This window comes from Podarcis cretensis, assembly GCF_951804945.1.
Source record: "Podarcis cretensis genome assembly, chromosome: 1".
Taxonomy (NCBI): domain Eukaryota; kingdom Metazoa; phylum Chordata; class Lepidosauria; order Squamata; family Lacertidae; genus Podarcis; species Podarcis cretensis.
In genome coordinates this window covers 73710924-73968900 of record NC_137170.1, presented here as the reverse complement: position 1 = coordinate 73968900, position 257977 = coordinate 73710924, and the positions used below count along the sequence as shown (strand labels likewise).

General features: G+C 41.0%; 3 protein-coding genes and 2 long non-coding RNA genes across 18 annotated transcripts in view; 2 read left to right on the top strand and 3 right to left on the bottom strand.

Annotated features, from left to right (window-relative positions):
- Positions 1 to 29641: 29641 nt before the first annotated feature.
- LOC307210982 lies at positions 29642 to 32670 on the bottom strand. Its single transcript, XR_013836238.1, has 2 exons — positions 32533 to 32670; positions 29642 to 30308 (listed from the first exon to the last, which is right to left on the bottom strand). It is a non-coding gene; the product is annotated as an uncharacterized lncRNA (long non-coding RNA).
- Positions 32444 to 205529, top strand: PLEKHA7 (pleckstrin homology domain containing A7). 13 transcript variants are annotated; one of them, XM_079965748.1, is made up of 31 exons: positions 32444 to 32584; positions 32749 to 32825; positions 33173 to 33230; positions 127987 to 128070; positions 136976 to 137087; positions 140393 to 140497; positions 142590 to 142662; positions 143574 to 143674; positions 154426 to 154604; positions 154906 to 155382; positions 159937 to 160459; positions 161344 to 161430; positions 161816 to 161935; positions 163100 to 163153; positions 171445 to 171513; positions 171614 to 171694; positions 172316 to 172465; positions 174240 to 174341; positions 176880 to 176988; positions 177479 to 177717; positions 178289 to 178477; positions 180926 to 181043; positions 181886 to 181965; positions 182554 to 182754; positions 189817 to 189969; positions 192130 to 192263; positions 195386 to 195525; positions 198333 to 198435; positions 200268 to 200896; positions 201008 to 202270; positions 203914 to 205529. In XM_079965748.1, the coding sequence occupies exons 1-28, from the start codon at positions 32496 to 32498 to the stop codon at positions 198422 to 198424; spliced, it is 3996 nt and encodes a 1331-aa protein (XP_079821874.1). In that variant the 5' UTR covers positions 32444 to 32495; the 3' UTR covers positions 198425 to 198435; positions 200268 to 200896; positions 201008 to 202270; positions 203914 to 205529. The 13 variants fall into 13 exon arrangements, with proteins under 13 accessions (XP_079821874.1, XP_079821877.1, XP_079821876.1 ...); XM_079965751.1 differs by having other exon boundaries at positions 154486 to 154604; positions 200268 to 202270; XM_079965750.1 differs by having other exon boundaries at positions 182554 to 182745; positions 200268 to 202270.
- Positions 205530 to 214873: 9344 nt separating this feature from the next.
- LOC307210837 (small acidic protein) lies at positions 214874 to 222400 on the bottom strand. Of its 2 annotated transcripts, none has more exons than XM_079966995.1 (5): positions 222199 to 222400; positions 219797 to 219899; positions 217763 to 217823; positions 216993 to 217102; positions 214874 to 215410 (listed from the first exon to the last, which is right to left on the bottom strand). In XM_079966995.1, coding segments are annotated over exons 1-5 (480 nt in total). In that variant the 5' UTR covers positions 222201 to 222400; the 3' UTR covers positions 214874 to 215206. The 2 variants fall into 2 exon arrangements, with proteins under 2 accessions (XP_079823121.1, XP_079823122.1); XM_079966996.1 differs by having other exon boundaries at positions 219797 to 219880; positions 222199 to 222376.
- Positions 222401 to 232543: 10143 nt separating this feature from the next.
- Positions 232544 to 249839, bottom strand: LOC307211049. The gene is made up of 3 exons (XR_013836266.1): positions 249578 to 249839; positions 233296 to 234261; positions 232544 to 233229 (listed from the first exon to the last, which is right to left on the bottom strand). It is a non-coding gene; the product is annotated as an uncharacterized lncRNA (long non-coding RNA).
- A 7777-nt stretch (positions 249840 to 257616) lies between these two features.
- SOX6 (SRY-box transcription factor 6) overlaps positions 257617 to 257977 on the top strand; it is a 435786-nt gene continuing 435425 nt past the window's right edge. Inside the window, exon 1 of the mRNA XM_079966105.1 lies at positions 257617 to 257713. The gene's annotated coding sequence lies outside the window, so the exon portion shown is untranslated. The remainder of the gene's footprint in view (positions 257714 to 257977) is intronic.

The window sequence follows — 257977 nt, the reverse complement described above, 5'->3', positions numbered from 1 at the left end:
TGTGCAGGAATCCACATATTTCTCATAATCTCTTCTTAGCATCTGTTCCGCTCCCCCTGCAAAAAAAAAAGCTCCCCATTTCAACAAATGCCTGAATTTAAAGAACACACAGGGACGTCAGCAGAAAAGCTCTTTAAATTATGCAGGGAAATACAGTGTGCACATGCACTGATGGTGCTTTCACTTTAAAATATTATCATGCCAAATCCCCAAACTGCTTTTTAAACTTAAGATGCATGCACAAGTGTACATCAAACAATTCCTATGGCTGGACTGTTGCAAAAACCACTCCCTATTTGGCTCTTTGTGTGAATGCTCGGTGAAATATAAAGGTAGTGGATGGGAAGAATGGAAAATGCATCTATGCATGAACAAAATAGGCACTCAACATCCACTTTTGTAGATAGGACAACGTGGATGTTAAAACTTAGCATTCAAAAAAGTGTGGACAATGCTGTGCTATCCCATATTCTGATAAAAAAAAGTCAGAAGTCCTCCATGCAGAAGTGCCCAAAAGCTCCAGTTTGTATATTGCAGAACTGGAGATTCTGGACATGGAGTAAATTAGTTTTGCACTGGCAAGAAAAATGTTATTATAATTCCAAGACAACATGCATACCACATACTGCATGATATTTAATCTAGAATAACCTCAATTGAGTGACTCCATATATACTCACCATGACTGCCATGGCTTAGAATCTTACTTTCATCCTTGTGCATACACTAAAACAGTAGGGAGGAAAATCCATCAATCTGTCATTGTTTAATAAACCTAATAAAGCACGATGAGATAGTGCTTAAAGGGTACAGAAAGGCAGCTCTCCACATTAATAATAATTTAGAATAATAATAATAATTTATTATTTATACCCCACCCATCTGGCTGGGTTTTAGCAGCCACTCTGGGTGGCTCCCAACCGAATATTAAAAACACAATACAGCATTAAACATTAAAAACTTCCCTAAACAGGGCTGCCTTTAGGTGTCTTTTAAAAGTAAGATAGTTGCTTATTTCCTTGACATCTGCTGGGAGGGCGTTCCACAGGGTGGGCGTCACTATCAAGAAGGCTCTCTGCCTGGTTCCCTGTAACTTCACTTCTCGCAGGGAGGGAACCGCCAGAAGGCCCTTGGCATTGGACCTCAGTGTCTGGGCTGAATGAGGGGGTTGGAGACGCTCCTTCATGTATACTGGACTGAGGCTGTTTAGGGCTTTAAAGGTCAGCACCAACACTTTGAATTGTGCTTGGAAACGTACTGGAAGCCAATGCAGGTCTTTCAGGACCGGTGTTATATGGTCTCAGCGGCCACTCCCAGTCACCAGTCTAGCTGCCGCATTAACATTGCAATCCTAAGTATGTTTATTTAGAGGTAACTACAGCTGCTGTGCCTTCTCTGAGTTTCACTCATTGTAAGTTCCTCACTTAATATGAATGTATGTCGAGCCAACAAGAAGGTTGCATAGCAGTGGAAGGCTCCAGTTTTTCTATCTCCTTTCCAGATTTCTAACTGAAATCTTTTCCAAGGTTTCTCATTGATTTCTGGGTACTTGGCAAGAAGTTTACACATTTTCAAACCATTTGGGTCACAGCAATGAGCTCACAGCAGTCTTTGTTTTAAATCAAAGCTAAAATTCTCAATAATTAACAGCTTTTTTTACTGTTTCAGTTTCCACAGAATGCTTCTGTCCAAAATGTTAGTTTGATCTCAATCAGTATTTTTTTTAATTACCAGAATATTTTCCTGAATAGATTAAGATATTCACAGAAACTTCCAATGTTCCCTATCTCATCAGATTTAATATTCTAGTAGCTTGCAAGGTTCATTTTTTGTATGAGGCAATTAAGGCTGGTGACACAAACTGCAAAGAGTGATTACAATTAGATTATTTGTTTGGCTGCCTATTCACAAATAATTCAAGTGCTTCATTTCTTCTAAGGTGCTGTCAGAGAAGAAATGAACATTATGGCAATATCATTTGCCAGCCTATGAACAAAGCTAGGTTTAATTTAACATTCTACTGGTGCTTCTTCTAGTTGGGTCTTTGCCTGATAATGTCTGAGCAATGCACAGGACTGCAGGGAACGGTCCCTGTTTTGCACACGAACTTGGAGCCAAATACATTCACAGAGTGCTCTGATTTTTGACAGAATTCCCAAACAGAACACAGTTGTAAGAGGAGATATAGGCACATTGCTATTATATTTTATTATATTTATTTATTAAAAAACTTTATATCCTGCCTTTCCACACTGTGTATCCAAGGCTGGTCAGCTGCTGTCTCAGCAACTAGAACAACTTGCTATGTCAGTTTCCTGACAGATGGGGCATTTATCCATGTATGTATGTGAATGCAACAGTCCCACCCCTCCACCTTAAAGCAGAAGCGTTTCGGAAGAGAGATGCGGAAGCAGAGAGGGACTTGGCTGAAGACATGCTGAGGGAACAGGGAATTTCCCTCTGGGGACCTGATGACATGGGAAGTCCAAGGTTTCCTCAGTCCCCACCCTCTTGGCCATCACTTGGCTGTGCTACTTACACTGCCACTATTCCCCTCAATTCCATTTCCCAGTTATGTGTGTCCCAACACAAGTTAGGGCACTTCCAGACAGGCTGTTTATTCACACAAAAACTGGTTGTTGTCCCACATTTTCCAGTGCAATTATCCTGTCGCTTTGCCCACCACAAAAAAAAAAAGTCTGATAAGAAAAGTGATGGAAAATTGCTAACTATGCTTTTCAGGGTCAAGATAAGAGAAAAGTGGTTCTGCTGGTCTGTAGCAGCAACTTGCTGTGCCCAGCATTGATTGGTTGGTAGCTGTGTATAACAATCCCTCCCCTATTCCCTGAGCAGTTTTGCAACTTGTTTAACACTGATTTGCTTTTCAAAAAATTAAGGGATAAAGTAAAGTTTGTCTGATTAAAAACAACAGGCTAAAGCAATATAATTTGCAAGGTAACATTTTTCTGCCCTGTCATCACAATTGTAGTCTGTCTAAGGAGACTTTCATTTCACCCCCCAAAAAACCCAAGAGGGGCTACTTATTTAGCATACAACACACCATGAAAGCCAGGTTCATATGCCACTGCCTTACAGATTAATGGCACAGGTTCAGGAGAATTTCCCAGCGGATTGTGTCACGCCAAGCCAGTCAGTCATGGCATATACTTGGCATTCTATAAAAACCTCCACACTTCTTTGGCACTACATGACCCCACTATCAACTCTTTAATCAGACTGCTAGTGTTTCTGTATCAGACATCTTAAGATTATGAATTAGGCCATGAGGGGATGAGAAAAAGAATTGGGATCAAAGATTAATTGCTTCTCCTGTTATTTTATCCCTTTTAGAGAGGAAATCTATGAGACAGAGGGAAGGGGCTATTTTTGGAAGCCACTCATGTTCAGATTAGTGGGGAAACTGCATTTATTCCAAAAAAAGTATATATTTCTGAGGTATTACATTCTATGCATGTATGTGTAGCAAGTTTCAGATCTGTATACTTTCTTTGTCCTACATGCAGTATGTTCTGTGCAACCTGGCACATTTATTGATTACTGTTTCATTCTTCCATGTCTCTTTTCCATTGGATAGATCAGATGTACAGAGCACACTCATCTACTCGTGTAGGCACAGCCTCTCCAAGCAAAGAGGGCACACGAGGCTGTGCCCCAGCCTACAGACTACTTGGCCAGGTTGCTTGCCCATGTGCAGTGAAATCTTATGCATGTCTCCAGAAATAAGTCCAACTGAGTTCATTGAGAGACACTTATTAGCAAGGTTATATAGCCTTAGGTTACAATCTCAAACATACTTTTTAGGGAATGAATCACCTTGAATTTAGTAGAAGTTACTTCTGACTTCTTTTAGCACAATCGACTCTGCATGCATAATAGACTCTGCATACATGTTTTATAATTGGGAGCAGAAATTAAACTGACTAATAAATAGCATAATTTTACTAGGAGATCATAATTTATTGCTACCGTTGGGCTGTGTCTGAGGCTCAGAATATGCAGTCTATGGCATGTAGGGATGTATCTCCCGGTGCTCTCATGTATCTGGAACCAAGAGGGAAGGTTTACAAGGTTCATTCAATCCATTAAATAATAACTGAGATGGTATATGAAAGTAGTACTATGCAGGAAATGCTAGCTCCGTTTGATAAATGACCCAGCTCAGTTATTTATGTGTGATGCCAGAGCACAGCCAGCCTTAGATTACGTAAGAATATAAACGTTGCAGTTGATTGAGTTAGTTAAGGAATAGCAAATGTTCAAAAGACCTACTCATCTAAGTGGATGTAGTGTTACAGTCATCATCCGTAAATCAGGCTAACCTGTCAAAATCAACTATTTAGGAGTCTTGCTTCCAGGCTTAAAACCAGAGGCAATATGTATGGGACTGCTTAGAGTTCTCTGACTACTGTAATCCAGTGATATCTGATGAGCTTCTGCTAATGCTGCGGGTGGGTGAGTTTCCACTATTTTTGGCTACTCTGTGTTCCATCTGATCACAAACATCCTGGGGGAAGACACTGGGGGCTGCAATTGAAATAAGAGCATAAGAAGAGCCCTACTGACCAGGCTTAAGACCAGTGAATCTAGTCCAGAATTCTGTTCTCACAGTGACCAACTAGATGCTTATGGAAGTTCTGCAGGCAGGACCTGAGTGCAACAGCTTGTGATTTCCAGCAGTTGGTATACAGAGAAATACTGCCTCCAATAGAGGCATCAACATGCTCGCAAATCCAAAGTACAGTTTGTAGAAATACAACTTTATTTTTCCCACTGAGAACAAAAAATCCCCAGCGAGGATTAAGTATGCTCTTAGTAGTCAAGTAATGTTTGAGCTCTTGATTGCTCATAGAACTCTTCAGCAGGGCATGGCTGCCAGGCTGAAACCCTGAAGACAAGCACTTCTGCTAGGAGGTGAGGGTGTACTGCGGTGCTTTGTTGCAATAAATTCCACTTCTAAGTCATACAAAAAATTCTGTGAGCCAAGCCTTGACATTAAATACTATATGATATACTGGCCTGGCAAAATACATGAAGGTTATTATGGACACTGCCCTGATAAAAAGAGAGGTCATTTAGTGTCTCAGTCTGTGTCATAGTCCTGGTTCTACCCATTCCACCCAGGGGATAAGATTTATCTGCAGAAACATGCTTGGTCTGCATTCACAACACTGCAGTTGCAAAACGACATGCCACTAGCATCTGATTCTTCTTTTGCATGGACTCACTTTTGTTTCTTCCGATGTAGATTTTTTTTGGGTGGGGGGGGGGGTACCTGCTTCTTGGGAGAAAAGCAATGGCAAACCTAGACAGCATCTTAAAAAGCAGAGACATCACCTTGCCAACAAAGCTCCGTATAGTTTTCCCAGTTGTAATGTATGGAAGTGAGAGCTGGACCATAAAGAAGGCTGATAGCTGAAGAATTGATGCTTTTGAATTAAGGTACTGGAGGAGACTCTTCAGAGTCCCATGGACTGCAAGAAGATCAAACCTATCCATTCTGAAGGAAATCAGCCCTGAGTGCTCACTGGAAGGACAGATCCTGAAGCTGAGACTCCAATACTTTGGCCACCTCATGAGAAGACTCCCTGGAAAAGACCCTGATGTTGGGAAAGATGGAGGGCACAAGGAGAAGGGGACGACAGAGGACGAGATGGTTGGACGGTGTTCTTGAAGCTGCCAACATGAATTTGACCAAACTGCAGGAGGCGGTGGAAGACAGGAGTGCCTGGAGTGCTCTGGTCCATGGGATCACGAAGAGTCGGACATGACTAAATGACTAAACAACAACAACAACAACAAAAAAACCCTAAACTGGGCTACACTTACAGAATCTAACCTCAAATATGTACTATCCTATTATCAAGGTATTCAATAGAAAGTCTGTAATGTATATGGACACTGTCAAAAGCAGCACTAAATGTACATAGAAGAGAACTGTAAAGAGGCACGTTATTTTTTCATGCAGCTACAGGTGAAAGTGTTCCCAGAGGCTATTAGCATAGATTTTAGCAAATCACCATGAATTCATGTTGTGTATTCTTGCAGGTAAACTGACTTTAATTTCAATAAATTGGCTTGACTAAGTAAAAATAGCAGGTGGTATCCTTTGCTAACCTTGAGGCTGATTAGCATGGAAACTGTGTAGCTATCTCCAAAGTAGGCTGATACCCAAAATCAATTTGCATAAATACAGTTTCAACAAGAATCTCAAGACTACCTTGCTGAAATGTTCAGTTCCAACATTATACTAACTTACAGTATGTTGTACATTAAATTCTTTATCATATTTACAGCTAGAATTGGTGTTATGTTGCTCCTCCAATTCAGATTCACACTGTAAAAGTGACACAAATGCATCGATTTTTATCGTATTTGTGTGCCATCTTTTCTTAGGCAGTGTTTCACACCCACCCACGCCAAGTAATCATCATACCCACATGGTGCGGTAGATTAGGGTGACAGCCCTCTTCAGACATTCTGATGCTCTGATGTTCAGTAAACATGTGCGTGAAGCGGTGACCGACTGCACACACTAGCTTTGTCCACATCATTGTTCCTATTGCCCTATACAAGTTGGAGGGCAAACTTGTATGTTGAGGGCCTGCTGTGCTTGTGGACACCCTCTGTACATTTTACAACCCTGATTTTCAAGCATTCTAAAACACAACCCTTTCCTCATATGCCTATTGAATATGATGTCAGAATTCCTGAAGAGGGCTAAAGTGAGTAGCCCAAGGTTACCCATTCTGCTTCATAGCCAAATGGAGACATGAACCCAGGACTCTCTGGTCTAAAAACAACACTCTGCCCACTATCCTTTACTGCATACTGTAGCATAGCAGCAGCAGCAGCAACAACAACAACAACAACAATGGTATGTTTCTCAGGCAGTTCCTTAAATTGCTCCCTGGGGGCATGTCCACACACATCAGCATTCTGTGACACTGATTTAAGGTATTTCTAGATGGCTGCTTGTAAATTACACTGTGTACACAGTTACTCAGATATCCAGGCATTGGATCTTCTACCAGCAAGTTGCATTAATGGCCTGCTATGCCGTAAAACTTAAATGTGTATTTATATTGTACATATGTGTATAATCTGGAACATCTGCAGGAATTGTAATATTGTAAGCTTTGTATTATGGACAGAAGGTTAATGGGACTGCTTAAAGTTCCTTAGCTCAAGCATGCCAGCTATATATTGTGTTAGGGAAATTCCAGGTAAATGTTCCACAGTGGCAAGGAAATGCAAGGACCTGCCAGAGATGAGAACCCTTTTAGCAAATAAACACTCCAGATCCCCACACCCTGCTGTCATCCAGCTAAAGATGATGCAGTCTATGTCTGTGCCTGTAAAAAAACAACAACCAAGAAACTGTGGTTTTGAGATGCTGTGGGCCAAATCAAACCTTTGCTTAAATTACTGATGCACAGACAGGTGATCCTTACAGGCAACACTGTCATTGGGGACTTTTTCACTGGCTCCTGTTAGCACTTATATCTTCCATTTATGGCATTAATAGATACGCGCTGTTATGCTAATTCTAGTACAGTATAAGAGATTATACACATTATTGGAATAAAAATTATACTAGAATAGATTAAATTATGATTTCTGATACTTTAAAAAGGAATCTAACAAAAGCTGATATTGGACTTCTAACAGTATCAGATCATTAGTACACATGGGCAACACCACAACTAAACTGTAATAATCTCAAAATACCAATCTGCACTTAAACTCAGAACTTCTCTAGAACTCAATAACAACAGAAAGATAGAAAAAGATATAAAATAACTCTTTGAAAGTCATAACCAATAACAGTACACTCCTGCCTTATTATGGGATACGTCAAAAGCAGTTTTTGGAAGTACTTTCATATCAGAACAAAGCAGGAAAAATAAAAATAAAATACACGTACAACCACAACTTTTAAAAGAAATTGCAGAACTTGAAGCAAGGCATAAAAGAACTAATAGCAACAGAGTAAAAACTATTCTAACAAGGAAAAGAGTTGAATTAGACTACTGTATTTTTAAACCTATAGAATTGCAGGATCTTTGCAGTTCTTAAACCAAAAATACTATGAATATAGCAGTAAAAATTCCAAAATGTTGGCACATCACCTTAAAAAAATTACATTGAAGTAGTTACATTGTATCCTTAAAATTATCAAATAAAACTAAAACTTATTTCACAATTCTTTGTGTGCCCAGGGCAAATGTAAAATTCCCAGCATGCTACGACACTCTCTCTCTCTCTCTCTCTCTCTCTCTCTCTCTCACACACACACACACACACACGAGCACATAGACATGTTGTGCCCCTTGCAGTGACCCACAAGTGTCCTAGTTTTTCCAAGCATTAGCCACTTATATCTGAAGACAGTGATCTGTCCTAGTTTCAATAACACATTGCATTTTTATACAGTGGTGTTTTTTTATCTGTGACTTTTAATGCATGATATGAGCAGCCAAAGTAAACAAGATAAGTAAGCGAGGGAGGTAGCATTCATTTCAACAGCCATGGGGTGAGGAGCAACAGGACCTAAACTGCACAGACCAAAGGTGAAAATGGTATTGGGCAGATGAAGCTGAGTGGAATGAAATTATCTGTCATCTGGCTCTGCACCACTGAAGCTGTAATCAGAAGTCACAACTAGGATTTCTTTTGAGATATGTGGAGACTTCAGTAAAGCAAAACACAAGCAAGACAACTAGCGGAAGCTGGTTCCTAGGGTGTTGCACTCCTTGCAACATGAACAATGCAGCTTCCAGAATTGACATAAATATTTTTACCTATTTCCATGTACACATAAATTCACATGAGATGGCATGCTTGTCAGATGAGGGTAAAGGTGATTCCAAAACTGCTGGGCCACAGAAAGAGATGAAATACGGCTTGAAGAATGAAGACACTATATTGGGTACATGCACCGCTCTACAGTAAGCATAATGGGGAGGACTCATGTAACAGTGATACACTTCTTTGTGTCTGTATATGGGTAGTGACATCAACATAAGAGAAGAATTAAGGAGACAATAGGACTTATTGATTCAAACTATGCTACAGCTGACAAGCAGGCAGTGGGCAGTGGCCTCTCAGAAGTATCAGCATTACTCAGGAAACCTCCCAACTCTAAACCCTTATGGTCTCAACAAAAGGAAAGGCAGGATGTCAGGAGACATACGGTAATGAGCTGAGCTATCCTGCAAATACAAGGAGACTAACTCACGGTCTGGGAGCTAGCTGAGAAAGTGTGTGTGTGTGTGTGCGTGCGTGCGTGTGCATGCATGTGTGTGTGCGTGTGCGTGTGTATACACTGTGTGTATGTGTGTGTATCGGGAAACTCTGAGCTAAAAGTACACATGTGACACAAGAGGAGGGTTGGTGGAGGCTTCTCATAGCATGCCAACAGTTTGGCAACACTTCAAACAATTCAATTTCTTGCAACATCAAAAGCAAATTTCCAAATGCAGGCATAGGAAAATGTTTGTTAGCCAACAATTTAAAAGACTTAAGCTTTTTGCCATTACATTATTTTGCATGGAGGCCTCTTGTCCCATGTAGCGTCAAACTGAACAGTGCTGACAGCCCAAGCTGGGGCATACCAGGAGATCAGCTAATTACTGGAATAATGGAACTCTGCCTGATCCCCTGACTGCACCTCCTTTATATTGATGCAAATGCCTCATATGTTTCAGAAAGCGCCTGGTACACACAGTGAGAAAACTAGTACTGTAGCTATGCAGTGGGCACCAGGTAAAGTTAATGGGATGTATACAATAGTGCCCTCCTATAAAAGGAAGGTGTTCTTCCATTCACAGGAGATTCTTTGATTTTACTGAGATTTCTTCTAACCCAAGGAGCTAATTTCTCCTCTTCTGCATTCTGCACCAACTTCCACACTGTTCTAGAGGGTCCTCAACCCTCCTGAGCAGAATTCAGGGAGTGGAGAAGGCTGAAAATGGCTTTGTTGCTTCTGCTATTAAATAAAGAGACTCCCATTTGCAGAAGGAACTATTAGTGCCAGATTCAATGACGTTGCTGTGCTAGCAGAAGCCAGTGCCATGAGTCCCACTAGCTAACCCAAGGGAATTTCCTCTCCCCTTGTGTCCCAGTGCCCTGCCCAAATCTGCTCAGGATTGTCAGGAGAACCCCCTGGAATAGCACATGCAGGGAGGAGAGGGGAGAGTTTTCCATCTGGCAAGCAGAAATGCTTGTGCTGATGGAATGATCACATTAGCAACTGGCCAGTAGTTATGTATGCTGTATGCTTGAGCCCTCTTCTAATTCCTGGCTCCAGCATGGATTCAATTTCTGGAATAGCTTCCTGGTGAGGTAATGGCCCTCTAAGTGTGGGCCATTAAGGTAGCAAAGAAAGTGATTCTGTGCCAGACAGCAGTTGGGTGGGCCCCACTTCTTCAACTTGCTGGTAGTGAGAAAGACAAGAGTTGAGTTATTTGAGCTAGAAGCTGGCTAGGCTGCAGGCACTCACTCATTTTATTCTCACAACAGCTCTGTGAGATGGTGACTGGCCCAAAGTTGCCCAGTGAGCATCATAACTTAGTGGGTAAACATAAGGCATTACTATGGTACCTCAGGTTAAGACCTTAATCCCTTCCGGAGGTCCATTCTTAACGTGAAACTGTTCTTAACCTGAGGTACCACTTTAGCTAATGGGGCCTCCCGCTGCTGCTGCGCTGCCGCCGCACGATTTCTGCTCTCATCCTGAAGCAAAGTTCTTAACCCGAGGTAATATTTCTGGGTTAGCAGAGTCTGTAACCTGAAGCGTCTGTAACCTGAAGCATCTGTAACCCGAGGTACCACTGTATTTGTGGGGGTCCACAGCAAGAAGAATATCTGACAACTAATCCTATGGCACAGGACCCATTCTGCCAAACAGTTTTGGTTATCAAGCGTAAATACATAAACTAGAAGCCTACAGCCAAATAATTGACTTGTTATGTCCATTAAATACATGAAATCAGCCCCACCTACATTGCTTTTAGCCCTAAGGGTTGGCAAGTCACAATGACATAGCAGTGGTAAAAGTCATAATGGTCAGAATTCAACAGTTTGTATCTAGGCTCTAGACCAGGCTTCCTCAACCTCAGCCCTCCAGATGTTTTGAGACTACAATTACCATCATCCCTGACCACTGGTCCTGCTAGCTAGGGATCATGGGAGTTGTAGGCCAAAAACATCTGGAGGGCCGAGGTTGAAGAAGCCTGCTCTAGACCTAGCAGTTACTTCCATTAACCACCCTGGTTTTTTGACCTGGATATCAAAAGGGAGGTTTCTGTCTCTCTCCCTGGCCTCACTCCCATGGCTTTTGCTTTCATTTGCTTTTTTGGGGATTCACATTTTTGTTGGACTTTTCCTCAATCTCTCAGCAATCACTTATCCTTCAGGTAAGGTAAAGGTAAAGGGACCCCTGACCATTAGGTCCAGTCATGACCGACTCTGGGGTTGCGGCGCTCATCTTGCTTTATTGACCGAGGGAGCCAGCATACAGCTTCCGGGTCATGTGGCCAGCATTACAAACCTGCTTCTGGCGAACCAGAGCAGTGCACGGAAATGCTGTTTACCTTCCCACTGGAGCAGTACCTATTTATCTACTTGCACTTCGACGTGCTTTCGAACTGCTAGATTGGCAGAAGCAGGGACTGAGCAACGGGAGCTCACCCTGTCGCGGGGATTCGAACTGCCAACCTTCTGATCAACAAGTCCTAGGCTCTGTGGTTTAACCCACAGCGCCACCTGCGTCCCTATCCTTCAGGTATCCTATTCTTTATATTCCTGCAGCCTCCTTATCTCTGGATTTCCTTACATTCCCAACATTCCAGGTTCTCTTCTAATTCTCAGTCTGCCCCTGTGGGAGGTGTTAATTCCAGACACAGTGACATTTGCCATTTCCTCACAGATGCTGGACTGCAAACACCAGCCACCATGCCATTCCGTTCTACCATATCAGTTTAGTAAATCAGTGTCACAGGCTTCACCACCACAAACATAAGCTTATTTATGCCACCTTACTACAGTACTCTCTTGGCAAAGTCATTCTTAGCTGATGTCTGACAAGAGTGCAATGAAGAGAAAGTCTCTGCCAAAAGAATGCAATGATTTAATCCATGGGATGTTTCTATGTTTCTATCTCGCTCCATCTCTGATCAAGCATGTTGGTTTGGGACCTGAATTCAACTAGTTATAGGGCTCTCAATGCAAATGCACTACAATATATTAATGGTTTTTGCTATTTAAAGTAAATTTTGAATCGTACCTGAGTAAACCTCACCTGCACATCTGCTTCATTGTAATGAAAATACTGGTAAATAGTAAATACTGTTGCCGTTTTTATTTGGTAAAGTATCTGAGATAAATCCAAACTCTTTGTATATTAATTGACAATTATATTGTTTTGCTTGGTCCATCATCATTTCTAACACTACCAGTTTAATTATAATCTGTGCCTTCTGTTTCCCTTACAACTGTAGTCAACATGCCAAAAGGATTGTTGTGAATATGGCATTCCATTCCATTAGAGTTCTGTTTCTTATATGCTTTTCAGTCACAAAATAGGATTATGTATAATCTTCTCAACAGCTTTATATTTTCATGATGTGCTTGTATCTTTTCTTTGTCCTGTGTTTTGTGTGTAATTATGCAGAGATCTGTCTAAGGCATTTCAAATTGTCAAGCTGGCAAATGTTTGCTCTAAGTGGCTTTGGATTCCAACTGGAATTCCAAAGAGATTTATTTGAATTGGTCCTTTGCAGTATGCCTTGCATGTTAATTCCATGCAGCAATCATTTAGCAGCAGTGCACTAGATATTTATGTCAATTAGACGGTTTTTATTAAATTAAAAATGTCACCAGATGCAAGTCAAAATGTTTTGCAAAGCTATTTTAATAATGCACTAGCTAACTTGGTAAATATCCCACAGATTGTCTATTCTTTTATTACTGAATTTCCCATGCTCCCAACACAAGAATGCCATTATCCTGCTCAGATTTGCCAGCTAGCCTTAGGTGGTCTGCCTACAGCTACTGAAAGTTGCATTTGAGGTTTTGTAAAAAATTATCCTGTATTCATGGAGTATTATTTGTTATGTTTCCTATTTTCAATTTTATTTTCATAAACCAAAATGAGAACAGGGTGATAACAACTGAGATACTACAGGCCTGCTACTTCATGGGTACTCTGTGCCTCCTGAAAACTCTTATGTGAACCCCCACCCCCACCCCAGCTACTCATCCTAGAAGCGCCCCAGAAGGGACTATATAAATTTTGGCAAAATATTCTTTATATATGAAGCACCTAATGTTGTCTAGGGGCTGTATAAAACCAGATCACAAAAGCAGGTGCCACGTATAGGCATATAACAGAAAATAGTGTGCTACTTGGACAGAGCCCCTAAGTGTCCCTATTTTCCACCGACGTTCCTGATTTGATCCCAGAATGTTCTGCTTTTCCTTAAAAGGTAAAGGTAAAGGATGCCTGACAGTTAAGTCCAGTCTGGGGTTGCGGCACTCATCTCGCTTTACTGGCCAAGGGAGCCAACATTTGTCCACAGACAGTTTTTCGGGTCATGCATGACTAAGCAGCTTCTGGCAAAACCAGAGCAGCGAACGGAAACACCATTTACCTTCCCGAAGGAGCGGTACCTATTTATCTACTTGCACTTTGACATGATTTGAATTGCTACGTTGACAGGAGCTGGGACCAAGCAATGGGAGCTCACTCCGTCACGGGGATTCGAACCGCCAACCTTCTGATCGGCAAGCCCCCTAGGCCCTTAGGACGTCCCTATTTTCATGGTAGAAAATTTGAAGGGTATGCTTGGAAGGAAAGTGTAAAGAAAGCTCTAAGGGGATGGTGGGGAGGATCAGGCAGGATAAGAGAGGAAAAAGAGATAAGTGTAGCAGACTAATATAGGCTGTAGTAGACTGATTAGTTATAGAGGGCCTAATTAATGCAAGTAGTCACAGGGGCATAGTAAGGGGGGTGCAGTAGGTGCGGGCCGCCCCGGGTGTCCCCACTGAGGGGGGTGACAAAATGGCAGGCGGCACTCACCGCAGGGCCTGCAGCATGCCAGAGCCACGCGTCTCGGGCGCCTGCAGGCTCTACGCTGCCTGCCCACTGCCTCCCCCCCCCAGCTGTAGGGCGTGTGAGGCCCCCCCATGGGCACTGTGCACCCCGTCCCATCCCTTCCTAAGGCTGCCCCGCCCCTATGGCGGTTTGCCCCACTCCTGGGCACTCCACCCCAGGTGCCCGAAAGGCTTCCTCCACCGCTGGTCACACACACTCTCACACACTAGATCAGGGGTCAGCAAACTCTTTCAGCAGGGGGGCCAGTCCACTGTCCCTCAGACCTTGTGGGGGGCCGGACTATATTTTTTTGGGGGGAATGAACGAATTCCTATGCCCCACAAATAACCCAGAGATGCATTTTAAATAAAAGGACACATTCTACTCATGTAAAAACATGCTGATTCCCAGACTGTCCGCGGGCTGGATTTAGAAGGCGATTTGGCCGGATTTGGCCCCCGGGCATTAGTTTGCGTACCCATAGACTAGATACAAGGATTTTGTAATCACTTCTCACTTGGGATGATATTGCACACCATGCCCCCACTAAATACACCATGAGCACTTCCCAGGACTAAATGGGATAGCAACTGTTTTATGGCAGCCAGAATGTCTCCCCTCCCTCCTTCCATAAGCAGCTTTCTTTGGAAGGCTCCTGGAACTGAGAGGGAGGGCAAGGCAGATGCAAGTAGCATATTTTCTCATGAAATTCCTTCTGGATCACACTCTTTCTGCATTGCTGAGATCCCTTGGCTACTGCCTGAGAGGCAGTCCCATATGGCAAATGGTCCCAACCAGACTGATGGTTCATGAGTGTTAGCAAGAGTGGTATGCCCTTGAGCTGTCCTTTGCCTTTCTCCCTGCTGCCTGCATCTGTGCCAAGCATATTTATGTGTTGCTTCTGCAAATGTGTGCATCTGCAACATGGCTTTGGAAAAAGTGATAGAAAAATTAGCCACCCTGAAATACATCAAACAGCACTGCTGAAATGGAAAAAGCCTGACTACCCTTTTTCATTGATTAGTATATGGAATAGAAAGAAGTGAAGCAGAACATTACTGCTTGTGTTACTTGTCAATCATACCAGAGTCCTTATACATTGACCATAACACTGGCAGAGGTTTACTTCCTACTGAGCAATTGGGCAGAATATTTCAGGCAGGCCCTGCTCACAGCTACAGACCTAATTAATGTTCTCCTAGCAAAAACAGCAGCTTGAAAGAACATTGTAAAAAACAGACTTTGTGCATGCCTGTAGTATAAAACCACACATGATTTTATTTGAGTAATAGAATACTATTAATAAATCTATAGGTCTAATTTTTGAACTAATTCAGTGAACATCATTAAATAAAATTAGTCCATTCTAAGCACTGGATCCAACTCATAGTCATTGGTTTTAATGACATTTGAGTTCCCACTATCCACTATCTTTCACAGCTCACTCCTTTCAATCTGTTTCTGCTTTGCATACAATATCACAAGCTTTCTGTATATCAAGGCTTCCTAATAAGGAAAAATAAATTTATTGTCAACAGTAAATAAAATTGTGATGTAAACAAATTCCTCCCTCTTCATCTATAATAGTTACCAATCCTTCTTCGCACCCAAATGTATCATTCAATCAACATATAAATATATGTAAATCACATTCACAGTGGAGTATTTCAACACTTTTAAAAGAGTACTGTTACATTTATATGTGTATAATAACAGTCACGTCTTTCATCAAAATCCCTTTGCCCCATTTATCATTTGTTATGCTCTGAAAATACATATATGCAGTACAAAAGTACTATGGCACAATTAGTTAATATGATTGAATTCAGCAACTGCTCATTACTGTATATAATACATTCATATTAAAATGTATCTGTAAAGCCGTAATAGCTCTTTGATGGAAGTACATCATCTACTGCATAAGCCTAATGTTCAGTGGTGTCTCTAAGCAGATAAAACTATAAATGCTGAAATGGAGATAATCCTGAGAAGAGCTGGGAATTTCAGGGTAAACAAAATAAAGTATTACGATGCTCATTTTTAGAAATGATTAAAATTCCAAAGAATATTTCAGCTAACACGCTCTCATGTAATGTAATAGTCACAAAGGGATGTGCCACACCATACGCTTTCAAGTCGTCCACTGCCCTGCTGCAATGTCTAGGATCAGATAATCACAACGTGTATTTTCCTGCTCTTGTTTCACATCATTCACTGTGTCTAGTGGAGTGGGGGAAATATATTTGTGTAAAACTCCATGGCTCCATTCCTGGGCCTAGCCATGAGGATTGGTTTCACCCCCAGGCCCACCAATAGTTGTCCTGCACCCCTGGATTCACTTGGGGCCCCATCCCTGAGCCCCATGCAGGTACCATAATTTTGCAGTGATGTGTAATCCATTGTTCTTCCCTTGTGTGGCTTACATTTACTTCTGTGCCACACATGACTCTCATAACATGCCTAAGGTGGTATATCCTGCCCTGCCACAGGTTTGGATTGCCCTTCCTCTGGAATCAGAAAAATAGGGGGAAGTTTTTAATAGGCCAGCCCACATAACTTGGAATCTAATCCTCATTTTTTAACTTATTTGTTTTGTGCATTTGTATCCTGCCTATTATAAAATCAAATTCACAATTACAAGTAAAAATATATGTGTCAACAAGCAATCAAGAAAAAAACAAACACATAGCAGTAAAAAACATGTCATAAACTTAATAAACTTCTTTGCCAACTCTTAAAGCCCAACCTACGTGCTTTAATGTGATATTCCCACTCTTCGCCCTATAAAAAGTAAATGAAACTTGACATAAGGGAAGATAGGGGGATGTACCTGGTGAGATGTGGACATTTATGGAGCTTCTAGTGGGGCAGTGCTAAAAACCCTCAGTCTGGAAATAATTTTAGAAACAAATGAAAGGGCATATCTGATACACAGCAAATTACACCTATTTCCTTTCCCAGGTTGCTTAGTGACAAATAGACCCACTATAGCCAGAGTGGGTATTAATATAATGCATTTCCTGCCCACCTTTACTATGCACCTATCCACAATACATTTGATATGTAGCTGTAATGGCTTCTTCTAACTCATAGCATCAGAGGATGTATTTGGATGGTAGCTTCCTATCACTTTCCCTCTCTCTCTCCCTCTGTGTGTGTGTGTGTTTTGGGGATGAGCTTTAGTCTCTGCATTTACTGCAGCCTAAAGTGTAAATGTGCAGATAAAGTAAGGAGACCAGCATGGGATGGACTGTGAGTGTGGGGACTGCCTGAAAAAGATGTAAGCTAGGTAATATACCTTTGTCCCAAACAGGATATTCTCAGACTGTGACATGACCTTCCCTACAGACTGTGATCAAGACAGGTGTGGATGCCTCTCAGTCACTACCTTCTGATCATCTTCAGAATGTGTTTAGATTGGTATAAAAGGTAAAGGTAAAGGGACCCCTGACCATTAGGTCCAGTCGCGGACAACTCTGGGGTTGCAGCGCTCATCTCGCTTTACTGGCCGAGGGAGCCGACATTTATCTGCAGTTTTTCCGGGTCATGTGGCCAGCATACTGAGCCACTTCTGGTGAACCAGAGCAGTGCATGGAAACGCCATTTACCTTCCTGCTGGAGCGGTACCTATTTATCTACTTGCACTTCATGCTTTCGAACTGCTAGGTTGGCAGGGGCAGCGACCGAGCAACGGGAGCTCACTCCGCTGCGGGGATTTGAACCACCGACCTTCTGATCGGCAATCCCTAGGCTCTGTGGTTTAACCCACAGCGCCACCTGCATCCCTTATTAGATTGGTATAGTGCACCTTTATACTTTTAGCAGAGCAATGCAGGCAGATGCGACTATGTTTGTTATATCTGCAGTAGGCCTGCATATGAACATCATTCAACTATACCTACATAGCTATTTCACTAGTTATAGTATGAATTCAAGCCTTACTTATATTATCTAGGAGAAGTCTACTTTGCTACTTTGCTATTCTTTATTAAGCTGTTATTTCTTCAATAGTTAGTCTGAACAGAATAATGTATAGTGTTATTTGATTGCCTGGATGTTTTCCTAATGACCTGGAATCTCACCAGCCTTTCAAAAGTGACACTGCCCAGTTAGAAGGATGGGGCAGAGCACATTTTAGAGCTATTTTTAGCAGTTTGAATTTGGTCAGAATCTGGTAGTTTTTGAGTTAGGAATTTTGTTCTACAAGAATAGCTGTAAGTGTGTGAGTCAGAAGATTAGCTATAGGATCAGGGAGAAACACTTTGTAGGCTATTTTACACTACGTGCACCTGCATAATAGAAAGGTAAAGAGGAAATCTTATCCTGTTACTACCTTGGCAAGAGGGATCAATGTCATGAGTCCTGCAGTGTTGTCAGGATTGGGCTTCGGTTGGAAGCTCGGATGGGGGAAGAAGAACAAGGAGAGGAATGAATTGTGGGCACTGAGGGGGTGCCCTCCCATTTCCACTTTGACTTTGGCCATCTTGGAATGGGGAACAAGGATGCCAGCTCTCTCTCCTGACCTTCCTGCAGAGTGGACAGCTGAGGGGAAAGGCTGAACGGAAGATGGCAATGACTGAACAGGAAGCTGAACAGGAGGGTGCAGTCATGTCGCATGGAAGTTGCCACCTTTGCAGATGGGAACAGACTCATCCGCCCTGACAGAGCATGCACTTCCATTTGAATATTCCCAAGTGGTGGAAGAGTTTCATGAGCGAGCATGCCTTGCCTCATCTTTAAAAGCTTGGTGGTAGGGGAAGGGAAACTTGTAGAAACATATTTGTTACTTCCATCTGGTCCTTAACTTCTTGCCCTGCTCCTCAACTGTGACTCCTGAGCACTGTGTCTGCTGCCGAGACTGTACTGTTACTTGCCAAAATAAATATCTCTTTCTTATAACTGGCATCCCAGTCGCCAAGCTGTACTAGTGACTTGTGCCACTATAGCTGAAGCATGATTTTAAGCCTTGCCAGTCAGGAAATCCTGACCCTCTTTCTTTTGAAAACTAGATGTAGCCAATTGTTGAGCTGCAACTGAGCCTCGGCTTTCTTTTGTTAGGCAGGAGCCTGAACAATCAGGTCCCTTGGTGTTGTATTCCAGAGACAGGCCCCCGAAAAGTGGGAGTAATTCAGAAGTTCCAGTGTGGTGTTTCAGTTAGCATAATCATAAAATGCCCTTGAGCCTACAAAAGTGTATGTTTATTTGGACATTGGACCATACTTCCAAATAAATGGTTTTGCATTGCTGGTTCTATCTGTTTTTGCACTTTGGCTGTGTCTCATACACTACATGTTCATTGTAAACCTGATAGAGCTGACTTATTTTTCAAAGATGTATGTGTTTCAGCTTCCTAAAATGCTTGCCAAGCACATAAAGAATATTGGAAAAACAGGATTAGAAAGGGAAAACAAATATCATGTAATTATTGTTGAGTAAGCACAACACTCATTTTGTGAAGCATAAGCCCATAAGTGATACATTGTAAGTTGGGCAATACCCCCACATAATAATGATTTGATAGTATTTAGTGGCTAAACTAAATGTGCAGCCATTTTATTTGAGAAACAAATAATGTAAAAGACATCTGTTCAGTTGATAGTACAAGGGAAGAGTAATTATTGCTAAGCCTTCTAAAGCAGAAATGGAATTAGCTTTATTAAATTTCCACTTGATTATTATCATTGTAACTGAATGAATCAATATGCAAAACCAAATTAAAATAAACCCAAGGAGACACAGAAGAAATATAATATTTGATAGTGATTCTGAAGAAGTCACACAAAGCAGCAAATATAGGCAATTTGTGAGATCGTCTCTGTTTTGAATGTTCCGTTTAGCAATTTCAATAAGCTGTTAAAGAATTGTGAATATGTTGTCAGGGTAGATTAAGGCTTTTTAAATATAAATCAATGACCAAAATAATTTCCAATAAGTTGTTTTGAAAAAATACAAAAAAATGTAGGAGTTTAGAAGGTTATTGCTTCATTCTAGTAATTTGTTATGGAAGTGAGGCAACATACTGAGCTCCTATGAGTCTCCATTAATTTCTATGGTGGAAGAAGATGGGCATGTACTGTACCTCATTGACTGCTGGATACACTATTGGCCTTGTCTGCTCAATCTTCCAGAGCCTGTCTTCTCATGCAAGGGGAAGTCCCTAACTCACTAAGGGTTTGAGATAAATTGGCTACCCTCACTTGGCTTAGCTGGCCAGTCAAAGCCATTTCCTGGGGTGTGCCTGCTGTCACATGCTGACAGCTTCTCAGATCCACAGGTGAGAGTTGAGTGCATGGTGGAGACCCTAGGCAGACAAACTAACCCAGAAGGAGCGCAACGTGTCCCCCACCAGAGGCCCTCCCCTAATGCCTCATACACCCCATTTGTCAAAATACTTCAAGATACATCAGCAAGGAAACAATGTAGTCAATAATAGATGTTCATTTGGAAGTTGTGTATGTGTGCATGCATCTGTGTATTGGTAACTACTATATTGGTAAGTACAATATGCTTTTTAATTATATATGTGAGATTCAGGTCTTCCAGAAGCTATTAGTATGCATATATTTTAAAAGATTAACCTGCACTATTTAAGTAGGGTAAAATATCATTTTAATTCAAATAAAACAATACAAAATTTCTCTAGGACCCAGTGTTCGTATTAATAGCCCTATTTATTATGTTGCCTGCATTGTCAATCAGCTTGACAAACCTCTGTTTTTTTAAAGTAGGAATGAAAGGTGAAATATATGTATAAGTGCTTTAAATTACAGAATAGAGTTCTGCACCCCACTGACTTATTCTATTGTACAAAATGCTCACACATAGAATCTATTTTAAACCTGTTTTATGGAAAAATAAGCTGCAGTTTGAAGAAGAAAGTTTAATACGATGTTTTGGAAGTTTCTTTTTAACTCCACTTTAACTATAGTCTCATCAATTGATTCACCAACTACTGTACCCATTCACACACATACCAGACTGGTCATTTACACACTGTTCCACACAATTGTCTGAAGACCACCCAGATGCCCCATTCCTACACCCAGCTTAAGAGGTGACCTTCCTTGCAGTATTTCTGCATCCTAACTTCTCTGCATCCTTTACCAAGAACAGGTGAAAGTTCTAACTACCTCTTTGACTTTGCTTTGTGTATCTATTATATTATTATTATTGAGCATTCCATACCACTACAAAAACTCATGTTATCAATAGTGTGGAGACTTACTGTATTTCTCTGACCTCAGTGGTATCACAGTCACTTCAGTGGTATTGAAATATCTTAAGAAGTGGTTGACCAGGAAAATGTCAAAGACTTCAGACTGCATTTACCTCAGGTTTTATAATTCTTTTTGTGGTGTCTATGACCTTTTTGAACAACAAAAAATACTAGTGTGCATTCAAAGCAGGGCTTGCCAACCTTTTGGGATCACTGGACACATTTCAAATTTTTAGAAAATTCTGAGAACTCTAGTTACAAAATAGCTTTCATGTAGGGTGGGGTGAGGGGAGCCAGTATGACATAACACAGCATGGCTGCTATAGGAGTCCTGCTAGTTCTGGTTGTGAAGCTCACAAAATATCACCTCCATCCACTGTCTAATAACAAAAGGGAACATTTCCCAATACTCAGAAAATAACAGAAGGCTGAAAATAACATACTCACCCTCTTTCTCCTTCTCTCACACACAGGCACACACTCACCACACACGTACAGAAGGCAGATACAGTTTGCATCTTTTGTATACACACACTTCACATATACACAGCTGCACATACATCTCTCCCTCTTTCCCTGTCCAATTTGTCACAGACCACACACATAGCTGCCCTTCTCTCTCTCTCTCCCCCCACCTCACATATATCTCTTCCGCTCTCTCACATGAAAACCACACATTCATTCATATATGCCTCTCCCCCTCCCTTCTGCTCTCTCTCTCTCTCTCTCTCTCTCTCTCACACACACACACACACACACACTCTACACATCACTACACATGACACTATATGATATGACACACAAAGAGCGTCTCCCCTGTTCTTTGCCAAGTGCATCTTTCCCCATCAAACACACACACACAGCCACCTCATCAGGTGAACAAGTGCTTGTTGCCAGGTTCACATGGCTGACGGGCAACAAATAAGCCAGTGTGGGGGACCAATAGGTGAGTGGGGAAGCCACCCCTGTCACTTCTTCCATCCTCTCCCCAAATGCTTCAAAACCAAACACAGTGCGAGGAGGCAGGCTCTTCTAAGCTCCAGCAATTGCTCTGCACTGTTCTGCATTTAAAGAAAAGTTGTTGTTTTCATAATATTTGGCATCCCACCTTTTCCAAGTTAAGGGAGCCTACTGAGGGTGCAGTGCCAAAAGAGACCCACAGGCTTTAGTTCCAGGAAACTTATTTATATAAAAAAAGAATAGTTTGTTGTGGTACAGTAGACTGGGCTATGCCACAGTGGTGCTTGTTCACCAGCAGTGCCTTATGACAGCAGACCATTTCTGCCCAGGAAACCCCACGTCTTGTAAACAGCACAGGAATGTGGCTGACTGTGATGGTCAGAGTGATAGAAAGATATAGAGCCGGCAACAGGAAGGGGAGGGGGTTGGCTGCATATATACCAACTTTGTCATTCTCTCAAGACGGATCCCAAAAGGGAACTGCTCTAGGCACCCTGTGAACACAAGCCAGGAGAAGAGAAACCCCAGCCAGCCCTGGAGGGGCAAGAAGGCAGCTTCTCCTTGCTGTCTGGTGTAATCAGTCACTTATAGTTGCTTTGAACTGTTTGCCCTTGTTTCTATCTTTTTAAGTTATGTATGATATAATCACCTTTTAATTACTAGTTTTTAAATCCCTTACCTGTTTGAAGTCTTATGTGTTCAGTTTATACTGGTCTGTGACTGAAATAAAGTTTGATACTGATACTGGTGTAAACAGCAATGCAAGGAGACAGGCTGCAACCTTGCATCTTCCAGGCAAAAAGTAAGCTAAAAAGTGAGGCAGACATAGAATTGAACTTTTTTTTCCTTTTGGGTTTTCTCTCTTCCTGTTGTGTTGCCTCCCAACTTACTTATTAAAGAGCAAAGGTTGTGCTCTTGCTGGGGACTTGGCAAAAGTTTCTTTTACTATCCACACACTGCGGGACCTCAAAGGTTTGGTTGCCAAAGTAACTTCAGGAATTCCCCTTGGAGTGGACTCCTCCTCTGTACTCTGAGGCTGCTGGCACACCTGCACTTTTACAAATCGATTGTGTCTGAAAGTAAATTATTTTTGAAATAGTTATTTTTTTTAAACCAAGAGTTCTGAATTCCTAAGCATTTGCATGTATGTTTCATGGAGCTTCATATACATTCAAGGTTGAGGGATCTAATTTTGCTTACATTATAAACACTGTTTTTGTGGCATTTCCACATACAGTATTTTCACTTGAATACACTGCAACCCCTCTAGGCTGACCAATGTGTCAGTCAGATTGCATAGCATGTTGGTGCTGTATTTATGATGAATATCCCTGATAATATTGTTATGACTTTGGAGGGGGGAAGGCTGTATTCCTGGATACAGCACAGATTCATTTCATGGAAAAGTAGTGGCTCTTTAAGTATGGGTCATTAAGGTAACAAAGGAAGTGGCACTGTGCCAGATAGTGTATGGGTGCCCCCCCCAACTTGCTGGTAGTTAGAAAGTCAAAGGCCAGAGTTGATAGCTGAGTGTGTGTAAGGCAGCAGGCTGGGAAGGTAGAGGCAGTGTTATGCCTGATTTGTGTTGGAATCCAAGGCTGTGGCTATGGAAAAAGCAATACCCTATTGTGGTGCTGATGCTGTGAGGCCCTCCATCGTAGCTCAGTTTGTGTGTGTGTGTGTGTGTGTGTGTGTGTTTGTGTGTGTGTGTGTGTGTGTGTATATCTGTAAATCAACAATATATCCTAAAGACATCACAGTCTCCACTGTCCCTCATTCCAAATAAAACAAAGCCCTGGGTAAGTGCCTGGAACCCCTGGAATTTTTCACTGCTCAGATGGGGGGGGGGCTGCTGCAATAATATCTTAAGGTTCTTATGTCTCCTTCAGATAAACTACAAAAACATCTTATGTATGTGTATTTTTTCCAAATATTTGAGGGGGGAAATAATTTTTAAAACCTTAGAACCCCTCTTCCTGCAGTAACCTACTTCCATCTACTGTACAATCCTATGCATGTTCATGTTTTCAATGAGGTGTCCGCCCTAGTAAGTGTGCTTAAGATTGTAGCCTAATCCTAGACATGTCTGTTCTGATTTAAGTCCCGTGGAGTTCAATGGGACTTACACCCAAGTAAATGGGTGTAGGATTGAAATTTAAGGTGATAATCCTACACATACTTAACTGGGAGTAAATCCTGTTGAACTCAGTTGGACTTCTGAACAGACGTGCATCAGATTGTGTTAATCTTAGTTTATTAGCTGAAGATATGCATCTTTAGATAATTGTGTAACCATAGCATATTTCTCAGAGTGTTTATTTCTGCCCAGTATTTCAAAGGTTCCAATATATACACAAATAAATGGCAAAATTTTGTTATTGGGGTAGCCTCTTTATGTTCTTAAATTAGCCTTTGCTTTGTATAAATTTGATAAAAGATTTTGACTCTTTCTTCTTTTGTATATGTAGGCACAAAGGCAGTTCTTATAGTGTCTCTCTTGAAGGTGATTGTTTAGTTTATTAACCTCCATTCCCTTTTTCAAAGTTATTACAGATATATGAATAGAAGCTGTGACCAAACTATACGCCCCACGTTTATTAATATTTCCATTCAATGCACTGAATGGAAGTCGAAGGAAGCAGTCTACAATGGAGAAAAAGGAGAAATTTCTGTAATGAACATGAAAGGCATTATTTACCAGTTAATTTACATGCAATTATTTGTTGTCTGATACTACACAAAGACTAGATGCAGGAATGGCACCCTGCTACCAGGCTTCTTCATGTTAATCTTTGAACCTCATGGGAAGAAGTACTAACTTTCCCGTATGTCTCACAATGTCCTTCCTCTATTCATTCATCTGCTCTTCCTACTCCATTATCATTCTCCTTTTAGACTAATTCTGTGCATCTCTGTTAACTATGGTCACCAACAAGGGAGAGGGGAAATGGAATTTTGTAGCTGGCCCCCTGAACAGAAACCAACACATACACTGCAAGTACAAACGTCTCATATATCTCTGTAACATCCAATGTGGAACTATTTCATATTCCCCATCATGTGCAGTTATGAGTGGCTTGTGCTTCCTGTTCTACCTGTATTGCTTATGATCAAAGTGGCTCCAGGCATACTGTTCACATCATGTCCCTCATAGTACTCTGAAAATTTTTTATTTGCCTTTGTAACTCAGTGCCAGAACTCACCATGAACTCACTTTTGTTCTCTTATAATGGCAATGGCACCCACCTGAGAGGTGCCAGAACTGAGTTCTGCTGAGTTCCAGCTGAAAGAAAGCCCTGTTGCAGCTCATTTGGAGATCTCTGGATGCTGATATGTAGTAATGACAAGTGGGGTCCTATCAGGGCCAGATTTTGGTTTGATGAGGCCCTACACTACTGGAGGTAATGGGGCCCTTTATATTTCCAGCTGTCCTTTGTCAACAACAAATTACGGTAATTTATGGACCTAATAGGTATCTAAAGCCAGTTGCACATATCAAAATATGTATTTTATCAAAGTAATTGTTGAACTGAAATACAATTAAGAAGTATACCGTATTTTTCGCCCCATAGGACGCACCGGCCCATAGGACGCACCTAGTTTTTTGGGGGGGAAATAAAGGGGAAAAAAATTATTTCCCCCCCAGGTGCGCTGCGCTAAGCCCAAAGCTTAGGGCGTGCTGAGCTCAGTGCGCCCCAAGCTTCTGGGTGCCGGCAAGGTCTCCGCTAGCCGTGGGAGAGCTGCGCGGCTCTCCCAGGGCTAGGGGAGCGCTGCGCTAATCCCAAAGCTTGGGGCGCACGGAGCTCAGCGCGCCCCAAGCTTCTGGGTGCCGGCAAGGTCTCCGCTAGCCGTGGGAGAGCTGCGCGGCTCTCCCAGGGCTAGCGGAGCGCTGCGCTAATCCCAAAGCTTGGGGTGAGAGGAGCTCAGCGCGCCCCAAGCTTCTGGGTGCCGGCAAGGTCTCCGCTAGCCTTGGGAGAGCTGGGTCTCCCACAGCTAGTGGATAGCTTCCTGAAGCCTGGAGAGCGAGAGGGGTCGGTGCGCACCGACCCCCCTCACTCTCCAGGCTTCAGGGAAAACCTGCATTCGCCCCATAGGACGCACACACATTTCCCCTTCATTTTTGGAGGGGAAAAAGTGCTTCTTATAGGGCGAAAAATACGGTATTAATAGTGAAATACAATTAAGAAAAAGTATATTTTGGGGGGGCCCCCAAGAGAGTGGGGCCCTAAGCTATAGCTTGTTTAGCTTATACATAAATCCGGCACTGGGTCCTATAGCAAAATGTTTCAGTGTTGAGTGCTTCTTTTCAGGTACTAGCTAGCCACACAATTCCATTCCCTCCCTAGGGTTTCCTTCACCACAGTAGTAAGTCAGCATTCAGGACCTATAAGCAGGCTCAGTTCTCATTAGCCTGTTTGAGTGTTTGCCATTGCCTCTTCCCACATTTTGGTTTTTCTCCCAACCACATTGATGTCTATGGGCTGCTCTCTTTTCTAACCTTGAGGACATTTTAAAACAGTGTGGAGTACAAAATGATCTATCCAGATGATGAGATGTTTCTTTCTATCCCTTTTTATGTCTCTGTGTTGTTTCCTCCCTTTCCAGCCACTCCACTCCATCTCCCCCTCCTGCCGACTTTTTTGTTTTTCACTCAGTTTCTCAAAATTCTTGGTTTTCATTGGGCTCTTTTCCGCTTATGTCTATTTAAAGTTTTTTTTTTTTTAAAAAAAATAACTTCTGCAGTCCTTGGGTTACTCTGAGTCTGCTGACTGTTCTCTCTTGTGTGCGGTGTTGGCTATACAAGCACTAGCAAGGAAATTTTTGAATTGGTATTAAAAAGAATATTTATTTTTATATATTAAGGATATTTCCAACCCACCCTTTAACACAATGGATCCCAGGATGGAGCACATTACATGATTATAAAACACAATCCAAAATGTGATGAAAATACATTACTGCTGAAAAGCCATCCTTATGGTTGCCTATAATTAAAAATATATAACAGAATGAGCTCTGCAAGAGAGGATAAAATTAATTTTAAAATGGTTTCTTCAGCTATGTTCGAAGCAAGAGGAAGAACAAGCAAGTGATAGGTCCTCTGGGTGGAGAAGACGGAGAAATGTTATTAGGCGACAGAGAGAAGGGGAACTGCTCAACATATACCGTATTTTTCGCTCTATAAGACGCACCAGACCACAAGACACACCTAGTTTTTGGAGGAGGAAAACAAGAAAAAAAATATTCTGAATCTCAGAAGCCAGAACAGCAAGAGGGATCGCTGCGCAGTGAAAGCAGCAATCCCTCTTGCTGTTCTGGCTTCTGGGATAGCTGCAGAGTCTGCATTTGCTCCATAAGACGCACACACATTTCCCCTTAATTTTTAGGAGGGAAAAGTGAGTCTTATAGTGCAAAAAATACGGTACTTTGGAAGACATTCTACATTTGTAGGGCAGCCACTGAGAATACTTCATTCGGCATTTTTCTGTTCATGTTTGGTGCTGTTAATATTTATAACTAGGAAGTGTTCTATAGGACAAAAATATTGTCTTGTATTATCCCTGTGGAACAATAGGGAGACACTACAGAGGCCACTAAAGATAGCTTATACGGTACAGCACTACATTCTACAATTTCACTACTTGTTGTTGTTGTTGTTTAGTCGTTTAGTCGTGTCCGACTCTTCGTGACCCCATGGACCAGGGCACGCCAGGCACTTCTGTGTTCCACTGCCTCCTGCAGTTTGGTCAGACTCATGTTTGTAGCTTCGAGAACACTGTCCAACCATCTCGTCCTCTGTCGTCCCCTTCTCCTTGTGCCCTCTATCTTTCCCAACATCAGGGTCTTTTCCAGGGAGTCTTCTCTTCTCATGAGGTGGCCAAAGTATTGGAGCCTCAGCTTCAGCATCTGTCCTTCCACTGAGCACTCAGGACTGATTTCCTTCAGAATGGATAGGTTTGATCTTCTTGCAGTCCATGGGACTCTCAAGAGTCTCCTCCAGCACCATAATTCAAAAGCATCAATTCTTTGGTGATCAGCCTTCTTTATGGTCCCGCTCTCACTTCCATACTACTCATTTCACTACTACCACCTCGTAATTCCTCATTCTTGTACTACATTGAACAGTTTCATTACTGCTAGTTTTCACAATGATTCCATATGATCAGTGGACTACAATTTCATTTTCTGTTCTCTAGACAAATATTCTAAATATGCTGTTTACAGAGAGAAAACTGTAAATAAATTAATAGGAAAGGACTAGAGATTAAACCTTGAAGGTTATGTAACTGAATAATATATCATTACAGTCTTCTCTTTCTTAAAGTTACCACCTGAGGTTAAAAAACACTACTGATTCAAAATGTCAATACCAATATAAGAAGCTATTACCTCTGTGCGGGTGCAAACAGCATTTTAATGGACATGTTAAGAATCAATATTGGCAAGTAATTATCTGTGGCAGGATGAGTAGCATTCAGTGTGTTGTTTTTTGTTTTTGAAAGTTCGGAATTGCTTACACACCAGATCCTGAACTGTATTATAACTTTAAAAATCCATTTCTTTTGCACTTCTGAAGATATATTCCAACAACAATGACAAAAACCCTTAAGGGAGATCCACAAGAAGGCCCAATGTTTGTATCCGCATGCATAAGTAAATCCAGAGGACATACAAGCCCCTAGAACTAGGAGAACTACAGGAGTGAAAAGGGCCTCAACATGTGAGTCAGTGATAAGTAGTGGGGGAAAGTAGGGAGGGGAGCATGGGCATGGCTAGGATTTTTGTTATGGGGGCAGGCCTTTTGTTTTTGGGGGAGCAGAACCTCAGTTAGCTATGCATTTTTTTATTGATGGGGGGGCAGCTGCCCTTCCATGTCCCTCCTTGGCTATGCCCATGGAGGGAAGAGCAATTGAAGCAGAAAGTGAATGGGTCAATTTTAGGGAAGGTGAAGAATATACTACAGGGTGTCATTGTTTTAATTAGGAGATTTAAAGGCTAAGGCCTGAGCCAGTTGCGACATTATGAATTCAGGGTATGCTCATGAAACAATATAAGGTCAAGGTTTTAGACTTGAAGTTACTCCAAAGACAACAATATAATTACTGCATATTTTAAATTTATAGTAAGGAGAAGAACAGCCATCATCTGAACTTGGTTGTATACTGCTGGTACTCTAAACTAAGAATTAATTGTAGAAGCTGAAATAATTGGAACGGTTCATTTTTGAGCACCAACACATACTGTATAGGCAATATTGAAGTAAATGAGAACCGGTACAGACTGAAGCAATAAAAGCTTTGCACAGGTTGGACAAGTGACTTAGGATATGTCTACAGAGAGCTTCCATATTTAAAGGAATTTTCTTAATCTTTGAAGTATTGAAATGACAGTCATGATTTTATACACACAGATGGAGGGCCTGTATTTTGCAAAAAATACACTTGGGGGTTGTGTACAGTGTTTATCTGTTTCTACGCAGGCTGTACAGATTAACCTTCAGGAACAGCTTTGTATTTCTTTTCATTTTGTTAAAAAGGAAGAAATATTGAGGAATTTTCTTTTGACAATAACAAACAGGAACACAATTGCTGGAAAAAGTAGAGATTTGCCCTGCTACTTTCTACAATATCACTGTTCTATTGACATAAAATAGAATTTCAGTAACTAGAAATATGCTGGGGATTGAGATGCACTATTTATTTTAGGTAGGTACACACTGCATTGTTACATGTCTACCAAAATAGTATTAGCTAAAAATGCAACAAGTCTTATATTTAGAATTTCCCTACAGTAATTGCCAATCTCAAAACATCAAACGATTATGATCACATCTCTGATTGGTTCTTTAATGTAGTTCAGGGCTGCAGAAAATATTACAATCCCCACAGTTGACAATCTCTACTGACGTATGATTTAGCCTGTGCAGCAATGAAAGGAACAAAGTTATCTTCACTTTGCTTGCTGATCCACTCCAACAACTCTGATTTTGTCTTCTTCCATGCCCTGCTGGTTTCTCTGTAGATTGCATTTTTCAGCAGGAATAGAAGAGAAACAATTTTACAGAAAGGAAGGAGTAAGACACTGTATCCTGGGTAGACCATGTGCAGAGCTGGGTCAAATTACATAGAGCGAAGAGACATGTATCCTCTTGTATGTTTGTTAGGAGTTTATGTCTGACAGCATTCAAAGGAAAACAGAACAAGCGAAACAAAGTTTGCTACCAGACTGCCAGTATTCTGCAAGCAGGATTCAGCTGCACACCAGAAATTTAGTTTGCACAATAAAAGTGAATTGAATGCTTTACTGCAACAAATCAAGGTTTTAAACACTGACATTTTATTTTTTTTTGGAAAGTGATGGGGAAATGCACCAAAAAGTGTGTGATAAATGATTGATTAATGGGAATACATAAAACTTCTGCACAAGATATCAGAATGAATGCTCATTGTTGTATAACCTCTCTGCAATAAATCAGAATAAATGCTCAATATATACCACACATTGCATAACATCCAAGTATGCTTTGTGCAAGCAAATTAGGATAAATGCTTGATGAAATGGGTTGTCTGGAGGAGCCCAAATTCTGTTTCAATTAATGAACTGTCCTTTTATTTCCACTGATGATACAAAAGAGTACAAATTGTATTAAAATGAGGATCCATTGTTTCCATACAAATCAATTTGTAGGGTAACATGAGTTGCATATTCATATTTTTGGAAGGAAATTCAACTTGAAATTTGGCCTATGGGTGATATCCAACTAAGTCATACCCACTGAAATTAATGGAGTTCAGTACTGAAGTTCATTGATTTTAATGGGTCTGCTCTCAATATAACTACCACTGAATATCACCACAGAAATTCTATTCATGTATAGGCAGCATTCTCACATGTCAAACTTTATTTATCATTGATTGGTTAAAAACATGGAATGTAGAAAAAGCAAGTGTCTTTGAAACTTCTTCACGTGTTAAATTGCTGTTACAACAGCCTGTTGTATTAATTACTAGATAAACTGGGCCCCAAATTTATCCTCATGATAGTTGCATATGGTGGTAGTTCTGGTGTGGTGGACAAAGAGCTGTGAGAAGAAGCTAGTTTTGGTGGCAGCACCATTAACAAAGTACAGTTCCCAGGATTCTTTGGGGGAAAGTGATGTAAGATTGCTTTTAATGTATGGTGTGGATGATCTATTGAGGGCAGCTTAATTTCTGCCATGTGTCAAGGGTGGCAAAGTATCCCACAAAGCCTAACAGTGCAGACACTGAAAAGTATCCTATGTGTTCTTGCCTATGCAGTTAAAACACTTAGCTGAGCCTCCACAGTTAGATACAGTAGGAGGGTTGCATTTAGAGACGCGTGTGTGACTTTTATTATATTTACACTTTAATTAAAAAATAATTCAGGAAAAGTTTGTGTTTGGGAAGGGGAAAAGATCCAGATCTTGAGTCTGGAAAAAAGTTCACAAATTGGCGGGAAAAGAAGTAGCCTTGCTCATGTGTTGTGAAAAATGCGACGTTATTTCAACAGTTGGAGCATTCAGACGCCTTCACAACAAGGAGTTAATATCTGTATCTCTGGTGCTCTGATTGTCTGAAATTGGAAGTGCGACTGGGAAGTTCAGGTAGCATATTCTTCATTTCTATTTATTCACCTACAGTCCTAAGCGTTGCTGTTTAAGGGTGGCACCTATTAAGTCCTAAACAAGGAACAGCGGACTTTGGCTGGGCTCACACAACCTGTTGCCCGGACTGCTATTATGGGATACAAAACCACAGGCTTGTTCGAAATAAAGATATACTCTGGTTTCACCTCAGATCGTATAGATCTTTCGCCTTTTATGAAATAAAGAGTTCCCTCTCTTCCTCTCCTCCTGTTTCCAAACACGGGGCAACGAGCCTCCTGCCCAGTCTGCCTGCTGGGCTTAACTGAAAGGGTGGGGGACACACACATACACACAGAGCGCTCTTCCCCACCCAGACGGGGGAGGCGAGCCACCTTGTGTTGCGTTGCGCCGCGTTGTGCGTTGCGCGCCTGCCCGCGCGCCTCCCGCTCTCCGCTGCCGGCCGGTGGCGCTGCTGAGCAGAGCCGGGCACTTGCGGCAGGCGCCTGCCTGCCTGCCTCGCCTCGCCTTGCCCTCCCGCTCCCTTGCACCCCCTCCGCCCCCCTCCGGCAGGCGGGCGGGCTGTGCGCGCGGCGAACATGGCGGCGGCCGAGGCGGTAGGGCGGGACACTCTACCTGAGCACTGGTCCTATGGCGTCTGTGGAGACGGCCGCGTCTTCTTCATCGAGTAAGGCGCCGGGCGGCGGGAAAAGGAGGTGGCGGTGCGTGGGTGGGGGCGGGGGCCGGTGGCGTTGCCGCTTATTCCGCTCCTTTCTTTCCTCTCTCCCCCCCCCCCCTTCACGACGGGCTCTAGTACTAACAGGTGCATGTTTGCCGCTTCTCCCTCCTTAGCGACCTGACCCGCTCAACTACTTGGCTGCATCCTCGCACCGGGGAGCCCGTCAACTCAGGCCACATGATCCGCTCAGGTGGGTGCCCTAAACTCCCCCTCGCCCTCCCCAACTACACTTTCCCGCTAGGGCACTTGTGGTGTGGTGGGGGCGGGAAAGAAGCGGGGCGGGAAAGGGAGGCTGAATGGGACTTTTCTGCTCCCCCCCCTTCGCCCCGCGCTCTTGTTTGCCTCTCTCTCTCTCTTTCTCTCTCACGGGGGGTGGCGGAGGGGGGGGGGAAAGGATAACGACCTTTGTGTGACTGGGATTTACGCTCGCCTATCTCCAGGGCACTGAGATCTCGCTTCCCTCGTCTTTCTCTCACTGCCACTTTCTCTCTCTCTCTCTCTCTTTCTCCCCCCTCCTGCTTTTGTTCTTTTTTTTAGATCTTCCCCGTGGATGGGAGGAGGGATTCTCGGAAGAAGGAGCCAGTTACTTCATTGAGTGAGTATTTCCCACTCTCGAGATGAGTGTGTGTGTGTGAGAGAGAAAAAGAATTAATCTTCCGTATCAGAAAATGGGATATATTCTTGCCCTCCCCCACTTTGCTTTCCCCCTCCCCCTGGAATTAACATCACCTTATTTTGGGTCCCGTATAAATGAAGTAAAGGAGACGTTTGTATCGTGTGTGTGTGAGAGAGAGCATGAATTCTGATACTCCCTGCTGTGTTTTGTTTTTTTTTAATCACTGGTTATAATAGTGCTTTATATTGCCGTACTTTGGTGTTCTCTTGACACTTCCGTTGTCTGGCAAGAGCAACAGGCTTTTACCTTTGTAGCTTGTTTATATTGCTTCTGGATTTCGTGCCGTAGTGAACGGTTGACTGAATGTCAGCCAAAGTTGGCTGAATGTGTTACTAACACACTGGCTGGAACCTGTTGCCTGCTGCTGAATTGAAGTGTAGCAATGAGGTTGTTTATGAGTCGGACACGACTAAACGACTAAACAACAACAACAAAGCAGTGTTCAGTATGTGAAAGATTGTCACGTTTTTCTGCAAAAAAGAAGTTTGGATCAAATTAATGGTCACAGATCTGTTGAAGCATGGAATGGGTCATCTTATATATCACATGTTACATATTGAAAATACAAACAGCACTGCAAAAAACAGAGAGAACATCATTTATAAAACACTGGTGGTGAATTAAAAATGATTTAATTTGAACAGTAGTCTCTTTTGGATTATAGTCTTCTTTAATGTTCTTAATTTTTCTGTTGCAAAAGGGGAGGCTGTTGTCTTAACATGGGGCAACATTTTGCAAGATAGATTTTTCTTATTTGTGCCTTTTGATTATTCCATTGCTACTGCTGTATTTGAATAAAAGAGGTATGTTGCTATAGATCAGTAATAAGTAATGCCTAATCTGATACTATACAGGATTGGATCTGTGGAATTCTCTTGGTTCATAACCTTTGATGAACACTGACATCTGATATTTTAGGATCCACCCTGTTCTTGTGATTGTAATGTGTTTTAAACAGGTTTTACTGTTGTATCTTAAATTATTGCGAGCCATTTTGGAATGGATGAGTAATAAATAAAAGTAATAAATTTATATATATTGCAAGAGAGTAGAAAGATAGATTTTTGCATGACTAAAATACTAGAAAAGTTGTCTTACAATATTACTTGTAGGAAATAATTCTTGCCTGAGCACTTAGTTTATTGTGGTTGGAATGTCACCACAAGAAAACTGCATTCACTTTGAACAGTATAGGTAGTGCAGAATTACAATGGCTTTGTGCACCTGTTCAGTATGTACTACTTAAAAGACGTGATCATATTCCCAGGAGCTGTAAAAGAAGATAGTCTGGGGACATTTTAAGAATACATTGATGCCCAAAACAATGGAAGCTGTTTTAGAATGCAGTGCAAGTGGAATTTTGGGGGTGTTGAAGGAATCTGGGGTGTTGAAGGAATACCAAGAATATGGACAATTTTTAAAAACTGGCTGCCATTTCCCCACCTCCTTAGCATATTCCATTCAGATATTACATACATATGGTCTGTTGTTGTGCAGGAAGGAACATGGTAAATTGAAGAGTTTGATCTGGATGGACTAAAGGGAGGATGGGTGGTATTGGTAAATAATACGAGATACCACCAAATGTAAAGGCTTTACATGATATATACTTCTATTTTTTTCAGATTGCACTTAGATTGAACAATTTCTAGGGTTTTTTTTATAAAAAAAACCTGCCAGACAAAGTAAACATGGCAGAACATTTTTAATGGACTATGTGTCACATGCAGAACCAATTACAGAAATAACGAAAATACATCAAATAATTTTAAATCTAGCTTTATTTCTGGAAGGCCAGCTGTGGTAAAGAGTTACTTTTACAAACTTCAGCTGGTTTGCTAGTTATACCCTTTCCAGGGGAATAAAGAGTTTGAAAGAATACATACTAATTTCTTGTTTAGACTACTGCAGTGTGATCTATATGGGGCAGTCTTTGAAATGTGACTGCCCAACTGAGTAATCGGGAAAGCAGTTGCCCAGTTATGAATCAATAATACAAAATTTAGATAACACGTTGCATCTGAAGTAAGCGTCAGTGACTATCAGTTTCCCAATGAAAATCCTTGTCATTACATATTTTACATGGCTGTTTATTTGTATATATGTCACAATTTTATATATGGATGTTTTATGATTGCCTATACTTGTAATGCCTAATATGCCTAATAAAGGTTTGGCGAAGTAGACTGTCATTTTCAAGATGCAATTCAAAGACCTGGTTTGCATGTCACATTAAGCCACAGGGATGATGGGAGTTGTAGTTCAGCAAGAATCGGCATGGTTTGTACAAAGGTATATCCTGTCTTACCAACTTTTTAGAACAGGGGTGGGGAAGCTTCTTCAGCTCAATGACTGCATTTCCTTCTGGGCAAAATACCAAAGTCTACATACTGGTGGTGGGCAGAGCCAGAGGCAGAAGTGTGCAGAGCAGCAAATGTAAATGTAACCTTTGTACAGTAGTTTAGTTTCTACACACACTTGCACACCACCCCTCTGTATCCAGAGAAGCAAGAGGCATTATCATAGTTCAGAAACACGTTCCAAAAGGCAAAGCATCCAGAGTGTGAAACAGGGATAGTGAGGCGTTTGGCCTAGGGAGAGAGGGTATGTTTCTGTGGGAGAGTTCTGAGGGTCAGGTGGTATCCTGGAGGGCTGTATTCATCTCCTGGGTCTGAGGTTCCTCACCTATGTTTTAGAGTTTGCTGAGAAACGTCAAGAAATATGTGGATAGGGATGATATGGTAGACACTGTATACTTAGAATCATAGCACTGTAGAGTTGGAAGGGACCCTGAGGATCATCTAGTCCTGCAATGCAGGAATCCCAACTAAAGCATCCATAACTGAAGGCCATCCAGCCTCTGCTTCAAAACCTTCAGTGAAGTAGAGAGTCTGTTCCACTGTTGAATAGCTCTTACCATCAGAAAGTTCTTTCTGAAGTTTAGTCAGAATAATAAAAAATACTGGCATGCCACTGCTATCCTTTTTCAGCTGGCTCCCAAATTGTGGGACCAGAATCCTAACAGAGGAGTGAATAGCTGGTAGGAAACAAATGATCTTCCTGAACTTTGTACAATTTTCTCTGTATTTTTTTAACTGGACTTTAAGGCACTCCTTTCCCCCCTTTATAGTTTGCCCACCTATATCACATGAGACTCACGGTCACCTTTTTGTATGAAAGTCAATGAAGAAGTTTTAGGTTTTAAAGGTTTCCCCCCTCACTATATCCCTTACCATGAACTCAGGCTCTCTCTGTTCTCCCATTCCACCTTCCTGGTTGCAGCTATTTATTGGTAGAGAGAATGAGCAGTTTGCTTCTTGACATTGAGAGGTTTGCTGTGATAAAATAGTTGGGAATAATGACACACTTGGTTGACCTTTTGAAAAGTCCCTCACCAAAGGCTCCTTAGCAAACTTGATAGTCATGGGGTAGTAGGATGTGTCCTCTTATGGGCCAGTAAGTTGTTAAAGAACAAGAAGCAGAATAGGAATAGGAATAAATGGGCAGTTCAAATAATGGAGGAAAAAGCAAGGTCCTTAAGGATGTGATTGGGCCGACTTCTTAACTTGTGCATAAATGATCAGGAGAAGGATGAACGGAGAGGTTTGTTCACAAAAAAGAAAAAGGGGTCACATTCCTGAGCAGTCATCACCATTTCAGACACCATTAGTATATACAGTACAGTGGTACCTCGGGTTAAGAACTTAATTCTTTCCAGAGGTCCGTTCTTAACCTGAAACTGTTCTTAACCTGAAGTACCACTTTAGCTAATGGGGCCTCCTGCTGCCGCCATGCGATTTCTGTTCTCATCCTGAAACAAAGTTCTTAACCTGAGGTACTATTTCTGGGTAAGCAGAGTCTGTAACCTGAAGCGTCTGTAACCCAAGGTACCACTGTATATGAAATCAGGAATTTTGTTTGCCCCAATGTACATCACTTTACACTTGCTTGCATTTAATTGCATTTGCCATTTCACTACCCATTCTCTCAGTTTGAGATATCCTTTTAGAGTCCCTTTTTGTTCTAACCACTTTGCCCAATTTGTTACTGGCAAACTTGGCTATCTTATTGCTCAGCCCTAACTATAGATCATTTATGAACAAGTTAAAAAGCACAGGTGCCAATACTGATCCTTTGGGGACTCTACTTCGTTCATCCCTTCAGAGAACTATCTAGTTATTCCTATTATCTGCTTCCCCTTCCTTAACCAGTTACCACTCCATAAACGGACATCTCCTCTGATGACATGAATGCTAAGTTTACTCAAGAGTCCTTTGTGACAGACTTAATCAAAAGGTTTTTGAAAATTATAGATTCAGTATTTAAATATATGTAATAAATTCAGCATTCCAGTGTTCACTGATTTTCATTTTTTTTTTTTTGTCCTGGCAAAGATCAGTACAGTGACAAGGTGGGGATTATTGGAAAGTGATGAATAATGACTGGAGGCCATGAGCCTGAAACACGTAGTCATGCAAGACATTGAAGCACTGCTCTCTGAATACTGGAACTTGTATAGATGCTCTCGCAACATTTTCAAACATCTTTCAACAACTGTAACAGTTAGAGCTCTATTTTTAATAACTGTGCTTTCTAGGATTCTGTGTAATTTATTAAATTTGCAAAATTCCCTGCAAAATTCCCTGTGTATTGAAAACTTTCAGCTGAAAAAAACACACAAAAAACCCTCAAGGAGAAAGCATTGTTTGAGTTCTCTGTGATGGCACACCTCTCTTTTATTACACACTGCAGCAGGGGTGGGTAACCTGTGGACCTCCAGATGCTGCTGAATCCCAACTTGCATTTCCTCTGACAATTGGCCATGCTGCCTACAGAGCTGATGAGAGTTGGAGCCCAACTACACCTGGAGGGCTGCAGGTTTCCCATCTCTGCTCTGTTGAATAGCTGAATGCAAGCTATTTCTGAATGGCTCCTCTTTTTAAATCTTTCTTACCTTATAATCTATTCAGTTTTCTAATCTTATTGCTATATTCCAGATTTTACATTTGAAGTCTAAAAAGCTTGTCATTTAAAAATTAAGATTTATTTCTTATTATTACTCAACCATGATTTAAAGTGTTGAACAGGCTCCCACAAGAGGTGGTGGACTTGGTGGTGGAACCTTGGAGGTTTTAACAGATTGGATGGCCACCTGCCATATAAGATCTAGTTGAGATTCCTGCATTGCAGGGGGTTGGACTAGATGACCCTCAAGGGTCCCTCCCTTCCAACGATTCTGTGATGTTATGAATTAATAAAGCAACTTGTTAAAACTTCCTTCCAACATATCTTGCTCTTTCATAGAATCATAGAATCATAGAATCATAGAGTTGGAAGAGACCACAAGGGCCATCGAGTCCAACCCCCTGCCAAGCAGGAAACACCATCAGAGCACTCCTGACATATGGTTGTCAAGCCTCTGCTTAAAGACCTCCAAAGAAGGAGACTCCACCACACTCCTTGGCAGCAAATTCCACTGTCAAACAGCTCTTACTGTCAGGAAGTTCTTCCTAATGTTTAGGTGGAATCTTTTTTCTTGTAGTTTGGAACCATTGCTCCGTGTCCGCTTCTCTGGAGCAGCAGAAAACAACCTTTCTCCCTCCTCTATGTGACATCCTTTTATATATTTGAACATGGCTATCATATCACCCCTTAACCTCCTCTTCTCCAGGCTAAACATGCCCAGCTCCCTTAGCCGTTCCTCATAAGGCATCGTTTCCAGGCCTTTGACCATTTTGGTTGCCCTCCTCTGGACACGTTCCAGTTTGTCAGTGTCCTTCTTGAACTGTGGTGCCCAGAACTGGACACAGTACTCCAGGTGAGGTCTGACCAGAGCAGAATACAGTGGCACTATTACTTTATCTCTGTTCAGATGTGAAAATGTGTGATTTGTTCTGATGCCTTCTTACTTTTTGAATCTAGTTTAGGAACTCTCTAAGCACTGCTAAGAAACTGTGGTGTTAAGTGGTAACTTAATTGTAGAAATAAAGAGGGGCAGATTCAATTAACAACAACAACAACAACAACAACAACATTTATACCTCGCCCATGTAGCAGAAGCTCATACAAGGACTTCCGTCAGCACAGTGGGACGTAGCCTTCTCTCCTTTCCCCATTGGCTCATGGTGGGGGGAGTTGGGAGAACCCCCAGGGCAGGGGATTTCATTCTATCTGTGAAGCTGAAATGCTTGCACAGACAGATCAATTGCCATAGCATTACACTCAGTGTAAAAAAGAGATGCCAGAGCTCACCAGGAACTTCTCCTTTGTTCTCTTAGAATGGCAATGACACCCACTTGAGAGGTGCCAGATTACACTGGATTCCTCCCACAATTTGGGGAAAATATTTTTTTTGTTTTTATTGTATATATTTGCCACATATCAAACTGGGTTTTATATTTATTTTAGAGTAGATTGGTTATTGGTGGCATGCAGATAATATCTCTAAAAATTCAGATACAACACAAGTTTCAAAGTAAACATCAAACAATTTATTACTAACACTCTTGTACAAGATGAAGAAAATGTTGTTTTTATATCAGGGAAGGGGTGTAGCTTAGTTGTAGAGCATCTCCTTTGTATGGCAAAGGTCTCTGGTTCAATCTGCAGCATCTCCATGTAGGTCTGGGAGATAACCCTGTCTGAAGTCCTGGAAATGGAGATTTGTGGTAGAATTCCAAACATGTGATACATAAGTTTAGGCTTAATAAAAAATTTGTAAACTGATTTAACAACATAAAATGTCTATCAGCAGGGTCTATGACCAAGCCCTGGGAGATGTTACTCTGACACAGGTTTGCCCACCTGGGTACTCAGTCCAGCACCAATGCAGTTAGGAGGTGTTTTTCCCATAGCATATAGGGATTCTGTTGCCCTCAACAGAAGGTCCTCAAACTCCAGGACAGGATTCAAGGGCTTGTATCTGTTGTTGGGTCACAGAGACAGTAACCAGCTATAGATCTGCTTTGACTATTTAGTCTTTTTCAAATGTCTCAATCAGTTCCAAGGAATTGCCAGTATTTGCAGAGTACTTTGTTCTGTCTGTGGCAGTAAGTAGGCTACAGGTGTGATGTCAGCACACGTAGCACCTTTTCAAGAAGCTCCCACTAGTCTGACAGTGGTGTGAACAGGCTGTGTCGAGTTCTATGCCTGGATGCACATGTTCCCATGAACTGATACAAACAGGTGTTTGTTGGAGTCCTTCCTCATCAGAATCTCATCTTTTCAGCATAGCGCACTGTAGTAAGTTGAAAGAGTGAAATTCTGTGAGGGAAAAGTTGGTGCCTTTGCTATCAAGTTTCCTTTAATTTTTACAAGCAATTCATCTTTAATAAAGCAAAAGTACAGACTCATAATCTTAGTATTTAAAGAGAGATTTAAAATGTTTGCAACTAGACTGATGATCAAGTGAAGGTTAATAAATATTGAACTGTAGGAAACAGCTTCCAGTTTGTGGAATCTAAAATGCTAATTAGCCTTGAGATTCAAGCCAATGTTTCACTATGTTCAGAAGATCTAACTATGTTGGGTTGTAAGTTTTCATTGCTCAGACATAATTACTGGCTGAAATACTAATATTCATAAGAAATACACTACTAAGCGTTGATGTCCCAGACCATTTCTAGTTGGGTGTGACTAGTGATGCCAGAATGTGAATAAAAAGGTAACGGTAAAGGACCCCTGACAGTTTGGTCCAGTCCCGAATAACTCTGGGGTTGCGGCTCTCATCTCGCTTTACTGGCCAAGGGAGCCAACGTTTGTCCGCAGACAGTTTTCCCCGGTCATGTGGCCAGCATGACTAAGCCACTTCTGACGAAACCAGAGCAGTGCATGGAAACGCCGTTTACCTTCCCTCCGGAGCGGTACCTATTTATCTACTTGCACTTCATGCTTTTGAACTGCTAGGTTGGCAGGACCTGAGACCAAACAACAGGGGTTCACCCCATCGTGGGGATTTGAATCACCGACCTTCCAATCAGCAAGCCCAAGGTTCAGTGGTTTACACCACAGCGCCACCCATGTCCCAAGAATGTGAATAGGGGTGCACATTTTCTTTGAAAGCAATGTAGTGCAGATTAAGAATACTGGCATTTGTATGTGCCCCTGTCTGCTCATGTGCCTAAAATCTACAGTTCTTTAGAGGAGGTAAGTGCATGGAAGGATGCCTTCTCTGATAAGGCTGTGAATGCACATTAGAAGCGTGAACCAATATTAAAGTAACTACAGATAATCTGTTGGATTCATATTTGTGATTTAATACAAATAAGCACTTTTGGTATCCAAGCAGCATGAATTAGAAAATTTTGTACTATCATTTCTGACTAAAATAAAATGTGTTGGAAAGAGCTAGTGGCTAAAAGGGTTGAGCTTTCAATGCTTATCTATCTCAATCACTAGCCATTTGTGAAACAGCTTTGTAGTTTCTGGATAAATGCTTTCCATTTTGCATACGAAGGTATTATTATGTTAGTGAATGATTGTAATTGTATTACCAGATAAATACAGTTGATATTGCAGATTTTCACATATACAGTGGTATCTCAGGTTACAGATGCTTCAGGTTACAGACTCTGCTAACCCAGAAATAGTACCTCAGGTTAAGAACTTTGCTTCAGGATGAGAACAGAAATCGGGTGGCGGCAGCAGGAGGCCCCATTAGCTAAAGTGGTACCTCAGGTTAAGTACAGACCTCCAGAACGAATTAAGTTCTTAACCCAAGGTACCACTGTACTTGGAAATAGAGCTGATTTCATGAGGAGATGGTATGGGTTGATAGCTGGAATGAGAGAGTTGAAAAACAGTGCTGGTAAAACCAGAAGCATAGTATCTTTTATAATATACCTACTTCCTACCTTTGTGAATGTCAACCTTTGTGAAAAATTTATACAATTTCTCAAAATAAGAACTTTTGATGCTTTGTGTGTGCAGCGTTTGCAAGAACTAAGATTTTATATATTTCACACTTCAAATGAAACATTTATCAATTATTATTGTGTTAGAGCCTCAACCTGCTGATCTAAGGCAAATACTGATTCTTTCAGAATATAACATAAGACGTAATGTGTTATAACAATGAATAATGTTTAAACCATGTGCACATTTTAGTAAAAAAATGAAATATTATGTGACAAGAAAGCCACAGATATAGAATGCTTTTCAAGTAGCTACCTTATTGTATCTTCATATTTAAAATGTGTGTGTTAAAAGTTTTCTGCTGATGTTTATCATTGTTAACTGTTCTGTAGCTTTTAAACTTTATTGTTTTAATGTTTATGGAAACTTCTGCCTTAAAGTAATAGTGGTAAGTTCTTCTTGATAACAGACAGTGCATGTCATCTTTAGGCCATTTTGAGCACTTATTTTGCTGCCTCTTCTCCCACGCAGTGGATGTAGCCTACCTTGATTTCAGCAAGGCATTTGACAAGGTGCCCCATGATATTCTTGTAAAGAAGCTGGTAAAATGTGGACTTGACTATGCTACCACTCAGTGGATTTGTAACTGGCTGACTGACCGAACCCAACGGGTGCTCATCAATGGTTCCTCTTCATCCTGGAGAAGAGTGACTAGTGGGGTGCCACAGGGTTCTGTCTTCGGCCCGGTCTTATTCAACATCTTTATCAACGACTTGGATGATGGACTCAAGGGCATCCTGATCAAATTTGCAGATGACACCAAACTGGGAGGGGTGGCTAACACCCCAGAGGACAGGATCACACTTCAAAATGACCTTGACAGATTAGAGAACTGGGCCAAAACAAACAAGATGAATTTTAACAGGGAGAAATGTAAAGTATTGCACTTGGGCAAAAAAAAATGAGAGGCACAAATACAAGATGGGTGACACCTGGCTTGAGAGCAGTACATGTGAAAAGGATCTAGGAGTCTTGGTTGACCGCAAACTTGACACGAGCCAACAGTGTGACGCGGCAGCTAAAAAAGCCAATGCAATTCTGGGCTGCACCAATAGGAGTATAGCATCTAGATCAAGGGAAGTAATAGTGCCACTGTATTCTGCTCTGGTCAGACCTCACCTGGAGTACTGTGTCCAGTTCTGGGCACCACAGTTCAAGAAGGACACTGACAAACTGGAACGTGTCCAGAGGAGGGCAACCAAAATGGTCAAAGGCCTGGAAACGATGCCTTATGAGGAACGGCTAAGGGAGCTGGGCATGTTTAGCCTGGAGAAGAGGAGGTTAAGGGGTGATATGATAGCCATGTTCAAATATATAAAAGGATGTCACATAGAGGAGGGAGAAAGGTTGTTTTCTGCTGCTCCAGAGAAGCGGACACGGAGCAATGGTTCCAAACTACAAGAAAAAAGATTCCACCTAAACATTAGGAAGAACTTCCTGACAGTAAGAGCTGTTTGACAGTGGAATTTGCTGCCAAGGAGTGTGGTGGAGTCTCCTTCTTTGGAGGTCTTTAAGCAGAGGCTTGACAACCATATGTCAGGAGTGCTCTGATGGTGTTTCCTGCTTGGCAGGGGGTTGGACTCGATGGCCATTGTGGTCTCTTCCAACTCTATGATTCTATGATTCCTATTTTCTTGTATGAACACTACTTATTGAACAAATTTTAGTGGGGAAGAAATTGTCACTTGCAGCTTCTCTTTGAGTCTATTTCAGGTGCAAGCTTGCTTAAGTTTGTGGAGAAGACTGATCTGAATAGTAAATCTACTTCTCTACTTCCATTTCTCATCCTCTCATTTTCCTAGGTTTCCTTCTGTCTCCATAGCACAGCAGCTTCATGGTACATCAAAGGCACTGGTGCTGACTATATTTGCCAGTTAAGGCATCATAGTTAGGACAAACTCACTTCAAACCATGGTTTCTGGATTGCCAATTGATTGAAAACCAAAATCTGTTAATTCAGGCATCATGTCAATTCATAGTTAGGCAATGGTTTGAGATAAATTTGTAACTACTGTAAGTCTATAAAGTGCAGTGTATATATTTTTTAAAAAATCTGCCCAATCTTTTCTCTCTTTTCCAAAACCAGGAAACAATTGCCAGTGCTATGGATGACTTCATAAATGCTTCTTGTTTAAGAGCTGCTAGATATGAACTACAGATACATTCCAGTTTTTCTGTAGCTGCAAATTAGTAATTGGAAGCAATATATTTGTAGTGGTCAGAGAATCCAGACATATACCAGTATATATTGACCTCTGCTTAAGAAGCCTGTTGCGTATACTTCTATGGGTTTGATTCAGAGCTTTCCTCCAATGCCAGTAGCTTCCCCTTAGGGGAGTTTTGCTCAGGATGCTCCTAGCAGCAGAAAGCAGCTTATACCATTTTCCCCACTATCCTCCACTGCAAACTGGAGGATCAATTTTTGGGAGGGCATAGAGGGCTGTAAGAGAGGGGAAATCACTAAAAATCTGATCCTCTCCCATTCCACCAGCATGATTTCTTCATTGAATCAAAATTATTCCATGGACCGAAGAGGCCTTCCATTTGTCTTGACTGGGTCTGACCCAATATGTGTATGCACATAATATTTTCTTTTCTAGATTTGAAATCCACGTGGTGTCTTTCTTTCTTTCTTTCTTTCTTTCTTTCTTTCTTGATATCTGAATATATGACATTATCAGGAGTTCATTTGTGAAAATAATAACAAGGAAGAAAGAATGTTTTGGCTTATTGGGATAAAATATTGTGTTGATAAAATTATTGAACCTGGAAAGGTACTAGTCCACACCAACACTAGATGTTATGATTCCTGCAGTCAGTTCTACCTGTGGTACTAGCACCCCCCAATTTATTACAGCAGTATTGCTTGCACTGAAAGTATGTCTTTCTAATGCCCATGTAAACACATTATTGCACTATCTTCACATAATGCTCTCATTGGAAAAGTAACTATAGATTTTCCACAAATGGTCTCCCTCCCCAGCATTCTTGCTGAAGATTAAATGGACAGTTAACTGGCTCAACAAGATGTAAATAAATGCTAATGGTTTTAAAACAGCTAGTTTTATTCATTAGGAAAATGTCTACTATGTGCTTTCATGCAATTCTCTTTATTTAGGTAAAGCCCCCCTCCCCTTGCTTCAGTTGGATTTGTGCAAATCATTTCTGATATATGGATTTGATGCTTATTCAGCTGTGGGCAGGATTCTTGCATGCCCAGGGGTTGGACTAGATGGTCCTCGGGGTCCCAGCTCTACAATTCCATGATTCTGTGATTCGGAACCAAGACAATCTCATTAAATAGGGCAATAAATTTTATTATTAGTTTTTCTTCTCACAAAGAAAAATTTCATTTTATGCAGAGAACCCTTATAGTGTGTTCATATCTGATATGCAGTTAGAACATGAAGCACAGAAAATATTTCTGCTTCATGTTATCTCTTACTTTGCTTTTGCACATATTTGCTCATTTATGTAATTTTTATGATAACTGCAAATGTGTATTCTGTTCATGCTTTTGTGTCTGTTATCTACATATTGCGGAGATTAAATACACAATTTTTTGCGTTCTAATGAGTTTGACTTTGAATATGCTGATTTTGAATATGCCTATATATTGCATAATTGGTTGATACTCCATACAAATAAATACTGAGCTACTTATTTCAGGAAAAAAATGAGTAGTCTATCAAATTTTTTGCCCTTCTGCATATATTGGTATGTCTGGGTATGACATGAAAAGTATTTTTGACAAGGTATTTTCTCATAAACAATTTTTGATAAATAAGGAAAGGGCACAAATGGTTTTTATTCATTTATAAAAATATTTATATATCATCTAATAAAATATCAGGATGGTGTGCTGCAATTAAAAACCAATAAAAACCAATATGATTAGTTGCATACCTATTCATGAACAAGATTTATAACTTGTAACCCCATTCATAAGAAGAGCTTTATGAATCAGACCAATAGCCTCTTTAGTCCAGAAATCTGTTCTGACAGTGGCCAGCCTGTGGGAATCATGCAGGCATCTCCTGTAGTTTGCAGCAACTGGTGTTTAGAAGCACAGTGCCTCCAACAATGGAGTTGGAACATAGCCATCATGGTACCATTCCAAAGGTCTAGGATATGTAACAATAGACTTCATAACAAATATCAAATATCAAATTAGAATCGGATTGAAATAGCTAAGATATGTTGTTGTTGTTTAGTCGTTTAGTCGTGTCCGACTCTTCGTGACCCCATGGACCAGAGAACGCCAGGCACTCCTGTCCTCCACTGCCCCCCGCAGCTTGGTCAGACTCATGCTGGTAACCTCGAAAACACTATCCAACCATCAGCTAAGATATAGATGATACTAAGACCCCTAACTTGTTATTGACTTAACCCAGGCTTCAGGGCAAGTGCCAAATTGGATGCCAAAAAGGTCTGGCTACAATGCTTCACTGGATCTCCATGGGTTGGAAATTTCAGAGCCATAGAGAATAATTATTTACATCCTAACTGTCTTGAATAAGCCATGTTAGTGAGGGCCTTATCTTGGCCGTGCCATGATTCACATGTACTTTGCCAATGCAATATTCATAAATAATGCTAAATTTATTTTGAAATTTTGTTCTGATGCGTAGGAAATAATGCAAAAATTAGCCCCAAATGTGCTGCTGGTTTTGCCCAATGCTGCTCTCATTGTTATCCTTGTACAGGAGAAGAGACACAATTCAGTCTTTTGGTATTAAGATTGTGACATGTTGATGAGCCATTTCTGTAATCTGTTAGCTTTCTTGTAAACAGCAGCAAAAGCACTCAAGAGTGTCTGACAGGTCTCAGTCATATCACCAGCATCTCATGGTCAATGCTAACAAAGGTCATGGAAAGATCTAACAGGATCAATGGAGTATAATTGGTTTTATTGATCTTTTGTAGTAGACTTTTTAGCCAAGGTCATAAGTATACTCCCAGTGCCATATCTATATACAACCTAGACTGGCAGAACTTTGAAAAAGATAACAAACAGGTATGTTTGAAATAGTTCAATGGCCAATTTCTCAATAACCTCTCTGTCGGTACCTGTTTCATCCTTTGTAGAGTTACCTATCCACTGAGAGCAGTAGAAGAAGCCCTGCTTTGTGTCCCACCACTATCTGAGGTTTTTGTAGATAGATAGATAGATTCTTTATTGTCATTACACAAGTGCAACATTGCACAGTGCAACGAAATTGGATGTCATCCCTTAAAAAAACAACAAAAGCAAAACAGCAACAACAACCAAACAAACCACATTCCAGCCACACCCACACCCACACCCATCAAACTCCCAGGTCACACTATCGAGTTACAGCATTCAAAAAGGCCACAGCTCTTGGATAGAAACTATTTTTCAGTCTATTTGTCCTTGACTTGATGTTTCTATATCTCCTGCCAGAAGGCAGTAGTGCAAACAGACTGTATCCCGGGTGAGATGCATCCTGCAGGATGTTGTTTGCTTTCCTAAGACAACGGGAACCGTACAGTTCTTCCAAAGATGGGAGAGGATGACCAATAATCCTTTGGGCTGTGGTTATGACCTTCTGGAGCACCTTCTTCTCCCTAGCTGTACAACTGGAGAACCAAGCACAAATACAGTATGTGAGAATGCTCTCTATGGAGCCTCGGTAGAAGGACACCAGCAGTTTCTCACTCAGATTGTTCTTCTTTAAAAGTCTGAGGAAATAAATTCTCTGCTGAGCCTTCTTCACCAGAGCAGTGGTATTTGCGCTCCAAGTCATGCCCTGATCGATAGTCACTCCCAAAAACCTGAATTCCGCCACCCTCTCCACCCGTTCCCCGTTGATATACAAGGGCTGAATGACCGCCTTTTTTGTCCTGTAATCCATCACCAATTCCTTGGTCTTAGCTGTATTAAGAGCCAGATTGTTCTCTCCACACCAAACACAGAGCCGCTCCACCTCGTCCCGATAGGCGGACTCATCCCCTCCTGAAATGAGCCCCACCACCGTAGTGTCATCAGCAAACTTGATGATTTTGTTGCTGGAATAGATGGCTGTACAGTCATACGTATAGAGAGTAAAGAGCAGGGGACTCAACACACAACCCTGTGGTGAGCCGGTGTTAAGGCTAAGGGCTTTGGACATATGTGACCCTACTCTAACCCTCTGAGAACGTTCTGACAAAAAATCCAAAACCCAGAGACAGGTGGAGTTGGAGAGTCCAATCGCCTCTAGCTTGGACACCAGTCTATGGGGGAGGATAGTGTTAAAAGCAGAGCTAAAATCCACAAACAGCAGCCTCACATAACTCCCCGGCTGCTCCAGATGGGACAGAGCAGCATGGAGAGTGGTGGTGATAGCGTCTTCTGTGGATCTATTTGCCCTGTATGCAAACTGGTAGTTGTCAAAAATTGGTGGAAGACAGGAAATAATGTGACGGCGCACCAGTTTCTCAAAGCACTTCATGATGATTGGAGTCAGTGCAACTGGTCTGTAGTCATTCAAACTACTGATTGTGGGTTTTTTAGGCAGAGGAACAATAGTTGACGACTTCAGGCAGGGTGGGACAATAGACTGGTGTAAGGACTTGTTGAAGATCTTAGTAAAGACCCTCGCCAGCTGATCCGCACAGCCCTTCAACACCTTTCCAGTGATGCCATCAGGTCCAGCAGCCTTCCTCGGATTCACCATCCTCAATACCTGTCTCACCTCGTGCTCCTCTACAGTGAATGAGGGGCCCCTATGGGCTGGTGGCTGTAATACCGACGTCTCAGGTGGCTCCCTCTCGAAGCGAGCAAAGAAGAGGTTAAGCTCCTCCGCCAGCAAAGGGTCACCGTCGACAGCACCAAGGTTAGGTTTATAGTTGGTAATAGTTGTATAATATAGTTGTATAATAAGACATAAATAATTTTTTGACATCTAAAACCCCAGGTCTCCTTTGACCACTTTCATCAGCCAATATGAACAAGGTTCTTGTCAATGTGTAGTGTGCCTTGCCACTATAAGGATCTTATCCATGTCCTCAGGTTCGCCTAAACATGAGAAATGGTTCTAACCAGAACCAACCTGCATTTAAAATGTGGAGTCAAGGTTTAAATGGATGATATTTTATTATTATTTACTAAAATGTTTATAAATTGCTTTTTGGGACCAATGTGCTCAGAGAGTGGCTTCCAGAAGAATAAAATGCATTTACAAAAATTTTAATATACAACCCTATCAATATCAATTGGCATAACATCATTTAAAACCAGAAAGTGAGGAGGAATTAAAGAACCTTTTATTGAGGGTGAAAGAGGAGAGCGCAAAATGTGGTCTGAAGCTCAACATCAAAAAAACGAAGATCATGGCCACTGGTCCCAACACCTCCTGGCAAATAGAAGGGGAAGAAATGGAGGCAGTGAGAGTTTACTTTTTTGGGCTCCATGATCACTGCAGATGGAGACAGCAGCCACGAAATTAAAAGACGCCTGCTTCTTGGGAGAAAAGCAATGACAAACCTAGACAGCATCTTAAAAAGTAGAGACATCACCTTGCCAACAAAGGTCCGTATAGTAAAAGCTATGGTTTTCCCTGTAGTGATGTATGGAAGTGAGAGCTGGACCATAAAGAAGGCTGACCGCCGAAGAATTGATGCTTTTGAATTATGGTGCTGGAGGAGACTCTTGAGAGTCCCATGGACTGCAAGAAGATCAAACCTATGCATTCTTAAGGAAATCAGCCCTGAGTGCTCACTGGAAGGACAGATTGTGAAGCTGAGGCTCCAATATTTTGGCCACCTCATGAGAAGAGAAGACTCCCTGGAAAAGACCCTGATGTTGGGAAAGATGGGGGGCACAAGGAGAAGGGGATGACAGAGGACGAGATGGTTGGATAGTGTTCTCGAAGCTACCAGCATGAGTTTGACCAAACTGTGTGAGGCAGTGGAGGACAGGAGTGCCTGGCGTGCTCTGGTCCATGGGGTCACAAAGAGTCGGACACGACTAAACGACTAAACAACAACAAACAAAGCCTCAATATAAGTTGCTGGGAATCATATGTGGACAGTGTGCTGCTGAGCTTAAGTCCTGCTTGTAGGCTTCCCAGTGGCATGTAGTTGGCCACTGTGAAAATAGGATGCTGGCCTCATTGGGCCTTCAGTCTGATCCAACAAGTTTCTTCTCATGTTCATTTTGCTGATAGGTAAAGGTAAAGGTACCCCTGCCCGTATGGGCCAGTCTTGACAGACTCTGGGGTTGTGCGCCCATCTCACTCAAGAGGCCGGGGGCCAGCGCTGTCCGGAGACACTTCCGGGTCACGTGGCCAGCGTGACATCGCTGCTCTGGCGAGCCAGAGCCGCACACGGAAACGCCGTTTACCTTCCCGCTGGTAAGCGGTCCCTATTTATCTACTTGCACCCGGAGGTGCTTTCGAACTGCTAGGTTGGCAGGCGCTGGGACCGAGCAGCGGGAGCGCACCCCGCCGCAGGGATTCGAACCGCCGACCTTTCGATCGGCAAGCCCTAGGCGCTGAGGCTTTAACCCACAGCGCCACCTGCGCCACCTGATAGACATGCATGAAAATAATGCATCTGTCCCAAATGCTGCACTGAAGTGGGAGAACTGCAGTGCTCTAAAAGGATATTCTTCTATTGTGTTCTGAATGCTATGGAAAATGACCTGTGCTTTTCAGCGATTCTGAATTCAGGGTTGGAAAAATATTTCAGATTCCTAGTTTCCAGCAAAAATCTTTAGTAGCTGTCTGGGGATAATATTCATAACTAACTGCAATAATTATGTGTAGGATCTGGTAGAAACAAAAAAAGTAGTCTACTTTATGAGACTGGAGTCCACTGTGTAATTAGTTATATTTACCATGCAGTCACTAAGAAAAAAACAAGAGGCTGCCCAGAATAGTTGTGCTTCCTAAGAACAATGGCTGAGCTGGGAGAGCTGCTGGACTCTCCCCCCCCCCCCCTTTTCATATCAGTTTCCACATTTGGTCTTCTGTGGTATTTGATTGTCACGGTGCTGAAGGTTTTAACTCTAGGTTTTAACTCTTGATCTTGTTTGTGTATTCATCTGTTGCTAATTCTTAAAGCATAAATTGAGTATTGCAGATCAAATGCTATCTGATCAAATGCTTTCATACCCTTAACAACCTTTATGAATAGTACTACTGCTACAAAAAACTAACCCTTTGCTTTATTGCAGCCCCTTCACAGTTGTCAGCTCCTTGGGAGCTGCCACCTTTCCACCAGTTATCTTGCCTTTATGGGGTTTCCTCCTTCACGTTTACTAGAGTGCTTATATTACCATTTAAAATGATTGTATTTCAAGCTAGTTGAAGTACAATATGTCTGTGCCTAATGAAAATACCTATTGCTGGGATAGAACCTATTTTTTAAAGGCGGTTAATTCCTCGTCCACATATTTTCTAATGTTTTTGGACAAAAGTAAAGATAGGCTGATGCGACATTCCATATAATCAAAGAATTGCAGTTTTGGGTTATCTGAAAGATCTGACTTTGGAGGATAATTTGACTTAACCATATGCCTGCTGATTTCAGAGGATGGCTGTGTTTACAAGTAACCATATGTGTTTCATGCATGAGAAGGAAGCAGTTTGTGCAAGACTTGTGCCCTCCTGTCCCCTTCTCCCACATGGCCAGGAGAAGGACTTTGCTAACATTTACTTTTAGTTTTAATGAACGTTGGTTTATTGTGTTTTCTGGCTCAAAAAGCAAACTTGAAATTGTGGTTTCTGAACCTGGCTTATGCACAGAAGTCACTGTTTAGTGTTGTATCCCATGGGTGGGATTTTAAAAATCTCTTTCATCTTGGTTTCAACTCTGTGGGGTTTTATTGTTTGTTTGGTTGTAAGTCATTTTGGGTTGCTCTGGGCAAGATAAAGCAACTGACAGATTTACTTAATAAAAATGAATAAATTTGAGAGTGTGGCCTGTATATAATGCCTTATATTGAAGATTTCTAAGGCCATCTCCTTTGATAGACTGCTACAAACAGATTTGTTCAATAGCTTTAGACAAGTAACTAATCTTATAAATAAGTAACTTATAAGTAACCTATAAGTGAGTCAAAGAATGAATATTAGTTATTTAGAATTTCTTGGAGATGAATATTATTGTAAATTACTATAACAGAAGGCAGTGGAAAGAGAGGATTGGGAAAAGTTGTCACCTCCCTCTACTTGCTAGGGAGAGCATTTTAGCCGTTGGGAGTGAAATATGGACCTAATCCAGGCATAGGCAAACTCGACCCTCCAGATGTTTTGGGACTACAACTCCCATCATCCCTTACCACTGGTCCTGTTAGCTAGGGATGATGGGGGTTATGGTCCCAAAACATCTGGAGGGCCGAGTTTGCCTATGCCTGACCCAATCCAAAGTGTTTTAAAGTGTTCTGTTGAAAATTTAGTGGCTGAACTGTTTTCTGGACCCCAAACCAATATACATTTTTTTGCTGGGGGTGGGGGGCTATATTTTGGCAGTGCATGTGGTACTAACAGGTTGTTATAGGAGCCTGACTAATCTGGATGCTTGCTTTTAACCGTGTTTCTGTTGAATTTAACATGGTTCAGTGTCAAAATAAGCTTTCTGTTACTACTTCCCTGTCCACTTGTGCTGTCTTACTGTCTGACAATAATACCTTTTCGTACCACAATCAACCAGTTTTCATGGTTTGCTGTCTACTGTTGAGGCAGCTCTGTTGCTTAGACACTTCCTTAAAAAAATCTATTTTATTGATTTTTGAAAAACAAGCAGTGATGACTTGACATATGACAGGGATAACATTAAAATGAAGTTTAACTCTCAGCAAATGTATATTTGGTATATTTTCTATAACAAAAGGAAATGTTTCTTATTAAATATTTTGAAACAATTATTTAAAAAATCAACATTGCTTATTGCTGGATGTGTTGGACTTATAGTTCAGTAGTACTAAAAATATCATTCAGAACAAATTAGAGGCCCTTATCTGGAATTTGCATGTTATCAGTGTGCATTCCTCCAGCACATTATTTTAGGAAATTGGTAGCAATGGTTTACTCTGAAAAGATAGCTAGAGCTGCAACCCTACATCTAATTACCAAGGAGGAAACTCACTTTAACTTACTTCTGAACAGGTATGCGTAAGGTTGTATTAACACAGTTTACAAACAGATCTTTTTCTCACTTTAAGCTGTGTTTTTAATTTGCAGATAAACCTTTTAGTTAAACAGTAAAGGGACATGGTTTATAATAATCACCCATTCAAGATCAAGATTGATTGGTCTCATTATATGCAAGTAGCACTGAAGAGTGTAGTTTGAAGTACACAGCTGATATTTCAATGAAACTGCTTATAATAAAAAACCCCAAGACAATACTGGTATGTTTATGGAACTCCCACTCAGGAGACATTCAGCTGACCTCCACAGTAGAGGCCTTCTGGCATAAGCGGAATACATTCTTATTTGTTCAGGCCTTTGAACTGTAGAAGGAGTGGTGCTGAGAGAATTGTGATGCTATAAATGTTCATCACTGCTCAGTTATGTTAACAGACTGTGGTTGTGTTTTTAAGTCCTGTTTTTATTGTACTGGTGGTTTTATGTATTTATATTGTAAGCTGCCCCAGACTCCAGTTTATAAGAAGTGTGGGGCATAAAAACTGTGCATGTATAAAATATTATAATGTGATGGGCACAAGAACTTCAAGGCTTAATAAATAATGAATATAATGGAGCCATTATTTTTTTAAATGTACATTATTCGGTCTTAAACGTTTGCCTTTAAGAAATCACTTTATTTTTGTATTCAAATTTTGCAAAAGTGGAAACTGATGTAGCTTCTGCAGTTAAGGGGTAAAATAAAATAATCACCATAAAATTATGATATCAAATCAACCAGAATGCCTTAAACATTGCTCCTACTTGTAGAAGCCTGCTGGTATAAGAGAGCTTTTACTCATTTTCCAAAGAAGGCAAATGGTTACTTATCATTTATGTCAAGTTAGGGCTATAGGCTTGAAATTTTGTTTGTGTTTTTTGGTTTCTATGCTAGATAAAACAAGAGTTTTCTATGCATTGGGGCACACATTGATCCGACAGTGTTGATGGGGGGCATTAGCTTTGTTGTTGTTGTTGTTTAGTCATGTCTGACTCTTCGTGATCCCATGGACCAGAGCATACCAGGCATTCCTGTCTTCCACTGCCTCCCGCAGTTTGGTCAAACTCATGCTGCTAGCTTCAAGAACACTATCCAACCATCTCATCCTCTGTCGTCCCCTCCTCCTTGTGCCCTCCATCTTTCCCAACATGAGGGTCTTTCCCAGGGAGTCTTCTCTTCTCATGAGGTGGCCAAAGTATTGGAGCCTCAGCTTCACGATCTGTCCTTCCAGTGAGCACTCAGGGCTGATTTCCTTAAGAATGCATAGGTTTGATCTTCTTGCAGTCCATGGTTCCAGTTACAGATAGGTAGCCGTGTTGGTCTGCCAAAATAAAAAAAATAAAAAAACAAAAAAAAAACAAAAAAAACTGGAAGGAATTTTTTTATTTTGTTTTGCAGTCCATGGGACTCTCAAGAGTCTCCTCCAGCACCATAATTCAAAAGCATCAATTCTTCGGCGATCAGTCTTCTTTATGGTCCAGCTCTCACTTCCATAGGGTCAAACCCTAATTTGACATGTCAGTTACATGTGTGGATGATGGCAAAAAATGGGGTTGTGTGGCACAAAACATTGGCATAGTGGGTTTTTTTTTTTATAAAGTAGATATTGGGGTTCATAGTAAGTGGTGCTCTCATCAAATATCCAAATACCTGTCATATAGAAGAGAACAAAGACTTGTTCTCTGCTGTACAGTACTAGGTTTATTGTACTTAAATTGCAGAACAGTATGTATTTAGTTGAACATTATGAGAAACTTGATAGTAAATGCAGTTTGACAATGGAACCAATAGCCTAGGGAGGTGGAGGACTTCACGTAGGAACTGATCTTGGTAGTAAGGCTCCCAGCTGGATAGGATGAAGGGCACTGTAGTATGCCTTCTTGGAACAGTTTTCACCCTTCACATACATAATAGAAAGCAGGGTTGAAAACAAAAAGAGAAATTGGAAGCCCCGGTTGGACAACAGAATGCTCCTTGCAGTAGACAATAACTTTGCCAACCCACAAAATATAAACCCTCTGGACAACCAAGACTATGTAAGAAGTTGCTAGGTGTCCCAGTTTATTTTTTAATCCATATATGTTCCGTTCCATCTGTTTATTATGCCCAAAGTCCCCCCCTCCCCAGTTTAATCATACATTCTTTAACTTGTTCTTATTGCATTTCAAATTTCAACAGTAATTTGTACATTTTTGCAATGATATGATCATCATTCATGCACAGCTGTATTTCAAAGTCTGTCTATTGTTCTATACCTCTCTGTAAACTGTAAGTAGGAGAACTGTTGGAGAGGTTGCACGCTAATAATTCTTGGTACTTTAATCATTTCTCTTTGCCTATCACCTCTTTTCCATGAAACACTTCTAGTGTTGAGATCCATAAAGGTATCTTCACATACAAGCTAGTTTTATATCTATTCCAGATTATCAATATAGTACGTCTGATAAAATGGTTTTTAAAGTCCACGTTGAGTTTCACCTTATTTTACCACAAATATTCATGCCATCCAAACCTTAAGGCATAAGCTTCTAATTTCAAAAGTCTCTTGTTTCACAGACACCCACTCCTTCATCCACACTAAATAACAGGCTGCAAAATACAGTTTCAAAATAGGCAAACATTTACAAATGTTTATGAAATGTTGATGGAAAATTGCATTTCTTTTGACAGAAGAAAATGTTTACATTTCTCATTTGGAGCATGGAATAATTGCTTCCCAGGACCTAACAATGTTGTCTTTATGGAGAATGATGTGGGTTGGAACAGATGACTGTTATAGGAGCTAAGCACTAAAAATCTTGAATGCAAGCCACTTTTTTGGTCTTGCTTCTGTGTTTGCCTTCCTGTTTTACCTCCTATGACCTCACTGTGATGCATTCCTACTTTACACCTCGCAGATGCCCTAACTTTCTGTAATTTATTGTAATTGACTCAGTTTATACATAAATTGGAGTAGAGATCTTGTCAGAGACCAATTAAGATTAATTATGTGTGCCTCATGAATTCCATTCATGCAACTGGGTTATAATCAATGGGAGAAAACATAGGAAAGACACTCTGGGTTGGAACTGTCCACAAGAGATGTTTGAGCCAGATAAAAAGCATTTTGCATTCATGGCCTGTGAGACACTATACAAAAAAGATCCACTTGATGAAAATAAATAGTTATTTGCAAGGCATTTCTATAACTAGAAAAAGTACATTCAGAAGTCCATGAGTAGTTGTGCCACGATTGAAGTAGGGGACTGAAATTTTTTGCTCCAAGAGTCTGAAGAGATTGAAGCACTTTTATGAAGAAACATTCATTTTTCAAACGATAGTATGACTGCTAATTGGAAATGCCAAACCTCTGGCATACGGGCACAAGGTACAGTATAATCTACTTTTGTGAGTTTTTTAAAAAAGAATTAGACTACTATGCATTTTTGCTTACCTGAGATTTATTAAATATACAAGCTTGCATCAGTATTGCTATTCTGCTCCTACATAAATTCTGCAGCCACTCCCTATGGTAAGTTCCCTCCATGAGAGCGGAGGGATTGTAGGAGAGAAAACATTATTGATAGAGGCATTTATTTTGGCACTCAGAGAGGAAAGCTTATGCAAATTAGTTTACTGGTCATTGTGAGGCATTTCTGATAAAACATTAAAGGTGTTGTTAACCTTTAGCTAGTCCTTTGAGCCACTTCTGTCTGACTCAGTCACGATGCCTGTTTCTGTCCTTGGGTATCCTTTGAGACTGCTGTTTCAGTAGCCCTGTATGCTTTTGTGTAAGAAGCCATATTTGAAAGAACAATGTTGACCTTTAACTTTTCTTTTTAAACTGAAAACAAGTTGGGGGAAATATGGAATGCCAAGTAATGACTTTACAGTAACTATTCAAGAGTTCAATGACAAATACAAAAGTCTAACCCTTTAGCTGTAATTTTTAATGAAACTCACATGCAGTATCATAGAGTATGGTTAACTTTTAACTTCTTTGTGCAGCATTCTTAATCCTTGTAAGTCATTTGTTCATTTGCTGATGTTAGTGTTGTTGACAGTAGTTTTATTTCCGTGTTTAACAGCAAGCATGTCTTCTTTCCTTTGTATTGCAGCAATGGTATGCTTTATGAGCTATGATGACAGCGTATTTTTTTTAAACAAAAAATATAAAACAGTTGCCTAGAAATAGTAAAGTAACTTATTTGTATTTCTGTTCTGAACTTTGGGCTTAATGGGCAACGAGTCTGTAAGTGAAAGTGCCCTGTTTCATAAAGCACTTAATTTTTTATATTCTCTGTATATTGAACTTCTTTTGGAAATTATGAGCTGCCTTTCTTCATAATTTTGAGATTATATAAGTCAAACTTTTAAGGGTAAATTTGTTTTCAAATATAATCTAAATATTTGCATCACCAAAATGCTGCAAAAGGAGTGTGATCAAAGTAAATCATAGGAATTAGAAAAAGAGAAATGTATCCCTTTCTGCAGTGCTTTAGACATCTTGCAAAAATGTTCTCTTACATATAGAGAAGCCTGGAATCGATTCTGTTAGCATGTTTAAAAATGTAAAAATGTAGTAGTAAATATAACTCTAAAAGAAACTTCCATCTGTCTAGATTAGAGGGCTGGGTAGTGATGATAAAGAAAGACATTTAGTAAGACATTAAAAAATAATGGTGTTCCCCCAAATACCAGTTTTGCTATCATTGGGACAACATAGTTCATTCTAGGCATGACTGATGGATAGATGGCCAGTTAGCAGCAGGCACATGTATAAAAGTTCAAACTAAACATGGATGTACCCTCTGACCAGTCTATGTATAGAACCTGAGTCTTGTTGGATGGGGTGAACAGCCAGTCACAAGAGTGATCAAATAATATTAGCTCCAACCCCTTCCACGCAGTGATAAGTTCTAGTTTTGAGGTGCCTCCTAGAAGTGTGTCCTGTAGTTGCCCCTTTTCTGCAACTGTACCCACCATGGACTTCCATGCTTGTGGTGATGGGTAGCAGGAAAAGTTTTGTATTTTTTTATTATAATATCCTCAGCATAACGGTTTAGCTTATTGCAGTGTGTTATATGTACAGTTGCCTCCGAAGACGGTTCAGAAACTTCAGCTGGTGCAATATTTGACAATGAGGTTGCTGACAGGGGCAAGACAAGTTCAGCTTCCTATCCTGGCCCGACGGGGCTGCCAGTTACTGTAGTTTCCAGGTCCCATTCAAAGTGCTGGTGCTATTAAGACCTATAAAACCTCACATGGCTCAGAACCTCAGTACTTTAAGGACTGCCTCTCCCCATACAAACCAACTTGTACCCTGCATTTGTCATCCAAGGCCCTTCTCTGTATCCCTCCTTCACGAGAGATTTGGAGTGTGACAACACAAGAGCAGGCCTTTTCTGTGATGGCTCCCTGTTTGTGGAATGCTCTCCAGAGAGGCTTGCCTGGCACCATCATTGCATGTCTTTAGGCACCAGGCAAAAACATTCCTCTTTACCCAGACCTTTGGCCACTAAACAATCTATGGCCTTTTAAAGTGGGGGACTGTTATGATTTTTTTCTGTGATTGTTTTATTGTTTTTAATTATTATGCTATGTAAATTATGTTTTTAATGTTGTACACCACCCTGGGATCTTCAGATAAAGGGCAGTATATAAATTGAATTATCATTATTATTATTAGCTTCAATTCTGTGTAACAATTGTTAATCAGTAAGTTTTATTTTGGTTCCCGAGCACTAAAAGTTAAAGGTAAAGGACCCCTGGATGGTTAAGTCCAGTCAAAGGTGATAATGGGGTGCGGCGCTCATCTCACTTCAGACTGAGGGAGCTGGCATTTGTACGCAGACAGCTTTCTGGGTTATGTGGCCAGCATGACTAAGCCACTTCTGGTGCGATGGGACACTGTGATGAGTGCCAGAGTGCATGAAAATGCCATTAACCTTCCCGCTGCAGCAGTGCCTATTTATCTATTTGCACTGGTATGTGTTTGAACTGCTAGGTTGGCAGGAACTAGGACTAAGTAATGGGAGCTCACCCTGTTATGCGGATTAGAACTGCCAACCTTGCGAGCACCGTGGATAGCTGTTGAACCCAGTGGCGTAGCGTGGGGGGTGCAGGGGGGGCCGGCCGCACCGGGCGCAACATGGGCGGGGGCGCGCTCGCACTAGCAGCTCTCTGCCCCTACTAAAATCCACGAGTTAGGGAGCCCGCGCTCGCTCGGCTTGGCGAGGAGGTCACGGAAGGGGGAGAGCGAAGCCTTCTGCCACGGGCCAAAAAAGGAGAGGAAGCCGGGCGGGCGGGCTGGCTGGCTGGCGGGGGTCTGGCTGCGTCTGCTGCTGCCGTTGCCACTGCTGCCGGGCTTTGACAGCTTGGCGAAGCGGAGGGAGAGGAGCTTTATGGTAATTGCGGCTCTCTCTCCACTGGCATTCTGGGTAGTGAGCCGAGCCGAGCAGGGAGTCTGGCAAGGGGGCGGGAAGAGACTTTCCCCCCTTTTTTCCACCTCGCCTGGTCAAAAAGGAGAGCGGAGTCTCCTCAGGGCGCCCTCAGGCAGGGCAGGGCAAGGCAAGCAGAGCGAGGAGGAGAGAGAGGGGAAGAGGGGGGAAGCAGCCAGGAAACGCCGCGGTGTGGAGGGGGAATCAATTAAGGAGAGAAAGCGAAAAGCCTTGGAGAAAGGGAAAAAAGGAAAGAAAAGAGGCAGCTCCGGGAGAGCGCGGGGGAAAGAGAAGCCTCGCTGCTGCTGCTTGGGAGAGTAAATTACTGTACTTGCCTTGCCCCGGGTTAGGGGGCGCAAATTACTTGCCTTGCCCCAGGTTAGGGGGCGCAAATTACTGGCCTTGCCCCGGGTTAGGGGGCGCAAATTACTTGCCTTGCCCCGGGTGCTGACAACGCACGCTACGCCGCTGGTTGAACCTTTTAACACTGTTTGGATGATTTGGAAAAAAGTTGTCATTGAAAGAATTCTCCTGCACTTGCAACAACAGCAGTGTATGTTGCAATATGACGTAGTTGCTACTGTGCCATTCTGTGAATTATGTAGCTTACAGGCACAGATGTCCAATGTGTGTGTGGGGGGGGGGGCAAGACATTGCTGCAGGATTTGGCCCTTATACATTGCTGCTCAAGGATTCTAGGTATAGGCAAAGACTCTTGACTAAAAATAATTATTGGCATACTAGGTCCATGATTTGTTGTATTAATTTTATTTATTGATTGTCATATCCTGATGATTATGTTTGGCATTGGGTAATGTGTTCAAGTCATGGTTGTAATAGCGTTTTTTAAAAATTGATCTCTTTTTAGGTTCCCCCTGCACATTATAACTGCTATCTTTTTGCAGTTAATAGCATTCAGCGCTAAGTTTCAGCCTGGGAATTTCCTGTTATAAATGTACTCTATTTTCTCCACTAATGTGATGGGCAGTGTTGCTTTAACCTCTAAATTTGCACCTTGTTCTTTCCAGCAATGCAGGGTGTACATACATTAAGAAACATTGCACTGCAGTGTTGCCTTGGGTCAGGTTGTGACCCATAGAAACGGCACAAAAGCAGCTGACTGGTGCTTGTATATTAATATAAGCAGTTGTGGGCACACATATGCTTTTAGCTGTAACTGAATTTACATATGACCTGAATACAGAGTATAGGTGTGTGGATCTTCTAAACCAGGGATGGGGAACAAGTGGCCCTCTAGATTTTACTGAACTAGAACTCAATTTATTCCTGACCACTTGTCATCTGGCTGAGGTTGATAGGGATTGGCATTCAATAACATCTGGAGGGCTACACGTTTCCAATTCCTGTTCTTAAGCAATTTTGTATGAACTTCAACTCCTCATTCTTCAAAACAATGGTATGGAGTAAAAGGCAATTATTACTGGATGCATAATGTGTACAGTCCTACCATAAAAGAAGCAATAAGAAGAGCATGAGAAGAGGGTCCATATTCTTGCAGTGGCCTATGGGAAATTTAAAAGCATTCACCATGACAGTATATTCCACACTGTCACATATATTTTTAAATAACTGAAATGCTAGAAGTGTGGCACTGAAACAAAATGATTGCTGAGCGAGTGTTTCTGTTCAGGGTTTCAGCCACTATGTTTCCCCTTCCCCTGATTTTTCTGCCTCTACCAACAGTCAGTTGCTTTTTATGTTCACCTATTTTGCGCCCCCCATTTTGTTTCCCCAACTCCATCATGTTGTTGTTGTTGTTGTTGTTGTTGTTGTTGTTGTTGTTGTTGTTGTTGTTGTTGTTGTTACAGCTGGTGGTCCACTAATAATAGACATACTAGTGTGCAGTCCCAGATATATTAAAATCTTGGATTTCTCCATTGATTTCAGTAGGCAGCTCTCATTATAACTCCTGGATACATTTTAAAACAGCTTCTCAGTGTGAACTAGAAAGCGATCAGTTTATACATCTGTGTCTAGCCACTCTATTATATTTCCTATCCCATCTGGTTGTCTGTTTTCCCCTCAGTCTCACAACATTCTGTGCCATTGAGTTTTTATGGGGATGTTTTAGGGGGCCCTTTTTTGGATTTTTTTCTTTAAAGATGTTTTGAGCAACTGCAAACCTCAGAGTAACTTCAAGTCTAGTAATAGCTCTCTTGTGCATAGATGGTACAGGCTTGCATTTACACTTTCAATAAACATGAATAGCATAGTAATGCTTTTGTTGTATAATATTTTAAATTGATATCTCTCTAGAAAAGTCGGTATTACTTTCTCTCTCCTTTTAACTGAAAGATGCACTAAAAACAATGCTTATAAAGTGAGCAGGGGACATATCAGGGGAAATGTGGGTTTTCTAAACCTATCCATTCCCCTCAAATCTTCCTGAAGGATTTATTGAACACACTCAATTTTAACTTATGTTTATTATTTATTACATTTATATACCACTTTTTCTTCCAAGGAGCTCAAGGTGGTTCACATGGTTTTCTTCCCCATTTCATCCTCACAACAACCCTGTGAGTGGGTTAAGCTAAGAGATGGTAACTGGCTCAAGGTCACCCATTAAGCTTCATGGCTGAGTGGGGATTTGAACCCCGGTCTCAGGTCATAGGTCAATGCAGTCTTTTAGTATTGTTAAAAACAATATTATTAGACAGAATAACACACAGTGCAGTGCTTTCTGTTCACTAAAGATGTGGAATGTTTTTGGAATTCTACAGTTAAAGGAATAGTGTATTTCTGATGTGTCATTCTTATGCCTCTCTAAATCTGAAAGATTTCACTGGGGAAACTGATGTTTGGAATACTGTGTTTTCTAACATTGTGGATGTATTCAGAATGTTAAAATAGCTGCTAGGAAGAGTCATCCAGCTACCTCTTTGTTTTCAAACAATGCTTGGTAAAATTGCCACTTTTGTGCAGACTGATCTCTTCTGAAATTATAAGCTTCTCTTGCTGTCCTCCCCCTTTCATTCTAGGATGGAACTTCTTATACAAATGATACAGCAATTCAGAATTTGTCATAGTGAGAAAGTAGGCTAGTTTGCATATCACTGTAAAATTTGGTCAAGGGTTTATTGTGAATAAGCAGCATGCTGGTGGATGTTGCTCAATGGTTCCCATTTAACTCCTCCTTTGGTTTGAGCAAAAACAACGTCATGAAACTTAGCTACATTTTACATATGAATTTGAGATAATGAAGCCAAGGTTTCTTAATTCACAGCAAGCAATTAATCATGGCTTACCATGACATGTGAACTGGGCCATAGGCTGTTGTTGCTAAGCATCAGTTGCACTGGTAGAAATTCATGTACCTTGATGTACCCTCCTCCGATAAGGGTGTTCTGATTATTGCATTTGAATTTATGCTATTTTGGTTATTTCACCATACATTTTACAGTGGCTTCCATTTCATCTTTTGTGCATTTTAGATTGTTTGCTTAGCATGGTAACTTGCTATACAGTGTGTTGTGTAGACTTCCTTTAATGCTCCATGCATACACATATACCAACACATCTGAAGCTCGCTACCAAATTTTTCATTTGTATTTGCACTCTTGATTTCTGTCCTAATATTTTAATTTGATTTGAAATAAAAGTTTTGTAGAAGGAAAAAATATTCCCAACTTTTTGGTACTGTACTGTGTCCTTTTTTAGGATAGTAACAAGATACTAAGAGAATAATAAACTTCAATTGTAGAAGGGAGCCTACTAATTTGTTCTGTTGAACAAATTATGTTGGTTGGTAATAAACTTCTTCCTTGAAGGCCACAAAACTATATTAAAGTAGAACAATGTAAAAGGACAGTGTTACTGTAAGATTTTAAAGTTCCTGTACTAAGATGAAGAGTCTATTCATATCCCTTGCATTTATTTCGTTGTTTGTCTTATTGATCCTTGGTTGGGTCGAGATGTGGAACACATATTCCAAAGAGGTTCATTTGTTTGTGTAAGCGGGTGTATGAGGACTTCAATAGAACTTCTGTTATAGCACTTTGTGAGCTCTCACAGTGGCTCGTATGTAAGTAGACCATGGCTTTTCACCAATGAAAAATGTATCCATGTACATTGTTCATTGACACCTGCCCTTTCCTCCCTGTGCTGTACAGGAGGGGAAATGAGTCAGGGTGCTGGCTTGGTATTTCATGCAATCCAGCACTTGTGGTTTGTTTCCCTTAAATGAATCTTGTGTGGTAAGTGAAGAACAAACCTTGGCTTCCACTTGTGGTTTGTTTAGAGAGAAACAGGGACTGGGTTTGCATGTGACAGTAACCCAACACTCTGGTTTGTTTCCTCCTGGCTGGAGACAGGAATGAGCACTGGAGGAGCAAAGCAGGCATGATTGAGCAGCATAAAGCACGCTGTTCATTTAACCATAGTTTATATTTAAATGTGGCTTACGATGATATGTGAACCATGCCACAGTCTTATACAAGCATTTGTGAATGAGTACAATAATTTATTTTCCTTTGTTTCACAGTTCTTTACATCCAATTCTAAATTTGTTACCTCTCCTAAAAATAGTTGATTTTGTTTAGTGGCTCTAAACCACATAAAAAAGATGAAGGCCATTAAGACCACCTGTTTTTCATGTAATTCTCCAGCTAAATAACTGGTGCAAGCCTGTGCATTGTGCAGTTGCCTTGTTTATCATATGCCTAATTATGTTAAACACATCCAATTCGTGACCAGAAAATATTTCTTTGGAGATTCTCTACAAAACTTAGGCAGCAGTTTTATACCCACTAGGAGGAAATGCTATTGAACACAGTGGAACTTACTTTTGAGTGGGCATATAAAGGTGTGCACTGTTAAACCTATTGTTTTCAACACAGACCCACAGCAGTGGGTTGGTATAATTAATTGAAGACAAAGCTTTACATACCAGCCTTATGATGACTTGTTTCTCATTTACAAGTTGGTATGCAATGTATTTAGATTAATACAATGGAAGCTCTATTGAAGCTTTAGTGCTCTAGAATGCTTTAATGAGGAATGGTGTGCCCTCAATGAATTCAGAATGGTGTAACATATTCCCTACTCTCCTCCTTATAGCAAACCTTTTATACGTGGTGGAGAGATACACTTTGCCGGAAGCCGAAAATGTAATTTTCTTTTTGATAAATCAGTTAGGGTCTATCTAATCTCCATATTTGGAGTGATGAATTTCTCCTCAAACCATTTGAAGAGCCCTGCTGGATCAGGCCAAAGTTTCATCTAATCTTTATTACCATGCTTTATTGGCATGTATTTGTTTTGGCAGAGTTTATTGTTGTGTTTTATTCTGATTTTATTATTCTGACTTATGCTTTTAAAGGAAGTAAATGCAAATGTAGTCTCTGCATAAGTGATATGTACTCTACAGCATAATCAGTGGAGGCATGGAGGGGAGGGGGGGGGAGTCCTGTTGCATGAGTGGAAGCCACTTGTGTAATGCTGGATTTTGCACTTTGCAAAATCATAATGTATCACAATAGTTTATGCCATTCTATCTTCAGTCTGTGAATTAAAATATATCCCTATTGATTAACATCTGTCCTAGTGATTAGTCTACTGATTAAATTGATTTAATCTACCAGCTTTAATCTTCTTGTCTTTTTCTAAGTTTAAACATAGACTTAATTATCACAGCAGAGTTGATAATGTATTTGCTAATGTATGTAGAGAGTAGAGTTCTAAAAAGTGTGAGCTTCCTTTTTATTGTGTATTAGACCGCTAATGTATATTGTAAATAGAGACACATCTAGGATCCCTTGCACCCTTGGCAAGGAGCTGTATTGGCAACCCCCATCCTCTGAATAAAATTACTTTACCACACACCTTTGTGCTGTTGTGCAAGAAGGATTGAAAGGTTCTCTCACATTTGATCTCACCATGTTACTGGCATCACGTTGCCACACGTATATATCATACAATCCCTGATAGGTGTTTTTTGTGTCCCACTCCCTCGGGCCTGTGCCCCTAGTGCAGTCCGGTTTCATCAATCCCTAGGTACACCTCTGATTGTAAACTTTATTAAATACTACTGCTACTACTACTACTACTAATTATTATTATTATTATTATTTTATTATTTATACTCCACCCATCTGGCTGGGTTTCCCCAGTCACTCTCGGTGGCTTACAGCACATATAAAAAATTGTAAAACATCAGACATTAAAAATTTCCCAATATAGAGCTGCCTTCCGATTTCTTCTAAAAGTTAGAGAATTGTTTATTTCCTTGACATCTGATGGGGGAGCATTCCACAGGGCAGGTGCCACTACCGAGGAAGCCCTTTTCCAATAACCTTGGAAAAAATATTTGAAAGGTAATAGTAGTCTCCTGGTGTCCCACAAGTGGAAGTCTGTGCAAGGACTTTGGATGGGGCTTTTCCCTTCTCTTTCACCCTCCCCTCCAAATCATCTCAGGGGGTTTGGGAGAACTCCCAGAGCGGTGCAGAGGGCTTGTGCTGAGAGGGCAATATTCTTAGTGCTATATTGAATTGCTCCCATAATATTTTGCAGATATACTACTACTAAATATATCTGAAATAATGCCAGTCCACATAGCATACACAACCATTGTGCTAGATAGCACAGGAGCCCTTAGTCCCTTAGCTGATGGAGGGGTCCAGAGTATACAGCACTACAGCTCTCTAGTCCCAGAATTGAGAGTACTTTTTGGAACTCTTCTGTCAGGGAATTTTTAGAAAAACAATCTTTAATTTGAAAATAGATTGATGCAGTATGTGTGGGATTGCTTTTCTCATGAGCCTTTTCTTGGCAGATTACTTTTCTTTTTGTAAATAAGAAATAGAGCAAGTATTCAAACTTACTGTTAGTGGGAAGATGTGAATTCAACATGGAACGTCACATTCTGTTTCATGTGATTATCACTGGTGACATTTAAATCAAAGTTTTGAATGCTTTGAGTCTTCCCATCATATTTCAGTATAACATTGAGATGAATATTTTGAAAGTTTTTCTTGTGAGTGGGCAAACAGTATATTGTTGTAAAGTTTGGAAGCAACACAAGTTACATAACAACATTCCATTCTAAATGTTCTTTAGAAAGATATGACATAAAGCTCATTAGAAGAACACACACACAAACACAGAAGGATATTATTTTTTAAATTAAATTTCTATGTTGTTGTTGTTTAGTCGTTTAGTCGTGTCCGACCCCATGGACCAGAGCACGCCAGGCACTCCTGTCTTCCACTGCCTCCCGCAGTTTGGTCAGACTCATGTTTGTAGCTTCGAGAACACTGTCCAACCATCTCGTCCTCTGTCCCCTTCTCCTTGTGCCCTCTATCTTTCCCAACACCAGGGTCTTTTCCCAACACCAGGGAGTCTTCTCTTCTCATGAGGTGGCCAAAGTATTGGAGCCTCAGCTTCACGATCTGTCCTTCCAGTGAACACTCAGGGCTGATTTCCTTAAGAATGCATAGGTTTGATCTTCTTGCAGTCCATGGGACTCTCAAGAGTCTCCTCCAGCACCATAATTCAAAAGCATCTCTTCTTCGGCGATCAGCCTTCTTTATGGTCCAGCTCTCACTTCCATACATCACTACTGGGAAAACCATGGCTTTAACTATACGGACCTTTGTTGGCAAGGTGATGTCTCTGCTTTTTAAGACGCTGTCTAGGTTTGCCATCGCCTTTCTCCCAAGGAGCAGGCGTCTTTTAATTTCGTGACTGCTGTCACCATCTGCAGTGATCATGGAGCCCAAGAAAGTAAAATCTCTCACTGCCTCCATTTCTTCCCCTTCTATTTGCCAGGAGGTGATGGGACCAGTGGCCATGATCTTCGTTTTTTTGATGTTGAGCTTCAGACCATATTTTGCGCTCTCCTCTTTCACCCTCATTAAAAGGTTCTTTAATTCCTCCTCACTTTCTGCCATCAAGGTTGTGTCATCTGCATATCTGAGGTTGTTGATATTTCTTCCGGCGATCTTAATTCCGGCTTGGGATTCATCCAGCCCAGCCTTTCGCATGATGAATTCTGCATATAATTAAATAAGCAGGGAGACAAAATGCAGCCTTGCCGTACTCCTTTCCCAATTTTGAACCAATCAACTGTTTCATATCCAGTTCTAACTGTAGCTTCTTGTCCCACATAGAGATTTCTCAGCAGACAGATGAGGTGATCAGGCACTCCCATTTCTTTTAAGAACTTGCCATAGTTTGCTGTGGTCGACACAGTCAAAGGCTTTTGCATAGTCAATGAAGCAGAAGTAGATGTCTTTCTGGAACTCTCTAGCTTTCTCCATAATCCATCGCATGTTTGCAATTTGGTCTCTGGTTCCTCTGCCCCTTCAAAATCCAGCTTGCACTTCTGGGAGTTCTCGGTCCACATACTGCCTTGTAGCCTGCCTTGTAGAATTTTAAGCATATAAATTTCTATACCACTCTGTATATTATAGGGCATATATATATAGACTTAATAAGGAGATGAAGAGATGATGAGTGGCCCAAGGTCATTCAATGAACTGTACAGCTGAGTGGGGATTTGAACTCTGCTCTCCCAGGTCCTAGTCCATCTTTCTAATCATACCCAGTGACGTGTCCTTTGCTGGCACCCAGGGCATACATGCATACATGCTGGTCGGGACTGGGGGTTGGGACATGGTGGGTGAACAAAACCCACCCTGCACTTGCCAGTGATACTGCTGGGTGGGCACAAGGCATGGATAATTCATGGGGCCACACTACGCTGCTTGCCCACACAGGGGGAAGCCCAACTGGCCAATTCTACCCTTGGTAGGTGCATCCCTGGGTGGCCATTAAGTGAGGGGCCAGGGACATGGCAGCAAGGCCAGGCTGGGCTCCGGGGCCCAGAGACCCCTGGCAGCAGGCAGAGTGGGACGGGGATCCCCGGGTGGGGGGTGCATGGTTGGCACTCCCTCAAAATCATGCTCCCAGGGCTATATCCCTCCTGGCACCTCCGTCCGGCAATCCCCCCCATGCTACACTCCTAATTATGCCACACTGGCTCTTTTTCTGTTGATTATTTAAGTATACTGTTACCTACTAAGGTTCCTGTGATGAAAAGTTCTGTCAATTTAGCACTGGTTCATGGTACTTGTTAATAGTGGTGTGCTTCACATTAGACTGCTCCTGTCCTATCCTGTCACATATATGTAGAAGCGTAGAAAAAACTTAAGCAAGCTAAGGGCTGCTTCACACAACCTGTTTTCTCTATGTGAAGAGAATATCCATGTAGTCAAATGACTTGTGGGAAGTGTCTTTGAGAGTGCAGAATCAGGCAAAGGAGCAGTTTACTGACAGTGAAATTGTGCTTTCAGTTCTGAAACCACAGATTAGATTAGATTTCAGCCAAGTGTGGACTTTCACTGCCTAATCACCCTTCTAATCAAGACAATGGAATGTAAACAATGTTCTCACTGAGCTAATTCAGTTCCATTAAATTGATTTGTTACTGGTTTTGAAGTATAATGTGTTTGTAATTTTTTTAAACAAATCTGCCTAGTGCTTAGAATGCAATTCACAATTCCTATGCAGTTTTTCATAAATGGTAATAAAGTGAGAGTCGAAAATCATGTTTACAGGCACACTGTTCCGTCCTCGTGGATGTTATTTGGATTTTTAAATTATTATTGACTGAAAACTACATATATGCTTGAGTTTGAGTTCTTTGGTGGATTGGTCTGAGGTCTACAAAAGCTTATGCCAAATAAAATGGGTGAAGTTTGTGTACTTGTTTCTGTTCCTTTATATGTCATAATAATTGCTATAATTTGAGAGCAATCACTACAGTCTTCAGGTGTTTTCATTAAACATAGATTCTGACCTTACTATTCAACATATAGATTTAGTTTTCTTTCTACTACGGCTGCATGTTTGGTGATAGTGTACTTTTGGAAATCTTAGGCTGAGCTACCCCGTCAAGGTATGGTTTAACAACATTTGGGATGTGACTATCTCAGAGCAACTAACTGGGTTTGGAAGGGTAGCAAAAGGTGTTGTAAGGAAAGACGATAACAATTCTCTCCCACCAACATTTCAGTTTGTCTGTGGATAGGCTGTATTACCATTAATGTCTTAAGAATGTGCTTGAAATGACATTACAAACTCAATGTAATTTGTGTGTGTAGATTGTATTGTATAACTAGACTCTTACCCAGTTGCTATTGTTAAAAGTTTTATTATTTTGGAAAATATTTTTTTATTGCAAAAAACGGGGAAAAATAAACCAGAGAGGAGGGGAGATAAATACCATAAGAGACAGCTGACCACACAGTTTTTGAGGAGTAGATGGAATATGAACTGGCTCAGGTTTGCAAAAAAATATTTTACAAATATTTCAACCAGCTTCTGTGGCCACAGCAGTTCCATTAGCAGTGCTTTTTTCTAAAAAAATGTTTAGGAGTACTTTCATTTTCCTACCCTATTGAAATACAGTGGTACCTCGCAAGACGAATGCCTCGCAAGACGAAAAATGCGCAAGATGAAAGAGTTTTCCGTTTTTTGAGTCATTCCGCAAGACGAATTTCCCTATGGGCTTGCTTCGCAAGACTAAACGTCTTGCGAGTTCTTGCGAGTTTGTTTCCTTTTTCTTAAAGCCGCTAAGCCGTTAATAGCCGCTAAGCCGCTAATAGCCGTGCTTCGCAAGACGAAAAAACCGCAAGACAAAGAGACTCGCGGAACGGATTAATTTCGTCTTGCGAGGCACCACTGTACTGCCCCTCAGTGAGGTCAAACTTAGATTCACAAAATGTTTAGGGGTATGTGTCCCCCCCCCAGGAAAAAGCACTGGTGTTAAGAGATAAGTTGGGCTTCTTTCAGTGAAGTACTAATTGAATTATTATTATTGCAAACAATTTCATGGTTTTATTACAATCAAATTGTATATACATTTTGCTGAATAAAAAATATTAAAAACACTTATTTATATTGTGTGCTTTCTGCCAAAAACATGTTTTTGGTGATTGTGTAGGAAATTGTTTATGAAACAATTCAGGTTAGTCAGAAGCTGTGGGGTTGAATTTTGAATTTGATGTATCTTATGGCTGATTTAAATGTTACAGTCCCTATAGGGAGGCTCTAAAAATTGTTTCGACAAAGCTTCTATAATGCTGTGCTATTAATGCCAGCAGTTTCCAGACATTTGAGCTGGCATGTGTAATGAGAGTGTTGAAGCATTTATTACACCTATAGTTGAAATATTACCAAGAAGGTATAGTTTATTTATCTGCTGGTGGTGGCTCTTCTAAATCACAGTTAATGATTTGATAAGATTAAATGGACTTTGCATTTTTACATGTGGAGTAGCATTGCAGGGAGAATCAGATCTAGAATTTGAGTTCCTGCTGGACTACAGTATCAGTGACTGGAATGAATAAACACAAAACACAAGCCCTTACTCTGAAGTAGCATAGCTAGAATTGCTAACATTAAACAAAGTAACTAAGGAAACATTTAAATGACAAGAAAACCTTCCACAAATGAGACCAAAGGGTTGCTAAAGGTAAAGGTAAAGGTACCCCTGCCCGTACGGGCCAGTCTTGACAGACTCTGGGGTTGTGCGCCCATCTCACTTAAGAGGCCAGGGGCCAGCGCTGTCCGGAGACACTTCCGGGTCACGTGGCCAGCGTGACAACGCTGCTCTGGCCAGAGCCAGAGCCGCACACGGAAACGCCGTTTACCTTCCCGCTGGTAAGCGGTCCCTATTTATCTACTTGCACCCGGAGGTGCTTTCGAACTGCTAGGTTGGCAGGCGCTGGGACCGAGCAGCGGGAGCGCACCCCGCCGCAGGGATTCGAACCGCCGACCTTTCGATCGGCAAGCCCTAGGCGCTGAGGCTTTAACCCACAGCGCCACCTGCGTCCCTAAAGGGTTGCTAAAGAACCATAAAACAAGGATGCAGGGATGGGGAGGTATGGGGAAGTCGAAGGAAAGAAGGTGTATGAAAATACAATTATGAAGTTATACTTGTTTAAATGTTTTGTATGTTTTTGTTTTGTGTTTTGTTTCTATTATGTGTTTGAAAAATGAATAAAAATTCCACAAATGCTTTACAGATCTCTGTGCAATTGCAACACATCTGCAAATGGAATGCCGTTTTGAACATCTCAGGATGTAATTATAGGGATTGAATATTTTGAAATTATTTTCAGATACCATCTTGAAAATTTAAAAGAAAAATTAAGTGAATTTATCAATTTAGACACAGTGCTAGATACTGACACAGTGTGTCTGAAAAACTACAAAGTAAAACCATCTTCAAACTGTTACCTATTATCTCTTGAATATTAATACTCCTTATCAGGTCTTATTACAGTTTAATATCAGTTATCACTTTTTATATTCTGCTGGGTAAGATACATGATGATTGCCATTTGATCTCTGTCTTCTTCCTTGATGATGGCACTCATGTTTTGTTGTGATGGGAGTAAGCCTAGATGATGAGTTCTGGGCTCATGCACTTTTCCATCTCCATTCTCTCTCTTGTGTGGCCACGAAAAGGAAACTGAAAGCTTTTTGATTAAGCACAATTTCATTTTATGTCTGAACCCTAAACTGTGGCTAATCCTAGCTATGAATTGTTTGAAACAAGCAACACTATAAGCCATGGGTTAAAGTTGGCTTGTTTCAACCAAACCATAGTTAAGATTAACCACAGTATATCTGGTTTGGATCAAAATATTTTGAAGATGTTGCCAAGTATCTATTCATGGTAGTCAGCTTTCTGTATTCTCATTCTTTGTCAGTTATGAAAGGTATCATGCTGATAGAATTGCTTTTTAGAGAAATGTCAGAGCTTTTCCTCTATATCTAGTACCGACATATACTAATGGCCTTTCCCATGTTTGGTTAGACTGCTTTCAAAGTGTTAATGATTTATTTTTAAAAAAGTTAAGTTCTCTACTTATCATAATTAACCACTGAACTCCTCCTATATAGCTTTCTTGATTACATCATTCACTACATTCTTTAACAGAGAAAAATGTTTGCTCTCCTTTTTATTCCACCAGCTTTATAAATGTCATAGTCCTCCCTCCCTATCTTATGTATGCAGTAGTTGCAGCTTCATTTTCACTTTTAAAAGAGGGCAGAAATAACTTACCTTGGCTTCAGTATTCTATATTACTCCTTCCTTTAATCATTTTGGAGCTTGCTAAGTCTGTTATGAAAAAAATTAACTTAGTAAAATAAAAATAAAGGACCATGTCTATTGAAACTTTGACTTTTTTGAAGTCAGGACTGTGACATACTTGACATCTGCCACGCTTGGGTGCTACTGAATTCTGTTTAATACCCAGTATATTAAGCTGCTGTTGGAAAATGGTTAATACTGTTGCCTAAAACTTACAACTGTCAGTCACAAACAATGTTACAGATAACTTTAATACTTAAAACAGCAGGATAGAAAGGATTATGCTGCCAATTTAAATTCAGAATGGTTTATGCTGCCATCGTGAGGAGATATATAAAATATCATTAACTTAATTATTTTCAGAACTTTGCCTTTTAAACAGAACTTTCTATCATTTCATTTTTAGTATTTTTATTGATTTGTTTAAAAGTACAAACATAGAAAAGAAAGAAAACAAAGAATAAAAAATGTGAACTATAATGCACCATAACCTGGAAGGACCAAGGTATTCTTCACCTGTGAGTTCCATCATTATTGCAATTAAAGGTTCTATAAAGTCTTAGATGAGCCAGGTATTTGCATATACTGGTCACATAGGACATATGGGGGAGGGAGGTCTTTGGAGCTCTGTTCTTTAGTTACTTGCAGTTTATGAGATATCATTTCAAGGATGGCAATTTGCCAACCCCTAGTGTACCAGCAATCCAATTTTTTAAAAGATTGAAGGTCTTCCAGGAATAAAAAAATTGTAGAGTTCATGTTATATGTCTGTAGCAAAAGAAGACTTCAGATCAAGATGGTTCTCTCTGCTGTGCTGCTCTCTTTGCAGATTTTTTTTTTTTAATACAGGGGAGCATTCGGATATGTGCGTCCTTTCATTTAACAGTGAAATAATAGAGTCCGTTCTGCAACTGCATTCTCCAGCATTTATAGATTCAACCTTAGTTTTATATAGCCATCCAGATCCTTTATTTTAAAGCTGCAAAGAACTTCAGAAATGATGGACAAAGAAATCTAGAGAGGTAGATTTGCTACAGTTTTCCAAACTCTGCCAGTTCACATCCACCAGGGTGGAAGATGGAGACATTTTTTCTTTCTTTTTCCCTTTCCAAGCTCCAGGCTGATATGGTTGAGGAGCTCATGGATTAGGCCACTATGGGGATCTCTGGAGATCTGGATCCAACAGAACCAAAGCTGTCAGTGTCCTGCCCCAAACACACAGTTTTGGGCTTTCTGTCAGCTAACTCAGATGGTAGCTTTCCACCACCTGCCTGAAGCTGAAGCTTCCATCACAGTGGAATGAAAATAGGGACATCCTACCATACCCTCCAACATTTCTCCAATGAAAACAGGAGGAAAAGTGGGACATTCTGGGGTCAAATCAGAAGCCAGGATGGCTTCTCTAAATCATGGACGTCCCTGAAAAATAGGGACACTTGGAGGGTCTGGGTACAGTATGGGGACATGCAGAGGTTCTTTCTGAGAAGCAGGAAGTGCAGCTTCCCAGTGGTGCTCAGTGCCCTGACTAGTGACAGAGGCCAGTTTCCTTTTAGTTCTTCCGTCTTGCAGTTGGGAGTAGAGGGTTCTTAATGCAGGAGAGGAGGGAAGCGATATGGAAGTATGTATAATATAGGCAAGGCCAAAGTTGGCCCTCCAGATGTTTTGGGGCTACAATTCCCACCATCCCTGACCACTGGTCCTGTTAGGTAAGGATGATGGGAGTTGTAGTCCCAAAACATCTGGAGGGCCAAGTTTGGCCATTCCTGGTATAATACTTGCCACCCATACTGACTGTTTGTTGCAGGGAAACAGTGGTGTACACAAAGCAATAATCTCTGCTATGAGTGATTCCTGGGAAGAGGGCTGCCATCTTTGCTAATAGTAGGGTTGATAGCATGATTACAATGGTAATTTTGTCAATAAACCTTAATTCTCAATACTAATATGCATTTGACCTGAAAGAAAATGCTTTTCATGACTCATGTAGATCAGACATATGCAGCCTTATTCATAATTATATACAGATTCTTGGTTTTAAATTAGTCAGTTGATTCAGACATACAGGAGTTTATATTTTACAGCTCTCTTATGCAATGGTATCTCTTCACAAAGTTCTTGAGCAATTATTTGCTTGAAAAGTTTTCCGTGGGGAGAAATAGCCTCTTCATTAATTGCTTTAGTTTTGTCAAAGCCAAGTACAGTTGAGGTTCAAATATTATTTTCAGTTTTGCTATGCAGTCTTAACAGATTTAAATAAAATAATTTATTTCTTAGGGTACTTTGAGGCTGTTACTCATATGAATGTTTCATATTTTCCGAAACAGTGCTGAGCTAATTATTCCAATAATGCTCTATCACTGCATATTGAGATAGAATGTAATTCTACCATCTGCCTCATCTTTCTGTATTCACATTTTTAATTTGTTCCTCTTTAAAGTTAAACCTCTTAAATCTTATTTGGACTTCTTAATCTCTCCATATGGAAAGTTCAGGATTCTTTTAACCTTATAAAACATGTCTTGATTTTGGGTTGCTATCTTGGGATCTTGTCTGGTTTGTCTCTTTTAGATTATGCAACTAAACTGGAAACCTAGTAATGAGAAGGGTATATCTGCTTATTTAATTTAATTAGTGTTCCCCTTCAATATATTGTATTTTAAATCCTATTTTAAGTGTAATAAAAGCCTTTTTGTTTTGAAAATGAATTAGTTTCTGCAGCAAATATTCTTAATTCATTTGCTGTACATCATCAATTATTACTTTTCCCTCTACAGTTGAATATTGACACTGATTTTAAATAAAAAAATACCTCCGGCCTATTATTTGAAAGTCTATTTCTTTGTACAATGGTGGCACATTAGCTCCAAATCCAAAATGTTAAAACAAAATTCCATATTTTTATATTCATTTTTAAGTGGCTTCTAGACTATCAGTTATAGCATTATGAATAAAATAATAGTGTTTAGTTGGATACCTGGTTATAATATTAATTATAATCAAAAACGCTAGTTATAAGTGTGGATGAACAGTAGCAATCACCTATTAAAAATTCAACAGTTCACAGTGCAAGGGGTATATGCACCTTGGAGGGTTTTTAAAAAACAGATTATTCTCAAAGATATGGAGCAGAATTACATCGGGTAATGAAAATGATTCAAACAGATCTGACTATTGGGCTAAATTACCAATTTCATGTTTAGAATGGGTGGCAGAAACAAAAATGAAGGTGACACGTCCTGTATTATAGTTTTGAACTAATGTCATATCAGCTTTGTTCATTGTTCTCCTCTAATCACATGATTGCAAATCATCCCACTGGAAGAGTCTCGGTACACATTTTGGGATATGGCAATACAATCCTATACATGTCTACTAAGAACTAAGACCCACTGGATTCCTGTTAGAATCCTTCCTTATCTCTTAGAACTATATGAACCCAGGATTCACAACTTTAAGGCTCATTTATGTAAGCACCAACTTGAAAACAACTATTCGGGGGGGCTGCTCCACCCCCGCCAGAAGGTTGTCAGAAGGACAGAGGGAGGAAGGAAGGTTAAAGCCACATGAATGCAGCCCAGGGTGAGGCCTCCCTCGGCTCAGCGGAGGCTGCCCCACCTTCCTCTTCACTTGGCACATCGGAGGCATGGGCAGCCAGGCTCCAAGCATGGGAGGCAGTGCTGCTCACGTTGGGGCCGGCACTAAGAGGCTGAGCTGGGGGGCTCACGAGGGCACAATGGCAGACCCAGCCTGCACACCCCCCCTCCTTTCCCTGGCCACAAGCCAGCAGACAGCGGGAGGCGAGGATGGAGGGTGCCCTGGGAGAGGGAGGTGGGTGCTTGATTGGGTGCCTTATCTGCACTCTCATGTGGCAGCAGTGGAAAAGCAGGCTGGGGTGGCTTGGTATGGTCAGTTTTTTTGGGGGACACTCCCTAAACATTTTGGGAGGAGCAAATGTGTATGGGCCCTTTAGTGTTGGCGCCCATGGTTTAGTGTTATGTCTGAACGCAAGCACTGTGTCCAAGTCCAGTGGTCTTTATGCTTCCATACTGCTGGAACCACCTGTCTCCTGGATCCTTGCCCATCCTGGCTTATAAAAGCTAGCCAGGAAGGACTGGGCGATGGGCTTTGTAGGGTGGTGAATGCTTCCCTCCATGAGGGAGCCTTCCCAGACCCGCTGAAAGAGGTGGTTATTAAACCGCTTCTTAAAAAAGCATCTTTAGATGCGGCCACGATGGCCAACTATCGCCCAGTCTCAAATCTTCCATTCTTGGGCAAGGTGATAGAGCAAGCGGTTGCTGAACAACTCCAGGCACGCCTGGAAGAAGTGGACCATTTGGATCCCTTCCAGTCGGATTCAGGCCTCATCATGGGACTGAAACTGCCTTGGTCGCACTGGTTGATGATCTCCGGCAGGCTAGGGACAAAGATGAGAGCTGTTTCCTAATTCTGCTGGATCTCTCAGCAGCGTTTGATACCATCGACCATAACATCCTTCTGGACCGTCTTGAGGGGCTGGGAGCTGGGGGCACTGTCATACAGTGGTTCCGCTCCTTCCTCCTGGGCCGTGTTCAGAAAGTGGTGGTGGGGGATGAGTGTTCAGACCCCTGGGCTCTCACTTGTGGGGGTGCCTCAGGGTTCTGTCGTCTCCCCCATGCTTTTCAACATTTACATGCAGCCGCTGGGAGAGATCATCAGGAGGTTTGGGCTGGGTGTTCATCAGTATGCGGATGATACCCAGCTCTACCTCTCTTTTAAATCAGAACCAGTGAAGGCGGTGAAGGTCCTGTGTGAGTGTCTGGAGGCGGTTGGAGGATGGATGGTGGCTAACAGATTGAGGTTGAATCCTGACAAGACAGAAGTACTGTTTTTGGGGGACAGGAGGCGGGCAGGTGTGGAGGATTCCCTGGTCCTTAATGGGGTAACTGTGCCCCTGAAGGACCAGGTGCGCAGCCTGGAAGTCATTTTGGACTCACAGCTGTCCATGGAGGCACAGGTCAAATCTGTGTCCAGGGCAGCTGTTTACCAGCTCCATCTGGTACGTAGGCTGAGACCCTATCTGCCTGCGGACTGTCTCGCCAGAGTGGTGCATGCTCTGGTTATCTCCCGCTTGGACTACTGCAATGCACTCTACGTGGGGCTACCTTTGAAGGTGACTCGGAAACTACAATTACAGTGGTGCCCCGCAAGACGAACACCTCGCAAGACGGAAAACCCGCTAGACGAAAGGGTTTTCCGTTTTGGAGGCGCTTCACAAAACGAATTTCTCTATGGGCTTGCTTCGCAAGACGAAAATGTCTTGCAAGTTCCTGCGGGTTTTTCCCCCTCCCCCCCCCTTTTCCTAAGCCGCTAAGCCGCTTATCAGCTGATCCGCTGATAAGCCGCTTAACAGCTGATCGCTAAAAGCCGCTAAACCGCTAATAGCGCTAATCCGCTAAACTGTCAATGGGCTTGCTTCGCAAGACGAAAAAACCGCTATACGAAGAGCCTCACGGAACGGATTAATTTCGTCTTGCGAGGCACCACTGTAATCCAGAATGCGGCAGCTAGACTGGTGACTGGGGGCGGCCGCCGAGACCATATAACACCGGTCTTGAAAGACCTACATTGGCTCCCAGTACGTTTCCGAGCACAATTCAAAGTGTTGGTACTGACCTTTAAAGCCCTAAACGGCCTCGGTCCAGTATACCTGAAGGAGCGTCTCCACCCCCATCGTTCTGCCCAGACGCTGAGGTCCAGCGCCGAGGGCCTTCTGGCGGTTCCGTCATTGCGAGAAGCAAAACTACAGGGAACCAGGCAGAGGGCCTTCTCGGTAGTGGCGCCTGCCCTGTGGAACGCCCTTCCAGCAGATGTCAAAGCGATAAACAACTACCTGACATTCAGAAGACATCTTAAGGCAGCCCTGTTCAGGGAAGTTTTTAACATGTGATATTTTACTGTATTTTTGGTTTCTATGGAAGCCGCCCAGAGTGGCTGGGGAGGCCCAGCCAGATGGGCGGGGTATAAATAATAAATTATTATTATTATTATTATTATTATTATTATTATTATTATTATTTCTAAGGATCAGTATATAAAACTTATGCTTTGTATTGGATAAGTCTAAACAATATTGGTTTCCTGAAAACACAATTATATTACATACCATTAATCAGTGTAGGAAATCTGAGTCCTTTTAGGATTCAGAGTTAGTTCCAATCTATCTTGCTTACCTGTCAGATTAGGAAAGTAATTGTCTTAAACCAATTGTCTTGCACATTATTCATGAATGACGTGTCAATTTCATTTGGTTCATAAAAGCCTGAGGATGGGAATGGGAGATAAAGTGATTTTTCATTATTTTGTAGCTGTCTTTACAGTCTCATAAATCACTATCTATAGATCAGAGGAATGCACTGGGGGGTCGGGGAAACAAGACTGCTTTAGAAAACAGAAGTTTGTTTGGCTTTCAACATAATTTCGTATCAGCAATATTAAAAGCACCTAAAATCATATGAATCACATGAATAATTTTTGTTGACAATGTAGATGGAAGCATATCAATGCATCGATTACAAACTCAATAGGTTACTGAGATTTTTCAAATTGAGAGCTAAATGTAAAACTATGCTGAGTTGACTACTGCTTTGTGCACATAACATTGCAAAAATATAGCCATTGGAATTTAGAGCCTGTTACAACCTGATTGTGTGTGCATCTGGTGTGGTTGCTTTTGCTACCTGATGTCAGCAATTATAGTTCTTAGAGAGGCATCTTTTATATTTTGGTGAAAGCCTGCTTTAGAAAGTTAAATTTGTCTTTTTCTTTAAAAACCATAACCAAAACCCTCTGATCCCGCTTGATTTGTTTAAATCAGGGTTTATGAACATTTTCTGACCTGCTCCCATCAGCTCCCACCCGCAGAGCTGGAATTTCTATATTTGTTATGAGTGAAGTGAGGTGCATATACGTAATTAATAAATTATGAGTTAAAATGTATTCTAACAGTGACATCACAAAATTTCCAAATGAGTTTATTAAAGTAAGAAAGACTTGTGTAACATAAGAAAGCAAATAAGACTGAGGTTTACTTGCACCATTAAGTCACTAGAGATTTCTCTTGTAGGAGGAGCGGGACAACAAGAATGACAGGCATAAGATGATAAACATAAAACTCTAATGAATGGATATGTGGTCTGATCCAATTCTATACTTCTGATGTGCTTGCTAATACCAATTTTTAAAATTCAAGAATAGCTATGTTGTCTGAAAAGTATTTAATGCTCTTACAAAACAATGTCTCCTGAATTCTGAAGTCCTGTGTATCTCAAACCTCCCTCACCAGTTCTGGTAATAAAAAAGCTATGCAGCTCCAGTAAGTGGCTCGTGTCTGTTAAAGTGATTGCCTTCTTTGCTAGTAAGAGCAATTTCAAAAAGGAAGTTCACTTTCACTGTTAGAAAGTATGGTACTATTAATTCTAGTAATATAATATGCTGCAAAAATCCAGGCACCCAAATTTATTGACCCATGTCTATGTAGGCATTTTTATAGTTTCAGCAACACATTTTATAGTTTCAGCAATATCCCAAAAAGGTACGTAATAGCCCGCTGTGGTTATTTCACCTCAAATTTATGAAATGATGTGCTTCTTTTCTGTTAGGATAAGGTATAAGAAAACAGTTCCTGTTGACAGACAAAGTATAATTTAAATAGAAGAGAATTTTTTCCTCTTCAGCCCTTGTATGGCTCTTGGAGTTGGAAATACACATAATACACATTTGCCTTTAACTCAACCTCTAAACCAAGGGCATGAACATGTGATAACTTATGAAACCAGTCAGCAAATATTGCATAGTCCCCACATGAAAAACTGCTACATGACAAATATATATTCTGAACAGGAGTTATTAACATTAGCAAAGCACCTGCACCAGTGTACCTTCTATTTCATTTGAGCATCTTATTGGTAGATTATACAGAACCTCTGCTAAAACAGCCTTTTGTGTTTTCTTGTTGCTACTTCTTTTCTTCTCTTAATAAATTTGTACAAAGGCCCTGGCACTAGTATTGTACGACAACACGTGCCCTTGAATGGAGATCATAGAATTGTAGAGTTGGAAGGGACCTCAAGGGTCATCTAGTCCCACCCCTTGCAATGCATGAATCTCAACTAAAGCATCCATGACAGATGGCCATCCAACCTTTGCTTAAAAACCTCCGAAGGAGAGTTCGCCACCTTCCAAGGGAGTCTTTTTTATTGACAAACAGCTCTTACCATCAGAAATGTTTAGTCAGAACCTCCTTTCTTGTAATTTGAACTAGCCCTAGCCTTTGGAGATAAAAACAAGCTTGCTCCATCCTCCATGTGACAGCCCTTTAGATATTTCAAGATATGAGTTTTCTCATATTGTGCCAAACTTTGCAGCAGATTGAAGCAGTCAAGTCCTCCTCAGGGGCGTAGGAAGGGGGGTGCGGCCCGTTTCGGGTGTCATCCTTGAGAGGGGTGACAAAATGGCACACGGCAGGGGTGGCGCTTACAGAGGGGGCTGGCCAGCAGCGTGTCCGAACCACACATCTCTCCTGGGAGTGACGCGGTGGCTCCGAGCCCTGCGCTGCCTGAAACAGCAGTGTGGGGTTTGCGTCCGCAAGGCAGATTCCATGGGTAGCTTGCCGCGGGGGCCCTGTGCACAGATTGCCGAAAGGCCCCGTGCGGCGCCCCTGTGCACAGCTCACCCCGGCTCCATGTGCGGCTCACCCTACCCCATCGCTCCTGGTGCCGGAGTAGCTAGCTACGCATCTGGCCCTCCTGGACCAAGTTTTTTTAACTATGTGTTGTTTCATTAACATTTTGTAAATTGTCTGCAAAGGCAGTGCTTCTGAAATATCAGCAGCATGGGAAACATGTTGATAACGTGGAAAGGCCATCACTTCAGCCCCTTGAGCTATAGGCTTGCAGGGACTAAGTGTGAAGAGTGTCTTTTAGACTAGGAGACTAAACATTGTCAAAAATCCCTGGACTGCCAAAGTTTCTTGGATATTCTGGCCATTTGCCAGTTCAGAAAGCCTTCTCTTTCGTTTCTTTTTCTTCTTCTGATCATGTTCACTATTATTTATTTACTTACAAACTGAGCCCAGAAAAGGCCCTACCTAGGTAGACAGCATTATAAGCTGACTGTCAGTAACTAGCTTGGGGAAATTCTGAATTCAAGGATTTGGTTCTCAGGTCTAGAACAAGCTAAATTCAGAGCAACACTAGCCTGCTACAAAATAACATGCATTCTACCAATATTTGGACTAGTTTGCAATGGAAATGTTTCAACATTTTATAAATGTTAATAAACAGATGTCATCAAGCCTTTGCATTTTCAATCCAAGTTAAAGGCCTTCAATGAAATGTTGTAAAGGAACTGAAATAGCTTATAACAGCTCCTGAACTTAATGGACTGATAACGAGAGAGCTTCCAGAATTAGCTTTCCTTATTAAGGCTTAGGAAACTATGCTAGCTGACATTCACTTACTATCACTTCCACAAACAATCTAAACTATTCCTGATAAAATATTTGAAGTACTGCTGTTGCTTGTTTCCAACCTACAAGAGCAGGTTGAAGGTCATTTTTAGCCTCAGGAATAGGAAGTCTCAAATTGAATAAGGGCTGAAATATTAATCTTAAAAATACAGAAAACATTTTAAGAACAATTTCACAACATGCATTGTATTTTGGCTCATGGGAATGAGAATCTTCTAAAGTCTGAATGTAGAACTGGTTTGGTAATTTTTATATGCCTTAGTATAAATCTGCTTGCTCTACAGTGCTTTTGTTTTATCTATGAAAGAACACAAGGCATTGTATTTCCTAAGATAGGACAATTCTGTACTAATGCTACATTATGAAAATAAACACATTAAATGGTACTTGCCAATTGGTTAGTGAGTGAGTGCCAGGCCTAACTTTCCTTTTTTTTTATAATTTTTTTATTAAGAATTTTGTTAATACAATAAAGAAAAAAAGACAGAATAAACAGAAAACAAACAAGAAATAAAACAAACATAAAATTATACATCTTGTAATAACCATCTTTTCTTCATTTTTTCCTTTTGGACTTCCTCGCATCTCTCGCTCCTACATTCCAAGTTAGTAAAACTTTAGCCAGCAACTTATCACCTTATTTTCATTCTTATTGTACACAATTCCAATATTTTATCAATAACTTTGAATATTTTTATCAAAATCCTGAATACCTAGTTTTAACATGATATTCATTCAAAATTTATCTTTCTCATGAAATTCACTCATTCTCATAATCTTTTCAGCTAACTTTATGGTGCCCTGTTGTTTTCAAATCTCTCATCCTTCTTAACACTCATATAGTTTACAGTGTTTTTGAAGATAGTCCTTAAATTTCTTCCAATCCTCCTCCACTGCTTCTTCTCCCAGGCCTCGGACTCTGCCGGTCATTTCTGCCAACTCCATGTAGTCCATCAGTTGCATCTGCCATTCTTCCAGCGTGGGCAAATCTTGAGCTTTCCAATGTTTGGCAACGAGTATCCTTGCTGCTGTTGTTGCATACATAAATAATGTTTGGTCCTTCTTTAACACCCTCTGGCCAACAATGCCCAAAAGGAAGGCCTCTGGTTTCTTAGGAAAGGTATACTTAAATACCTTTTTCAGCTCATTATATATCATTTCCCAGAAGGCCTTAACCCTAGGGCAAGTCCACCAGAGGTGAAAGAATGTTCCTTCAGTTTCCTTACATTTCCAACACTTGTTATCTGGCAGGTGATATATTTTAGCTAGCTTGACTGGGGTCATGTACCACCTATATATCATTTTCATAATATTTTCTTTCAAGGCATTACATGCCGTAAACTTCATACCGGTAGTCCATAACTTTTCCCAGTCAGCAAACATAATATTATACCCAATATCCTGTGCCCATTTTATCATAGCTGATTTAACCGTTTCATCCTGTGTATTCCACCTCAGCAGCAAGTTATACATTCTTGAAAGTAATTTAGTCTTAGGTTCTAACAGTTCCGTTTCCAATTTCGATTTTTCCACTTGGAATCCTAACTTTTTATCCAATTTAAAGGCCTCTTTAATCTGAGCGTAATGTAACCAATCTCGCACTTTATCTTTAAGTTTCTCCATACTTTGCAATCTCCAATTGTCTCCATCTCTTTCTAATATTTCCCAATATTTCGGCCATTTGACCTCCATATTGGGTCTTTTCACAGCCTTAGCTTCCATAGGTGATAACCACCTTGGGGTCTTGTTTTCTAATAAGTCTTTATTTTTTATCCAGACATTAAACACTGCTTTTCTTACAATATGGTTCTTGAAATTCTTGTGAATCTTAACCTTGTCATACCACAGATACGCATGCCATCCAAAAGCATTGTTAAATCCTTCCAAGCCTAAAACATCAGTGTTTTCAAGAAGCAGCCAATCTTTCAACCAGCAAAAAGCTGCTGATTCATAATACAACCTTAAGTCTGGCAGGGAAAACCCCCCTCTTTCTTTAGCATCAGTTAATATTTTAAACTTAATTCTGGGCTTTTTGCCCTGCCAGACAAATTTAGAGATATCTCTTTGCCACCTCCCGAAACACTCCATTTTATCCACAATCTGTAAAGTCTGAAAAAGAAACAACATCCTTGGCAATACATTCATTTTTATAGCAGCAATTCGGCCCAACAAGGAAAGTTTCAGTCTTGACCAACTTTCTAAATCCCTCTTAATTTCTGACCAACACTTTTCATAATTGTCCTTAAATAAATTCAGATTCTTTGCTGTTATGTTCACCCCTAGATATTTTACTTTTTTAACCACGTTTAACTCTGTCTCTTTCTGAAACCTTTCTGACTCTGAAACTGTCAAATTTTTTTCCAATACCTTAGTTTTTTGTTTATTTATTTTAAATCCCGCCACCCGACCAAACTCTTGAATCAATTGTAAAGCCCTTTTCGTACTAGATTCTGGCTCCTGTAGGGTCAAAACTAGGTCATCTGCAAAAGCCTTAAGTTTGTACTGCTTCGCTCCGACCTGAATTCCTTCCACCAACCGGTCCCCTCTAATCATATTCAAGAGCACTTCCAGGACCGAAATAAATAACAGAGGGGAAATAGGGCAACCTTGTCGTGTTCCTTTTTCAATTTTAAACTCTTCTGTCACCACATTGTTAACTATCAATTTAGCCTTTTGTTCTGAATAGATTGCATCTATCCCATTTTCAGATCCCCGTCCCACTCCCATCCCTTCCAGGTTTTTCTTCATAAACCTCCAAGAAATCTTGTCAAAGGCCTTCTCCGCATCTATAAATATTAACACTGCTCTTGTATTAATATTTGTTTGCAAAAGTTCCAAGATATCAATAATGTTCCTTGTGTTAGCAAACAAATGTCTTCCTGGGAGAAAGCCTGCCTGATCTTTATGGATCACTTCGCTTAAAACCTTTTTAAATCTGTTTGCTAAAATGTCTGCAAAAATTTTGTAATCCACATTTAGAAGGGAAATGGGGCGGTAGTTCTTAAGTTGTGTCTTTTCCAATTCAGATTTAGGTATCAATGTGATGAAGGCTTCTTTCCACGTCTCCGGTGCTTTTCCCCCCTCCATAATCTCATTGCAAACCTCCATTAGTGGATGTATCAAGTGATCTTTCAATATCTTATAATATTTGGAGGTAAGCCCATCAGGCCCTGGAGATTTGCCCAATTGCATGTTCTGAATGGCAACTTCAATCTCTAGTCGAGTTATTTTACAATTCAGAATTGATCTGTTTTCCTGAGACAACCTTGGTAATCCATTCTTTATCAGAAATTGTTCTATCTCAACCTCATTTTGCGGCCCTTGAGTGTATAGTTGTTTGAAGTATCTCTGGAAGCACTTCCTGATATCCACAGGGTTCTGAATATTTCTTCCTTCAGCCTCTAGGTTAGTGATCGTGTTTAATTTTTGTCTCTTTTTCAGCTGCCATGCTAGCAGTTTTCCACATTTATTTGCCGAGTCGAATGATCTTTGTTTCATTAACTTGACTTTCCACTCCACTTCCTGGTTTATCAATTTGGAGTATTGTGCTTGGTGAAATTTAATTTCTTTCAAAATCTCCTTTGACTTCGGTTTCAATCTTAACTTCTTCTCACGTTCTTTAATTTTCTCCAAAATCTTATCTTTTTTCTCATTTTGTGCTCTTTTCTTTACAGCGTTCTGTTGTATCAGAAACCCCCTCATAACCGCCTTACTTGCATCCCAGATGATTCTTTTTTCCACCGTGGTGTTCAAATTTATCTCAAAATAGTCCTTCAAAACTTTTTGGGCCTTTTGGGTGATCTCCTGGTCTCTAAACAGATTGTCATTCATCTTCCATCTAAAGGAGCCGGTTGGGATTAGTCTCATGTCCATCTTTACAGCGTTATGGTCGGAGCAGGTCTTTGGGCAGATTTCCACCTTTCTCGTCTTAGGTGCCAGACCTCTAGTTATCCATATTTGGTCGATTCTTGTCCATGTCAGTTGGGCTTCAGAAAAGAATGTTCCCTCTCTTCCCAGGGGGTTCTTTGTCCTCCAGATGTCAATCAAGTCCATATTATCAGTCAGTTCAAAAAAGGTTTTAGGTAGTCTGCCATCTTTTGTCACATTTTGGCTTTGAGACTTGTCCATGTTGGTTGATGCCACCCCGTTCATATCTCCCATCATAATGATGTCATAGTCCAGATAGTCCAGCATTATCTCATGCAGCTTCTTATAAAATTCCGATTTCCCCTCATTTGGTGCATAGATTCCTAATATCAAAAACTTTTCTCCCTGATTTTGTATCTCAATTGCCAAGATTCTTCCTTGCTCATCTTTAAATAAAAAATTTGGTGATAGGCTCTCCTTTGCATATATCACCACTCCTCTTTTCTTAACTCGGTCCGAAGAGATAAATTCTTGTCCTAATCTTTTATTTGTTAACACTTTCCTATGGAGCCTAGTCACATGTGTTTCTTGCAAACAAATAATATCCAATTGTTCTTTTTTCAATATATGAAATATTCTTCTCCTCTTTTCCGGGGAATTACAGCCATTAATATTCCAGCTCAGAAGTTGCAGAGACATCCTGGACAAATCTGTTATTCCTCTGGTGGTGGTATCTTTTTCTCCGGGTCTTCAGGTCCCGAAGGTGCAGATGCAGGTGATGGCCCAGACCCTAAAGGTCTTTCAATCCCTTTCTGAAGATCCTCTCCGTAGGCACTCAAAAATTTTTCTTTATCCTCGGCTGTTTTGATTTTAACCTTCTTCCCTCTAAATGTAAAAGATAATCCTTGGGGAAATTCCCACCTAAAAACAATTGAGTTGCTCCTCAACAATTTTGCTAACTCAGTATAGGTGGATCTAAGGTCCAAAAGTTGTTTTGGGATATCTTTATAAATTTCTACTCTTTTGTCCGAAATATCCAGTGACTTTCCGTAATGTAGGCCTAGTATTTTGTCTCTTTCCTCCTTAGATCTCAAAGTGATCAAGCAGTCTCTGGGTCTGTCTTTCCTTGTTAATTTTCCAAGTCTAAAAGCAGTCACAATTTTAAAGTCCTTTTCTTCCTCCAAAGGCCAAAACTTGGAAAATTCTTTTGTCAGGAACTCAATTAAATTCCCTTGTTCAAGTTCTGGTATTGACCTCAATCTCAGATTATTTTCCCGACTCCGCAATTCTATCATAGACAAATACGCCTGCTGTTCACCAACCTGTTTATGCAATGGTTTTACCTCTTGTTGTAATTCTTCAACTTTTTGGCTGGCTTCCTCAGCCAATTTGCGATTTTCTGCAGTGGCCTCAAATAACTTTCCAATCGATTGTGCATTCAGAGCAACTTGTTCAGTTAATTTATTAACACTGGCTGTATTTTGGTCAATCTTGGCTGTTTGTTCATCCGCCTTTTTATCCAAAACTTCCAATTTTTCAAAGATTTTCTCTAATACTGAGCCAGATCCTCCTGCAGCCATATCTTCCAACAGTGGTTGCTCAATTTCTTCTTCCTCTGCCAGCAAAACAGTAGGAACAGATGATCTACGTGGCTGTGAAGTTAAAGTCAATGTTGTTTGTTTAGCTTTCGCTTTAGCCGCTCTTGTTTTCCCAGTGCCACTCATTCCAGTATTGTCTACTAGTCAAGGTCAAGCTAAATTGTTCCCATGGGAATCCAACAGCCCAGAGGGTAAGCAGTCCAATAGGGGGAAAGGAAAGAGAAAGTAAAATCACATACAAATGTGAATCCAAAATCCTCTAGAGGGAGTTCGAATATGTCTTGAGGGAAAAAGCCAAATTGTTAAAGTCCAATTAATTTCCAAAGAACCTTCAATTTTTCTTGTAGTTAGCAGAGTTGGTTTAAAAAGCACTACAATGTCTCTAGCAAAAGCCAGAAAGGATGTTTCAGTGTAGCAGTTCCACAAACACTCAGATTGTAACAAACCCAAGTAACAAAGTGTCAAAGTCTGCAATCTGACAGTTCTGTTGATTCAGGCAGTCCAACTGTCTGGGCTTCTCAATAAGATTGTAATTCCAAAAGGAGAGGTAAAACACAGTTCATATAAAAAAATAAGTCACTTAAAAGAAGTTAAATCCCAATTTTGCATAGATGCAGCTTCAACGGATGCACAGAATAGTTGTTTTTAACGCCTCTTCAAAGGCTCCAAAACATCAAAGTCCTTTGCTTTAGATCTTAAGCAGAAGCGGAAGACGGACTTCCTGTTTGCATCTCCCGCTTTTAGCCGAATTTATAATAATTTAGTTTCCAATTCTTACTATCTTTTCTTACTCACGGGTTGTTCTTTTCCAAATCAGATGTTTCCAGGAAAAAAGGTCAGCGCTCACCGGCAGCGGCTATGCGGCTTCACTCCACAGGAATAGCGATCGACTCACAGCGCCGCGATACCCCCTCCACGTTCAGAGACCCTTTACGGGATCCCTTCTCCGTTTCGGGGGACGCTTCTGGCGCCCGCCGAGTCCCACGGCCACAGGCTCTTGCTGCCTGTGGTTTTTCGGTGCGGGTCTCCGCTTCGCCGTAGCGGACGACCCGTTTCCGCGGAGCTTCCTCCTCACAGCGCAAGGAGGACCGCCATTGCCATTCGCGTCGCCTCCGGAAGTGCCAGGCCTAACTTTCCTTCCCAGCTGGCTATGCTCCACCACTATTTCTGTTTGTTTGTTTGTTTGTTTATTTATATTCCTTGGCATCCTCAACTCTGTTCCTGGTTCACCATGTCTGCAGAGTCACTCATTTCTTTCTAAACAATAGCTCTGCTGATAGCTGCTATCTCCATATCTCTGTACATCCACATTAATTTTTGAATAATTGCTCCAAGATCTGTTAACTATGACAGCCTACTGTCTTTTCTTAGCATGAGATCTGCTGGTTGGTTGGTTGGCATGCCAACTGATGTGGATTGGGACCAACATAATTGGAGCTGTCATAAAGAAAAAGGTGCCTTAAAGCTTAGAAAGCTCTTATTTGGGGGGACAGTAGTAGCCAGAGATTTTACTTTCTTGGGCTCCATGATCACTGCAGATGGTGACAGCAGTCATGAAATTAAAAGACGCCTGCTTCTTGGGAGAAAAGCGATTGCAAACCTAGACAGCATCTTAAAAAGCAGAGACATCACCTTGCCAACAAAGGTCCGTATAGTTAAAGCTATGGTTTTCCCATTAGTGATGTATGGAAGTGAGAGCTGGACCATAAAGAAGGCTGATCGCCGAATAATTGATGCTTTTGAATTATGGTGCTGGAGGAGACTCTTGAGAGTCCCATGGACTGCAAGAAGATCAAACCTATGCATTCTTAAGGAAATCAGCCCTGAGTGCTCACTGGAAGGACAGATCCTGAAGCTGAGGCTCCAATACTTTGGTCACCTCACGGGAAGAGAAGACTCCCTGGAAAAGACCTTGGTGTTGGGAAAGATTTGAGAAGGGGATGACAGAGGACGAGATGGTTGGGCAGTGTTCTCGAAGCTACTAACATGAGTTTGACCAAACTGCGGGAGGCAGTGGAAGACAGGAGTGCCGGGCGTGCTCTGGTCCATGGGGTCACGAAGAGTCGGACATGACTAAACAACAACGACAGTAGCCAGCAGGTCAGTGCTGTTTACCTGGCTTCCCAAGATGGAAGTAGCTGCTAGTAACTGAGAGAGGGGGGAGCAAATCGGCTGGGAGGTTGAAGCAATGCAGGCACAGGTGAGGGAGCAACAGATTGGCTCCATTGGGCACCTGCATCACACCTCTCCCTCCCTGCCAACTTCCCTCTGCCCCTCTCCCACCCCCCACATTGGGAAGCCAGCTAAGTCAATTCTGCCCAACCAGCTGCTACTGCCAATTTTGCACTTATGCATTACAATAAGATATTCATTCTGCCAATACCAGTATAAAACACCACAGTGATAACATGTAATCTTAACTTTAACAAACAGAACTTTTAACAAACCAGCAACGATACCAAAGTGTGCCAAAAATAATCCATAAGAGGACTCCTAATCACTCATGATACACATACATTACTTTCAAATAACAAACATAATCACAAAATCAGTTGCTAAAATTACAGCCAGAAACAGAACATAGTTGCCTATTTTCTGTATTGCAAAGATTGTATATTTGCTTTTGAGGTTCTGTGATATGTGATTTATGCAGGTTTTCATCAAGAACATTACAAAACACAAGAGTAACCTTTCAAAATAACACAAATGAATCAATCAAACAAAAAAGTTTGGTAGGTTTCAGGAATTCTAGACAAACAAAGTGCTGAAATCAAATAGGTCAATGATCAGAAGAGATCTGATTATAAGCAGATAAAAGTAGCTAGGAGATAAGTGAAACCTGTGATAGTCCCCTTTCCAGAAAACATGCAGAGTTCCCCGCTCAGCCACACTTTCCCTTTTAAGTCCATGCATCTTTCCTGTTTCAATTTGGTCTGGGGTTGGGTGTTCCCACTTGTGATTATCGCCTCAGATTTTACTCGGGGAAAGACCCCTGAAACCCTGTTCATTCTTCCTATAATCAATAGTCTGTTTTTGATGTTGTCTCCACCCACTGGCGGAGGAACGGGGTGGGGGGACCATTGGGGGGTACCATCACTGTCACCCCCCGGACACGTGCCGTACACACCCTCACCGCGCTGGGTGCCACACCCCTGCAGGTGCCACGCCACGGCCCCAGGATGCACACCACACCTCTGTGGGTGGTATATCACGCCCCCAGGACGCACACCACGCCCCTGGGATGCGTGCCAGCCCCGCCCCCGCCTGCTCTCCACCCCCAGTGCCGGAATATGCAGCTTCGCCACTATCTCCACCTTTAGTTCCAACCACCTGTGGCAGAAAGTCAGCAAGTCAATCGGACAGTCAGAGACTTGCGTAATCAGATAATCGGAAAACTGGATAATCAGACAACTGAATAGTCAGAGAGTTGAAAATAATTATCAGAAACAAATTATGTTCTCATAGCCAGACCTGCGTTTAAACAAACTGCTAAGGTGGCAGAAATTACTTTTGTGCTTATATCATACAATCGGTTGGGTTGGCAGTGCTGAGAATGGACTGCTCCGAAGTTGGAAAGACAATTGAAAAATGATCCTTGAGGGGTAGGCAGAGAAATAAGGAGAGGAGGTGAGAATGCAGCTCTGGGGAAAGTACAAGAAATCCTGTCCAGGAGCTATTTTTTGGGAGCAGTTTAGGAAGTAGGGCAAATCTTTCTTCAGATTATCCCAGGATCTCACAGAACCTGATTCATCAGTTAACATTGGGTTTTAACCCAAAGCAGTGGAATAAAAAATAAAAATAAATGTTTCGGATGCAGCATAAGAGATTAATACAGAATATGATGAAAATGAAATGAAAGTAATTCTGCAGTGATTGGGAGGGCACCCATCAATAATGTTTGCCTTGGATGCTGAAAGATTATTATGGTTCTTAGATGGCTCTTATGGATTCATTACTCTGCAAGCATAGCTGGTAATACTGTAGAAAACATAGTTTACCTCCTGAAAAAGGAAAGTGGCCTAAGCATTTGGCACAATCACGCTTAGAATTTTCTACTGGCTAGAGCCCAAGGATCCCCTTTGTTTTCTGAGGAGCTTGGGGGCAGTGAAGACTGTGGCAATGATAGAAGGCTCATGATGAAAACTAACGGATCATGGCTATAGACTGTGGCAATTACGATGTCAAATATGGTATGGTGTCGATCTTTTGCCATTGGGTGAATGTAGTTCCATTCACAGAAACTCTCCTGTGTGGCAGTGGCGTAGCGTGGGTTGTCAGCACCCGGGGCAAGGCAAGTAATTTGCGCCCCCTAACCCGTGGATTTGCGCCCCCTAACCCTAACCCCCAGATGTTGCGCCCGGTGCGGCCGGCCCCCCCTGCACCCCCACGCTACGCCACTGCTGTGTGGTTAGGAGCTCTTTGCACACCCTCTGCTCTGCTGTGTCCCATATGCTTCACACATTACAGATTAGATCATTTGCAACTATTCTGATTTGGATGGCATTTTCACTCTAGATATGGATTTGGATGTGATTGAATTTCCGCTAGTCCTTGTGTGTTTGGATTATTGATATCTTTCAGTTTGTGCAACCTGGAGCTGTGGACAATATTTTTGGATGTGTGATATCCACAACTAGTTTTTTTCCATCAGTGCCCACCTTGGCTAATCAGACCTGCTACTGGATAGTAAAAATAATAAATGACAGAGCAGGTGACCCCTCTGGACTAGAAAGATACCATGCTTCCCATTTTAAAAAATGGAAGCACCAGCAAACTTTAGTCCACTTGGAGGAATCATGGAACATGTTGTGATATCTGAACTCCTGATATTCTTCAGTTATAGTGATTACTTTTACCCAGGTTTGGAACTGAAACTGCCCTGGTGCTCCTGTGGATTATCTTAATCAGGAGGAATGCATCCTGTTGGTTCTTCTGAATCTACTAGTTGCTTTCAACCGCACAAAATCATACAGTTGGAAGGGATCTCAAAGCTCATCTAGTTCAACCTGCCAATACAGGAAAACCATTGACATTATAGGCTACATTCAACTAAGAGATCACGTTATCAGAAGCCAGCACAATGAGTTCCCATAGTGCATGGGACTTCCCTTCTCCTTGCTTCATGCTCTCCCCTAATCTGGTGGAAGAACTCTCCAGAACAGAACGCATGGGGGTGAGAGAGAAAGGAGATTTTTGTTTTGGGAAAGCCTTAGTGTGACTTCAAATTGTACCCTATATCTTTATGGTGGACCAACTGAAACCAGTCAAAATAAGCAGACAGAAGTGAGTTCAAGTCCTCCGGACTCCCTCAGAAGGTGCTGGACTCACCTTTCTGATGGTAAGAGCTGTTCCATAGTAGAACAGACTTTCTCCTTCACTGGAGGTTTTTAATTTTTAGTTGAGATTCCTGCATTGCATGGGGTTAGACTAGGTCATAGAATTCTATGATTCTATGACAATCTCAGCATTTAAACTAGAGCCTTAAGTACAGCAGAATCTGAGCAACTTTGCTTGTAAAGCAAATGCTAAATAGGCAAATGGTGGACTTACACCATGGTGGATTTTCAGACAGAGACTGCATGAATACAGCAGCTTTTTGTTGTATAAGTTGGTTTAACATACTTTATAGAACAGTACACAATTTTCAGAGTACATTGACAGTGCTGGTGAAGTAAGAGGTTAAAAGAATGAGCTACTAGTCAGGAAGTCCTTGGATGGAATCAGTGGCGTAGCATGGGTTATCAGCACCCGGGGCAAGGCAAGTAATTTGCACCCCCTAACCCATGGATTTGCGCCCCCTAACCCGTGGATTTGCGCCCCCTAACCCGTGGATTTCCCTAACCCCCAGATGTTGCGCCCGGTGCAGCCGGCCCCCCCTGCACCCCCCACGCTACGCCACTGGATGGAATATTTTATTTCCTGTGTGCTCACAATATGGGCTTGGATAAGCCAATTTCCCTCAGCAGTCAGCATATGGAAAATAATACTACTTTATCTTGCAGGTTTGTTGCAAGGATTACAGTTATATAATGCATATGAAAGACTTTGAGCACTTGAAAGTGATACAAAAACTTTGAACACTTAAAAGGACATTACAGTACTTAAGTTCAGACACTTAAATTTTTTTAATGACATATAATATTCAACTTTTCTAATTGTGTCTGAACAGATAGTACTGCGATGAAATAACTTTAAGGAAAGTGCCAAAGGTCTAATCTACAACTCTTATGGATGGCATGACTCATCAGTTGACAGTCTGGAAACCTAGTTTCATCTGCCCAGTTTAAGTTTGTGTTATTAATGCTGGCATGTGTAGGAATGTGAAATGATTTAAAATTATTTCACTCATATTGTTTAGACTGGTAGGGAAGAATATTCTGGGAGTTCACTTGCAATGCATACAGTCTTAGTTTTATTTGTAAAGTAAAACTTTAAGATTTAAAAAGGTTACTATGTTTGGTCTCACTTTAATTTTTCTAAAATTGGCTTTCTGGTCATACTTTAGGAAGATTAATTTTAACCAAGATGTTTTGAATAACAGCCTCAGGCAAAAAGAGCTGTAGGCAGTCTTTAAAATTTTGATATGATATCATGGATCAGAGTAGGTATAGGTTTGGGGTTTTTTGGTCAGCTTGCTAAATCACTCTCTTTGTGTAGGCAATGACTGTTGGTTGGGCTGAGCAGTTAAGCACCATGATCAGCATCCAGAAAGAATGCCCTGGGCTACAAGAGCTACTACTTAGGGTTCACCCGCACATCCTTTTGCTCCCCCCACCCCCCAAAAAAATCCACAGTTTAGAATTGAATTGGAACAAACAGCAACCAGATTTGCCACAGATTGCCATTTGTTTCAATTTAGCGCTAAAGAACGGGTTTTCTAGGGGAAAGTGACAGGGCAAAGGCAAAACTGCTCAAGGCATGGGGCAAGCAGAAGTGTGGATGAGTCCTAATAAGTGATGGTATCCTCTGGGCAAATGGGTGGGCACCCTCTTTATCTGGTTGTCACTTAGAAGGACAATAGCTAGAGTTTGTCAGTTGAGCAAGAAAGCAGGCAGAAGCTAAAGAGACAGAGACACATTTGCTCTGCTGGGCTCTGGGGATCACCTGGAAACCTAGTGGGGAAGCAAACTCCTTAGGTTCCTGTTGTATGTTGTTGTCATCAGTCTGTCTCTGGAGACAATACACCTTTGGAGTGAAGTCAAACCGGTGGACAGTAGCAGTGTTTGCTGTGGCTGTGGAGACCAATACAGGAGAGACATGTTTTGTTGCAGCTGGGGGAGATGAATGCGTTTGGTTGTGTTGCTGCAGATGCACCATGGCATTTCTTCTCTCTGTGCTCCTCTCAGTAGTCATCCCTCCTCTGGTCATTGCTATGGATGCATAACCTGACTGTTTTTCTCCAGGCACTGCAGTCATCTGCAAGGGATTCCCACAGAGCAGGGTTAAGTTTGCTAGTCTTCATGTCACGTTTGCAGACATCTTTGTAACACAGAGTTGGTCTGCCAATGAGCCTTGTGCCTGAAGCCAGGTCCCCATAGAGCACATCCCTGGTTGTACATATGTGAAAGTAAACTAAACTGTGCCTAAAGACACCACAGTTTCTGTTGTCCTTTATTCCAAGGAAACGCAACCCTGGATAAGTTCCTGAACCCCCTGACATCTGTCAGAAAGGGGAAAGGGGGGTATTATTTTTTGCCAGCCTGACTGGCGCCCAGTGCCAGCAGAGAATGATCTTGACCAAGTGAGCAGAGACCTTTTCTTGCCTGTCACAACTAAGGATCCAACCCAATGCCTCTTCACCCAAAAGTTGCAACATTGCTATGACGTAGGCAAAACCAGTCAATTTGTCTTTAGGAAAATTCACATCCTGCCTGTAACCAGCAACCAACAGATGTCCATAGCAAAGCCTAAAACCATCCCTTGAATGGAGCTGGATAGGAGTTCTCACCCAGGTCCACTTTGAATTCTGCCCCTCAGGAGCCTAGCTAGGTGCTGATTGGCTCCCAAGATCCCAGGCACCCTCATCATCCCCTACAGTCACAAATTGTGGGAGAACGCCTCCCCCCACTGCTCCCAGCACGGTGGGAAATGAGAATTTTTCGCTTGTCTTGTCTGCAGTCTTCAGCCAAGCCCTTCTTGTGTGAGAACTCAATACATCCTGGGTTTCCGCATATAGTGCTGTTCAACTGACTATGCACAGCACCCTCTGTCACCTACACCAATTATCTGCATTAATTTTAAACCTCCCACGACTGTGGTATAGACCTCACAGTCTTGTAAGGAATTTTTTAGAATGGCATTCCTCCTTAGCATATTAAATCCAGCACTATTTTCAGGCATGGCTGTGCTTTCAGTTTGCTAGCCTGCTGCCAGTTCAGAATGTAAGTGCTCATAGTAGTGTCTTTGACTGTTGTGTATGTGATGTTAAAGTTTTATTGGCATTGCAGAAGAGGTTGAAATAGATGAATTTACTATTGTTCATACTTTCTGTTGATAGTTCCAGATATTATTACTTTCCTCTGAAATGGCTTATATGTGATCTTATAGAAATCAATAGGAATTTATGACCATTTAAAAAAAATAAAAGCAGCTAATTAAACCTATGTGCTTTTTAAGACTTTAACCCAGTGAATTCTTGCATTGCTATGATATGCAGAAACATTAGCTATGGTAGATAATATTATACAAACGGTGCCATTTGGTTTAAATCGTTGCTGTTTTTAATTTCCTTTACAGAATTCAAGGTCATATATCTTTGTATTTCCAAGGGAATCCTTGTCATAGAGATAAAAATCATGTTTCACCTGCAGTCTTGATCTTCATTAGCTGATAGGAGGGATTTGCAGCATTGGCAATAAGTTCTGCTGGTTGCTGGCTGACAGCCAAACCACGCTGCTGTTTAAGATACGAGGTCTCTTGCTCTTTTTCTCTCTCTTGTTCTCATTACAGCATTCCAAGCCTTGTCTCTGAAAGAAGAATACAGTACAAGATTTTATATCCAGTTGGGAATAAGATGCTTATTCCTTGCTTATACAACCATATGTTTCTATATTTTGTGGTATATAGTATTTAGAAGACTGTTGATAGTGGGAAATTTTGCCGTTGAGGAAGAAGCAATCAGATATGCGGTCAGAATTTTAAGACCAGCTCAGAGTGCTCTTGGCTTTTTTTAGTAGGCTGCTGAACGATGCTGAATGATGCTGTACAGATGGATGTGGGTGTTTTAATACTCTGGTTTTAACGTATGGAATATGAAAGAAATGTAAGTGATTCTAGTACACGAACACAATGGGGAGTAAAGCTGGATTTTCAAACTCTGTTTCTCAGCCAGAACATCCATTCTTCCAAGTGTCATGCAGGTATGTACATGTTTAGATTTAGTATATGTATTTAGTTTTGTAAAACTGCAGTGTGGTGCTTCTCTTACGGATAGCAGTATGAACATTTGCCTGAAAAGACTTAGAACTGGAGAACAAAGGCAATATTTAATGGTAAAATTATGGTGTGCTTTTCTGTGCTAATCTCTATTCAGTGTTTTAAAAAGATGTTGCATTTTAAACGGGTAGCTGATGTTTCCATGGTCAGGTATTTGAAGCTTCCTAATGTTTTGAATGGAACAAAAGTGAATCGTTTATCATTCAGTTTTTTAAAACAGTGTCTGTAGTGCATTTGGATGGTTGTTTTGTCATGCTGTGTCAAATATGTGTCTGTTTTAGTGCTGTTAGGTTCCTATTAAAAGAAACCTGTTTAGTCCCAGAGAACATGATCCTGGTAAATCAGTTTTCTGGTGACTTGATTATACTTTCAAAGCTATAGGGCAAGGCATGTTCAAAATATTTACATATGGGGAAATTAGTGAATGCTTATAAGAAGAATGATTCCTGCATTTTTGTAGGTGGTTTCCTCTGCTAAGCAAGAGATCAATATTGCCTTTAGAAATAGTTTCTCATGTAACTTTTCCAGGCATGTTGTAACATGGCTCGAAGGTTCAAAGATTTCTGTTAAATTATGTTCCTTGTGTTGATGACTGAAGTGTAATAAAGAACAAATAGAAGTTAAACAAGTTTCTTTCTCAGCTTTCACTAACTGTCTTTGGTTTCTGGCACACCTTTTTAAAGGAATGCAGTCTTTGTTTACCGTGTCTGTATCCGAAACCTTTGCCTCTTTCTGGTGCAAGGTTGTAAAAAGAAGCGAAAACTAGAGTTCAGAATTTCTGTAAAATTACTCATGTGTTTGAAATGCGTTTGAGGAAGAGAGTAAAAGAGGGAGTTAATAATTAATGTGTCTAAACATAAGAATGTACCTGGTGATAGGACTTGGGATGTTTGCAGTTGTGATCGCTAATATTAAATCCCCTGAAGGAATCATGGTGAATATGTTTAGTTTACACTACCTGGCATATGAGGAGCATTGTGTAGAGAGTGTGGGTCATTCCCTCTAACTGCAAACTCAGGTGATGAACTGCCCATTAGTTTGGAAGCAAAGCAGGCCTACCCAAAATTAAATGCAGGACTCCCTAGTATTTATCTGGAAATATGTTTATTTATATGTATATAAAAAACCCTAAATGGCCTGAGAAGGACTTAGGCACTTTCTATATTGAAGGAATGTAATTGGCATTTGAGTCTACAGAGATAAGAAACCCATGGAAACTCACCTCATTATCTGGTGATGAAACCTATTGAAGTACATTGATAGTAAAGAGAGGAACACATGCCCATTGTTGCTGCCATTTGTCTGCGAGGGTACTTGCTTCTACCTATTTGCAGCTATACTAAAATCCTGGATTTCTCCATTGTTAACATACGAACATAAGAAGAGTCCTACTGGATTAGACCAAGGCCTGTATAGTCTAACATCCTGTTCTGAGTGGCCAACCAGAATGCTTACTTTTCCTCAGCAGTGTGAGACTAGCTGATCGCATATTGATCTCTGAATAAGAATTTTGCCCACTCATGAACAAATTAGCCTTAGCAATCAGTTTGTGGTGTGGGTGGGTGTTCCACTATTAGACACTGCATGTGTGAGCTTCCGGAGGGCTAAGGTAATTTCTGGATGTAAATGAGGCTGCATCTGGCTTAGCAGTGTGGGTTAGGAATAAGATTGAACTAGAGACATTGGTAATTGAGGCACTACTTAGAAAAAGGTGGGGGACTTTGAGCTCTCCACATGAAGTTGGACCTGGCCTTTGGCCATACTAATGGCAGATGCTTATGGGAGTTGGGGATCAGGTTCCTATACCTGAAGGTGGACAACCACTACAGGTAGAAATCACATTTTGCTCCCATCTAAAAGGGGTGCTGGCACCTGCCCACTGATAAAACAGCCACCCAGAAGCGGGGAGGGTAGTTAGTAGGGGCACAGCCAGATCAGGCCAGTGAGGGGCTATTCTGAGCTCCTGGGTGCTACAGCCTGTGCATGATCTGGCTGCCTGCTTTTGAGATGTCCCTGTCTTCATTCTTTTGGAGACTGCTTGGCCTGGGTGTGCAGCTCTGACAGGCATCTCTGAGCACATTTTGGATGTGTGGACTCAGGAGCAGTATAAACAACAACTAAAGGGTTTTGATGCAGGATGGGGTCATCCATTTGGAGACTGGAAGTCATGTCTCACTCATCAGCTCATAGCTTTCTGCAGTTCCATATGTTAATCAGTGAAGTTGTGACTGTCTTAAACTTTAGTTATCTATTCACCACAATTATTTATATTCCATGAAAGCAGCTGACTAGGAGCATTCAGTTATGTATTTTAAAAGCACAGGTTTGTATCTAATGTTAGTCATACTCAGAAAAGTCTCATTGAAATTAATAGATATGACTAGATTAGATACATTAATTTTATGGTATAACTTAGTTGTGTACAACATACAATAAACAACATTATGGGTCTTCATGTCTTGTCTGTGCACAATTCCCATTTTATGCAAATATTTTAGAATGACTTGACTTCTCCAGAATGAGAAGAGCACTATGGTTATCTTCCCTAGTCTGGTTGTCTGGAAGTATCATAGGAAGGTTTTTTTTCAGCCAGAACCTCTCAAGTGGGTCCCTTTGCCATTGTAAGAGAACAAGGGATGTGTTCGTTGTGAGTTCCGACACCTCTTCCTAGAAAAATAACACTGAGCATATGTATTTGGGACTCAAACACACAAAACTATGTAATGGATTATACCAGTGGTTCCCAGCCTGGGGGCCACAGAGTTATCCCAAGGGTTCTGAAAAGAAGTTATTTCCCCCCTTCCACTTGAAGACAGTCTCTTCACTATCTTAAAGCTGCATAGTGGGTAGCTACTTCAAAGAGTGTTTTAATTTTTAATGATCAGTTTTTAGAGGAGTGAGGCTGCTGTGAAGACTTTCTTCAGAGGGCTTTAAGACAGCGCCCCCTGCTTCTGTTTGTGCTTTTGGTGTCTCAGATGGGAGTGGAGGCAGGCTGTCTTAACACATTTGCTAAGTCTCTCTGTGCTCCCTTTTAATTTTAGCAGAATCCACACTGAATCCTTGTCAGTTTTTCTGCCTCCTAATTACTGATTGCATTCAGGTTTCTTAGTTTTGTCATTATTGGAGATTACTTTTAGTGCTTTATTGAGATGAATTATGTGACTGAGGAGTTGCCTAATTTGGGGAGGGGGCGGGTAAGACTTTTATGGCATTGTTCATTTTGGGACAGACATTTTAGGGTTGTCTGTTGTTCCTTGTAACATTTGCTGCTCATACCAACTTGGTTACAAAAAAGTAAAATAAATGCAAATAGCAAATATAAATAAAATAGAATCACAGTAATTCTATATATAAATAGCTTTCCTTACATGGTTTGGGATTTTTCATTGAAATATATAATTGATAGTCCTGATTCTAGACAGAGGAATATTATTTATTTATTTCTTAAATTTATTGGTAGCTTTTTTGCCACACCAACTCAAAGCAACTTGCAGTATTTTAAGCAAAAAATGAACATATACATACATTAAAATCAGCATTAAAAACCCTAAAAGATAATTCTCTCTATATATATATTTTAAATTACAGTACGTTAAAACATTTCACCCTCACAAAAAGGCCATAGAAAGTTAAAAGGGTCTGACTAAAAAGGCATTTTGCCTGGTGTCTAAAGATATGTAATGATGGAGTCAAGGGAGCCTCCCTAGGGACAACATTCCAAATGAGCACGCCCATTGTGATGCTGCCACCTTCTGGACCTGGCAAACTTGTAACATTAATTTTTCCCTTGTTCTAAAACAAGCTTATAAATAACAACTCACCTTTTCAATGATAACAAGTAAAGGTAAAAAGGTAAAGGACCCCTGGACAGTTACGTCCAGTCAAAGGCGACTATGGGGTTGCGGTGCTCAGGCCAAGGGAGCCAGTGTTTGTCCACAGACAGCTTTCTGGGTCACGTGACCAGTATTACTAAACTGCTTCTGGTGCAATGAGGCACCGTGACAGAAATCAGAGTGCATGGAAACGCCGTTTACCTTCCCGCTGCAGCGGTACCTATTTATCTACTTGCGCTGGCATGCTTTCAAACTGCTAGGTTGGCAGGAGCTGGGACAGAGCAACGGGAGCTCACCCCATCGCGGGGATTCGAACTGCGGGGACCTTCCTATCAGCAAGCCCAAGAGGCTCAGTGCTTTAGACCACAGCGCCACCCGTGTCCCTTTTGATAACAGGTATATATGATAGAAAAAGACAAAAAACTAATTTCAAGACCAGTAGTGTGCAACTAGAGTCATACATAGAGCTTTGCAAATACACATTTGAATCTGTATGAAAATGTGATAATCGGTCAGGGAGGAAAGCTTGAAGAAAATGCTTGAAGGCAAAAATACCTCAAAAATACCCCAGTGAGGTCTGTGCATACTTAGTTGTCACATAATGTTCAGCATCAGTTGTGGGAGAAGAGAAAAATATTTTTGGGTTATTTCAGTAAAATAACCAGACTGGCATGTAAAAAGGTAATAAAAACATCATCACAATGCAGAAGTTTTGAAAAACGCCACAGAATTTTGAAAGATTGTATAATTGGCATGATTTTTCATGCATTGTGTTGGAATATGTTGTTAAGATGAATTAGACTTTTTAAACATGGTTTTTTAAAAGTGAAGTCATTCCATAGTTGAGGATAGTAGACCTGTTTCATGCAAAGAGAAATTCCATTGTTTGACACTGACATGTTTAGATGGAAAATAAGTTATATTCTTTCTGTGTTCAGTAGACTGTGACCTGTTCACTTTCTGACTTTTGGTTCTGTCATAGTTCCTTTTTCTGCTATTCTCAGCAGAAGCTAGAACAGAAGTAAATCTGGGAGTTGTGTCTTTCTGCTTCTGACAGAGGCAGGCTCATCAGCCTTTATTGACCCCACTGACAGTGCTATCCATCTATGCAATATATATCATTTCCCACATGTCTTCATGACAGGCATGACAGGCACTAGTATTTTAAATAAAGAATTCATAGGAGCATATGGATTGTATAGGGAATATGTAGGGAATGTAAAGTGTAATATTAAACATAGAGGAACATTAGGCCACCAGATAAAGCTGTATTTTAATCCAATAAACCTAGAAACATGCAGTTTTAAACTGGTTAGAACATGGATTTGTTCTATGTCCTTTTAATGCAGAAAGAATAATTCCTTCCTCTACAAGTATGAGTATGAATACAGTGGATTAAATAAGATAAAATCAAAATGCAAGAAGATGGCACATTCTAGTTTATCCACTGCTGAAGCTTTGCATACAGAAGTAATTTAATGAAAGGGTATAAAATATGATATAATTACTTTACTGGCAAATCAGAAAATTGATTTTGAGAAACGTTTTTGGCAGACAGTTAAAATGTCAGCACTTATTTGGGCTTCACAGAATAAACAACACAGTTAACAGTTGCATATTATAAAAATAACTTGCTAAGCAGGAATGTACTTTAAAATAAATAGTAGACTCATTTTGCTTGAAGGGAATAATACTTGAACATTCTCTTCAAAGGCAAAGTAATAGTAGAGGAGCATTTTGAGGCTTCAGCATATTGGATAGACCTCCGGTTTATTTTGTTAGGCATTTGTAAATCAAAGAGCATGAGAGATCTGGATTACTGTGCAGTTCAGTCGATTGAATCAGAGTTTGAAATTTCAACAGTAGTTCTTAAACTATGGGATGATTACAACAGTGGCACTCCAACTGGATGTGGGGGGGGGGGAGCATGAAGTTTCACATTGTATTACAGAAATCACATGGTAATTATGTGGTGTGGTGCTTTAGAGTGTCAGACTAGGACCTGGGAGTCCAAATCTGCATTCTGCATTCTGCATCAGACATTCATTCATTTTATTTGTATGCCACTTTCCCACACAAAAAAATCATGCTCAAAGCGGCTTACGACAAAGAGACAGTAATGCATTTCAAACAAACACTACAAAAACAATCTCATAATCAAAAAGCAAAACAATGACATAGTAACAATTTCATAATAACACAGCAAAACAAAATATATAACTCATTTCAATACATAATAACATTTCCGTTCCATCACAGAAGAACTCAAGATCTTCCCGTCTTCCTCAACTGGGGATAATGTTAGGAATAATATTTGTAATAGTCTGCTTGAAGGAAAATATTGTTCTCAAGACAATGTAAAAGGGGGAGAGGGGTTTAACCACTTGTAGAAATCCTCAGTCTTCATTCCAAACCACCTCCCTGTCTCCCACTTGGGGAACTTGAACGGTTTTCTTTCAAGAGCAATGTATTGCCCACTTCAGGAATTCACACAACATCATCATTCCTCTTTCATTAAAAGAATAATCACAAAGTTGAAAGTTGTTTGGTATATTGGTAGAGGTTGAATTTTGATTTGTTTCTGCTTATATATTGTCCTTTTGGCTTTCTCCTGACTACAGTTCTAAATACTGTGCAAGCTGAAACTTACTGTGAGAATACAGTTATGATTAATGCAGCTGGAAAATGCAGTGTTTTATTATAAATCATACTAGCAGGCAAAATGGGGCTTGGAAAGAAGGAACACTGAACTTAATGCCTTCTGTTCACACTCCTCTTCAATAAAATAAAGAAGATTAATATAAAGCAAAGCAGTATTGCTGTAGAGGGTATTGCTCTACACTCCCATGATTAATTAACTAACATTATGGATATATTTTTTCTCCATGAACTTATTGTGGGGCAGCACACACCTAACACTCTTTTAATAGGAGCTATAAAACTATATTTTATTGCATTTCAGCTAACTAAAAATTTCAGTTACAGTTACTACAACATTTCCAGAACAGCTGGTCAAAACATTTCTTAAAAATTTGTTTGCTTGTGCAAGAAGAAAAGAAAAGAAATCTGGATATTCACTTCATTTGCTTCATGCATAGAAATACCAAATGATGACTTTAAAAAATCAGATATATTACTCTGTTTATTAGTGATATGTTGACTTTGTTGTTGTTGATTTAAAGAACTAAGAAATAAATAAGTTTTCAACACTGATAGTTCATTGAACAGAAATATCTCAAATTTCTTAACCTTAATTCCTACTCCGTTTTATGGTCTTTGGGTCTCAGAGGCCCATAACTGTTCATGATCTATCATTTTCTTGAGTAGATAGAACAATCATTGATTTCCATACCATATATAGTTTCTGATACTCCCACTTAATCCCTGGCTCAGCCCTGCATTTAAGTAAAGTTCCATTAAAGGGCAAGTTATAACTTGCTTGATTCATTTTTGCTGCCTGGAATGGGGTCTCCATTAGTTATTCTACCTTAGGCACTACAGTTTCTTGGAGGAGACCTGTTTAAGCCTAACAAAATCTACATAAAGTTCCTAAGTCCTGAAAGTATTGAAAGGCTAGGTTTGCAGTTACAAAGTATGAAGGTATAAGAATAAAATGAAATTTTATTGAAGCTTTCTCCCTACCCCTGGTGTCTCATATATGGCACACCTGCAAGTGCAATAGCAACCTCAAGGGCTTGCCCAGGTTGTCCATGAAGCCCCCACTGTTGTGTCAGAAATAGGATGTTAAAAGACCATCTCTTTCCCTCTTCCTCTTTCCACTCTATGTGCTTTTCAGCACTCAGATCAGCAGGCAAACAGCTGAACAGAAAGTGGAGTGACAATGAGAACAGGAGAGAATGGGGGTTGGTGGAAAGATAAAGCCTCCTTTGGGGCTGCTTGGGACTATTGTTGTACCTACAGAACTCCAAGTTTTTGGTGTGTGGGTGTGTGTGTATTTGAACTTGAAACATTGCAGCCAACCTGACCTTACTTATGACTCATCAAGCCACACATAGCACACTAGGTCACCAGAGACTCAATACACCTGGTTTTGCAAAATTATGCTGGAGTGAGGAATTGGCAAGCACCTATCAGACCAAACTGCATTTGGCTTTGTAAATAACTTTCAAAGGTCCTTATTAATTTATAAAACCCTGAACAACTTAATTCCAGGGTACTTTAGGGGCTGCCTGAACCCTTCTATCCCAGCTTCATCACTGTTTAAATAAAATGAAATTTATTACAATCAATCATTTGGTAAAATTCCTATTCAAGTGCAATTCCTTGTTTTAATCAGGCTCTGCTCAGCGCTCCCTTTCACAAGCCGTGCGGAGTGTGTGTGCGACGCTTGCAGGCTTTTCCCTGAGGAGGGAGAAGGTTTTGTGGGCTACCCCAGAGCTGCTCAGGAGCGTGGGGCATCTGGGCGCAGCCTGCCCGCTGCTCCCATGGTGGTGGGGGAAGCCCGGCTTTGCACATCCTATCCACTGCTCCCTGAGCTTGTTGGGGCTGGCGGGGGAAGCATGGGTCCCCCCCCCAGACCACACATTTGCTAAATAAGACGCGCAGACATTTCCCCTTAGTTTTTAAGAGGAAAAAGGTGCGTCTTATGGACCAAAAAAATACAGTAATTAATATTACTTAACCTAGAGACTTTTGGCATATTTGGTGAATTCTGGGGTTTGCTAATATTTTGAGGATGACATAATAAAATCAACTCTTTTTTCTAATATTATTTAGGTTACAATGGTCAATGTCTAAATGATAAATTAATATACCATATTGTTGAAAAGTCATAATATGTAGGTTAAGGTAACTCTGAGCAACTGTAATGGTATAGTGTGGTTACTCATGCGTAAACTGCCTCCACTTCAATTAGATGGTTTGCTCAAACATGTTTAGGGTTAGAGCTCGCCCTCCGTGACCTGTTAGTCACTTGCAGAATCTGCCAGTGGGCGTTTCTTGAATCTCTTCCAGCATAAAAGCTGCTTGACCCCAAGTCTCCGCCTATGTTCCCTGCGCGGAACGTGTCTGCGCAAGTAAGGGGATGGCAAGGGCGTGCCAGCAATCTCTCCGCTGGTTTCGGTTGAAGGGTCTTGGAGCCCTGACACCGATTCCTCCATCTCCTCTCTATTGGTGTCACGCTGAATTCCTTCCCCCCGACTGGTTCCCTCTCCGGCATCGCTCTGGAGCCCTGCCTCCGCTTTTCGCTCTGATGTCAGTTCCCTGACAGCAACGTTTTGTATAAAACAGAATATTTTCTATCACTGTTGAAATTGATACCTGTAGTGAAATCCTAGGGATGTCTGTTCAGAAGTATAGTAATACTATTCAGAATGTCTGTTCAGTTCAGTGTAAGGTAATGTAATATAAGGTAAATGTAAGATATATATACATTGGTTTGTAGCCTCACTTTTGTTTTATGCTGTATTGCTTGGGATGTTAATATTCTGTGGCAGGAACCATATGATGTAATCGCATTTAGAAACAAATCATTTAACTTTCAGTAAGAATTGATATGATTTATGATATACATATACATGCATAGACCTAGAATGTAACTTGCTTCTTGTTCTTTCATGCTATCTTTCCAAACCTTAAAGGACATTGATAATATGTAAATTCTATATTTGATAATTATTCTCACAATAATGCTTCAGATACTGGTGAAACAACTGGTGAAACTGAGAGTTACAAAGGGGGAAAAACAGTTTATTCTTGAAGATTCATTTTATCTTTTTTGAACATTTTTAATGGCTTACATTTTGAGTAGCATGTAAATACTGGGCCACATCCATTCAAAGCTGGTGTTGTTAAGGAATGTAGAACAAGAGCTTAAGAAATAAAAGTTTTTTATTGTACAGATACCTAATGCTATCCTTGCGCAGAGAAACTCTATCCTTCTGCATTGTGGTATGTTTTCAGCAGTCTTCACTTTGAAGTGCTATTGACACTTACTAGCAACATTTTTGCTTCAATGACTACTCAGTGCATCTTCATCCAAAATCAAGAGTCTTGGGATTGGGACATGTGTTTTCTTCCACATTATAGTGGCTTAAGGTCAAAGCACATGAATAATATGTCAAGTCTATATTTAAATAAAGCAGTGTGAGGCATGTTGTGTATCAGCACCATGGCATGGAAAGGGGGAGTTAACAACCCACCCCTGCTTCTAGTTAAAATTCCCAGCTATCAAAAAATACTGTTTGCGTTGGAATGAAAGTTTCAGTTGTTGCCAAGTATTTACCTGTACACAGACTTAGGCTCTTGAAGTCATAGAGGGTAGAAGGACTTACTGCACTCCAAATAAACATGTAGAAGGACTTACTGCACTCCAAATAAACATGTCCATTTAGATACATAGAAACAACAAAAAGTCTCATGCACCTAGAAGCCTGTTGCATTTATTGTGGCTGAACTTTCATAGGGTAAAGTATGGATAGGCAAACTCAAGCTTGGAGGCCTCTCTATTTCACTTTCAAGACTCTCCCACACCCTTCATCAGCTCTGATCTGCGCTCTTCTTGGGAACTTGGTTGGAATGTGTCTGTGAACTGCTTTAATGATTCTTGCTTGCTTAGAAACCTCTACCTTTTGTGTGACTGTACCAATGTAAGTGACATAGCAGTTGCTCCATGTGCACTTTTGTCCAAGTCAGATTTAAGGTCCTTATTAATTTATAAAGCCCTGAACAACTTAATTCCAGGGTACTTTAGGGACTGCCTGAACCCTTCTATCCCAGCTTCATCACTGAGATCATATGCAGGAGCCACATGTTCATTGGCAAGTAAAAATCAAGAACTAGGATTGACATGTGTATCCAGAGAACATTAAGAGTTGGAGGGGTCTGAGATGACACCACTGAATCCAGTAGCCAGTCTCATTGCTCCAGACTGTATGCAAAGCTGAGAATTTTTATAAGACTCTCAGACCACGTCACAGAAGTTCAAAAAGCTCCTTTGTAAACTTTCTCTGTAACAGGCATGTATGCACCAGTTACAGCACAGATGGGGAACCTCAGACCCAGAGACCAACTGTGACCCTCCAGGCCTCTCTGTCTAGCCCCTTGGACTTTCCGCAAGCCATACCCCTTTATGGCTCTGCTTTGCCCCCTCCTTGAGTGTGTCTGGTTAGAACATGTCCTTGAACTTTGATAATGCCTCTAAGTTGTTGAGCGGTAGGATAGAGTGGTGTGTGTTTGTGTGTGTATGGAACCTAGTAACATTTTTTGCTCCACACACTTTTCCCTCTGGTCCTGCCCGCCACTGGCCTATAGTCCCAAGAAAGTTGCCGAGATGAGAATGTGGAACTCAGGCTAATCCATCCCTGAGTTACAGCATGTGAGATCCAATGTGTCTTTTTTTTCTTCATAATGATTAAGAAGATTGAAACAGTGTTGATAATTTCTGGTATGGAATCATCCTTTCTATAGTCTTGTTGTCCAGGAGAAAACAAGCATCAGTCAACATGGCTGTGTTTCTCCATTCTTTAGCTTCACATAGAGTATGTGGAAGAAAAGATGCTGTAGAATAGCCCTCCGTCACTGCCTGAAATATCCAACAGCATGAATTGGTGAAGGCTCCCCACCTCCTGGCTTTGTTAATGAGACACCTGCATTTCTGATACACCTGTGTCCCCTTTGGTGACAGTGCCTGAGAATCAAGTCATGAGACCTAGTCATATTCTACATTAATGAAGGATATATCAGTTTCCTCTGTTTCTGGACATGACAGATCATACTCCCCACCCCCTTCATGGATTCAGAAACTGAGAACTGTTAAGTGAAATTTTAAACAAAAGGGAAGAAGGATCAAGGTCAAATAGGAAGAACAGTTTTGTGTGTGGATCACTTGTCTATGGGCAGAATATGTACATGTGTAGCCTTAGAAGTCCTGCTTTCAAGTTATCAAACCTGTCTTCTTTACAGTTCCTTTTTGCAGTCCCTCTGCCTATGAGTAGCAGTGGTCAGCGGATGGAAGAAGCAGACTGCAAACTAATAGATGCTTGCTAGGAGATCCTAACACTGACTCATTGGAAGGCAGCAACCTGACAAAGTGCAGCCACAAAACCACAGGAGGAAGTGGTTTTTACCTGCCATTTAAAAAGAGAAAATTACTCCTAGCAGGTATTAATAGATCCTAACTTTCACCAATTTTCAGTTCAGCACTGAGATTTTTCTGCTCTTTCAAAAAGCTGACTGACAGATAACACCATATACAGAGTGGCCTGCATTTTAAAAGCATTCATTAGTCAGCTGTAACATCTAGTGGAAAATAAATATTTATTGCAGAGGAGTGAGCAAACAAGCTACTTTTAAGAAGAGGGGAGCATTCCTAGCAGTATGCAGCTACATCCAGAGAAAATATGAAATTTTTGCATCCGTATGCAACTTCCAGAATGCAGCAATATTCATCTCAGTCAGTGATTGGCATGAGGACAGTGCTGGGGTGAATATGATTTACCACAAAGTAATGTATGCTGTCGTTATGGGCAATATACAGTAACTGGTAGGCTCTCCATAAATTGTATTTGCACAATTCAAACTCCACCACATTGGAGATCTGATAGTGCTCCTAATAAAAGTTTACAAAAATGTGTGGAGGACATCCAGGAATTGATTATTTTGTCTGGTTCAAAGGATGACTGCATGCGACAAGTCTTTTATTCCAGTTGACTTCCTGAACATGGCAAGACAAAGAGCCTGTTACTGACACGGCATATTTATCTGTGAGATATGGCTTTTTTTTTTTAATGAACAACCAAATTGCATGCAGCATGGGGCTGGATGCTGACAGTGAGGTCTAAAGCCACCTTGGCTCATGGGACTAGTTTCATGGTTGTTTAGTTTGATACTTCAAACAGATGCCTCCTTAGAAGATGTAATATGGTTTATGGCAAACACAACAAACATGTTTACACATTTATATAAATTTGTATTTATGTGGCAATAGATACTGTTAGTACAGCAACAGAATTTACTGCATAGGCCCTCAACAGCATCCCAGCAGCCAGGAGTCCTTGGAAATGTAGTTCATGGAATTTGGGTTGTGTCATGTTACAGTAGTTGTCATCTGGCTGACATGGCTGCAATGTGGCCTTGGACATAATGCTGAGATGCCAAACCTTCCTTTTCAAGTGGAGAGGTAGGAGCCCATGTACCAGTTGATGAGATGAGATCACTAGAAAGCGCTGCATGAGCTTAAACCATGGTTTTGCTTGGTGAGCTGTCCAAACTCAGAATCATGATTTAGCTCTCTTCAGGCAAGTTTTTTCCTATGTTTTACAGCTTGTGTTTTGTGTGGGAGAGCTAAACAGTGACTGAAAGTTTGGACAACATGCTAAGCCAAACAAAGCCTTAGCTCATCGCAGCACAGCAGCAAAATGGGGAGAAGCAAAGAGGCCACAATATCCTTTTGGGGAGTCCACACATTTGTTCACTTGCACTAAGCTGTGATTTAGCTTGGCATTGCATGTAAATGAGGACAATGTCTAGTTTGTCCCTCAGATGTTAACAGCCAGCAGATCATATCCACAGTAGTATTAGATACAAATTTCTTAAAAGTTGCAAAGAATAAAGCTATTAGGAAGAGTACAGCTTTACTTTTTAAATATTAATTAGTATTTACTGCCTCTTCATTTTTGGCAAACTTTTGTTCAAACGTTTTCATTCAAATTGCAGAATGGATGGCAGTAAGCGAAATGTCCATTGCCTTTTTGATCATGAGAAGATTTTTGTGTTGCCATGGTGATATTTGAGCGGCAATATAAAAATAAGTAAGTGCTAATGAGAATAATTAAAACTTCATTGAGAATAGTTTGCAGAATAAAATTGTAGACTTCTGTATAATGGGCACTTTAAAATATCATTTAAATTTGCTTATTTGTATACAGTACTGAAATATGTGAGATTTTGTTGTTAATTTGCTGTGATCAGCATGATAACATTTTAAGCTTTTATGCAATTGCTTCCTAACATGCTTGTTGTTGTTGTTTAGTCGTTTAGTCGTTTACTCTTCGTGACCCCATAGACCAGAGCACGCCAGGCACTCCTGTCTTCCACTCCCTCCTGCAGTTTGGTCAAACTCATGTTCATAGCTTCGAGAACACTGTCCATCCATCTCGTCCTCTGTCGTCCCCTTCTCCTTGTGCCCTCCATCTTTCCCAAAATCAGGGTCTTTTCCAGGGAGTCTTCTCTCCTCATGAGGTGGCCAAAGTATTGGAGTCTCAGCTTCAGGATCTGTCCTTCCAGTGAGCACTCAGGGCTGATTTCCTTAAGGATGGATAGGTTTGATCTTCTTGCAGTCCACAGGACTCTCAGGAGTCTCCTCCAGCTGTTCATCTAAACATTTTGCTTTATGGGACATCACAAGAACCCTGCTGAATTAGACCACAGGTCTATCAAGTCCAGCATCTTATGTCCTCATAAACCATATGGGAATTCAGCCTCAACTTTCTCTTGAACTATGGGATTTTCCATTCTAAGGACATACTAGATGTGTATCTTAACTTGGATTTGATCTATTAAATTTATATCCTACCTTTCCTCCAAGGAGCTTGAAGCATAGTGCTTTTTCCTGCTGGTTTTATTCAAACAGCAACTCTGAGAAAGAGCGACTGGCCCAAGGTCACCCACTGAGTTTCATTGCCAAGTGGGGATTTGAGCCTGCAGTCTTAGTATGATATCCCATGCAGCCTCTTCAAGGATTAGGATTTCTTTTGTCAGCCTTCCTTCTGATATGGAGATGACATGTAAGATATTGCTTAAAATCAATTTCCTTGAAACAATTTTCTGTTTAAATAAAATGAAATTTATTACTATCATTTGTAATTTGTAAAAATTCTATTCAAGTAAAGTGCAACTCCTTGTTTTAATCAGCCATGTCTTTTCTAAGTTATTCTTTCATGGCTACATGAAAATATCAACTTCAAACCCAGAGCCCTGAGATTAAAAGTCTCATTCTCTACTAACTGAGCTATCTAATGGAGGCTTCATTTTAATAAACTGACATATAACTGTCCAAACAGGGTCATAGAGATTAGCTGGTCTTCCAGTATAAGAGGACAGCTAATTTATAGATCATTCACCTTTCTAACAGAACTGATTTCTATCAACTTTTCCACCTTTGGTGCTTATTGAAGTTGTAATTCATAGCTAATGACTCGTGCATAGTGGTTTTCTTTTCTTTTTTCTTTAATCTCATTGTTGAGTTTGAGTATTTTACAAATATATATAGGATTAAACTGTGATATGTTAATTGTATTCAGTGAACATGATGAATATTTCTACTAAAGCGTGATCAGAGTGCACATGAATTTAAACATCTGCTAATTTTAGGAAATGTTAATGTTCAGGAACTTTTTCAAGTGTAGAATTTACTTGATATTTCTAGAATATATTTGAAAGACTATTTAGTGAAACTTAATTTTGTTTAGAGTTCAGTGCTCTATGTTTTCAGTACTCGTGCTCTCAAGTATACATACTTTTTCTGGAAAGGCCATTAGGACAACAATGTTAGATAAGTGCAAATACAATATAAGAAATTGTCATTAGTGTTGCATGATCTGCATCAGGGCCATCCGGTTGCCCATTGGTCACATCTGGCACTTGAAAACTGTACCAAATTGTAATCAATGCATTTTTTTTTTTAAATGATCAAGGTAAAGAAGCAAAGACCCTTTGTATTTCATATACATTTGTAGTGTTTCTATTTCACAAATTGGAAAAACAAGCAAGCATTGCCATTCTGCCTCTTAGGTGAAGTTTCACACAACAACTCAGCTTCTATTTATTTTTTATTTTGGATCCATAATTTCTGGATTATAAATATTTATAGGCTAGTGTTCTGTGAATCTGAAAGCAAACACTAAGAAGTTATTCTCCCAGCTGTGCAGGAGTGGGGGAGCTTCACTGAGGTTCTCCCCTGTTCCTATGAACCAGCTCACTAATTGCATGGTTTGTTAAGAGAAGGACTTACCTGCATGTGAAAGATCTGTTCACTGTTTAAAACAAATTCATTTTCTGTTTAATCTGAATATGAGAGACTGTGGTTTCTGCAAATAAGAGTTAGTTAACAAATCAGGATATCAGACCATCCAGGCTGCACATGCCTTAATCTTGCTGTGATGATTTATATCTTCTTCTGCATTCACAATAAAAGTTTCCTGCAGTTTTAACACAGGCACTAATAGGTTCATGAAAACATGTAAGACTTATTGAATTAAGAATATGCATATATATGCATCAAAACTCTTAGTATGTCAAAACGATGGGCTACCTTTACTTTCGTTAAGAATGTTTATGACATTTAAGCTGTTATTAGAAGTGATTGCAGTCAGAAGAATATATCTGAAAGGCATTTGACTATCTTAATTGAGTATAATTAAGTATATTTAATTTGAATAGTCTTACTAAACCAATAAAGATTAATAGGCAATTAATATAAAGACTTCCTGACACAATTGTATAATTCTAGTAAATTTAGGGCTATAGTTGAAAACACAGAGAAGGCAGAGAGTTATGCAAGGCTATCAGCTATTTTCCACTACTAAACATATGGAGTTCACAAAAAAACACATGATGAGCTTTTGCCCCCTGACTAGTACAGAAGCCTTCCAGCTCATGGGCTATATTTATAGTTGAGCTTAAATTTGTTTGTCTGGTATATTATCAAGCTTCCCTATCACTGCTTGATACTGAAGATGACAAAAACTGGCATAATATAGCTGACAGTGCAAAGTATGCTCAATAAATAACTTTTAAAATACCACAGTTTATTCCCAACTGGTGCTGATAGAAACCACCTGCCAGTTTGATAAGTGTCTGTCAATGCCAGGTTCAATTGTTTTATACTAATAAATAGAAAACCTTACAATTACTGTATTGTATATCTTCTTTTAGGGACGCAGGTGGCGCTGTGGGTTAAAGCCTCAGCGCCTAGGGCTTGCCGATCGAAAGGTCGGCGGTTCGAATCCCTGCGGCGGGGTGTGCTCCCGCTGCTCGGTCCCAGCACCTGCCAACCTAGCAGTTCGAAAGCACCTCCGGGTGCAAGTAGATAAATAGGGACCGCTTACCAGCGGGAAGGTAAACGGCGTTTCCGTGTGCGGCTCTGGCTCTGGCTCTGGCCAGAGCAGCGATGTCACGCTGGCCACGTGACCCGGAAGTGTCTCTGGACAGCGCTGGCCCCTGGCCTCTTAAGTGAGATGGGCGCACAACCCCAGAGTCTGTCAAGACTGGCCCGTACGGGCAGGGGTACCTTTACCTTTACCTTTATATCTTCTTTTATGGCATCAACTGGAGTGATATCCATCACGAAATATGGCAAACAGTAACCCATCATGGTCAAGTATTTGAAGGCAAGTTGTTCATCTTAAAATACTATCCTAATATGCTACTGGAAATTCCAGTACTGATAACACTTCTGTGGCGGTAGAGCCTGCCCTATTTTAGGTTGTTGGTTGCAACAGAAGCAATGGGCACCATCTAAAAGGCAAAAAGCAAAAGACAAAAACATCACAAGAGGAGACTATAGAGCCAGAAATGATTCACTGAGAGCCTGAAACTAGGCAGCAATACTCGCATTCACAGAGAGGATGTAATCAAAAACTGGCCATACTACTGAGCTCAACCATCTTCAAGCCAATAGCCTTCATTTCTTAAATGTTTTCTTCATTCATTCATTCATTTCATGCGCGCGCACACACACACACACACACAGAGAGAGAGAGAGAGAGAGAGAGAGAGATTTAATCAGTCACTAAAACATTGATATATGACACTTGGCTGGTTGTGAACTAAGTGGTTCTGTGTAGTGCTTGGTAAATGGTGTTTTGGTTTGCAAATCCAGGGTAAGGGATATATCTTTTGTTGCATTTCTTCCATGAAAATAAGTTTCTCTCATTTAACAACCACAGTGTCCAGAAAGTATGGTCTGATAGCCAAATTCTAAGGTTTATTTTTTTAAATCGTGATACAAATAACTAAAATGGCATTATAATCCTGGCAAATAAAGCAGAGCCATCCAGCTTTAATCCACTTTCCATGGAAAACTGCTTGCAAACAATGTTCTCTTTACAACTCCCCAACATTGTGCTGAACCAATAGTTGAGATCTAGACTATAATGACTGATAGATAATTTCAAAACATATGTACAGAATGCAGTTGTAGTAGACTGACACTAATTCCATCCCAGTCTTTGACTTCGCACTCATCGACACCACAGAGAAACCGCCAGACACTGTGCTTTCCAAAAAAGGAGATATATTATTGTAGTGACCATGATCATAATTCTTCTGGGGCAGAGGACTGGAAAGTTAGGAATTTCAGGTGTTGGGATGGGGCAGCAGGGGAGAGGAATAGTCACTGGTGTAAAACTGCCCTACTCAAGGCAGTTTATGATAACCACACTTTAAAGTAAGCGACCGGTAGTGCTTTGTGCTATCCAGTGTTTCCTTTCTTGACAAAGCACTTGCTATGCTGTGACTTTTCATCCTGTGAATTTTCCATTCTGGAAAGCATTTTTGTGGCTTTCAATAACTGCTTCTGTCTCCCCAGAAACAGCAACTTTTTCCTTTGAAAATTTAACTTCCCAAAATTATTAGTGCTAGCTCAAGAGAAAGAAGGAAGACTTCCTTCAGGTCTCTGAAGTAAGGAGAGTGAAGAAACTTCAGGGAGTTCCCTTTGCTTCATTTCTTTTGATTAGCTCCTTATGATAGACAAAGGCACTACTCTGTAGCTCTAACAAGAATACTACCTTTGGAAAACTTAACCCATCAAGCTGAGTTTTAATTAACTTCCTACACTTGCACCCACAGCTGGTTCCTTTAAAATATTCAGAACCTCATGAAAACAGTTTTCAGCTTCCACCATCTCACATGGGTCTTAACAATCATTACTTAATACATATATTTCAATCTGTTAAGCAATGAGTGGGGGCTTCCTCAGTTCCGTATATAAAACCCCAATGATACCTGTTTGCCACCAGCATGAGCACAACAAAGCTTCTGAGCATGAATAGGCATGGAGGGTTTAAACCGACAACCCCATAATGTGATAACATGGAAAATTAGGTTTGTGCTTAGGGGATAATCATATGGCATGCAAATGTACAATGAAAGAAGTACCACGAGTCTATGAGAGCGTGGGGATTTAGTACAGTTCAAGGTTATTTTCTATCTTCTCATTGGAATTGTTTTAATTTAGTCCATGAAACCCATACATCCTTTCCCTCTTGGTATGTAAATAACATACCTATAACCTATACTTCTTTATTGGCAATTACGACAACTTACCTTTTTAAAACTATTTTTTCTTTCATTTCCTTTTCTGTAACTTGTTTGCTATTAAATATTCCATTTTAAAAATTGGTGAGGAAAAGAAATATTGAAATGTGGCTAATAAACCAGACTGTTTTTGTCCTAGAGTGGTCTGAAGGAAATATCATGTACTTGTACAGTTACAGGATTCTATAAGTTAAATGTCTATTTTGCAAAGCCAGATCCAGGCGGAATGGTAGAGACTGGTTTTCATTTTTGCCTTTGTAGATGTTGTTCAGAACAAGGAAGCTGGAAACAAGCAGTTACCCCATAGCAGGAAAAGTCCAATTGATAACTAGATCTGCAAAGCTCATGAATCTTCTTGATCCCATTCTTTTAACTGAGAAAAACTAACAGAAAAGCTGATTACTTTTTCTTGTAAAGCAAACTTTTGGACTTACTTTGGACTTGCTTTTCTGCAGAGGGGAGGGAATGTAAATTATAAGGCCCTATGTGTACCTTTCATTGCTCCCTGGATGGTTGGAAAAAGAACTCCAGCTCTTGACCAGCAATGGAGCTGGCTGGAAGTGAATCTGGTGAGTGAGGTTCAGGTTCTCCAGTGTTATGTAGTGAAGTTTCACCCTGGGCCAGCAGGGGGATACTGTATATAGTTTTCACTCAGGTCTGTAGATAGTTTTCACTCAGGTCCACATCAGTTATTTTAGGCGGGAACTCTGGGCTGTTGTTGCTACAATGTTGACAGCCGGCTGCCTATAAAAGCAGGCCGGCTGAGCTGTTTGCAGTCAGTTCTATTCCAGCTTACAAAATAAAGAGCTACTTGGAGAAATCGCTGTGTCGTCTGCTATGCCAACCCACAACCTAACTCTGGCGACGAGGATGGGATCGATGGACATCAGAGCACAGCCAGATGCAGCCAGCCTCTGAACTGAGCTGAATCACAGAGCGAAATCACTGAGCGAAATCACTGGACAGAACCAATTCAGAGCTGACTGTTCTGGCTAAGAGCACTGTGTTCCATCCATCGCACTTCACGCTGGCATCGGAATCATGGCTTCACTTGTGCCTCTACCGCCGTTTGCACCAGCCTCTGAATCATGGGACTCCTACCTCGCTCGGTTCGACTGCTACCTCCAAGCCAACGAGCTGACAGCAGTATCAAAGGATCGGAAGCGGGGCCTATTCCTCAGCCTCTGTGGGCCTGAGGTGTTTGAGACGGCCCGAGCATTGGTTGCGCCTGAAGCAGTCCAGGCAACACCATGGGACACAATCCAAGAGAAGCTCCGCAACCACTACGCACCAAAGCCGTCTAAGATTGCTGCCCACCATGCGTTCTACCACCGGAACCAGGCAGAGGGGGAGTCAATCAACAACTACACCACCGCCCTGCGACAGGCTGCAATGCACTGTGAGTTCCGAGACTTAGACGATGCCCTGATGGATCGAATCGTCTGCGGGGTCCGGGACATCCATCTGCAACGGCGTCTCCTCGCCAAGCCAGACCTCACGCTACAGAAAGCCATTGAGGAGGCTGTGGCCTCAGAAGCTGCTGAACGCTCCGCCCAGGAGATCCGCAAGTCCAGCAGCCCGCGTCTTGCTAGGGAGCCAGTTCCGGTGCATCATGAAGAGGCCAGCAGTGATGAGGCATCCTCCAGTGAAGACGATGACGTGCACCAGACAAAGCGGGAGCGCAGGAAGTTCCAACAGAAGTCCAAGGGCCAACCGGAATGTGCCGGCTGCGGAGGCAACCATTCCCGTGCCAAGTGTCGATTCAGAGACGCCATCTGTAGGAAGTGTTCCAGAAGGGGCCACATCGCTAAGGTCTGCCGATCGGCTCCGTCTGACACCCCCCCTTCATCGACTCGCAAGTCCAAGTCTTCACTCCAGTCTGCCAAGGAAAGTTGTTTCGCTCTCACCAACTGCCGCTGCCCGTCTGGAACCACGATTGGCCAAACCGACTCGCCTACGCGACGCAAGCTGAACGTCACGGTGCTCATTGAAGGAGCTCCATGTGACATGGAGATCGACACCGGGTCTGCCCTGTCCATCATGTCATGGAGCACCATCAAAAGACTGGTACCCAGGGTGTCCAAAAGGCAACTCGACTCTCACCGCGTACACCTGAGAGACTACCAGGGAAATGACATTCCCGTGGTAGGCGTTGGCTGGTTCCGGATCGCCTTCAAGGATTTTTCGGGCCTGCTCCGGTTGGTGGTGGTCGAAGGTCAGCGGCCAAGCCTTCTAGGGCTAGACTGGTTTGATGCCCTCGGCCTGGAAGTCACCGGCATCAACTGCATCTCTAACGCAGAGACGGAGGGTCTGGTCAAAGACTTTGCCGAGGTTTTTGATGGCACCTTGGGGCAATATACAGGTACGCCCATCTCCTTTAGCCTTGATCCACAAGTCACCCCCATCAAGCTAAAGCCACGCCGGGTTCCCTTTGCTCTCAAGGCCAAGGTGGACGAACAACTGGACAAACTGATCGCCCAAGGAGTTTTGGAGCCGGTTGACCACGCCAAGTGGGAAACCCCCATCGTCACGCCTGTCAAGCCAGATGGGTCAGTGAGAATCTGCGCTGACTACAAGTGCACGATCAACAAGGCACTTCAGCAGCATGCTTATCCGGTTCCTGTTGTCCAACACCTGCTGCATTCCCTGGGTGAGGGTAAGGTCTTCGCTAAGCTGGACCTTGCCCAAGCCTATCAACAACTGCCAGTTGATGATGCCACTGCTGAAGCCCAGACGATCGTCACCCACCGGGGGGCATTCCGTTGCCGCCGGTTGCAGTTCGGGGTGAGTGTGGCTCCTGGCATATTCCAAAGCCTTATGGAGCGTCTCCTGCAAGGGCTTCCGGGCGTGGTACCATATTTTGATGACGTCTTGGTGTCTGCAGACTCACACCAGCAGCTGTTCGAGCGCCTCCGTGCCGTGCTGACCAGGTTCCAAGAGGCCGGGCTCAAGGTAAAGAGGGAGAAGTGCCAGATCGCCGTTCCACAGGTAGAGTTCCTGGGCTATCTTATCGATGCCTCCGGCCTTCACCCGACCACATCCAAGATCCACGCTATCCAGCAGGCCCCCACCCCAAAGAACAAGACGGAGTTGCAGGCGTTCCTGGGGCTGCTGAACTTTTATAACATGTTCCTGCCCCACAAAGCCACAGTGACTGAGCCTCTTCACCGACTCCTTAGCACTAAGACGCCTTGGGCCTGGGGTCATTGGGAGACGGCGGCCTTCAACGCGGTCAAGGCTCTCCTTTCATCAGACAGTGTGCTGGTACAGTACAGTGAATCCAGGCTGCTGGTCCTTGCCTGCGACGCCTCACCTTTTGGCATCGGTGCTGTCCTTAGTCACTGTTTTCCAGACGGAAGAGAAGCACCGCTCGCCTACTTTTCCAGGACGCTATCTCCGACGGAACGGAATTACAGCCAGCTCGACAAGGAGGCACTGGCACTTGTGGCTGGAGTGAAGAGGTTCCATGAATACCTCTATGGCAGGACTTTTGACCTCATCACTGACCACAAGCCACTCCTGGGCCTCCTCACCGGTGATCGTCCAACTCCACCGGTCCTCTCACCACGCATGCTGCGATGGACTGTTTTCCTGGCTGCCTACCACTACCGGCTCATCCATCGCCCGGGGAAATCGATGGGTCATGCCGACGCCCTCAGCCGTTGCCCTCTTCCAGCATTTGTGGAAGACCCGGCTCCAGCTTCATCGCTCCTTCTGATTGAGGATCTTCCGGCAGCGCCTGTATCGGCTGCCACTGTGGCCTCCGCGTCTGCCCAGGATCGCACCATCAGCCGGGTGCTCAACTGGGTGTGGAGGGGGTGGCCACAAGGGCCTTTTGCATCGGAGTTCCAGCCCTTCGCAACCAGACAACATGAACTCTCAGCTCATCGCGGCTGTCTGCTGTGGAGAGACCGCGTCGTGATTCCCCAGGGACTCCGTCAGCGCGTCCTGGAGGCTCTGCACGTTGGCCACCCGGGAATTGTCAAAATGAAGGCGTTGGCTCGGTGTTACGTCTGGTGGCCTAATATGGACGATGCCATCACTGCCTGGGTGTCCGCCTGTCAAGCGTGCCAAGAGTCGAGGCCTGCACCACCGGCAACTAAGGGACACACCTGGGAGACCCCAAAGACACCCTGGTCGAGGGTGCACATCGATCTGGCTGGCCCCTTTCACGGCCGGACCTTTATGGTAGTGGTGGACGCCTATTCCAAATGGCTGGAGGTCGCCCTGATGCCCTCCACCACTACCGAAGCTGTCATCCGGGTGCTGCGAGGCCTGTTTGCAACGCATGGGTGTCCTGATGTCCTTGTCTCTGACAACGGACCGCAGTTCACGTCAGGCACGTTTGAGCGGTATCTTTTGGGACTGGGCATCCGCCATGCCCTAACGGCACCCTTTCATCCACCCAGCAACGGGCAAGCGGAAAGAATGGTGCGCTCGGCAAAAGAGGCACTGGCGCGCCTGGACCGGGGAGACTGGCATGAGCGGGTCGCCGAATACTTGTTCATGCAACATATCACCCCTCATGCGGCCACAGGGAGGAGTCCTGCTGAACTGCTTATGGGCCGCTGCCTCAGGTCACCGCTCGACCGGCTACACCCGGACTTTGCCGTGGCTGAACCCCCAGGCTGTGCCAACGCGCCACGGTCATTTGTCCTAGGAAACCAGGTCTTTGCCCGGAACTATGTGGGGGACATTCCTTGGGTGCCAGCCACAGTAGTGGGAGTCACTGGACCTCGCTCGTACCAGGTGGCACTTGAAGACGGACGCTTGTGGCGACGGCACATAGACCAGCTTAGGCGCAGGGTTGGGGACTTGGACACTACCGAGGTGCCCCCAACTGCGCTTGCGGCTCCAGAAGAGACACGTACAGATGGCGAGGCCCCACCTACACCTCCCTTGCAAACTGCCAGCGTGGAGCCGAACCAAGCCGCTTCAGAGGGTCTGCCAGACTTACCACAGACTCAGACCACTCCACTTGCGGAGGCTCCACCCACAGCAGCGGATCCAGGGGAGTTGGTTCCAACGCCACCTAGGGTCGCACCACAGCCTCAGCAAGAACTGTGTGGCCCTCCGGACTTGGCTACCAGTCCCCGGCGGTCTGGCAGAGTTCCCAAGCGCCAAACTTATTTAAAGGACTATGTTGTTGGACATGTATCACTGTTGGTCTAAGCATGGGAAATGTAACCGATATGCTGTTGTGCCTAATTGAACCATTACGCGTAGTGCTGTATATAAGGAAACCATTACGATTGTAACTAACGCCTTATCTCGGTGGGGAGGGGTGTTATGTAGTGAAGTTTCACCCTGGGCCAGCAGGGGGATACTGTATATAGTTTTCACTCAGGTCTGTAGATAGTTTTCACTCAGGTCCACGTCAGTTATTTTAGGCGGGAACTCTGGGCTGTTGTTGCTACAATGTTGACAGCCGGCTGCCTATAAAAGCAGGCCGGCTGAGCTGTTTGCAGTCAGTTCTATTCCAGCTTACAAAATATAGAGCTACTTGGAGAAATCGCTGTGTCGTCTGCTATGTCAACCCACAACCTAACATCCAGCATTCAGGAAACCCCTCTGAAAGATTCCACTTCATGCCAGTGGAGCAAGTGGGCCATGACAGCTCATTCTGGACTCGTTTCCTCCTCTGCAGGAAAACTGTTCTTTTATGTTAAACGGTATTTAAATTGTCTAAGTAAATAAATATGGGGATAGTAAAATATAAAAGCTTATGCTAGTATGAGGTGTTGTTTCTCCATGCTAATATATGGTAAACTAAGCACCCCTAGTCTTCTACATCAGTGCTTTCCAAACAGTGCGTCGGCTGCAGTGTGTAGGTGTGTTGCGTGAATGCTCCCTGTGCTCCTCCCGGGTTGGAAAGGGGTTAGTTTAACCTCCTGTTTGCTAGTAAAACTGAATTACTGTCACAAAATGATGCATGTCTTAAAAGTGTGTCACCAAAATGAAAAGTTTGGAAAGCTCTGCTCTACATGCTTAGCTGGGAATAAGCCCCATTGAACTAATGAGGCTTTATTCTGAGGTCGGTATGCACAGGAATGCACTATTAAATGCTGGCTGATTAAGATGAAAAAGGAAGGTGACTATTTTGACAACCCTCACCTCATGTCTTTGATGTGACTGGGAACTAAACTGGACTCTCTGCCTATTGAGATCAAGCAGGCACCTTCACTGTGCTCTTTTTGGTGCATTCCTGTTTAGAAAAGCCTTCCCAGATGCTTAGAAAGTTGAGGTCATTTCAGTCTGTTTTAGTACTTTAACTTTTGTATGTTTTAAAGTAAGGTTTGGAATTTTTCTTGATTTTACTATTTTATCTTTCGTAAACCACTTTGAGGGTTTTTTAAACAAGCAGTGTATAAATTTTATGAAAAAAAATAAGTAAAATAAACTGACAAATCTTTGAGATAACATGTTTAGGGAAGTTTTTAATGTTTGCTGTTTTGTCGTCTTCTTCTTCTTCTTCTTCTTCTTCTTCTTCTTCTTCTTCTTCTTCTTCTTCTTCCTCCTCCTCTGTTGGGAGCTGCCCAGAGTGGCTGGGGAAACCCAGCCAAATGGGCAGGGTATAAATAAATTGTTGTTGTTGTTGTTGTATAAATAAGTTGTTGTTGTTGTTGTTGTTGTTGTTGTTGTTGTTGTTGTTGTTGTTAACGTGCTGTATAGTGCACTCAAAAATTTACTGACTTGGATCCTAGCGTAAGTTAACCTAGGGAAAGTCATGGCAATGATGTTTCCCCCTTCCCCTCCCCAACAGTCACTTGCATTCCTCAAAAATTCTCCTTGGACAATGGGAAGGCCTTCTGTAAGAATGTGGAGGGGGCATGGGGGGGCTGCTGTAGGGAAGAGAGAAGGGGAACTTCACTTCTGTGAACTCCATTAAGTTATCTTAAATTTTAAGCCAATGAAATCATTTTTCTCAGTTGGGAAAGAAAAACTTGTTGGTATGATCTAGCTTGAAGATGTTTTTCCCCTAAAGTTTTGCTGATTTAAGTCTGGATTTCTAGACTTTACGTTGTTGGTGGTTAATCAAAGTGCTGAATTATCGTGTTGTGGAAAATATTTCTTACAAACAAAGCAGTGCTGGAGTCATATACCAAAGTAATCAGTGTTCTTTGTTTATAGCAATTTTTTTTTTTCATTTTTATAGTAGATATGAAACAAAGTACGTCCTTCAGTGTCTGATAAATTAACCTTCACGTAATGTGAGATGATGATTTAAATCAAGAGAATGCTGAAATATTACCTAATTTGCAGAGTTCTCTGTAAATAAATGCTAAATAATACAATACTGTATAGGGAAGAGTTTTAATTTCACCCATTTTTTATTCTGCTCAATTCCATCAAACATGGTGCTATAGCTAGCATGAAGACTATTCATTGCAGCATGTTATTCTCCTCATCTTTTTCTACTGCAGTGGCATCATCTCTCATATAGCCATGAAAAAATGCTAGTCAGAGGAGAATGGGACATGACACTAACCCTTAATTTCCTGGCCAGCAACACTTGAGCTAGTCCTTGGGAAAGCTCTGGCTACTGTTTGGGTGGGGGTGGGGAAAGGCACTGCTTGCAACTCTTTTGGTGCCTACGGTGGCAGCAGCAACTTTGTTGCTGAGTAGCAGAGGCTGTAGCATCTGAGCTGGGGTGGCAGACTGTTCCCTTGTATTCCCCCCCCCCTTGGTCTTGAAACATCTGCCCTGCTGAGAACTAATGGCACTTTAAGTGCAGTGGGAACTTTTCTGACAGCTCAAGAGTGGGTATGAGGGGAAGTGACACTAACTCTTGATTTAATGAACTGAGCAAGTTCTGGGTGCTTCCTTAGGAGGGCTCTGGCTGGCATTTTGTTCGGGGACAATAGGAAATGCCACTGTGGGTGTCAGAGTGCCTAGCAGCAGGGCAAGCTTTGCAGGATGAGACCTCTAAGGGTATCATCTCTTTGGGTCATGCCATGCAGGGCACTCACTTCGTTCTGTTACCCTGGGTGAGAGCCAGGGAATGGAGGAGTTTTTGGTGGGGCCTCCCTGTGCAAAAGGTGGGTTGGTTTCATACATCTTCCTGGTTTTCTCGTGGCTTTAATGGGAATTTGAGGTGAGAATCCATTGCTTCATCTAACTCACTATTGTGTATACTGACTGGCAGCAGCTCTCCTGAATTTCAGATAGGGTACTCTTCAGCCCTACCTGGAGATGCTGGGGATTTATCATTTAAGGTCTAAAAATTAAGCCAGATATGCAAGTTTATCAGATTAGACATTCAACTGGATCAATTAAACAGCTGATCAATCCAGTATTGCTCATCAATACATTATTACTATATTACAGTAGCCAGTACTTTGTCAAAGATACCTATAATTTATCCATATATTTAATATATTATCAGGCTGTGTATATTACTGAAGACAATGACTTGGATCCAGAGTAGTTCTTTCATGAATAAGAGAACTCCTTTCACCTTCCACTTTTCCCAGGCATTCAGGAGATCTATAAGCAAATAGAAGAAGGGATTAAGTATCTCAAGTACCTTATTTAGGCAGTCTAATGGAATTGCCTAAAGTAGCATATTGGATCCCAGCCCTTGTAAATTTTGAGTTTATAGTTTAGAATAATTGAAGCTTGGTTGTGATAGATAAACACGTTATAAATTACTGTTTGCATAGATTTGCAACACATATTTTGTGTGTGCTCCTGGTGATTTAATAACTTCAATATAGTACCTACTCCTGGGATGGAAGATCTCAAAATTATGACACTAATTACATATTTTTATGTGCATTTTAAAAAATCAAATGGGAATTTTTTTGATATATATCTGGAAAGCTAATTAACAGACAAAAGAGAAGTGTAGGAATGTGTGAGAGAAAAATGTTTTGTGTTATGTCTGATTTAACCTGCCCAGACATGGAAATATGCCGCCAGTTGCAAGTCTTCTCTTCCCTGTACTCAGCAATCTATTGAGTCCTGTTAAAAAGGTATTTAGCAGTTAACCTTGAGCCATGCAGGAATAATTAACCAACGGGAAAGGACAGAATTTGAATAGCGCTTGCTGGTGAAAAGAGCAACAGCTGACCTCCAAAGCCAGGTGTATCTTACTGGAATGTACTTCAACCAGATTAAATAGGATGCTAATTGAAATATTTTGAGGACCAGTGAAGGAATTTAGGCAGAACTGATTGCCATTTTTGGTGCTTTATTTAAGAGCTATTGTTAGAGACTGTTTAAATATAGCTCTTAAGGAGATGGAACTATCTCCATTGCTAGTATTTGGAGGGATTTTACTGTTGTTGTTTCCAGTAGATACGGAACAGGTTTTGCTAGCTACATAGCGTACTTTGAATATTTAATTTCTTCTTCTATTTGCTTATAGCTTTTCTGGATGCATTTTGTCACCCTCTGGATACATTCAGATGATCTCTATGAGCCGTGCACTCTCACATTCTTTGTTGTTGCATGAATGGAGAAACAAGCCAGGAAGAACAAGAAGAACTTCTTGTTATGTTCTAACTCAGGGAACTTGCTAATTTGTTCAAAACCAGCAAGGATATAAAGCTGTGATTTAAAGGTGGCTTACTAAACCTGACTTGTTTAGTAACTACTGACCTTAGTTCTCGGTTACAGTCATACCTCGAGTTGAATGTGCTTCAGGTTGAGCGTGTTCGAGTTGTGCTCCGCGGCAACCTGGAAGTAATGGAGTGCGTTACTTCTGGGTTTCGCTGCTCGCACATGTGCAGACGCTCAAAATGACATCACGCGCGGAAGCGGCGAAACGCGACCCATGCACGCGCAGCCGCACCGTCACATCTTGCGTTCCGTTCGGGATGTGAAGGGGGCTCTGGAACGGATCCCGTTCGCATCCCAAGGTACCACTGTATTATATACTGCACAGCTATGATTAACTGTGGCCTTCTGGTTTGTTCCCATTTGTGCACATGGGCTGCATACAGGTCACACAGCTCATGCATATGCTGTCTAAAAAACATGCTTCATGTCCAGGGCGGCTGTCTACCAGCTCCATCTGGTATGCAGGCTGAGACCCTACCTGCCTGCGGACTGTCTTGCCAGAGTGGTGCATGCTCTAGTTATCTCCCGCTTGGACTACTGCAATGCGCTCTGTGTGGGGCTATCTTTGAAGGTGACCCGGAAACTGCAATTAATCCAGAATGCGGCAGCTAGACTGGTGCCTGGGAGTGGCCGCCGGGACCACAGACAGATCTGCATTGGCTCCCAGTACGTTTCTGAGCACAATTCAAAGTGTTGGTGCTGACCTTTAAAGCCCTAAACGGCCTCGGTCCTGTATCCCTGAAGGAGTGTCTCCACCCCCATCATTCAGCCTGGGCACTGAGATCCAGCACCGAGGGCCTTCTGGCGGTTCCCTCATTGTGAGAAGTGAGGTTACAGGGAACCAGACAGAAGGCCTTCTCGGTAGTGGCGCCCGCCCTGTGGAATGCCCTCCCTTCAGATGTGAAGGAAATAAGCAGCTATCTTCTTTTTAAAAGACCTCTGAAGGCAGCCCTGTTTAGGGAAGTTTTTAATATTTAATGCTGTATTGTTTTTAACACTTGATTGGAAGTCGCCCAGAGTGGCTGGGGAAACTCAGCCAGATGGGCGGGGTATAAATAAATTACTATTATTATTATTATTATTATTATTATTATTATTAAATAGGCAGTATGGTCAGAATCCAAAGACCTACTTTAGGAATGCCCCAAGGCTTAAAAATAGCTGATGTGATGTTCACCATTTTTTTCTTTGAAGAGTAAGTGGCCAAGCCAATTGTTTTTGAAAGTCCCTTCAGTTTTTCTGCCACAGAGAGTTCAAGAAATGCCAAAATACCAGCTCAGGGACTAGGAGATTCCTTCTTCACAAGTATCATTTTAGGGTTATACCTTTGTAGGAAGAATCCAATTGTGAATGGCTATGAAAGCATAGGAGAGTCTTATACAGTACTACTGAACACTGACAAACTTTCCCTGAGATTACATTATAGGTTAATAACACACCAGTCTCATCAGTGGACATAATTTGTACAATAGCTTTAGCTAGTTTTAAATTTTGTTCAGTAAAAGTCAAAACTATATTGGGGAAATAAATGTTGACAGCAACATTTCTTATTGCTAGAGCTGTTTACTTTCTATGTACTGATTGTACAGCATAACATTTAGTGTGTGGTATAGAATTTATCTCTTGGAATGTTTGTTTATTTTTTTGAGACAAGACTCTGATTCTCCTGCCTGTACAAAAAAATTGTAACCGGTGTTCAATATGGGAGCAAGCATTTGGTGGTGATGATAGAAACACACTTTCTTGTTTCTATTAAATATCAGAAGTGTATGTAACAAATGATGTCCTTATTTTGGACTTAAATGGGATAGTAGATCTCTCATAGATTCAATAAGCCTGTGACAAAAGAGATAAAAGGATTCAATGTTCCTGCTGCACTGCGGAACAGTGCTGATCTCTTTGTAAGATCACCAACTAGGCAGAGCAAATATTTTGGAAAAGTTGTAATTTTCTCAGAGTTGTCCTTGCTTTGGTATTAAATTACATTCTGATTTTCCTTTCAGCCACAACCAGCAGACCACAACATTTAGGCATCCTGTGACTGGCCAGTTTTCCCCAGAAAACGTTGAGTTTATTTTACAAGAGGAGTAAGTAGATTGATCAGTCTTACTACTTTTTACAAAATAGGATGCGTTGTAAACATTTGAATTTTTGTGTTGCAAGGTAAACGCAAACATGTACAACTAAAATACATCATTTGTCAACATTATTCCCAACTGCAAACTTACCTTCTGTATTGATACTAAAAAGTTTTTTAGAAATAGTAACTTTAGAGAATCAGAAATTTTTCTGAAGTCAAAGATTATGGTCAGGGTCTTAGGTTTTTGCAGACAACTCTCAAGGAGCCAAAGCAAACCCACAAACCTGCATGCTCCTCCTTCTTCCCTCCTTCTCTCACACAGCCAGGAAAAGAAATTCTGCCAAGTTTAGTTTCACTTTTAAGAATCCCTGCTTAGCATTGCATTCAAACCTGAGGGTCCTGGTTTAAAACAGTCTAGGTAGTTTACAGCTTCATAAACCATGAAGCAGCCTTACTGTGAAACTATGGAGTTAGTTTAAATCCAGGATGCCTGGTTTAAAATAATATTACCCCAAGATTCTTTAAAAATGAAACTAAACTCTGTGAAAGTCATTCTCCTGGCTGCACAGGAGGAGGAGAGGGGAAAGGAGGAGCTAGTAATCCTGAAGTTTGTCAAGGCTCATTGAGGTTCATTCACATAGAACTAAATAATGACTGTGGAACATCAAGCCCAAGGGCCAAACCCAGGCTTCTCTGTCTGACCTTTGGGATTCTCCCCAGGCCACATCCTCTTTCTACAGGCCACAACACTCAACTGCCATCTTCCACATTCCCCTAAGTGTTTTTGTATGGAATATGCCTTTGAACACTGACAATGCATCTTGCATTGATAGCAAGGAGTGTTAGAGTGTGTGTCAAAACTCATCTGCTGCACAAAGGTAACCTTTATTTGTATTGTGCATCCACTTCTGACTCTGGCCTTTCCCACCACTGGCATGTTGCCCCCTGGAGCTTTGCCATAAATAGAGAGAGATCATATCACTTCAATGCTGCTACAGAAACACATCTAATAACTTTGCTTGGTCCACAACTAATTGCTGAAGTTCTGCAACTTTTCCTACAGTTCTACAGTCACAGTCAATATCTAGTATTTCAGTCCAACAGCTGATTAGCTAGTGACCAATTACTTGATGTAGGTCTCTTTTTTAAACCATTTATTCCAGAAACTTAAGATATACTTCATATAGTAAATTTTATCCAGTCTTTCACATACTGCTTCTCACTTCACACCGTGTTCTAGTCACTTGAAAGGGCATGGAAGTGTGACAATCCTATCCAGAAGGCTTGCAGTATACCACAGATTGATAAAATAGGGATGGCAGAAGATGTTAAAAATTGATAATGAGACAATGACTGCCAGTGCACTCAGCCAGAACTCCTAGAGATACCTCTTTTCATCTCTCAGATCTCTCACTAGCTGAAAATGTGAAAGGCTCAAGGTTGCTTTTTGGAGGAAGGATATCATCTTTATCTGTATCTTTATTTCAGTGAAACTTTTTGATATTCTTGCGATGAAGCTGGTAAAATTTTGGATGGACAAGGTAGCTGTTAGGTGAATTTGTAGCTGGTTGATTGACCAAACCCAGAGAGTACTCGCTTTCTGGTTTCTCGTCATCCTGGAAAAAAGTGGCAATTAGGGTTTTGCTGCAGGGTTCAATCCTAGGCCCTTTGTTCAACATCTTTGTAAATGACTTGGACAAAGAAATTGAGGCGATGCTCATCAAATTTGCAGATGATGAAATTGGGAGGAGTAGCTAATGCCGCAGAAGACAGAATTGGGGTGACATTAACAGATTGAAGAACTGAGCCAAGGCTAACAAAAAGAATTGCCATTGAAACAAACATCAGACAGGAATAACCAACTGTACAAATATAATATGGGGGACACCTGACTTGCTAATAGTGTACCTGAAAAGGATCAAACATGAGTCAACAGTGTGCTGCAGCAGTAAAAAAAAAACCCTAATATTATTCTAGGATGCATCAACAGAAGTAAAAACCCTACTCTATTCTGCCTTGGTCACACCCTACCTGGAATACTGTGTCCAGTTCTGGGTGCTGCAATTTAAGCTGGAAGGGAGGGCAGCCAAGATGATCAAGGGTCTGGAAACCAAGCCTTTATGAGGAATGGTTGAGAGATTTGGGTATATTTAGTCTGGAAAAGTGGAGACTGGGGGTGAAGCTACACACAGAGGGAAAAAATGCTATAAATAAGTCAGAAATTAGATCATTATCGCAAAATAAAAAAACCTCTATGAAGGTTTGTATTCCTTCCAGCTGTACAGTTCCTTGATTTTATGATTTAGCAAGGAACTGCAGAAAAGAAACTTTTGAGTGCAATCTATCAGGAAATTTGCCGCAGAAACTCCAGTGAAATTAATTAATGGAAAGTGTGTAAAAGGTGCAGATATTAGTTGAGAAAGACAAATGTATTATCTGGGTATAGATGCATCTGACAGCATAATAATTTTCAAAGTGTTTATTTGCCAAATAGAATTCTTTATGTAAATCACCATACGTATGTTCTCTCTTGGCAGTGAATGAATAAGATAGCAAAATACTAAAAATATCTTTTTCCTCTGATGTAAAGAAAAGAAGACAGCAACTGTTATAGCATATGCTAATATATAAGATAAATTATTCAAAAAGGTCATAAACTTTGTTTGAGACTATTATTAAAGAGCTCTGAAAGGAGTGTGGTGGAGTCTCCTTCTTTGGAGGTCTTTAAGCAGAGGCTTGACAACCATATGTCAGGAGTGCTCTGATGGTGTTTCCTGCTTGGCAGGGGTTTGGACTTGATGGCCCTTGTGGTCTCTTCCAACTCTATGATTCTATGAATCTTCCACTTTCTGAAACTCAGCCTTCCTACAAAGTCTAAATGGAAGGCATCCATACCAATTGTGGGGTGTGAATTAATTTGCTTTTAGTGTTAGCTTTTGATCATTGTTCTAAGCCACCCTGGGATATTGTGAGAGGAAGGACAAGGTAGAATAAATAAAAATTAAGCGAATTCTTAAATAGTGCACATGCAAGCATCTAACCTTTTAATGAAACTGCCTTTTAATGAAACCTTAAACCTTTTAATGAAACTGCTTTTTTTTGAAGGGTGGAATCAGCTTAACAGTTGGGTGCTAAAAATATAATTAATCCCAAGTAGATGTTGGAGGCCAACCTGTGCCTGCCTTGAATGAAACCATGAAGCTGATTGTCATGTTCACTAGCTGTTTTCGTCTGATAGGTTGCTCTTTTGTAGGAGAAATAATGAACAATGACCCAAGAATTGCTGTTACCTACCTATTTCGCTTATTCTTTCATTGAATATCAGTGACAGCCACAGAAACATTCAGGACAGCCAATTTGTCAGAGCTCCCCTTTGGCTGTGTTAAAGGTAGATAAGAAGTTGTAAGGTTTCTGTGCAGCAATATGTTGCACAGTATAGCCGCATTCAGCTGTGCTCTTAGACTCAACCTTCTGTTCTTTATGTTGCTAATTTGAGTCCTCTTTTTCCTTTTACAAATTGTGCAGGTTGTTTAACAAACTCTGTTGTCTGATGCTTTAAAATTAGTATGGCATGAGCACTTTGGTTTAGATGAATAGGAGTCATTGTTGATATAAAATAAAACAGAAAACCCCACCACATTCATTCATGCATAACTACATTTTTTTCCATATTCTGACACTTTCTCTAAGCTATAGTATTTTTCTCTTTTAAAAATGGGGATAGATCCTAGCAAGCAAAGAAACTGTTTTAAATTAACACTTGTAAGGAGCAATGTTACTTCTGGCACAACTAATGTATCATGTTTTTACTTGCATGTGAGCCTATGTACACCAAAAGACTAAAGTAACTTATTTTAAAATTGGTTTTGACAACTGTCATTAAATGTAAAAGAATGCACTCATCTATTCTCACATGTCTCTATAATTTGTGAAGGTAGTGAAAATTTATTCTCTTAATGTATAAAACCCTAATTAAGGTTTATTAAATAGATGTGTTCAGTTAAAATTGACTTTGTTAACTAGCGTGTTATGACTTGATTCTGCAAGAGATAATTAACTTAATGTGGCAACCTTTTTCTGTTGGCAAAATTGAGCATCTTCCTTGTCCTCCAGAGACCTTGTCCTTTTAAACTGTTTTTATTCCTCTGAGTCTAAATAATACTTCATTGTTTTCTGTTTGTTTTTCCTGGCCCCCTTCTATGACATAAACAACCAAATCTCCCGTGGCATAATGGCATATAGCTTTGTTCAAAAACTGCTGTGTGGGTTTGATTTTTAATTAATATGCAGAGCTAGCAAAATGTGTTTACTGATACTGACATATCATTCTTTCCTTTTCACCTTAGTCAGTTTGAAACCAACCAAGTCAAATTCAGAGTAGACCCACTTAAATCAAAAGACATGACTAGTGTAAGTCCATTGATTTCAGTGAGTCTACTCTGAGTATGACCCATTTATTTATTATGAAAATAAAGCTGCATGATATAAAATAGATCTTGAAAGTTTGTACTACATTACTGGAATATTAATCAAGCACAACCATTCTTCAGCTAGGATGCAATGAACCTTGTGCTGATTCAGTCCCATTCATTCCCCACTTACGTGATGAGTTTTCCTCTTGCACTTCTGGTTTTGTGGCATACCATGGTTTGCTTGTACAACACTGGACTGAAAAACAACATTCAAACTGGTAGTTTCCAATTCTAATTTGCAGGCAGGTTATGGTTTGCTCAAACCATCGTTTTCTGGTTTGCATGTAACTGGCACATATGATACTAAGTCAAGTTGTATGATTTGTTTAAAACTTCCCCAACTTGGTGCTCTCCAGAAGTTGTTGAACTACAGCTCCCATTGGTCCCAACCAGCATGGTCAATGGTCATGGATAATGGGAGTTGTAGTTCAAAATATCTGAAGGGTGCGGGAGGGGAGGCTTGTTTAAACCATAATGGATCACAGCTCAAGCACTCCCATTTCGTTCAGGGAACAACAGGTGAAAGCCTTTGGCTTCATGTGCCATCCAAACATGCTTCCCCCCCCCCCAAAGAAACTATGATTGGGAAGCCAAGGTTTGTCTGAACCTGCTCAAGGGCTACCTAAATGTGAGGCCCGAAACACTTCTTGGCAATCAGGAACACCATGTGGGCTCATGCACTTCCACCTGTCTTGTAATCCAACTGTAGTTTTCCACAACATTCAGATCAGACAAACAATGGTAACTGGATTTGCCTCCAAACCATGTTTTGAAACAATGAAAGTCAAGAAGAAATGGGTTTGCGAACCATTATTTTGAGGCAATTCTGGTTAGTTTGTCTTTCATATCCTCCAAGTCTCCCTGTTTTCCAGGGACAGTCCTAGAATTATGAAAGCCATCTTGGCTTCTGATTTGATCCCAAAATGTCGCTATTTCCCCTGCCAGTGCTGCCGCTGCCAAGCTCAAGGAGGGGGAGCTGGCACTTGTCCCAAGCGGTGGCAAGGGAGCATCCCGTTGCCTCTCTGCTGCTGTCAGGCTCCTCCCTTAGGCAGCTTGTAGTGGCTGCTTTCTTTGATTTTTCGAAAAATGCTTTGTGTGTCTGCATTTAATCTTGCCACTTTCTAACATTTATTTAGTGGTGTGTGTTTTTCTTTTTGCAAATCTACCAAAGAATAATAATTTTTTTAAAAGAAAAACACCAATCAATAAATTTACTCTGACCATTGTTAGTTGTGATGTCCAAAATGGACACACTAAAGACCATACCCTCCAACATACTTCAGATGAAAATAGGGACATTTCTCACTCCTCCTCAACTGACCCTCCTCAACCCCTCCCCCATTTTGTCTCCACCCATGGAGCATTTCCTATCAGAAGAAGGGTGAGTGCCACCAGCATTGCACCAACAGGACACAGCATACACACCCTCCACTGTCCTGAGAAAACCCCTTAATCATTGAACCTGAAGCAGGCCATTGTTGCTGCTACTGTCTCCAGTATTCACAATGATCACGACAAAAGTAATTTATTTCTTCAGTCAAATATTTTAAACAGTTCCATACCAGTTAATTTATACGAACTTTGAATAAGCTTGCTCATTTATGCTACTTTGGCATACCACCACCACCACCACCACTACTACAGATACCAGGTTAGATTTTAATGAGAAATGTCAGCATAACATTACTTCCCTAGTAGATTAGTGGTGGTGCATGGCAAAGTTAGTTCTGAAACATGAGGAGCAAGCTCTTTTGCTCTGAAAAAGAAACACCCACCCACCCACCTCTGACCTTGTAAAGAGGCAGATACCGACTTTCATAGTAGGAAGTGAAATAAGAAATCCTATTTTTCTTTCTGTGCACAGCAAGGAAAACACAATGGGCAGATGTCAAAGGAAGAAGCTGAGTATGCTCATCGTGTTTAGCATATAGATGGGATATTAAAATGTGCCATTTATTAAGTGTAATGAGCTATAACAGTTAGAAAGCTCCTCCCCTACTGTGTGCTGAGTTTTCATCCTTCATAAAAGTTCATAGTATTCCATTTAAAGAATTAGCTGCTTTTATTCCCTGAACATAAAGGTAAACATGATCTTATATTTAACATTCCTTCCATAAAATAGGGCAGGTTTGTGTTTTGGTTATTTGCATGTTTTTGTATGTCAGTGAATTGTACTGTTCAGCTTCCAAAAAACCACACTCCACTATTAGAAATTGGAATAAAATTTTCTTTTAAATTAATTAAAATTCCACCCTTGCCATCATTAAGTTGGCTGGAATTTTCTTCTCATCTGTCTATCCTTTCAGTAGAAATTCTTGGTTTTATATTTATTCTATAAAATGAAATATTTCACATGATTTGTCATAACAATGGGGATGCTCTGGGAAGAGAGAAGCTATAAGAATGGTTTCATATCTGCAGGAAAAATCAAGAGTCTTGATATAGTTAATGGAAAAATGAAGAGGCAACATGATCAGTCTTACAAATATGAATGTGGGAAATCACACACTTGTCTGTTATCTCCTGGCATTCAGAGACTTGGTAGCTAAAGGCATTTATTTCACTTGCTGCTTTTCTAGTTTCTAGGCTGTCCTGGTATGAAAGCTTATGTGTATATATGTATATATGTGTGTCTGTGTTCCCAGCTTTCTAATGCAAATAAACACACTTGAGTTTTTGTAGTGGAAATTTATAAGACAGCCACCAGCAGAAAAATGTGCTTTACTTTTAAAATTTGACATGTAGAGGATCATGTAGTCAAGATGATATTATGAGTCAGTAAGTCAGCTTCCCTGTTTTGTACTTGCTGGAGTTCCAAATAATTGCTAATGGCAAGAACATTCAATTTCCATGGCTCATGAATTGAACCTAGCTCAAAATTTCTTGCCCATGATAGCCTTGGTTACTGCTTGCAGTGTGAAATCATCTGAGCAACCACTAACTGAAACACCTGAGTGAACTAGGTCTCATGCTGAAATGAATCCTGAATGGTTGATGTTTTATTTAATACTGGCTTTGCATTAACTAGTAGCAACAAAAACTCATGTGGCACTCACTGACCTCATCTCTAAAGCTGCTTACCTGCTCCTGTTCCCTTAATTAGTTTTCTTAACTTATTTAATTTATTTTTTATAATATTGATGTGTGGTTTTAGCTGTATCTTCTTAACAATAACTATTATTATTATTATTATTATTATTATTATTATTATTTCTATACTGCCCTTCATCCAAAGATCACACAGTGGTTTACAATATTAAAACACAGAAATACATACCATAATAACAAACCTCTTGCAGAAGAGGCATATGAAGAAGGGCCCCAGATGATGATTGCAGGCTCTGGGTTGGTTCATATGGGGAGAAGCAGTCCTTAATGTATTGCGGTCCTCAGCCATTTAAAGTTTTAGAGGTCAAAATCAGCACTTACATTTGGACCCAAAAACTAATTGGCAGCCAGTGCAGTTGGATCAGGATTGACATTATATGCTCAAACCATCTTTCCCCGGTAAGCAACCTGGCCACTGAATTCTGCACCATCTTCAGAGGCAGCCCACTTATAACGTGTTGCAGTAATCTAACCTAGAGGTTACCAGGGCATAGACAACAAAAGTTAGGCTATCCTTATCCAGATAGGTGTGCAGCTGGGCCACCAGCTGAAACTGATTGAAAGCATCATCCCTGATGATTGGCCATGCTGGCTGGGGACTGATGAAAGTTGTAGTCCAACAACATCTGTGGAGAGCCACAGGTTCGCCACCCCTGCTCTGCTTACTGACTGTATTGATTCTCATTTCAGCCTCTGCACACTCCGGCGCTCTTAACCTTGTGGCCCTTTATCTCCACACATCCTTGGCCGCCTGTGAAACAGGATTGGCCACTAGGGGTACCACTTTCCCCCGGAGCAGGTGCTTCATCAGGAAGGAGACTACCTCCTCCAGGTTCTTGTTGGAGCTGAGAGTGAGCTTGATCAGGAAGTAGTTGCTAGTCCAAATTGGGTTTTGTAATGCTGGAAGCTGGTGTTGGCCTGATGTGCCCCTCTTAGGTCCTGTTCAGTTGCATGTACAGAAATAACTAAATAAAAATTTCTTGCACTCTGCAGAAAATTACAGTTACTGACTGTATCAGCTTATTCAGCTCTTAAAATCATTTCAGTGTATAAATGTGTTAAATATGATGTAAGTAAATTAATGCACATCTGTTAGCTGAACTATAGAGGATAGTGTTTAGATTGCAGGACAGACTTAATGAGCATGCTTCTGTTAGCAGTGATATCTGTAATAAAAGGTGTTGTAAGTGAACAGTTTACTGCATTGGTGCAAGTGTAGAAAAGCTCACAAGTTCCATCTATCCTTTTGTAGCATGCTTATACAAGAGCAAAAAGGCCCCAGGGGTGGGGGAGCTTAAATATGTCATAAATGCCCTATTCTTTTTTTCCTAGGCAAAATTCACTTATGTCCAAGCATCGGATAAACCAAAGACCCTCAAGCATGGTCAGTGAAACATCTACTGCAGTGACTACATCCACTGTAGATACAAAACCTGGCTCCAAGGTAAGACACATACCCGCCCCCCTTATTCTGAAATGTGAACAGTATCAAGGACTGAGCTTAGCCCTTGGGCAAGGTGATCATTGCACTTCATTAGATCTGCACAGATATGGCACATCAGTCATTTTGAGGTCATACAGTGATTCATGGCTGAGTTAAGATTTGAGCTAGAAGCTTCCTGATTCTCTTAACCACTGTGGTACATGTTCTCTGTTTCATTGCTTTCAGTTTTTTTCTTTCACACTGTTTACCTGGACAATATCAGCTTTAAGCATTTCTTTTAAATCTTTAAAAAAAATTATATATCATTGTGTTTGGCTGCACCATTCATTATATTGGACAGTGTCGTTTTATAAAGCTGCTCTGATAACAGAAATCCCTAGTCCCCTTATGGACTAGGGAGCTCTGTTTATGTATAATTGGTTGTGGTAGATTTTCTTGATGGACTGTTGTTGTTTGCATAATATGTTTGGGAGCAGTTTGAGAAGGAAGGGCATGGGTGATGCCATCCCAGTTTCAGTGATCATGGGTAGCGGGAGGCAATAGGTTACCATGGAAGATGGGGACAAACCTATGTACGCCTTGTTCCTTGCTCCCACCACCGCCATGGGCTGGTTCCTGGTTGCTTATCTGTTGTGCTCACTGACCTGTTATCCATTATTTGTTCCTGGATGAGAGTGCTGACCTGGTGTGTATTCTTGAACCCTGGGTGGGTGTGCTGAAAGGAGTTGATCTGACCTGGCTGCACTCACCTGGATACTCAGTGCAACATAAGCTTTGGCTTGCAGGAACTGGGGACAGAATGGAAGAGAGGAGTGGCTATAGTTCGTAGAACTTCCATCACGAGGAACACCCTCTGTCTTGGAGCTTACTGTGAGGTCCTGCACCTGGTATCATGCCAAGGACACAGTAATCTATAGTTGTTGCTGGTGTACTGTCCACCCTACTGTCCAGCAGCTTCTCTGACTGAGCTGGCAGAGGTGGTCTTGTATGTGGTATTTGATGAATATCCATATTGAAGCTACCTTGGTTGTTCTGGCTCATGACTTCATAGCTTCCATGACAACCATGAGGCTGTCTCAGGTTGTCACTGATCCGACACATAGGGCAGAGCACAGTATTGATTTCAGTTTTTGCTCCAGAGGGAGGAAGGCATGGTCTGGAAAGAGGGGTGTAGATGTCACCCTGTTTTCATGATGAGGTTGTACTTGTAGCTTCAGTCATTCCCTGCAGGGGTGGTAGACAGATTGTGATGATCTACTCCTGGAGACCAATGGAATCCAATAGATTCCTGTCATGCTGTGGAACAGCGAGATGGATCAGGCCAGCACTTTACCCAGCTATTGAAATAATTGCACCAGCTGCCATTTAGCTACTGGACTAAGTTCAAGGTGCTGATTTTGGTGTATAAAGCCCTATTTTAGAAACTGGAAAAGTTTTTAGTTGCATTTTGCTTCAAAACAAAACAAAAAACATGTAACGATCGTTACTAGGATACTCCTCCAAGTCTCACTCTTGTGTAGCTCTTGTTGAGGCATAAAGTATCATTTTGCTCATTTCCGAGCAGTACCATTCAAATGACTGTATGTTTGTGTAGTTGAAATAGCTAGTGGGGTCAAGTATGGCTTATTGTTTCTTAATTTGGTATGCCCCTGAGGTGAAGAGCTATAAAGATTGTTGCATGCTGATATGGCTCTGGTTCCTTTCTTCTTGTAACTCATTTCCCCATGCTCAGGTTGAGAGGACAACCAGCTAAAAGAGGTATTGTCTTTGTCTGGCTGTCATGCTTGAGGATGCTTCAGCAGTTTCTTTCATGACTGGGGAGCCCTTTATGACACTGTTGGAGAATTCCTGCTATTGAATAGTTATAAAAATGTGGTGTGCAGTAAAAAAAAGACAGGTTTTAGCAAGCCACTTCAGGGAAATTATGGCCCCTATCGAAGCCTACATTTAAGTAGATTTATTTTCTCATTATACCTCCTAACATAGACATGAAGGTAGAAAGAGCTTAACCAAGAGTGAAAGGCTTTATTCTATGGTAAATTCAGTCATAGTGATTCTGATTCTGCTCCTGAAATTAAGATTTGTGTCTATGGCAAGAGTTTAAGGATTTTACTATATTGAGGAATAAAATGATATATCACTCACTAGTGCAATCATGTAATGCCACCCCAAGCTCATGGCAGAAATTGAATATATTACCCATGTATAATCAATATTGATATAATACTATGTGCTTAAAACTAGAAAATAGAAAAGGAGAAAGCTGCATACTTGACCTTAAAGAGGACTTTGGTAAATTTCCAGACATGCCTTCACAGAAGGATGGGAGAAGACAGGGCTAGGCTCCCTGCCCCCTTATATAATCAGAGAAAGAATGAATAATGTAATTTAAGACATACAGTGGGAAGTGAATGTGATGTGGCAGATTTTCACTTGCCTAGTTCACACATCACTCTGAGCATGGGTATGACTTACCATGACTAGGCAAATATTTGGGCTCCTGCTGAGGAGCTCACACCTACTTTGCTCCTCCTAGCTTTTTAGGTCAGTGTGGGATGGCAGATAAAACAAGGTTTTCGGAACTTGGGATCATGGTTAAGGTCTCTCCTTCTTGACTATGACATCTAACCACATGACAAACCTTGGCTACAGATCATGGTCAAGGAAGAATGACCTCAACCATGATCCCGGGTTCAGACAATACTCTGAGTGTTAAAAGCCCAGAGAGGAGGAAAGTGGCTGGGATCTCATCCTGAGGAGCCAACATGTTGATACATTCATTCTTACGCCATGGTTTCAATTAACATAATTGATCAGTGCGGTCAGTGTGCGAAGTTAAGGAGGAGTTGAAAGAGAAGATTTGATTTCAAAATACCAGTATTTAAGCAGGAGGGGTTTTGCACAAAAGCTGGAGTCTAGACTGAATTTGGGTTCAGAAGCCCAAGGACTTCTGCTAGTTTCCTGCCTCTTGACCAGCATAAATTAATATTAATATTCAGAATAGCCCTAAGATACAATGATAAATTGTACCCCCAATGATAAGATACCCCCAGTTGAGGATGTTCTGTCTGCAGAAAGGAATTGCTGAATAACTGGATTCTTAGAAAGAATTAAAAGATGTAGAGGAAATGGAAACATGTGTAATTGTGTAGTAACTGATAATACCCATTTTGTGGCAAACTCGTTTAAATACTACATTATGTGTAACAAATTAGGGAACATTATAAAAAAAAAACATTGTATGTGTACTTGTTATGTTTGCTCATGTCATGCACTTACTATTGCTGTATTATACTTGTCTGAAGGTGGTAAAATCTGGCAATAAAATACACAGTTTTGGGAAAAGAGACCAGGCTATAAGGAGAAACCCTAATGTTCCTGTTGTGGTGAGAGGCTGGCTTCATAAGCAGGTGAGTTTGTAATTATATTTATGTGTTGCAATGAGTTAAATCAGAACTGCCTGGTGAAAAGGAACCTTTTTTTGCATAGCATTTGAAAATGCTGGATTGGAGCAGAGGTGGGGGAAGTGAGTTGTGGTGGGTGTGGGCCACCCCGGGTGCCACCACTGAGGGGGGTGACAAAATGCCGGGCGGCACTCACTGCGGGGGCTGCAGTGCGCCCGAGCCACACATCTCTCCTGTAGGGCAGCTGAGTAGGAGGAGGCAGGCAGACACCGGAGGCCCCACGGTGCACCTCGCTCCACCCTCACCCTGTAGGCGACTTGCCTTGCCCCTGTGGGCAACTTGCTCCACCCTCCCCCTGCCCCTGTGGGCGACTCGCCCCACCCCTATTGGCAGCTCGCCCTGCCCCTGGGCGTGCTGCCCCAGGAGCCTGAGCAGCTTGCTCCTCCGCTGGAGTGGAGTTCTTGGAATTCAAATTTCATGTGATCAGGGAATCTCAGAATTGACCTTCAAATCTTCTTGCCTTGTTTTCTGTCTCTAGTATAAGTGTACAGTCTTTGTAGAAAATCTAACATAGGAAAATACATGTTTATATTATGAGTACAGTGGTGCCTCGCAAGACGAAAAGAATCCGTTCCGCGAGTCTCTTCGTCTAGCGGTTTTTTCGTCTTGCGAAGCAACCCTATTAGCGGCTATTAGCGGCTTAGCGGCTTAGAAAAAGGGGGGGGAAGCGAAAAAAATCGCAAGACTCGCAAGACGTTTTTGTCTTGCGAAGCAAGCCCATAGGGAAATTCGTCTTGCGAAGTGCCTCAAAAACGGAAAACCCTTTTGTCTAGCAGGTTTTTCGTCTTGCGGGGCACCACTGTAATCTAATAGGCAGGTAGTTCTGCAAATGAGTTATCTAGATAGTGTACTAAAAAGTCTACTGTTTTTCCTTGGGCAACTTATGAACAGATCGTGATTGTTAGGTGAAAATAGACCACCAATAAGAGCTTTAACACAACTGTAATATTTGTGTGTGTGTGTGTGTGTGTGTGAATAAGTACCACAGTTGTCAAATTATATAGTGTAGGAGTGTTAGATTTATAGTTTAGGATGCTGTGTATTTAAGGCAGAGGCGGATAAAAGCTTAGTCATATCAAAATGTGAACAGTTCAAGCTGAAAGATTGTAACCTAAACACCTTTCCAGGAGGCAATAAGTATGAAATACCAGACTCTATAAATATAATTAACATTTTTTTAAAATTATCACAATGCAAATTACTGTGTCCTGCACGTATATTAACATAACTAGTTTTATTGCATAAAATTACAGCACAGCCCTAGGCAGCATGTAATAAACAGCCAGGCAGGTCAACTATCTGGAAACAAAAAGGTCAGCGGTTAGTGCCTGTCAGTGTTCTACTGACATGAAAGATGAACTCTGCCCGTATCATTATTAGCACTGCAGTCTTTAAAACCTTTCCCAAGCTATACAGAATTAAAAACATAAACATGTTCAGATATATCATACAGTTGCCACTACTGCTCCACTTATCTTGATCCATCCAGCATACTAATAATATCTGTCATTTGTGCATTACTGATGTCTTCTAACTAGCATTCACTAATTGTAATATGCCTTTTCTTCATAATAATGGTATCTAATTAGTGATGGAAGAGTTGATCCAGTGGGTGGCTCCACTAGCAATAAAGAAAGAGATGTGATTTTTGCCTTTTCTGGCTCCTTTCTGCCTCCCCCAGCACGCCCTGAAAATCAGTTCAAGAGAGTTGGGAGACTCGCCAGAGAAGGGTAGAAAGCAGCATGGGGGCTGCAAGCGAAAGTTCCGCTTTTATTAGTGGAAGTCGTTGCAGAATCAAAAGCCTTCCATGTTCTTAAGAGCACCAATTAGATTACGCCCAGTAACAAAAAATTAAGCTTTTGGGAAGTAGTATGAGAAAATCATGATACTGGGCAGGTTATTCCATAGCTTTGCATGATTGTTGATGATCATATTTTCATATGTTAAAGAAAATATATATACATTTCAGATTCTGTTTAGTGCTATGTCGTTTCTTCTACTGTCTGTGTTAAAAAATTGTTATTATTTGTATTTTTAGGACAGCTCCGGCATGAGATTGTGGAAAAGGCGATGGTTTGTGCTTGCTGATTATTGTTTATTTTACTACAAAGGTTAGTGAATAAAGATCTGCTTTTAATATTTTTTGTGGAACTGAGAGCTGAGCACAAATGTTACATTTGTTTCTAAAGTCTTAGAAACTGAGCTTTTTGGTGTTCAAAATGTCTGGGAGAATGCTAGAGAACAACTCCCTACCTCCTGCTTGCATTAATGTCAGGGAGTCATTTATGGAAGCTAATCTATGCATTTCTTACCTTTTTGATTGAAGAACATCTGTGCAAACCAATTGCCACTCCCAGTTCTTAGTGACAACAGTTCTCTCTCTTCCCCCGCCCTCTAATTTGTCTCCTTCAAACAATTCTTGATTGCTAGGAGTATTTCTTTCTCTCCGCTCCTCACAAATAATAACAGTATACTGGAAAATGCAGAGGCCTGTGAGATGCACAAAATGTTTGTGTTGCTAAAAAGGAGATTCACACATAGCATTAATAAAGCACATGAAATTATCAGAAAAATGATCAATGTTTTTGTCTATCTCACCCAGTATTGTCTATTCTAACTTGCAGCAGCTAATCAGGGCTTCAGGCAGAGATATTTCACATTACCCACTGATCCTTTTCACTGAAAATGCCAGTGATTGAACCTGGAACCCTGAGTGCACCTTGTCCCTCCAAGGTTTAGTCCTTCCATAACCTTTCTGTCAGCCTATATCTCAAGTGCCATCTACTGCTGTTTAACAATGGTACAGTTCCTAGCTCTTGGGATCCTAAATGGCTTGTGGAACTGTTGTGTGCCCAACTGCCCCCCCCCCCCAAAGAACCACACAAGTTATACACATAGTTATATGTGTAACGTAAGTCGCACAAGATGTGGGCTGTTGCACAATACATGCTTGATAGCATGAATACGTTTTGTGTTTCGGTTGAAATATGGAAGTTAATTTGTTTCTTTCTTCATTCAAAAGACAGCAGAGAAGAATCTGTTCTCGGAAGTATACCATTGCCTAGCTATGTAATATCTACAGTTGGACCTGAAGATCATATAAACCGCAAGTACTCATTTAAGGTAAATTTAGTAATTTCAAAGTTTGTGTTTATTTTAAACAGTAAACATGATACATTTTTGGGAAATGCCATTTCCTAGCATTTTTCATGTATATCTGGAGGAAAATGTAAAGAGCCACTGATAGTTTTTGCACATGTATTGGAACCTCTCCTTTCCACCACAGAGCTTGTCCTCTCTGTAAAATTGGATGGTCTTCCTTGAATAGCTTTCAATGCAATGTGACATGTTGCAGTTGGAAGGGAAATCTGGAGAGTGCCTGTGCACTGGTAGAAGGTTTTGCATGCAGTTGTAGGACTTCGAACCTTCTTATATTTTTATAACAATGTATCTCCTTTCTTAAAATAAAATTATCAGACCAGATCATTGTTCCACCATAACACAATGTTATTCATTGCTTTAATGTGTGTTTCCCTATGTTAGTCTAAATTATGATTCTCTGTTGTCTATCCAAACCATTAAACCAATGCTACTCAGAAGTAGGTTTAAATGAGTAGAGTGGAGTTTACATCCAAATAAATATACATAGGTTTGCAGTACATGATACGGCAATACTGTTTTTCTTCTGTTTAAATTATCATTTTGCTTCAAAGTGCTTGTTTGATTTGAATTCACTAAATGGAGCTGTTAACAATTTGTGATAATGTGCCCTCTATATTTTTGCAATGCGAGAGTATGGCAATGTTTTAATCCACTTTTGTGACTGTATGCAGTCCTATTACTTGGGCTGTTCTTTGAACACTTATCATTACAGTGGAGCTTGATTCCAGGCAGATTGATAAGGGGAAAAGTCCTCTGTTCAGTTTTATCCATCCAGATCCTAAGCCATATAAGGTTTTACATGTTGGTGCAGGCATTTTGAACTTGGTTTTGTATCATATCAGCAGCCAATGCAACTCCTTGGTAAGCTGTGCCAGTTAAAAGCCTAGCTGCGGCGTTTTGCAATAGCTGCAGCTTCCAGGCCAACTTCAAAGGCAGCACAACATACAATACATTGCAATAACCCACTCTTGAGATTACCAGTTCAAGGGTCATTGTGGCCAGGCTATCCCTGCTAGCTTTCTCTGTTTCATCTTCTTGCCCCCTTTTTGTGTGTTGAGGTTGTTTTTTTGTTATTTGGCGTATGGGGTGTTACTTAGAAACATTAAAGGGACACCAAGCAATGTGTTCTATTTCCAGGTTAGTTCTTCATTTTTGGAATCATTTGGAGAGGGCTCCAAGGAGGTCAACTTGTCTGTAAAAATTATTTGGTATTGCATCAGGATATTGGGGGTGAAACATGGTGTGCAGTACTGAAAGGTAGACTGTCGCATATATCCAGCAAGTCAGCCTCCTAAGAAGAAACTGCCAGATTATATTCAGTGAGAAATCAGAATGTGATGTAACACGTCCCTAATAAACAGCTGTGAATTGATTACAGTGATTACAGCTATTTGTGCGAAGGAGAAGAAGAGCTGGGAGTGTAGTCTCACCTTTTGGTGTACCCCTGTCCATAGAGGAATAACAAAATTCTTAAGAGGCTTACAAATATTACTAAATTCAATCAGCCAACACAGTGTTTTGTTCCAACAGTCTTAAAAGTGTCTTGCAGTAATTTGATTTTTCATTCTAAAAAACTGGCTGGCTGCGCCTGCAGAAGAGGACTTTTAACCTCAGCCCTTCAAAGAGCATCTTGTGTTCAATCCCAAACCCCTCTCAAGATCAGCAGTATAAGTTCAAGGTATAAGGATTTCAGAAGAAACATGCCTGTTCCCCATTCTCATGCACAAATGCTTCCCACTTGCACTCAGAGAGGTGGTAGTGTGATTGAATCTTACCCCTGGCTTTTTAAAATATTAAGTGTAAGTTGGATTGCATTTGGTTAGTCATTTCAACATATAGTCAAATTTTGGATTGGCTGCAGCAATGCATTGATTGCCTCAGCCCAGTATTAAAATATATGAAGTTGCATGCCTACTCAATAACATGCTGAATTTTGTTAATGCTATGCATGACTAAGGCTGCAACCCTGGGAGCAAGTCTCACTAAACTTAATGTGACCTACGTCTGTCTACATAACGTATAACAGTGCACTGTGAATCCTTAATTCTTATTGGAGGTAACAGTGATGTGCAAGGTGTTTACTTAACTGTAAATTTAAAATGTCAAGGAATGTCTTGGTTTTTAGTTTCTTTTTAACTTAGATGTACTTTTTTATGATTAAGCATCACTTCAGTGAAGACTAGGTTATTTATATAATGGAATATGTATAGGCAATGACTGAACTTCAAAGCATGCACATTTATCATCTATACTCTGAGTAGCTGAAATAAAACCTATTTCTGCTGATGATATTTGAATGTATGTTACCCTTTAATCATCTATTAGTGCTTAAACTCTGAACCTGTTTCCTAAGCTTAATATTATGGGATCAATGAGGGAAGCTGCTTAAAGGAAATATCAGCATATTTGTATTACATCCAAAATCCTTCGGGTAAAATATTATATTCTTTCCAGTTGATATCAGTATGCATCTCTATATATTTGACATCATAGATGGCTTTAAGGAAATATCTACTTGATGCTGTTCCAAGAAAACCTACCATGGCCTGAAGTATTTATATTTCTTCTTGTTAAATAATTCATCTGCTTTCTGATCCTAGGTTTAAGATCAAGACCACTTCAAATTGTATATCATCATCTAGAAGGGAAGAACATATTAATTTTTCTAGAAGTTCCAAAGCAGTATTTTAAAAATGCTTGTTAAAGTGCCATTGTTTGTCAGCTTTAAAGTACCACCTGACCAGAATTCTATCACTCATTAGTTTTATACCTAACTTTTCTAATCAGTTTAGTGCTTTTTAATGCAGTTTGAAATAAAAAGCATAGCAAGAATGTGTGTTATTTGAATTTGAAGTGGGGAAATCTAAATATTAAAAAGTAAGTTGAAAAATAGGTCCTATTACCCCTCTGTAAGGGGCAGGGAACGGAAGATCCCCAGGGTGGGAGGATGAAAGAAGATAGGGAAGTTCCCAGCTGAGAACTAGGAGGGTTCACATCTCTCTGTATGGCACAAGTTAAGATTTACCTGTGAAAGAAGACTGTATTATTATTTTATTTTTTTCTACAGTGGTGCCCCGCAAGACGAATGCCTCGCAAGACGGAAAACCCGCTAGACCTTCGCAAAACGAATTTCCTATGGGCTTGCTTCGCAAGACGAAAATGTCTTGCGAGTTCCTGCGGGTTTTTTTCCTCCCCCCCCCTTTGCTAAGCCGCTTATCAGCTGATCCGCTAAGCCGCTTATCAGCTGATCCGCTAAGCCTCTAAGCCGCTAATAGCACTAATCCGCTAAGCCGCTAATGGGCTTGCTTCGCAAGACGAAAAAACCGCAAGACGAAGAGACTCGCGGAACGGATTCTTTTCGTCTTGCGAGGCACCACTGTATTTCTGTTTAGATTGGCTTTTTTTATTGTAATGTACTATGAAAGGTCTTAATAAATTTTTTTTCAAAATAAAAAATAAAAAGAAGTCCTATTACAATGGGTCCCTTCCTCTGACTAAAGGTAGGGGCGTAGGAAGGGGGGGCAGTGGAGGCAGTCCACCCCGGGTGTCATCCATTGGGGGGGGTGTCAAAAAGGCCGACCGCGGGGGGCTCACCTTTTTGTCACTCCCCCTCATGGATTACACCCAGGGCTGACCGCCCCCACTGCCCCCCCTTCCTATGCCCCTGCAATGAGTTAAACATTAGGGTACATGCATAATATACTTGATTCTAGTTTTCAAACTGTAATGCTAAATTATTTGTTATACTTTGCTTCAATTACCATCATATTAATTTCTGTTTATTAATTACTGTAATAGGGCAGTATTACATTTGTCGGGGAAGCAATTCCCATATACAGATACCCAAGGAAGCATTATACATTAATGCATAAATGCTGAAACTTGCTTCCTTATCCATTGCATGTGCTACATTAAATTCTGGAATATTAGAACATGTAGTTAATTGGAAAAGGGAAATAAATGGTTGGCGTTTCCACAGATCTCCATGTTTAAAATATTCTTGAATGTGATCCCCTGAAGAGAAAATGTGCTCGCTGAATTATCCTTCTAGACAGTTTGCTTCTAAGGATCTATTCAGACTTCTGCTTTTTTATTTTTATGGAAAGGCATTATAAGAGAGAAAATGGCCTAATCTTTTTATCTCTGTCTTCCCCTCTTTTCCCTGGTGAAAAATGTAATATCTGAATTGGTCCTTTGAGGCAAACAGTGTGGTTATTTGTCTCTTCTGCAGTGCTTTACTCTTTTCTGTATCCTAAGGCGTAAGCTCAAAGTAATTCAATTCCCCACATTACTTACCAATGTTGGGTCCAACTTAATGCATGCATATATGATAAACAATTGCAACCTTTGGATTTATTATTACCACTTTGATTAAAATGTATCCTTATTTGACTGCAGTCATAAACATACGTGCTGGGCAGTAAATTCAACTTAAATCACTCCAACTTTCAAGGATTGTTTGTCATTAGGAAATAGTTGTATTTATTATTCTAATGAAAGTGTTAGCATTGCAGACTTTCATTCTAAAAATTCTTCAGGGTCCAACTTTCCTCTGCTTCATACTTTGCATTATTGATGCAAATTTATGTGGATCCTTTTCCAAAATGTTTATTGTGTCATAAACACTACTTGCAGAATTGATAAGATGTTTTTTATATTAAACAAAGCTGAAATATTATATTCTAGCTCATTATTAAATCATTTTAACAGTGCAATTCTTGTACATTATGTTCAATGTGACATGGTCCCAGGTTAGTTCATATGGGACTAAAAATAGAAGTTTGTCAAATTTAATGTGGCCTATCCAACTTATTTCTTACTTGAAAAGTAACACTCCTTTTAAAAAGCTTCCAGAACAGTTTTAAAATAGGACATTTAGAAGGATGTACTTATTTATTTAGGGTTGGGTGGTTTGATTTTTGGTTATCTTGTATAAATCAACTTTTCCCTTTGCAAGAATCACAATGATCCATAGTGTATTGCTTGTACATTACTCAATATTTCTTAGTTGTCTCTGCTTAGCAATTCTAAAATTTAAACAGGCAAATAGTTAACTTACAGAGACGTTCAGTGGATTTATTACACATTTCTTCCTATCTAGTAAGCCTCTGCGCTGAATTAGGTTGCCTGGACTGGCTAGAGGTAAAGAGAAATCTGGAAGGCACTTTGCTAGCAATTACACAGCCCCTTTGCAATTCTTCTTAATTATTTCAATTCAAGTAGGTTGCATTTAAAAGTGCTGCTGTATTTTGACCCTGAGGGCTTGTGTGGGAGGAATTAAGGGTGTGAGCATTTTGAGTAGGTGAACTTCTAAAGAGCTCAGTGTGTAAACAGGTGTTGTGTGAAAATAAGTAATAATGTCTGTGTCTGATGGGATGGACTTCAATTTCTTGTTTCATCATGCCAACTTTCAATTGTTTAGGAATTCTGTTCTTTTAACTTACTGAATTTTTGTCCTTGTTTTGTTCTTATTGGTATGCTCTTGGGGTTTGCTCTCCATTTCTTCTTCTGTGCAATATGGGAGAGAGGCTGCCTTTTCTTCTCCCTCTTTCCAGAATAAGGGCATCTGAATGCATGAATAGGTACAAATATTACTTTTTCATCCCTATTGTGAATGTGTATGTGTTGTCCTGCAGACTGCTGTGCTTTAGAAATTCTTACTCATAATTTAAGACATCACAAAGCTCTTCTGTGTTTTCCTGTCACTGATTGTCCTCACGCTTACATTCACACATGTACATGTTGTTCATTTGCTACGTTGCTAAGAGATAACTGGATATGTTTGGACAGTTTAATTTAATCACACTGGAGCTGGCCCTTCCAGTGGAAAGAATTTGCTGATAACACTGCACATGTTGCTTACTCAAATACTGTAAATATGCTTCTTCAGCTGCTGGATGTGGAAACGTGCAATGTTCTGCTTGCTTCCATTTTAACTAGATAATTGATCATGAAACTGTACAGTATCTGCTTTTGCTTTTAAAATGAGATTGTAGCTGCTCTATAGACAGAGTTACAATGGAGAGGCTGTCACTAGCCAAAAGAACTGCAGTAATAACAGTCCACCATATATTGAGCTTTGAAGGAAGTGTAAAGGACCTTTATTTGAGTTCATTTGTATCAGGTGTGGGAAACTTTGGGGCTCCATATTATGCTAGACTACAACTCTTATCCCCCCTGGTTTTGGGCATGCTTATTGTGGTTTATGGGAGTCATAATTCAACAGCATGTAGATAGCCAACAGTTCCCCACCCCTGATTTGAATGAAGGCTGTTCTCTACTCAGAAAGTTTCAGTGCTGCTGTGTAAATGAATAAGAGGAGTTCAGTGATTCAGAATATACTAAATGCAGTAATGGGGGTGGGGAGAGACTTGGTCCCAAGAAGTCTGCATGTGCATATGGGGACGGTGGTGGATTTATGAAGCTTTGGTCTTCTAATAAATACTCAGTAATATCCAGTAATGCATGTAGTTGAGATCCTATAGGGAGGATTAGATGGATTTTGTGCTGTCAAAAACTATAATTATATTTTGAAACCAAGTAAGCATTGTAAATTATTCTTCAGTCTAATCCTTCAGCAGGGAGAAGATGGGCTTTATCCAATCTATAGCTTGTATAGAAGAGGCAGGGAACCTGTGGCCTTCCAGATGGCTGTTGCTTTATTAAAACATCTGGAGGGCCACAGTTTCCTGACCCCTGCTGTATAGGCAGCATAGGGATTGTATGAATTGCTATATCGGTTAATAGCTTACTATCACAAGCAATATGCTCTGAAGATCTGTTGGTTGAACCCATACAAAGAAGGAAGTTATGGACATACGTGGAAAAAAATAGATTCATAATTAGTTTTGAAGTGAAGACCCATGAAAATGTTTGTGTATTTTGCCCCTCTCTTTTTTATTACATTCCACCATCACCCTTTTCACTACATGATGTAAAAAAAATTGAATATTGCATTTCAGCTTTCTAAATAGTTAGCCGTGCTTCAAGTGTAGACCCTGCTGTTGGCATTTTTTTTACTCCCAGAGTCGCCGTTCCACCCCACCCCACCCCACCTTATTCTTTATTTAAGTATCCATAATTTGTTTTCTGGCTTGCCTGTGAATTTTTAACTGCCAGTACATTACTTTATTCCTTTCCTTAGGTATTCTGTGTAATGTTGCCTTTTTTATTCCTTTAAATTTTGGTCCCCATCTTTCTCTATATGATTTTTCATACATCCCTTTGTAGTGTTGCCTGTCTTATACAACCATGCAATATATTTCATCCACAGTGTTAGATATTGGTTTCTCTTTCAGTCTGTAAATTATCTTTCTCTTACAAAGTCTGTTGTGGAATGAGCAGCTGACATTGTCAAATTAAAATATCTATCAAACCAATCAACATCTTTCTAATCTTTGCTCTACTGTTTGCCAAGTTTTTCTTCTGCTTGTGCTCAGATGTAACAGAGAGCTCTGGTTAGTTTAAAATAGAAGGCATAGCTTTTGATCTCCCCATGTTCTCGTACGCGAAAGAAGTGGGGAGGATGCATGCCAGTGGCTTCCCATAACTCATACACATAACACTAAATTATGGTTTAATTTTATTTCCAAACTGGCCCTATTTTTTTCCTTATCTTTTGTGCATGTTCAGAAATGAAGGCAATCCCTTCTGATATAATATTATCTCCCAAGTTCTATTTTTAAAAGTGTTGCTTTAATAAACATAAAATAATACCACACACACATACAGAGTCTCTCTCTCTCTCTCTCTCTCTCTCTCTCTCTCTCTCTCACACACACACACACACCTTCAGTTACATACAGTACTTCTCTTTATGCCTTCACATAGCATTCAACCACCATTTCTCATTCGAATTTTCCAATTGCACAGTGCAGACTATATATTTTACCCTTTCCCCCCTTTTTTCTTTTCAAAGCAACCCTCCACATATTTTGCAGTGTTTTGCCCAGGGCAACCCAAACTGACCTGTAACCCAGCAAACAGACAATAAACCCCAGATAGATACATGAAAACCCAAAGGACAGAAATACATTAAAAACATACCACCCACTTCTAAAAGACCATAGATAGTTAAAGGTCAACGGCCTGGTTACAGAGAAAAGATTTTGCCTGGCGCCTAAAGTGAGCTTCCCTGGGGAGAGCATTCCACAAATGGGGAGCCACCACAGAAAATGCCCGCAGCCAGATTATAGCGCTATATAGGACCAGCACACCAAGATGGATTTTCCCTATTGCAAACATTGCACAGGACCATGACAGATTGGTCACATGATCGTAAATAGGTTCCCTTATTAGAGAGGCCACAACAGAAATCCTATAAATTAGTTCACCAGTGTTCAACAATCAGGAGGCAGGTTTGATATAAATGTGAGATAGGCCATGGCCACACATGTTGAAGCCTGAAGGAGATGTAGGTGTGCCTGAAGTGGTGTGTTGTCTAGTCTGTCTGGCTGTATGTTGCAGTCACAGAAGCAGTGTGATTCTAATATCCGTTTATTAGTTAAGGATCCACAGTGTATCAAATTAAACTGGAACACCCTTTCATGAGGGCAGTCTCATATTAGGCTACCTTAGACATTTCAGGAATACCTAGTATGGTATGTACAGGTCTGTCTGCATACCCATGGTAGTCCCTGCCATGTACAAAACAGAACTTCTGCTTTTTATTTTTTTATCTTGGGTAGATGTTGTGGTGACCTGTGGTACACACAGTCTACAGCTGCAGCCCTTTGCAGATATGTATCTGCAGGTTTCATTGATGCATGAAACTCTCTGCTAACTTGGGAGCAAAAACAGTAACTTCTTTACTGTGGATGAGCTGTTCTTTGTTACATATTGCCTTGAATGACTGCAGGTGACTGAAGCAATGGTTAAAGAGGTAGCAAAAATACATATTAAAAAGATACACTTGGTATCAATTGAATTTTCTCTCCATGCCAAATAGGAATTTAAAAGAGAAGCAGAATACTTTTCATTGTGACTGCGGTGTGGAAACTAAGGGCTAACTGCCACCCCCCCCCCCATAGTACCATAGTCCTTATACTGATTGGAGAGTCCACATCAGCTGATATTCACAATAAAAAGGAAAAAAGACAAGTGCAACACCAAACTAGACAGTTAATGTCACATGTAGTTTGGTGCACAGAAGGAGAAGAGGTAGGACACTAGGCCTGAGAAACTAGGCAAACATTGCAGGGCACTGAGTTGCTTTCAGCTTCCTTTTGTTATGCATATAGGAACTCTGAAGCTCCAATGTTCAAAATTTGCCAACAGTGGCGGCGGTGGGGGTGGGATTGCTCTTGCTGCCATTGATTTTAACTCTGTTAACTATTGAGAATTATAGTTTTATGTCTTGCTTTACATGACTGATACTGAAACCTTTGCTGCTCCTAGCCTTCAAGTAACATGCTGCTTGTGTTTAACTATACCCTTTAATATTTGGAGTACCACATATTGTTAGGGCTTTGTGAATAATGTGTTTGTGTTTAGTGTTGGTGTTGTGATTCTGCAGCAATATTTATTTCTATATTTATTTCCCTCTGGCATCTTGGGTGTATCCCTTCCTTGTCCATGCTGATGTGTACTTATTTTGTGCAATTTGTAATCTTCTAGTTTCCCCTTCCACCAAGCCTTTTTCCTGTGCCTCCTTGCATGTTATTACTATTAGGGGCATGCCTTGAAAAACTGCTGCAGTAGAACTCCATCCTTGTAGCCCCATTATGTTGGATCCCATATGATTATGCCACTCATTTTCTTTACTTTTTAAAGTAAAGACATTGTTTCTACTTTTTAATAGAATCTTTCATTATATTTATTGAAGCATATTTTCCTCAATATAAGCTCAAAAGTACTATTAATTTTCATTCATCTCTAGTGACCTTTCAACAAAGCTTTTTCAAAGACCAAACTATAATTAAAAGGGAAATAATTTCTTCATTACAAAATGATACTTTAAAATAATGTTTATGCACCACAAGATATGTAGCCTACTTTTCTTCTCAACTGATTAAACCTCATACAGTGATCTATAAAATATATTCAAGTTTGTAAATTCAGCAAGGGAAATAGCAAATAAAATATCTAGTAGCTTGTTTTGTGACACGTTTGCAGTAAACAAAATGCATCAAGAGGAACATCATGAAGAGTAAATTTTACTGGTACAAAGTAAATTTTACTGGTACAAAGGCTAAATAAAATTCTGTAACAATATCACATTATTATGAAAGACCACCCCTGCCCCCGCCCCAAAAATACCCTATCATGAATGTTTTTAGTGGCGGGGGGGGGGGGGGACAGGGGGACTACAGCATGCCAAGTTGCTGCTCTGCAGTGATTTTGGTAGTAAAACTTTCTGTTTAGTTACAAGGACTACCCTGGTTATTTGGAAATGTGATGCAATCCTGTTGGGTTTTAAAAACTACCAAACTATTCTATTTTATTTTAAGCTCAGATATACACTTTATATTGCCATACAGTTCAGACATCTTAGCACTGTGTCATCATTGGTTTTTGTCTGTGTGTGCTTAGTGGGGGAGGGGGTGCTTAAAGAATAAAATGTTGAAAGCAAATGGGAGGAAAAGCAGCACATTTCATCAGATGTCACCAAAAAACAGACAAAAAAAACTCCCAACCTACTTTCATATGTAGGGAATTTTGCCTACCCTCCTTCCTTAAAATTACCTAATTAATCTTTCTTTCTACTGTTGCAGGCTGTCCATACAGGCATGAGGGCTTATATCTATAACAAGAGTTCTGTTATTGGCTCTCAGGCAGAGCATTCAGGGATGCGTACGTACTACTTTAGTGCAGATACTCAAGAAGATATGAATCGTTGGATCCGTGCTATGAATCATGCTGCTCTTATGCAAACACGTTCATCACCAAAGAGGCAAGTTCAGGGATCGTTTGTATTTAGATTTTCATTGTTTGTGTCTCAGATATGTTGCATTTAAAAAAATATTAATATTAATAGTTTGCATTAAAAAAAATTCATATATTAAATCTGAATGATGTTTGCATAAATGACGTATCAGCCTTTAGGCGATGGGACAAAACTAAGAGCTCTGAGGCATCACTTAGCATTACAGAAGTTTGCTAAGCATTAAGTCTGTACAAAGAGAACTTACTAAAGGTACAGTGTCAACAAATAAAGTGTTGACTTTTAGTGCACATATTTTTTTTTCCCTTAGAGAAACAGGAAATCCAGATCAGCAAGCTGTTCCTCAAGCTAATCATGTGGATGCCTGCAAACAATGTGGAAAGTTAGATTCTGCTGATGCAAAAGGATGTTATAGAAAATCTCCTGAAACCTCTGCATATGATAAGCATGAAGAGATGAGAAAAGCAATAGAAGATGAGCATTATGCTGTCAGGAAGAACATGGTGGAATCAAAAAGGGAGAAATCTAAACATCCATTGATATCGGAGGTTGGCACATTGAATACAGAGTCAAGTCTGTCTCGGTCCCAGAGAGCTCAGCCTGTTGAGAAGAATGGAACACTTTCCAATTCGTTAAATACAAGTCCTGGCCTAGTGGAGCAGAATGGTATCGGTTTATATAAACAAGGATTTGTTTCCAGACCAGCTCAAAAAAAGCAGACACAGAGGAAAAACAATATGGCTCACATAGAGCATTGGGTAAAAGTCCAGAAAGGAGACCCCAAAAGGTTAGTAATAAGCTTAGATGGTCTGTTTTATTGCTTTAAAATGGGTTGCCAGGGCCTTAGCAAGGGAGGGCTGCAAGACGCTGCCAATTTTAGTGGCAACAACAGTTATAAAAAAAAAAAAAATTAAAGTAGGCTGGGGTGGACAGAAGGGTTTAAACTTCTATACCTGGCTTTGTGCCCTGATAGGGATGCAAATTTCCCATCCTTAGTCATCAGATTGATCATTTGATGAGAAGGGAAGGGTGATAGCCCCTCCTCCTTACCTGATCTGCATGGATCAACTAAGGAAGGAGGTGTGTGTGTGTGTTTGCATGCATGATTCTGTGGCTGGGTATGTCCTGTGTGCATGTATGTGAGAGGCTTGGGTGGCCACATCCAACCTTTGCATGTGACTTCCTGGAGGCTTGGCCAAGAGTGAATGTGGCACTTGGACCAAAAACTGTTAGCCACCTCTGCTTTAAACTACCTCTGCTTTAAACTAACTCACCCACCTCTGGCATGTTAGAGATCATTAGGAAATGGATTGAAATAAAAAATACCAACATCATAATGTCATTACACAAATCTGTGGTTTGACTGCTCTTGGAATGGCTTCAAACTCCTGTCCAGAAGCCTTTACATATTTGCAAATTTGTGCTAAGCCAAGGTTTCGCTTGGTGTGGTGTGCAAAACCAGACCAGTGAAGACTGCTTATAGGCTATTATATACTTCTCATATATTAGGTCATTCCCCTTTACATAATGCTACAAAAAACTAGTGTTGCTGCTTTCTTATTCTGTCAGCTATTTATGGTCAAGATAAAATACTCTTCACAAATAGACCAAACTTTCAGTATGACTCCATATGCATTAGAGTGTTGTTGTTTTTTGCCAAAATCCAGCTTACTTATTTGAATTTCCCTAAGCATTTTATGTAGTATAGTAATTAATCTACATTGTTCATTTTCTTTTTTCTTGGTTACAAAATGCTGTTTCTGTGCAGCCATGCTTCATGACAGATCTTTGTGTATTAGAATAATGGATCCACAATAGTGATAATTGATTAGCACTTTGGGCTAAGATAAAAAGCATGATAACTGTTTGAGATACCAGCAAGATTTGCTGATTAGCTTGAACATTGCAACTGCATGCCAGCATTGTGCTCTAAATTACTATATTACTATCATTCAGAAATATTGAGAACAATGCACATCATAAGAGGCCTGATTTTGCAGACTCTGTGTATAGTGAAGCATCTGGTTTTTATCTCCTTACATAATCTCCATGTGTCATTTGAAAAGCTGCTTTTGAGATAGGTGAGATTTTAGACCAAAGGTGAGAGCCTGTGCAAAGCAATTTATATATTGGAGATTAGTAGCATATCATTGTGTAAGCTAAAACTGATTTTCTTATTCCACTGACTCTTAAAGGGGAGGATACCCTGTAAAGGCTGGGTAGGGTAAAGTCAAAAGCCCCACCACACTAGGGCCTTTGCTTAAATGTCCCTTTGGTCCTCGACAAAATAAACTTTCGTTCATGATACATGGTATATATTGGTTTGGTTGAAGCTTAATATTTTAAAAGCAGAGGGCAGCAGTGCCTATTGTGTACAATAAAGAGCCATGGAATTTTTCTTTTGTTTTCAATCAGAAGCAGCTCACCCAGTGGGACAGAGCTGCAGTGCTAGATCCCCAGCAGTAGCGTCACTACTGCTTATGGGTAGGGAGAGGCTGGGTCTGTGTGAGCACACCAGCAGGTTCTGTGTTGACTCCACTCTTGCAGCCTTAGCCCCCCTGCTACATCAACTCTCTCCATTCTGGAAAGCTGCCACATCCCCATGATTGGGAAGTTTTGTTTCATAATAATAATAATAATAATAATAATAATACTTTTCAATAGAGCAAAATACAGATGTCAGCAATGCTACCTGTCCCACCAGTTAAACCTCTTGTCTTTATTAGTAGAACAGAATTCCAAAAATTGCTTGAAAAACATTTGGGGAGGGTTGTTGGGGGGCATTGTGTGTGTTTGTGAGTGAACCAGTGGTGTTGCCAGCTGTCCCTTTTTTGTATTGGTGCTGCCCTATGGACAGTTTAAGAACTATATAGCATTATTATATAAAGGACTATATACAAAAGGCATTAAAGCTCACATTTCTGTCTCTCGCCTTGGTTTGTCATGTAAGTTGTGCTTTAGTATTGTGTTGCTGTTTTTAAAATTACACTAGCAGACGCAAAAATGGAAATTAAATGGATTGAATAAAAAAAACTGCACAGAATTGAAATAGTCGGATATTGTGCTCTGCAAATGCTTGGACAAGAGTTAGCACAGTAGTTCACATGTGTTATAGTAGGTTCTGTAGCATGCTTCTGCTTGTACAACCTCTTGCAGAAGTGGAAGGAAAAAAATCATGTCAAGTTTCACTTTTCCTATGCAATACTTTCAATACTCTCAAGCAAAGGGGATATCTGTTCTCTGCTGAACAGAAGACAGCTTTTGCATCTGATAGCACATGTTTGAATTCAACCAAATGTGTGCTTATTCCCAACTATTTTATAGCAAACTTCTCAATGTCAAGAAGTAAACTGTTCAGTCTCTCTTCCAATAAATAGGTGGGACTAACAGCATTCTCTCTAAAACCAGAAAGATGAAATGGCAGAACAGAGTTCATTCAAAGTATTCATGTAAAGGAATATAGTGAGGCCTTGTAAAACTAGAACTTTTTCACTGACCATCATACATAAACGTGACAGTGAATTTCATGTTATACAGGCTGGAAAATTGTGAAGGGGTAAAAGGAATGCCTTAAAGTCCGGTTAAAATGTACAGAGAAATTTGTGCAAAGTTCAAGGAGGAGCTTATTTGTTTTCTGCCAGCTATTCATTCCTCTGTCAGGACTCTGGTCTCACAGTCTCGTATCTTTTATGATTCCGACTAAACATCAGAAATAACTTTCTGATGGTGTGGGCAGTTCAACAGTGGAACAGACTCCCTTGGAAGGTGGTGGACTCACCCTCATGGGAGCTTTTAAGCAGAAGTTGGATGGACGCCCGTCATGGATGCTTTAGTTGATATTGCTGCATTGCAGGGGGTTGGACTAATTCATTCATTCAGTCATTCATTCATTAAATTTGCATACCACCTTCACCCTTAGCTCTCAAGGTGGTTCACAGCAAGAGAATACAAGATCAAAATACAAAATACTTAATAAAAACAAAAACAAAACAAGTCAATAACCCCCTTCCCCTTCCCCTCTCAGAGTCTCTTCCAGCTCTACAATTATATGGTCCTTTGTCTTCCATCCATTTAGTTCTAACACTTAACTGATGGGCACCCTTCACAGCATGAGCATGATGAGCTTATGCTACCCAACAGCTACTTGGTTGATGCAGTCCAAATGTTTCCGGTCCTTGCTTGTTTTCTTCCAAGAAAAAAGTGAGAATGATTTTTAATGTTAGCTTGGCAAAAGGCCCAGTAAAGTCATTTGATGCGTTAAATCAATAGCTCCTTAATTGTGCAACAGATGAGACTACTTATGTGACATGATGGTTTCCTGTTAAATTGGCTGCTCAGGCTTTAAGCTACTTTTGTCATGAAGCATAATTAATCTTGTCATGAAGCCAGGTAGTCATGTGATGTAGAACCTTGGGAGAATCCGCTTGTTTTTTTGCTGAGAATATTATTTTACAAATAACTCCCTGAGGATAGAGGCATTTTTAGCAAATGATAATGTATTAGAAACGTCCTTTCTGTTTCCACAAAATGCATGTATGTTTACTGAACATATCTTGTTGAAAGCTTCCTTTTTTCAGCTGCAGGTGATTGTTTTCTTTGGGATAAAGCAGGGGTTTTCAGCCTACGGTCCATGGACCACAAGTGGTCTGCAAGCTGCATTCAAGTGGCTGTGGCATGTCCACGTTAAATAATCATATTTATTTTAATTGTGTTTTTATCGCTTCTTTCATTCTTTTATCTATTTTGTTACAATTTGAATTATTTGGAATACAAATCGTAATGCAATAGAATACAATAAATAAAATAATTCATGAAAATCATTACAAATCATACAGCATCTAGCACATCACATTTGCTGCAACAGACAGAAAATCATTAAGTGCTCTGCCAAGACAGTCAGCAAGTGCTGGTGGGAACCCTTAGGATAAACAAATAACATTTTGTTTAATAGCATGCTCCACCTAGTGGTCAACATGTTGCTAAGGAAACTGTCTCAGGTTTAAGACAGACAGTTTTTAAGAAGAGCTGAGTAACTTGCTTCACATGGTGCAAACACACTTTTTAAAATCCAAATTTTGCCTGCAGATTTTGCAGGGTTTTGAACATGATAAAACAGAGGCAAAAGTAGCCTGAGTAAGTACACCATGAAAGGGCATCACTCTTTCAAATGGCTGTCAACTCTGAAAAAATTGTTAAAGGCTATTGTGGCCTATGAGATTCTACACATACTTGTTTGCTTCAATTAAATAAAGGAATTCTAAAGTTGGATTTTGTGAAACCTTGACTTTAATAATAGCTGCATTCTCATTTAATACTTAATGAAACAATTTTTCTCAAACAGTCTTGCATCTGATCAGTCCCTTATTCGCCAAGTGCCCAGTCATTCCATATCTTTTCCTGAGAATTATCATACCTTGCCAAAGAATACCAGGCAGCCTTCAGGAAGTTCACCGCCCTCAAACCGCAATCTGCCAAGTGACTACAAGTATGCTCAAGACCGGGTTAGCCACTTGAAGATGTCCCATGATGAGAGACGAGCTAACAAAGATGGTACTGTGTGGCAGCTGTATGAGTGGCAACAGAGACAGCAGTTTAAACATGGCAGTCCCACAGCACCTATTTATATTGGTTCTCCAGACTTTACAGACCGTGGTAAGGGAAGAAGTTCATTAGATGTTCCACGTTCAGTTTCTGTTCCCCCATCTCCTTCTGATATACCACCACCTGGGCCCCCTAAAATTTTTCCACCTCGAAGACCACACACTCCTGCAGAAAGGGTTACTGTCAAACCATCTGATGAGAGACCAATGATAGATGTTCCTTTTGCTGGATCACCCATGAAGATTCGAAGTCAAACTATAAAAGTGAGTAAATTTTACTGATATATTTTTCAGACTTTACTAATGAGGTGTAATAGAATTACCTTGCAACGTTTCTAAGTACTAACCTTTAGATTATTTGATCAATGTTCACTGTCAATATTCTTACATTATCCACTGAAACTTGTATTTTCAAAGCCAGGATTTATGTCCTCAGTGCTTGGCCAGTTGCAGGTTGAGCAAAATTTGTTTCAAAAAGACATATGATGCCCTGGGCAGGTGAAGTGAATGAGATAAATTTATATGGTTGGATTCAGGAGGCCAAGGCACTTAGTTTCCACTGAAATCAGTAGGAACTAAATTAATCATGGGTAACTTCATATTGGTTTCAGTGCAACCTAAGTGCAACTAAATTAGTCTGGTTCTAACCCTTTAAGTTTAAAAGGTTATATTTTTCTATGTAAAAAATCATGAGGAAAAATGTCTTTTGGAGGTAAAGCAGTATAAATATGACACTGTAGATCGTATATTATTGTAGGCTTTATACTGAGAGACCCAGAGACTGGTAAGTCACCACAGGCACAAAGATTCATTCCCTGGCTCCAGGAGATACCATCCTATATATCTCTTGGAAGTCTGTCCATTGTGCCCACTTAGGTGACCCTGTTTGTTCCTCTTTTTATGCCCTTTAAACCCTGCTTCATGCATTATTCACATGACAGCAGGGGAGGACTTACATAACTATAGCATAGAAAGCTGCCTTATTTCGAGTCAGATTATTTGTTCATCTAGCTTAGTATTGGCTGCATCAAATGGCAATTTAAGTCAATCAACCTCGATGCAAGGATGGGAGGTGTGAATTTGAAGGGTTTAAGAAAAGAAAATTCCATTTTAAATTACTCTTTAATACTGCCTTTCCATTTATACAGAACTCAGCACACGTAGATAGGCGTTCCATGCCTACAATGGGATATATGACCCATACTGTAAGTGCTCCAAGTTTGCATGGGAAATCGGTACGTATAAGCATTTCTAGTTTCCTTCCCCTTCTATGTACCAGCTGAATTTACTAGAACTTCTAAGGATGTCTGAGTCCAAAACACTCTTTATTGATTTTTCATGTCTTGTTAACGGAATCAAGTAACTTGAACTTCCTGGCTCTAAATGTGGCCTACGCTCAACTGCCATTGAAGTCATTATGAGCGGAACTGTTCATGGAATTTGCTTTTGTGTTTTATGACATTAAAGTACAATATTCCAATCAAAGACAAAAATACAAACTGGTTGCTTAACTGTGTCAAATATACATTTTCTGGGCACCTTAGGTGAAGAATTATAGCTACAGTGACTCTCCCTGAAAACTGCTAATTTCCTCTTTACAATGTGTCCAAATACCTACAGCCTGAAGAGCTAACATTGCTTCTCATTCGATTAAGGAGACATCAGGCTAAGTTGGCTAGTATACGAAATTACACAATCGCCCAATTACTACAGCACTTGCCAACTAATTCCTCTTACCAGGTCAGCTGCTGATTGGCTCATTTGTGCTGTATATGATATTCTGTGACTCTGCAAGTGCTTCACTGGTACCATGCTCAAGTCTGTGCTTTCTTGCCCATTCTTCAGTATGTTCAAGTCCCCAGTTCATTCATAGTTTTACTTTGCTCTGGCATGTGCTGGAGATTGTAAGCATTTTTTTTAACTATAGGATGCTGTTGCATATGAATAACTGCTATTATTTTGCTTTGATGTTCGTTTTTGTGATTGTTGCCTTAAAAATCCGTTCAAGAGGCAAGCTTACTAACTTGCAGATGTATTAATTTTGGCTGAAAAAGTAAGCTTTTCCACTCATTCTTGATGGAAGTGGCTTAATTCACCACATGCTGCTTGTCCCCCACCCCCCTTCAAATTGAAATATATTAAGGAACTAGAGAGGGTATCTGTATTGGCTCAGCATTGTGTCAGCTATTTGTGTGTCCATTAGTTTATCATAATCTAGTTGTCTTTTTGCACCATTAACAGTAACAGTATCAGTAACTATCAAAGGCAGCAGTATAAGAATAACTCTACTTTGAATAAATAATTATCAGATTTGATAGTTTTAAGCTAGGAGCTTTAGTTTGTAGTTTAGGATAAAATTATTTGTGTTACAAAGATGTGCCTCATGGAGCATGAAATATTAGTTGTCTCTGTATATTATTTGTAAACTAAAACTAAAAATATTTTGTCCATCAGTTACACTAATTAGATGAAAGTGATAGATACATTCATAAATTTTTTTAAAACAAACAATTAATACTTCTATCAAGGAAAAATTTTACATGGTGAATTTAATGAAGATGTTTTCATATCTTCCTCATAAAAATGTCTTGATAATTTAAAATAATTTTAAATGTACAAGTGATTTTGATAGCCCTGCATGTTAGCTAACTGCGTAGAAAGGAAAATAATCTGTGGTCTTGATGTTTGTAAGGTTGATGAAGATGATGTGCTGCCATTGATGCACTGTATTCATTTGTCATTCAACCATAAACATCAGTGTGTTAATGATAAGTCTTCCTAGATAGCTAGTTTATCATGTATATATGCTTTTGCAGAAGTTCCCAGAAGTACTTGCTAGTTAGTTATAGAGTCCAGTATTGCAATAGATTGTTCTATATTCTTTTTATGTACTTCCATTTGCAGGCTGATGATACCTACATCCAGCTGAAGAAAGATCTTGAATATTTGGATTTGAAGGTAAAACATGTTCGTATAAAATATTCTAGTATTTTACAGTTGATCTATCCTCTATATACAACCTTCATTAGTGTATTTATGTTATAGTATCAGTTATCAATCCTTCGATATTCTGATTTCTTTTTTCTGTAACTGGAGTAAATTTTAAACGTAAAATACACTGGATATACAGTATAACATGACATCAAAACAGCCTCTTTATTTTGGAGAAAATCAGAGAGCCTCATGCACTACTTGAAGGCACATCCACTCATGCAAGGAAATGTATTTTTGCCAGTTCCCCCTTCTACTGCCGCCCCCCTGTCACAACATATTTGTGCCAGGGGCTCAATATTATCAGCTGCTAATAAACAGATGGTAGTGCTTGCTTCTTACTTTTTAATTCTATTTCTGCTAAAAACTGCCTGTTTTACTAATAATTATTTATTCACTTATTTGTTTACAATATTTGTATTACCTTATTTGCTATCAATTCCAAAGTCAGCTCCTAATAACACAAAACACTAACAATGTAGTTCACATTAATAATAAAATATAAATGCCAGCATTAAAATACTTCATTAAAAATGGCAGCAACAGTAAAACTATCAACAACAAAAAAGCAAAGCAAATAAAAAGCACCAATTTGACAAATGTTTATCATGACATTCTGGTACCTTCAATAGTTTGGTTTAGGAGTAGGAATAAAAATTAAATATAACAATGTTAACTAGAGTTAAATGTGAATGCAGATACATGTTAATAATACTGTAATGTTTTACATGTTTAATCAGAAATCAGAGTGCTTGTATTTAATGATGCTTACTCCCAGATATGCGTGCAATTTATGCACTCACCTTAATTCTGTTAGGACAGAAAAATAGAAATAAGTTTCTGAACATACCTTAACCTAGGCTATGTTTTCTCTTAGGAAATGTTTCCAAAGCAAATCTTTGGGGAGATGTGGTTTCCTGATACTAAAAATAAAGGCTGTGGTTTGTGAAACAACACAACTGTCATTTGAAGCTATTTGTTTGCAATATGCTCCGTACAGACCTAATTAAAACCCACAGTTAAGGGTGGCAGGGTAAAATTGTTTGCAAAGGGGAAGAATATAGAAAAGGCATATGCCTATAGCCTGTTATTAGTTCCCTAACCATAGTTCAAATGTAGCATTGTATCTGGGAACATAGTCATAATGATATTTGCCCCTGGTCAGAGCAGATGGAGGCCCCAAAGCAATACATTTTCTTAGAGTTTCTGGACTGCACATAAAAAACAAATACATATTTGAAAGGTTTATTTTTTTTAAGTATTCCAAGATAGAAGGTTCCATTTTGAAGTTGTTGTTTTCTGCTTGAAGGTAAGTGGATGAGACATAGCTTTTTATTTTTTAAAAAAATACAGTTCAACAATTCGATATGAAAGAAACAAAAACATAACATATATGAATTAAGCAGAACAAAACAGATACAGCAGCAGTTAACTAGTGTTTAAAGGTAGTAGGAAAACATTTCCAAATTTATTCTCACCAAAAAATTGTGTAAGTGTAAACAAAACAGATTTAACTTGGTGCTCAAAAGACAGCAGAGTAGATGCTATACAGATGTTTCTGGAGAAGAGTATTCTATAGAGGTAATCCTTGGTAGCTTCCTATTTAATCTGTAGACACGAGCCATTAACACCCAGAGAAACTTCACCAAACAATTAAATTCATACCTGAGAAGGCAGTCCTTTAGATCTTGGATTTGACCACATAGTGTTCTGTGGATCAACAGTATTTTGAATTGTGCCCCGAAACAAACTGAAACCCAGTGAAGATATTTAAGTACTGAAATAATATGTTTGGTATAAGTCTCAGTTAATAAACTGATTCATTTTCCGGACCATTTAAAGTTCTGAAAATGGTATTTATGGCCAGATAAACTTTTCACCAATTCCTGCTGGTGTGGCTGCATCACCTCCCACGAAAAGCTTATCTTGCCACAGTCATCTATGCCTTGTAAACCTCCAGGCTGGATCACTGCAGTGTGCTCTGCGTTAAGGATGTCTCCAAAAATCCTGAACACCTAAAAATCCTAACATATCCATACCATTGTGACTCTCAAGTAGAAAGCAGATAGGCTCAGGAAAACCATGTCTGCATGATAACAGATTGTAATGATCTGATTTAGATGACCATTACTTTTCTAGTGCAACCTCATACATTACCACTCAGAAATAAGTTGTATTGAGTTCCATGGAACCTGCTCGCATGGAAGTAAGCATAGGAAATTCTAAAGAAAGTTAATGTTAAATATCTAACATTCACCTCTTTAAAATATTCTGTATATTTTGTATGTGTATATATATATATATTGGCTAGCATAGGCAGCATTTCATGTAACATGCAGTTATTCCGATGATGGAATATCAAGGTAACTGTTGAGTCTTGTAATGGTTCTTGTTTTCTGTGTTTATGAATTAGGTACAGTCAGTGCTTTTTTCTGGGGGTACACAGGGGTATGCATACCCCTAAACATTTTGTGAATCTAAGTTTGGCCTCATTGAGGGTCAGTATTTCAATATGAGTAGGTAAATGAGAGTACCCCTAAACATTTTTTAAGAAAAAAAGCACTGGGTATGGTATGTTTTGAAGAATGTTGCTTTAAAAGCAGCTACAGCATGAGTGATCCTGTAAAAGTTAAGTTTATAGTTCCTTGGTAGCCACTAATTTTTTTGGTGGAGTTTGAAATAATGCTTTGGATGATATGCTGCATAGAATAAATTCAGTTCCTACTTTGTGACCAACAGTTGACAATATTAAAGACACGAAGGTGTGGAAAATAAGGTGAAGGAATTAATGTATATGCAGCCAATCAAGATGTTAAAAGAACTGTCGTAGAATGCTGGATGGGAAGTCAAATAGAATTACTGTATAAGAATAGAAAAAAGGTGTAACTGTAAAACTTGAAAACTTTTTTAAAAAATAAATAAATAAATAAGAATAAATTCAGCTCCTAAATCAAGGCAAATTCAAGTTAGCCTGAGATACTCTCTTGAGCTGTTAATCTGAGGCTTGCCTGCTGTATATTGTCATCACAGCAGTATCCAAGCACTCAGAATGTAGAAGAGGAAGGGAAAAGGAAGTAGAATATACAAGTAATTACCTACAAATAACCTAGAGGGGCTGCAATCACATTTTATCTGCAACAATATCCTTCAGGTTTGGATGGCATGCACCCCATGGCAGTCCTCTTGCTGCTGAAGGGATCCTGGGGTGATCTGGGCTTTGATATGGTGCCATATTCTCCAAGGCTAATAATTCTTCCTTCCAGGATCCTTTCAGTGATGAAGGGCCACCAAAAGGGTCATTTGAAGAGGAAGACTAGCCTTAGAAGCCCTGAGAGTCCAGTTCCCTTTCTCACCTTTGCATTCAGTCTGTAGGGATTGTGGCCATCTGCTGCCTTTCAGCCTGTCCTTCTTTCATCCTCTCCCTCTGCAAGTTTTGGATATTTGGAGGAAGGAAGAGGGAGTCCCCAATATTTGTATGCAATGGTAGTAGGAGGTATGTTTTGTTGCTAAAGATTCTGTGCTTCCATGCCTTCCCAATGTTTAGACACAAGGACATAAATAATGCACACAAATCATGTTCCACACAAATAATGCACACAAATCATGTTTTCTTTATTCATTCATTGGAGGAGGTTAGTAGATAAACCGAATGCCCTGAATTTCTTAACTGTTATGCTAGCAATCAGAACATACTGAAGGCTGTTTCATATTAGGCATATATAGCTAGAATTTTTTCTATAAACAAACAGTGTAGGAGACTGATCAGTACATTTTTTTATTTTGAGTCCCTAGTTTGTATTGTATTTGAAAGTTACAGAAAATCACCACTTATTACTTCCATTGTGAGCATCAGAACATAAGAGCTTGATGGATCTACAGTTGTTTAGCTTCTTGTTCTCACAGTGGCCAACCAGATTCAAGCAGGAGTTGAGCAAAAGAGCACACTCTCTGGTTTCTAGCAACTGGTATTCAGAATCATAGTACTTCCTTTGACCATGAAAGCAGAGAATAGCTTCCATCGTGTCTAATAGACATTGATAGAGTTATCTAAGAATTTTGTCTAAGCCTCTTCTAAAGCCAACCAAGTTGATGACTATCAGTGCGAGCTCCAGAGTTAAGTACGTGCTACGTGAAGAAATCCTTTCTTTTATGTGTCCTGAATCTTTCAACATTCGGCTTCCTTGGATGTTCATGAGTTCCAAGGTTATGTGTGAGAGAGAAACTTTTCTCTCTTCACTTTCTCCATGCCATTCATAATTTTATAAACTTCAACCGTGTCACTACTTTTTCACCTTTTTCTAAAGTCCCATGTAGTGCAACCTTTTCTCTTGGGGGAGCTGCTCCATCTCCTTGATCTTTTTGGTTGCCCTTTTCTGAACCTTTTCCAACACTACAATATCATTTTTGAGTTGAGGAGACAAGAACTGTACACAGTATTCCAAAGGCAGTCACAACATAGATTTGTATTATGATATCAGTTTTATTTTCAATTCATTTCCTAATGATTCCTACCTTGGAATTTGCCTTTTTCACAGCTGCCACACACTGGATAGACATCTTCATTGAGCTATCGACTATGACCCCAAGGTCTTGTTCCTGGTCATTCACTACCAGTTCAGACCACATAAGTGTAGATGTGAAATAAATATTTTTTGCTGCAAAGAATCTTTGGAGCATTTACATTGATTTCCATTTTCCATTTTGACACCCATTCATTCAGTTTGGAGATGTCCTTTTGGAGCTCTTCACAATCTGTTTTTGTTTCAATAACCCTGACTTACTTAGTATCATCAGCAAACTTGGGGAAAGAGCACATGAGAAGCAAAATATGCTTTTACGTCTCCCTCCCCCCACCTGTCCCTCCCGCCATTCCAGTTTCTAAGAAATGTGTGTTAGTCAACTTGTTTCCTGCTTGGCAGGGGGTTGGACTCGATGGCCCTTGTGGTCTCTTCCAACTCTATGATTCTATGATTCTAACTGTATGGAGTGTTGAACTGCAGCAAGGAGAAGTCATGCTACTAAAAATAATAGTGTACATATATTTTTTATTTTCCTGTTTTGTTGTTTATTGGCTTCTAGTGTCAACTTTCCCTCTATAACAAGATATGTATTAAAATTTTGTTTGAAACAGATAAAAAATAATGGACCTCTGATCAACATGGTTTACAAAGTTCTAAAGAGCTCAGCACAAGGGTTACTATCCAGTATAAATGTAAGAGTGCCTGTAACGGAAATGTAACCATTCCATTGCTTTCTTCAGTGGCAGTCAATGTTTAAATGGCTAAGCATCCACAGGTGTCTCATGATACATACGACACCACAGCTTTCTGCAAGATGTGTGTTTTTGGAGGCTTTGTGCAATATTATGGCTGGCACAGTACTGCTTGATTTCATTTTCTCATGTCTTGGAAACTAGTGGTGGTGATTCCATTTTTATAATTATGAAAATACAGAAGCATGCCAATTTTGTTTTGATTTTGCTGCTTTGACAATGAGTTGATTTTACGTGTACTGTTATATGATATAATTGCATATTTTTTCCTTGGCTCACTGTGCACTGTATACCTTTTAGATTTCAGATCAGTTCCCTTGCTTGCATATTTGTTGTTATACTGATTACTTACATTCTGTTATACCAATATATAGTATGTGTTGCTTATCTTAGAAAGTTTTAAATCCACACAATATTCTAGGTGGCAGTTTAAAAGGAAATGGTGCTTTATTGCAAAAAACAACAACAACCTAAATCTAAATATTGCCAAAAGGCAATAAGCCCTCCTGTATTTGATTATTTGGTTTCCATTTTATCAGTTTACAATGATGGGAACTTGAAGATGGAGCTGTGACAAATAGTCATGAATGGTAAATAGAACTAATAATAGTACTAATATTAATTCCAGCTTTTTTATAGCGCCTTCTGAATGTTCAAAGGCTTCACATACATTTTTCTCAGTAAACTTTGTAACGATCTTATACAGAAAGTCAGAATTATTACACCACCTTGCAATCACATAGCTGCAGCTGAAACAGTACCTTTTCTAAGGCTACCTAGTGTAATAATGCACAAGGTGAGTTTTGAACAAGACATTTTCTGGCTGACTACTTGTTCTTGTTATAATAACTACTGTCTTCTGCCTCAATAGTTAAATATCATTTTCATATCCTTTGGGTAAATTATGATGGCTTGGCCCCTGAGGTGATTTCATGTGGTGAAAATAAAAATATATTTCAGTTGTAAAAAAAAACCCCCAGTAACATTCATTATTACATTTCTTGTTTGGGTTTTGTATGTAGCATTCGTGTACATGGGTGCATGTGCTGAGTAACTGGGGAACACTTCTAGTAGCACCAGATTTGTTACAGGTGACGCGTGAGGAACCTCAGACCTGGGATTGAATTCTTCCCTCCAGGCCCTCATATCTGACCCTTGGAAGTCTCCTCCAGCCACACCCCTCACTGGCCCTGCTTCACGCCCCAAGTGTTTTGTGTGGCTGGAATGTGTTCTTGAACTCTGATAATGCCTCTTGCTTGCCTGGATGGGTGATAAAGAGATTGCCAGGAGGAGGGGGCGGGGCATGGGGCTAGCTTAGTGTACCGATATAAAATTAACATTCATTGTTCCATTCACTTTTGCCTCTAGCCCTGCTCATCCCTGCATGTCTCCCTTGAAATGTTGGCCAGAAGGGAACGCATCCCTTAGACTAGGGCTATAGGGCTATAACCATGTTATAGGCCAAACATATACAGTGGTACCTCGGTTTAAGAACAGCCCTGTTTATGAACTATTCGATTTACGAACTCCGCAAAACTGGAAGTAGTGTCCCGGTGTGTGAACTTTACCTCGATCTAAGAACGGAAGCTGAACGATGGAAGGGCACCAGCGGCAAGAAACCTCATTAGGGAAAGCGTGGCTTGGTTTAAGAACCGTTTCGGTTTAAGAACTGACTTCCGTAACGGATTAAGTTTGTAAACCAAGGTACCACTGTATTCTATTCACTTGAGAATTTTGTCTGATCTATTAGGATGGTTGCACATTCCACTCCTGTCTCTACTACCCCTCCCCCACTTTTCTGTGGGTCTGCTCACAATGCTGGGTCCATCCATCCATCCATTGCTCTTTTTATCCTGTATAGTGCAGGAACTTAACACCTTATAGGGTCAGTATTTCTCTTCCAGCTACCAGCAGCATATTGCAGGTGAACATTTTTTGCATAAGGAAGTTTATTATTTGGAACCCAACCAAATTTGAAAGAATTGTTGTGCATGTGGATCCTCCCTGAAACACTTTGGATCAGGGTTTATACCAGGCTGCTATACCAGCAAAGAACTGGTGACATTTATGGGTATTAAAACAATTTGTGTTATGGGTATTAAAACAATGTGTTTTTGAAAAAAAAGCCCAAGAAACCTAGCCTTTGAAATAGAACGACGGATGTTTAATTTTCAGCATTAAGAAATCAAAGAATTAGTGCTGGGAGGATGTAATCCAGCAAAATCTGCTGTGCTGTGTTAATATAAAATGGATTTGTTTAGAAATTTTGTATAAGAATCATAGAATGCGTGAAGATATAAATAATGCTGACTTTGCCCCGTTTGTTAAGAATTCACATTGCTGCTATAAAACTTTAAAGGTAAATTAAACAACCATATTTTAAAAGATCCCAAATTTTATATAAGATATTTGTAATACTACTAGTGTAGGCAACATCATCATATGGGGATATATCTGTGGTGAAGAATCTGCTCCTTCCTAAGCCCTACCAGGCTTGTGCTGGCTGCCCACGGGAGATGATAGTGGGTGGCTTCTTTCTTTTTCCCTCCCTTCATTTTGCTATTAAAAAAAAAAAAAATTCTATTGGTTTCAATGGGCAGGAAAATAACTGTGGTAGCTTCAGGGCTGGTGTAGTTTTTCTGGCTTATTGGGAGAATGGGAAATCTGTATATTCTATGTGTCCAAGGCCTCTTGGATCTGTCTCAATAAGCTCTTTTCTTCTCCTACTACTGTCAAAGTAATGGCGACAGACCTTGCTGCTGCTGCTGCACTAAGGAGACCTCTGGTTGCAGTCCTCCTCCTCCATCTGCAGACTACCCTCTAGGTCCACAGCATCCAGAGGCCCTTCTGCTGCCTACCAAGGAGCTTAGATTCATCCTTAAATAATCTTAAAATATAGAGGGAATTAGTAAAGTTTTCTCCAGACCTTTTTTGTTTATGACCAACTTTTAATTTTACTTTCAAATCTTTATTTTTTATTTTTTAGGTAACAGGGCGTGATACAATAAAAGAACGAAATGCGAAACCCATCAGGATTGGAGAAAGTGATATTGATGTAAGAATAAAGCATAATTTTACTGAGGGTGCAGTTGTCCTGATGAATCCAGTTCTGTTTTATTATTCTAATTTTTTTATATATACATTCTTGTTTGTAGGTGAAACTAAGTGTTCTGTGTGAACAAGACAGGATTCTACAAGACCTAGAAGACAAAATAAGAGCCCTGAAGGAAAATAAAGTAAATAGTATTGCAATCCCTCCATTGCCTTGTTTCTCTAACAGGTTTTGCAGTAAAATATGGCAATCACTGTAGTTACTGCAATTGCTTATTTTGGATAGTATGTTCAACTGCTGTGTTCATTGATGGGAACAGGGTTGAGATGAAAATAGGATGCATTATTAAAATACAGTGATTTGGCAAATAGATGTCACACCATGTTTTGCTTGCAAGCCCAGCTGCTGGGTATGGAATTGGAATTAGAATGATCAAGGCAGAGGTCAACAATGGTTGATAACTGCTGTCCATAATCAACTTTTTGGAGATGAGGTCTGAAATTTCCCATGTTGTAATATTGCATTGAGTAGCTAAATTCTGTTTTCTGATACTTATCTAACCAGATGAGGACGATAGTAGATGCTGGTAGCATCATTAATAACATAGAATAAAAGTGAACAAGAACTAAGGCTGATTTGAGGTTAATAATATGGTAAAAAGAAAATAACAGCACAATCCTATGCATATCTCCCTCAGATAATATGCATATATATTTCCAGGGCTAAAGGTCAGTTAGATATGTGTAAAAATTTGTTTTAAATTTGCTGATGTGTTGCTTTTCAATATCTTTTAAATCTTCTACAGGATCAGTTGGAATCTGTCCTGGAAGTGCTGCATAGGCAGATGGAACAATACAAAGACCAACCACAGCACACAGAAAAGATTTCATACCAGCAGAAACTTTTGCAGGAGGATCTCGTACATATTCGGGCAGAAATATCCAAAGTATCTACAGTAAGTAATTCCTAGAGATACAAAAGTTAACTTATAGACAAATATTTTAGTGTTCAGTCATTTTAATTCTATTTTCAAGGCAGACCCACTGAAATGGGTTCGTTTTTTAAAAAATGCTATAGTACTTCCAGAGTTGAGCTCTTCAGGGATCCTCAAGGTTTTGGAACCAGTGAATCCAAAGCCATAGTAAATTTTCTTTGGGCCCAGTCTTTTCTTATATGCTTAGAATAATGCCTCATCAGTTTCAGTGGGTGTAATTTCCAAGTAAGAATGCATAGTTTTGTAAGCTAAAGTATATTTGTTTTTGGTATAAACAGCATAAAGTAGTTGCTTTAATGCTAAGATCAACCTGCAGCATTTTATATCTTTTATTGTTTGTTTGTTTGTTTGTTTGTTTATGTATTTCACAAGATGTAAATACAGTGGTACCTTGGGTTAAGAACTTAATTCGTTCTGGAGGTCCGTTCTTAACCTGAAACTGTTCTTAACCTGAAGCACCACTTTAGCTAATGTGGCCTCCTGCTGCTGCCGCACCGCCGGAGCATGATTTCTGTTCTCATCCTGAAGCAAAGTTCTTAACCCGAGGTACTATTTCTGGGTTAGCGGAGTCTGTAACTTGAGGCCTCTGTAACCCGAGGTACCACTGTACTGCTTAATTGTACTAAAACCTCAAAACGGTTTACAAAAAGAATGAAACAATAAATTATCAGTGAAAAGCAGTTTAAAACAACTATTTAAAACATTGAAAAAATAATTATAATCAACAATAAGCTAAAAACCAGATTAAAACTCATGTCAGCATTCTAGTTTTCTGAATAGGTTTTCCTAAACAAATATGTTTTTAGCAGGCACCGAAAACAGTACCATGAAAGTGCGTGACTGATGTCAATAGGCAGGGAGTTCCAAAGTTTGGGTGCTGCCACACAAATATCTTTCAAGGCATTGGGGACCATCATCTCACACAGTGAAGCATTAATGATGCTCTAGACCCAACCAGTCAGACCCCCCTCTGCTAGATTTAATAAGCCAGGAGGGATAGGGGTCCAGAGGGCAGCTGAAACTGAACTCACAACACATCATTGATTCTGGCACTGGTTACGTCAACCAGAGTGGCAACAATTGCAGAGTCAATGTCACTCTGAACTCTAGAGACTTTATCTTTAGAGTGTGTAGCCAGTTGATCCCAGTGGGTCCTCAAATGTTCCAGATGTTCCTCCCCACAATGTGAGTCAGTAACCTCTGAACTGTCCAAAAGAACTCCCATCAGCCGCCTTCTAGAGGATGCAATGCAAACTGCAAAATGAGCCTTCTTCACAGCTGATACTGCTGCATGGTAAACACAATTATGTGCTCTGAACAGTGTCCCATCAGCTTTAAAGTGAGGCTTGCATTAGTTGTGCTCTAGTCTTTGTCTGGCTTGTTTCATATCCTGGAGCTCCCCAGAATACCAAGATGTTACTCTGGCTCCATAGTGCTGGAGAGGACATGTGGGAGCATAGCGAGATCAGGGCTTTAACAGGCTCATTAGCTTTATCCACTGGGAAATATCATCATCATCCTGCCTTTTTCTCTGAGAGGGACTCAAGGTGACTTACAGACAAAACTGAAACAGCTAAAAACATAGGTGGGGGAGGGTATATTCAGTCTCCCAGAGCATTCAGGAACACCTCAGGTACCATCTTTCTCTAAGGGTGGGGAATCCATATGGACCCACCACACACACAGGATGGTGGGGATAAAAGGATAAAGCTGAATATTTTGTCTTTGCCAACAGGAAATGGAAAATGCCTGGAACGAATATCTGAAACAGGAAAAAGATGTACACCAGCTGAAGCAAGCCTTACAGGAACAAATGAACAGATCGTTTTTTTCTCAGGTGAGGCTTATTCAGCTTCATGATTCAAGCAGCTTTTGCACAATGTGCCCAAGCCCTTTGGCAGCGTACCCAGATCTTGTCCCATTATGTGAACGAATCTTGAGGTAAATGCAGGGGCCAGGATTCCACTTGCACAATGGGGCTTTCCCCTCTCTCCTCCCTATGCCCCACATATCCCCTGAAATTGTTTTGAGGTTGAGAGAATTCCCAGAACAGCATGCAGGGGCAGAAGAGGGGGAATCATTCTATTTGGCAAGCCAAAATGTTTGCTGTGACAGAACAATCGCCTTAGACAATATTGAATTCCTCACACTTGTGGAGAGTTGCACGTGTAGATTCCACCACAGTGTGCTGTAATAATGCACCACCATGACGTCTGCATGCACAGTATCTCCTTTAAGCTATCAGAAAGAGAACTGAACCTCCGTGCAGGAAGCTATATTTGTTGTTGTCCCTTAGGAAAACTCTGAGGCTGTATGCATTGTGTAAGCTCTCCTTTCCTCTCAGTTCTGGCTGCTTTTTCAACAGCAACCTACATGTTATACCAAAAAGCATGTATCAGTAGCCCAGTGACTTCCTTTTTTGCTCTTGGGAAAGCTGCTTTAGGAGTGAGGGATTGGCAATGAATAAGTGAAGGAAATGGGCAAATAGGCAAATAACAATTTTCACACAAGGCCTGAGGTCTTGGAGTGCTGCTGCCAGTCAGCATAAATGGTATCACTGGTCTAATTTAGTATGAGGTAGCATCATGTGTTTCTGCGTTCATTTAGACTTACTACATAGAGTTTCAATATTCTCATTATTTATTTTCAAATTCATACTTGATTGCTTTTAGTAATGAGACACAAACACATGTATGTTTGGAATGTAGACCAATTATGCCAAGCAGGCTATTGCTCCTTTTTGGTCGCAGGGACCTTCATTCAAGGAATTAGGATTTCTTAAATTGCATCTCATATAATCTTTTTTTAAAAGATTATGCACATTCCCCATTTGCTGACATGAATTGATCAAAATTGACCTTTGTAATTTCATCTCTCAAGCAAACTCTTAAAATGTATTACAAAGAAAAAGTCTGTATTACTTAAAAGGAAGTTATAATTAATTTTGAGATAAAAGTAAGATTTCGATGAGAACTTGGGAGTGCTCCTTGACATTTTGCATTGTTATATTAATAAGCTCTTGGAAAAACTGCAGGGTGGGGGGAGGTTTGGTATTTGAATGGAAAAAGGATGTTCAGAAGTTGCACCCAAGTTAAACAGTATATTAGTGTTCATCTCAAGGATAAAATGGCATGGCTTTACAGGTTATTAAGCAGATTATTTCTGCTTATTTAATGTATTAACTTTTTAATTTTGCTGCTTCTGAAAAGTGTCATGCAAATAAATAAAAATATTAACCAATAAAACATTCCAGAAATTCAGATTTAAATCAAACTGTTACAAATCCATATCAAACTGGAATAGAAATCCAAATGCCTGTCTGGAGAGATTTTTAAAAAATTTAATTTCTACACCTGCACATATAAAGAGAAGAGGGTTTACTCACTAACAACAGCCCCCCCCCCCCAAAAAAGGGAATAAAGCCTCTCTTATCTTGATTTTTGAGTTTCATTCATTTTAGTGGTTTGAACCCCAAGCAGAATGTACACATCAGGGTTTTATCACACCCTTACCTACTGTCCTCCCATTGCCCCGTGAAAGACTGGTTGCAGTCCACAGACCCTCTGGAACATTATATGGTGAGGTACAGGTGGCTATTGCTTGAGGGGCAGGGTTGGTGAAAACTAATGCTCCCCGCATACATAGGCAGAAGTTACATCCATTTTCACATGGATCACTGCATTCCCAGTGGATGTCTGTTTTCCAGAAACTCACACTTTGTCTCTTTCAGCCACACATACATCATAGCACTTACAATCTACCTAACTGCCCAGCACTGAGAAAAAGTGTTTTACTTGCCATCTGTCTTTAATGCCTTCATTGTAGCACACTACCATACTGGATAATTACATTATCCAGAATATTGTACAACTAGCAGAGAGCATAAATGAGCAAAATGTATTAAGTTAAGGCAGAACTTCTTACCTGATTTTTAAAATTGTTTCTCACAGATAAATTCCATGTGTCAATCATCTTGTAGGTTGGGTTATCTATTACTATTCTTTATTTGTGCATGATAGGATAAGCCCAGTGTTAAAGATGCTAACCACAATGCTGTTTTCCCCACACACATATGAGAAGAACAGACTTGACAAATCAGGACCAGCATTGTGTGCGTTGGTTTGTAGCAGGGTAGCAACACCAGTGGTTGCTGCTGCCCTTGAGTTAGACTTTACTGTCAGGACCATTGTCCCTTCATGCAAAAATGATGTAAGAGATCTCTCATTTTCAACTATGCTGTTTTGTAGCCAAAGCAACCATATACAACATTTTATTTAAAGCAAAATAAATGGGAAAATATGTTTTGTGCTTATGTAACTATTGTTCATATTTTTGCCATTCCTTCACCATCTTCCTGGTCTTCATTGCTTATTAGGAGAAAGCCCAAATGCAAAAAGATTTATGGAGAATAGAAGATGTTACGGCTGGCCTAAGTGCAAACAAATCCAACTATAAAGTCATCATAGAGTCTATAAAGAATCCAGGTAAGTAAAATGCACACATTTTAATGCATACATTAAAAGCTATATCTCCTTATCCAGATCTAAGCTTGAATTAAATTTGGCAGCCACATTTTTTTCATTGAGGAGTTGCCTCTGTTATTTTAGGACAATGATATCTGCATCACAGAGGAATCTCCTTGGTTCACTTCTAATCCTGCATAATAATGGGAGATTGTCCAACATTATGCATTCAAATTGGCTGCTTATCATTCTTAACTTTTCTAACAAAAGCATATCCCATCTTGCACTGCTGGCAACTTTTCTCTCACCTTCTCATTAGCGTTACCATTCAGGGCCTGCTGAAATCTGTCAGGTTCATACATAGAAAAGTATGTCTTTTTATATTTCCAAAAGTAGTTCAATAAACATTAAGGTGCTGTGTCTAAATATTATATTTAGGTTCATATTGTGCATGTGGATTCCTCAGTGTTTCTGACCTACATCTGTGTGCATTATGTCTTCCTCTTTGCAGAGAGAAAAACAGTGCCTTCGTTTTCAAAACCTCTAGTGCCTTCATTATCATCTACTCTCATGTCAGGGGACAGCAAACTTTCTACTCAGCAAAGTTCACCATCTAGTCCTGTCAAGCCCTCTTTAGAAGTCAGACTTCTTCCGCAGCCTTATACGCAACCTAGAATGTTCTCGCCATCCCAGCAAATGAAAAAAGTTGAGCATCCAGTTCAGTCACCTGTAAAATTAACGCCAAATGTTGTAAGTGTCATAACTACGGTATCATGTAATCAGTGGGCTAAAAGCAGTTCTTTTTTTCTGGGAGAACGCAGGAGTATGCATACCCCTAAACATTTTGTGAATCTTTGTACTTTTGTCCATTTACTGTATTTATTTTTCCTGATTTGAACTATAAAATGGTAATTCCCTTGAGTAAAAATGAGAGTATCTCTAAACATTTCTTTTAGGGGGAAAAAAAAGCACTGGCTAATAGTATCTGGGAATGGGTTTTCTTTGTGTATACAACATACGGTAATGAAGCCTGATACCAGACAGCATATTATTCTGACTCTCTTTACTTCAGTTTTGCAATGCTCTGAATTGAGATGTAATGCTGTGACTTGTTGGCTCTGCTTAAGAAAGACAGGAAACAAGACTGAAGAAATACCCAAAACACATTCTTGAAGCTGTGTTCAGGCCATTTAGTTTGAATTCATGCACATTATTTTCTTGGATTTAAACAAAAGAAATGTCAGTTTTACCATTTTGTGCCTGTTGAAATGGCTGAACACCGCAGGCTAAAGGACATGTCTGCTTCTTAATATTGTGTCAGGAAGACGAAGCGCCACCAAGACCTCCTCTTCCACAGTTGTACAGCCCTGATGACCACCCACCAGCCGTCCCACCTCTTCCCAGGGAAGCCACTGTCATCAGGCACACCTCAGTGCGGGGCCTGAAACGCCAGTCAGATGAAAGGAAACGAGACCGTGAACTAGGGCAGTATGTCAACGGAGATTACAGGGTAAGCACGCAGGCCCTGGTTTTCCAAATGTAGTTGTATTGCTTTAAAAACTATGTTTCTTCAAATATGACCATTATGTTTATATATATATATATATATTTATTAAAAATTTTAAACATAAATGCAGAAATAAAAAACAATGAAACATATATCATAACATATTTTCTTAGCTTCATTGGACTCCCTCACGTCTCCCGCTCCCACTTGCATCATTGTCAATTCTTACCCGCAATTTATCATCTTGTTTACATTCTTATATCCCAATCATTTAAAATATAATCTATTAATCCTCCCAAAGGTTTATGTTTTTTCCTCAATCTCACTTTTCATCCTAATTCCATCTAGTTTAGTGGTGCTCAATTATTTATGATCTAGCATCCTTCTTAACATTCAACCAAATTACAATGCTTTTTTAAATAAATCTTAAATTTCTTCCAGTCTTCTTCAACCTTCTCTTCTCCCAGGTCTCGGATTCTGCCGGTCATCTCGGCTAGTTCCATATAGTCTATCAGCTGCATCTGCCACTCTTCCAGTGTGGGTAGATCTTGGGTTTTCCAGTGCTTAGCGATAAGTATCCTTGCTGCTGTTGTTGCATACATAAAAAATGTTCGGTCCTTCCTTAACACCTTCTGGCCGACAATACCCAAAAGGAAGGCCTCTGGTTTCTTAGTGAAGGTATACTTAAATACCTTTTTCAGCTCATTATATATCATTTCCCAGAAAGCCTTCACTCTAGGGCAAGTCCACCAGAGGTGAAAGAATGTTCCTTCATTTTCTTTACATTTCCAACATTTATTATCAGACAAATGGTATATTTTGGCAAGTTTAACTGGGGTCATGTACCATCTATATATCATTTTCATTACATTTTCCTTCAAATCATTACATGCAGTGAAGTTCAACCCAATGGTCCACAACCTTTCCCAGTCCTCAAACATAATGTTGTGCCCAATGTCCTGTGCCTACTTTATCATAGCCGATTTAACCATTTCATCTTGTGTATTCCATTTTAACAGCAAGTTATACATTCTTGAAAGTACCTTAGTCTTAGGCTCTAACAGTTCTGTTTCCAACTTCGATTTCTCCACCTGGAACCCTAACTTTTTGTCATTTTTAAAGACTTCTTTAATCTGAGCGTAGTGTAGCCAGTCTCGCACTTTATCCTTCATTTTCTCCAAACTCTGCAATTTCCAATTGTCTCCATCTTTTTCTAGTATTTCCCAATATTTTGGCCATTTGGCCTCCATATTGGGTCTTTTTCGGGCCTTAGCTTCCAGCGGTGAAAGCCACCTTGGAGTTTTATTTTCCAATAAGTCTTTATATTTTGTCCAGACATTAAACACTGCTTTTCTGACAATATGATTCTTAAAGGCCTTATTGATCTTAACCTTGTCATACCATAAGTATGCATGCCAACCAAAAGCATTGTTAAAACCTTCCAGATCCAGAACGTCAGTGTCCTCGAGAAGTAGCCAGTCTTTTAGCCAGCAGAAAGCTGCGGCCTCATAGTACAACTTTAGGTCTGGCAGGGCAAAGCCCCCTCTTTCTTTCGCATCAGTTAATATCTTAAACTTAATTCTGGGCTTTTTGCCCTGCCAGACAAACTTAGAGATGTCTCTCTGCCACTTCCGGAAGCACTCCGTCTTGTCCACAATCTGTAGTGTTTGAAACAAAAACAACATTTTTGGCAATACATTCATCTTAATAGCAGCAATTCGGCCTAACAAAGAAAGTTTCAATTTTGTCCAACTGTCTAAGTCTCTTTTAATTTCAGACCAACATTTTTCATACTTATCCTTAAAAAGACTCAGATTTTTTGCTGTTATGTTTACCCCTAGGTACTTTACTTTTTTAACCACAGTTAGTTCTGTCTCTCTCTGAAACCGTTCTGATTCTGTATCTGTCAATTTTTTTCCCAGCACCTTAGTTTTCTGTTTGTTTAATTTGAATCCCGCCACCCGACCAAAGTCTTGAATCAATTGTAACACTCTTTTCGTACTAGATTCTGGCTCCTGCAGGGTCAAAACTAGGTCATCTGCAAAAGCTTTAAGTTTGTATTGTTTCGCTCCGACCTGGATTCCTTCCACCAACCGGTCCCCTCTGATCATGTTCAAGAGCACCTCCAGAACCGAAATAAATAGCAGAGGGAAAATGGGGCAGCCTTGTCGTGTTCCTTTTTCAATTTTAAACTCTTCTGTAACCACATTGTTAACTATCAATTTAGCTTTTTGTTCTGAATATATTGCATCAATCCCATTCTCAAAACCCCGTCCCACTCCCATTTCTTTTAAATTTCCCTTCATAAATTTCCAAGAGATATTGTCCAAATATGACCATTATGAAACATAATATGATGACTTCAGGGAGACAGTATATGACTCCAACAAAATTATGAAAATGTGTCCTATATTTTTGCAATCTGATTTAATCAAGTGTTCATCTGTACAGGTAGAACTCCGCTCATATGTGAGTGAACCTGAACTGGAAACAATAGGCAGTGATCTGAGCCAACCTTCTGCTGGTTTTCTAGGTACTGACAGTAGATACCAAACATTACCTAGTAGAGGTAAGTTAAGAGATTCACCAGTACATATAAATATAGATTCAAAGCTGTTTAGTTCCATTTGATACATGGGTGTGTTAGAACTCTACCTGATTCTTGAAGGGACAGGGATAGAAGGATCCTATCCAGTCCTATACTAAGTGCTTAAGCTTTCATTGTATCCCTTTCCCTGGCAGACTAACCCACCTAATTGAGACTGTGTTATCCCAGAAGCAGAGCTTTTAGTGACTCACACCAGAGATGAATGAACAATTCAGTTAAAAGAATCTACATAGCTTGAGTCTGAAGCCACATCTATCCATCAGCAATAATGTTATCACTAATATTTACTTGTAGATTCTCTGGGAACTAAATGCTCTAAATAGATCTTTTTAAAAAGAAAATCGGGTGTTTCATATTTGAGCTCTATAAAAACTGCTGTATGGATACTATCCAGACCCAGTGATTTGTTAGTTTTTAATTTGTCAGTACACTGCTGTGTCATCCATACACCGATAAATCCTTCAACTTAGGTGGCCCTTTGTATGGGACAGATAGCATTGCATTTCAGAGAAAGTTGCCTTGCCTTTCAGCCTCCTACCTAGCAACCTAAATTTAGCTTCCAGGACCTCATAGCTGCATTTCTTGTTCCATTTCAAACACCTCTTTCTTGAAATTTGCTGTTAGTTTTGAGCATATAGCCTATTCACAAATCAGGACAGCCAGATCTTTTTACATGTAGTTAATAGGACATACCTGGATAGATAGAAAGAAAAATATATATTAAAAAATAGATTTAGAAAGCACTGAGTACATTTCTTCCTAAAAACAATTTTGCTTTAAAAGCACCTTTTTCCTTTGTAAAGGATTATCTGGCTCAACTTCCAGACTGCATCAGTCATCAACAGCTTCATCATATGCAACATTTCGAAGAGATGGTTCCAAGGTAATTCTGCACATATCTTTATGGATACCAAATCTAATCAACAGCGTTGCTTTTTGCTTTAATATATAACAAGTTCAGCCACAATATAAGATAGGTGGGGTTATATAATTCTGTTCAGTTTAGGGTTTATAGTTATTGCAACTCCAATTGTCAGAATTGTTAATTACCTATGCCTCTTGTGTAAAATTAGGTGCTTGCAGCATAGGGACGTATTTACTTTCGAGAAAGAGGTTACAATGTATGGGAAACTGACAGCTTTTTTGTTTCCATTGAAAGAAGAAAAGGATTGGTCACTGTCTTTCGCCTTTTATAGTGACATACTCTAAACAGAATTGTTCTAGAGTATGTGCATTACAGTTTGGAAATAAAAAGGGAAATCCAGTACAGTGTATGGTCTAGCAGGTGCATCTACTATTATAATAAAGGGAAGGCAATTTTTGCTGATGCTTCCATCCTCTCCCCTTTTAAAAAAAATAGCAGACACCTCTGATGGATCAGAAGCCATTCTGTATGTAGAACAGGAGCTTTGGATTTCGTCCCTAGGATACAGCTTTAAAAGTATTAAATATCACACGCTGTTGTTAACAGGATAGACCGAAGAGTGCCTTGGAACGTTTATACTCCGGAGATCACCAAAGAGGCAAGATGAGTGCCGAGGAACAACTAGAAAGAATGAAACGACATCAAAAGGCATTAGTTCGTGAACGCAAGAGAACTCTTGGTCAAGGAGAAAGACAGTCTGTCTCGTCACGATCATTCGTCCGGCCTGTTTCTGCAGACGTAGGCTCAGTATGTTAGACATGCCTTAAGAGGACTAGACTAAAAATATGATCTGTAGCTTTCCTAGTAAGCACTTTTATTTGAAAGTGCATTACACTTGTATTATTTAATTATAGTGCTATATCAGTTTCTGAAGTGCAAATAACAGAATATGGCTTTTAACTCTAAATAGTCACAGCTTAATGTAGCAGGTGCAGAAGTAACTTGGCATAAGAAAAGTCTAGCAATGAAAGAATTTTGTGGAAATGGATTCATATATGGATATTGGGTTGGTCTTGGCTTATCCCCCCCCTCTATTGCAGGGGTAGGGAATCTGTGGATCTCTAGATATTGTTGAACTCCCAGCCAGCATGGTCAGTGGTTAGGAATTATGGTATTCCAGCAACATTTGGAGTGCTACAGCTTTCCCACCTCATCCTATTGGCTTAAGCTATGCTATGAAAACAATAAGTTTGCATTTTTTTCTGATTGAACCATAAAAGAATGAGCTCTGTAGATGTAGGTAGTACATTAAAGAAACTATATTGCAAGTTTAGTAGACCATAGTAGCTATGGTTCTGTCAAATAAAGATTTTTTTAAAGAAAGCATAGGATTTGACAAATTTTATATATTAACTATAAAGTGTAGAAGCTAATTTAACAGATGTTTATACAGCTGCTAATGTCCATTTATAAATTATTATTCAGATTCCTAGAATAGTCTAGCAAGTATCTGCATTCGGTTAGCAAAAATTAAGTTATTTCAATGGTTAAATGTTGGATTAAATATAAACATAGGGTGATTCATTTTGGGTGGTTAACCACAACATTTCTTACTGGTTCAGTCATTTCTATTTTACATAACAAATCTTAAGTAATTTTACAAAGAAGTATATCCCATTATAATTAGTAAGATTTACTTCCAATGAATGGGCATGATCTAAGAGTGATGTGCACAGAACAGAATTTCATGCAGAGCAAAGTTCCATTTGCCATTTCTACAACAGCAGTTATCATTGCCAAAGAATGAGGCTCTTAAAAAATGAATAGTTTGTCTCTTTAGTTATGGTAGCTATCTGGGACAGAAACAGCGAGCAAAGCCTTTTTTACGGCATGTGCTGGTTTTGCTTATGTGTGCACTGCATTTTGGGATTGCAACCATCCTGCTTAGGATCCGGGTGCCAGGCTGCTGCCTTAAACATGTTTACATGGAAATAATCTCCACTAAACTAAATGGGATTTACTTTCAGTATTTGGCCTCAGTCCAATGCACAGTTAAAAGTACAGAGCGCCTGTTGAAATTTTGTGTTTTTAGTATTCGTTGTGCATTTTCTAAGCATTGCTCAGAATACTTCTTTCTCTGGAATGTGTCCGTTGTGAATGTTGATGTAAAAAAAAAAGCAGAAAAGAGCCATTTTTAAATGAAAGTAATACACCACCCAATGTAGATTTTAAATATAAATTTATAGTTGTGGGACATACAAAACCTTGCTGAAGTGTCACTTCCGAAAATAATGTTAGGTTGTGGCCAATGTGTTGAGGATTATGATAAATTTCAGATGGGTAACTATACTAGTCTGTTGCAGCAAAGCAGATTTATTGTAGCTCGATCTGTGGCCCAGATGCATGAAGTGGTAGTCTAAGAACCAAATTATTTTATCTGTTAAATAAGTAAATGCACTTAATATGTCTGATTTGACTTTTTTGAACTGCAGCTGCTTGGGTGGGAGCGATCAAGACCATGGCACAGCGGAGTGGAGAGGTCTAATCCCAAACGATGATTTGTCCCAGTAGGGCAGCTGCATAGACAGTAATGGCAACTTCCCTCCTGGGACACAGCAGTTTTGGAAAGTGTGCCAGAGTCCCAGCATGCCAAAGTCCTCATTCTAATGACACACACATACTGTGACTGCTATTTAATAACAAAAGTCAGAGAAGTTAAGTGCATTCATAAATTTAGAATACTGGCACGTCAAGCCAAATTCTGGCTTGTTACTGGCTGCATCTTATAGTTAGCAAGGATAGATAAGCCCAGTTTCAGAAAGTCCAGGTTCAGTTGGCATGCTAAGCCTAACCTTGGCTTAGCTCAGTGCCTGGGAGAAAAATGATCAGGGAGTAGCAAAGCAACTGTAAGTTCCTGTCTGGGAACCCATGTGCTCAAGCAGTCCGATACTTTGGCCTACCATGATGTGCAAATCAGACCATTATGTAGTTTGGCTCTTAGAAATTAGGTATAACTATAACAGTGCTTTTGGGGGGGAGGTGCTCAAAGGTACACAGTACTGATGCCCCCCCCATGTTAAAAGTGTGGCACTCACTGTAATAACTTCATGGTGAGTACTGGCACCCCGTTTAATGTGGGGAACGGTCATTCTATTTTTTTTTAAAGGCACTGGGTATATAGATCTTGATTGCAGCCGAGGAAGGAGGATTCAAAGTGAGTCCAAAAGGTCAAACAATGCAAGAGATAATGGTAGGTGAATTGCAGTGTTATGCATAGCACAAATGGAAAGAAGATTCAATGAATATAAGATCCAATCAGTGTTGATGTGACCCTCCCCTGATTAGCAGCCACTGGAACCGTTACTTTCCATAGCAAGCTAGCCATTTCCATTATTTCTGGAGTGTCACATTTGCTAAGGAATTCACATACAGTGGCTTTATATTGGAGTGTCACTTTGAAATCTTTTTCTTGGATTTCAAGTCCTAGAAGGTTAAAATGCTCTTCCACTGGTTTTTATGACTATTTTAAATGTCTGATTTCTCTCCATATATTCTTGAGCATAGAGACCAGCCTGATTAATTTTTTAATGGCATTTAGATGTGAGTGATCAAGCTTTTGATGTCAGACTGACATCGTTTGGTCTAACACAATGTCGCTCTCAGCTAATACTTCTATAATTCGTTGTTAAGAATTTTCCTTAAAGATATAGTATCCTTTCCTGCTTCCTGTTCTTATTTGCAGACAGACACATCCCCAATCTTAAGCAATAATTGGTCGCCTAAAAGTGTGTAACGAACTCTGGATGGTATCCTACAAAGGGCTTCCAGCAGTGCAAGGGTTTCCTCTTGTGCAAGGGTTTCCTCTTGTGCAATGGAACTTCTCCTCTCCCTGCCTACACCCTTCCCAAATGGTTGGGGGAATCTCCAGAACAGTTCTGGGGGCCAGACAGAGAAGAGGGAAGGAAAGTTCCATTGCACAGCCAAAAGCCCTTCTGCTAGCAGAAGCGCTTTTTTGGATACCACCCTGCTTCCATATTTGATTAGATGTTGCATTCATTTTGATTGGGTTCTGTAATAATTTATAATAATTTAATAATTTATTATTTATTATTTATACCCTGCCCATCTGGCTGTGTTTCCCCAGCCACTCTGGACAGCTCCCAGCTGAATATTGAAAACACAATACAACATTAAACATGAAAAAAATCCCTAAACAGGGCTGCCTTCAGATGTATTCTGTATTCACTTGTGCTCTGCATAATACTGTAACACTGCTACAGGTGTAGTCTTTGGCCCCACTTTGTAAAAAAACCCAATATCTTAATTTTTCTCTCTGTATTTAAGGTGGGCACTGGCCTATGAAAGCTTACATCGCAATGAATTTGTTATTTTTTAAGGTGTCATGGGAATTTGTTGCTTAGGATAATGATTTCATTATAACACTGAGAGATTTACACAATCACAGTAACATTAATTCTTTGCATTGCCTTCTCCTCTTGGTACACTAGAACTATGTAATGCTCATCACCTGCCTAATTCATTGCACAAGGTCTCTTGCTTCTAGAGTTGCCACTCACATCATACATAATGGCTTTCATGTTTGTTTTTAAATTTTCTAATTATTTAAAACAATTTCTAACTAGACCACTCAGTTTCTGCCAGGCTTAATTGCATTTTAGTAGCTTTTTGTTAAATTCCTACTGAGTTTTTCATTTTTGTTGTGGGCTTTGCCCTTTAACCCTTTTTGTTCCCATTTTAAATAGTTGCTTAGTAGCACTAATTTGCAATTCATTTATGATTCATTACTTTACTAAATACACATTTGGACTCTTAAAGGGACCTGGTGCATTCAGATTTATATATTTGCAGTCACACTTTAATTGAGTAACAGTATATATCTTTTAGGAAAGGTAAAGCCCTGCCATATTCATGTTTTAAGTAGCAGGTTTTAAATCTTTTTTAAAAATGTATAGCTATTGCACACATACTTATTTCAAATGCAAACATTTCATAACTTTTTAACAACTTAAACAAATAACTTTACATATTTGCATGCCATATTGGTCTGTGTTCTTGCTGTAAAATATACAAATGGCACAGTAGGGCCAAGAAGAAAATGTTTCATAGAGATCTCTTTCTTGTATGCCCAAACTGCTCCAGTGCACAAAAAGTAACATTTGATAGCACAATTTACAGCAGGACACTAATTTAGCAGCCAAATGGTGAACAATGGAATATGTAATTATTGTGCACAGTTTATAACATTGCATACATTGTATGTGTAAATCTACTTTTAATACAATGCACTGATATTTTTTTAAAAGATCACTTTTTAAATGTAGTATGACATTAAAAATGTTGAGCAGAATATATGGATTTGTCATTTAATTTTGATGTAAAAGACTCCGTATCAACACCAATAAACATACTTCCTAATACTGAATTCACGTTTTTCTTCAAGTATAAAATTAATTCAGAATTAATATTGTGTTTCTATTATACATATTCTGGCAATCAGGCCTGGTTTGAATATTGAGATGTCTGGTTATGGTGCATTTTAATGGTGAAGAAGATTGTCCTTTCTCCTCTTCAACAGTTTTAAAGGCTCCAATTTTTGCTTGAGAAGCAGCTGCCTTTAAATTAAGCAATATTTATCCTTTTCCTAATACAAATACTTGATATGTTCTGAGTGAAAATCAAGAGCTTGTGCATGAATGATCGCCCCACCCCACTGAACTCCCCCAAAACCCACTATGGACTATAGATCCAGAGTGTCCCCTTGGTGAACTGAAGGGCTTCTGTTCATGAAAGGGATTAAGATCTAGCAGGTGCTTTCACTGAAGTAAGGGTGGGAGCCATTTTTGTTGATTCCCCTTTCCCTGGGCAACTTCCCACACTGTTCCAGAAGCAACCAGGGGCAAGTAGGGATCAGCAAAAACTACTCTCCTCACGGATCCCATGTCTTACAAAGTGTAAATGCAAATATGCTGCTGTGACATCCTTTCTTTGTTGAAGTTAAGTCTTTGAGGGGAGATTAATCCCATAAGCACACTGGGAGAAAACTGAAATGTTCCTTTGTGAGTTGAGGTAATGGGTGAGAACATAAACGATCCAATTAGGCTTGTGAGCCAGAGGGCTGCTTGGTTTCTGCAAAGACTAAGGGAGGGTTAATTTTATTTTTCCTCTGAACAGCAGGGTCAATTGTATTATTATTAGCTGCATTATCAAAACCTATCTGCTACATAGCAACGGTTTGAGTAATGCAGGTCCAAAGGCCCACAGCCCCAGTAGATGTGTGGATCTCTGGATTGTAGCCAATGGATTAAAATTACATATTAATTGGAGAGGAAAATACAGGTATCATATTTTCACATTTGCATTCCCCCAAAGTAGGTACTCCATTCAAGCCTTTCGTTTTGTAATAGTAAAAACTTGGTTGTTTTGTGGGGAATTGTATGAGTAGAGTATGCTAGCTCTAGGGCAGTTTAATGAGGTGCACTAAACTTTTCTTATATGAAACATATTACGTATTTTAGAGGTACTTAAAACATTTTCAGGTGTCCAGTTAAACCAGGGTGGTCCAACTGAAGGTCTTTTCTGGCAGCTCTCAGCAACATTTGACTCCCTCCTGACCGCCACTGCCTTCCCAAAGCCAGGTAAGTGAGGCACTGGGCTTTGGGAAGGAGGTGTGAGGATTCTGCAGGGTCCTAGAGTCCTCCTGCCCATACCTAGTTCGCACATTCCCAGCTTTGAGGAGGAGGTGGGAGGGTCAAAGACCCAGCCAGAGCCTCACACCTCCTTCCCAAGGCCCAGGGCCTTGGTTAGCTGGCTTTAGGAAGGCAGTGCGAGGGCTGGTGGGGGGACATCTAATTTTGACCTTGGCAAGGCAATGTGTGACCTGCAGATTCTGTGTTGAGGTAGTCTTGTGACCCACTTGGTGTGAATAGTTGGGCTTCCCTGTGATAAATAGTAGGATTATTTTCATTGCAACTTAGAAGAACATGCATTCAGTGCTTTTGAAGACTGTAAATTGATCAGAATACATAGTGTTCAATTTTTTGTTGTTGTAAAAGGTACTCCAAAGGGATTTTGAACGAATATGGAGTGTTTGTAAGAATTAAGGGATCTAATATATAAACATGGTTTGTTACAGTGGACAGTTTTCAAAACAGTGGAATTTATGGAGCACATCTGTAAAGCAAACACATTACCAGAAAGTTGTGCCTTGAAAACATTGTTTTGGCTTATCATTTGTGCAGGTTGTTTAACAGAGTAACAATGTGTATTTTCCCCTAGATGGTGAACCTACATGGGGTACTCACTCTCTTAAGCCAGCAATTAGCTATATCATCTCTCAAGACAGGACCAATTTAAAAAAAAATGATAATAATAGGCAATACCATCGGAAACAAAACCATACTTTTTGATCCTAAACACTTGTACATGGAAATAGGCTCTATTGTATGAACTAGCTGAGGTCAGATTTTTCCATCTGATCATAGCCTCTTATTAATTCCAAAGAATACTTCCTTTTCCCTTGTATTTTTGGTGCATTTAGTTCTTTGTCCTGCTTTCCCCATGTAACCTCCTATCTGTACCACTTGAATGTGGCTCCTGACTGGTAAAGTCAGATTTAACCCTGGTCTATTGGCAGCTTTTTTTGCTGAGATTTTATTGCCATCTGCTGGCTGAACAGGATGAGTACCTCATCAAGGACAGCCATCAAGCAAGCATCCAGAAGCAAATGTTATGGTAAGTCCTAGCTTCCCCTTGTATCAATCCATAATCTGAGGTAATGGGAGTGAACATTTCTACATGGTGTTTTAGTTGGAATGGTCAAACTTGTAATTGTTTCCTATCTGTTAATAGTGGAAGCGGGAACAAGAATTTGACTTGCAGCTACTGGAAAGAGCTGTGCGCCCAGAACACAAAGAGGAAAATAACTGGCTAAGAGTTGAACCTGTGTTGGTGACAGAAGTAGACCTAGAACCTCAAGATTATAATTTGGATATTAGCAGAGAGGTAAGGCTAGTTGTCTGTTTTTGCATTGCAAAAACAGTATAGTATAGTATTTTAGTATAAAGCGGGATAAATATTAACAACCAGAAAGGCAGCTTTAAGTGATGAAGTCTACAATGTAGAAATGTGTTATGTTTTTAGAAAAAGGGAGATACAGTGGTACCTCAGGTTACAGACGCTTCAGGTTACAGACTCTGCTAACCCAGAAATAGTAACTCGGGTTAAGAACTTTGCTTCAGGATAAGAACAGAAATTGTGTCGCTGCGGCAATGGGAGGCCCCATTAGCTAAAGTGGTACCTCAGGTTAAGAACAGTTTCAGGTTAAGAACAAACCTCCAGAACGAATTAAGCTCTTAACCTGAGGTACCACTGTAATGGTCTGCTGCGCACATCACATTCAACCATATTTAAAATACTGTGGTTTACTGTGAACGAGCAGCATGCTGGCACACACTGCTGAAATCATGGGTGCTTCGCTTTCCTCCGTGCTGCCAGGGAACAAGCCGTCATCTGGTTTGTGTCATCTGAACCTGTTTCTCCAAACAAACCACAAGCAGAAGCCAAGTTGCTTGGCGTGCCACTCCTCTAGGGTTGCCATATTTCAAAAAGTGAAAATCCAGACACAAAAGTTGTGTCTGGACTAAAAACCTTTTTTTTTGTTTGTTTTTTGTTTTGCCCTATGGACATTCAAGCAATTTCCGCCCAGACGGCCGAATCTTGGCAATGGCCAGGAAATTCTACACACCTCACCTGTTTGTGGGGAAGCAAACCACTATGAGTCCAGGTTCAGATAACACAAGACATACTATGGCTTGTTTTCTGTCAGCACAGCAGGAGTGGGGAAAGAGTGAAGCACCTGCAATTTCAGCAGCACGCACCAGCATGCTGCTTATTCACGTTAGACCAGGCTTCCTCAACCTCGGCCCTCCAGGTGTTTTTGTCCTACAACTCCCATGATCCCTAGCTACCAGGACTAGTGGTCAGGGATGAAGGGAATTGTAGTCTCAAAACATCTGGAGGGCCAAGGATGAGGAAGCCTGCATTAGACCATATTTAATCAACTAATGTGATGTGCGAACCAGGCCAACGAAGGTCATGCATCCCATAAACAGATTGAATTAACATTACAAAATTATTGAATCACTCGTCTTAAAATAAAGTCAAATAGAATTCCTATGCTTTCTCATTACCTATCAACCACGATGTCTATGAAATGGTGATCTATGAGAAAATGGTATCAGAGATTAAAATTCCATCGTGTTCTCCCCAAAAGGTAACACATAATCCCCATGGCTATTGGAAAAGCAAGAGGGTATTAACGTTTTTTATGCATATATTTGAAAAGCTGTAGAGCCATCTGGTGGCCCAAATGAAGTATATTATGCTGTCACTGAAATATGAAGGAACAGGGAGGAAAATCTACTGAATGCAAGTTCAGTTTAAAAGCAATAAAATCATTAAATGACTTTAAGAATTCTGTTATTTTTATTTTCTTATATATGTATAGCTTAATTTTCTGTGTGATTTACAGCTTTGAAAATACATGATTCTGTGTGTGTGTGTTTGTCAGTGTCACACACAAGCACACAAACATATACACACACTGCAAATTACACAGGGCATGTAAATCCAGCATAAATGTAGCAACATAAAAATAAAAAACGAACATAAAAACACTAGGGAGAAAAGAATGTGGTGCAAGAAATTAAAATCAATAAAAAATATTGTTTTAAATTAAAATTCTTGGGAAAGTAAAAAGTTTTTCAACAGAAGACTATAATACGGGCTTTCTCCCTCATCGCACCTACCTCATTTCATTAGATGCAGAAGGATTTCCAATTATGAACTCAAGAACAGGATTAGGTGCATATGGGAGAAATTCCATCATATTTAATTCCGTTTTTCTAACATAGAGCTAAACTTTGTTGTCGTTTGTGTTAGCAATTCAACATTGGAATTACTGTTTTTATCAAAACATTGTTTTCAGAAAAAAAATTGGCCCACAAGTATATTATGTTACGATTTTCATAAGGAAGTGTTAAAATTTTTGTTTTGCCCTGCTTTTTTCCTTTGGTTGATTTGAACAATTTTGTTTCAGTTGAATGTAATATTCTATATGAGCTATATTAATCACTTATGATTCTCTCTCCCTGCCACCACCAGTTGTCAAAACCTGAAAAGGTTGCAATTCCAGAGCGATACGTTGAGCTGGAACCTGAAGAACCCCTTACTCCAGAAGAATTAGCAGCAAGGCACCGTAACGCAGAAAAAATAAAGAATATTCTTACAAAGTCAAGGTCAGATTCTTATAAACATATTACTCCCATTCATTTTTAACATTGGAATTGTTGGGTGGGGGGGACCTACTGCTGCAGTCTTGGTAGAGTTATATGCATTTGATCATAGTACAGAAACTTATAGAAATATATTAATACTACAGTTAATACTAATTGTACTTTTTGCATTGAATCAATTGCGGTATGTGAGGTGGTGAGTAGTGCTGCTTGCCAGGCAGAGCTAGAGTGTGGGATACCAGGTTGGCAGCAAGTTCAGATGCCCTCTCCCCACTGCTGCTACCAAGATGGTGCTCTCCTGCCCTCCCCACCACTCCAGTTCTGGCAGGCAGCACCACCACCACAGCTGGAACAGCAATGCAGCAACACCACCCACAGCACTACTGCTTATAATGAATATGGTGAATCATCATCATCATCATCATCATCATCATCATTTTATTTATGCTGAGCCTTTCCATAGTTAAAGCAATGCTCAAGGCAGCTTACAGCATGACAAGATTTACATAATTACCAACATAACAAAAGTCATAAGCAATAAATAAAACACATCCAAAAGTATTCAACCAAATGGGAAACAATTTCCACATAAATCATAAAATCTAACACTAAGAATGCAGTATTAATATCAATCACAATTTAAAATGGCATAGATAAAAAATAAAAGCAATTTCGAAAACAAAAATGGAGCCCTTTCTGCCCAGCAGCAGCAGCAGCAGTCCTTTATGGAGCCTGTCAGGCCCGCCCCTGGAGGAGAGAAAGTGGAGAAAAGCAGGGCAGGGCTTTATTATTCTTTATTATCTTTTCCTCTCTGTATACTCTTATTTACAGGCTGAACACACAGCCCAGCCCAGCCCTGCTTTCACTGACACAAGAAATGGCAAGTGCTGCTGCAGCTTAAATCAGCGTGTTCTGCCCTTGCTAGTGAGCAAAGACATGTGGCTCAGCTGCCTCGCTTTCCCACCACTGAACGTAGCATAGCATAGCCTCTTCTGCCACATGGAGGTACAGAAGCATCAAGAGCTGTTGGAACCCTGGGAGCAGAGGCTAAAACTGTGTCCAGCACCACTACAGGGGAGGATTTCCATTGCTTCAGATATGATGGGATCACTGGTTCAGAACAGCAGCTCCTAGGATCAAGCCATTAAAACTCATATAACACGTTTAAGTTGTCGGGTTCTCAGCTTTATTTATTTACAAATATATATAATACATTCAGTTCACTATCTTGCCCAGATTAGCACTGCAGCCTCTTCTCCAAGTTGACAAGAGATAATATTAAAGAAAGAATTTATGTCAGCCCACATAGAGCTTAGACAAGAAGGCAATTGGTAGAAGCTGACTTAGACAGGTATTTAGGTGAATAGAGCCAACAGTTTGATTCAGCATAATAAAAGATTAGACTGCTGTTGCGAAAGAGGAAGATTAAAGTCTCAACAGAATGAACATCCTAGACAGGATACGTCTGAGGCTGAGATCTCCTACCTGAGTGATAACCGTTCCCTAGAATATAGGAGGCTAGTGTTCATGGTCTTGAATTTCCTAGGAACAATGCCACTAACCTCAAGTAGGCTGATTCTATAATAGAGCCTTGCCTTGCTTTGACAAGAAGAACAAGGCCATTCTCCTTATTTCAGCCTTTTTGATTATAAAAATATATTTTGTTGTATATTAATTAAACAGGACAGATCAGAGAGGTCAAAATAAGTAATGATGGATTAAAATGTAATAGTTAATTAATTAATTATCCTTCTCTTCATCCCAGAGGTTTTTTAAACTATTCTTTAACCCCTAAGTCTGAAGAGTTGCTGAGGAGAGATGACCTCCTTTTCCTGGCACAGTTTCCAGTTCTGGGCTTCTCCCTGCGGCTTACACTGCAGCAAAATAGGCTAATGAATACTGCTATTGAACTGCTCATCTCCCTCACCTTCCTGCATGTACAGCCTGGAAGCAAGGCAAGGCTCAACTACTATGATCCACCCTGGGCATTGCTTGGCAATGCCCCATTGCCCCATCACGTTCTGAAGCATCTCACAACAGCCATAAAATGGCCTCCGGTAGCATCCAGAGCCCAAAGATGCCAAGAGAACAATGCAAGAACTGTGAATAGTAAACTGAAAGGGTTCCCTGGAGCGTCTCCTGTGTTTAAAATTTAAGTGTAGCCAGAGGTAGTGGCTCCCACGGACTGGTTTTTTTTCGTAGGAAGCTAATGTCTCTCACTTGGTGGAAGCTAGAGAACACAGTTGAAGCTTCATTGTAGTACATGAGGTGCAGGGTTGGAATGGGACAGCAAATATTAATTACTACACTGTGACTCAATTTTTCAGGCAAAACAAAATAAAAAAGAACAGCAGCTCTATTCTCCTCCTCTAGAGGAAGCAGCTCTCCAGCTCTACTTTCTGCTGAGCAGAAGAACTTTCTGTTTCAGGTCTTTGAAAATATATCTGTACATTTATTTATTTATTTGTAGCACCACAGAGCCCCAAGCCTTGGCTGTCCTGGCAGCACAGGGCTAGTTGATATACAGCCTTGCGAGTCAAATGTTTTGGCTCCCGAACACTGAGTGTTCTGGTTTTCGAATGTTCTTTGGAACCCGAACGTCTGACGTGGGTTCCACAGCTTATGATTGGCTGCAGGAGCTTCCTGTAGCCAGTCGGAAGCCGCTCCTTGGTTTCCGAACATTTAGGAAGTTGAACAGATTCCATTCAACTTACGAGATACGACTGTACTGTGCTTTTCCACTGGAATTTGGAGACTATTCAGCAACTAAGTATAACGTTTCAGCTCATTTCTGCTCCATAGTTGCTAATAACCAGATGTTGGTTATTCAGTCGAAATAACAATAGAACATGTTTCTCTGTATGTGCTAACAAGTCCTTTTATCAACTGAAATCAACTGAAACATTCAAACATGATCCAAAGACTACAGTCTACTGTTGGATGCCCAGCTTCAAGAGTTTCATAATTGCATCATGATCCTGAGGACTTTGCCATTCTGGAAATGAGTATGTTTGTGCATGTGACCCTTTTATATTTTTCTACAATCAAGCAGTATACCAAAATGTTTGCGTACATGTGTAGCATATGCCTTAAAGTTAATGTGGTGTTTTTGTATTTTGCCCTAGTATGCACAACCTCCAGCCTTCAGCTCAGGACAAACACAACTCTGCTAATTTAGATTCACAGTTGCAAGAGCAAGAACGCATCATTACCATATCATACGCACTGGCTTCTGAAGCCTCTCAGCGGAGCAAGGAGGTGGCAGGTATTGCTCAGTTATTTATAAAGCAATGGCTTTGACAATATGTTCTTTTAATCCTATGGCTGCAAACTTCTAAGGTTTTGTGTTCCTTCTGGACTGCAGTACATACCAGGAACAACAGCAAGGCCATATCTACCCTTTGGGGTATACCCAGGCAAGTGCTCTTTGAATGCACTCCAGTGTAGTTGTGAGACACTGGATTTACACCATGGACTCACCTGCACAACATAAATGGGTTGCTATCAGTGTTGAGCACAGTGTTACCTTGAAGCAATCAGAAGCAATGTCATGAGTGGGGCGGGGTGCAATTACACGCCATATAGATATATATTTACTGGGAATCGCTCTACCATGGTTCCATGACATTGTTAGCAGGACATTGTTGTTTTAATACACAAAATTTTTCCTACTCTGATTTAGAACTGAAATGGCAAATAGTGTATCAAGTTGTTAGGGACACTATTTTTTTAAACAGCCTGGAAACTTATTGCAAAAAGCTGGATAGAAGTTTGACGACTGGAAATTAAATTGCATTATTCAGCATGATGTCAAAGCAGCCCCTGTGTGTACAGCTGTGCTGGCAGGTTCTCTATGGACTTGCCTGCACAATACGGCTTCGAAATGGATCAGACTGTGCTGAATGATTCGTTACTCAAGGGGTAAAATTCCATCTTTGTTTCCCATTCCCTGCAAGCCTATGTTTAACTGTTATATCTTGCACTCCATCTTCTCATCTGTTTCTCTGCCCATATATGTAGAATGTTCAAGTAGAAAAGGCATAAAAAATGAAGTAGTGAATCTGGACTAACTTGTAGTACCGTTCCAAGATTTAAAATTGGTGAATGCATTTGATTTTTCAAATTATTATTGATATTTTAGTGGTTTTAATTTCCATAGAACCTAGTATAGTAAAACCAAAAACTTTAATATTTGCACAATGTACGTTAGACAAACAGCATGAGCCAGAAACAGCAGATGAAGATGTTATCGCTAATTACGTTTTCCTTGTAGCTCAGTGCTTCAGTACATTACTAATATAGCACATTCTTCTCAGTTTGTCTAGCAGGGCCTGCAGCCTTCCCAGGTCGCTTTATGTTTTATTTACTGATTTCAGTTTCTATCCCATACTCAGGAAAAGTAGCAAAAATTTTGAATCACAACACAATAAAATCACCAAAATATAATAGCCAGTTTTATTTGGTAATTCCTGTAAATATTGACTGACGAGTTGTTGTTTTTTTTTTTTTAAAAAAAAAAAACCTTGCATGATTGCAAAGTCCTACTGCCTGCTTTACATCAGCCATGAAAAGTTGAGGCACAAAACAGGAATTCTGTAGATATTCAGGTTGAGACTTTGATGCATAACTAGGACAGGGGTTGCAAAACTGCTGGCTGCACCCAACCCACAAATCTGCTTCTGGTGCCACCCCCTCTCTCCCCATGCCAAATTGAGCACATCTTCCTTCACTTACCATGCAGAAGCACTGCTGCCTCATTTGGCATAGTGTCACTGCAAGGTTATAGAGCTCAGAAAACAGCTCCTCCCTACTCCAGTGCCAAGAGAGGAAAGGTTCCTCCCTCTCTAGCACAGCGCTGGGGTGGAGAGAAAAAACATTTTTAAAGGGGGGGCAGTACTGAGCAATAGTTCTACTGGTCAGGGAGTGGAGTTCTCCATCCTCTTTTTTGTGCAGGCAGAAAGCTTAAACAAGCAAGTTGGGAGAATTTTCAGCCATTTTTAACATTGCAGGAACTGGCTTTTTTGTTGCAGAATTTGGCATACCTAGGCACAGAATTTGTTTACTTCTCTGTAACCTTTCCCCTCTGCAGGGAAGTGGGACTGATTCGGATGGTCCGCCCATGCCACTTAATGAATCCAAATGGTTTCCAGAGAGTAATAGGGGGTGTTTTATCCCATGCTCATGGCCTTTCACCTGATTCCCTGGTGGCCCACTGGAATGTGGAGTTAACCAGGGCTATTGACTGTCTGGCTCTGAAGCGCCCTCTCCGATTGCATGGAGCCCAGACAGCCCCGTGGTTTTCCCTGGAGTTGAGGGCAATGAAACAGTTGCTGAGATGGCTGGAGTGCCGGTGGCAGAAAACTCATTCTGAGTCAGACCGAACATGGGTTAGACACCAAATCAGAATGCAGCAGCTGGACTGGTGACTGGGAGCGGCCACTGGGACCATATAACACTGGTCCTAAAGGATCTTCACTGGCTCCCAGTACGTTTCCGAGCACAATTCAAAGTGTTGATGCTAACCTTTACAGCCCTAAACGGCCTCGGCCCAATATACCTGAAGGAGCATCTCCACCCCCATCATTCAGCCCAGACACTGAGGTCCTCCTCCGAGGGTCTTCTGCTGGTTCCCTCACTGTGAGAAGAAAAACAACAGGGAACCAGGCAGAGGGCCTTCTCAGGAGTGGCACCCTCCCTGTGGAATGCCCTCCCTTCAGATGTCAAAGAGATAAAGAATTACACAACTTTTAGAAGACATCTGAAGGCAGCCTTGTATTGGGAAGTTTTTTTATGCTTGATGTTTTTCGTTTTTAGATATGCTGAAAGTCGCTCAGAGTGGTGGGGAAACCCAACCAAATGGGCGGAGTATAAACAATAAAATTATTATTATTATTGTTATTATTATTATTATTATTATTATTATTATTATTATTATTATTTTATTAATGTACAGTACTAAAAAGACCTAGCTGCACTGGCTGCTGACCCTGCTGTCTTGTATTCCAGCCCATGAGTCTGTTCTGTGTGAGTGTAAAATCACGGTGCCTAATTCCTTTGTATGATCCCTTCTAGCTCCGCAATTGACCTATCCATCTAAAGCACCCTCACCTTCTGTACCTCAGCCACCCCCCTTAAGCAATGGATTTCACTACACATTTGTCTAAGCATCTTGAAAGTAAGAACTAACTGCTCTTGGCTGCTTATTTTGTCATTAATTGTATGTTTTAACATTGTTGGTAGCTAACTTGATCTTTAAGTGTAAACGTAACCCTAATTTAATGCATGCAGACTTTAGTGATCTAAAAGATTCCTGCCTCCTGCTATTAAAAATTACCTTATGAAATATATATGAGCTCATAGAAGTGTTCAGTAATTGCTGTGAGTTTGGGATTTTGATTGCCTCATCACTATGATGTAAAATTTAAAGAGAAATGTGTCGTTTCATCAGCAACCTACTAAAGATTACACCTTTAAAAAGGCATCTAATGCAGCACATGTGCTAAATAGCACAAATAATCCCTTCCTGTATTAAATGGAAAATTAGAACTGATTGAAACATACTACTGGTGGGACGCGGGTGGCGCTGTGCGTTAAACCACAGAGCCTAGGGCTTGCCGATCCAGAAGGTCGGCGGTTCGAATCCCCACGACGGGGTGAGCTCCCGTTGTTCGGTCCTGCGAACCTAGCAGTTCGAAAGCTCATCAAAGTGCAAGTAGATAAATAGGTACCGCTCCGGCGAGAAGGTAAACTGCGTTTCCGTGCGCTGCTCTGGTTTGCCAGAAGTGGTTTAATCATGCTGGCCGCATGACCTAGAAGCTGTACACCAGCTCCTTTGGCCAGTAAAGCGAGATGAGTGCCACAACCCCAGAGTCGTCCACGACTGGCCCTAACGGTCGGGGGTCCCTTTAGCTTTACCTTTATTGGTGGGCTGGGTCTAGGAAAAAGCCTCCATCAAATTACAAAGTAACAGAATAGCTGGGGGGGGGGGAATAGTTCTATGTTAAATGATTTCTGTCATTTTCCTAACCCGCTGATTCCATAATTTTCCATATGAGAAATCTTTGCCATGAATTGAGGGATCTATTTTTGCCACAATCATAGCAATTGTAATTATTCTACAAAAGGAAATTTCATTTCCATCTGTATTCCCATTTCTCTACCATGGTGCAGTTTGACATATAACTCCTCTTTAATTCTACCTACAATTTCACAATTTATAATTTTAAGGGTTCCTTCTTTGGCAGGATCTAACTTAATATCTCACTCTGAGAAGTATCAGTACAGAAAGTATAAGATTTCAAAAGAACTTTGTGTTATGAGCACTATTTATAATTTTGGAGCTCTTTACTGTTAAATCTTAGGAAATCACCTGAAGAAAATATTAACAAGAGCCCAGAAGTCACAGTTTACACTGTCACAGATCACTGTCCCATATTGTTTTATGACATTGGTTGCTCTGTGCTCCCATTTGGGAGGGAGGGGAGGATATTAAAAAGAACAAATAAATCACTGGGACATTATTCAGGAATTCCTCAAGCTGCTATGGGAACGAGATGGGCATTTCCCCCCCTTTAGTATACTCTTAATCCTGATCACCAAAACCCACCATATTTAATCAAAATGGTTTTAAAGGTTTTATGGGCAGTGTTCTTCACATAATATAGACATATCTCAATGAGTAAAAGTACCCAAAACAAGCCTTCAGCTTCACTGATAATATCCTCTTTCCTTCTTCAAAGACTAAGAAACTTCAGTTTAGAGGTGAAGCAAAACAATTAGTTTGAACAGGGGAAGTATTGATTGCATTCTCCATTGCCTACGTAGTATCAAGGTATATTGTAAGCAGTATGTTATCTGGCTACATTTACAAACTTTCTGAAGCACCTAGTGTTCATGAAACATCCATCAGCATGCCGTTAAAGGATATTGATGGATTCATCCTTTTGTGGATGTGTGTGCTAAACCTGTTGGAATAATATCTAACTTCATTGTTTCTCTTCAAACTAGCCAAAGCAGTAAATGAACGCTGATCCCTGATACAAACCCGTAACAACCACCTGAAGAAGAGAGCAGCAAGGAGGAAGACTTCCCTACATTAGCTTTCTCTCCTGTTTATTTTTTATTTGAACACACATTACAAATAATAACTGCACAGAAAAAGTTTTGTACAAAAAGAACAATTGTTTATATAAACAGCACTTTTAATATACTATATTATATATTGATATTGTATACATATATATATATAGGCATTGGTTACAGCCCTGCACAATCAACTGCATTCAATTCCTGTTGATGTTAATAGGTCCTAATGCTTTGAAGTGCCAGATTGTGAGCCAATGTATTTTTAGAAACTATATATATATGATTTGTGGTTGGTTGGGTTTTTTAAAGGGCTGCATTCATTTAAAAGTTTGGATGTATGCAATAAAGGCAGGTGGGTGTTTTTAGCTTCTTTTTTAAAAAAGGAAGATTTTCAGAAGCACATAGCATTTAGGTAGGAATAATGAAATCTTTTCCTATTTTTTCAGGGTTTCTAATACATTTGTTACTACTGATTATCAGTCAGATAAAATTTTACTGAAATATTCAAAATTTCAATGGTTCTGGAATCCCGTGCAAACAGCAAAAGGCAGGTACAAAACATTGCTAATAGTTGTATGTCACTGTCCTTTTATTATGTAGCTTAGTCCAAGCAAACATTGTCCAGTTACTATTTCAAATATATATATTTCTCTTTAACTTAGGGTGTGGGCACTGAAATATTTTGAATGTGATCTGGTTTCTATCCCACTGCGGATGAAGCATCTGTGAACTACAGAGGATTATCATAGAGGTCAATAGAGCCTCTACTTCCCTCCTTAAGAGCAAAAGCATGACTGGCCATTAAGTGGAATGTGAGATCTGGAGCACCTTTCACTCTTTTTGCCTAAACATGAGTTACTCATGCTCTGAGCTTGAGTAACTTGTGTCATGCAGAGAGGGAGAGCAGGAGGTATGCACAAAACCTCCAATTTTCTATAATAGCTTGTGCAAAGACAAGAAGAGGCAGTGAAGAGAAATTGGTCTTTTGAGCCCTTTTCTGCACATGGGTGCTGCACCTGAGATGGGACTGGATCACCCATGGAAACTGAAATATGTAAAGTGAGCAATGCAAATATTAATAGAATGTATAATTTTACATCTATATTCTTTTTTAATTAACGTGTTCAACAACAAAAAAGCAAAAAATGATTTGCTATCAGTTGTTGTTAACTTTGTATAGTAATTCAGCTGGTGCCCTCAGTTTTGCTAAAACTTTCAAGTATATTTTCTTGAGTCTTGGACAAAAGGCTGGCACAACTAGAGAGAGAGTTCATGAGATGCTGGTGGTTTTTTACTTGAAAAAATGTGTGTGTATGTGTGTGTGTGTACTCAACAGTGTGTGCTTTGCAGCAGCCAATGCGCTGTTCATACTGAGTGAATTCAAAATGAATTCACACATAATTCAGTGCATTGTCATATTTACTGCGGCATTCTGCTATAGTGCACTCCTTTTATACAGAAGATATGCAAGAATGATATCAACTCATTTGAAGTATTTTGTAACAGTGGTGTAAGCCATTAGAACTGCAAGTAGGAGGCCGAGACAGGCTCCCTTTTATTCCCCAGGAGCGGACCTGGGGGAATCCGATGTTTCCACAGGCCCACCCACAGGGAGGTGTCCACCTCACAGGCCTGCCATTGATTGGCTGAATTTGGGTAGGCCTGAAACCAAGGTCCAGCCAGTGAGACTAGGCCTGGCTGCCTCGCCAGCTGGGAAGCCCCCAACAAACAGGGCTTCCTCCAGAGTGTGGCGCAGCGCATCAAGTCCCAGCCACAACACCGCCACACCCAAAGGGTGAGCAGACTTGTCTTACTGCTGGTCTATATATTACACTTGCTTCATGGACTTTGCTGCAAACCACCTATTCATTTTGAGGACAGCCTACATTCCATCCCCCACCTACCACTAGGAATATCCAGCAGCAGTGAAGACTCATGAAGATCTCTCTTTTTTTTTTAATAATATTTATTAAAGATTTTCAAATATAACAAAAAAGAAAAGCATCCAAATTTAAGGCCTTATTTTCAATATCATCTTTCCAGGACTTCCCCTCCCCACCCCCTCTTATATTCCAGTTCTTTCAAATAGAGTCAGCAAATTCTTACCCCAAGTTTTAAAATTATTATCATTAACCCAATTTAAAAAATATTTTCCCGTCCCCTAAAATCGACCTGTTCCCTTCCACGAGTTCCCCTCTTTAATATAAAATACAGATTAACATAAAAAAAATAGAAAAAAGAATAAAATGTAATTTAACACCCTTTGGATTCCAAATTTCCCTCCCCCCTTTCCCGGTTGCGTTCCCAATGTCCGTCAATATCTACTGTCTCCTGGAGCTCCCACATCTAAGCCATAATCCTTCACCAGTCCGCTTTGCCGTCTTTTTAATAGTCTTTGCCGTCTTTTAATCATCTTTAATTTTGAATGTCCAATCTTGGAAGGGGTCTATCTTCCAACTTTGTCCAGTTCTTGTTATTCTTGTTATTCTTGTTGTTCTTGTTGTTCTCCTCCTCTTTTTTTTTCCCCCCTGCTCTCCTGCACAAATGTTCTAATTCCAAAAAGCTTGTAATTCCTCTACAGAGGCTTTGTTATTCAGGAACAAAACATTACGTCAAGTCCCTTCCATTCTTCAATAGATAAATCTATTGTCTCCTTTAGTGTGTAGACCTCTGTAGACAAAATAGTGTTCCATTTCTGCAGTTTCCCAGGAGATAAAAAGTCCGATTCAAATTCCATGCCAGCAACACTTGTAATAACCCACAGCTCCTCTAGAGGGATTATAGTAACTCAGTTTCATTCCCGATCACACCCACCAGTCAAAGTAACTTATTATTCCTTGTTTTAAACAGTTTATATCCAATTTATAACAAATGTAACCAGCAAAGTCCTCGTAACAAAGTTCTCTTTTTGTTCTTCAGTTTTGGCAGCTCCTTTGACAGCTGTCAAAACCTCTATTTCTCCTCTCCAGGCGCTCTCACGGATCGCTCCCGGGGTTTCCGGGGGGGGGGGTGGGTTGTATTTTAATTCACATTCCACTTTTCTCCTCCAGCCCAGCTTATAGTTTTCCATCGCGAAATTAATAACTTTATCAAAAAAAAAAGGTTGCACTCGATCTTAGTTGTCAGGTCCTTTGCTTTAGCTCCTCTATAACAGGGGGGAGGCTGACTTCCTTTTTGTACCTCCCCCGCTCGCTCCGAATTTAAGAAAAAATTTATTCCCCTTTTTAATCCAAGTTCCAATTACTCACGGGTTATTCTTTTAAGTCCAGATTTTCAATGGAAGAAGTCAGCGCTCTCCGCCAAATGGCATGCGGCTTCACTCGGCAGGGGAAGCGGAGGACTCACAGCACCCCCCCCCCGTCACCCGCTCCGCAGCCTTTAAAAAGGCTCCTTCGCGTGGTCGGGGGGGCCACAAACGGTGCCCGCCGAGTCACCATGCCCATGGGTTTCAGCGCCCATGGTTTTTGAGGGTCCCCGCGTCGCCGGCGCGGTAGAACCCAGCCCCTGCCGAGCAGGCTCCCTCCGGAGCTCGGAGGGAGTCCGCCATTCGGCGATGGCGCCAACCCAGAAGCCGACTCATGAAGATCTCCAAGCAGTGTTAGATATGCACATTGTAAGCTGTTCTAGACCTGCAGGTGCAGAACACTTGCAGTGTAGAGGCTGTCTGAGTGGCCATGCTGTGGGGAGTGTAGTATATAGATTGGCAGCTAGTTGTTGCAGTACTTTGCCATGATGCAGAAGTCCTTTCCAGTCTCTTTTCTGAGAAAATTCTATGTGAACAATGGAGAACTTTGCCTTCTCGTAGATGAAAAAGGGGGAAACCCAATGCTCATGAGGTTCCATAGTCAGCTACAGGCTTTCTTAGCATTAGCAATTATTAATGAGTTTTACAGTATATGTGGGGTGTGCTATAGGCATTAAATGTGTGCAGAATTTGTTTAGGATGTCACTGCCCTGTTAGCCTCCCAGATAAGAGATGTAGACTAACTGGAGATAATGGGTTGTAGCCAGTGAAGTTGTCTTGTTTGTGGAAGGACCTCCACTGGTGCAATGCACTTCCCTTCCTTTTCCTCTCCCTGTTTCAGAGGGTTGGGGGAGTGTCCAGAAAAGATGGGGAGACATGCAGGAGAAGGAAATGGAGGGGAAGTTCTGTTGCACTAGCAGAAGTCATTGTGTGAACAGGACTTACTTTGTTTTTGTACAGCAGTTCCCTGCACTGCATGGCAAACTAATGAGATGATGCTGCCCTTCAGTGAAGTCCTCCTGGGGAGCATATGGGTCTTTTGGTATGGTCAGATAATCTCTCTGGATTCTGGCCCATACAATTTATTGGGATGGAATGGTCAAAATAAATGTGACAAATTCAAATGTTCAGGAAGTGGTGGTTAGGGTTAAGGCTGGATTAATTTGTTAATACTTTGAGAGAAAGAGATGCAGAAGCTAGTCTGAGGAAGAGGTTAGATATGATTACGCTAAAAGCAGGTCTGTGTTAAAGAACAATTTTCTTTTGCAACTTTGTATATGTCGGCCTGTGTATTCAACCTGTATGCTTGTGGGAAAATGACAGGGTAGATCATTTTTCCTATTCATAAATTCTCTGTAAGACAAACCCACGTGTGTAGTGGCTTTAACCTTTTTTCTCAAGCTCATTCTTGTTATCTGTATCTCTTGAAGTGGTAACAAATCCATTCTAATACAATTCCAGTTTTCCACTTCCTTTTGTTAAGGGCAGTTCAGAGATGGATTTAGGTGTGTCTACTTCAGCAGTTGCCATTTAGCTTGAAGAAAAGTTTCACAAAAAGAAAAGTCCTGCCCCCCCCCCATTAGTAAGATATTGGGAAGTTATTTAAAAGTGTTGGATCCAGACTTCGCTTCTCCTGTTGAAGATAGAGATGCTGGAGACACATTTTGGCAATTCTCTCTGCAGCCCCCAGTGCCCCCTCACACTGTTCTGGAGGGCTGGGAGACCTGCAGGAGGTAGGAAAAATTGGAAAATGTCACCTGCCTCTTTCTGCTACTGGGATCCATCGGATAGATCAAAGCCTTCCATATACAGAAGCCTTTCCTTCTGTGGAAGGTAAAAGTCTAGATCCAGTCCTCAGTCTCCACCTAACTTATTGCTCTTATCAAAAAAAAGTAACTGTGATGGTGTTTAAAATTATCAAATAAAAAAATCTTACTCTATTTTGACTATGCTTGGAAGCTATTCTTGAGAAATGTATTTAGAAAATGCAGTCTATTTTTTACTAACTGAATACTGCCTGTGTCAAGTCTGTAACATTTTGCCAAAATGAAATTATTTTATTTTTGCCTTTATTAAAATGTAGAAATAAATATTTTGCCAGAAAACATTAATTTAAATAAAATGTAACAGTTTGGGGAAAATGTAAATGTACATATTGAACTATTAACATAACACTGGAACTGCCTTTGGATGTTCAGATATGGTTCATCTGATTTGGGGCTTGGTTTGGCTTGACTTTTAGTTACTGATTGATGTCCACAGTAAACTCAGTGAGGGGTTTTCCTGAACAGTAGGATTTGAATCCATCCCTAATACTGTATGTTCACTGTTCATATACAATGCTGTAATGCTTGGTGAGTGTCTCTAACTCCTGGCTCATTCTTTATCACGTCATAGAGTTCACTGCTGGAAGAGAAGGTGATTTCATAATACAAAATAGCATTTTGGTGCAGTAAATTGGATTTGGATGTAGGAGCCCCAGATAGAGCCTTGCTGAATTGGCTTGGGCAACTCACAGGATGGCTAAGTGCATACAATAGGATATGCTATAATTTACACTGAGCTTTCGGGAGTTCCAGAGTGGCTTTTGGGTTGGTTGTAGATACAACTGAATGTATCACTGATTATATTTGTTCAAGTACAATCCTATACTGCCAAGCTGTTGTTTCTCTGTTCTTGGTCACTGTGGCGCTAAATAAATTGCCCTGAACCCTGGCATACCCAGAGGTAAGTCATGATAGTGCACACAGTACCAAGGGCAACGCTAGATAGGCAGACCGTCCAAATGGTCAAATACAGGTCCAAGTCTAATGCAAGGAGCAAGTTCCAAAGTCAAACCATCAGGCCAGGTTCCTGCCTTTGCAGAAGATCCAGGGTTGGAACACCTGGGGGTCAGTCCCAGAATCACAGTCCAAAAGCTGCCGACTCTGGCCCATCAGCAGAGAGAGCTGAGCAGACACAGAGGCTTTTGCCTTGCTTCCCTTTTATCCTTCTCAATTTTGATTGCTGCATCTGTGTTTGCTCCAGCTGAGCAGCTGGGCCTCTCCACTTAACGAGGCATGTGATCCTCACCTGTGCTGAGCCTAATGCAGCTGAGGGACCACAAACCTCCTCCCAGACCTAACGAACCTCATAGTCTTCACCTGGCCCTCTAGTGTGCTGGACTGTGTTCCCTTGCCTGCCTCAGTCTCCTAGAGGGCACCTTCCTCTGGCTTCCATGAACTGTCAGCTGCCCCTTCGATGTCCTCCAATGTCCTGTGAGTACCTCCTAAGTCCCCAACCCCACCTTCCTTATCTTCCTCTTGTCCCAGTTTGTGTCAGTCGTGGCTACACGCCTCATCCGTATCCTCCTCCCCTTCCTCAGTGTCCTGCCAGTTCCTGGCATAAATACTTCGTATGCATCCACAATAATTGTTTTTGAATTATTGTGTTAATTTTCTGGAAGATGTGAAACTTTGCACTGCGGCATTCTGTTCCAGGGTGCCTATCAGTCTTCCCTCACTTTTCTTGTACTTATCAGTAACACGCACTTGTGCATTTGAATACGGTAATTATACTAGAGTCATACCAGGCATAGTTTTAGAATACAAACCTGCAAATGTGTTATCTGATGCTTAACAGAGTAATCTTATACTCAAATGTAAGGCTGAGTTCAGTGGGGCTTGTTCCCATGTGAATAAGGTTGCAGTCCAAGACTGCATCACAGCAAAGTACTTTATTGTGTCTAAAACCCATCAAATTTGCTTTAAATAGCCTTACTTCAGCCTAAACATTGCTTCTTTTCTAAGTTGCAAATGTATTTTCTCATCTGCCATCTTTTTGACACTTGATTTAATGTGAATTTTAAATAGTTAGAATAACGTGAATATTGTGTATACAGAAACTTGTCAGTCTTCATTTGTAATTGTGGCAATGTGTTACACAGGCACTCTTGTCCTGTAATAGGCATAAGGCATTAACCAAAGAAATGTCTGGCAAGGCAACCAGTTGGAATTTTAAATACATCAGTAGCAAGGGACCCACATCCAAGTTGCACAATGTCTTGCTTCACACTGTGGATAATTCTGACTTTGATCAAACTCAGAACTGTTGAATGCCACAATATGAATGAGAAGACCGCTTTATTTGAGAACTAGGTATGCATGTAAATGTTGTGACCATTAAAAATCCAGAGGTGGTGAAGGGAAGCTCAAAGTTAAGCTTCTTAGAAAATATTCTCTGTTTTATAGTGCCATCAGGTGAAACTTAAATTAAACTGGACAATCCAGCCGTGGGAATTCTGTGCCATGACACTGCAAGCTATTGTAGCCACCTCACAATCCAAAGAGCAACAGCAGGATACATTCCCTGGACTAATGAGCCAAATATATCATAATGCTTCCCCAAAAGTGGTCAAAGTTATCAATGGATATTACCTCAGTGGAACTTCCTTACCTTCTCTTCTAACGATTCCGCTCCAGATCTGCTCTTGAACGTTGGGGGGGAAAACACAGAACAAATTTAGGGTGTGTGTGAGAAGAGGATTTTTTGTTGAATACCTGGTGATAGATTTATTTTTTAAGCCCCATTGCTTTCAATGAGTGTTAGGCACCAATCCAAAGACCTGCCCAGCCGGAGTAGGGCTTAATGTAGAAGTGTAATGATCACTGCATCCACAGCCCAACCACTCGCAGTAGCCTGGGTGGAAATTGGGGAGGGTATGAAAAAGTGCCTCTTTGCTATTCTGCCTCCTAGCTTGGTACAGACTCCAATTGGCCCTACTCTCTGTCTTTCACCTGGCATAGGTCATGGCCCAGGCAGTTTCTCCATTGAAACCAAGTACAACAGTCATCCAGATGGTCAGTCTCATCCAATATATTCTTTAGTGCCTTACCCAAAAGAGTCTGTAGTTATTACAATACTTGGGGTCCAAAGATGCTTTTCAAGAGCTGACTAAAATTCTCCATCAATCGAGTCATAGCTACCTATCCCCTTTTCCAATGGCCATCTTTTACTGTTAGGAAAAGCTTGATTTGGCCCAATGCCAACTCAAAGGACCTACAGAGTTCAGAAGCACACAGCAAATTCTGGAAGTATTTTCCTGTTTCCCATCCACTCACAATTTCACCCGCTTGCGAGATTGTAGAAAAGTTGTTTAGAGTTTGCAGAAACTTTCTGGCGCTTGCTCACTCCCCTCAGAATTTTCTATCTGTCGTTGCTTTTCTTAAATATACTTTGTGAGTTATGGGACCGCCAGTTACTACCATTAGTGTCTCTTATTTACACGTAGTCCAGGTTCAGACTAATGTGTACTGCTACTTAATGGTTCTTGTTTCTACCTATTAGCAACAATATGCTACTGGAACTATGGACAGTAACACTTGTGGCTTTGATCATTGTTAACTATGGTAAATGAGTTCCCGGTTCTCTCTAGCATGCGTGCCAGTCCCAGGAAAACAATATTAATATTACAGGTTTTAAAATAAACAGCAAATGTCTTGACAGCTAATAAGTTAGCTTCACCCAGGATTTTTTTTCTCACTTGAATGGCTTTCTCAAAAAATGTCTGTGTGTGACTTTCATAGCAATTTATTTTGTACACTTGAGAGATAGTATCAGTACTAAGACACAAACTTCAGATGTTGGAAAGGCATGCTTTTGAGGCTCCAGTCCTCTGATTTCTGTTTGTCTTTCTGTATTTGAAAACATTTGCTAATGCAGTTTGTGTCTGAATTACATAGTTATAAGAAGTACAGAGGAGGCATGGAAAAATTGCTGTATGTTTTTGCCCAATATGCATTGCTATTGGCTGGTTAGCTGCATTCAAAAGGCTAAGACTTTTATTGCCTACTAGTGAAAGCAACCTTTCTTCATAGTGGAACAGTACAAAGGAAGAGCACAAAATGTACATACATCACAGTGCCTGGAATTCTGTTTGAACAAGTGTATTGATTGGGTCTGACCTCTTTACACTTTTTTCCATTATTTGAAAAGGTGCATCTAAGTGTAGCTGAATTGAACCAACTGAGATGAACTTTCCATGAAAACTTCTTGAGATATTTCTTTTAGTTCAAAGCTTTGGGATTTTTAAAGGGCATTTTTAATACAGTCTGTTGAGGTGTTCTGCGCTGCAGCCACACTTTGAATGTTTTAAACTACAGGTAAGTCTGAGAAGGAAGAAAACGGAGGTGTTGCAGGAGTATCATGGTATGGAGAAATAGTAACCTTTTGACCTATGGAATAAATAAAAATGTCAAATAATGCTTTGAGAGAGAACTTTATACTCCTGTTTGCCACATTAGCATGCTGCTTTGGATTCACAGAAAGGTATCTGAAAGAGATCAGCCACTCCAATTGACTATTTTGACAGCTAAACAATTCATGACATGCTTGTACTGAACTTTCCTCAAATATCTCTTAACAACAGATTTCCCAACGGCTGGTGCGAATGTTCTTCATGGCCCATTTAGTTAGCCAGTGGGCTACACTGAATCTCATCAAGGCACTAATCAAGGCACAGGACAAAGGAGGAAAGCATTTTTAACGTGTCTGGTTTATTTAAATAAGAAGCAAGAAAAAAAATGAAAAACTAAAAATTATGTTAAAATATTATTATTATTATTATTATTATTATTATTATTAATAGCACCCCCATTTTTCAGTGTACCGAAGACAAAAGGAGTAAGAATGGAGATATGGAGGGGAAATGTGGAGTCTTTGCAAAAAGTGTTTCTTAAATTGCCAACAAAGATATTCAGTATGTCAGGTGATTCTTGCTAGCATGGTAAATACCCATAATCAAAATATCCATGTTTTTGATATGGCAAACTACATGGGGCAGTGGCTCTGCGGTACGGCCATAGTTCATGGGTAACATAAATCAGATAAAAGGGCAAACATAAGAATGAACTGTGTCAGTCCCTGAGGTTTGTGTTTTGTTCTGGGGAAATCTTATGGTTGCTTTGGGCATATTTATGTGGGAAAGCATACAAATGGAAATAGTAGTAATGATGCTGATGCTGATGTTACTCTAATCCATATAGCTGAAGGTATCAATCAGTGAAGTTGGTAATCCTTAGCTAATGTAAGTAGGATGCCTGTTTGTATGAAGGTAGGATTTAGAGCAGGGAAGCCAGTGTCATGCCCTCCAGATATTATGGACAAGTTCCATAATTCCTGACTATGGGCTACACTGTCTGGGGCTGATTGGAGTTAGAGGAAATTCATTTTGTCTTCTTTTGGTTTTATAACAAAGCAGAACAAGGGAGGTATGGCAATAATAGCTCAGAGGTTGCTCCAGCCCATCAGGCTCCTATGGACAGGAACATAGAGGAGCCAAGGCTGCAGGCAAAGATGCCACAGCCTGATCAAAGTCCACTTCCCCAACAGAGCTATCTTCCATCAACTGCCCAATGCAAAATAACAGGGTGAAAAGGCAAGAATATAAATAAAACTCATCTGTGTCAACTGGACTGTTCCACAGAGCCAGCTGTGGTGCAGAAAGCACCCTAAAAACGTGTGCGCGCTGAGAGGTAGGTCCTGAAGAACCCACAAAAGCAAGTCAAGGAGGGCTGCACGCTTAGTGGCGATGGAATGGTGACAGATTGTTGGGGTGGGGGAATAGCATACACTGAGTGGAATCCTGAATGGAAGATGATTCAGGTCTCACTTGGAACAAGCTAAAAGCAAATTCATTTCCCAAGAGCTTAGCCTTATGTAGCCAAAACACCACCACAACCCCTACAAACAAGGTGGTGTCAACAACCTCAGACCCCAAAGAATACAGTAATGCCAAAAAAACCACACACAAAAACCACAACCCAAGGGATCAATGCTTTAAGAAGGCGGAGGGAAAACAGAGGATCAAAAACAAAAACACACACTCTGAAATAGCCCCTTAAGTACCCAGTATGCTCACTGGCATGGAATACTGTCTGTTTGGGGGTGGGGTTGAAATCCAGAAAGGGGAGGGAACTGAATGAAGTAAACTGGAACATGCAGGGTATGGCTGGTTGACTGGAACCCTTCATAACACACTATGCTGCACCATTTTGTACAGGCCTACTTGCATTGTTCTATTGTGATGTTATTACTGTTATTTTTATGTTACTTGGAAGTAGCCTTGGAAAGAATTTGTATTCCAAAGTGCAGAATAATTATAAGAGCTAAACTTTCAAACAGCCTAAACAGTTTGAAACAAATGAGTGACACAACCATCATTACTTTGCAACTAGTTTCAGTAATTCTTTTTTTAAAAATAAAATAAAAACCACCTAATATAAAACCAGACTAATTACTATAATATCTATTTATCTAATATATAGTATAATATATTTTCATAGAATGTACTGTGAAATAATGGACGGCGAAGATTCTTAAGACCACAGATTACGTAATATTCCTAACACTTTCCCCTGTGGCCTTAGCTATAAACCTTTTTTTCAATTCTATGTCATCCTTCTGACCTCAAGTAAATCTTCAATGTGACTATCAAGGTGGGTCAATAACTGTATAAAGTGAGCCACATATTTATCAAATGCCATATGCAAAGGACTTTTAAGATTCAGGGGAAAGTCTGATAAAAGTAGATTGCTTTTTCATACCACCTGGCCTTTCCATGTTTCCTGAACACTTGGTTCCTACTTCAAGTTTCTCCTGACAGTTCATAAGGACTCAAAGCAAACCATGATGTGAAGCTTTGATTATGAAGCCTACCAGTGGTGCAGAGTCTCTTTGTCTGCTACATTTTATAGAGGCAGCTTCAGTGCATAATTTAATCTCTTCTGGGGACTGTAGCATATCCACAGGAGATTTCCATGGAGCAGTCCTCCTGCCATGAGAACTAACGTGTGCATACAATCTTTTGATGTGAATTCCCCAACCCTAGCCTTAGAACGACCTGTGGCTTTGATGCTGCCCTAAAATTGTGCTTTCTGAAATAAAACTTTTTGAGGATCCTTAGGAACAGTAGATAGGAAATTCTAGAAATGTTGTATGAAGTCAGAGCACCTTCTAAAACCCTTCCTTTTTGACCACAGGGTCTCCTTCACAGTGAGAACATGTTTTCCCTTGGCAATTGGAAGCCTTTCTTCCTTCCTTTCTTTTAACTGAGATACTTCTCTTGGGAGTGAGAATGCTGAGAAAATTAGGTAAATCTGTATCTGGACTGTAGTCCTCCACACTAGGTTCAGTAAAATGACAGAGGCAGCCAATTATAATTGTTATATTTTTACTGCCAGGAGGAGGAAGAGGTGTTTGTAAGATTCTCAGCCTCTGTACCAAATTAACTTGATCCGTCTTGATTACTATGTACTATGGCAGGAAAAAGGCATTTGCTGCACTGCCCCAGGCAACAAATTGTTTCAGGCCAGCCCTGACTGAAGTCTCCCCTAAACAGGATTCATTCACTCCCATCTCGAGACTAGCTAGAAACCCAGTTTGAGTTCACCAAGAAAAATGAGAACCAGAAAGTTTGAAAATCAGTTGTCAGCAACTTCCAGCACGGGGACAGGCAAAGCAAAAAAGAAATTCCATGAGAGGTCAATTAAATTAAAAACTAAAATGTTTTGGAATCAAAAAGATAAAAATTATTCAGCCAATAAAAATTCAGGACTTGCAATGCTGCTTGTAGACAGTATCTTCAAGAGTAACTTGAAATTTTTAAACAACTCATTCATAAAATGAGAACTCTTCTCAATCATAATTTGTCATCTTTGGTTGCTTGATTTATTTCTATTTTCTTACTATCTAAATAGGAATAAAATTCAGAGAGTAATAAGGAGTGAAAAACACTAAAACAGCATCATTAGTGCTATTTGAAGTTAGGGATAGTTTGTTTTTTCTGATTGTTGAGGGGCAGGGAGACACATTTCTTTCCCTACTATTGTTGTTTGAAGGCTTGAAAGACATTCTTTATTCATCTTGAAAATGGAGAAAGGCACCCAGAACAGAGGGTGAATTAGATAAGCAGCACTAACCATGAATAATCAGTTCTCATTTTATGCCAGAAATACGTGCTTCAACTGTAGTTTTTCAGACTACAGCCACTTTAATCCTTGATGTGAACAGCTCCTTCAACAAACAGCCCTTTTACAAACAGCCTTCTGTCACTTTACCTACAGTACAGTCATACCTCGGGTTACAGACGCTTCAGGTTGCGGTTTTTTTGGGTTACGGACCCGCCGCAACCCAGAAATACCGAAATGGGTTACTTCTGGGTTTCGGCAGTCATGCATTCGCAGAAGCGCTAAATCGCGCTTTGCGCATACAAAGAAGCGCCGAATCACAACCTGCGCGTGCGCAGATGTGCCGCTGCGGGTTGCGAACATGCCTCCTGCACGGATCACGTTCACAACCAAAGCATCCACTGTACTTTCTGTAAAACACTGGATGGGTATAACTCATTTGGAAGAACCGCAGCAACAGCATCAAACTCTCTTCGCAGGCTCTAGCTGGAATGGTTATGCAAAATCAATATAATGTAGGTAAAAGACAAAACAGTATCAAGTTCTGAGGAAAAATGGTTTCACACTGAAACCAAGCAAAAAGGATTCCAATGTACTACTAATTAAAATGCATAATTTAGATACAGTGGTACCTCGGGTTACATACGCTTCAGGTTACATACTCTGCTAACCCAGCAATAGTACCTCGGGTTAAGAACTTTACCTCAGGATGAGAACAGAAATTGCGCTGAAGCGGGAGGCTCCATTAGCTAAAGTGGTGCTTCAGGTTTAGAACAGTTTCAGGTTAAGAACGGACCTCCGGAACAAATTTAAGTACCCGCGGTACCACTGTAAACATAGTTGTTAGTTAATGTACTTAAGAGAAAATTGAGGCAGGTTGTTTTTACTGGAGTCCTGAAACTTTTCACATTTAGGTACCTACTCTCCTTTCAACCCACTCTGTTAAAGTCTCCTTAACCATTTCAGGGTTTCTGCCAGTGAAGCTTTAAAGATCAATAACGTATACACAGATACAACACAGTTAACTTACAAATGTGTATGTTAAGGTTACTCCCCTCACTGAATATTTTGTCTGTTAATTCCTTATCCAAACTTCCTTTGGCTAATCAGTTTCTCTCTCATACATGCATCTCTTTCTCTCTCTTTCACATGCATGCACAGCTCTAATATTAGAAGTCCACCACAGTAAAAGCCAGTGCTGGGCACATCCTAAAATACTGTTCCCTTTTGGGATGCCAGCAAGACAAAGGAGCTCCAATTCTCCCTTTTTAATAATTATATCATTCAAAACCCAAACTGTGTGCTGCTTTAAAAAATAAACCACACTTAAAGACATCAAGTATCATTTCGATAAATCATTTTAACAAGCTTAAGAAAGGTTTGATAGCCATCATGGAATAGGAAGGGGGACAGAAGAATAATGTAAAAGGGGATCGAGAACTAACTTGCACCCTCCCCACAACCAGCCCAATTTTATTTTCATACTTTACAAAACAAAATGGATACAGTCATGCTGATAAAAATAGTTTCATGGCGATGGAAAAGCAAACACTATTCTCTCTCTAAAAGGGCCTTATTCAAACCACAATAGAAAGGTCTGTGCTGTGAGCAGTCCAATACTTTGCACTGTAACCATAAGGCTTACTTTGTTTAAAGGCAGATTTGATCTGTAGTTATGTACCACTGGATTTAACAAACATCATTTTATAGTTGCTTTTTGAATTTTTCTTAGCTTGAGGATCTTCAGCATCGCTGTGCTTTTCAGTAGATTCTGCAGCCTCTTCTTGCTCAGACTCAGAATCACTTTCCGAGTCCTCTGAGCTTTCTGGCTCCAGAGAGTCTCTTGTATCCTCTGGATCTCCCTTGTCTTCTTCAAACTAAAAGAAAAATTCAGATTACAGAAAATGCAAAAACTTTCCATCCCTTTTTTAAAAAGTCATACTGAAAAATTGATGTTTCAACATAACAAACAAAGCCCATGTACAAAACCCATGTAAAACTCTCTTGATGAGCTTTGCATCTTGGCTGAGTCCTGGAATACCTTACAGGCCTTTCCCACCTGGCCTGGGAGGTGAGGGCCCTGATTTGACTCCAGCTACAAAAGCTGAGGCTGCTGAACAGCATTTCTATTCATGTTGTAAGCCGCCTTGAGCAGGGTTCAAACTATGGAAAGGCAGCATACAAATAAAATGATGGATGTATCATTAAGGAAACAAAGCAGCCATGTTAGGCCCTTCACATAGCAAAATTTTGAAGTACGCTACAGCGCAATATACACACACTCAGAATCCCATGTAAGCAGGCAGAGGGTTACAGCCTTGTTTCACCAGAGATAAGCCCCTAGCCATGCAAAATCAGGCATTTGCTCTAAGCTAGGGGTGGCCAACTTCTGCATTTTGGAAGCCACCAGACTTAACACAGAATGTTTTGTTGCACAACCTAACTAAATAGTGATCAATCAAGCTTCATGATGAAGTTATGGAATAGGCAAGAGCGCCAGAGCAAATGGGAAAATGTGCATTTTGGCACGGCGAAGGCATTACAAACAAAACCCAAAGAAAGTGTAGCAAAATGTTTAAAACCATTTCCTCCTGCCTTGTGAGTAAAACTTTGGGCAAAACCTTTTACCACAAAAAGGTAAGAATTTGGCACAGCTCCAAAGGTCAAGGGACGCGGGTGGCGCTGTGGGTAAAACCTCAGTGCCTAGGACTTGCCGATCGCATGGTTGGCGGTTCGAATCCCCGCGGCGGGGTGAGCTCCCATCTCTCGGTCCCAGCTCCTGCCCACCTAGCAGTTCGAAAGCACCCTTAAGTGCAAGTAGATAAATAGGTACCGCTTTATAGCGGGAAGGTAAACGGCGTTTCCGTGTGCTGCGCTGGTGCCGGCTTGCCAGAGCAGCTTCGTCACACTGGCCACGTGACCCGGAAGTGTCTCCGGACAGCGCTGGCCCCCGGCCTCTTAAGTGAGATGAGCACACAACCCTAGAGTCGGACACGACTGGCGCGTACGGGCAGGGGTACCTTTACCTTTATCAAAGGTCAAAGTAGTTTTGTGGGCTTGATTTGAGTTAGCCATCCCTGCTCTAAGCTGTATCTTCTTATGAATTCAAGGCAGAAGCAAGGGAATGCTGTGGTGATGCTAAATTATAATGCCTCGTCGTAAATGTGGGAAAACCTCCAGCCCTCTGGACCTCCTACAATTCCAGTGGGCAAAGTTTACAGACTGCAGCAGCTGACTACACTGGCCCATTGGCAAAAATACAGCAGTTGTACAGTGTGGCCTGAGTTCAGCAGACAGTAGCCTAAGGAATGGATAGGCTTGTGTGTGTGCCATGCGACAGTTTGACATACTTAAGCAGCATCCACTGTACAAAACTGTGCTTCTGTTGTGTTGTCTGTGTGTTTGGCTTCTAGAGAAACACAACTTCTTGAGTCACTATTTCAAGTTAAACATGATTACCTCACTGAAGCCGAGTCCACAATGCCGCCGGTTCCTTCCTGACATGGTGCTATCCATGCTTTGCTGGAACTGAGTTTCTAGCTCATCATTCATCTTCTTGTCTTCTTCCCCTATATGTTCATACACGTTGGTTACCATCCAGTCAAACTAACAAACAAACATCTAATTACAACACAAAAGCAGGAGCGTAAGGCCTTTTAGAGTCAGAATACTTCATGCGAATCACCATGCCTTGCTAGTGCTTCATTACAGACATGTGCTAAAACAAAGGGACAGAACAGCTTCAAAAGCCTTGAAAGCAACTGTCCCAGGGAAAACTTTGCTCCCACCAATGGCAGAAGATGCATAATCCCAATTGAAAATTACTAATGAAATCTCAAGTGAGCCAAAACAGCACAGCTAATTAATTTAATCCATGAAGCTTATTTGATGGAAAGAGAAAAACATTATCCAGAAGCAGAAGCTCCAGACATTTGTTGGTAAAGCATGATTTGTTCATGGCATGCCTGTGTCCAGTAAGTAGGAGACAATGTATGCCTTAGGCCAATGGGTTACACATTGTGGGGTGATCCTGCTCTCATTCAGCTTGCCACAGAGCCAGTGTGGTTTTAGTGGCCTGAGAGATGGTTTTGAGTTCAAATCTTTGCTTTATAAAGTTTACTGGGTAGCCTTGAGAAAGCTGCTATTCAGCCAAAAAAGGGGACTTCCTGAAAAACAGTCACACTTCATTAAAAGATACATAAACTTACTTTCACTTAATTTAGACTGACCTGTTCTAAAATGAGAAGTTGATCTGTGGTCTCCAATAACAAGGCGGCCAGTATGCTCTTTCTAAAAGAAAATAAAAGCTATTATTTGAGAACAACTGCTGTCTCTTGAAGCAAATCACAACAATGAGTTCTGCAGCACTTTGTAAGTTTTCATGCTCCATGGGCCACCTTGCAATAGACATTATTTGTAAGTATCATAAAATTGTAAGGGACGCGGGTGGCGCTGTGGGTAAAAGCCTCAGCGCCTAGGACTTGCCGATCAAAAGGTCGGCGGTTTGAATCCCCGCGGCGGGGTGCGCTCCTGTCGCTCGGTCCCAGCGCCTGCCAACCTAGCAGTTCAAAAGCACCCCCGGGTGCAAGTAGATAAATAGGGACCGCTTACTAGCGGGAAGGTAAACGGCATTTCCGTGTGTTGGGCTGGCTCGCCAGATGCAGCTTGTCACGCTGGCCACGTGAACCGGAAGTGTCTGCGGACAGCGCTGGCCCCCGGCCTCTAGAGTGAGATGAGCGCACAACCCTAGAGTCTGTCAAGACTGGCCCGTACGGGCAGGGGTACCTTTACCTATCATAAAATTATTGTGCCAGCTTTCAGGGAGTTACATTCTGTTAATGCCCAGCATTAACTTCGTCATATTTTTAAAATCAGCTTTTTGTTTGTTTAATATCAATGTTCTAGCATGCAAATTTCATATGTCTGAATTGATAAAATGAAACAACCAGATGCTGTAAGTAATTATGGGGGAAATCAAGAATAAAAGCAAAAATAAAAATAATCAGAGATTCAAATATGGAAGTCCAACATAGAACCAGTTTCATACTATATGAGAAGTACAAGTATCATAAAACACATTTTTCTTCTTGAGGACATTAGCTTCCATCCTATCTTCTATGAAGCACTTAGATGTTTGCTGTGAAAATGCTGCATCAGCCTACCTCTACAGAGCCCAGTTACCTAATAACATAACGAGCTCTGCTGGATGAGACTAAAGGCCCATCTAGCAGGACCAGAGTGAAACAGCACTCTCCCCATATTGTCTCAAGCATCTTACTTGAAAAACTATTCAGCTGTAACCTTGACTGGCTGCTGCATTAAAATTTACAGTGGTACCTCGGGTTACATACGCTTCAGGTTACAGACTCCGCTAACCCAGAAATAGTACCTCAGGTTAAGAACTTTGCTTCAGGATGAGAACAGAAATCGTGCTCCAGCGGCATGGCAGCAGCAGGAGGCCCCATTAGCTAAAGTGGTGCTTCAGGTTAAGAACGGACCTCCAGAACGAATTAAGTACTTAACCTGAGGTACCATTGTATTCTGTTCATCCTTCAGAGTATCAGTTAACAATCATACTAGCAAAATATTTGTTCCCCTATGTTCAGTGAAACATAGTAACTTGCTTGTTTAAACAATAATAAAATTCAACAGCATTATTCCCAATACATGAGAGTGCCACAGCTTCTGAAAGCAGCCATAGATAATGCATGCCTTACAATAACATCAAGATGAATGGATTGCCACCCCTTGTATGCTTATCAAAATCAGTGAAGTAAACCAAGCATGATCAGTGAAAGAATAAGTTTAAAAGGTTCTTCTATACAAGTTTCCTCTGTGGTTCAATGAACTGTTTAGATGGAAGATCATAGAATCATAGAGTTGGAAGAGACCACAAGGGCCATCGAGTCCAACCCCCTGCCAACCAGGAAACACCATCAGAGCACTCCTGACATATGGTTGTCAAGCCTCTGCTTAAAGACCTCCAAAGAAGGAGACTCCACCACACTCCTTGGCAGCAAATTCCACTGTCAAACAGCTCTTACTGTCAGGAAGTTCTTCCTAATGTTTAGGTGGAATCTTCTTTCTTGTAGTTTGGATCCATTGCTCCGTGTCCGCTTCTCTGGAGCAGCAGAAAACAACCTTTCTCCCTCCTCTATGTGACATCCTTTTATATATTTGAACATGGCTATCATATCACCCCTTAACCTCCTCTTCTCCAGGCTAAACATGCCCAGCTCCCTTAGATAAAGATAAAGCCTCACCTTTGCAGCACCCATAAGTCTCAAGAACTTTTGCTTTCTTTCTTCATTACCCAGGTCTGCTGCCTCCCAGCTGCTAGATCCAAGCTGCAAGACAGAAGGTGGCCTGTGGTCACGTTAAAAAGAAAGATAAGTCGATTGCATGCATACATTTTCAATTACTTTATCATATATTCTGAACAGCTTTTGTTTTAAGAGTACAGCCATGATCATTCAAGTTCAGAGTCACACACTGTTAATGGGGATTGTTAAGCCCCAATCAGCAAAGCTACTACCCACACGGCAACAGCTTTTTGAAGGCACCCATTAATGGCTAGTAGCAAACTACAGCCCTAGAAGCAGGTTGTGGAGGCTGTGGAAATGACCAGCTCCTTTCAAGGGAAGTGGAAAATTTATAGCTGCGTTTAAACAAGATCAGGAAGACTTTTTTAAAAAAGGAGGAGGCTAAAAATGCAAAGCTTATTTAACCACCTGTAAAGTAAGCATGATTTCCAGGAAAGCCCAGTTAAGTAGTAGCTGACATCATATGAAAATACATGTTGACAATCTGAAAAGTGGGGTGAATTAATCATTGCAGTTTACTGGTTACTGGGATCAATAATACAATTTCAATTAACTGAAAGAATATGCCTATTTTCCATCTTGTCACTGTTTAGATGCGATCAGCTCCTTCAAAAACCTACCATATGAGGCTGCAGCACTTATAGTACAGTCAAACACACCAGCAAATGGAAGCAAGCCATCACCCTCTCTACCAAAATTCTCTTTTGAGAAAAGTGAACCATAGAATTAAAAGCTGCTTCAGACATCATAGAATTAATCAAAAGTTGCCCACAATGTACAAGTGCTGCACATATATCTATCTATCTATCTATCTATCTATCTATCTATCTATGTCAACCATCAGCAGGGAGAAGCAGCTGTGGACTCTAATGGCCAAAATATGAATGCTGCTGGTGTCATATCCACTGTGAAGCTGCTGAAACACAGTTGAAAAGGGTAACAATTGTGGCAGTCCTCCAAAAGACATTCCAAGCCTGGGGATGCAAGCTTTTTGAGAGGGAGGGTCTACAAAAGTAATAATCGGTAAATATATATATTATGTTGCATTGAATTTGACTGTCCTGCTTTTATCCTATCATTAATCAAGTCCTCCATGATGAACTCAGAAATAAAGGCAGCTATTTGGCTAATAGAAGTGCCTTGCAGGTGGTATTCCAGTAAATCCCATGTCCCCTTTCATGTCTGCAGATACATTTTTTGTGTGAATTTTATTAAGCTATTTAACTCCCTGTAGGCTTTAGATATCAAGACTTTTTTGTACTCCCATCACTTCCCACACAAGTGGCTTGGATGATTATAATATAAAGCATTGCCCTTGCTTTCAACTCACTTTTAGGCATTGGGGAACTTTCCATTTACACAGGTTTATGTAATATAGGTAATGTTTTATAGCATATGTGAGCATACAATGTTGTATTTTGTTCTCCCCATGGAACCTTGCTAACTCAATCAGGGACATTCAAAGTTGTTTCACAAATGATTTAGTTGGGTATCATTTCACCACCACACCTTGGCCATGTTTATGTGGACGGAAGGTTAGCATTCCAATCATTCCTCCATTTCCTACCTAACATCATTCTTACTGCTCAGGTACGTTTTACTTTATTTTAGTTGCTCTACCCACTTCTGAGCAGTAGCTGGGACAGGATCCACAACTGATGTACACAAACACAGAGAACAAACCAAGGGACCTCAGGGTCGCTTTGATTTCACAGGTGCCCTTTAAAAAGTATGGTTGGCGCACCTGCGTGTGCAATAAAGTTCTCCAGCTATTTCCCCTAGATCGATTGACATTAAATATCTAGTTAAATATTCACACGTGAACAACACACACAGGCCCAATACACGCCTCCTTCCCCCCCCACCTCCTCCAGACGAGGCTGCTACACGTGTTACAGCTTTTCTGCATGCCGAACCAGGGCCTAAACTTCTATGAAAGCGCGTCTTTCGCCTCGGGGTTGCTTAGGACATGCCTTTCCCCCACAATATGTACAATCCCAACATGGAGAAAGGGGAGACGGGGCTTGCGGGAACAAGGGCCACCGAGCAGGTCAGTCACAGTGTCCCTTCTCTCTGCTAAGCCGCGAGGAGAACTTCCCCGCACTTGGGGCACAGGAGACGTCGCCGCGTGGCAAAATGCGCGGCGAAAGGGGCCACAGCTGGACGAAAGGATCCTGACCTCCCGGCCCACTTTGCAACTCTCCTCGGGGCAAGGAGGGGGCAAGGGCCCCGCAGATGAGCGGCGGGACAGGAAGAAGCCCCTTCCCCCTCCCCTCCCCTCCCCCCGCCTCCCCTCCCCCCGCTTCCCAACCCCGCTTCCTCCCCCAGCCGCCCTTATTCACATCGGGGGAGGCCGCTCGCTTCACTCCGTGGCCGCGCTCAGGCTGGGACTCCCTGGCGGCGCTCATCTTGCAGCCGCCCCGAGGGCCCCTTCCCGGCCCTACTCGCTCGCAGCCCGAGCTTCGGCGGCTCCAATCGCGGCTTCCTATTCCTCCGCCTCTTCGCAGGGCTTCCCACGGCGCAAGCGCGCGAGACAGAGAAAGAACTCCCGCTTAGGTCAGGCGGCGAGTCTTTCTTTCTCCCTCCCCGTCTGTCTCCCCCCCCCCCCGCTTTCCCTCTCAACCTTTCCCTTCTTGGGAGTTGTAGTTTTTATCTTGCTAACCACTTGCTGCTATTCTATGGGAACTCTCGGAAAGGGAGGAACTCCAAATCCCACAAGCCTCTGCGACATAGCTGCGCGCGCCTCTCTCTCTCTCCCCTCCCCTCCCCTCGCTGGTGATTGGCTGTCGGCGAGATGGGCGGGGAAAGGAAACAATTTGATCGGTGGTTGGTCGCGTCTGTAGATTCTGTGTTTCCCCCCTCTTTCACGTTTCCTCCGGTGTTGAGGGGGTTTCCTTTTGCATTTTGCTCTCCTTCTCTCTCCCTCCCCATCAAAAAAGAGGGTAGTTTACTGAGTACGGATTCAACTGATAACATTCTCCGCTGGCACAAATTTTATGGGTTAGGCTAGGATTCCCTGTTGAGAAAATGTAAGGCAGCAATCCTGTGCACATTTACCTTTGTTAGTAAGCGCCATTGAACACAGTGGGGGTTACTTTTGAGTAAACATGCAGAACATTATCTCAAAATCCGTCCTAAACGCTTGATGTGGCAGTAAATCCCGTTAATTTCCGTGGCATATTTTGAAACGGCTTAGCTATCGGCTTGATTTTTGTGTGGTCCAGTCTTACCAATTTTGTGCAAAAGTAATAAGGACTGCCTTGTTGCTGAAATAATAGCTGTAAAAGGTTCTCGGGTGAGCCCAGGACCAGAATACAGCATGGCCCAGGAGGTGTGGCTTGCTGCTGGGAAGTGGGAAGGACTTGCTTCTTATTTAAAGTATGAATACTGTACAGTATTCCGCCTTTTCCAAAAAGTTCAAGGTGACTAATAAAATTAGGGGAGGGTACAAATACAGTGAAAATAACAAGAGAAATTATAAATATAGTAACATTCTGAAAACAGGAAAAGAACTAGCGGATAAAACAAAAGCAGCAAGTAAAATCAAACAGGCTACAATTAAGCCACTAAAAAGATGCAGAAATTCACTTTGTAAACTCTTATCTTTCTCAGAGCTGTCTTTGAAAAATAAATCAAGTAGTCAGACTTAATATAACTTTCAGTTATGATTGGTATGGAACCCGTAGCCCTCCATCAGCCCCAGCCAGCATGGCCAAAGGTCAGAGATGTCCAGCAACATGGAGGGCCACAGGTTTCTCACACTGTCCCATCTGAATGAACACTGAAGGAAGGAGAAAGTTTATATACATTGTTGGAGCAGATAAAAAGTCTCAATTTTTTCTGCTGTAGCTCAGGCAGTAATGGCATACCATCAGTGTAGCTTACGGAATTGTAGTTATTACCAAGCAATCATATCAATTCTGTAAATCGCAGTAGGAAAGCATTTTAACTCAAAATGCAACAGAATGTGGATTGTTACATTTTAGATTTATTTTCAAGCCAGAGTACCTCTAGAGTGATGACTCTCTATAGCCTTGAGCTTAAACAAATATGGTGCATATGCTGTGACACTTTGGTTCTGGCTTATAATTTCTGAGCATTTGTTTGTGTATATCAGATTCTGCCCATATATGAGTGGACCTTGCAGCAAAGCTGGGGCACAAATCCCCAAATCCAAAATAAGCTGGGGGAAATGGAGTTGCTCTGCAAGTCCATTGTGGGGCAGCTTATTTGGGGGGGGGCAGCTTATTTTATTATTATTATTGTGTGTGAACACACACACACACACACACACACACACACCACTTTGTGCCACATCACTTGTCCCATACCTGATGAATAAAATAATACCCGAGTGTCCATTCCTGCACATGTGTGATGAATATGTAAATTTTGGAAGAGACATGTTTTCTCTAAAAATATGCATATGGCCCACCCTACCATGAAAGTTAGGCAGCTGCCTCAGGTGACATGCTGAGCATGGGAAGCAGCAAAAAGAGAATAGACGTGTGTGGGATTTCAGGTGTGGTAGAATACTCCATTGCCACTGCTTAAAATTCAGCTGCCAGTATGGTTAGTTTCTGTACAGTACAGTACTTGGAATTAGGGAGTGGCCACATCTTGTCCTACACCTCAGACAACAAAATGTGTTGGGGACCATGCAGTAGGCCTGCACTAAGGAGCTGTGATTGGTCTCAGGTCCTTAATTTTTGTCAACTGTGCTTTGCATACATATATATACATATATATATACATATATATACATATATTTTGTCAACTGTGCTTTGCATATATATATATATATATATATATATATATATATATATATATATGTACTGTATATATATATATACATTACTAATGGCAGCTGTGAAAAGAGGAGTGATTTGGATCAGGACTGGAGAAAGGAGTTAACCCTTCCCTTCATTCCCTTGCTTACTTACAGGTGTGCTCATATGCTCTCCCTAGAAGATTACCAATACCAGGGGTTCAGCACAACCCCTCCAGAGAGAGCCAACATGCAGCACAGTTACCCCCCTGTCATTTGTCATAAACAAACCTTCCCTGAGTGTAACCAGCATTGCAGCTGAGGAAAGTCCTTTTTGCATCCAGGATGGAGAGAGCTCACCCTTCAGTCTAGGTAAGCTGCCTTAAAGCAGAGCCTGCTTCAGTTTTCCTGTGTCTAATTAATGTTAAAAACTTGAGAATTTTCTGCAGTTGATTTTATTAGAAGCTTTTGTTCTCGGGATTTGGAGTTGAGGGAAAGCAGCCTGCGCATATGCTCAAACACACTCATTTCTTGATTGTTACTTCGGTGCTCCAGATGTTGGCTGAGCCCTGATAAGCTCTGGCTCATATTCCTTGGCTAGAGTACTTGAGAGATTGAAAGCCATTTCAAAATTTTCTCCTATGCTATTTTAAATAGAAATAGTTATGGGCCCCTACATTTTCACTACTGTACTGAAAGAAAAATCAAAATGGTGGCCTTGGTCTAGAGTTCACTGACTGACTGACTGCAGTATTTGTGTACTCCTTTTCAAACATAGCGGTTCTCAAAGCAATTAACAGTAATAGTAATAGATTTATAAGAGGATGGTATTTCCCATATGGTTTTAAACACAAGCTTTTATTTATTTATCACAATTTCTGTACACTGCTATTCACAAAAAAATCAAAGAAGTTTACAACAAACATATTACATATATAATGAAAACCATACAGAAATTTTAAATCAGTGTTGCAGACAGATATTTTATTAATTGCCTGTGTATGTTTGCCATCATAAAAAATACAGAAGGCATGTAACAATTAAAACAGTAGGTGCCTTCAGTTAGAAATTGAAGGCAGGAAAATGGTGCCTCAGTTCCACCCCATTATCAACTGCTGGTGGTTGGAGATTACATTGCTTCATGGGAAGGATAGCTCTGAGCAGAGAAATTTGGAGACTACCGCTCTCTGTTTAATCATATAAGTAATATATGGATATTATATAACAAGGACCTCTTATTTCAACAGGCATATTAAGATAGTTTTATGCTTTTAGGATGAATTTTAATTGTTCTAATTCTCTGCATGCTTTTGTTAAAAAATGCACATGCTTAGATTTCCTGAATATTGAGTGGTATTTGAATATCTGAAATAAATAAATCTGGCTTGAAATAATACATTGTACCTTTTTAACTGGGTCATGCTACACATATTAGTGACATGGCAGTAATGGAGAAAGATTCACTTCACCGCAAATGCCACTGAAACGAGGAGGATGCAAATAGGAACTTAGCTGAAGATCCATCGTGAGGTGATAACTCTAGTTCTGGTTTCGGCCTAATTTAAATATCCTAGATTGGACTTTAAGGACTATTGCCTACTTCCTCTTAAGCCAGCCTTGGCATTAAAATCAGCTTTGGGGTCCCTGTTCCAAGTGCCATCCCACAATAGTCTGATGAACAAGAAATGGGTTTTCTGTGGTAATGCATATGGAATATGCTCTCGGTTGAGATCTGTGAGGGCCCCTCTTTGAGCGTTTTACTCCATGAACAGGAGCCTTTTATTTTAGTGGGCTTTTTTTACTGTCTGATGTTAATGTGATTTTATTATGTTGCTGTATTATCTGTTTTATATTATTTAGTGCTGTGATTATTGTTTATTTGCTGTAAGTCACTGAGCGTATCAATGGAAGAGCAGAATAGGAAAAAAAATTGTTATTGCTATTATCACTTGTAATAGTCAGTGAGACTGACCATGTGAAAGTTCCCACCTGTTCTTACTTTTGTTTTATTATGAAACAATAAGAGTGTGTACCATAAAGAGCACCAGTCTGAGGAAAACTGCCTTGGCTGTTAACATTTAAAGGTCCTTTTAAGGCTCAGGAACATAAAGAACAGACATATTCTCATTCTGAAATGGCTTTCATACTTTTGAAACCATTATAAAAACCTTTCTTTAAAATGCTGCCCCATTTTTACAAAACGGTTTTGAACACATCAGTGTGAAGACTGCTGCTTTCACAAATCTTGATTTCTGTGCTAGCCAAACTACTTTTTATTAACAGAGGAAATAAGAAAGGATTGCTATTTTGCTTCCGTTTATACTGTACTGGGGAATGGCAGCAATAAAAAAGTTAGGAAAGATTTATCTTTGCAAAGTGGAGTTCACAGCCCTTATGAAAATGGTTGAACATCTCGTGCTTCTTTTTTCTGCTGCTTCTTTCTTTACATGCCCACACTGGGCTGGTTCACACATGCATGTTCAACACTTGATGGCTACAGCATCAAATAATCACTTGCACATGTGAGCAAACAAACATACAGTGGTACCTTGGTTTGTGAACTTAATCTATTCCGGAAGTCCGTTCTCAAACCAAAACCGTTCTTAATTTCCCGTATGAGGCATCCTGCCGCTGGTGCCCTTCCACTGTTCAGCTTCCATTCTTAGACTGAGGTCAAGTTCTCAAACCGGGAAACTACTTCCAGTTTTGTGGAGTTCATAAACTGAATAGTTAGTAAACAGGGTTGTTTTTAAACTGAGGTACCACTGTAGATCAAATATCACAGAGAAAGCTTCCATATGATTTGGTCTCACAATGCTTTTCAAAGGAATCACTTCAAGAATCCAACTGTTGGTCATCAAGGCCTGGTTCACAGGTGCACATTCAACAGTTGATGACTACAGCATTCAGTGATGGAACCCTCTCATTGTCTGTTTAGGTCAAATCCTGGTTCACACCAAGAGGCTCTTTTAAAGTGCCTTCAAGAAGAGAAGTGACTGCTGCCAAGCAGAAATCAATGGAGAAATCCAGTATTTTTATGAATCGTAGGACTTGGCTATACTGTGGACCCTCAGGTTACATCACCTTCGGGTAACTTAAACCTCGGGTTGCGAGCGTGGCAACCCTGGAAGTGTGTTTGCGCTCTGCACGCCTCGCGCATGCACAGAAGCACTCTACAGCACTACGTGCATGCGCAGAACAGGTGCCTCCGGTTACAAAATCTTCGAGATACGTCCAGGCCTCCGGAACGGATCCCATTCGTAACCGGAGGTGCCACTGTATTAGCCATGTTACAATGCTATGACAGCATTATAAGCAGTTGTCAACAGGTTTGCCACACCTATCAGCCAATCACCCATTCCCACCACCCTTCTGAGTAATGCCCCTCCCTACCACAGAGCCTAGGACTTGCCGATCAGAAGGTCGGCGGTTTGAATCCCCGCAACGGGGTGAGCTCCTGTTGCTCGGTCTCAGCTCCTGCCAACCTAGCAGTTCGAAAGCACGTCAAAGTGCAAGTAGATAAATAGGTACCACTCCGGCGGGAAGGTAAATGGCGTTTCTGTGCGCAGCTCTGGTTCGCCAGAAGCGGCTTAGTCATGTTGGCCACATGACCCAGAAGCTGTACGCCGGCTCCCTCGGCCAATAAAGCGAGATGAGCACTGCAACCCCAGAGTCGGTCACGACTGGACCTAATGGTCAGGGGTCCCTTTACCTTTACCTTAAAGGTACCCCTGCCCGTACGGGCCAGTCTTGCCAGACTCTAGGGTTGTGCGCTCATCTCACTCTATAGGCCGGGAGCCAGCGCTGTCCACAGACACTTCCGGGTCACGTGGCCAGCGTGACAAGCTGCATCTGGCGAGCCAGCGCAGCACACGGAACGCCGTTTACCTTCCCGCTGGTAAGCAGTCTCTATTTATCTACTTGCACCCGGAGGTGCTTTCGAACTGCTAGGTTGGCAGGCGCTGGGACCGAACGACGGGAGCGCACCCCGCCGCAGGAATTCAAACCGCCGACCATGCGATCGGCAAGTCCTAGGCGCTGAGGTTTTACCCACAGCACCACCCGCGTCCCTTACCTTTACCTTACCCTCTCACTATATATAAGGGTCTGGTGACTTCTGTTTCAGTGTATCTGAATAAGTGTGCATGCACACAAAAGCTCATACCAATAACAAACTTAGTTGGTCTCTAAGGTGTTACTGGAAGGAATTTTTTTATTTTGTTTCAACTATGGCAGATCAACATGGCTACCTACCTGTAATTATTAACATGTGCCACCAGATGGCGCTGTAGAGCACAAAACTTTGTCTATGCAATTTTACATAGAGTCTTTTTTGCTTTTGTTATAACAATTTAATTTATGACTTATTTATAGCATTTCCCCCCTGTGTATAGAGCCAGCCTTGGATTAAATACCAGTATCTCTACCCTACTCAACTCTCAAAATAGCCCAATAGGTAGCAGCAAAGTGAAGAGTTCATGCTCTTTCTTATTTAGTGTGAAACAATGTCTTTAAAAGCACAGTAGAACTGGAGATTCCAATCATTTCATAGAATTGTAGAGTTGGAAGGGACCCTGGGGATCATCTAGTCCAATCCATTGCAATGCAGGAATATGCAGCTGTCCCATAGTTGTTCATTCCAGGAGTATTAGAACCCTATTGCAGGTTGGGCTGAAGTGGAAAGAGTACATGAAATGTTATCCATTGTTTTATCCCTACACTACAGGGTGAGCTGAATGAGTAGTATACCCTGCTGGGCAGCTCATGGTTACACCTCTATTGCAGCAGCCCTGCAATGTAGCCCACTGTTAATATTGCAGATCAAAAGGGGATTTGGATTCCCAGTAAAAAAATCTCAGATAATTCTCAGGTTGCAATGATCTACTTTCATTGTCCAGCTCAGAGCTCTTCCCAGTTCAATTGAAACTGGTTTAACCAAGTACTCAATAGCAGCCTGAGTTATATATCAACTCCCCTTAAAGGGAATCCCCTGCCCCGCAATAAGACTAAGAACTGGTAATTTTAAAGAATAACATTATTACCTGTATTCCCCACCCAACTTGCTTTGCTCTAACTGCAGAATTATGACTTTGGTTGTTCATAACTTGCAGCCAGTCAAGCAGCTGCAAACACATTACTTGGCAAAATAGTTGTCATAGCTTTGGGAACAGCAATTCCACGTGCAGCATCAGGGTACTTTTAACTTGGTGAATCTGAAGCATAACAATTTGACATAGTATTGTGCACAGAAGAATAGCATTATCTAGAACTGTGAAGAAGAAGATCTATGCCAAGATGGAAGGGAAGGGTCATCAGGCCACAAATGGCTCACCCTCTTCTTATTAGCTACATTTCATGCTGCGTCTCCTCCGTCTCTCTGACACATCCCTGGCTCTTGTGCCCTCCTATAAATCGTGGGGAGGGGGGGAATTAATTATTGACTTTTTTGCATCCTTGATAGCCTGACCCATATATTACTTCATTTCTGTGTATTCATTCTCAGTGTACACAGTTTTGTGTGTACAAAACTGTGTGTACAGTTCTGTGATGTCAACCTGTTTTTGACAAGGTTGACAATACGTTCGGGGTTGCCAACCTTTTGGGGCCCGTTGGGAATTTTGGGAGAGTGCTATGGGCATCACCCCATGCAGCTGCTTCTCTCTTCCCTCCCCAAGGCCAGTCTCTCCCCATCCCCACAACAGACAGAAAAAGGGAAAGCGCACACACATATCATTTGTTTTTCCAAATGGTCTGGATAAAAGTCAGATCCAGCTGACAGATCCTCTTGAATATGTATGATTTTACATGGGATCCACCCCCACTATCAAATTAAACCATACAATGGCAGATTGCACAGTAACAATCCCTACATCACCACAAAAACATTGATGCAAGCCACAGATTCTCATGGATTTTCATGATTTTGACACAAAATTACAACAAAACCTCCAACAAACCACAGAACAGATCTGTGGATACAGAGGCGACTTACGATTTGATGGTGGTTTTGAGATGATAATTTGTAAAAAGATTTGAGAATCCACAAGGATCTATGCTTTGGGTCCATGTCTTTATGTTATGGCAGTGCTAGAGAGCCAGTGTGGTGTAGTGGTTAAGAGCGGTAGATTCGTAATCTGGGGAACCGGGTTCGCGTCTCCGCTCCTCCACATGCAGCTGCTGGGTGACCTTGGGCCAGTCACACTTCTTTGAAGTCTCTCAGCCCCACTCACCTCACAGAGTGTTTGTTGTGGGGGAGGAAGGGAAAGGAGAATGTTAGCCGCTTTGAGACTCCTTCGGTGATAAAGCGGGATATCAAATCCAAACTCTTCTTCTTCTTCTTCCACTGGATCTATTATTTTTTAAGGTTCAGGTACTGTAGTTGAGACAATGTGATCTGTGTTTTGACTTGTGATTTGATTATACTATTTCAAGAGGATCTGTTTAGATCAGAGCTCTCCAGACTTTGGGTGACACACTTTTTAGACATGCATCATTTCGCAACACAGTATTTCAGTTTTTCTAGCAAACTGGAGATTAAACTAACCCCTTTCCAGCTCCGGGAGAAGTGTGGGGAGCATTTGCGCGACACACCTATACACTGCAGCTGGCACACTAACATGTCACAACACACAGTTTGGAAAGCTCTGGTTTAGATGGATTAAACGTGTTTTCATGCATGTGTACCTTCTCTTTCTCTCCCTCCCCCCATGACCCCTATGATACCCTTCTCTCTGCTATGTTTTCCTCCCCACAAGTTTCCCAGATTTCTTCCCTTGTGCTCCTGCCCTCTTCATTCACTCCACTTTCTGTTCATCTACTCAGGTGTTCATTTCACCCTTGGAAACACTCCACCCACTGCCTCTTTCACCTTTAAGTGCTTTATGGCAGATGGTGGGGTGGAATTACCATGCTTACCACTTCATGACCAAGAGGACAATGAGCCGAAGAGAGGCCTTGGGTGCTTTTTGGGCACCAGGGGAATTCTTCAAGAGTAGCACTGTATGTACAGGCACTGTGTTGGTGCCCTCATCTGTAACTGTTTTAAAATCCAGTACAACTAGCGGAACTCCTTGTGAACCTCACAATGTGAGATTTACACTCCAAGGCAGAAGGGCCTCAAGCTAGATGACAATGTTAAGAGTGGTCATTTCTTGGTGAGGTTTTCAATGGCAAGTCCTTGCCACCATTTTCTAATGAAGCATGAATCCAGTTTGGCAGGAGATGCCATTTTTCTTGCAGGGAAGTCATTTGCTGCATTTTCTCAGGGTTTTAAGTTAAGCATATATTTGGCACCTGTGCTCTGTAACTGGTGTAGTTCCACATGAGAAGGCACAGTGCCACTCTGGACAGATGGGGTGAGGTGCTGGCATGCCAGGGAGCCTAGTATAGGCACCGAGGGGGTCGGATTTCTCTCCAGGAATGTTGAAACATCAGCACATGTCGATCTTTGGTATCCGAGGCACACGTGTTACTTGGCAATAAGAAGGCTTCCTGCTGAATATCTTGGCATGGACCACAAGGTGGTTTTCCACACCATGGGAACACATCTAATTTCTGCCATCTTTGCCCTAAGACAATAAACAGAAAAGGAACTGTATTTTGCAGATTAGACTTTTTTAAATGAAGAACTGTTTTTTAGATGAAGAACTGTTAAAATGCCATCACAACTTTCATGGACTATGACTCTTTTATTAGTTAATGGCTGGCTTATTCTGACTAGAAAGTGTGGCTTGGCATCCAGCAACAGCAAATGTCACGGTTTAAGATCTTTGTTCCAGTTTTTTCTCCTGATTTAATTTAATTTTGTTTTATTCTTCTCTTCTCTTCAAGAAATGATAGTGTGCTTTTTTTGTCTTCCCATATGAGAGAGAGAGAGAGAGAGAGAGAGAGAGAGAGAGAGAGACAGAGTATGCATGCGCATGCACACACACACGATACAAAAACAACTTCAGGGCACTGCTCTATTTTTGCTGAAGGCAATTCTGCATGGTTTATTTCCATTTATTTACTTTTTTTCCTCAGGAATTACAGTAAAGGTTTTCTATTTCATCCATTACAGCACAGTGTTTTTAACATTTGAATAGCTGCATCAATATGAATCCTTTATAAGAACCTTAAAAAACAAACTTTGCCAAGTCCCAGAATACAGAAGCTAATTCACAACCCCAGTCCTCAGCTGCCTCATGAATAAGGGAGACTGTGTGGCTGACACTTTGAAGCTGTAGCTGTTAAACCATACAGAATATTTACCTCAATAAATCATTATAAGAAACTAAGGTACAATTATACCCACAGAGAAATAAAATTCAAAACACTGATTTATGTGGTTCAGTTGCCTGTTCTCTTTTCCATCATGTTTTGAATTTTATGCATGTTTGTCATCTTTGGCTGTTTCCATGTGTCTTTTAACTAATAGGTCCTGCCTTTTTTAACGTTGCTCATTAGGGTTGTTACTTTACTTTGACATCTAGGCATGATTTGCACAGCGTACAAAGTTTTGCATCTAAAATTAACTGTACCTTAATGTATAGACCCAAAAATTAAATGGGAAAAAATGGGAGAAAATGAGCTTAATTTATTTCAAGTTAAATGTGGTGCTGCTCAACTTAATTTCAGCTGAAATGCCATCTTTGTTGAGGACTTTGTTGGGGAAACTCTGAAGTTTCCAAACCATGGCAGTTTTTAATCAAAGAAACTACATTGTAATTACATGCTGCTTTGATGTTATTTTGGAAAATGAGACAGTCCAACATTCTTATTAATTAATTCACAATATTTTTACCCTACCCTTCAATACCTAGAGCAGCTTACATAAAAATAAAAATGTTATACATACAAAACATCTAAAACAGCAGACATAAAACTACAGCACAACGTAAAACAATTTCTAATCCAATAAACTAACAACAGTTTAAAATATTTTGAAAGATTCAACAGATTTACAAGTGAAAAGATATAATAGCTTGGGAAAACTGGAAGGTCTTCACTTAGTACCACATAATAAAGTGGGTGCCAAAGAAGAGTCCCAGGTGGAAGCACTCTTGCCACTCTCTTCCTGGAGGCCGCTTGCCTTACTTCTGATGTAAGGGCTATCTGGAAAAGAGGGCCAAACTAGGTGAGCACTTAAGAGGTAGCAGGCAGCTACATATCTTGCTTTTCTAAACACACCAAAAGTGCGAGAGCCCAGTTCTCACTGAGAAAGCAGCACACAGGGATGGAGAGGATTATCTTTTTGGTTCTCCACTAAGATCAAATTGGAGATTACCTGTGGGGCTTTGAACCTTGTGGTGAGGGGCACGGAGGGAAACTCCACTGGTGCCAACGGGGGACCTTTTCTACTAAGGTTCCTAGCCATGGCCATCTCCATTCCAGTCTAAGTGGGAGAGTAAAGAAACAAACCTCCCCTTCCTAGGTGCTGCTTTCCCAAAAAGAATAAGGTTTCTTATGTACTGAAGTTCTCACCCTGGGCCAGCAGGGGGATACAGTAGATAGTTTTTACTCAGGTCCGCATATGCAAATAAGGAATTGAAAGTGACATTCAGCGATTGGATAGTTACAGAGAGTTGTTACTGTTGCTTTGTAGTTGAGCTCTATATAAGCAGGTTGGCTGAACCCTTCAGTTCAGTTCTGTTCTGGCCTGTGAATAGACAAGAACTGTCTGAAGAATTGCTGTGTTGTCTGATATGTTCACCCACAACTTAACAAGGTTCCCGTCCTATGTAATTAGCTAAGGAAAAACAGGATGTGTTTTTAAGTAGACGTCAAGTTTATGAATTATTACTACTGCAGTTTGTATATATCAGGGGTAGGCAACCTAAGCCCCGGGGGCCGGATGCAACCCAATTGCCTTCTCAATCCAGCCCGCGGACAGTCCGGGAATGAACTTGTTTTTACATGAGTAGAATGTGCGCTTTTATTTAAAATGTATCTCTTTTGTGGTGCATAGGAATTCATTCATTTTTTCCCTTCAAAATATAGTCCAGCCCACCACATGGTCTGAGGGACAGTGGACCGGCCCACGGCTGAAAAAGGTTGCTGATCCCTGGTATATATAATACATGCTGCAACAGATAATGTTTTGTTCAATGGACAGTCCAAAAGCTATAGTTAACTGCAAGACAGTTAACAGAGACCAGGAGGCAGGATCGCAGCAGACATTTTTAAAAAACAACAATTCCATTAATTCTCTGTTCACTTCCAAGCTAATTCAAAATGCTCATACTATCTTTTAATAATTCATAAACATGTTCCATTTGTGTTTAAAGCATTCAATATCCCAATACCTAAAATGGCATTGCTTCTTTTCCAATTCTCAGTAGTTAAAGGACAATTGCTCATTCTGCTCCTCTGTTCAGAGAACAGGTTAGTGACATTCCTGTTTCTAAACTGGAAATCTCAGATAAAGGAGAAGATACAGAAAATGGACATAGACACTGGGGGACAAACATCAAGATGGGGGGGAAGCATGAAAAAGATGAGCTTTCAGTCTTAATAAGTTTTCTTTCTTCCCTTTAATTCTCTGCTATGTTCCATTTTTTCTTAGAGAAGACAAATTTGTAATACAGTAATTGTTCATTCCTAAGGACACTTCCAGACTGCCTCATTGTTCACACAAAACTTGGTTGTTACTCCACACTTCTGTCGCTTTTCTAACCACAAAAAGTCCGATGAGAAACATGATAGAAAATTCCACTGGATAGCAGTGTGGGATAGCAACCACTAGCTGGCAATGTCATATAACCTCTGCACGAACATATCTGAATGAATGCTCAATAAATAGGAGATGTTGTATAACTTCTGTGCAAGTTTTGTGCAAAGATCAGCATGAGTGTTCCATAAATAGCTAGCCTGGAATCTCCTCGGGTTACTTCCAGGGTAGGCAACTGCAATGAGTTGCCTTTGAAAAATAGTTTGAAAACTGCAGTTAGTATAAAATACAGCCTGGTGATCAATTAAGATCACCAGTGAGGCTCACCTTCACCATGAAGTGATCCAACTTATGAGTATGTGCAAAAAGACACGGCCTTTGCAACGCTGCAGCCAGAATTACCAGAAACCCTTCCTGTAGAGGTCCACTAGGATCTTTTATTGTTGGTGTGAGGCATGTTTAAAAAACCTTTCGGTTTTAACAGTTATTAAGTAATTTTAAATCTTCTATTTTTAAAGGTTTTACACCAGCTATTTTCAAATTTTTAAAATTGTTTTAGATTCTTATTCTTTGTTATGTTGTTTAGATTGCTCCATTGTAATGTTACTTCCTTTTTTAATGTCACAGTCCTCTGGTGCCTTTAGGTCCATTGAATTTTGAGGATCTCCTGCTCTGTGGATGAAGGTGGGTGTTCATCCTCAGAAAGGGATGTATAGTCTTCCAAACGCTCTCTGAGCCATTTTGGAAAGCCATTTTGGTATGGTGTCAGATAACAGAAATGTGTGTGCTATCTGGCCAGATGTGTGCATCCTAAATTAACTTGTTGCCCTCAAATGTGCTGTCTCATCACCAATGCTGAAGTAAAACTTAACTGCCCATCCAGTTGCTTTGAATACTTGGAAGAGAGGTTACCTACCTCAGGCAGCAAAATTTATTCAGCCAACCATCCCATTCCATTACACCAGCAGCTCTGCCAATTCACTCTCCCTTGCCCGTTTTGGATTGCTTTGTTCTTAAATATTTATTTTAATATTGGGTTTATATTTAATTTTTAAAATTTATATTGACCTATAAGGTGTGGTTTTCAAAGTCTTGTCTCATAGTGTCCTGGACATTCCCTGGGTGCCCAGTGGAAAGTGAGATAACGCCTTTACCACCATCTTCCATCTCTGCTCCAGTGGTAGAAGGTATAGGGTGTTCTCATTTTGCCAAGTAAGCAGAAACAGTGTGAGTTAAATGCACACTGCTTTACATTTTTTGGTTGGGCAAACCCAGTTAAAATGGTGGTACAATTGGCTCAGTAGCTCCTATTTCTGTGGGCTTCTGCAACCTGACATTTGGCCAGTTTGGCCAGCCTCTAGCACCGGCATGGATAACACATATTTTCTTGCAATGTAAGTACAAGTTTCTTTGCAACTTGGTTGCAAAGAACATCTATGCAAGAACATCTTTTATTGTGAATTCACATACCTGCAATGGCCTTCTATAGCAACATGTGTCCTTTGTGCAGCACATATATTTTAAACATATAAAAAAATGCAATACATAGTTCAGCCTAACTGGGATGGGAGCAGTGAGGAACGTTGCATCCTCAGACAGATAGGAAGAAGATAAGGGAAGAGGAGCATGTCTAGAAACTGAGAGTGCTTCCAGTTTCCACTATTTTTAGGAAGGTTTCCTGTGAGTTCAGGTTTCACATTTATAATTGATTAGGAGTAGAGGCTGTGGAGAGACCATGGAGAATATGCTGTCCTAAATAGTACTATTACTTTACATTTTGCCCTTAAATGACAATCCTTATTAGATGGGGTATGTGCTACAAGAGGCCTATCCAACCTCTGCAGTTAGGCCACCAAGTCTCTGCCTCTTCACCACCACTGTCTCCATTCCTTCATTTTGCTGCTCACTCTTGTTGCCAGCACTAGGGTGCCATTTGCTTTCAGCGGCAGTAGCACACACAGAGCAGATTCAGTCCCTTGTCCCCAAGGTGGGTTAGTCTGCCTGACCCTTTTACAAGTACCAGTAACACTGTAAAATCATTTTTAAAATTCCTTCCAGTAGCACCTTAGAGACTAACTAAGTTTGTTATTGGTATGAGCTTTCGTGTGCATGCACACTTCTTTAGAATCACCTATTGTAAAATCACCTATTTATATTTTATATTTTGACTACAAAGCTGTAACTTGAAAAAGAAAGTTGTTTTCAACTTTCAGAAATACTAAGGGTGACTTTTTATACCAGGTAACTGTAGTCTAGCCACAAGTTGGGGAAAGAATAAAAATGGGTAGCATTTCTAAAGCACTTTCAAGTATTTACAGTTGTTCAAATATATTGTTGTGTGTTGTCATCCTTACAACTAACTTAAGGTATTATTATTCCCATATTATAGATGAACAGATTGACTCTGAAACTAAGAGGGAATGGCTTGCCTATGACAAAGGTAAGATAAAAAATTGACATTTCTTGATTTGTTTCTCAGTTTCTTGTACCTTTTCTCTGAAGTAACTCCTACTTTCTTCACTGAGATTTACTCCCAGGTAGGTGCTCACAGGATTGCAGCCTTAGTCACTATGCTACATTTCAGAGGACAGGTTTATAACCTGTAAATTGATGTTCATGTTATGGTTCCTGAACCCAAGTGTACCACATAGGTGGAACTCCCACTCCGTGTTTCAGACCACATAGGATTGCAGTATTGCTCTGAAGCTCATATAACTCTTGCTAAATTGCAGCTTTCCACGCTGAAGGGCCCTGGTTATAAATGAAATATCCTTTTGAGGGGAAAAGATTGACTATTTGTCCTATGTGAATAAGGTTGATTTGGTTATCATGATTTTATGATTTTGAATTGTGCCAGTGTGTTGCATTTGAATTGACTTTTTTTTTTTTTTTTTTTTTTGCTGCCCTGGGAACCTTGGATGGAAAGGTAGGATATAAGTAGAACAAGCAAACAAAATAAGTTAATAAAACATTAGTTTCCCCCTATAGTTTCACCTTAAGTGAGTCCAATAGGTTTTGGAATTTTCTGGATCTTGCTTCCTCTCATTGAAATCTGAAATGGTATCCCTGCCTGTTCACTGCATTTTACTCCATCACACATTTTTCTTTCTTCTAGTACTTTAATAGGGAATTTAAGGCTTGCAGAGTCTGGCTCCCCCAAAAAGAACTTTCACGCAGCAATGAAAACATCAGGAAAAAAACATTATTTTTGAGGTTTCCATATAAAACCTAAAATGAAATGGTGCCAGATATTTAACTGCAGTTTGGTAATATTCCAGTGACTACATATAGAACTGTTTACTTTGTCTAGCACTGGTGCTTGAAAATCTAGTTAATTCCTCAAAATGAATTTTAGCAAACAGGGCCATATATTGCTTTGCTAAGAATAGGTGACCTAGGCTTAAGTGAAGTGAAATGTGAATAACAGAGAAGCCCTACGCTCAATACTTGTTTCAAGAAGAAGAGATACCACTGGGGTGCATATCTGCTTGGAAACACACCCTCTGATGAGGAAGCCCTTCTCCCAAATGTGTAAGAAGTGGCTGCTTGATGGTTAGAAAAACGCACTCTACTCCTGCTCAGGGAATTCCCCCCCCCCTATATTAGGTGTTCTAGAGTTAGCATTGAAAACACCTGTAGGGGCTCAGATCTCAGAGGAAACTGATCCCTGCCCCTACTGAGCTCTTGAGACATTTTGAACTGGAAATTAAAAACTGAAAGAGATTACTCATGTATTAGTTCCCAGCCACACACTACTCAACACACAATTATTTTGTTTCTGCTGGAATCTTAACTGAAACCCACAATGCAGCCTCAAAGGAGTCCCCTGCTGCTGATGATTACAGAGAATCCCACTTCCTGCCACCTAAGCCCGTGCAACTCCCTCATTTTTACCACCCTGCAGAGATAAATAATGTATATTAATGTGAAAATATCAACAGCAGAATCTCTTAAATAGTGTTTGCAAAAATCAAACCTCTCTTCAAATCAAAATGATGCACATCTATTAATTTTGACCAAGGAAAGAAGAAAAACTCAAAATCTCCATGAAAAGGCTTTTGAAAAAGTGTTAGATCCTCTCCTTGGAAAAAAAGTGTAAGTGGGCTATAGATGGGATATATTTCTAAGAAAGAAACAAATAAACAGCCTCAAGGCTAGACCAGAAAAGCCTCTTTAAGGATGAGGCTATAAAGTGAAAATTGGCAAGGCTGGATCTGTTTTGCTTGCTATGCCCAAGTCATTAAATTGAGTAATGTAGAAAAACAATTATTTGCATCTTAATTATCTGAAACTTCTTTATATTCCAAGGCACATTCCACAGAATCTCTGCCTGCCTGGGGGTTTTTTTTTATGCTGTAGCAACAGCAATGGGAAGTTTGCCCAACTGGACCCTGTTGCCAGAGAGAGACAACATCCTTTGCCTTTGGGGTGGCATGGATTCCTCTTCTGACTCTGCTTGCTCCTTTCCCTCATGCACTACAATGCAAGAGGATCAGCCCATAAACTGGACAGATCTTGAAATAAATAGCATTGCTACTTTTTTTTTTTTAAAAAAATGATTCACCTCATAAATTCCCAGCAAGATTTAAAGAAGTGAAAGTATACCGTTTTAACTAAGTCACTGTGGTGTAGTGGATTGAATGGAGACTTAGATTGGGATGATGCAACTTCAAACCTCTGTCTGGCCATAAATTTCACTGGGTGGCCCACTCTCTATATCCCAGACTAGCCCACCTCACAGATGAAATTGGATAATCTTCTGGTTTGGGACCAGGGTATTTGAGGAGCCACCTTTTTCTGTCTATTGATTGCAGTCATCTTCTGAGACCCTGTCCACCAAGGCAGGTGCAGTTAGAGGGGATATAGGACAGGGTCTTTTCAGTGGCAGTGTCCTAATTGTGGAAACTCCTCCCTAAGGACATAAGACTGGCTTCTCCTGTATTGTCTTTCTTAGGCAGATGGCAGGTTTTAGGCAGTTTTCTTCCACCAGGTTTTTACGTCCCCTGTTGCTTCTATTTATATCAAACTAATACCTTGATTTTGATTCTTCATGTTATGTAGACTCAGGTCAAAGACTCTGATGAAGTTGCACTACAAGTCAGTGGATTTTAAGCAGTGATGTAGTTTCTCACACAAAAATGGGGTATTTAGTACAATTAATCATCTGTTTTCTTGTTTTCTTTTTAACGAACCTCATGTGGCCACATCTAACTATATCAAATACCTCTGCTCAAGTCATATAATATTAATAATATTGGCGCCCTGGTATAGACATTTTTTTTTTCAGAGAAGTGATCCTGCATTCTCTCACTGAAGAATGCTGAACAGGCCCATAATTGTATAAATTAAATAATCCATAACATGAAAGCTTCTGTTTATATCTGGTAGGCTTTATTTTTAATCTTACAATCCATAATCCTGTAGATAGGTTTTACCTGCAATGAAGTCAAGGAACTTCTTCTGACTCCACTATGGCTAGCATACAAGGTTCTAATATTCACATATCAAAAAAAGCAATAGGATGCCTTGCAGGGAATTGGTGTGGGGGGCGGGGGTTCGCTGGTACTTCTCATTTGGCAAATTCTGCTATGCACAGCTGCTAGACGGTAGTCCGGCTATTGCAGCTGTGCTGGACTGAGGTCCCTGCACTGGGGCAAGGGAGAACATTATTCCATGGAAGACAGTTGATCCAATGTTTGGTGACACCACTGCTTTCCAAGGATGTATTTATTTGGACCTGGTTTGTCATAACTTCTCATCAACTTGGTTGCCGAGATACCTATCAATCATGTTAAGCAGGCACCTTCATGGTATTGTTTTTGGTGCTGATTTTTAAAAAAGCAGGGTTGGCTAAAGACTGAGGGTGAGTTAAGCCTTTTGCCAATGGGTAGTCCTTAGCAAGTCACTAACTCAGCCCAGTTTACCTCGTAAGTTTGTTGTGAGGATAAAATGGGATTTCTCCCATTCATGTTGTACCAGATTTGATGAAGACCAGATTTGATGAAGTGAGCATGGGTGAGGGCCGACCAAAGTTGTTGACCTTTTTTTTAGAATTGAAGTTCTTGACCTTTTATTTTACCCCAGAAAAGTGGGCTTACCATGGAGTGACATGGAGCAGTCCATTCAACTACTGGATTCCAGACAGGCTGCCATTTCCCTACATCTTTGTCTTTCCCAATTAGCAGCTTCAGCCCCCTCTGCAGCTGCCCAAAAGCATCTACCGTATGTAGGTTTCCTGACTCTGCTTCTGTCTCCTTTGCTCATTCATAGACTTCAAAGGAGCCAAAATTACTCCTTACACTACTGGGCTACCCATACTTTATTGCGTACAGGAACAATGAGATTGCAAAAGGCAATATCCATTCAGATTGCAAGGTTATTTTTTTTTCTGCTGTTCCCAAAACATGGTTGAGGGAAATGTGTACACCCGGCAGAGCTGTGGTTCTCTACAAGTATATTTCTAGGTGCTATATTATTGAGGTGGGAGGTAGAAAGCTAGGAAAGTTGTTCCCACCCAGTACCTGCAAGTACCTCCACCCGGGCTTCCTGGGGCTGAGATTGTCTTGCCTGAGCTCCTGTGTCCCTATGTGGTTTAGGGATTTTTCTGCCACAGACCCTTTTATGCCTGCCCCTGCCCCAGCTCTAGCTCTGTTGTGGTTTCATTGTGGGCTCTAGTTCCAGTCATTGTCTCAGCTATCCTTCTCCATCTGTATATGGGAACAGCGACCTACATATTTGGGGAGTTCTGATAGTGACTGAAAGGAGCATCTCCTTCTTTTGAAGGCAAGTTTATTCTCTCTTTCTCTCTGTGGGTGAAGTAGAAGCAGGGCCAGGTCCAGGTAATGGGCACTGAGGAGCCAGGGAGGAAGGCTCTTTCTCTCCATCCTCAGCTTTTGTGTCTGGAAATAATATAAGGCTGGTTCACATGTTTATCCAATATAGAAATAGTGTATGAACAGTATACAGTGCTGTGTATTAATAAGGCATATCTGCATTGAGCTAATAATATGAAACATCCAGCCTCAAAATATTTCTACCCCTTTGGACCTTCACTTCTTTAAGCAATTCCAAATTTACACGTATATGTTTGTCATAAATGTATTCAGATGTGGGCTGCATCTGCTCGCATGGCAGAATGCATGTGGGTGGGGCGGGGGTTGATAAAGTAGAAAGCATACGTACAGAATCATAGAATCATAGAATGGTACAGTTGGAAGGGATCCCAAGGATCATGTAGTCCAACCCCCTGCGATGCAGGAATCTCAGCTAAAGCATCCATGACAGATGGCCATTTGACCTCTGCTTAAAAACCTCTAAGGGAGGAGAGTCAACAACTTCCCGACAGAGACCATTTCATACTTCTTGAAACCCAGTCATGCCTCTTTAGGGGCAGGACTGTAACTCAGTGATAAAGTACATGCTTTGTATGCTGAAAGTCCCAGGTTCAGTCCTTGGCATGTCTAGATAGGACACCTGATTGAAACTCCAGAGAGCTTCTGCCAGCCAGTGTAGACAGTACTGAACTAGATAGTTCAGTGATCTGTTGCAGTATAGGGCAGCTTCCTAGGTAAGACCTGTTGAAAAAGGATGAAGTGTAGACGAATGGGCAGATAGACAGGAGACCCAGCTCAAAATCTCTTATCAGTCACGAGCCTCAAAGCTCCTGTGCACATTGAGAAATTGCTTCTTAACATGTGGAAATTCATCTGGAGTATTTTAGATCATAATGGGTATTTGCCCTATGTTGTACTCAGGGTTATAAACCCACCCCACAGTCTGTGTGTAGGTTTTGTGTTGATTCCCACATATGTAGGAATCTGATGGCTTCAAATGGCCTCACTGAGGCTCAGTGATTTTGAAGTCACTTCTTACTATGAAAAGTACTACAGATCTGACAACAACAATTATTTGAAAACAACAGTTAAGGTGAACATTGATTTTCCATCCTGCCTCCACCCGCACTCTCTGCAAATGACACTGAGTAAAATAACTGCCAGCATAATTGCTTTGCTCTGCCCTATATAAGGCAATATTATCATTTAGATGATCATGCACAGCAAAGGTGTGGATCTGAATGTGAGCTTCATTTGTGTAAGCAGCCAGCACCTGGGATCCAGGCATATGCTGTTCCTACCCCCACAACGCTCCCCCTGTCCATGTCAGAAAGAGAAACATGACACTCTCATATTGTTTCTAACGTGCAGAGCTCAGCCTGCAGTTTGCCTTGCTAAAAAGTCCTTGTCATTATGAATGTGCATTTATGAGTGCATTGTACACAATCCTGGTATGCAAATGTGGAGCATTCAGAGAAGTGAAATCATTCTGTGTTATTATTATCTTTGTAAATTACATCTTAAGAGTTGCTTGGTTGTGTGTGCATGTGTGTGTGTGTTTTTGAGGACTTTATGATGGCAGTTTAGTCTCAGCCATGTAGCACAAAGTGTTTCTTTCATTATTAACAATAACTGAGCCAATGAAAATGCTTTTAAAAATACACCAGACAAGCAGTTATCCAGCTCTTCCTTTTCAACATCCACAAACCATCTTTTAGCATCTTATAAACCAGCATATAAAACAACTTTGTAAACATCTGCTTTTCATTGTTAATTGTCAGGAAAAATTAGAGGCTTAAATGCTTCTTTTGCATCGCTTCTTAATCCTGTAAGAAAAGCGCTAGATTCTCACCACTCTCCCTTTTCTAGAGCAGGTCCTTCAGACTGTTCCCCCCCCCCCACCTTTGTAAAATAAATAAATGTTGGCTCACATTTATTAATGGACAATTTAACATTTTAGATTTCTAAACATAACAACCCATTTTGCAGTGCTATGAATGAGTCACAGTGAATGCAGAATTTTACATATTTCCTGGGAGCTATAAAATGCAGTTTCTTTTATATTTTGATGCTTGCCCCCCAAATGCTTTTGAGGGTTGCTTCTATCTTTTTGAGGAAAACTTCAATGAAGTGCTAATAAAAATATGAAGACTTTCAAAATTCTCTATAAATGACTCTTCCCAGGAGCTGGTGAATGATAGCTAGCTGTAGGAAGCTCATAAATGAAACAGACATTTTACGAAAAAGCGGGGATTAAAAATTGCAACAATGCTTCTTTAGTTATTTATCTAGCAAGAAGCACAATAAAAACAATCTACTTACAGCGTCATAGTGTTTGTTTTTAAATATTTTTTCCATTTAAAAAATTTAAAATCCCATTTGCTTTTCCCCTTCAACCCTATCCTCAGAATCAATGCTGGTGCAGTCTGCCTGGCAAAGATTTGCTTCAGGTACTGTTCACAATACACAGTAGCTGCATTATAGAATTGGGTGGAAAGGCAATCTCTTCACAAAATATGTTCTACCTTTAAAAAACTATTACCCTTACTCTAGATTTGCCACATTTAAATCTTCTCCTTTTGCTCCTCTACTCATATTGGGGGTGGGGTGGGGTGGATATCTCACAAATATATGGTTTGCTCATCTTTAAAACATTTTCTTCACTTACAGTCAGTCAATTAAACATTTACTCAGTGTATTTATTTTAATTTCAGACTCTTTAAAATATAAATCCACCCAGCTGCATCTTAACAGAAAGAGGTGCCTCAGAATTAGAACTTTAAAAGGCAATGAAAACAGGCAGATTATATTTTTGTTTTGTTTTTTCTCTGCCTTGGAATTATTGCTTTTATGTAAACGTTGACTTTTTATTACCAAAAAAAAAAACCAAAAAAAAAAAAACCCTTTAATGAAGAAGGAAAGAAAGAAAGGACACAAACAACAGTATTGTAAAACATAATATTGCTGTGATTTGCTTACAGCCGTCATTGCCAGTCTGGTGCCCTCCAGGGATTTTGGACGAAACTCTGTGCCAAGGCTGCCTGAGGCTCAAGAGTTGTAGTCTAAAACATCTGGAGGGCACCAGGTTGGCAAAGACTGTAATACTGGAGCTAGAATCCCATTACTACCTTCTGATGTAATGCTTTCAAGGGAACTGATTATTGTCAATGCATTTGTGTATTAATTTCCATGGTATCATAAATCTAAGAAGCCTTAACATTTCATATCGCATTAGAATGTAAAGTCCCTTGTTGTAAAGGCTGCGTGTTTACTCTGCAAATAAAAATGCCCCTGTCTTTCAAGAGCTGTTGATAGAAACACTGGAAGACGCTACCTGTAAAATGACTTCGTTCAACTTAATCTGTAATTAAACCCTGATAATATTTGAAGATTCTATTTAAGAATGTTCATTTGTAATGTGCTAATGAACACTTTTAAATGTTAATGGATAATTCTTAGGTTCATTTGCTAATTATTCAGATAAAGAAATCAACACCGTTGGCCAATTCCTTCAAACCTTTCTCGCAGCAAGTCCATTTGCTGTTTGTACTTCCACAACTTTCAAAAAGTTAAGCATAAGTAAAAGTTAAAAGAATTATCACATTTAAGCTGAAAATTGAATTCATTTAGAACCCCCTCTAATACAATGTAGCATTATTAAATAGTGAGGAGAATGAGAGCCCTTCTTTTGACTAAAATCTACCGGTACTTAATTTACATTTTAGAACTGATGTTAGCTAAGCATTTTACTAATTTTATCTGCTACCTTGACTGTGTGATATTCCTAATTACAATGTTTAATCCTTTACCCTAAAGCATGCCACTGTTACTATTATTCTCTGACTCCATAAACTCTCTTACTTGCCTTTTTCCCTTCTCTATGCAGCTTTCAAACAATTTTATTAATTTGATATCTTGCTTCTAGAGACATCTACTTGGAAGCTTCATCCAAGCATTTACCGGCTTGTAATGGGGAAAACAATGGTTCTAAGAATATAACTGCTAGATATTAAGTACTATGTTATATAGTACATTTTTCTTTTAAAGTAATAATAATAAAAATATTAATAAATAAATTTGTAATTATAATTATAAGCATTATTATTGAATGTGGGCAAAGTGGGATCAATATGCAAGTATAATATATGCACATACAACCAGCATATAGAAAGTTTATATAAATCCATCACTTCTGATAATGTTTTCCTATTCAGGCATCCACACGCAAGTGACTTAGACTACTCCTGAAAGCATGGGAATTTGGCTAGAGCACAGATGTTCTTGTGCTCCTTTTATTTGTTTAAATGGGGCTTGTGCAGACAAACTTTCCAGCAAGTTGTGTTTTAAGCCCTCACTCACTGATTTGCCCCATGGATGTGTGTGGAATGAAAGGCAGTTAGCTTAATTTAGCTTTATCCTGCTCTTGACATCACTAGTGCTTTCTATGAATCATCTATATGTCATCTATATGTAGATGCAGCTATAGCTTAAGGAATGAAACAAACACTGTCTCTACACAGGTACAGTATCAATTGATTTAGGAGTCTTAGAGACTTCGCAATTTGACTACTGAACTGGGGCAAAGTAATAATTTTATTTGTGTGACCACAGGCCATAACAAGCTAAACTTGGCTGACCCCATAAACAAATAAGGAATGCCCTTTGCCAGCAGTCCAGATCTACACCAATCAATGGAAATTGTGTCATTGATTTCCCAGGCTTGCAGACAGCAGCCTGTGATTCAGTATTCCTGGAGGCGATAAGCACTTAAGATTTTCACATCTGCTTTGGGATACAGTAAATGTTTTTTCCTCTGTGCAGGCACTTTTTTAATATAAGGAAAGACTCAGAAATCAGGGAAATTACTATGGACACTAGAGTAATCATCAATTAGCTGGCTTGGCTGCAGTAAGGAATTATGGTTGCTCAGGGCCTTTGCTGCCCTACTGCAGAGCTTCCTTAACTTCTACTTTGCAGCCCAATCCTATGCATGTGTACTCAGAAGGACTTTCTTTGCAGGTACAACATTATCCTATTTTGACAGAGAGACACAAAACTTCTTTAGAAGCTCTGGGTACATGCACTGGTGGCTGCACAACTAGAGATGATTAGAGAATATGAAAATCTGAGGCAACATACCTGTAAGCCCTCTGGAACTCAGCTGGACTTACTTCTGAGTAGGCGATGGATAGGAGTTCTCAAGTTTCATATTTGAGAGCTGTCAAGGACTTGTACTACTATTTTATTTTTTTTAAAGAAATGTTCAAAAGAAAGTTTTCAAAATAGTGAGGTCAGTTTTTCTTCCAGAGATGTATCCAGAAAGATCTAGCTAGTGATGGCTGGATAAAAGAGCACAAATTTTGTTTTGTGTTTTCTGAAACAGCACCTTCCTTGTTCACCATGTTAGCTCTCCCAACTCTCACTTTTCTTTTAACTGTTAGCTATTTTTAGTTTCCTTAGCACTGAGGTACCCACCAACCTGATGTACCACTTGTTGCTCAGAGAGCAGAGAAATGGGAACAACTATTTAAAAAAGAAGATACTTGACTAATCTCCAAATAAATAGGTTGTCTGTTGAGGGCAACCTGTAGAAGAAAAGTGAATTGTCTCCAAATGAGAATGTTCTGTCAGGCAGGTGATAAGAGGCTTTGTCTACAGGTGGTGGTGGAGTCAACTTATCCACAAACAACTTCCTGTACTGCAGATACAACCTGTGGGCATTCCTCTCTAAGTATTTCTGCTCAACCTAAATTCCCCCTGGTATTTGATGCTAAAATTTGCCTTTCATACTAGCAGATCTTACGTGATAGCATTATATAAGGAATCTATCAGGCCACAGTGCCAACCTGCTGCACCCATAGACTTTCTAAGTTAAGGGTTCTGAGAGTAAGGCTTCTAGTTGCATAGTTACCAAGGAGTAAGTCCCATTGAACTCCTTGGTACTTCCAAGTAAAAACATACATAATACCGCGGTATGAACGGTTTCGAGGCCATGCTTGTTTTCTTTGGGGTGAAGTACCGTTGAACCACACAGGGGGTCTTACTTCAGAATAAACATTCACAGGATCGGGCTGCAAAAAGCGTCGACACCCTTTAAGCATTTTACTTCCCCAAGACTATTTTTTCTTTTCCCTTCTCGGTTCCACATTTTGTTGAAATGTGTCTAAGAACAAGTTCACTCCTCAACAAAAGGAACTTTGCGCGAAAACAGGACAGAGCTGTGTGATCAGAGCGCGTCTTCCTTGTTTGCACTGGGCTCTTGAATGAGTTGTAGCTTTCAGCTTCCTTTGCAAAGGGGCGAAAGAGAAATCTCTCCCCGCCCACCCGGGCTCGTTCAAATCCAGTCAATATCAGTTCTGGTCTCCCGGATCACATGGCTGGGCAAGGCTAATTGATATTATCCGGGAGAAGCCTGAAAAATCAGGATTTAAGTGGGCGGAGATGGGGTAGGAGGGAGAGAAGAGGATTATCAGAAGAGTTTCCCTTTCTTTTATTTATTTCAGGGTTGATAAAGCGTACAGAAATTGAATGTTAGGAAATGATACCAGATCCTAAAGCAGCGTTTAGAACATTAAAAAAAAAACCCTCAGGAATTAAAAAGCTGGAGAAATAAAATAAGACTTGATTTGGGAAGGCTTGGGAGAAGCCTCGTTGTGTAGCTCTTCAGGCATGTACAGCCCCGAAAGGAAAAAGCAACTCCCCTCCGAGTCCGAGAGATCCCACTACAAGAAGGGAATCCCATTGGCCGCTTCCGCGCCCTCATGATGCTCATCCTCCTGAGTGATCTGATCTGATGCCCTTCTGTTCTTAACTGCCTTCTGCCATTCTCATTAGAAAGGTATTCAACTTCTCTCCCCAGTTCTTCCATTACTTTCGCAATGTTCTTAACAGGACTGTGTGTTTTTTTTAATGGCTTTGCAAAGCGGTAATCCTTAACGCTCCATTGGCAGGCTTTGGATCTGTCCCCCACCCCTCTGTATATTTTCCTTACATGCCGCGGCTGCTATTCGGGGGATGGCCTCGCGGTGGCGTTTTAGGCACATAAACAAAGGCTTCTCCAAAGCGGCGGCAGCGGAGCGCGCGCGTCTTTTCTGCAGTTTACCTCTTATTAGGCTAACGGTGCCGCTAATGTTTTGGTTTTGTGATCCGTCACGTCTGCCTTGTTAGGGGGGAGAGGGGGAAGCGCGCGGCTCCAGAGAAGCTCCTGACTCTCCTTGCACGCCGAAGAGCGGCACGATTTCACCAAAGACCGGTCGATCAGTAAAACCCACCAGCCCCTGCCCACTTTCTCTTTTGAAAAAAACTAGGCTTACTATTTATTTTGTGTCAGTTTGTAGGAGCGGGAATTGACACCGCAGAAGGAGCGTCTTAAGACTCCCAGCTCAGCTCCACCTGGCGGAGCGGACTGCCCACCCGATGTCTGAAGGCGTGACCGTAAATAAAGAGGGAGCCCCCCACACAGCCCAGCTTACCTCCCAAGAGCGAAGGGCAACCTCGGGGGCGGAGGAGGAGGAAGAGGGAGCCATCCGAGGCATCTGTCACTCGATCAGTCCTTCCCGTCTCTGCCTGGCGGTGACAAACTTGCAGGACGCCTCGATCGCCTCCCTCCCCCCCTCTTCATCTGCCCCGCTTTCCCCAAGTCAGCCTTAACCCATCCACAAGACAACCGACGGCTCTTCCCACCCTTCCTCCTCATCCCACACACCTTTCACTGGAGGCTGTGGGACCAGCAGTCCCTCGCGTTTCCTTCTCACCGCCCCCACCCCCCTCTCTCCGATCCCCCCTCCACGGCCCCAGTCAGCGTCCTCCCCTAGAGCGCGGAGCAAACAGCCGGTTGCCAGGATGACATTTCCCCTGTAAGGCTCTCTTTTTGAGACCCAGGAAGCAGGTAAGGATGCCAAGGACGATTCTGGCTGCGCAGGGCTCGGAGCAGAAGGCGCGAGAGCAAGAGCAGGGAGCGAGAGCTAGGCGGAGGGAGGCAGGCGGGCGGGGGTGGGTGGGACAGGGCGCCCCGGAGGGGAGCTGCCGAAAACACGTCTTAAACGCAAAAATCTCCGCGGGCTCCTTTGCTGCTGCTGCTGCTGCTGCTCCTCCTCCTCCTCCTCTTCTTCTTCTTCTTCTTCTTCTTCTTCTTCTTCTTCTTCTTCTTCAATTCTTTGCCTTTGGGTTTTGGAAGAGCTCGTGAGGTCCCACGCGCACTTCCTGCACTTTTGGTGGCCCTTTCCCAGCTTTTGATCCTCCCTCTTTTGGAGAGGTGATGGGAGGGGGAGAGTTACCCTATGATTAAAACGCACACGCACACACACAAAATAATTACGAGTGGTATTGTCTTGACCCCTGGAAGTTTGCAGAGCCCGGGAGCAGCCCACCATGATCACAGTCACCACCATCATCACCACCACCTTCTTCGAATACCTTCGCGGTAATAATTATTCTCGGTTGCTTTAAGTGAGTGCAATACATTTTATTGCCTCAGAGACCATCTACTGTTTGATTGAATTATTCATATCCCCCCTCTTTTTTGGTGTAGAAGACTGCATCTGGGGACTCTGATGTGACGTGTATATTTTTTTCCTCCCCCCCCCTCCAGGAACAAAGGGAATGTGGAAATGAAAGAGAGAGGGGAGAGAGGCTGGCAGATGTGATGAGCTGCGGCGAAGGTGTATCCAGTTTGGCACTCCCCCTTCCTTCTCTCTCTCTCTCTCTCTCTCTCTCTCTCTCTCTCTCTCTTTCTCTCCTTGCTCTCTCTGCAGCCTCGGTGAATTACAGCCTTCCTCAGGCAGCTTGCCCTCTCGCACTGTAAGTACCCCTAGCCTGCTCTCCGTAGCGGCAGCACCGGCAGCATGCAAATCCCAGCCTCTCTCCATCTCCCCCCACTTTGCCTTTGCGCTGCACGTGGAGCGCGAGAGGGGTCTTCCCATCCAACTGTCCCAGGCAAGGGAAGAAGAAGTAAAGATTCCACGTGCAACTTTTCTTTCGAGCTGTCTTTGGGCGTTTGGGGGGGGGAGTACTACAGCTGGCTTGCCAGGTTTCTGTTTTGTTTTGTTTTCCCTGGGGGAGGAAGTGTAGCGGGGTGTTATTGGCTGGTGGAATTTCAGGCTTTTGTTGTGGTCGATCCCTCTCAAGCGTTGTAGCTGGAGTCAAAAGTGCCACTTCCGCTCAAGGGACAATACCTCGCATCCTGTCAATAGCCGACTGGAGGGATGATTAGATTTTGTTGTCTTAGGCTGTGTGGTTGCAGAGGGGATGCATGTCCGGCGAGTTATATGGGGTTGGGGTCCTTCTGCTCCCACAGATGCAAATCGCCTTGGGGAGGGAGTTTTGCACTGTCTGGGAATTCAGAACAACTTCTGGGTCGGCCTGTAAGAGAACCATGTGCTCGCTTTTTGCTTGACGTAACTTTTTTTTTTTTTTGCCAATCGTGCGATTTTATTCCTAAATTTGTCCATTGAAAATCATTCTCTTTTAATTAATTAAAAAGTTGCTTTTCCTTATTACTCCTCCTTCCTCGAGTTATTTTCCTCAGCCTGTAAAAAAGAGAAATAAAAAGAGAGAGTAGACTTTACCAGTGGGGTAAGTTTTCCACAACACTTTAGTGGCAGCTGAACCCCGTTGAGTTGCGCCCGGTCCTACTTAAGTTTACTTCGACATGTTAACCTGAGCTCAGTGGAAACTTGCTGCCCCTAATAAAACTGTTTAGGACTGCAGCCTTTCTTCCAAGCAAAGAAAGCATCCTTGCCCAGTTAGCCCTGCCAGCTTCAGCGGGATTTACTCTCAAGTAACGAGGGAGCGGTTAGGATCGTAGCCTCACGCCTTGTTGTGCTTTCATAGAATGAACGTGGTTTTAGATCAGCCATGTGCTTCTAGAGGGGGCACCGGACATGTTACACACCTGGACGTGGGAGGCCTTCGGTTTTGGGGAGACTTGCCTGCGAGGCAGCGTGTTAAGGGTGGTAAGTGTGCCTCCCTCTGTTCTCCTGTGTGAGTCGGCAGTGTCAGGGAAGAGAGAGATCCATTTGTAGAAAGCCTTGCGAGAACAGAACATCTCTCCCTTCCTAACCTTGATCTCAGAAAAGTTGAGGGTCCTGCACAAGTTTCAAGCGGCATAGGCGCTCCTAACTATGTGCATAGGATTTGGGCCGCACGTGGTAGCATGTCCGAATCTTGCTCGTCTCCTCTTCATCCGATTCAGCAGCCCAGCACTAAGACTGTGGCTGGATGATCGGCATGAAATCGCCTGGTAGAGGCACTGGGGTTTTTTAGTTTTTATTCTCCAAAGCCCTGCCGGGATTCCTTCAGCTTCCAGTAGGGGAAAGTCCCGTTCAGATCAAAAAGCCTTCTTCGGAGACCGGCATCCGATTCCTTTGCAGCTCGCAGTCACTTCGCTGGGATGACTCCCCCCCCCCCTCCTTAAGTTTGACACAAGATGAAGCCGAATAACGGCAATATGGGACTTATTCCCATTGCGCAGCGTTTAGAGTAGGGCTCAGCCAGACCGGCGTGTTGAATTCTACCCTGAGGGCAGCGCAGTGCCGGGATACGTCTGTGTACCTCTTGATCTGTTTCATCCTGATTCCCGCACTTTGATATAACTAAAAGAATCGTCACCCCGGGGTTGCAAAAATTCCAAATGTCTCCCGCGGGCGAGTTTTGTTCTCCCTAAGTTTGGAAATATTTGTTGTGCGCTCTCCTCTTCCGGCGCTGCAAAAGATGCTCCCCAGTCGCCTGCATGGACATGAGTTTGGTTCCTGGTGCATCTCCCACCTGATGCTTCTTCCGTGCATTGATTGACACAACAGGCCCGACAGGGCTCGATAATGCAGGCATCCGAGGGCAGAGCATCAGGCAGCAGCCGGCGTTCCCTCGCACGCATGCAAAGTGCGCATTTGGGCCGTTTTCTTATAGATCTCGCTGCAAGGCAAGACTAGCCGGGTTGGAATCGGGGTGTTGGGGGGGGGACGGGGGACACCGCAGGTAAAATTAAGTCTCTTCTTAGACTTTGCGTCTTTTGGGTGCAGGAGTAGGCAAGTTTACGAATCACACAAGTCTCTTCAACAGCTAGGGATTTGTTTTAGATCTTATCACTCGATGGGGGAAGAAATGCTGCTCCGTATACATCTTAATAATTTGTGTGTCGATTTATTAAAACAAGATTGGAAAAAGAATCTCAGACTTTATGGCAATTAAAATGTGGTTTTTTAAAAATCTGCTAGGCTCCCTCGTGATAATGTATAAACTAAACTAGGAGAAATAAGTTTAGTTAAAATCGTGAAGGGCGCTAGGCGCAAACTTTGTTGGTAAGAAAACAATTTGAATGAAAGGAAAGGAACAGTCAAAATTAGGATGTGTTGTAGATGTGCAGTTTAGGAAATTTTGAGGAAAAAAGCTGTCCAGCAGAACCGGATAAATTAAAACGCGGGAAGAGAAACAGGAATGCAGGTTAGCAAGGGACTGCCTTTTTAATTGAGGAGGAATATCAGAATTAAAATGTAAACAAGAACTAGAAAATGTATAGCGATCCCGACTTTTTCAGAGCAACCCTTTATATGTCTACCCAGAAGCAAGTTCAACTGAATGTAAGTGGACTTACTCTAAGGTAAGTGTACATAGGGTTGCAAACTTAAAACTACTTATTCCTCCGAAGCGGACATTTAAATGGGCCAGAATATCTTACGTGGTCTTGCTAGCGGATGAGAAAAGAAGAAACGCTTTCATTAAGTTTTGAAGGATCAATCTCCCCACGTGAATTTAAATGAAACCAGATTAGGGCAAATTGGCTGTTCATCCCTAGGATTTGGGTGGCTGCCTATATTGCGCCGAGCGCTCTGCCCAGGTAGGTGCTGGGATCCCAACCAAACCCGCCCATTTGGAGACTTCAGACAGCAGTAATACTCCCTTCTTGGCCTTTTGGAAACGCGTGCAGCTATTTTGGAAACAGAAAAGTTCCCCCGTCTTGATGTGCGAAAGCGGGAGGTGGTGACGGGACCGGCCTGGCCCCCAAGCACAAAGGCGGACCCACAAAGCGCCTCTTCTGTTTTGGGGGCCTGGGGAGGGGGGAGGCGGCTGCCCCCCGCGCGCCCTCCGCCTCGCATCCCCTTGCGTCGAGGTGCGAAGAATATCAAAAGGGCGAGAGAGACGCGCTAAGTTTTTCCACTGGTGGTTGCTCACATGATCCCGGCGCCTCCTGGCACTTTGAAAAGCCTCTTTCAAGGTTTGACTGCCCCACACACCTATTTTTTTAAAAAAAAAAATTCCTAAAAAGAAAATGATTGAGAGACTTTTCTCTTTCATGCAACATTAAACACCCACACCCCTCCCTCTTTTGGATTTATTCTCTCCATCTCTTCACAGTTCTACTTCTCTTCTCCAGCCTCCGCTTCTAATTAACACTTCTAAGGAAGTGAAAGTTCCTCAAATGCCTCCCCCCGTTGGTTTTCGGGCGAGGCACCCTCAGGAACAGCAAACCAGCAGTTCAGCTTGAACCCATAACTTAGGGTCCTGTTCTCTTGGCCCGCTTCGAGCTATGCGCCAGTGTTCCTTTGCGACCGCCCAGCACCCGCGTATCAATTCATGTTTATTACTCTGTTTATAATATCCCCTCTTTCCTCCATCGCGGAACCCAGGGCGGCGTACACGTGCTTCCCATGCGGTCTCCCATCCAGACGTTCGCCCTTTCTCGGTCCTGCTTAGCTTCAGCCTAGCGGGGGCCTCACGTGCCTTTGGAATTCCGCTATTCCGCCCAGCGAAAGTCGAAGGGGCCACTCTGAGAGAGTTGAATTCAGCGGAGTTCTTCAGCTCGACCCAAAACTCTTAAAAAAAAACAAACACACACCCTCTTCCTCCTTCTAGTAAACTGCTGCCTTGCATCTCTAGCGTACCCCAACCTACCCGTAGTTGATGTTAAGTAAGGGAATAGGAAGTAATACCGCAATCCTAGCTAACCGTGTCTACTCAGAAGCAAGTCCCGGGTAAGTTAGTTTAGGGTTAGTCCGAGTAAACTCTTTGGATTTCTGTGACCAAGTGCGAGTGCCGAAGACAACAGCCTTGCCACCTGACCTTGCCTCCTCGAGTTTCGAGTGACTTCTAGCAGCCTGCTGCTGTATGTATTTACTCCGGAGTAAGCCCCACTGTTGTCAACGGAACTTCTTCCAAAGTAAGAGTGCGAGAGAAACTTTGCAGCCAGCCTAAGTCTTCTTTTACAACTCTCTCCGCCACCTGAGCATCCTGAAGAGCATTCTCAGCAAGTCAGTCCGTTAAGCTCACTCTGCGATTCTGTGCAGAGTTACTAAGTTGTGAGACTCACCGAGGTTGGCGAGACTTATTTCTGCATAAGCCTGCGGGCGAGCGCACCCCAACGGGGTTTAGGATTGTAGGCCGCATTTCCTCTGCTGACCTCCCTCTTATTACCGGCTCCTCTCCCCCTTTCTTCTGTTCTCGCACCCTCTACCTTGTATTCCCCTAAAAGTTCCAGTACATAATGCGCGGGAAGGAATAACCCTGCGGTCACTTCTCTTGGAAGGAAGGGTCCTCCCCGCCCCGCTCCCCCTTTTAACCCACTGGGCCACCCCCTTCCCCTCTCCAGTTTTCCATTAAGCCTTGCCTTACCGGTCAGTGTTAGTCGTGTAACCCAAGTAAGTAAGTCTACAGGATCCCATTCTTAAGCACCATGGCTCGATAGATTCAAAAATTCATGCCGTATCATAGCTTTTACGCACCTCCCTGCGAGTAAGCCCTATTGATTTCAGTCAAGGGAACAACGCAGCAACTCTTAAACACATCAACTGAATGTCCAAATGAACTCAGTGGGACATCCAGGTAAGTTTATGTAGGATCGGCGTGCAGTTGTGTTTAAAGTCAATGTGGGTTCCTCCCTATCCCAACCTAATAGCGCCCTCCTGTATACGTCTACTCAGAAGAAAGACTCATTTGCTTCAAGTAAGTAAGTGGGGCATAGGATTGAAGGCTAAACATCAGTTGCCTTGAAAGTAATTCCTATTGATTTCAACGGGACTTGCTTGCAAGTGAGCGTGGTTAGAATAGCACCGAAGGTTAAAAGCGCGCGCAGCATGACCTAAGTAAATCCCACTGAAATCAGCCGGAAGCTTCTGAGTAAATAAGCATAGGATCTGGCAGCGCGGCTGTAATCCTATATAGTGGGATTCACGTCTGCATAAATATTCTTAGGATGGAGGTTTAATTAACCCATCTGCACATAAGATTCAGATAAATCAGTGGAACTCAACGGAAGCAACCAGGAGGACACGATGCAGCCAAAATTAAGCACTTGCTTAAAGCTCTCATTTAAATGAATGTCCTTACTTTTGGCAGGATTCCCCCACTTGCTTCATTGACAGGAAGTTCTATTGAAATGAATGGGTATAACTTCAATTCTTCACACATGCGTTTGGCGGTGAGCGTCATTGACTGAACATAGCGGGGCTTACTTCGAAGTAAACACGCACAGAATGCGGTTGCGCGGCTGACAGTCCGACTGACACATTTGCCACGGGAGTCTTTAAGTTCCCTTAAAACCAAAGCCCCCAAGAGGGTGGCTGCAGTCCTAGACACGCTCTTTCTTTTGGCCGGGGAGGGGGAGGTGAAGCGTCACTAAACGCTGAACACGTTTACTTGGAAGCAAATCTGTTTAACTTCAGCGCGAACTATGTTCAGAGATGCGCGCTTAAGAATCTCGCAGCCCGGAAGGCTGCGGATTATTCCGCTGTGCCCCAAAGTGTTTACTCCCAGGAAAGAGCGCGTAGGACTGCAGCCGTCTGCCAATCGGTCTCTGATGAGTGGCGACTGCGAAGGAAGGGGGAAGCGGGGGGGTGGTGGTGGATTGTGGCTAGGAGTGCGCGCGCGCGCCTGTTGTGTGGTGGAGAGGGGAGAGAAAATGATATTTCACTTTCTCTTTTGTGCTCACTTTCTCTTGGGTCGTTCGGTTCCACGCTCCCCCCCCCCCCGACTTTACCGCTCCCTCCCTGCCTCCCGGCTGTGTGCTTGTTGGTGTGTGTTGTTGCCTCGTCTTGCCTTGCCGTCGGGGGTGGGGGTAAGAAGAGAGAAGCGGCGGCGGCGATATAGCAGCCCTGCCTCCTTTCGCCTTCCTCCGATCAATGCCCCTGGCCACTCACTTTCTGATGTTGCACGACGGGAAATGCTTTGAATACTTACGACATGGCCGCTCACGTTGATTGCCAAGATTGACAGCAGTAAAGCAGCGCCTTCGCTTGTATCAGGAGGGGAGAGAGAGAAAGAGAGAGAGAGAGAGAGGCGGGGGGAGCAGGGAGGGGGAAGCCAAGCCCAACAACAAACAATAATGAACCCGATTGTAACTAAATCTCCAGGCAACCCGTCAGCAAACTTCTCCTGACGATCTGGATCCTGCGCATCCGTGGCTCGAAGAAACGCAGCCAGCCAGTAACTCAGTGAATTTATTCCTTTCGTTAGTATTTCTGCAGCTTGTTTACCCAGCCCTACAGACACTCATTCACCTTTTCCTTCCTTTCGTCCGGCTACGGCAGTTTGTTTGTTTATTGTTATTGTTTTTAAAGGAAGGACCCCCAAGGCTTATTTCTTACAAACAAAAAACGCCACACTGGATCTCGAAGGAGGTAACTGGGAAAAGCAAACCGGCGCAGCGCTCGTTGTGTTGCTGATACCTGTTGTGGACTTGCTGTCGTGTGTGGTGCGCAGCCTGGTTGGGCTGGGGGGGGGGAGGCGGACGCGTTCCTTAGTCGTGTTTTGAAAAGGGGCTTCCACGTTTTGTATGTGTCGCTTTATACCAGAGAATACGGTATTGTTCCCCCCCTCCCCGCTGTCTTTTAAGGGCTTGCTGGTTGCAATTGACCAAAGCAGCAGCAGCATTAGCAGCAGCC

What these genes read in the sequence shown, in the direction of transcription:
- PLEKHA7 (XM_079965748.1), top strand. Translation starts at nt 32,496, where the DNA reads ATGGCGGCGGCCGAGGCGGTAGGGCGGGACACTCTACCTGAGCACTGG. An exon ending in CAAGTTTGCATGGGAAATCG is followed by an intron (nt 161,431 to 161,815) that starts GTACGTATAAGC and finishes AAATACCTACAG; the next exon opens with CCTGAAGAGCTAACATTGCT. An exon ending in CCAAACATTACCTAGTAGAG is followed by an intron (nt 181,044 to 181,885) that starts GTAAGTTAAGAG and finishes TCCTTTGTAAAG; the next exon opens with GATTATCTGGCTCAACTTCC.
- LOC307210837 (XM_079966996.1), bottom strand. Translation starts at nt 222,264, where the DNA reads ATGAGCGCCGCCAGGGAGTCCCAGCCTGAGCGCGGCCACGGAGTGAAG. An exon ending in GACTTATGGGTGCTGCAAAG is followed by an intron (nt 217,824 to 219,796) that starts GTGAGGCTTTAT and finishes ATTTTCTTTTAG; the next exon opens with AAAGAGCATACTGGCCGCCT. An exon ending in AACTTCTCATTTTAGAACAG is followed by an intron (nt 217,103 to 217,762) that starts GTCAGTCTAAAT and finishes ATGAACATATAG; the next exon opens with GGGAAGAAGACAAGAAGATG.